We start from the raw sequence: 277,385 nt of genomic DNA on the forward strand, positions 1-277,385 counted from the left end.
GATATAGTTTACATTATTAAAACTAAAATAAGGAAGTTTCCAACTGATTCAATCTGTGATAGGACACTGAAAAAAGACAAAAACTGACTACAAGGAGAAAACATCCAACAAATCAGAAATTCCACATAGACACACAAACAGGAGCAGGCAATCAGATCCAGAAAGCTGGAGATTTCTACTCATTTTCCAAATATAATCCAAGTTGGTCTATTCTGACTAAACTCAAGTCAGAATATTGGTCACCTGAGACCATGTATTTTTCTTTCTCTGCCTTTTAAAAACAGTAGTAAAATGTGATCTCTGTGTATCAGCACGCATGAGTAAATTATTAAGCAGGAAATTGCTATTCCTTAAATTTAATTGTATCTTTCTTATTATATGCTTTTGCTTTCTGTACTTTCTTCTTTCTAAAAAAAATTCTCTCTATGTCCACATTATTCACTTGCTTTTCCCAGTGAGGTCCAGCTTCCACTCCTTTGGCTCAGTAATCTAAAATGTAGAATTAACCTTACAGAGTACTGAGAATGTGGAATCTGCTCCTACATGGAGTGACAAGGTGAACAGCATAGATGAAATTAAGGGAAACATGAGAACCTAAGAAATATAGGATCAGAAGTGGGCCATTTGGCCCTTCAAGTCTGCTCCACCACTCAATAAGTTCATAGCTGATCTTCCAACTAAACTGTCCCATTAACCCTATGTATTCAAAGATGTCTAGGTGTCTGTTTTGAATTCCAAAATTCCACAACCCTTTGAGTGAAGAACTTTCTCCTCTAAATGGCCAATCCCTAGCTCTAGGCTCTCCGTCTGGTGGAAACATCCTTCCAACATCTATCCAATCAATCTCCTTATAAATATATATGATTCAATGAGAACACTTCTCACACCTCTAATAAGGACAAAGGACGGAATTTTCCCATGCCTCCCATGGCAGGTTTTGTGGCAGGTCGGGGCAGAGAATCCGCAGTAGGCAAAAAGTCAGAAATCCACTAGCGTAAAACAGCTTGCAATTCATCCAATGGTGGGCTTGTGGCAGGTCAGTTGTCCTGCCAACTAGTGGCGTGAACGCTATTTGCGTTCATTAACATGTCATGAATGCTCATTGAAACGGCTGTTCACTGGAATCTTGTCATGCTTTCCAATCTTGCGTCACGCCAGTGGGAAATTATGTCAGCCTCAAATCTGTTCGAAAAGGGGCAGCGTGCACAACTCAGTTCACAGGTAACTTCAGTGTGAGTGGAATGTACATAGCCTACCTGCCATAGTGCTTCACCGGTGTTGTGGCGATGAATGCCACATTGCTGGGGCTGCAGGTTTGGTCTGCTCCTGCTCTTTGCCTACATTGTCCCGAAGAACACCACTGTGATGTGCTCATGCAGCCCTCCACTTCAACCAGGGGTAGGCTATGAGGTGAGGGTGGGATTGACGGACATGGGGAGGGGCGGTGCAACAGTTAAGGAAGACTGTGTATGGCAGCATTGGGGAAGGGCAAACATGAGAGGGGCGACAGGGAGGGAAGGCTGTGAAATGGCAGTCGGGGGTAAAGGTGAACATAAGGAGAGCCTTTCTGGGGCTGCCCTCTAACCTCTTGTTGCTGCAGGAATGAGTGTACAGTAGTCTGCTTAGAAAGAAAGGAGGAATATCTCCTTGCGATGAAAGCCACTGAAAGCCAATGGCTTCATTAGCTCCATTAAAGGGTTACTCAGATCTCAGTGGCTACACCATCATAGTCGCTGCATCTCAAGCGTAACACACAGGAATGTAGAATTTGAGAATGCAGGCAATCATGAAGGAGACACAACTTTATCATATATGGCATTGCGTCAATGAAGGCCTGTCATGTATTCACCAGATTTGACACTCCTAACGGGCCAAAGGGCATCCACTCATTGTCCATGAGCAACTGATTGGTCATTAATATGCCACATTAGAGACTGAAGCACAGAGCTAGGTCGGGTCACTCATCTCAATTAAACTTTAGGATCCCACACAGGGCTCAAGGTGTTACATCTGTGATGCCATCTTGGTCACCTCGATGTGTGCATGTGCATTAGTGTCTCAGAGACAAGGCGGCATCAGCCACCATGCAAGCAGGGCAGGAAAACCTATGGACCCTTACAGTCTCCAAATGTGTCATCTCCTGAGCTTCACTTTCTTGCTCCTTGAATCAATAATGTCTTCAATGTTTCCTTTCAGAGAGAAGGCAAAAGCACATATGGATCCAGGGCTCAATCCTGCTTTTGTCAGGATCCTAATGCAATAGAGGAGGTGAAGGAGGGAGAGGTGACACCGCACTCAGCTCCAGCAGGAGGGACATGGTCAAATGGAGCCAGAGCATGAACAGGAGGTTCAGGAGCAGAGACTCAGACAATGGAGGTGACCCACCAGACCTAGGATTTATCATAGAAGAGTCTCCTATTTACAAACGTGTGGGAGGTAACGCATTGTACATCTGTGTTTGTCCCGAGCTCTGGTACATCACATAGGCCTCATTCTTTGTGAATGACACTATGTGGATTTGCCCTGCCAGTGGCATTGAAGGTGACCACAGTGATCAATTTCTTGGCCTCTGGTTCTTTCCAAGCATCAATAGACAGCCTGTGTGGCATCTCTCAGCCTGCAACACATCGATGCATAAAGAGATGCCCTTTACAGGAAGGCCCATCATTACGTCAGATTTGTTCTGGATGAAGATAGCCAGGCTGTGAGACTCACCAGCTTTGCTACCATCTCAGACTTCCCATGAGGGCAGGGTGCGATAGACTGCAAACATGTGGCTACACGGGCTCCATAGCAGCAGACCCTATTGTTTATTAACCACAAGAGTTATCATTCCATCAATGTACAACTGGTGTATGATCACCAGAACCACATACTGCATGTTTGTGCACGGTACCCTTGGAGTTGCCCAGACTCCTACATCCTGTGTCAATCCCATGTACCTGAGATTTTTGAGGGGTGTTATGTCTGCAGGGGTGGCTGCTTGGGGATAAGGGGTACCCACTGAAACGCTGGCTGATGACATCTGTGCGACGTCCTCAGAGTCGTTCTGAGGAGGGGTATAATGCTGCTCACAGTGCCATATGCTCCCTTACTGAGCAGACTATAGGGCTTCTGAAGATGCTTTTCAGATGCTTGGATTGCACAGGTGCCTCACTCCAGTACATCCCCGACGGGGTTTCCTGCATCATCGCAGTGTGTTATGCCCTTCACAATCTGGTTATGCAAAGATGTGACACCCAGCTGGAGGATGACCTGGTGGAGGATGAGAGCTCATCGGAGGACGAAAATCTGGCGGCCCAGGAACCTCAGGAGGCTGCTGAGGGTCTGTATGGACGTGGTCACACCATGGAGAAAGGAAGATATGGGAGACGTGCCCGTGATACGTTATTTGCTGACGGATTCCAGGAAGAGTAAAGTTAAGTAAGGGAATATGGCCACATCTTTTGTAGCCCTCAATGCTATTTTCTTTCATCTCAGGGGATGTCCACTGACTTGCAGCGAGAATGAGTCCCACATTCACAATTGCATGTTCTGGCCTCATGAATCATCAGCCATGATCTTTGATTTGGTCCATGGGGCCCTGTGAATGAGCTCACTCTGGGAATTGAGAGCCCAGTTAGGAAAAAGATCAATGTGAGAACAGACTTGAAGCCTTTTCTGCCTTCTAATGATGCAAACACTGCTGTGACTGAGATGTGGACATGCCTAGGGATCTCCTCCTCCAGTGCATGTCTTTTCTTCTGCCACTACCACTGAAGAGACACAAAAGCTGCTAGATTATCAATGCTGATGAGCTGCCCTCGCTCAATGCTGTTCTTTTAGGAAGAAGAGTTAGAAACGCTTACTTCACACACTTCCAATAAAGATTTCAACACGTTTCTCTGATGTCACACAAGGGTGCAGAGATTAGTTCAACTGAGTTTGACATCACAGGAATGTGAATCTCACAATGGGACACTATCACTGAGTCGGAGGAAGGCTAAACCTTGAAATAAGTGGATTTCAAAGAATAAAATCACAACCCCTTCAGTAGCTAAGAACCATTCACAGCTCATTCACAGGGCCCCATGGACCAAAGCAAAGATCATGGCTGGCGATTCATGAGGCCAGAACATGCAATTGTGAATGTGGGACTCATTCTCGCTGCAAGTCAGTGGACATCCCCTGAGATGAAAGAAAATAGCATTGAGGGCTACAAAAGATGTGGCCATATTCCCTTACTTAACTTTACTCTTCCTGGAATCCGTCAGCAAATAACCATCAAATGTAATCACAAAAGTGCAATTTATTTACTTGTCTAGCACACTCATGACCCAAAAGTGGCATCAATTTTCTTCACTTTCCTAACTCTAGCCTGGGTGTAGCCCCAACATCCGCAGCAGAGATGGAGGCAGCCTGCTGACTGCTACATTGTGATGTCTGTGATGACATTGGCAGACTCATCTGGTGACTCATGGTTCTGGATGGTCCCAGCCTAATAAGGGTCACTTGCTCAGGGACAGAAGCACCCTCGGCAGCCTGAGAAGCTGGAGTGGATGAGGGCACAGGCAGAGGGGGCTATGAGCGGTTGCACACCCTTGGAGTGTCCTGAGAGGAAGCCCTTGGAGTGTCCGGCCAATGCTCAACTTCCCTGTGGGTGCCCGAGGGCCCCGTCCTGACTCCTGCAGGAGATGGTGCACCTGGAGGGAGGTCAGGGTGCCTCGTCCCCATATTGCCTGTTAGCACTACCGCCATGCTAAATGGGATAGATTTTGAACAGATCTAGCAACTCAAGACTGGGCATCCATAAGGCACTCTTGGCCACCAGCAGCAGCAGAATTGTACTCAAACACAATCTGTAACCTCATGGCCCAACAGATCCCCCACTCTACCATTAACATCAAGCCAGGGGATCAGCCCTGATTCAATGAAGAGTGCAGGAAGGCATGCCAGGAGCAGCATGAGGCATAGCTAAAAATGAGGTGTCAACCTGGTGAAGCTATAACACAGGACTACTTGTGCGCCAAACAACTTAAGCAGCAAGTGATAGACAGAGCTAAGCCACAACCAACGGATCAGATCTAATCTATGCAGTCCTGCCACATCCAGTCGTGAATGGCGGTGGACAATTAAACAACTCACTGGACAAGGAGGCTCCACAGATATCCCCATCCTCAATGATGGAGGAGCCCAGCACCACAGTGCAAAAGATAAGGCTGAAGCATTTGCTACAATCTGCATCCAGAAGTGCCAAGTGGACAATCCATCTCAGCCTCCTCCGGAGGTTCCCAGCATCACAGATGCCAGTCTTCAGCCAATTCAATTCACTCCACGTGATATCAAGAAATGGCTGAAGGCACCGGACACTGCAAAAACTATGGGCCCTGACAATATTCTGACAATAGTGCTGAAGATGTGCTCCAGAACTTGCCGTACCCTTAGCCAAACTGTTTCAGTACAGTTACAACACTGGCATCTACCCGACTATGTGGAAAATTGTCCAGGTATCTTCTATACACAAAATGGAGGACGAATCCAACCCAGCTAATTATCACCCCATCAGTCTACTCTCGATCATCAGTAAAGTAATGGAAGGGGTCATCAACAGTGCTATCAAGCCGCGCTTGCTTAGCAATAACCTGCTCATTGATGCCCAGTTTGGGTTCCGCCAGGGCCGCTCAGCTCCTGACCTCATTACAGCCTTGGTTCAAACATAGACAAAAGAGCTGAACTCCTGAGGTGAGAGTGACTGCCCTTGACATCAAGGCAGCATTTGAAAGAGTGTGGCATCTATGGAGCCCTCGCAAAACTGGATTCAATGGGAATCAAGGAGAAAAATCTCCACTGGTTGGAGTCATATGCAGCACTAAGAAGGATGGTTGTGTTTGTTGGAGGTCAGTCATCTCAGTTCCAGGACATCACTGCAGGAGTTCCTCAGGGTAGTGTCCTCGGTCCAACCATCTTCAGCTGCTTGATCAGTGACCTTCCTTCCATTATAAGGTCAGAAGTGGGGATGTTCGATAATGATTGCAGAATGTTCAGCACCATTCACAACTCCTCATACTGAATCAGTCCATGTCCAAATGCAGCAAGACTTGGACAATGCCCAGGCTTGGGCTTACAAGTGGCAAGTAACATTCGTGCCACACAAGTGCCAGGCAATGACCAACTCCAACAAGCGAGAATCCAACCATCGCCCCTTGATGATCAATGGCATTACCATCACTGAATCCCCCACTGTCAACATCCTGGGGGATACCATTAACCAGAAACTGAACTAGACTAGCCATATAAATACTGTGGTTACAAGAGCAGGTCAGAGGCTGGGAATCGTGCGACGAGTAACTCACCTCCTGATTCCCCAAAGCCTGTCCACCATCTACAAGGCACAAGTCAGGAGTGTGATGGAATACTCCCTACTTGCCTGGATACGTGCAGCTCCCACAACACTCAAGAAGCTTGACACTTTCCAGGACAAAGCAGCCCGCTTGATTGGCACCACATCCACAAATATTCATTCCCTCCACCACTGACGCACAGCAGCAGCAGTGTGTACCATCTACAAGAAGCACTGCAGAAATTCACCAAGGTTCCTTCAACAGCACCTTCCAAACCCACGACCACTATGACCTGGAAGGGCAAAGGCAGCAGATACATGGGAACACCACTACCTGGAAGTTCCCCTCCAAGCCACTTACCATCCTGACTTGGAAATATATCGCCGTTCCTTCACTGTCACTGGGTCAAAATCTTGGAACACCCTTCTTAATAGCACTGTGGGTGTACCCACACCACATGGACTGCAGCAGTTCAAGAAGGTAGCTCATCACCACCTTCTCAAGGGCAACGAGGGATGGGCAATAAATGCTGGCCCAGCCAGAAATGCCCATATCCAGTGAATGAATTTTAAAAAATATATATTCTGACAGTGCCCACCAGGGTGTGTAACTATGGTGCGCAGGGCTGAACACAAATCCAGCAAGACCTGCAGGACCAAGGTCGCCATAGTGCTCGCCAGCCTTCCCATGATGACCTCGAGGCGCTCATTGTCGGAGCCACGACATCAAACAGAACACGGACGGACTCCTCCATCATTTGCTCTAGTCTGCTGAGTGACTGTCGAATCTCTGCCTGATGTTCCGTCGCCTGTTGTTGCATTTCCAGCATTGAATTGGTGGCTGCTCACAGAGGCTCATCATCTGACTCAGACCGAGAGGGTGGCTGGTTTCTAACAGCCACTCAAACGTTGGAGACTTGGGCTGTCCCTGTCTCCGACTGCTGCGGGGACATATCAGTGAGGTGTTCCCCAGGAAGTGAGCCTGAGCCTGGACTACATCTGTACCCCACCTACATGTGTGTTTCTGAGTGGTTTGAGCACCATGACGGTTCTTCCGGAGCTTCCTCTTCGGATGTAGTCTGGGGGCTTACACTGTTGCTGGACTGTTTTGGGGGCCTGGATCAGCTGGTGCCTAGAAAATAGAAAATAGAGATTCAGCTAATGAGCATGAGTTAGATAAGACTGCATGTGGCTCACTATGATTGTCAGGATTTGATGAAATAATGGAACTGTGATCCTTACTGGGTTGGTGGGGGAGGCCAATTTCCCCTTCCCCACAGGATGGATCCCTGTACTCCCCAGCCAGCTTGGCTGCAGCCCTCTCAAACTCACTGAGGGCAATGATGTTGGCCATCCTTCCCTCGGTCTGTGCTCTCTTGTGCCAATTGTGCACCAGCTTGGCCTGTATGAAGAAGAAATTAAGGCATATGTTGAGAAGGGTTAGGTGAGATGCATGTCCCCTGTTTGTGGTAAGCCCTCCCCAGAAGGGCCAGAGGGTGGAGTGTGAGCAACATGATAGATGGGATGGTGAAAGTCTCGGTAAGAGAATGAGTGTTGAAATGTGTCCCCCGCTAATGGTGAGGTCCCTGAAGAGTGCATGATGCCATGATGAGAGTTTGATATTGGAGGATGTTGAAGGATGACTTATCCTGGCAGAGTGGATAAGATCATTCATCCTCTTCCTGCACTGGATGGCTTTTCAGGCACGCTTGCACTGGCCCGCTCTGTGATGGCCTCCCAGGCTGGAGAGGTGAGGCTGCTGTGTTTCCTGCAGCCATCCCTGGGTTAGAGCACTTGCCTGTGTGCCTGTACCCCTTTGATCAAGGCTTGGAGGGCCTGGTGGTTGAAGTGGGGTGCTACCTTCTTCTTGAGGCTCTTGGCCTTCTTCTTCTGGCTGCAAGACATCTCAGGTGAGCTAGTGAGAGTGAGATTATGTGTTGGACTGGCCTTTAAATATGGCACCCGGACCTTGGAACCTGCCAGTTGACAGCGGACGGACGAATCACCTCCCGACCCATGGGTGATTCAGACTGATATGTGCCTTTGCATAATTAGTGACCCTCCAAGCGTGGAGTCAGGCATGAGTTATCACTATTCCAGGTAGCATGGTGGGAGCTACTGAATCTCTTGCCACCACACTTAGTCTCATTCATGGAAAATTGCGCCCGAAGTCTATTCAGTCTTTCCACATATAGTCCCCTTATCCCAGGAATCAGTTTAGTGAACATTTGTTGTACTCCCTCAAAGGCAAGCATATTCTTCCTTTGGTAAGGAGGCTAAAACTGTATGTAATAATTCAGATATTTTCTCATCAACACACTATACAACTGTAGTAATGTTTCTTCACTCTTATACTCTATTCCCTTCAAAATAAAAGCTGACAATCATTTGGCTTACTAATTGCCTGCTGCATGTTAATTTTCTGTGATTCATGTATAAGACCACACTGGTCCTTCAACACCAACATTTCCCAATCTCCCACCATTTAAACAATACTGTGCTTTAAACAATACCAAAAACAGAATTACCTGGAAAAACTCAGCAGGCCTGGCAGCATCGGTGGAGAAGAAAAGAGTTGACTTTTTGAGTCCTCATGACCCTTTAAACAATACCGTTTGTCTATATTTCTTTCCAAAGTAGATAACTTTACACTTCTCTATACTGTTTTATATTCCATGATGTCATATTCTTGCCCACTCACTTAAAACGTCTATATCCCTTTGCAGCCACTTGACACCATCCTCGCTAAGTTCATGAGGGAATAAGAAATATGAGGGCATATTAATATGGTGACATGAAGTGAGGTGGAAAGGTTTGTCTGGAACATAATCACTGGCATAGACCTTTTTTGTGCAGTAAATACGCTGTAATATTTTCACCTTTCTCTGAATTTGTCATCAACCCCCATATCTTTTCTTAATTATAATAATCATAAATGAATAAAATACTCCACTTGTAGTCACTCTGATATCGAGTATCTAATCTTTGGATTTATATTTATAAATCTACCTACATTTTATTTAACTTTAATGGTTGCCCTACACTATGTTGACATTTGTACATCTCAGGATTTTTATGACTTATTTACTAGTATGTTCTTTCCTATTCTAATCATTGTTTTTATTCCCGATATGCATTTCTCAGTATTACACACTTTTCCTGCCCAGCTGCAAAGTCTCTCTAGAGCTCTCTGAATGTGGACCTCTTCTGCATAATTTTATGTTCTTGGCAAACTTAAAAATTCTACTTTCAGTAGCTTCACTGTCAAATATTGTCGGCAACAAAGGTCCCTGCCTCAATCCTCAGGGAACTTTGCTGATTGCAGATCTTCAATTAGAAACTATCATTGCTAACTTTCCTTTGTTCCCTATTACTGAGTAATTTTAATGTCTATTCTGACTACTTTTACCTCTTGCCAAGCATTTTCACTTGATCAGATGGTTGTTATGATGTAACTTCAACATCTGCCACATTTTCATCATTTCTGTTCCACCATGAAAGCTTCATTAAGAGGATGACTTCCTGAGATGTAAATAGTGAGCTACTGACTCAATATGCAATGTCTTCAAAGGATACAAAGACTAGGTGGCGATGAATAGGCTTTCATTTCTTAATCACCATACATAAGCTAAGGCCCTCAAAAGGCATCTGTTTAACCACACTTTTTTTCTCATTTAGACCTTTGCTGATTACACCACCTGTTACATAATGGTTACTCTTTAACCAAATGTCAAGCTGCAAGTGAATCAATGCAGACAGAATTGGACAGTGGATGGATGGATAAACACAGTGTTGTGATCGGCACTGAAATGGCTGAGCCAATAATTTGATCAAGAAAGAACTGAGTTGCAAATTCTCAAATTAAAACATTCAGGTAGTTGATCTTATTCATCAAATCTTAAAGACTTGGCTCCATTTTTCAGCTCAATATTTGAAATGAGTTTGAAAATCAGCACAGAATACTGAGTGAAAGCTTGTCTCACTGTTTCTCCCCAGAACTCTCTTCCCTGTGCACAACAATTTAAATACAGATTTAACTGTCACATGCTGAATTGAAGTTCCTGCAGTATCATTGAACAATGAGAAATCTGTGGTTCTCTTATGCCATTTACAATCTTCTGGTGTCTTTAGCAACCATAATGGTCAGTTTTGTGAAACATCACCTTTCATTACAATTCTTTCCAGTTACATCCTATTAAAACCTTTGATGTTAAAGAAAAGTCTTCTATTAAACTTAAAATTGACTTGGACTCATGTAGCTTTGAAATAATTGTTCCTCATTAACTTAAATTGCTCCCCTTATAATAGCCTCCAATATGTTCCCATTACAGATATCAAGCTAACAGAGCTATACTTTTCAGGAACATGTTCCTAACCTCCCTAAAAAATTGTAGCGATAATAATTATTTTCCATTCACCTATCATTACCCTAGCATTTAGTAGCCGACAAAAATGTTATCTTAATTTTCCAAAGTACTTTCCCCTATAACACTGTTATGAACATTAAAGCACCAGTCTCTTAAATATTACAAGCTTAGATGCATCTCCTAATCCTAATAACTAGTTGAAAGGATGTTTTTTTTGTTGTCAAAACTATTGAAAAAATCATTTGATATTGCTACTACTATTCTCCCTCAATGACTTAATTGATAAACACACTGACAAATATGGAATTGAGTCATCAAGCTCAAGAAAGTCCTAGGTTTAGTCCCCTTCAGGAGAGAAGGTAAAATATTTGGAAGAAGTGTATTTCTACCATTTATATTCCTTCTTTCTCTGTCTCCCTTCTTTTATCTATAAGGGGTTAGAGTAGTTATTTTTTATTCCCTTTTTGATTTTCTATCCTTCTCACCTGTTAGATTCCAACAACCCCTCTACCTTAAATCTTTGAACACACTTATCATGCTGTTTCTTCTCTTTTATTGCCAACAGACAGACTATAAATGATAGGAGTTTGTAATAGTTCAAAATTTTACATTTTCTTGAAGTTTGTGAGTTAAGCCTTAGACGACTCCCAGGCACTCTACAGTGCCTTATATGATGGTTGATACATCTATAATGGGGTGATTGATGATGACTGGGATGACAAATGGTATCCAAACATACTGGCAGTGCTACATCTCATAGTTCTTTGTAGATCTAACTTCCCCACCCTCACCATTATTATAGTGCTATCATCTGTATAAACTGGCTTTGTGGGACTTGGGAACAAAAGCATCTTTGGGAGGGCTGTAAACCAAAGCTTGCTCAGCTGTCAAGTCAACTCACTAAGAACAGGAGTAGGCTATTCAGTCCCTCAAGTCTGAATTCAGCTATCCAATTAGATAATTGCTGATTAACCAGACTTTTTTCCATATCCCTTGATACATTTAACTAAAAGTGATTTCCCTTGATACTTACCCAGGGAAAAATATGTTTGAAAATATGTTCTCTTTCTTTCCGGATTCAGGTCTTCACTTTATCACTATGTTTACTCTCTCTTTAGGACAATTGGCATTATTAACTCTGTAACAAAGTGTCACAAGTACTAATAGTTTATGGTGTATCAGAAACGAAATGCACAATATCTACTAGATTCTAGCCTTGCTTAACTACTTACAACAAGTGAAGCTGACTGAAGCAGATTTGACTAATTATGAAATGGCAAGCAACATGGTGACTCAGGATGACTGGCAATGCAATGAGTGGCTTAGATGCTTTATCCAGTGTCTCAGTTCAAACAGTATCTACTGTTCCAATTGACTGAAAATAGCACAAATAAATGGAAGCTGTTCCTTATAACTTTCATTTTTAGATTTGTATTTTGAGAAGTGACTAGGAAATCTCGTACGTGGCTTTCACTTGCTTCACCCAGGACAGTCTCTTCAGGAGTGGTCAAGGATCTCAAACTGGTGTCAGTGCCTTGGCCAGCTCGGCCGCCCTGGGTTTCTACTTGTGCTGAGCAACCAGAGGCCATCTCCCTGTTCCTCAAATTGCTTGGACATACTTCAAGAGAGACCTGAGAAGAGCTGCTGTAGGTCTGGACAGTGCTTGAGAGGGGTGATTTATAGTTGAATCAGCATGTAGACGGTGGTAATATTCTGATTCAGACTGGAAGACTGGCAGCCTAGGATCATAGAAAAAATTATTTATGCATTTGAATACCTACTGTGTTTTTCTCTGACCCAGACTGCTGGGAGCTTTCACACCTACCAAATCTAACTGTACCCTGGAAGCTTCTTGATCTGAATTTTAAGGAACTTATGGGGTGGGAAAAGGCAGTGCCCTCAATGTAGTATAAGGGTCTGGTACATAAAGGGTTAATGTGGGGTACCACTCACACAGTAATGTCAGAGAACATATAGCCTTCATGTAAGGTGCAGTGTTGGACAGAGCTGTGTGTAGGAGCAAGCATGGAGACAACTCCTAGCTTGGACCTTTACTGTACCTATGTATATAGATTCTAGTAGTTAGCATAGATATACTATTGAACCACTTAAGACTATGAATACCTTAAAAAGAGCCACAGAACTACACCCAACACCTTACAACACTCATTAAGGCATGCAGACCAGTTTCTCAGCTTTCTCTCCAGGTCAGAGCTGAGTTAGCCAATCTCACCCGGGGCAGTGGTTGAGGAGCTAACTGTCCCCCATTAGCTCCTGATTACTACCCAGTGACACAATTTGAAATGAGGAGAATCAGGATCTACTGTGATGGAATGTGCAGGCAAATATCTGCCAATATTCTGACCAGGCTTGCACAGGAAAAATGGGCATTTAAGTATGGTACCAGAAGGGCAGATATCCTGCCTTCAGAAAAGGAGGAAATAAAATGAATTTTTAGTGAAAAAGTCAGGAGAAAACTAACCCTGTAATATGAATGGTACAACCTTCTCCCTATTTTTATTCAATGTTCCCAACTCCAAGAAAATGAATCACCGGGAAAAGCTGATGTGTCCTGCTCTCTTTGGTCATTATCTCACTTTACCTGTCCTGGCCAGCATTTATCCTTCAACCAACACCATTAAAAGCAGATTATTTTGTCACTTAATCCAACTGTACCTGGTGGAAACTTGTACGCAATATATAAATATATTTTCCATGTTACAATAGTAGCTGCACGATAAAATAATACAGCTTCAGTGACTTTGAAGTGATTTACGGCATCTTGAGGTAAGGAAAGACATTGTATAAATACAAGTCTGTTCTTTCTTAGCTTATATGAAGGATCACTACCTCAAATGAGCTCACCCTGTTTGGTCCCACAAGAAAGAATGCCAATTATTACAACACTCTAATTCCCCTGTAGTTCCCAAGGTTGAGGTGTGTACATCAAAGCACAGCTTGAATAGTTTATGTTGTTGGACGAGTAATCTGGGGCCTGAACAAATTAGCTAGAGAATATGAGCTTGAGAATTTGAATTAAGTTTCAAAAATATGGAATAAAAAGCTGGTTATCAATAAAAGCAACTGGATTATAATAAAAACCTCACTGGTGTCATTTGGGGAAAGAAACCTGCTGTTCTCACTTGGTCTGACCTATATGTGACTCCAGACCCACGCCAATGTGGTCAACTCTTAACCGGCCTCTGAAGTTTGCCAGCAAGTCACCCAGTTGTATCCAGAGCAACCAGGAATGATAATGACAACCCATCCCAAGAATGAATGAATGAAAAATTGCTTTTCTTTCCCCATCACTTAGATGGAACAGTGGCGTAGAGTTTATGTTACTGGACTAGTAACCCAGAGGCCTGGATTAATTAAACATGAGGTTAAATACCACCACTGCAGCTGGCAGAATTTAAATTTAATTAAACAAATCTGGAATTGAAAGCTAGTCTCAGTAATAGTGACCATGAAACTACCATAAATACCCATCTGGTTCACTAATGTCCTTCAGGGAATATAATCTGCTGTCTTTACCCAATCTGGCCTACACATGACTCCACAGAATTGTGATTGATTCTTAACTGCCCTCTGAAATGACCTAGCTACTCAGTTGTATCAAATGCTACAGAAACATGAGAGAAGAGTAAAACACCCATCAGGCTACCCAGCAATGACATACACATCGGATAGCACAAAAGCACACTCTGGTCAGTGGACCTTGCAAAGTTCTCCTCCTCTGGAGACTTGGACCAAAATCAAGAGAGCTGCTCCATAGACTAGTCAATAGCCTGACATAGTCATACTCGCCAAATCATACCTTACAGACAATGTCCCAGACTTCTCCAGCACCATCCCTGAGTATGTCTTGTCTCAGCAGCAGGACAGGCGAACCAGAGGTGATGGAACAGTGGGGAATTCTGGACCCCATGAAGCTGCATGGAAACAGGTCAAATATAGGCAAGGAAAGTTCCTGCTAATTATCACCTACTGCCCACCATCAACTGATGGATCAGTACTCCTCCATGTTAAACCACATAGAAGAAGCAATAATGGTAGCCAGGGAACAGAATGTACCCTGAGTGAAGGACATCACTCTCCGTTGCCAAGAGCAGCTTAATAGCACCACTACTGATCAAGCTGCCCTTTGCATGAAGAAGTGTTTCTGAACATCTCTGCAAAATGGCCCGGTCTGATCTTAAGATGATGTCCTTTTGGACTTAGATTTCCTCACCATTAGAAAAAGCTTTACTCTATCTACCCAATCAATTCCTTTCAAAATCCTAAAAATCTCAAACAAATCACAACTTAACCTTATATATTTCAGAGAATGCAAGTCTAGTTTATGTAACTTGTTCTGATAATAGAAACATAGAAACATAGAAAATAGGAGCAGGAGTAGGCCATTCAGCCCTTCGAGCCTGCTCCGCCATTCATCATGATCATGGCAGATCATCCAACTCAATAGCCTGCTCCCCCTTTCTCCCCATATCCTTTGATCCTTTGTGCCCCAAGAGCTATATCTAACTCCTTCTTGAAAATATGCAAAGTTTTGGCCTCAACTACTTTCTGTGGTAATGAATTCCACAGGCTCACCACTCTCTGGGTGAAGAAATTTCTCCTCATCTCAGTCCTAAATGGTTTACCTCAGACTGTGACCCCTGGTTCTGGACTCCCTCACCATCAGGAACATCCTTCCTGTATCTACCCTGTCTAGTCCTGTTAGAATTTTATAGGTTTCTATGAGATCCACCCTCATTCTTCTGAACTCCAGCGTATATAATCCTAACTGATTCAATCTCTCCTCATATGTCAGTCCCGCCATCCCAGGAATCAGACTGGTAAACGTTCACTGCACTCCCTCTATAGCAAGAACATCCTTCCTCAGATAAGGAGACCAAAACTGCACACAATATTCCAGGTGTGGTCTCACCAACGCCCTGTACAATTGCAGCAAGGCATCCCTGCTCCTGTACTCGAATCCTCTGGCTATGAAGGCCAACAGACCAATTGCCTTTCTTACCGCTTGCTGCACCTGCATGCTTACCTTCAGTGACTGGTGTACGAGGATGCCCAGGTCTCATTGCACATTCCCCTCTCTCAATTTATAGCCATTCAGATAATAATCTGCCTTCCTGATTTTGCTACCAAAGTCGATAACCACATTATATGGCATCTGCCATGCATTTGCCCACTCACTCAGCTTGTCCAAATCACACTGAAGCATCTCTACATCCTCCTCACAGCTCACCCTCTCACCCAGCTTTGTGTCATCTGCAAATTTGAAGATATTGAATTTAGTTCCCTCATCTAAATCATTAATATATATTGTGAATAGCTGGGGTCCCTGCGGTACCCCACTAGTCACTGCCTGCCATTCGGAAAAAGACCAGTTTATTACTACTCTTTGTTTCCTGTCTGCCAACCAGTTTTCTATCCATCTCAATACACTACCCCAATCCCATGCACTTTAATTTTACACACTAATCTCTTATGTGCGGCTTTGTTGAAAGCCGTCTGAAAGTCCAAATAAACCACATTCACTGGATCCCTCTCATCAACTCTACTAGTTACACCCTCGAAAAATTCCAGTGGATTTGTCAAGCATGATTTCCCTCTTGTAAATCCATGCTGACTTTTTCCGATTCTGCCACTGTTTTCCAAGTGCTCAGCTATTAAATCTTTTATAATGGACTCTAGAATTTTCCTCACTACCAACATGAGGCTGACTGGTCTATAATTCCCTGTTTTCTCTCTACCTCCCTTTTTAAATAGCTACCCTCCAATCTGTAGGAACTGTTCCAGAGTCTATAGAATCTCTGAAGATGACCATCAATGCATCCACTATTTCTAGGGCCACATCCTTAAATACTCTGGGATGTAGATTATCAGGCCCTGGGGATTTATCGTTCTTCAATCCCATCAATTTCCCCAACACCATTTCCTTACTAATACTGATTTCTTTCAGTTCCTCCGTCTCACTAATCCCTGTGTTCTCCAACATTCCTGGTATGTTATTTGTGTCCTCCTTTGTGAAGACAGAACCAAAGTATGTATTTAGTTGGTCAGCCATTTCTTTATTCCCCATTATAAATTCCCCTATTTCTGACAGTAAGGGACCTACATTTGTCTTCACCAATCTTTTTCTCTTCACATACCTATAGAAACTTTTACAGTCAGTTTTTATGTTCCCTGCAAGCTTTCTCTTGTACTCTATTTTCCCCTTCTTAATCAATCCCATAGTCCTCCTTTGCTGAATTCTAAACTGCTCCCAATCCTCAAGTCTGTTGTTTTTTCTGGCCAATTTGTATGCCTCTTCCTTGGATCTAATACTATCGCTAATTTCCCTTTTAAGCTATGATTTGGCCACCTTTCCTGTTTTACTTTTGTGCCAGACAGGAATAAACAATTGTTGCAGTTCACCCATGCGCTCTTTGAATGTTTGCCATTGCCTATCCATCGTCATTCCTTTAAGTAACATTTCCCAATCCATCATAGTCAACTCGCGCTTCATACCATCATAGTTTCCTTTATTAAGATTCAGGACCCTAGTCTCAGAATCAACCACGTCACTCTCCAGCTTGATGAAGAATTCTATCATATTATGGTCGTTCATCCCCAAGGGTCCTCGCACAACTAGATTGCCAATTATTTCTTTCTCATTACACAGTACCCAGTCTAGGATGGCCTATTCCCTAGTTGGTTCCTCAACGTATTGGTCCAGAAAACCATCCCGTATACACTTGAGGAATCCCTCCTCTATGGTATTGTTACTAATTTGATTTGCCCAATCTATATGCAGATTAAAGTCACCCATAACTACAGATGTTCCTTTATTACATGCGTCCCTAGAGTAATCTAAGCCTTGAAGCCCTGGAAACATTCTGCTGAACCTGCGCCGCAATCCTTTCAAACCCAGTATTGTATATGCTTTCAAACTGTACGCAGTTTTGTCCAGCCAGGTTTTTATAACCAAACTTCCTCCACTTTATAGCTTAGCCTTCTAGTTATAAAGCCTAACATTTCATTAGCCTTTTGATTTTTTTTGTACATGACTGCTACACTTTAGTGATCTATGTATATGGACCCATAAATCTCTTTAGACCTCCACTGTTCCTAGCTTCTCACCATTTAACATAAACCCTAATTTCTCATTTTTTGGTCTAAAATTGGTGACTTCACACTTATCTGTTTTCAGAAATCCATCTGCCACAGATTTAATTTCAACTCCCAGTCTCTTAATTGTCCCTTCTTGAATTCCATCTAGTAGTCCATATAAACCATATCCATAGACACAATCTACCCGTTATCAATCCATGTTGGTTGTATCCAGTCAGCTCAAATCTCTCTAAGTGTTCAGTCTCTCTGCCCTTAATTATAGGCTGCAATAGCTTCCCCACAACATTTGCTAGTAACAGGTCTATAGGTACCTGGATTTTCTCTCTACCCCTTCTTAAGAAATCAAGTTACATTTGAAATTTTACAACCTAAAGGGGTAATTCCCTGAATTGGGCATGCTTTGGAAAATTATGGCTAAAGCATCTGCAATTTCCTCACCAATTCACTTTAACAACCTGAGTAAAAAGCATCTAGACCTGGGGATGCCAATCTTTAGTGCCTTTATATTTTATAATACTGTTTTTGTGTTTACTTTCACTTTAATAAGTTCCAGCCCTTGATTCATTATAAGGTTTCCAGGTAGGTCAGGTGTATTATCCTCTTATTCTATTGTGAAGACTGATGCAATGCAATTATTCAACAAATCTGGAATTCCTTATTTTAATTTGCAATATTATCCCTATCTGTTTTTAAATGGCCCACATCCCCCTTGAGTACCCTCTTTCTAATCATACTAAAATCTTTTTCTGTTAAGCATGACATCCCTCATAAATTTCTTTTTGTATTCCTTTCAGCAGTTCTTACTGTCTGTTTTGTCTTCTTTTGCTATAGTTTATATCTCTTCCTGTGTCTGGGATCTACACTATCCTTTGCACTTTCATATGCTTTCTTCTAATTTGGTATTATTCTCATCCCTTTGTCAACCATTTCTATTTTATTTGTTAATTAGTACAGTTAGGCATAAATATTGGTGCTGTATTAAGCTAAATTCTTTTTTGAAAATCTCCCATTGATCATTTTATCCAATAACTGCTTTGACCTGCTTGTTGTCATAAGTCTGTGCCTTTCCGTTTTTATTAGTCTTATCAAAATCTGGAATGTCTAACTGTGTTAAGTTTCTCCTTTTGAAACCTAACATTGAAATCAATACCATAATCACTGTTAGTCATTAACAAACAGTAAGACAACTTTGATCTAATTCAGGCTCATTATTTATGATTAAATCCCTCTTGCTGGATCTAGAACATGACCCTTTCTCTTGAGTTCTCTGCCCAAAAGCAGGTCCTTGGTAATTATTTGCCAAACCACAGCTAAGTGCCATGATATTTTAGTATGGGTAGGGTGAGGATGCAGGGCCCGAGTCTGTCTCAGCTGGCATGGGGATTGAATCCTGTGGTATTGGCATTCATTACATCCACACGCTAGCTCTCTAGCCAACTGAGCTAAATGGCCCCCTTACTAGAACATATTGCTCTAGAAAGCTGTTGTGAATGTACTGAAGAAACGGAGTACCTTTCCCACTTGAGCTACTCTGCTCCTCTCATTCGATATAAAAGTGAAAGTCTCCCATTAGAACAACTCTGCTTTTGCCTCAAGACTCTCTAGTCTCTGAATTAACACATTCTGCCACAAGACTGATGCTATCTTTTTCCTGAATTCTTACTTGAATCTCTGCTGATTACATTCCCTTACATACATCCTCTCTTACTAATATTTAAATAGTATATTAAATCAATAAGGGTACTTCCTCCTTTCCTAGTTGTCCTATCATTCTAAAGACCATATAACCTGAAATATTTAAATCCCAATTACGACCAGCCTGCGGCCATGTCTCAGTAATGGTCTTTATGTCATGCCCTGCAAGCTGCACTTGAGCCTCGAATTCACTGCATTTATACTTTATACTGTGTGCGCTAATATAGATTTGATCAGGAGATCCTAACGAGTCCTCCTTCCTTGATAATGTCTTTTTCACATCATATAATTTAGCACGTTTCTTATTTGCCACTCCTGCTGTTAAGAGAGATTTGAAAGTGAGACTTGTATTTATATAGCGCCTTCCATGATGTCAGTATTTTCCAAAGCATTTTAAAGTCAATAAAGCATTTTTGAAGTGTCAAATGTTTAAATGTAGGAAACACAGCAGCTAATTTTCATTCAGCAAATCCTCAGAAACAAAAATGTAATAATGACCAGATAATTTGCTTTAGAGATGTTGATGTTAGGAATAAATATTGGCCAGGACACCAGGGCTTACTTCCCTAATCTTCTTTGAAATAATGTCATGGGATCTTTTACATTCACCTGAGAAGGGCCTTGGTTTAACATCCATTCCAAAAGATGGCACCTCTGACAAAGCAGCACTCCCTCAATACTGCACTGGAGTGGCAGCCTAAGATTTTGTTATTTTAGTCTCTCCTTCACCTAGCGTATCTATTCCACTGATTGTGACTTGAACTCTACTCTTGATTTAAAGATTTAGAAAGAAAAGAAAGGCTTGCATTTATATAGTGCATTTAATAACCTCAGGACAAGAAAATGTACTTTTCAGCTAATTAAGTACTTTTGAAGTGTCACTGCAGTAATGTAGGAGATGTAGCAGCCAATGTTGACACAGCAAAATTCTAGAAACAGTAATGTAGTAATGGCCATATCATGTTTAGGTTGAGGGATAATAATTGGCCAGTACACCAGGGGAAACTCCCCTGCCCTTCTTTGAATCATGTCATGAAATCTTTTAAGTCCACCTGAAAATCTGTACAAGGCAGTGGTTTAACGTCTTATCTGATAGACGGAAGCACACTAGTAGAGCATTTGCACACAAGACTAGGGAACTTGGGTCCCTTTCCCTTATTCTGGGGGAGGATTAGAATGAATTCCAAAGTCTGTCTGAGTGAGAACAAGCATTTTTTTTCTTGTGAATATGTCTGCATTTGAAGCAAACACATTTCCTGGACTGGGTTCTGAAACTCTGCTATATTCGTACTGAGGCAACATGCCAAACCAAACAACAATCTCACATTCCTTAATGTTTTTAAGCGGCTTTTAAGTTTAGCTTGCCACAAAACAGGAATCGAATGCATGCCTGTGGTGTTCTTTATTTGTAAAGAAATGTTACCTCCGTGACAATCAGTCATTTCACATTACAGAGCCTTAGCCTTCCTCATGCAGGTTACCATTGGTAGTTGTCATGTGCCATGACATGAAAGTGAGGTTCATGACCCCTCAACTATTTTTATTATTATTCTTTCACAGTTTGCAGGCATCACTGGCTAGGCCAGCATTTTATTGACCACCCCTAATTGGCCGTTAAACTGCTGCAGCCCATGTGGTGTAGGTACACCCACGGTGCTGTTAGGGAGGAAGTTCCAGGCTTTTGATCCAGCGAAAGTGAAGGAACGGCAATAAAGTTCCCAGCCAGGATGGTGTGTGGCTTGGAGGGGAACTTGCACCTGGTGGTATTCCCATGCATCTGCTATCTTTGACCTTCTAGGTGGTGGAGTTTGCAGGCTTGGAAAGTGCTGCTGAAGGAGCCTTGGTGAGTCGCTGCAGTGCAGCTTTTAGATGGTACACATTGTTGCCACTGTGTATTGGTGGTAGAGGGTGTGAATGTTTAAGATGGTGGATGGAATGCCAATCAAGCAGGCTGCCTTGTCCTGGATGGTGTTGAGCTTCTTGAGTGTTGTTGGAACTGCACTCATCGAGTTAAGTTGAGAGTATTCCATCACACTCCTGTCTTAAGCCTTGTAGATGGTGGACAGGGTTTGGGGAGTCAGGAGGTGAGTTACTCACTGGAAAATTCCCAGCCTCTGACCTGCGCTGTAGCCACAATATTTATACAGCTAGTCCAATTCAGTTTCTGGTCAGCAGTAACTCCCAAGATGTTGATGGTGTGGGATTTAACAATGATAATACCATTGAATGTCAAAGGGAGATGGTTGGATTCTCTCTTGTTGGAGACAGTCATTGCCTGGCACTTGTATGGCACAAATATTACTTGCTACTTGTCAGCTCAAGTCTGAATGTTATCAAGGTCCTGATGCATATTACATCGTTTAATATTACATCAGCCTCTGTATAATGGTTCATACCTCCCCATGGAAAAATAATTTAATGATTCAGTGTAATTGTCTATTGCCCTTTTTTGTTGTCAGTTTCCAAGACACAACTGTGCACATTGCTATCTACCTTTGATATTATCATCAAAAAAGAGTATTCATGTCATTCAAAATAAGGCAAGCTGTGGTTATGTTACACTGAATGGTGTAAGGCACCGGCCATTTCACACTGAATGGAGTAGAACACTGGCCGTATGGATGGAGTAAGGCATTGGTCATGCCACAATAGAGCAGGCACTGGCTGTGTCACACAACAACAATTTATATTTATATAGTGCCTTTAATGTCATGAAATTTGATGAGGCACTTCACAGGAGCATTATAAAACGAAATGTGACACAGAGTCTCATAGGGAGATATTAGGTCATGTGGCCAAAAGCTCGGTCAAAGAGGTAGGATTTAGGAATTTCTTAAAGCAAAAAACTGAGGTAGAGAGTCAGGGAGATGTAGGGAGGGTATTCCAGATCTTGGGGCCAAGGCAAGTGAAAGGCATGACCACCAATGGTGGAGCAATTAAAATCCAGGATACTCAAGAGATAAGTATCAATATCTTGGAGATTTGTGGAGCTGGAGGAAATTATAAAGGTGGAGAGGAGTGAGGCCACAGATGGACTTTAAAACAAGGGTGAGAATTTTAAAATCAAGATGTTGTTTGACTAGGAGCTAATATAGGGTCAGCGAGTACAGGGGTGATGGGAAACCAGACGACTTATGAATGTATGACCTTCAAGTTTATGGGTGTAGAATGTGGGAGACCAGCCAGAAGTCAATTGGAATTGTCAAGTCTAGAGATAACAAAGGTATGGATGAGGGATTCAGCAGTACATGAACTGAGATGGTGAACACTGGGCAATATTACGGAGATGGAAATTGGCAGCTTTAGTAATGGAACAAAGTTGGAGTCAGAAGCTCTTCTCAGGATCAAATGTGGCACCAAGGTTGCGAACAGTCTGGCTTAGTTTCAGTCTGTTAGATTCTAGGCAGAGGGCTGGAGTCAGTAGCTAGGGAACAGAGTTTGGAGTGGGGATCAAAAACAGAGAGGGCACGAAGAGAGAAATTAGAGAAAGATGCAAGTTCAGGACAAGGGCAGGAGGTAGCACTGAAGGAAATTTGGGCCATTAAGCGAGTGGAAGGCAGGGATGCAGCTAAGACAGCTGAACAGATGGCCTCAATCTCTGTGACAAAGAAACCCATGGGCTCCTCGCACTTGTTGGAGTTGAGGGTGGAGTGAACATGAGAGAGGAGCTTAAGAAGACATTTCAATTTGTGTTTTTATAATCAGTTCAGCAAGCTGCTCACAAGTCATTTATTACCTTGTGTATGTCCAGGTTATTGTCTCAAGTTGTATTCATATTAATTTGTAATAATTCAGCTTCAGGGATCATTATGGCCTGATGCATCAGCAGTCTGACTCATGAGGTGCTGAAATTAATTTAATTTCATTATTTCCATTACCCTGACCCCGTGTTGCACTTCCTGCCCGCCTGCTCCATCCATTGGCTCAATGCTCTGCTCCTTGATGGTTTCTCTACTCTCTGGAACCCAAGCTCTGCTCTCTGAAGAAAATCTGCTTTCTGGCCCTATGCAAGGTATGAGTCATTTCCAAATAGGATGAACTAAGAAAAGGAGACAGCTCCTCCTGCTTCACCTAACAGTGTGAAACTCCGAGAAAACCGTTCATTTCTTTAAATAGTGAGTGCAAAGTTATATTTAGATATAATTTTGTTACAACTTATTTGGAATGGAGGGCGGGTGTCTTCTGATGATGCTTGCAGCTGATCTGAGGTACATGACTAAAGAAAATGACCTGGTTAATCAGCAATGATAAAGAATACATGTTAAACTCAAGAAATGCAGTTCAAAGGACAAGACTGCAAATGAGTAATATACAGGAGGTCCGATAGGAATAATGCAGTACATTAATTTGAAACAAATATCAGTGGAATGGTGCGTGTGTGTGTGTGTGTGTGTGTGTTTTATTGGTCAAGATGAATTGTTGTATCCCTTACAGGATAGATGTTAATGTTATAGGAACCACACAAATTTCTGGGGCCAACCTCAATATGAGACCTGTTTCACGTTTAACCCAGTCAACTGTGAGGTTGAAGTTTGCTCTCCTTTAATCTAAGAATTTTCTTCAGAACAGCAGCCTTAACTGCACCACTGTGACTTTTTTTCCATTACTCACACCAGGCATCCCTGTGGCCTTGCTAAATGATTTTACCACTGAAGGTTTTGACTACAAGCCCTGGAGTGGATTGAGAGTTTCCAAATAATTTTTCAACAGACTTTGTGGAGTGAAAGAGGAAGTCTTCAGCTGCAGGATCCAGTGGTGAAAGGACATTTTGCTAATGTGGTGTGTCACCCAGCCACCAAGGCATCTTAATTCAGACAAAGATTCCCAACAGGTTCCGGAAATCAACCATAGTGAGAATCAGTTTTTTTTCCAAAAGGTGAAAATATTGGAAACAATCTGAAATAGTTAAAAACAAATTCTAGTAATAGGGATAAATATATTTTCCTGGCACCATCCTTCAGCACAGGCCTAGAGAATCTGAGAAAATTACTATTTGTAAATAATAATTATGAAAAAGGACTGCGTAAATGAGATTTTCTGGGCTTCACTGGCTGACCCCCATCATTTTTGGACTGAGCTGTGTCTTCATGCTTTATTTTAAGCTAGATTATTAAGGTGGGAAAAAAGACTGGGCCAGAACTGAAAGAAAAAAGACAGCTCCTGCTATTCTAAGTGGAGATGCTGGGAATGGCTTCTCCCCTCCATGCCTCTAGAGAAACATTAACATTTTTGTAAAGTCTGTGCATTATTTCATTTCCTGTATATTACTCTCTATGTTACAATACTCTGTCTTCTTTGTCTTGCCTTTTCCCTTTGTAAATTTGCCTTTCTTACACACTATATTGTTTTCCGGCTTTTATTTCACTTTCTGCATATTGCTCTGTACTTTGTTAACTGGTACTGGTGGGTTCTGGGGATTACAGATTTCATTGAGTTCAGTTTTCAACTCGTTGCCCAGGAGTTGCAAGTCACCAGAAATGAAAACTTGGCAGTTTCCATAATAGGCAACTTCAGTTTTATACCTGGATAGGAATGTATAAATCTACCTCATTAAATTGGAAAACAAGCCTGCAGGAAGGGCCCAGGACAATTTTCTGCTGGTACTCTCTGATCAAGGTTGGTAAGAGGATGTTGATCGCAGCCATCCTTGACATTAATATGCGGATCATACTTCAGCTTTAAGAACTTTTCCGATGCTGAGTCGATCATAATCTTGGCGATGACCTAGTCAGCAATTTCTCCGACATTGTGGAGGATGGACATGGCAATGGGGTAAGACCATTGTCATCAAGTTGATTAGTGTGAATGTCTTCAGACTATACTGAACCCAGAATTAAGAGATGTACAATCCATCACCGAGTTTTGTCAAATGGCAGTGGCAAGTATAGCTGAATACTATTGAGGAGTCTCGCCCTTATCATTGTTTTCAGCCATGTCTGTGCCAGGCCCCCACACCCACTGCCCTGTGTAAATGGAAAAGTGACCCCAAAATCAAGGAGTTTAGTGCGTTTAAAAGAAGACCGCTCAACAATTTTCACAGCTGATGCACTGACTTAGTTCTGGACAGAAAATTAAAATAAGACTTGCATTTATATAGCACTTTACAGCCAATGGAATTCTTTTTGAAGTGTATTCACTGACGCCATTTGATAATTCTGTAGTTCACCTATAGAATCACTTGGTTGCTGCTTATCTATCAGATGGGATGTCATCAGCAAACATCATGTTTGAAGTTCCCAGCTGTCATTAAAAAGAGAAAAAAATTAGGGTCAAGCATATGTTCATTCAAAGCAACGTATAGTTGTCATTGATGATATAAATAATCATGCATCATGATCCAGTTTTGTGCCCACTCAGGCTCAGACCTTAACCCCGTAAGATTATGCAAAACGGGTGATAGCATGTCGGCAGCCCATTTTATATCTCTCCTCATTCTTTTTACCAAAAATTAGAATCAGAGGAGATGTAAAATGGGCTGCTCACTCACTCTCACTTATTTTACATTATTATGCAAAGTTGACGTCTGTTCCACTATTACAAAAACAAAATACTGTGGATGCTGGAAATCTGAAATAAAAACAAAAATTTCTTAAATACTCTGCAGGTCAGGCAGCATCTGTGGAGAGAAACGGAGTTATCATTTACTCAGTTTCTCTCCACAGATACTGCCTGACCTGCTGAGTATTTCTGCAATTTTTGTTTTTATATCTATTCCACTGTGTCTTGCATCCACTGTCAGCTCAACCTGATGTACCAAAATGTGACAGTATAAGGCCGCAATGCCATGTCCCACCAAAGGCCCTGTTCCTTTAAACTTATACTAGGTGTGCCTTTAATTTCCTATTACTCTGTTCCTGTACCTCAGCCTGACCCACAGGTAGCTGCCCTGTATTTTTGTATACTCTTCTGTGCCCCAGTTATTATTTTAATCCCATATGCTACCATAATACCTTACATGCTCATACCCTATCTCCTGCATACTACCCTACAGAGCCAGCAAAATTAGTTTCATTCAATAGAACATGTTAGCACTGGAAGAATGGCATCCATTATTCTGGAAATTTTATTAAAATTTTATTTCTCTTGCCTTTGGCCAAAAGCATTAACAAGCCATTTCCCAATTATTTTTTTTAATGCTGTACATAAATCCATTCAATCTAATTCAATTACTGATTTTTTGGAATGTCTTAGTTAAGCCTTAAGGGTGTGATAACAGCACACTTGGAACATCACTGATTAGACAGAGTCAACACCATTGTTGTAGGCAGCTTATACTTTAAACTGTAGGACAGAATTTTCCCCTTTTACTTTTAGCACAACCAAAAAAAACCACTTCACAGGTGTACTTTATACTGTCCCTTAACTAGTCATTCAATTTTCCTGGCCCCAGTCCAAAGTGATTTTTAGCCTTTGAGGGTTTACTTCAGTTCCTTTCCTTTCCCGGTGTGGTAAGTTTTAATCCCAGAACGGTCATTCAAGATGGGGGCTTTTCCTGGAGATTCGCCCTCCAGCACAAGTTAGGTGCCTCATTTCAAATCCCCACAAATTTTTCCTTTTTAATCTGAGCATGAACTTCTACCTGCATTCCAGTGCAATGAACCAGGGGGGCTTTCAGAGTTTAGCTGCTCTCTCTCCCCCAGATCCTGGCAGACTAACTTGTCTGAGAGATTCACCGATATTTTAGGAAAGTTTGCAGTCCAATTCTGGACTGGTTTCTGAAGGACTCTTTCCCTTCCTAAAGCCCGTCTCCATGAATCACATGGGCCTTGTATCCAGATGGAAATGCTGATTCACTAGTCTTTAGACCCCAATTATATTTTATCTTGGAAGTAAATGGATACCTTGAAGTATAAATGTTTACAACCTGATATTCTCAATGCCTTCCTGGAAAGTTTGGAGACTAACATTCTAACCACTGTAAATACAGATGCTGCTACCATTGTCTCTAACTCTTGCACCCTCTTCCCAGTGAAACAATGCTGGCTTCCCTTTAATCCTTAACATCCGTGTCACCCAGGCCTGTTGTCAGACAGACTGCAGAATGGGTCACATGACCCCACCCCCCCCCTTTATTTTTCTGAAATTAGAGGCACAGTTCCAAATATAACCTTATTAAAACTTGGCAATTGTAACATCGCTTAGGACAAAGATGAGATATTTCTTCACTGAGGGTTCTGAATCATTGGAATTCTCTACCTTGAGGCTGTTAACACACATTTGATGAATATATTCACGACTGAGATCGATAGACTTCTGGCACTAAGTGAGTCAAGGGATAGTGGGAAAATGGAGTTTATATAGAAGTCCAGTCATGACCTTACTGAACATGGCACAGGTTCTTTGGCCAAATGGGCTATGACTGCACCTACTTCTTATCTTCTTGACACAAGCAGATTGGAGAGTTAATGGACCCATTAGAAACTAAATTCTTACTTTGTAAGAATTATTATTCTTAAGTGCTAACTGAAAACAGTGAGAAAATATTGCGCTATAATATTTACTGGAAAGGGGCAGCTTCATAATGAGCAAAACACTACAGTGCAAGCCTGTGCCATCTGTTTTACTGATGCACAAACACAAACAAATTAGGTGACTAAGTAACCTGAATCTGAACTACCATATGTAACACACAATTTTTCACACACTCATTAAACAAAATTACCTGTCCTGTATTTCTAGCATTTCATTAAGAACATGACAGTCAAGGAGTTAATTCAATCCACACAAATACATTTCCATATGAATAAACTGTACTCCTTGCACTAGATATTGCCTACAGATTTTCCCCCATTAAAGATTACACACTATAATGAATTGCCACAAACCAGTATAGACTCGAGTGGAATTGAACACGCAGCAAAAAAACCTAAAATATCTTGCAAGGCTGTTGGAGAGGTGCAATTTTGACAGACCCTTGTCTTTACTTAATATCATTCTGAATTTTTCCTCTCAATTATCATACAACCTCTTCACTGCTAGACAAAAGCAAAACACTGCAGATGCGGGAAATTTGAAATAAAAATAGAACATGCCTGAAACACTCAATAGATCTGTCAGCACCCAGAGAGAGCGAAATAGAGTTAAAATTTCAGATCATTTCATCAGAACTGAAGAAAGTTACTTCAACAACGACCAGACAAGATGGGGCAGATTTTATTTATCTACTATCATTGCATGGATCTTCAGACACTGAGAATGCATTTCAGGAATGTGGACATGGAGGTCAGTGGGCTCAACAGGACATTCAATCCATTCCTGATGATGGTAAAATTCACTCTCAACTCGCTACACGTAGCTGTTTAAAATGTTTGAACCCTACTTGTCTTTTATTCCAGTTATCTGTCTTAGCTTATAGATAGCTGCTCAGGATACCCAAGTTATCTCAGAAGCCACAGTGAATTCCCAGCATATTACAAGAAGAGTTCTTATAGGGTTCCTCATATGTGAAAAAATCTCAAAAGCATCTTATGATAAAGGACCAAAAGCACAGTTGAAGGAAAGTTTTTGAAAACAGGAAGACTTTCAGAGAGCAGGGCTGACCAGGCATCAATGATGGAGCAGAGAATTGGGACAAGAAGGATCTGTGGTGGATGAAGGAATGGCAGAAATATTCAGAATAACAGAATTGTTAGGGTGTAGAGTGAGACATTTGACCCATCGTGTCTGTACCAGCTCTCCGAATGAACTCACCTAGTGCCATTCCCAAGCCTTCCCCATAACCCTGCACATTCTGTCTTTTCAGATGAGTCTAATTTCCTTTTGAATGCTTCAACCAAACCTGCCTCCACTACACCCTGTCAGTGCATTCCAGACCCTAACCACTTGCTGCATGCTAAAGTTTTTCCTCATATCCCTTTTGCTTGTTTTAGTAATTACTTTAAACATGTGCTCTCTCATTCTCAAACCTTTCACGAGTGGGAACAGTTTCTCTGCATCTACTCTGTCCAGATCCCTCATGATTTTGAATACCTCTACATCAAATCTCCCCTCAGCCTTCTTCTCTCTAAGGAAAACAGTCCTAACTTCTCCAATCAATCTTCATAACTGAAGTTCCTCATCCATGGAACCATTCTTGTGAATCTTTTCTGTACTCTCTCCAATGACTTCACATCTTTCCAGAACTGGTCGCAATACTCTGGCTGAGGCCGAACTAGTAACTTACACAAGTTCAACATAACCTCCGTGCTCTTGTCCTCTATGCCCTTATATATGCTTTACGAACCACTATCTCAACTTTCAATGATTTATGCACACTTACATCCAGTTTCCTCTGCTCCTGCACCCCCTTTAGAGTTGTACCCCTTAGTTTAAATTGCCTCTCAATGTTCTTCCTATCAAAATGAATCACTTTACTTTTCTCTGTATTGAACTTCATCTGCCACCCGTCCGCCCATTCCATCAACTTGTCTATGTCCTTTTGAAGTTCTTTACTATCCTCCTCACTGTCCACAATGCTTCCAAGTTTTTCATCATCTGCAAACTTTGAAATTATGCCCAGTACACCAAGGTCTAGCTTATTAATATATATCAGGAAAAGCAAGGGTTCCAACACTGACCCCTGGGAAACTCCACTACAAAACTTCTTCTAGCATGATCTGTTCTTACTCCATAGAAGTTGTCTTTCCCCCAGTTAATTTTTCTCATTCTGGACTGTGTTTTTTTTCCCAAAACCTTAAGATATGATGATCACTGTCCCCGAAAAGTTCTCCTACTGACACTTGGAAATGAGGTGGGCCAAGCAGATCAAGAACCAGGTCTAGTAGTACCTCCTACCGCAACATAATGAAGAAATTTTTCTGAACACACCCTAGGAACTCTTGCTCCTCTCTGCCCTTTACTCTAATTATCTAAACATGCCCTGGAATAGCAGTAGAATTCCCCATTATTAGTACTGTATAATTTTTGCTCCTCTGTAATTTCCTAGGAAATTTATTCCTTCCCACTAGTTGGTGTCCTAGAGACTACATGGAGCAATGCAATCATGCCTCATTAAAGATCATTGTCTTAGATTTCATAGAGGAGTGATGCATGAAAACTGATAAATCATCAATTTCCCCAACATTCACAGCTTTTTGGAGATGAGTGCTCCAGATTTCCACTACTATTTGTGAGAAAAAAAACACTTATTTCAGAGCTAAATGGACTAGCTCTAATTTGAAAAAAGCTCAGATGAAAGGCATCAACCTGAAACATTAACTTTGTTTACCACTCCACAGATGCCATCAGATCTGCTGAGTATTCCCAAAATTTTCTGTTTTTATTTCCGATTTCCAGCATCTGCAACGTTTTGGTTTTGTGTTGGGGTTTCAGTGTTACACTTCTTTCAATTGAGAATTTGATCCTGAGCATTCAATTGCTGCTTGATGCTTCTGAATAAAACTGATGAAAATGGCAACTCACAATTCCCCTACAAGTTAAAATGCAGCTGATGTGCCACAAAATAAAGCATGAGAAACCGTGTAGAGCACTGAGCACAAAGGAAAACAGCTCATTGTATCAGAAATTGAACACAGTATTGCTGGTCCTCCTCCATTGTTAGTGCGCTTGAAAGAGACAGCTTATCTGAAGTTCCAATTTACAAATCAACTATTTTAAAAGCAGCACCACTGTTCGAGTTAGCAGACAATAGTTTCTATTTAAAATGATACAAGGCCATTTGATTTCCCTCACTCTTCAGCAATTATACTGCAATTTAAGACCATATGTAATACAAGATCATAAATTTTAAATGGAAATATATTCATGCAAAATTTAATCTATAACATGGTACAATCAGGCAGAATATTAAATCAGTTTACAGATACACATTTATCAAAGCCGTCAGGGGCTGCTGACAGCTGGCCCCTGCTGAGCGGCAGCGATTTACAGAGCCAGGTAACAGAGACAATGAAAGAGGTTAGTAATTTAAAAACAGAGCAGCATTTGACTGTTAACCAAGCCTTTGATTTTCTTACAGCTTTTTGACCACTTAAATGGAATGCCCCCTTGTCCTTGACCCAAATCCCACTCTGATTTTATTTGCTTCACAATTTGCCTTGCCTCCTTCACTAGCAGAGAATTAATCCACCTTATAGACGTTTCACACATACCAGGTGCCCTCTGATACCAAGTCCAATTATATAGTGCACTAGCCCTCCAAGACATACAAACACTTGCTGTGCAGGATATTTTTGTTGATTGCAAGTCAATAGCTTGAAGGCTAGTGGGAAAGGCTGCTTTGTATTTCTCTGATGTCACTGTATCACACATGGCAACACAGATTTGTCACATTTCTGGGGAATGGAAAAATGAATTTGTAGTGAACTGTGTTGGGAAATAGAGATAGTTTAAGTAAGTTATATGGGTATTTGGATGTGTTAGGAATAAGGTATATCTTTAACTTTAATTTATATTTTTTTCTATTTGTGGGTCCAAAGGTGAAATCTGGGATCTATTTTCATTTTTGAGTAGAGGCAGCAGGTTTAAAGCTCTGTTTGTATACCTGCATTTCTAATGAAATTTTTCCGACTCTTGAAGGAGAGTTAAAGCAAACAAGAGTAGGAAAAAAAAACTGTGGTGCCGCCTAGTAAGAGGTTTCTAGAGAGGGAACCAAAGCTAAGGAGTGAGACAGAAAGGAGGGGATCCCAAGAAAACCTTCCAGTCAAAGAAAGAACAAGAGTCTGCAAAAGGTCTTGTTCTGTGGAAGTGACAGTAAGGAGCAGAGAGGAAAGCTCTGAGCCTTGAGCTTAAAGAGATGAAAGCTGCAGGCAGCAGATTTAAAGCAAGAAACCAGGTGGTCCAAAGAGACAGCTGAAGGTCTGCAACTCCTTACTATGGGCATGTGAAGTAGTGGTGTACAGTTGGCACGGCTGAGCATTTAAGAAAGAACGCATGTAAAGAGACTTGAATGCACAAGGTGATCCAGAGGAGAAGAACATAAGAAGAGTTCAAAACCCTGGAGATAGACCCTTGCGGAAGGCATGAGAGAGAAAGCGTCGGCTTGGGGGAAGATTCCAAAGCGAGTTCAAGAGTGGAGATTGGAAACCCCGTGTGTGAAAGGCAGAGTTCAGTGAGGCTGGTTGGCTCACGGTGTGACAACCGTCTGTGGGGAGCTGATGAGAGATCCATAGCAGCTGTTTGGGGTGGCATCTGACACTTGGTTTCAGAGTGTGGTGTGCCTGACCACAGGGCACCTATAGGTTTGCATGGCTGCGTACTTACTGTGAACATGAGAGTTGAAAGCCCAGAGAAATGGCATCAACAGCGAAAACGGACATGCTACCCAAGGGTACTGCTAGTTTCCCATTGGACTTGTAGCCAGGAACTGATGTAATGGAAATTTGAAAGGGCAAGATCATTCAGTCTGTGTGATCAACAGATCTTTTTCCGCATCTCAGATGAAATTCACCCATACAAAGCAAAAGGATTTCAGGTTCTATCAATCCAGTGCTCTGATGGCCATTTTCAGCTAGGGCAAAAATGGGAACAAAATAATTGAGCCTCAGTACCCAAGGCAAACAATGGATAAAAAATTGGCCAGTCCTGATCACTTCCAAAGATTCCTGCTTGAAGGAGTACAATATTAGCATGTTAGATGGTGAAACAGTCAGCTAGCTGTCTGGTCTCATGGGAAGAATAGTCACTTGGGTGAGGTAGCAAAATAAACACACTAGGAGAGGAGAAAATTACAGGAAAAAGAAAATAAATTCTTCTGTTCTCACTTGAATTTCAAAAGTTCAATCACCTTTGTTAATTTTTGGTAACATTCAAAATCCACAACCAAGCAAGCCTGAACTATACAATTGTATCCTTTGGAAAACAGGTTGACCAAAGACCATTTTGTCTCCGCTAGAAAAGTTACTGTTTTAGCATGCGGTGAGTGTATTGTGGGTAGGATGATACTTATGTGACCATTTAGTGCTCTGTAGATGTCGTTGATAAAAATAAAACTTCCCACAGAACTTTGGCTGATGAACAGAATACTTACTAGGTTATGACATGGATTTCTCTTGAAGGATTCAGAGCACAAGCTGATTTCAACTATGCCATCCTTCTCAAAAAGCACTTCACAGACAAGCAATGGTAATTCCCCTGGTAACAAAAGTATGCAATATCATAGACTGGATTTTTGTAGAAAATCAGGACACTTGCCAGAGGGCTTTATTAGTGAATAAACTATTGGAATGTCAGATGTGACAAAAATAATCAAATTCTTCTTTAAAGTAAAGCAACACAAAAGAAATGCCTTCTCCCCATCCCTTTGAATATACTAAAGCTAGTCTTGTGCAACACTGTGTAAAGCTTTTTAAAATCACTTTCTTGTGTAAGATAAAGTCCAGTTGGCCAGCAATTATGCAAACTTTAGAAAACAATTTAATAATTGCACAAAAATCCAACATTAAAAAGCAATTAAACAGAGAACTAGTCCATAAAAATTGGCGATTTTAATATTTTGATAACAGTAATTTTACTTTCTTTGATCCATTAAAACAAAAATCTATGAAAGAAGATTCTTTTTCTGGTGTTTTAATTTCATAACATTTTACACAAGTTCACGTGGAACTCCTGGGCATTCATTAATGTCTCATTTCACAAAATAGATAAGAAAGCTCTAGTTCAGTTAAATCTCCCAGAACCTTCTGCGTCCGATCAGTTGGTACAGGTGAAATCACTTAATAGAACATTTTCACCACATTCAAGGTGCACAATGACATATCTTTCATTTTTTTCACATGCACATCTAAACAACATCTTCTTACCAATGCTCCTCAGCTTAGGTAACATTACAATAAATGAAAAAAAACAAAAACAGAATTACCTGGAAAAACTCAGCAGGTCTGGCAGCATCGGCGGAGAAGAAAAGAGTTGATGTTTTGAGACCCTTCAAGAGAACTATTTTTTACAATAAATGAACATGGGTAAGAACATTGCACGGTTGTCAATTATAGCCTTTAATTTTAACAACTATCATTTTTAAAATACATCACCAATCTTGCAATTCAACTATGACTGAACGTTTATTTTATATAGATTAGCAATCGGAAGTCAGAGGATTTAGTTAATAAAGATAGGAATATTGTTCCATGTAAAACACAGTTCTACAGGTAAATGAGGATGCGTTGCCGCTTCAAGATTTCACAGTTCAATTGATATCTCGATTGGTTCATTCAATTATTACTTGTTTAGAGATCAGAATCCTGGTTTGGTTTGTGGGAAGGTCAGAAACTGCAACACAGGCCCTAGTCCATGCTGGCTTTTATCTCCAGATGTGCAGTATGGCTAATCACATGTGTCTGTCCCATTCCCCATATCCCACTTTCCCCACAATCATCTATCTAACTCTTAAAAAATAACATAATCTCTGCCTTTAAAAAGTGCCTGCAGATGTTGTGCCTCTAATTCACTGAGTTATTGGACCGTAACTTCCAAGTTCCAGGGTGAGGTATTGGTTGCAGGGGATAACTCAACAATGCACTGGGGAATACCTCTTGGAAGTTCACAGGTAATTGCACAGCAATTGCCCAGAAGTGCAAACTTTCCATGGGCAATTGCCCTTTACTGGGAACCATTTGAAAATGCAATTTAAATCACAAACATCGGATTGTTTCAACTGTATTCCACCAATAGTTACCCAGAAGTAGTTAGAAGAATTGTACAGACCCACACCAACCCCCTCACAGAACTCCTCCTCCACCCACACTCCACCAAGGGGCTACATCCCCGAAGGGAACTCCCCAACCCTCGGGATTCCCCCAACCCCACAGGAAATCTTCCAACCACCATCCCCTCATCCCCCACCCACATCCAGCCTGGCCCGACCCAAACCCCAGCTCTCTGCCACAGCAGCTCAGTTGTTACACACCCCAGCCCTTTCCCCATAACTCTGCAAATTTTCTCTCTTCAGGTGCTTATGCAATTCCCTTTTGAAAGCCATGGTAGAATCTGCTCAGGCAGAACCTAACCACTCGTTTCATGTTGCTGTTTCTTACTTGCGAAAGTCAGCATCCCAAATTGCCCTTCAGAAGGTGGTGGTTAGCTGCCTTCTTGACAACTGAGTGACCTGCTAGACCATTTCAGAGTCAATCTCATAGCTGTGGCTGTCATATATATGTATATGTATATTTATTTTGGCTAGATTACATGAGGATGGCAAATATACTGCCTAAAGGACATAAGTGAACCAGATGCGTTTTTACGACAATTAGCTTTACGGTTACTATTACCGATGTTGACCCTTTACCTCAGATTTATTTAACTGAAGTTAAATTCCCCGGTTTCTATGGTGGGATTGAATTTGGATCATTAGTCCAGGCCTCTGATTTGCTTGTCCAGTGACATACAATACCACTGTTCCTAATAACATAGACATTGCAATGTCTCCTGTTATATTTAAAAATAAGTTACACTTAAAACAAACTGACAGAAGTTTGCTTAAGACAGTGTGTAACATCCCAACTGTGACCAACAGGAAATGCATGCATGGTAAAGGTTTTATAACACTGCTGAATCTCACGTGTTGCTACTCAAGGTAAGCCTAACTGCCTCATGACAAATGGCATTACCATCGCTGAAACCCACAATTTGGGTTGCCAGTGACAAGAAACTCAACCAGACCAGCGACTGAAATCCCATGGTTACTAGATCAGATCAGAGAATGGGTATTTTCAACAAGTGGTCATTCCTGACTCCCCAAAGCCTCTCTGCTAACTGCAAGGTACAAGTCAGGAGTGTGATGGAATACTCTTTATTGCCTGGATGGGTGCAGCTGCACCAAATTCAAAGAAAGCACCGACTTACAAAGTAAGAAAACATGAAAACAGAACATATTTTTCTCTTGAAGTTTGTGTGTTTCCCTTTAAGACTACAAAGTCTAATTGATACTTAAGTAAACATGAGGTGAGTTCATTCACAGATAAGAGACAGCAGACCCAGCTCTAAACATACTAATTTTTGGCGGTAAGTTCAAAAGGCTACCGTTGCTTGTTTATACTTGTTTGCAAGTTTTATAGGGAGATTTGTGTTAGACAGAAATTAAGTACGCATACATGTAAAGACTTTACAACACTATTTCTTAGTTTCTCTTCTTGATAACCCACTGTACTTCTCATTTAAAATGTTAATTCTCTTCTTTTTCTCTTTTCCTCCCTGACTGGCAACCTGCTCACAAGGATTGCTCAATCTCACTTTGTAAATGGCCTCATCAGGTATCAGATGCTCTGAACAACCTATCCTCCAATCTTTTCCTCCCTTCCACTGGGTACATTAGTAGTGTTTGCTTTGCAACTATCCCTTGGAACTGTGCAATTTTAACTCATTTAAATGAAGCATCTAAGATCAGACTTCCTATGTTCAATGAGATGCAGTGAGATATAACAAAATAGCAGAGTTGTCAAAACTTAGCAGCTGCTTAGGCATGCCCAGAAAAAGAAAATAATTAAAACTGTGCAATTGAACCAGGTCAAATTTCTCTCTTTCTTAAAGTATGTTCAGACAAGCTGTTGTACCAGCAAGAAACTTCTATCATTTGATGGTTTAAAATTCTCTTGTTACTGGATGATTGTTTACACGTCACTACCTAGCCAACTAACTGCTTCTGAGGACTAAGTGGAAGCTATTTCCTCAGCTTTGTTTGGCTAACCTCCCAAAGACCATTGAGGAAATATCAACACAACTTCCTTTAATAAATCATTGAGTAACTATATGGGCAGAGTCTACAACCAAGGAACCATATTTCAAGCCATTATACTCATGTTACATTGTAGCCAATACATCTCACTCACTCACTCAGCATCAACACATCTTAATTACTACTTCTGGCAACAAAGCCTTAGTGGTGAGCAAAAACCTTATAAATGGAGACATCCTTCAGTGCTGTTCACTTGTCAGCTGTGAGATCGAGGTCTTTGCACATGCTTTTCACAGCAGATAAGCTTAATATCACAGACATTATTAAGGAGCTTCTTCCCCTCATGGCTATCATTAAATGTCCTGCTCACAAAAACGAAGAAGCAAAAACATCTGTAAGCAGTTTTGCCTTTCCACTCACCTGGCATCTATTATATGGTCATACAGTAGCCAGCGACCAGCACAGTCCTGTTCTTGTGGCTGATAGAGGCTTTACAGGAAATACAGGATAAATATAATGAAATGATGAGACAGTCAGTTGGTTCAGTCCTGTACAGTTTATTATTGACTACCTGATACAAAAACAAATGTAGTGTATAAAGATAAAAGCATTTTTATGAGTATGTTTAAAATTACTAACAAAAGCTCCTAAAGGCAGGTTATTGTCAACAAGCCAAACAAAACCAATCCCATTCCCCTTACCAAAAGAAAGTAAAGTAACTGTCAATCATAAAGCAATTGGTGAACATAACAGGGCCTGGCTACAAAAACGACATGACAAACACTGAACTAAACGGCTAGGGTTTTCCCTTCTAGCACAAATGGAAAACAACTCATTCTGTAGTATGCTCAATTCATACACAATGAACACAGCAGCCACTTTAATGCAAATATCATAGCTACATACATCACCAGGAATGTTGCCGATATAAAAAATCTTGACCATGCTCAGATGGTCAGTTCTCTGGAAATGGGCAACTCCTGAGGCAGTGATACCCTGTAATCAAAAGGTCCTTGAAGGACAAACCAGTCATTTAGTGTTTTTGAAGCATCGTCATTTTCAAAACTGAGGTGCATGCTAGCCGGTTTGGGAAGTTCCTGTCCACAGGAACTGGCTAGACTGCTGAAACGACCTTTAATGTTAAAGTCAACCATTTAAAAGAACTGCACGTTATAGCTATTACGTTGTAACCAAATAATAATTGCATTAAAGGAAGTTGCACAGGTATAAATCAAGTAAATGACTTTTCTCTAACAGTTTAAAAATAATCTGCAGTTTTATCATACCAGTTGAACAGTGTTGTTAGCTGAAGGCTACGAACTGATAAAGCTGTATCACGGAGGAACTTTACAGTACCAGTAAACTTGCTTTAACTGTTCCAGTAGAAACTGGAGGTGGAAATACAGGTAAAAAACTTGAATATTGTATAGTGTGAAAATCCATTAAATTTTGTGCAGTTCCATTTATACATTATCCTTTATATCACAGATCTTTGTACAATCAGTGAAGCTTCAGACTCAAAGAGTGAACCCAAATGCTTCATTTAATGCAGACTTTACTAATCATATGATTTTATTGAATTGGTGTTTGAATCTATAATCAAAGTAACTGAATTGTGTTTTTTGGTGGAAAAGAAACAAAACATTGTGCCATGTGATTCTCAAAAATTGATAAAGAAATACTGTGCCAATTATAATAAAACAAATCAGTCGCTTGGCTTAGAATATGTTCAAATATAAAGATGTGCATTTATTTAATACCTGAAAAACTCAAGTCTCTCAATGAACTTCCCAGACAATTAATTAATTTGAAGTGCGGTACCTGTTGTTAAGTAAACAGACGTGGTAGCCACTTTACACACTGCAAGGTGCTACAAACAGGAGTGAGGTAAATAAACAGGTCATTCGTTATTGCTAGAGTTAACTGAGGGAAGACCATTGGCCAGGATACTGGCAGAACACCTTGTTCTTGGAAAAGGCCATGATTGTTCACTTGAGCCACCAAAGATCAAAATCTAATGCAAACAATGACATTTTCTACAATGCAGTCTTTCCTTGGTGTGTTGGTGCATCAGCAATAGATTACAGGTTCAAGTCTTGGAGTGTTATGGCTTGAACTCACAACTCCTGACTTCCATGCAAGATTGCCAACAACTGAAAACTAAAAAGAATAAGCACCTTTCACAAACTTAGGGCAAGGACAGGCCTTAAGATATCAAAATATGGAAGTAAATAACTGAAGATGCACACTTAATAAATGTATGAAATGTTAATATCCCTACAGCACAGCTAGACTTCTACATATTAATGTGCACTGTACATTTAAGGAAATCTGTGGCATGTCTTAATCTCACTTTTATGATAGTGTATTATGAGGTTTAACTACAGGCTTTCACATTGCAGCTTACAGAATTATGCAAAAGTACATTTGCTGGCACTAAAATTGAGGCGTATAACCTGATGTAAAATAACTGGACAATAGTCTGAGACTGCCACAAATCATGAGTAAGCATTTCAGCTGCATCTGTTGCAGATTGGCAAGTAAATGGGTAACTATTAGTTTACTTTGGCTCTTCATCAAGGTTTAAAAAATAATGACAGTGAAGGGAATTACCAACATTAACTGTGTTCACTTATCAGTGAACTTGTTAGCAGGGATACTACTTGTGACACAAAGCAACTGTGCCAATTAGCTGGGCAGGATAACGATCATGGTGTTTAATTCAGTTGGCATTTTGGGTCTTTGTCAGCAGTATATTTTTGCTTTGTTGGCAAATTAAAGAGAAGGTTGGTCTACTGGTTATGCTTTTGCTGCGTTTAACCCAATGCTAATAGGTTATTTTATTTCAGGGATTCCATTGGGCAGTACTATTGGCTGTACTTTCACCTCATTGATGAGCAATTTTGTGATGTTGAGAGGGGCTCTGTGAAACCCACCAAAATCTGTCACTTGGAGGAAAGGGGTTAGGTGGCTGTGAAAAATTGACGTGCGTAGCAACAATACAGGAAGGTTTACAAACTATATAAAAACCGTAAAGATTCCCATCGTAATCAAGTAACATCAGTACAAATAGGCAAGGTAGAAAATATATCTGTGATTACAATAGTGATAAAGTAATTCCATGCAAGGTTTGTGAAGATCATTTCCTCTTCTGTTTTGTGATAAACTCATTCAGTCAGCATTGAATCCAAGAGACATCAAGAGCGTTTGTTGGCAAGAAACTTGCATCACACTCTATCCCTACAGAGAAAAACACAATGGCTTTACTAACTGACAGCAGTCTTTACCATACAACATTTATGTATGTCACAGGTACCATATACAATTATCTATAGTAAACCTACCATCAAAATGAATACCTTCATTTACAAGTAATTTTTCATTATTTGAACTATTATAAGGACTGGAAAGTTCATTATGATGCCACTACTTTTAATATTATGCCAAAATGTTACTGAACAATTAATCACAGGGTGAACATCCAGAGGGACAAGACTGACAAAAGCTTTCAGCACAGTTATGGTGCTCAGATAAAAGAATCTACAAAAGTCCCCACAACTTTGTGTTCAATTCTGGGCACCACACTTCAGAAAGGATGTCAGAAAATAGAAAAGGTGCAGAAAATATTTGCTAAAATAGTACCATGGACGGGAGCTTAACTTGTGTGGGCTTGGAGAAGCTGGAGTTCTTCTCCTTAGAGCAGAGAAGGTTAAGAAGACAATTGATTTCAGTGTTCAGAAAAACTGTTTCCAATAGCAAAAGGATCAAAAGGATCAATAGCAAAAATACCAGAGGACAAAGATTTAAGATGACAGGCATAAGAACCAGAGGTGGCATTCAAAAAGAAATTGGATAAATACCTGAAGGGGAAAGAGCAGGCGAGTGAAGCTAACTGGATGGCTCTTTCAAAGAATTAGCATGGATGTGATGGACCGAGTGGCCTCTTTTTGTGCTGTATCATTCAATGATCCTGTGAATCTTGAAAACACATCTATTCACTACTTTCTATAAGGGATCCAAAGGGGGACACCCCCCCGCATTTCGATCTTGTGCTTTGACACATCCAATTCTGCTTCCCATTTCTACGCAACCATTCTATGTTTCATTTTAAAAAGAAATTCCATTCTTTCATTCTTCTCCTGAAGGTGGGCCATAGTTCTATATATTCCATCCTTCTGCTCCGACCATTCTTTTGAGAGACTATATAGGGACTGTCATTAATGCCCTTCACCTGGGGAACATCATAACTGCGCATAATCCAGTCAATGCCTTTTATTCATGCACTACTCAGCAATCATAAATATGGTCCCATGGTGATCTTTCTCCTCTGCAAAATTGTAGTGCCCCTGCCATTGCTCTAACTGAGATCGATTGATTTAAAACAGCATCAGGAGGATCAAACTTCCTAGGTCCATATTTCAGTTCCACAATGAAAAATGCATTCAGCAACTGAGTCTTAGGGCAGAACTCAATGTTCACTATTTTAATGAAGGTCCATTCTTGGCTACTTTTAATTGCTTTTAGGATATCCATGAGAGAGCAGGAATGGAACCTGCTTCCAGGGAACCAACACATTTTGGTAGGTAGATGGTGCATGAACATGCCTCACAGACTCACCTAGTATCCTTCTGTGGAGACACAACAGCCAAGTGCATGAACTAACTCCCAACCCAGGCTGAGATCTGCAACTCCAGCACAGACCAGGATTGAACCACTGATGTTTTAGTTTCATAGTGCCTTCTGTCAAGACTGCTAGACTTGACCAACCAACAGATTTGTTGGCTTAGAGGTATGATTCTCACTTCAGGATTGTTGGTTAAAATGTTTCAGGATGTGCCTCAAATTCTTGGATGAATTCCAAAATTTTACAAAAAGGGGGGAGAATTATTAAAACATAGCAAGTTATGATGATCTGGAATGTGCTGCCTGAAAGGGCTTGATAAGCAGATTCAATATTAGCTTTTAAAATGGAATTTGATTTATATTTGAAAATTTTAAAAATGGGGAAAGAGCAAGAGAGTGGGCGTAATTGGATTGTTCTTTCAAAGAACTGGCAAAAATACGATGGGTCAAAAAGTCTCCTATTATGCTATTGATTTTATGAAGTGAAATGCAGGAAAATCATTTTCAGAGTTCAATAAAAATTCCTTAAATACAAAGTTTGAACAAAATATAATAATCTCCATTCGCGAAGGATTTTAACAACGAACTAGAAAATAATGTGGAAAAATGTGAGATTATCCACTCTGGTAGGAGGAACAGATGAGCTGGATATTTCTTAAATGGTGAGAGATTAGAAAGTGTAGGCGTACAAAGGGACCTGGGTGTCTACGTCAATAAGTCATTGAAAGCTAACATGCAGGTGCAGTAGGCAATTAGGAAGGCTAATGGTATGTTAGCCTTTATTGCAAGAGGATTTGAGTACAGAAGTAACAAAGTCTTCCCTCAATTGTATAGAGCATTGGTTAGACTGCACCTGGAGTACTGTGTGTAGTTGTCGTCCCCTTACCTTAGGAAGGATATTATTGCCATAGGGAGAGTGCAGCAAAGGTTCACCAGACTTGTCCCTGGGATAGCAGGATTGTCCTATGAAGAGAGATTGGGTAAACTGGGCTTGTATTCTCTAGAGTTTTGAAGAATGAGAGGTGATCTCATTGAAACCTACAAAATATTTAAAGGGATATACAGGGTAGATGCTGGTAAGATGTTTCCTTGGTTGGTGAATCTAGAACAAGGGGATACAATTTCAAAATAAAGGGGAAGTCGCTTAGGACTGAGATGAAGAGAAATTGTTTTACTCAAGAGGATTGTGAATCTTTGGAATTCTCAATCCCAGAGGGCTGTGGAAGCTCAGTCATTGAGTATGTTTGAAGCAGAGACTGACAAATTTCTAGATACCAATGACATAAAGGGATATGGGAATGGTGTAGGAAAAAGGCATTAAGTGGATGGTCAGCCACAGTTGTTTTGAATGGCGGAGCAGGCTTGATGGGCTGAATGGCCTACTCCTGTACCTACACTCCCTATGCATATTTCTAACTTTTTCCTATGATGACTTCCTTTCAGCTCATTCCAATTACTCGTAAAAGTAAACTGGAGAATGATACCTAGATTAACTGCTTGGGATAACTGTCCTTACGATTTGGCCAACAAATCAGCGAAGCGGATTGGCTGCCTGTTATAGGGTCCAGTGAAAACAAAAATGAAGCAGGTCTATAACAGTCATGTGATCTGCCTTGTTAGTTCATCGACCAAATAATGAAGATGAAAACTACACTCTGTCAAGGTCTTGGAAAGTGTGCAGGGAGGTTTACAGGGAGGAGGGACTTCCGTCATATGGAGAGACTAGGATAAGAGATTGGGACAGAGAATGTTGAGAAGGGATTTAACAGAGGCATTCAAAATTCTGAGGGGTATTACTAGAGTAGGCAGGGGTGAAATGTTTCCACTGGTAGGAGGGTCGGTAACCAGAGGACACAAATTTAATCATTGGCAGAAGAACCAAGAGGGAAATGAGGATAAAAAATTTTACACAGTGAGTGGCTACAATATGGTATGCAGAACCTGAAAGCTTGTTAGAAACAAATTCTTTAACAACGTGCAAAAGAAAAATGGATATATACCTGTAAAGAGAATAATTTGCAGGGCTATAGTGAAAGTGCAGTGGAGTGGGGCCAATCGGATAGTTCATTCAAAGAGCCAGCAAAGGCATGATGAGTTGAATGTCCTCCTTTTGCATGACATGATTTAACGATTTTCAAGAAACTAAATTTACTGGAATTTCAATTCTGCAGCTGAGAATAATAGGAATACTGCTGCTGGTTTTAGCCGAAGTAGTTTAGTGAGTATTTCACAATTCCACTGACAGCGAGTCCTGTCTGTCAAACTTGCATACATACAGTCATTATCTGCAGATAAAATAACTCAAACCACCCGCATTAAAAGGAAGCTGTTCAGAGATACAACCATCAAGAATTTGTAATTTGATGTATTTTGCAAAGTAAACATCAAATCTCGCACCAAAAAAAAATTTAAAAAGAAAAAAAATCAGACATATCTGCGGGTCCATTTGACCTCTGGCCAGCCCCACAGTTCGAATTCCACAGAACCACACAACAGCCTGATTGGATAGCTTGAAAAACATGCCGAGGTGGAAGCAATTAAACAGAAGCAGTGGGAGGATTCTTTGGGGCATTGTTTAAAATACAACTGACAGAGTTTCCCCATTTTCTCCTAACTCTCATATTTTCACATACATTCCTGTCCCAAATTAGAAACTCTGCGGTAGAACTGCACAATCCTGAACATTTATGAAAAAATAAATCATTTTTCACAGCAGCCTTCCAGCTGTTGCTTCTTTGATTGTTCTTTGCATTCAGGCTCTATTCAGCCAACAATAGGACAAAATGTTCCAGTGAAGACCTAGCTGTGCTTTTTGATCTGGTTGAAAAAGCTTCCACATTAACCCTTTGCTGTTACACAGCCTTTTCACAATGTGGAAATGAAGATGGCCCTTAATGACAAGAACTGCCTCATTGTGGCTCTAAAACTCCACATGCTTTCTTCCAAGATTCTCCACCCTCCCCAACCTCAGACCGCTGGCCTCAGTGGCTAAAGATGGACATTTACCCCTTTCTCTGGAGGGTTCCAGTCATTTCCTGTTGAAATTGTGGTGGGAAACCAGGAGAATCCCAGTGGAACTTCCAGACCTTTGTACTTCCAGCAAGACATTTTGAGGATGCTTAAAGAAACAGACTCCAGCTAGAGTGGTCACAAATAAAATGTTTCTGCACACATGAAATCCTGAAAGATGGTTTCATGTGAATGATAGTTCAGGCTTATTGATACCCAAGAGCTGACTTCATGTGAGTGATTGTATAGATGGATGAGCACCCAGAAGCTGGGTTCAGGCAAGTGAGGGGTTACTCAAGTGCAATTCCATTTGTTAAACCCTGACAGCTAGCATCGAATTACATAATTCCAATAACCTTTCAATCCCAGAATAGGGTTGAACAACTCTTACCTGTAAATAGAAGCAGAGATGGTTCATCACTCAGTGTCCATCTCCATTATCTGCAGGCTTCATTCGCATCTGAGCCTGCATCTGAGCAATCATTTCCTGCATTCTGCGCAACTGTGAGGGGAAAATAATTATGTATTTAAGTTACAATACTATTACTGTACAGCTCAATACAAATACTTGTACAAGGGGAGCAATGCCACAATTGCACATCAAAACAAAAACACCCCACTCATTTAAAAAAAATCCAGCAGCAAAATATGAGGCAATGTGCTGTACAAGCACAAACTGTACATTATTAACCAGGCAGTTATTTCATTAATATGATCTATCAATATGGTACAGCTCAGTCTCAGTTATAAACACTACCTTTGACAAAAGCAATCCTCAATAAATAGCACCCAGTGAGAACAGAATCTCCTGACTTTTTCAGAATATATTTTATGTTTCATCTGATGGCTATTCACTGCTGCACATACTCTGTATAAACAAGCAGAATGATAAGCTTTAAAAGGCCATGTTATAACAAGGATGGTGGTTGAGGGCCAGGAGGTGGGAGTGTAGAGTCTGAGAAAGATCCTTTTACAATGAAACCAAGCACTACGCATCCTGTGCAGTATACAGCCTATGCTAAAGGGCTGAAAATAGTTCTGTGGAGTAGATTAACAGTTCTAATGGATTTGGATAAGCAGCTTCTGTAGGCTGTAGCTCCCATCTCAAGCAGAGGTTTGTACATCACAGGGTGACAATACTGCAGGCCTGAGGCCCCTGTGTACTTAGGCCACTTAACGGAGGAGATTTGTAGGCTGTTAAAACATTTACTTGTAGAATCACTTCAGGTACCTCTCAAATAGTTTATGTCACATAAACTTTTCAGATTTCAGTTTCTTATGCCCATCGTTGACATTTCTTTAATGGGCGAGGTCTTGTCGATGAGTAACTGCTTATTCTGGGATATAAATTCCAACATTTTATATATTTAAAAAATGATGTGCAGGTCACAATCTCTGCTTAAAATAATTTATGTTAAGTCCCAAACATATTTATACATGAGTGGTCCCAGATGGATTGAGTGTATGTGGAACCATGCACAGATCCTGGTGTTACGTGGTGAAATTATCTGAGCTCGCAAGGAGATGCAGTCTTGGTCATTATATTACACTGATAGAACAGTTATCTCAGTGCTTGAATGCAGTCTTGATACTGTATTATTCTATCATATTCAGATGGAAATGATGCTCACAGTTCATCTTTACTAGAGTAGGTAACTACTGTTCACATGTAACTGGCTACCATTGAGGATGTGCTGAGTACTGGTCAGTCTCCAGCTTTCTCAGCATTCATACTCTAACAGTACTGTGCCATCCAGTGGCAAGCACCACCAATCACTTGAGCTACTTGCTCCCACCCTCCCCCCACACTCACCCCCTTCCTGCAGTGCTGCTGAACACTCACAATGAAATTAAATTCCAGACCACTGACTGAGAATATTTAATTCTGTCCTCAGCAGGCAAGCTTATACAGCCAGTGAGGAGCAAAAAAAAAACTGCAGAATTCTCAGGGAAAGCTCTCTGAATAATTACATGTTGCACAGACCAGAACAAAGGGAAAATGGAAAGGATGGATTCATCAGGTCTGAGACATTGCCAGATTAGATGCATTTCTTGCAGATGGAATGGCACATTGGATGGATACAGAATGATTAAATAAAAAGCAAGCCAGAATGACTGTCAGAATTACAGCGCAGCCATGAGAGAGACAGTCACACTAGCTAGAAACCAAGCAAAAGCTAGCACTGCACAGGGAGTATAACATTAGTGTAAAGAAAACATTTACAGTCAAATCTGAAGGAAAAGCAATGCTTGTATAAGGGAAACAAGATTTCAAAAGGGTTTGTACCATGAGGTGTAATGTTTTGCTGTTGTAAAGATTGTAAAGAATCCCTTTGAATAGCTGGACTGAGAAATGCTGAAATGCAAAGAGCTCTTGACATCCTGCAAATCAAACAGCAGGTAAAAATCTGGGTCTTCAAATTAATACCCATCAGCCATTTGCAGCTTGTGTCTGGCCATTTAGTTCACAAAGCTTTAGCGACTTCCTATTTTCCATTCAAATTTCTAATGCCTCAGCCTTGCACTGCTGCATTTCTTATGCTACTAGTTTTTCCCCATTCTGAATTTTATGGATTGGCTGATTTTGAAACATCTGCTGTTGCTGATAGGTTGAGAATTTGTCCCTCAAATGAGGGAACAGTACTGTGGCTTTAAATAAACAAATGTGGTGTTAGAATCATTAGATGCATCCCCAGAGTGCTCCATGGTCCATAAGCAGAAATGGTTTAGACACGGGCAAGAAATCCCTGTGGAATTCAGAGCCCCTATCTGTAACAGGTCATTAATGGATGGGGGCTCTTAATTATAACAAGCTATAATAGGTCAATTATAGGTGTACTGACTGCACTGCTCTGACACTTGGTCACATTGACCAAATTGAAATTGAAATACTTTCTCCTTTTGCGTTCTATTCCAAAAAAACAATTTGAAATAACAGATTATCCTCATTTTGCAACAGTTCAGATGCAGTCAACATTCGTACTGAGGTTACTGGACTCTGAACCTGGTCTCAGACTGCAGCCATTTGGTGCAAATCAGAGTTCAGTGGAAAAGTGTGACAGATCAAGGGCATCACTGCACACACAGGGTCAGATTTTTAATTTTGAAGTTGTTTTTGTCTTCATCAGTGAATGCCAGTGCTGTGAGGCTGGTACAGTAAAGGAGCTTGTGGTTGGAAAGTGAAATAGAGACATACGCCTGCAGAGCATATGTGGAAGAAACCTTTCAAAAAATACCACAGGAGTTAACAGGACCATTTCCAGACATTCAGACAACGTCTGTAGTCAGCAGGAGCCAGGTCTATACCAGATCGAATGGTGCAGTTAACTTACAGCTCAGATAATGCTGCAATACTGAAATGTAGATAAAGAAACATTGTTGCTGTTGGTATAGAGGACAGCAAGAGGCAAGAAACCTAGAGTATTCTTGCCTTCCTCTGCTTACAGGCTCAACACACAGCTGGCATAGGGCAGGATTTTGACATTTTTCTTACAGTTCTGTATGAGCCTCCTCCACCCTCTGGGGAAGAAAAGTTCCAATCACAACTTGTAAGCCACTGCGCAAGTGCAAAATTGTTCCTGCCATTGCTCATCTGTCGCCACCCACACTATGCAATCCTCCAGCATATAAACAGCCCACTGCACCAAAGGTCATCAGCACATGGAGGTCTGCTTCTACTTGAAGCATCTCTATAATATAAAGACAATGTCATTCTCTGTGCAAAACAATACAGAAAATCTGCATTACATGATTTAACCATTATATATATATATATATATATATATACACACACACACATACACACAGTATAGAACTTGGATAGGTCTGGCAGTGCATGATGTGAGTTCCATGTGCGAGGAGAAGTTATAATATAAAAACCCTGCTGAATTCAATATAATCACACAGTAATCAACCCTTACCGAACAGAACAAAAGAAGCCCCACACAGTTACATACATACTGACTAATTGAAGCAATATGAGGCTGACATTACCGTTGCTTCCTTTCCTCTATAGGTGAGCACCATACACAACCCTGTTTTGTCAAGGATCTGACTTATTTACTATTGGAGGTGCAGAAACCTGCCTCAGGCAACGGTTTTGCACAAAGTCTTTGACAGAAAGTTCCAAAGACTGTAAAGCTACAGGACACCCATTAATATACTTAGGTCAGGTTTACCATTTTCCATCTGGCTGCAACCTCTCAGCCAAATTGGCCAACAATTTAGTTTCCAGGACACTGGCATTTATAAAACTTCCATCATCATCAAGAATCATACATTTGATGAAGTACTTGTGACACTATAAATGGGGGCGATTCAGCATCATAGCATTAGGGGAACAGTAATACTTGTGAGTCTAAGGAATGGAGGATTTAGGTTAGGATATACAGCTGCAGACGATTCCTCAAACAGGCCATGGGAAGTATCGTAATGATTTAGAAATGAGGCACTTGTGGAAGCATTGGTTGCTGGAAGGGCTGGGCAAGGACAAAATGACGGAAGTTTGGGATTGAGAGAGGCAGAGGATTCTGGCCACAGATTTCTGGATTTGCTGACATTTGTGAGGAGGTGAGGAGTGCTGCGCAAAAAGTATTTGTGCAGTCAATCTTTGAGGTGTAGATACAGGTGAAGGTTTTGCCGATGGAGAGGCATAATCAGCAATGACCAGACAGCAGAATGGGCCATTGTTTAGCAATGGAAGGGTATGCAAAGTTGAAAACTCAGTTCAGGATCAAGCCAAGACTGCGCAACACTGGGCTCAAATAAGTAACTAGTAATGTAGTTTGATAGTTTAATAACCTGCATAAAATAATTGCAAATATGTTAAACACTAGAGTCTGAAATCCTTGTTCTGCTGAAAAAACAAGGAGTAACTGTGAAGAGTAAAAATATGAATTATTGATCATAGTAACTGCAAGTATCAAAGCGTGAAGTGTTGAGACTTGACTCCTCAAATGCAGCAAGATAGCGTCATTACTGGATTTACTCAGCCTTTTCAATCTTCTTCTTTTGGGGTATCCCCACTAACTAAGCAGGCTCTGCATCAACCAGGCCCTGATGGTTTACTCAGTGATGACCAGGTCATCATTTTACAATTACCATGACATTAAGGACACAGCTAGCTTGAAATTCAAAAGGGACAGATAGCTCAATGTCAGCATCATGCAACCACCAGTCCAATTTCTAAATTACACATGACACAAAAGGCGTCTCACGACAACATTCTGCAAGAACTTGTGTGCAGTCTGACATCGTTGCAGCAGCTCTTGAGAATTCCCAATTCCCCAATACATTACTAGCTTCCTGTCTTACTTAAAACGCACGAATTGAAAGGTTTTCATCAACTGGTAATGATTAGAACAGTTGAAATTTATTGTGTTTGCAAGAAAACCATACCAAAGCCAACAGTACCCCCTCTCTAAAAATAAGGCTGGTTGCATAAGGGGAACATGTGTGCATGAGAGATGCAAGACAACTGCGTGGTTTTGATTTTGTTAATAATTTAACATTCAATTCATGTTTTGCACTTGTAATTCAATATTTTAGTGCATTCAGATGCCATATCAATTTTCATGCTGAATTGCATTGTATGAATTCATGCAAAACAGAGCATACAAATGAAATTCTCACGCATGAAACTTCAGAAAAATTGTAATTAATATAAACACCTGTAAATGAACAAAGCAGGCTTACAAGCGCCGAAAAGCACTAATTTAACTGCAATTTGTCATAACTGAAATTAAACTAACGACAAACTGCTTTTTTGGAGGAGGGATGGGTGGGTGAAGGCAGTGGGAGTAACAGGGGATGTAGAAGAAATCTATGAACCAGCTTCACTCCCCATTCATAAAGCCTTTCAATCCTTCATATATTTGCAGACAGTGCTGCCTCTCAATCATGATACATTCTATGCATCTCTTTTCCCATCCCTCCAACTGCAGATGTCCAGTTGACGGACTGCTGTAAAAGTAAAAATTGCTAGAACCACAGCCAGTATCCAAAAGAGTGACAAAATAACAGTGTGTGTGTAACATCCAAAATCTTCTGTTGTCTTCCTCTCTTAGATCCCTGACCAACTTGCATTGCATTCTTTTTTTTAAATTTCAGATCGTCATTATCCATCTTTTCTTTCACCCTTCAAGTGTCAGTCTTGGCTCAGCTGGTAGCACAATTAACTGAGCCACAAGGTTATGGGTTTGAATCCCACTCCAGAGGCTGAAGTACAAAATCTCGGCTGACACTCCAGTAAGGTACTGAGGGAGTGCTATACTGCTGGACACAAAGCCTTCTCAGGTGGATATAAAAATCCCACAATACTATTTGATGAGCAATGTGAGGTTTCCTGGCCAATACTTAAACTTCAACCAATATCTAAAAGAAGAAATAGTCTGGTCATTTGTCTCATTGCTGGCTGTGGGAGTTACCTCTGCATTTCCCACAACAATGTTTACGTTTCAAAAGTACTTCACTGGTTGTAAAGCCCTTTGGGACATTATTAGGGCATGAAAGGCATCATATAAATGCAAATCTTGGTGTTTTCCATGTGTATATGCATACATGCAATAATTTTTACTTATAAGTGTTTATAGTGCTTTAAATGTAGAACAAGGTCCCAAATCATTTCAGAGAGGTAATACTCTCCAAGGGGGTCCTTTGCTTTATGTCATCCTCACATCTCCACTGTTTTCGAAAGGGAGTGGTTTAGAACATAGGGTCCTGCAGAACAGCTCTGTCATTGGAAACATTTATAAAAACTTAGCATTTCCACAAATCAAAACAAATATTTGTCCCTAATAAGGGGTGCTGTCATTTCTGAGTTCCTGAGGAACTACAAGTACACAGAGACTGCAGTGTGCATTTCTAAAAATAGCATCTAACCAGAGGAAGTCAGCCCCATACTATTAAAAGTTTCCAAGTCACCTGCGTGATAGACAACATTTGTCTGTGGGACAAACGGCCCATTAAAACGATTTGACTAATACCATATAAACGTCTACAGGCCAAAAATGTTGTGTTTTTATAAGAAAATTGGAGAAAAATGGTGTTGAACCTGCGTTGTTCCTAGGCCTTGAGGGTCATAGTGCAATTATTCAGATGAGCTGCTGGAGCCTAACCAATTCAGTGAAATTAAAGTAACTTTGACCTGCTCTTGTAGCTACTGGAGAGGCTGGGAATTCTGAAGCAAGCAACTCAACTCCTGACTCCCCAAAGCCTATCCACCATCTAGAAGGCACAAGTCAGGTGTGATGGAATACTCTCCACTTGCGGCTCTAACAACACTCAAGAAGCTCAACACAATTCAGGGCAAAGCAGCCCACTTGATCAGCACCCGATCCACCACCTTAAACGTTTACTTCCTCCACCACCAACACACAATGACAGCAGTGTGTACTATATAAAAGCTGCAGTGAGGCAACTTACCAAGGCTCCTGCAACAGCATCGTCCAAACCAGCAATCGCTACCACATAGGACAAGGACAGCAGACACATGGGAACACCGCACCTCCAAGGTCCTCTCCAAGCCACACATCATCCTGACTTAAATCATATTGCTGGCCCTTCTCTGTCATGGGATCAAAATCCTAGAGCTCCCCGCCAGAAGCACAATGGGCATACCTGCACCAGGTGGACTGCAGTGGTTAAGAGGGTGACTCACCACCACCTTCTCAAGGGTAATTAAGGACTGACAACAAATGCTAGCCTTGCCAGTGATGCTCACATCCATAGAAAAGTTACAGCACAGAAGGAGGCCATTTGGCCCATCTTGTCCATGCCAGCCCGAGGACACCCAGGCATGACACAAATCTAATCCCACCTTCCTGCACCCGGGCTATGAAAGAATATCTAAAAAGTTGTGGGTATGTGCTACTGGACATCAAGGTTTGTTTCTCCAAATTCATAAGTAGCCATGGACTAGTAGCCATGGACTAACACCCATTGATAAAAAAGATACCAATTGTGTCTCAGTGCATTTATTTGTGTTCAACAGAGTCATTCTTTTAGCATACTTATAGAACATTTGAGAGAGATTCCATTCTTTGGGTCACCTGTGAGCAAACCTGAGTCAGGTTTCCCATTTCAGGGTGTTTTTCTGCAAGTATCACTAGGAGTTACTCTTCTTGTAGAGACGTTTTGTACAGAGTCAATATTGTGATTGAGGAACTTTAATCACCAAAAAGAAAGACTGTGCAATTATGGCCCCCTCCCTCCCCTACCCACTCCCTCAAGCGAATAATGCATTCAATATCATGAAAAATTCCATGTGAGTAGCTGCAGAGATAGTAGATACATTGATTGTGATCTTCCAAAATTCTCACGATTCTAGAAAAGTCCCAGCAGATTGGAACATTGCAAATGTGACTCCTCTATTCAAGAAAAGAGGGAGACAAAAAGCAGGAAACTATAGGCTAGCTAGCCTAGTACCTGTCATAGGGAAATGCTGGAATCTATTTTTAAGGAAGTAATAGCAGGACATTTAGAAAATCATAATACAATTAGGCAGAGTTAACTATTTCCCGTGAAAGGGAAATAGTGTTTGACTAATTTATTAGAGTTCTTCAAGGAAGTAACAAGGTGGATAAAGGGGAACCTGTAGATGTGGTGTGCTCGGAATTCCAAAAAGAATTTGATAGGGTGCCACGTCAAAGGTTACTACACAAAACCTCAAGGTGTAGGGGTAACATATAGCATGGGTAGAGGATTGGTTAGCTAAGGAGTAGTGCTGGGGCTTCAACTATTTGCAATCTATATTAATGACCAGAATGAAAGGACCAAACGTATGGTAGCTAACTTTGCAGATGACACAAAGATAAGTAGGAGGATAGGTTGTCAAGATGACATAAAGAATAGTGGTAGCAGTGGTAATATTACTGGACTGGTAATCCACGGGCCCAGGCTAATAATGTGGAGACGTGTTCAAATCCCACCACAGCAGCTGCTGGAATTTAAATTCAATCAAGCTAATTTCAATAAAGCTAGTCTCAGTTTCTTGGTCACCATTACTATCACTGATTGTTGTTAAAACCCATCGGGTTCACTAATGTCCTTTAGGGAAGAAAATCTGCCATCCTAAACTGGTCTGGCCTACATGTAACTCCAGATCCCCAGTAATGGCTGACTCTTAAATGCCCTCTGAAATGTCCTAGCAAGCTACTCAGGTCAAGGGCAATTAGGGATAGGCAATAAATGGTGGCCTTGCCAGCAATACCCACATCCCATGAAAGAATTTTTTAAAAAGTCAGGAGTCAGTCTACAAAGGGTTTAGATAGATTAAGTGAGTGGGCAAAATTTGGCAGATTGGGTATAATGTGAGAAAATGTGAACTTGCCCACTTTGGCAAGAATAACAAAGCAGTCTATTATTTATTTAGAGATAGACTGCAGAATTTCAATAGTACAGAGGGATCTGGGTGTCCTAATACATGAATCACAAAATATTAGTGCGCAGGTACAGCAAGTGATTAGGAAGACAAATGGATTGTTGGAGTTTATTGCGAAGAGAAACCAGTATAAAAGTAGGGAAATGTTGCTACAGTTGAACAGAGCCTTAGTGAGACTACATGTAGGTTACTGAACAGTTTTGGTCTCTTTACTTAAGAAAGAATATAACTGCATTAGCAGTTCAGAGAAGGTTCACTCGACTCATTGCTGGGGTGAAGAGATTGTCTTATAAGGAAAGGTTGAGCAGGTTGGGCTTATAAGCACTGGAGTTTAGGAGAATGGAAGGTGTTCTTACTGAAACATATAAGATCCTGAGGGGACTTGACAGGGTGGATGCTGAGAGGATGTTTCCCCTTTTTGGGGTATCTAGAACTAGGGGTCACACTTTAAAAATTAGGGGTCTCCCATTTAAGACTGAGATGAGGAAACACTTTTTTTCTCTCAGAAAGTCATTAACCTGTGGAAATGTCTTCTCCAGCGAGCAGAGGAGGCTGGGTCATTGAATATATTCAAGGCTGAGTTAGATAGATTTTTGATCAATGAGGGAGTCAAGGGTTATGGTGGGGCGAGGGGGCCAGGAAAATGGAGTTGAGGCCATAATCAGATCAGCTATGATCTTACCAAATAGCAGAGCAGGCTTGAGAGGCTGAATGGCATACTCCTGCTCCTGGTTCTTGTGTGACACATGGATAACATTTGGAAGACCATTATGAGAATGATCTCAAAATGTTGTGTTTAGAACTATCATACTGTCCATATAAGTAATCAGTAATCCTGAAAAGTGAGACAGAGATTAAACATCATGGAAGCAATGAACAATGTTTGAAGGAGGGGGTGGGCTTTGAGATGGAGGTCACATTTTCACTTCCCAGCCTCAAATATTTTGGGAAGATGGTTGTCCTCTTTTGGAAGACAGCAATCCTCTGGTGAGTTATTTTTAGTTCAAACTTATTTGAAAGACTAGTTCCATGGCATGTTTTGCAAACATTTGACCACAAGGCATGATAGGGACTTGGCCTGAATGTTTATTTGACACAATTCAAACAGGCCCTTAGCTAATTATCTTTAAAAAGGTATGGAACACTATAGAACAGTAATCCCTACTAGGAAGGGGTGATCTTATTAATAATTACTCATGTTTTACAGGTTGTGTCCTAGCAATGAATATAAAAACCTGCTCTTTTGACAATGATGGAGCACAGCGGTTAGAAAAGCTTTTTTTAAAAAATGCACAGAATCGATACAGAAGGTGATAAGTGAACATGAATTAGTATGGGGAGTTTATGTACATTGGTAACCAAGGAGGCCATCGAAAAGAGAGTTAATAGAAGCTGAATCTGAGAGATCTCTGGTGGCCACTGATTACATCGGAAAGTATACATGTCATAAAGTGGAGCAGCAGTGAAGGGGTTGGAATAGTTGACCAAAAACCAGAGTAGTTGAGGAGGATGATGAGAAATAATGATGATTTTAGTCAGTGCTGTGGGCAGGAGACTACTTTATTTCCCCAGTTAAGAAACAGCAAATGGAGACACATTTGTGTTCCCACTGATTGTGTTACACCCCTGTAAAGAGGTACCTGGAAAAACGTTACATCACTTTTTCTACCTTGCCTGTTTCCCTCACTCTTTCATCAGAGTTATGCCTTTTCAGGCAAGTATCTGTCACTTTATCTTTTGATTCAGTAATGATATCAAGGGATATGGAGCTAAGGCAGCTAAATGGAAATGAGGTAGAGATCAGCCATGATCTAATTGAGTGCTGGAGCAAGCATGAAGGGCTGTTCTGTCCTTTGTTTCCTAAAAAATCTGTTCACCAGAACCTGCTTATTTTCTTTGCTAGGTGCTGGTGAATCCAACACATGGAATACAACTGATCTTTTGTCTTTCTAGTTTCAGTTCTTTCTTGGCCACCAGCTCTACTCACCATCACTTCTCTCAAACCCCTCAACGGTCTCAGATTTCTCACGCTACTTATCTGGAATCCGGTGCTGGATGAACAGAAATCTTCTCTATTGGTATAAGCCACTGACTCCATCCCTCTCCCTAGCAACTGCCTGATGCTCAACCTATCCTTTTGCAGATGTGTTGTCTTTGACCAGAGATGAGCTTCCAACCACATGTCTGACTCTGCCTCACTTCAGCTCACCTGCTGCTGAAACCCTCATTGATGGTTTTGTCACCTCTAGGCTTGACTATTCCAATGCTCCCATGGCCCATCTCCCAACTTTCACCTCATAAATTATGCCACCCGGATGATAACTCATACCGAGTCCAGTTCACCCTTCATCCCTATGGCTCAATGACATACACTGGTTTGTGGCAATTCTAAAGTGCTCATCCTGGCTTTCAAATTCCTCTGTGGTCTCACTTCACCTTGTCACCCCACCATCCTGTAACTTCCTCCAGCACTAAAACTCTCCAGCTTTGTAAGATAATGGTAAAGTTTCTTCTGAATTCCCTGTTTGATCTTTTGCTCACTATCTTACATTGATGGCCTCTAGTTTTGTTCTTCACAAGTAATATTCACTGTGTCTACTTTATCAAAACCTTTTTTAATGTCAAAGACTTCTATTAAGTCACCCCTCAAGCCTTCTCTTTTCAGGAGAAAAAAGATGCATAATATTGCATTTCCAGTAGCATCCTTGTTCGATCAAAATTTACAAGTCTAGAGAAACTACTGCCTTTGGTAATTGGGCTGGTAACCAGAGGTCATACATTTAAAACAATTAAAATATTTTTCCACTCAGTTGTTAAGGTCAAGAACATCCACCTAAAAATGTGGTAAAATCAGATTCCATGGTAACTTTCAAATGGCAATTGGACACAAACATGAAGAGGATTAATTTTCAGGGTTTTGAAGAAAAAGGTTGTGGTGTGGGACTACATTGGACAGCTTTCAGTGAGCTACTACAGACACCATGGACTGAATGGCCTTCTTCTGTGATGTGTAAGATTCTATTCAAGAGATGGTTGCATTAAGCGTCTATGTTGCAAACTGGCAAAACCCTCCTTCTGGTCAATAATGGAGAAGTGTGCCAAATTTTGTATAAAGTGAAATTCTCAGATCGAGTCCTGCCCAGGGGAAATCCAAAACGTACTCACAAATGATCTTCCTCTTAGTGTCTTTTCTATTCTCACCTCTATATTAGTGACCTTGGTATTCTGATTCCTGTTTTTATTTTGGTGCCAGATGCTGATCTCCAAATTGAGACCCACTTTTTTAAGCATCAACCTACCTTATCCAGAGGAGTGGAAGCATTTATCAGAAACAAACTAGCGACTGAAAACCTCCCTTTCGATGGTTGCGCCTGTATAGCAGAAACTCTAAATTTTCTTAAGGTTGTGTAATCATATCAGCCACAGCATCTCAAACAAAAAATTACTATCCAGAGTCACCAAAACATCCTTAACTTGCACAGAAACAGACTCACACGGTTGTTGCTGTGCGCTGCTCTGCTACATGCCCACATGTGGCACTGAGTGATGAGGAAAGGGCAGTATAAATTGTGCCAGTGTCATTTATTTTACTTGTTTGTGTTATATAACAGCTGTTGTTCAGAGATGACGACTATGAAGGTGTAGATGTTCAACTTGCTGCCTGAAGGGAAAGCTGGCGCTTTGGACAAACTACCCCTTATAAGAAACCACCCGTAAGTTGAAAACCTACCCTAAAATATCTTATGCTGGAATTTGCACTAATGTAATTAGGTAAGAAGTCATCTAAGTTGTGCTGGATGCCACTCATTTTCTCTGCCAGTACATCGTGACAGGACATTTACTGCGAAAGCCCAGGAACTATTCAGGGAAGGAAGCAAGTGTTTGTTTTTTTAAGAAATTCCCAGAAGCCACAGGCTATCAGCTGATTTCCTCCCAACCCAACCAGAAAGTGTTCTGCTGATAAAGGCACATTTCACAACAACTGAAAGATGCAACTCGGAGACCCTTATAGTATGAAGCAACTAAAGACAACACATTATATAAAAGTTGTTATTTTCTTTCTTTTGGGCAAGACTGTCAGGTATGTCAGTTAATCATAAATTGAGTTCCACTTTCGGAGAATAAAAATAAGGTACGTTTATGGCCTTGCCACATCCACGCCCTTCAATGAAACAATACGTAGCCTTCCAATAAAAATGTTATCGTAAAAGTTTCAAAATAATTGATTGTTGCAGTAAACCCATTTTTATTCCAGTCATTAAAAATTACACACAAAATGTTATTCTATGAAAAGAGGGGAAAGGCAGAAGCTATGATCACACTGTATCAAATGCCTTCGTGTGTGCATTCATGTGGTTGGGGAATAGGGCGGGGGAACCTGCATGTATCTGAAGGCCAGTAAATTTAATATATTCCATTCTTTTGTATTCAGCATACAGAAATGCAGGACATGTGTTGCACAAGTGAAATAAAGTGTAAAAACATGACTTCAGCTTGGGAAAAGTATTACACTGGTCACTATCTGCAACAATTTCACAAACTCACACTTTAATGCATGTATAGTCTTGCTCCATTCAGTGCTCAGCACCATTCTTTCAACCACCCCGCTGCACAACGATATCTGAAATCCAAACTCAACACATTCCCAATGCACCACTTCTATTTAACACACAAGCCAGCCTGAAAAAGATGGCAATTTTCTGCAAATTTGTTCACAATTTTAGGCATTTTTCTGTTATGAACAGACCCATCAGAAAATGCTCTGAAATGTCATCAAACTCTCTTCACTTAGGGCCTTAACAGTCAACACAAAGAGAGAAAATTCATCTTATCAGTACGAATTAGATTGGAATCAGGACTCAGAGCTGAAACAGACAGTAGCAAACCCATTCATAGTTAACACACATCTCGCACATTTCTCAACATTTCTGGTTACAAAAATTCATGTGGCTCTTCAACTGAATGACCATTACACTCTAAATTATTTTATTGGGACACCAAAGACCATAGGCTTAGAAGCCAGTCAGTTCCACATCAAGCTATGCACTTAAACCACACCCCTTCAACAATGTCAAGCTGCAGCTCCCTAATGGAGTCAGCAGCTTGCATGTATGTGATTAGATTAATCTGAGTGCTCCGCACAGACAGATACACGCACAGACAGACACACGCACAGACAGACACAGACTTTAGCTGCAAAGCAATTGCGTAACTATCATGTGGCAACATGCCAAGCCATGCGACCAATAAGCGCTTCTCAGGGCAGAGAGAAAGTAGATTAGAATGGATGCATGCACAAAACAATGGATTCACTCCAAGTGTAGCTATCTGACTGGATTGTAATAATCAAATGAAGAGATCAACTAGTGGACATTTTCCTTCCTTGATTAGAAAAACCAGTGAACCTGATTAAATGATATTTGCAACAGCCTTATGCAATACCCCTGCTCTCTCTCCATCTTTACAGCATGCATTCTCCCCTCAGTGTTGCAGTTCTTTCACTCCCTCCAGTATTGTGCGTTAGCCATGGCTCAGTTGGCAGCATCCTTACCTCTTGAGTCACAGGGTTCTTGGTTCAAATCCCACTCCAAGGACCTAGACATAAAAATCTAGACTGACACTTTAGTGCTGCACTATGGGAAATGCTGTCTTTCAGTAAAGATGTTAAACCCGTTGCCTCATCTGCTCTCTCAGGTGGGCATAAAATGGTGCTATTTTGAAGGAGAATAGGGGAGATAGCCCAGTGACTTGGCCAATATTGATCCCTCAATCAATATCACAAAAATGACAGATTATCTGGTAATTATTGCATTTCTGTTTGTGGGAGCTTACTGTGTGCATTACACAATAGTTCAAATGCACTTCATTAGCTGAAAATCACTTTGGGATGTCCTGAGGTTGTGAAAAGTGCTATATAAATGCAATTTTTAAATAAATTACAGCTCGCTTTCTCTCTCTCCAGTATGCCAATGCGCTCTCTCTCTACCCAATGTGACAGATCTTAGCACACTGAACAGCAAAGGTGAGTAAAAGCATTAATCTTCAGTCACAAGTGAGATCTGTATTAACATGCCAGGTTTTGTCTCAGGTCATGATCTTGTTTTCTAGTGCAGAGGAAAATTGTACTCTTGAAATGAGACACATCAGTTTGTGCTATTGCAGCCAGCGGACATATTGGAAGATTATGTCGCAAGCTGGAAATATCCAGAAGCAGCAATCACGTACTATCATAGCGCATTACTCTCAAAGCTCTTTCATTTTTTTTTGGTTAGTCACTACACATAAATCCTGCTCTAGGACTGGATAAAGTGTTTTACTGACGTGAATTTATATAGGATAGCTTGCCTGTTATCTAAAATGAAGCAGGTAATCCTCAAAGTAAGGGACTGGAATACTGGTCAAGTTTCAAGAGAAGCAAACAATATTTATTTGAAGAGGCAGCAGAGAGCAGTGCTGCTTTTAACCAGCGTGGCAGCAATTTTTTCTTACTAAACGTTCCAGCTACTCTTAATGTTAAGTTAAGTGATGGAGATAGGGCAAGCCGACCCACTCCCAGCAAATATCCACCTTTTCTAAAATACAAACACACAAAGATTATAAAATAGCAGTGTTCAGTATATAATGCAGTTGACAAAGTTGACAGCAAATACTGATAACTGTTATAAGAATGAAAGAAATAGAATCAGGCATAGACCTCAAGCCTGCTCCACCATTCAAGACGTTGAGACCTTATCTTCTGCTCAGCTCCACTCCCACAATGCCCCCTTTCCTCTTGACCCTCTTCTCTTCTCCCAGACTTGGGCAACATTCAGGCTTGGGCTGATAAGTGACAAGTAACAAGTAACGTAACATGCCACACAAGTGCCGGTAAATGGCTATCACCAACAAGAGAGAATCTAACCATCATTTCATGTTTAACAGCATTACCATTGCTGAAACCCCCACCAACAATATCCTGGAGGTTACCATTGATCAGAAACTGAACTAAAGCAGCCATAAAAACACAGTGGCCCGAAGAGCTGGTCAGAGGCTGGGAATTCTGTGGCGGGTAACTCAACTCCCTAGAAGCTGTCCACGATCTACAAGACAAAAGTCAGGAGTGTGATGGAATATACTCCACTCGCCTGGATGAGTGCAGCTCCGACAACACTGAAGTAGTTCCAAACTATCCAGGATAAAGCAATCTACTTGACTGGCACCCCAACCACCACTTTAAACATTCACTCCCTCCACTGTCAAAGCACAGTACAGCCATGTGTACTATATACAGAATTACCTGGAAAAACTCAGCAGGTCTGGCAGCATCGGCGGAGAAGAAAAGAGTTGACGTTTCGAGTCCTCATGACCCTTCGACAGAACTTGAGTTCGAGTCCAGGAAAGAGCTGAAATATAAGCTGGTTTAAGGTGTGTGTGTGGGGGGCGGAGAGATAGAGAGACAGAGAGGTGGAGGGGGTTGGTGTGGCTGTAGGGACAAACAAGCAGTGATAGAAGCAGATCATCAAAAGATGTCAACGACAATAGTACAATAGAACACATAGGTGTTAAAGTTAAAGTTGGTGATATTATCTAAACGAATGTGCTAATTAAGAATGGATGGTAGGGCACTCAAGGTATAGCTCTAGTGGGTTTTTTTTTATTTATTTTTTAATTTTTTTTATATATATAATGGAAATAGGTGGGAAAAGGAAAATCTTTATAATTTATTGGGAAAAAAAAGAAGGGGGAAACAGAAAGGGGGTGGGGATGGGGGAGGGAGCTCACGACCTAAAGTTGTTGAATTCAATATTCAGTACGGAAGGCTGTAAAGTCCCTAGTCGTGCCCACCCCCTTTCTGTTTCCCCCTTTTTTTTTTCCCAATAAATTATAAAGATTTTCCTTTTCCCACCTATTTCCATTATATAAAAAAAAATAAAAAAATAAATAAAAAAAAACCCACTAGAGCTATACCTTGAGTGCCCTACCATCCATTCTTAATTAGCACATTCGTTTAGATAATATCACCAACTTTAACTTTAACACCTATGTGTTCTATTGTACTATTGTCGTTGACATCTTTTGATGATCTGCTTCTATCACTGCTTGTTTGTCCCTACAACCACATCTCCCCCCCCCACCTCTCTCTCTCTCTATCTCTCCGCCCCCCACACACACACACCTTAAACCAGCTTATATTTCAACTCTTTCTTGGACTCGAACTCAAGTTCTGTCGAAGGGTCATGAGGACTCGAAACGTCAACTCTCTTCTTCTCCGCCGATGCTGCCAGACCTGCTGAGTTTTTCCAGGTAATTCTGTATATAGTACACATGGCTGTACTGTGCTTTGACAGTGGAGGGAGTGAATGTTTAAAGTGGTGGTTGGGGTGCCAGTCAAGTAGATTGCTTTATCCTGGATAGTTTGGAACTACTTCAGTGTTGTCAGAGCTGCACTCATCCAGGCGAGTGGAGTATATTCCATCACACTCCTGACTTTTGTCTTGTAGATCGTGGACAGCTTCTAGGGAGTTGAGTCCTTCTTTTTTTTCCCCAATAAATTATAAAGATTTTCCTTTTCCCACCTATTTCCATTATATAAAAAAAAATAAAAAAATAAATAAAAAAAAACCCACTAGAGCTATACCTTGAGTGCCCTACCATCCATTCTTAAGTAGCACATTCGTTTAGATAATATCACCAACTTTAACTTTAACACCTATGTGTTCTATTGTCGTTGACATCTTTTGATGATCTGCTTCTATCACTGCTTGTGTCCGACTAGGGACTTTACAGCCTTCCGGACTGAATATTGAATTCAACAACTTTAGGTCGTGAGCTCCCTCCCCCATCCCCACCCCCTTTCTGTTTCCCCCTTTTTTTTCCCAATAAATTATAAAGATTTTCCTTTTCCCACCTATTTCCATTATATAAAAAAAAAATAAATAAAAAAAAAAACCCACTAGAGCTATACCTTGAGTGCCCTACCATCCATTCTTAATTAGCACATTCGTTTAGATAATATCACCAACTTTAACTTTAACACCTATGTGTTCTATTGTACTATTGTAGTTGACATCTTTTGATGATCTGCTTCTATCACTGCTTGTTTGTCCCTACAACCACACCAACCCCCTCCACCTCTCTGTCTCTCTATCTTTCCGCCCCCCACACACACACCTTAAACCAGCTTATATTTCAGCTCTTTCCTGGACTCGAACTCAAGTTCTGTCGAAGGGTCATGAGGACTCGAAACGTCAACTCTTTTCTTCTCCACCGATGCTGCCAGACCTGCTGAGTTTTTCCAGGTAATTCTGTTTTTGTTTTGGATTTCCAGCATCCGCAATTTTTTTGTTTTTATTTTTTTGTTTTTATGTACTATATACAGGATGCACTAAAAAGCTCATGAAGGCTCCTCCAACAGCACCTTCCAAATCCACAACCTCTACCACCTAGAAGGATAAAGACAGCGGATGCACGGGAACACCACTACCTGCAAGTTTCCTTACAAATCAAACACCATCCTGACTTAGAACTAATGCCGTTCCTTCATTGTTGCTGGTTTAAAATCCTGAAACTCCTTTCCTAACAGCACTGTAAGCGCACCCACAATGCATGGACAGCAGAGGTTCAAGAAGGCACTTCATCACCAGCTTCTCAAAGAATTAGAGATGGTCAACAAATGATGGCTTGCCAGTGACACTCACCATCTGATGAATAAATAAGAAAAATTCCCATTTCCTGCCCCGATGCCTCACCTTCCCTTTCTCTTCTTCCCTGTTCTTCTCCCCTCTATTCTCTCCTCCAATCCACTCCCCCACCCCCCTCTTCTCCATTTCTCTCCCCTTGACATCATCCTTCCCAGCTCGACCATTCCCTTCCCCCTTTCCCACTTTTTGTCCATTCCTCCCCATTTCCCCTTCCCCCCTTCTTCCCCCTTTCCTTCTTCTTCCCCTCCTCCTTCCCCCAAATTCCCTTTCCCCTTTCCCTCTTCTCCTCCTTTCTTCTATTGCCTCGACTTTCCCCCTTCTTGCCACTTCCCTCCCTTTTCCTATTTCCCACCCCTTTCTCCCTCCCCTTCTCCCCATTCCCCTCCCCCTTCTTGCCCACCCCTTTTTCCCTCCCTTTTCCCCCATTTTTCTCATTCCCCTCCCCTCTTTTTCTCCTCCCTTCCCTCTTTTCCTATACCCCATCCCTTTCCTTCTTTTCCCATTCTCCTTTTCCCCCATTCCTCCATTTCCCCTACCCTTTCCCCATTTTCCCATTCCCCTCCTCTGTGCCTTTTTCCCATCCCCTTCCCTCTTTTCCTCCCATTCCCCTCCTCTCTTTTTCTCATTCCCCTCCTACTTCACTCTTTTCCCCTTCGCCACCCATTTTTCCAATTCCCCTCCTCCTCCTTCCCCTCCCCTTTCCCCCTTTCCCCATCCACTTTTCCCCTTTTAACCCATTCTCCTCCTCTCTTTCCCATTCCCCTCCCCTTTCCCCCTCTTTGCCATTCCCCTCCCTCATTCCCCCTTTCCCATTCCCCTCCCCCTCTCCTTCCCCTTTTCCCATTTCCCTCCTCCTTTCCCTTTTCCCATTCCCCTCCCCCTTTCCACCTCTTTCCCATTCATTTCCCCCTTTTCCCCATTCCCCTCCCCCTTTCCCCCTCTTTCCCATTCCCTTCCTCCGATTTTTCATTCCCCTCCCCCTTCCCATTCCCCTCCCCCTTTCTCCCATTCCCCTCTGTGTCCCTCCTTTCCCATTTCCCTGCCGCTTTCCCCCCTTTTCCATTTCCCTCCCCTTTCCCCCTTTCCCATTTCCCTCCCCTTTCCCCCTTTCCCATTCCCCTCCCCCTTTCCCCCTCTTTCCCATTCCCCTCCCCCTTTCCCCCTCTTTCCCATTCCCCTCCCCCTCTTTCCCATTCCCCTCCCCCTCTTTCCCATTCCCCTCCCCCTCTTTCCCATTCCCCTACCCCATCCCCCCTTCCCATTCCCCTCCCCCTTTCCCATTTCCCTCCCCCTTTCCCATTCCCCTCCCCTTTCCCATTTCCCTCCCCTTTCCCCCTCTTTCCCATTCCCCTCCCCCTTTCCCCCCTTTCCCATTCCCCTCCCCCTTTCCCCTCTTTCCCATTCCTTTCCCCCTCTTTCCCATTCCTTTCCCCCTCTTTCCCATTCCCCTCCCCTTCCCCCAATTTTCCATTCCCCTCCCCCTTCCCCCTCTTTCCCATTCCCCTCTCCCTTTCTCCCTCTTTCCCATTCCCCTCTCCCTTTCTCCCTCTTTCCCATTCCCCTCCCCATTTCCCTTTTCCATTTCCCTCCCCCTTTCTTCCTATCCCATTCCCCTCCCCCTTTCCCCTCTTTCCCATTCCCCTCCTCCTTTCCCCCTCTTTCCCATTCCCCTCCCTCTTTCCCATTCCCCTCCCCCTCTTTCCCATTCCCCTCCCCCTCTTTCCCATTCCCCTCCCCCTCTTTCCCATTCCCCTCCCCCTTTCCCATTCCCCTCCCCCTTTCCCATTCCCCTCCCCCTTTCCCCCTCTTTCCCATTCCCCTCCCCCTTTACCCCCTTTCCCATTCCCCTCCCCCTTTCCCCTCTTTCCCATTCCTTTCCCCCTCTTTCCCATTCCCGTCCCCCTTCCCCCAATTTTCCATTCCCCTCCCCCTTCCCCCTCTTTCCCATTCCCCTCTCCCTTTCTCCCTCTTTCCCTTCCCCTCTCCCTTTCTCCCTCTTTCCCATTCCCCTCCCCATTTCCCTCCTTTTCCATTTCCCTTCCCCTTTCTCCCTATCCCATTCCCCTCCCCCTTTTCCCCTCTTTCCCATTCCCCTCCCCCTCTTTCCCATTCCCCTTCCCCTCTTTCCCATTCCCCTCCCCCTCTTTCCCATTCCCCTCCCCCTCTTTCCCATTCCCCTCCCCTTTCCCATTCCCCTACCCCATCCCCCTTTCCCATTCCCCTCCCCCTTTCCCATTCCCCTCCCCCTTTCCCATTCCCCTCCCTCTTTCCCATTCCACTCCCTCTTTCCCCCTCTTTCCCATTCCCCTCCCCCTTTACCCCCTTTCCCATTCCCCTCCCCCTTTACCCCCTTTCCCATTCCCCTCCCCCCTCTTTCCCATTCCCCTCCCCCTCTTTCCCATTCCCCTCTCCCTCTTTCCCATTCCCCTCCCCTTTCCCATTCCCCTCCCCTTTCCCATTCCCCTCCCCTTTCCCCCCTTCCCTTCCCCTCCCCCTTTCCCATTCCCCTCCCCCTTTCCCATTCCCCCTCCCCCTTTCCCATTCCCCCTCCCCCTTTCCCCTCCCTCTTTCCCCCTCTTTCCCATTCCCCTCCCCCTTTACCCCCTTTCCCATTCCCCTCCCCCTCCCCCCTCTTTCCCATTCCCCTCTCCCTTTCTCCCTCTTTCCCATTCCCCTCTCCCTTTCTCCCTCTTTCCCATTCCCCTCCCCATTTCCCCCCTTTTCCATTTCCCTCCCCCTTTCCCCCTATCCCATTCCCCTCCCCCTTTCCCCTCTTTCCCATTCCCCTCCCCCTTTCCCATTTCCCTCCCCCTTTCCCATTTCCCTCCCCCCTTTCCCATTCCCCTCCCCCTTTCCCATTCCCCTCCCCCTTTCCCATTCCCCTCCCCCTTTCCCCTCCCTCTTTCCCCCTCTTTCCCATTCCCCTCCCCCTTTACCCCCTTTCCCATTCCCCTCCCCCTCCCCCCTCTTTCCCATTCCCCTCTCCCTTTCTCCCTCTTTCCCATTCCCCTCTCCCTTTCTCCCTCTTTCCCATTCCCCTCTCCCTTTCTCCCTCTTTCCCATTCCCCTCCCCATTTCCCCCCTTTTCCATTTCCCTCCCCCTTTCCCCCTATCCCATTCCCCTCCCCCTTTCCCCTCTTTCCCATTCCCCTCCCCCTTCCCCCCTCTTTCCCATTCCCCTCCCACTTTCCCAATCCCCTCCCACTTTCCCATTCCCCTCCCCCCTTTCCCATTCCCCTCCCCCTTTCCCATTTCCCTCCCCCCTTTCCCTCCCCCTTTCCCATTTCCCTCCCCCTCCTTTCCATTCCCCTCCCCTTTCCCCCTCATTTACTTCCCCTCCCCTTTCCCTCTTTTTCCCCTTTCCCCTCTCCCTCTCCGTCCCCTCCCCCATCCCCCTCTTTCCATTTCTCCTACCCATTTCCCCCTCTTTCCCATTCTCCTACCCCTTTCCCTCTCTTTCCCATTCCCCTACCCCTTTCCCTCTCTTTCCCATTCCCCTACCCCTTTCCCATTCCCCTACCCCTTTCCCTCTCTTTGCCATTCTCCTACCCCTTTCCCATTCCCCTACCCCTTTCCCATTCCCCTACCCCTTTCCCTCTCTTTGCCATTCCCCTCCCCCTTTCCCTCTCTTTCCCATTCCCCTCCCCCTTTCCCTCTCTTTCCCATTCCCCTCCCCTTTCTCCTTCTTTCCCATTCCCCTCCCCCTTTCTCCTTCTTTCCCATTCCCCTACCCCTTTCCCCCTTTTCCATTTCCCTCCCCCTTTCCCGTTCCCCTCCCCTTTCCCATTCCCCTCCCCATCCCCCCTTTTCCATTTCCTTCCCCCTTTCCCATTCCCCTCCCCCTTCCCCCCTTTCCCATTCCCCTCCCACTTTCCCCCTCTTTCCCATTCCTTTCTCCCTCTTTCCCATTTCCCTCCCCCTTTCCCCCTCTTTCCCATTCCCCTCTCCTTTCCCCCTCTTTCACATTCCCCTCCCCCTTTCCCCCTCTTTCCCATTCCCCTCCCCTTTTCCCCGTTTCCCATTTCCCTCCTCCTTTCCACCCTTTCCCATTCCCCTGCCCCTTTCCCCCTCTTTCCCATTCCCCTCCCCCTTTCCCCCTCTTTCCCATTCCCCTCCCCCTTTCCCCCCTTTCCCATCCCCCCCAATTTTCCATTCCCCTCCCCCTTCCCCCAATTTTCCATTCCCCTCCCCCTTCCCCCCTCTTTCCCATTCCCCTCCCCCTCTTTCCCATTCCCCTCCCCCTTTCCCCCTCTTTCCCATTCCCCCCCCCAATTTTCCATTCCCCTCCCCCTTCCCCCCAATTTTCCATTCCCCTCCCCCTTCCCCCAATTTTCCCATTCCCCTCCCCCTTCCCCCCTCTTTCCCATTCCCCTCCCCCTTCCCCCCTTTCCCATTCCCCTCCCCCTTTCCCCCTCCCCTCCCCCTTTCCTATTCCCCTCCCCATTTCCCATTTCCCTCCGCCTTCCCCCTCTTTTACTTCCCCCCCGATCCCCTCTCCCTCTCCGTCCCCTCCCCCTTTCCCCCTCTTTCTGATTCCCCTACTCCTTTCCCCCTCTTTCCCATTCCCCCACCCCTTTCCCTCTCCTTCCCATTCCCCTCCCCGTCTCTCCTCCCCATTCCCTTCCCCGTCTCTCCTTCCCATTCTCCTCCCTGTCTCTCTTTCCCATTCTCTTACCCTTATGTTGTCCTGTCCCAAACTCCATTCCCACCTCTTCCACCAACGAGCTGCCAATTGCACTACAATCAACTATCAGTGTTTGATTTGCACTGTTTAACAAAGTATATATTCTGGCAAAAAAAAAATCCATACTTGAAAGCCAGGGTGTGATAGCAACAAGAATCAATGAGGCAGCTGTAGGCAATGGAACCCACTAAATTCAGAATTGTTTCCTGTTTTGCTGCTGTATGAGGATCATTCAGAAACAAAAAACACAACTTTTTTTCACCTTTGTCCCCCATGTGCTGTGTAGGAGTCTATAGCTTAAGTGCTGAAAATGTTCATGATAAAGGCTTTTGTTACTTTTTATCTCTGCACTTCACCTCTTAGAAATTGATACACTCACCTCAGCCTCCTTCTGCAGCAGAATCTTGTCTTTGTCAACCGTTTCATCTTCCACATCCCTAGTGGCACAAAAGAGAGAGTCAGAAACCAGGATAATTCAATATCACTTGCTCATCCCAGTCCAGCCTGGACTGTGACTTCTCTCTGTGGTAGACCCTGCCTTGGGGCAGTAAGTATGTCAATTACGTACAGCAGCCCAGTAATGAACTGGAAATTACTTGCATATAAACCTGCACGAATGCATTCATGATCATCATCTCTAAGTACAACCAAACACTGTGAATATGCATCCAAAAATATGGTAGAAATAGCGACATAAAAACCTGATTTCAAAGTGAACCTAGCCACCCTATTAGATGAAAGTATTGTATTAAAGAATACACTACACCCAGAAGTCATTCTCGAATTAAGATTACTTATTTGTATCTACTCCCAGTTATCCATTATTCTCTGAATATTTAATAATTTAATACGTGAGTTGTATTAACCTAATCATTGGGTCCCTATAAAAATATGATTGTTATATTTTCCTATCAGTGATGCAGCTATAAATAATGAAGAAAGGCACAAAAATGGTGGGTCTATGGGCAGGCTAATCTGGAGAATGTGATAAACAATTAGAAATGTTACATTTAGTCAAGCAGCATAATGTCATTTAATATTATAAAAACCAGAAATGCTGGAAACACTCAGTGGGTCAGTTGGCATTCATGGAGAGAGGCCTCTTTCTCAGGACTGGAATATATTACAGATGAACAACATTTTAAAACGTATAGAATGACACAGGATTTACAGCCCAGAAACAGGACATTGAACTCAACTGCTCCCTGTGTTGACACAGGCTTTCTCCCATCCTATTTAATCTACCCCTATCAGCATACCCTTTTATTCCTTTTCTTTATTTCCACAATGTATTATTTTATATTTTTCTATATTAAAATGCCTCTACCATGAATGTCTATCCTGCTAACTTACTCCCAACTTCCAGAGGCTTTTTACAGCCATTGTCACAATTTGCCTATCAGTGCCATTCGTAAATTTCATCATGCCCTCAATTCCCAAGTCCAATCATTCAAATAACATACAAGCACAACAAAGTCAACCATGTCCTTTCAGTGTGAGAAACTTCCTTTTATCTCTACCATTTCTATCCCCCAAATATTCCTCTACTTACATGGCCACATTCCTCTTAACTCCATTCGTCATTATCTTTGTCGCAAGTCTTTTATGTGGTATAGAGTAAAGGTATTTTGTCAAAATCCATATCCGCATTATTTTCTGTGTTATTTTTTGAAGAATTCTGTAAAAAAATTCTGCAACAGCCCACCATTTTAAAATCCACCCTATCTGGTCCTGCTTAGCTCAGGGCTCTCCTAGGATTTAATATTCAACTAATTATAGATTTTAGAAGATTACCAAAATTGAGATAAAATTAACTTGCTTATGATTTCCTGGCTTATCACAGTTTTTCCTTTTTCCAGAACGTGGGGGTTCTGGTTAAAACATTTTCAGATTATACCAAAACTGGCTGTGTGATTGATAAAGAAGAAGAAAGCTGTAGACTGCAGGAAACTATCAATGGATTAGTCAGGTAGGTGGAACAGTGGCAAATGAGTTAAATCCTGAGAAATGCAAGGTACCTGTAATACATTTGGGAAGGCTAATAAGGCAAGGGAACACATTAGAAATGGTAGGATACTGAGAAGTGTAAAGAAGCAGAGGGACTTTGTCCACAGATCCCTGAAGGTGGCTGGACAGGTAGATAAGGTGGTCAAGAAGGCATGTGGGATATTTGTCTTTATTAGCAGAAACATAGAATATAAAAGCTGAGAGGTTATGCTAGAACTGTAAAAACACTATTTAGGCCACAAGTGGAGTAATGTGTGCAGTTCTGGAATACGGTGTGCAACTCTGGTCATTGCACTATAGGAAAGATGTGACTGCATTAGAGAGGATATTGAAGAGATTTATGAGGATGGTGACTGGACTGCAGAATTTTAATTATGAGGAAAAACTGGATAAGCTAGCATTATTTTCTTTGAAAAAGAGGAGGCTGAGGGGAGACCCTAATTGAACTATATAAAATTATGGGGGGAATCTAGAAAGTGGATGAGAAAGCCCTATTCCCTTTGATCGAGGGGTTCATAACCAGAGGCATAAATCTAGGGTAAGAGGTAGGAGATTTAAGGGAAAATATTTTCACCCAGACTATGGCGTGGATAAAGAATTCACTGCCTGAAAAGGTAGTAAAGGCAGAAACCCTAAAAAGATACTTGAATATGCACCTAAAGTGCCATAACCTACAAGGCTATGGAGCAAGAGTTGGAAAGTGGGATAGGGCTGGAAAGCTACTTGTTGGCAGGTGTGGACATGATGGCTGAATGGCCTCCTTTGGTGCTGCAAATTTCTATGATTTTATGACAGACCAATCTCTAGTGGCTCTTCAGTGTCAACTGCCACCTCCTCTAAAAACTGAGGCACGTACTTAGTAAGTATTGTTGCTATTCCCTATCTTGCCTCCTTCATCTCTGTGCAGCTGCATTGCTACCTTAACTATGCTGTCATCAATGTGTCTATGTAACACCTATTTGTTACCATTTACAAAAAAGCAAAATACTGCGGATGTGGAAATCTGAAAGAAACAAAGAAAATGCTAAAAATACTCAGCAGGTCTGGCAGCATCTGTGGAGAGAGAAATAGAGTTTCAGGTCTGCGACCTATTATCAGAATGGATCTGATTTCCATAATTTTCTTTATGTATATTGTTACAAGTTAATATTCCTCATCATCCTTTTTAGCCTTTTTAAGCTCACTTCTTATAGCTTTCTGACATATTTTCTATATTTGTACTGGCTGGTTTTAATTTTTAATCACCTGCCCTGTTAGTGCTATTATTTTAAGTTTCAAATTTGACCTAATCCTTTTTTTGTTCCCTTTACTTGGTTTGCACTCTATCTCCTGTTTAAATATTTCCCTGTTGTCCATGCTGTATTATATGTATATTTGACAATTTTATCTCCAAGATTTTATCTGGACAAAATTATTTTTGTCTTGCTATAACTTTTCCTGTCAAATTTCCTTGTTCTGAACTGTTGCCTTTTCTATTTTTAAATTGAACCCAATTATTATGGTGGTCACTGTTTCTCACATACTCCCATCCTTTCAGGTCACTTGACTGGTTCTGCTTAAATATCTTGAACTAGGTTAAGTGGTACAAAAGCGAAATACTGTGGATACTAGAAATGTGAAATAAACACAAAAAATGCTATAAGCATTCTATAGCGTCTGTAGAGAGAGAAACAGAGCTGTTTCAGGTCGAAGATTCTATAACAGATCTGAAAATTTGACTCCATGTTTCTCTCTCCACGGATGCTGCCGGATCTGTTGAATATTTACAGCATCTTCTGTTTTTATTTAAGGAGTGTATTCTTCCTTGTTGCAACATATTATTGGGCAAAACAGTGGCAAGTACATTACAAACAAACCTCTCTATTTTTATCACGTTTTCCCTAACTCAGTTTAGTCTTGGAAATAATTAAAACAGCCCATAATTATAACTATCACAAATACACCCCTCTAAGTTTGTCTGCAAATTTCATCCTTGATTTCTTTTCCACTGCTTACTGAGTTAAAATGCATTCACAGTAATGTGTCTAATCTTTTCACATTGTTCAGTTCAATGTTAAGGAAATCGCTTTAAGCTACTTCTCTATTTAAGTCCTCACATTCTCGTCATACAATATAGTGTCTAATTAAATTGACTACCCTTCCTCACATTTTTCCTCACCTATACATCCTGAAAGCATTATACACAGGAATATTTAATTGCTAATCTTAGTACAGCTGCAGTCATAGTTCAGGCACTGCTATTATATCATGTTTTCCATTTTATTCAGACACCCAAATATGTTTCTTGTTCTCTGTACATTAACATACAATTTAGTTTGGATTTTTTTATTTTCTCATTTTTGCCTCCCCATCCTCATTCCTTTTGCCCTAATTTATACTGTTTAATCGCTCTCCTTTTCCTTATGCACCTAAATTGAAGTCTTTCCCAAGCTGCTTAACTCACTCTCTTGCTTTTCACCTCTCCCTGCTATATTCAGTTAAACCCTCCCCCACAGCTCCAGTTGAGAGGATTCTGGTTACAGCCATGGTCACTTAAAGGCTTTCCCACTGGTGCAGCTCACTCTTCCCCTAAAACTACCTGACCGCCTCATGAATCTGAATCCTTTCTTCTTGAAAAACATCTCTAACCATGCACATATAATATAGCTCAAGTTTATTCCAACAATGATGGATATAATCTCAAACTATTGAGCCTTATATATTTTCCTTTGTACTGTGCTCACCATGGTTACCAGGGAACAGATAGTCCCAAACACAAGCTCATGATCCATACCCATAAATCAGACATAAGCTCCTCCCCAGCCTGAACATGTGTTCAGCTACCAGCGTCTCTTCCTTTGCCCAAGACACAAACACAAGGTGGGCAGTTATAAGACCTCTTCTTGGTGGTCAGGTTATCAGGCATGAATAGCATGAAGGAAAGTGGCATTAACATCAAAAATATGTTCTCTTTTTAACAGGGATTTATTCTTAAAAATACTATGAATTAACTGATATCTCATGGTTGTTTTATTTTTCCTAGTTCTACTGTACTCTACAGGTGATCTACTTTTACAGAATTAGTATCTGAAAGCACTTATATGGTTTGTAGGATCTGAATTATTTTCAGACATGATAAACATGGATTTAATCATATGACCATCCAAATGCCAGAATGGATAAATACTGCCCTCTGCTTTTCAGTATATGTCACCAGATCATAGTTTTGTATGAGATACCACAGTGTAACAAAAGAGTAAAAAAAAATAGGCTTAGTGGTTGGGAGACTCTGAGTGAAGCTCTGCTGTATATTCTGCAAATCTCTAACTCTCATGTGGTGCAAAAGGACGGTATCTGCCTGAATCTAACAATGTACATTTAATCGAGTGACTTGTAAAATTAAAATAAACCCTTTTGTGAATCATCAAAACACTTAAAGCTTCAGTCTTGTAAATGAATGGAATTGGAAGTGCATGGGATAGGTGCAGACACATTGAAAAGTTTTCACAACTGGAAAAGCTAATAAAGAGTAGATTTTTACTGAGGGATAACCAGGGGAAATGTGCACTCATCAGCAGCATCGCAATGCTCATCAAGGCCAAATAACTCTGAGCTTCTTGCAAATCAATCTAAAACTTTTTTATTGACACAATTTTAAAGCTTGGATTAGATCATTTGAACCAACCTGTAAGCACTGAATTATGAAGCACATTTGAATCTGGACCAACAGATATATAGCTACATTTCAGCTCTTTATTTCTGCTCACTGAGTGGAACAATAGTAAAGCTTGGGGCAGGTGCTGACAGCTGCAGGGTTACTGAAGAGTATCTTAGAAAAACACATTTTACCAAAGCCAAGACATGCATCAACACATTCCCTCCTTGGGTGGATATTATGCTCTCACTCTCATTTTTATGTTTCATTAGGGCCCTGCTGGCTAGTCTGCCCATCTTGTTTTGATCCACAATATTAGCAGCATCTACATTGTTCCAAATAAACAGAATTATAATGGGGGATGTCACCCTATTCTGAATTTTGCCCAAAGGTCTGGAACAATATAACAGCTGTGTCATGTGAGTTTTCCACAATAATCTGCACTACATAATTACTGTGGGCACTGTATTCAAGAGTACTAAGCAGCTAAGTCTATTAGTCACATTTATGAGTCTGACCTGAGGCTTTAACAACAATACAATCAGGTTCTGCTCAAGAGGACATTCCAAGTAACTGAGGTCATGGAAATAGTGAAAAGCTCCTGAGTACATGGTAGCATTAATTGGCCTGGACTGGGTAATGAAGTGGAGCAAGCAGGTGACCTAAGGTGAACATCTGAGATACAGTGACTGCGATATATTTGGGTTCAGTTAAAGTACGAAAAGCAAAAACAAAGAAGTACTTGGCTGAAAAATTAAAATGAATTAGCGCAAGTTAAGTAAGGAACCTTGCCTGGGCAAATGGAAGAAAAAGAATTGACAAATAGAACTGTACATTAGTGATGAGAAAGTATTGAGAAGGCAGAAAAGTGCATTCTGATAAAGAATACACTAATCGAGCTATACTGAAAGGCAGATGATAGGAAGCAGAAAGCAAAGGAGTTTTAAAAAGTTCCTGTGGAAAAGTCTGGTGAGTGATGCTCCACAGGGGTCTGTGTTTGGGCTACTCCGGTTTATTTTATACATAAATAATTCGGATTAAAATTTATGGAATAATATCAGAATATGCTGACAATTTCTAAGTGGGAAATGACAAGTTCTAATAAAGACTGTGAAGACTATGGGAGGTCATAGGAATGCTAGCAGGCCAGGCAGATAAGCAACAGATGAGGTTTAAAGCTGAAAGATGTGCAATAATATATTTTGGAAGAGAATTACATTTGAAATGTTAAGGTTTTAAACGAAGTAAAGGAACTGAGAGATTCAGGTACGCAGACACTCTGGTCATTCTGAAGTGCTATGCGAGTCAATTTCACTGATCAGCGATACGGTGACCAGAGGACATCAATTTAAAATGGTCATAAAAGGAATTGAAGTGTGGTGGGGGGGTGGTTTACAAAAAATTCTTTTCACAGAGAATTGATAGAATGTGAAATTCTCTGCTACAGTTGTTGAAGGCAAGTCCAAAGGCCTTTAAAAAAAGCTAGATAGTTGCCTTGAAAAGGAGAATTTTTGAAGGATGCGGGAGGCAAGTAGGAAAGCAGGATTAAACTCCAAGTGACTTTTGGAGGTAACAGCAGCATAGACTTGATAACGTAAATGGTCTATTTCTGTGTTATAACATTCCAAGATTCCACATATGTAACAATGGAACTTAACTGGTCCATGCACACAAATACTGTGCTGACAAGAGCAGGTGAGTAACTCACCTCCTGACTCCCCAAAGCCTTTCCACCATATACAATGCACAAATCAGAACTGTAATGGAATACTCTCTACATGCCAGGCTGAGTGCAGGTCCGACAACACTCAAGCAGCTCAGTATAAAGTAACCCATTTGATTCACACCCCATTATTACTGGCAAGAGTGCAAAAGGTCTGACTGAAAACTAAGAACATGTTTTCTAAAGCTTTGCCTCCATTAAAACTAGGTCAATTCTACAATTTAAGAAAAAAACAGTGCTTCATGAAGGGTTCCATCACTATCAGGTAAAATGGGACATATTTCATCCTCCATGCATCCTGAATGGTGTCCTCCTTGCCGTGATATGCTTATTCATATGGTAGTTTAGAGAATCTTACCAGGTGGACACAATTAATCTGGGAGCTGGCACGTTGCAGACATTCAATCACAAGAACATCACATCCAAGCCGAATTTGGTCTTTGGCCAGATGACTACAGGGCCAATTCGTGCACCATGCAACTACATAAAGTTTCGTGGCAAAGTCTGGGGATCAAAACTTGGGCGTTTCCTTGTCCATGTGGCTTAGCTATTCGCTAAGCAGTGGTGGGAGTCCCAGCATTACTACATTAAATACAAACCTTTATCTCTAACTTTGCATATCACAGTTGATTGGCACACTCTGGAAACACAGGGACAAGAAGTTGACCAATAAGTCCTCAAGCATGTTTCATCATTCAACTGGACCATCACTGATCTGTACCTCAACTCCATATCCTTCAATATTTGTTCCCAACAAAAGTCTATTGATCTCAATTTTGAAAATTCCAATATTCCAACCATCCACAGCCAGAGGGGAAAGAGGGCTCTTGATTTCTACTACCCTGTGTGTGAAAAAGTGCACCCTAGCTCTAAATTTTATTATACCCTCTTGTTCTGGATTTCCATCACTAGAGGATACTGTTTCTCCATATCTATCATATCGAATCACTTATCCTTTTAAATACCTCAACTGGATCTCCCTTTAATCTTCTAATCTCAAGGGAATTCAAAGGCTGATGAAGACTCTATATAACTGAAGCACTGCTTCAGTTTGTATTCTAGCTCCCTTGAGATGAAGGCCAACATTTCATTAGCCTTTTTTGATTACTCCTTGCACTTCTGCATTAGCTTTTCGTAATTTTGTGAATTTGAACACCTAAATTAATTGCTCCTCCATTGCTCCTCCATTGCTTTATATTGCTCATCATTAAAAAATTAACAGGCTACTGTTGGAGATGGTTATTATTTTCTAGCATGCATTTTCCTGCATTAATTTTTTCTTTAGATTGGTTCTTTGCCACACCCCATCCCAGGTCCTCAACTCAAAATTGAACAACTATGATTCATATTGCAGGCAGCAGAAGCTCTCTAGTGCCTCATCCAATAAGCCATACTTCATTTGGACAGTGTGTACTTGCCCAATAGAGGACATTAAACAATAATCAAAAGCAATGATCATGGGCTGACTTTTCTTTTGGTTCTCCTTATATTAAAAGGTGCAGATGCCAACTGGAGCACAATCCACTATTCCAGTCCAGTTAATTCAACCCCGACACAGGAGAGAAGCTGTGATGTTTGTGGTTGAACACACCCACCAAACCAACAGAATTCTACAATTTTTGAACTTACAATGTTCACACATTGAAATAAATATTATATTGAGACCACATGAGCAAAAGATTAACTTGTAGTAGAAATTTTCATACAGAAATATACATGTTTGATGGAAAGAAAAAAAGGGCACTAGAAATATAACTAACCTGCCAACACGTTTCAGCCGCTCAGAACGGAAATTTTCGTAGTGCAAATCCTGGGTAACCTCCTGTAGATCCTGCATGTGCGTCCTGAAAGAACACAGCAAGGGTTTAAATATACAATTCTAAAAAGTTAGCTTTCTCCCTTTCTTCTCTACTGCTTTCCCTACTTTCAACCATCCTGACTTGCAAGTGGAGACTCTTGCTGGTGGGATGCTGGAGTTTCTTGGGCAGCGGTGTTGCCTTAGTAATTCAACCCACATTATCATCCATCATGTCAAACTGCTAGACCTAGCAGCCCCTCAACTGTGAAGGGTCCAACTCTGTCCATACCCAATGCCTACATCAGCACTTGCCAGGAGTCACTAGATAATGATCAAAAATAAGAACCCTGGCTGATTCTTTCCCACTTTTTATGCGGTAAGGCCAGCTATGCTGCCTCACTGTATGACATCAGCCAAGTCAGTCCAAACTGGGTATCAAAGCTTCCTACCAGTATGGCAATATGACATTGAATTCTAGATTTACCTACTGTACCATCTGGGATTCCTAGTGTTATTGAAAATGCAGTATCAGCTCAGTTTAGGATGGATATATTGGTCTGACTTGATACAGGTTTCCATCCATCCAAAAAGGACTACTGTAGTGTACTGCTAAGGAGGTGCCTTGTCCTTATGTGAACAGTCAGAACTCACTACACATTACAGTTAATAATGGCACTGGAGAACGATAAATTTGTTCAAAGCAACTGTTCAGCCACAGGTAATACAGTAAAAGCTGCATATTTTTAAAAAATCAAAGGGTCAGTGCAGTAGATTCACCAGGATGATATCAGAGAGGCAAAACTGTAGTTATTGGCAAATACCCTAGATACTGAACTATTCACATGGTGCAGAGGTGTTCAAATGGAGATTTAATAGAGGGCAGATATTAGTGAGAAGCAATTTCTTGGTACAGAGAATTGTTAAAACTATCGATGTTTTGCCACAGGGAGAGGCTGAGATCAAGGCCACTGTACCTTTTAAAATGATGAATTCATTATTAAGAAAATGGTAACAAGGCACTTAGAAAATCATAATATGATCAGGCAGAGTCAACTTATGTTTAATGAAAGGGAAGTAATGTTTGACAAATCAATAGATTTTTTCGGGTAATTAGCAGTGTACCAGTGGGCATAATATTTTTGGATTTTCAAAAGGCATTGACGTAAGGCACCACATCAAAGTTTACAATACAAGGACTCATGAGATTAGGGGTAATTTGTTAGCATGGGTTGAGGATTGGTTAATAGTTAGAAAACAGATCCTTGTCAACGCGAGAGCAAAGTGGCGGAAGAAGTGTATACGTAAGCTGAAGCATAAAAGATGAAAGATGAGGCAGAGGTCCAGGTGAACAACTGAAGATGCAGTACTGATCAGGCTTTGTTGAATCGTACATGGCAAATGGGCTCTGACACTTCTGCTTATACATCTTTTCCTAAGACCAACAATTTAGAGGCACTACAGATGCTGGTCATGAAAAGATCTTATACATTGATCTATTGTGGTACTATGCCTTCATGTACAGTAGCTGCAAAACAAAATGTGAAAACTCAAAAATGGGTCATTTTCAGACTGGCAGGTTGTCACTAGTGGGGTGCGACAAGCATCAGTGCAGGCACCTCAGCTGTTTACAATACATATTAATGATTTAGATGAAAGGGTTAATTGTAATGTATCCAAGTTTGCTGGCAATGTGAGGCAAGATGGGAAAATAAGCCGTGAGACAAAGAGTCTGCAGAGGGATATAGACAGACTAAGTGGGAGGGCATGAAGGCTGCAGTCTTTTTAATTTATCCATTCATGAGATGTGGGCGCCACTGGTTAGGCCAGCATGTACTGCTAATTGCCCTTGAGGTGGTGGTGTTGAGCCACTTTTTTGAACTGCTGCAGTCCATGTGATGTAGGAATACCCACAGTGCAGCTAGGAAGGGATTCCAGGATTTTGGCCCAGCAACAGTAAAGGAACGGCGATATACTTCCAAGTCAGGTTGGCGTGTGGCTTGGGGGGAAATGGCATTGGTGGTGTTCCCATCCATGTGCTGCCCTCGTGCTTCTAGTTGGTAGAAATCATGGGTTTGGAAGGTGCTGTCAAAGCAGCTTTAGTGAGTTGCTGCAGTGCACCTTGTAGATGGTAAACATTGCAGTCACTGTGCTACTCAGTGCCCTCAGTGGTGAAGGGAGTGGATGTTGAAGGTGGTGGATGGAGTGCCAATCAAGCGGGACACAACTGGATGGTGTCCAGTTTCTTGAGTGTTGTTGGAGTTGCAATCATCCAGGCAAGTGGGGAGTATTCGATCCCACTTTTGATTTGTGCCTTGTAGTGGGCAGGCTTTGGGGAGTCAGGAGATGAGCTACTCTCTGCAGAATTCCCAGCCTCTGACCTCGTCTTGTAGCCACAGTATTTATATGGCTGGTCCAGTTCTGTTTCTGGTCAATGATAACTCCCAGGATGTAAACAGTGGGGGATTCAATGATGGCTGTCAAAGGGAGATGGTTGGATTCTCTCTTGTTGGAGATGGCCATTGCCTGGCCCTTGTGTGGCATGAATGTTAATTGCCACTTATCAGCCCAAGCCTGAATATTATCCAGAACTTTCTGCATATGGGCACAGACTGCTCTAGTATCTGGGGAGTTGTGAATAGTGCTGAATATAGTGCAATCATCAGTGAACATCCCCACTTCTGACCTTATGACAGAAGGAAGGTCATTGATTAAGCAGCTGAAGATCTTTGGAACTAGGACACTACCCTAAGGAACTCCTACGGTGAAGTCCTGGGGCTGAGCTGATTGACCTCCAACAACCATAACCATGTCCCTTTGTGCTCGGTATGATTCCACCAGTGGAGAGCTCTCCCCACCGCACCCCCCCACCAATTTCCATCAATTCCAGTTTTGTTCAGGCTCCATAGCCCGTTTAGGACTGAGATGAGAAAGTTCCCTACTCAATGAGTTGGGAATCTTTGAATTTCTCTATCCCAGAGAGCTATAGATGCTGAGTTATTGAGTATATTAAAGGCCAAGATGGATAGCTTTCTGGACTCTAAGGGAGTTAATGGATATAGGACTCAGATGAAAAGTAGAGTTGACATTGAAATCAGCCATGATGTAACTGAATGATGGAGCAGGCTCGAGGGGCCTACTCCTGCTCCTATTTCTTATTTCTTTATGTAGAACAATCAATACACATTAGAAACTGGGGATACAGGGTCATGAGGAGAATACACAGCAGCAAAGAACAGACACAGGATGAGCCAAATAACCTCCTTTCATGCTGTAAATTTTCATAGTCAGCAACTCATTTGGAGGTGCTTGACTACAACATGCACTGCACAGCTCACACCAACAGCAAGTTAAGATCTCCCATTGGTAAGCGTATGCAAGTATCACATGATTTCCCCAGCAGTGCTTACATCACACACTTCAACTTCCACTTCCCCATCAAAAGTCTTGCATTACACCTCTAATCCCATTTAAATTCCCTGCATTGTGTTTCTACATATCCCATCAGCAGCTCTGTTGCTCCAAAATAACAAAATTCAGAATACTGAACCATGAGCCAACATCCAAAATAGTTTCAGAAATCTTCAAAATCTTCTTACATCAATTTAAGTCAGTGTTATCCCCTATCCCCAGTAATAATGCCCATATGCACTAGCAGAGTAGAGTATGATGCCTTTTGTGGATGCCTATTATCAAATGTACTGAAAGGGGTAAAAAGGCAAGACTGTTAGTAACATCTTTATAACACTATCAACTACTGGAAGACTGAGAAGGTAGCAAAGCCTCCACCACTTACACCATCAACTTACCACAGGCAGCACATATATCAGGCAAATGCCTTTGCCATTGCCAAAGGAGTCAATTACAAAGGTGGTGCTTAGAATGTATTAAGCACACCAACTATTAATTTCAGGAAATTCTGGAAATTTTTACTTTGTACTAACCAACTTGCCCTGCTGATTTCAACCTATTTTAGGTCTTCAAACAGTTTCAATTAACTTTCCAACCTTGTTAAACTGCGAGTACCTTAGCGATGAGTCTGTATATGGCTGAATAATTAGAGGCAGTTGCTAAGTGAGATTTACTATTTAAAAAAAAGTTGCTTAATTACCTTTAGTGCATATGCCTAACACAGTCCCTTTCCTGTGTTCCAGTCCTGTATAAACTGATCCCTGCAATCCTCTCAGCCACCAGGGGGCCAACTATTCCAACAATTCACTCACGGATGCTGGAAATGGAGAACGATCCTTGCTGGCAAATTCACAAGTGTTCTGACAAGCAACAACTCATATGACTCAAGCTAGCCAAGCTTTGGTCTAACTGAAGTTTTTATTGGCTGTTGGAGCCCTACAAATGATCACCGAATTTGCTCCAAGGCAGTAATATAGGTTTCCTGGAGCTAAGCATGTCCAGATAGATTCAAGCTCTTGTGCCAATCTCCCCATTGAGGCACCTATCAAATTGTTCAATCAAGCCTTGTAGTATACTTGGAAGAAAGAAAATGCTTCAATGAAAAGGGAGTGTGTGATTGGTTCCAACTGCCTGCGCAGTTCATTCCTGAGCTAAAGCTGGTACCTGCTTAGCTGCAGGCAAGGTCTGATTGATGCAGTACACACTGTTCCACAGTTACACCCATTACCGACAGAGGGTACGGGTTCACTACTGAAATTATGCGAGGCATCAAGGTTGGCTAATCTTCAGACTTCACCGCAATTTAGGAACCTTTCACAAAATTGATCTTCCCTCAAATTGTATAAAAGAAAACATCAATCAGGCATCTAACCATTTAAATTGCAAATATTTTCCATCAACACTTTTCTTTGTCAATAACTGGTTGAAACTAAGAAAACGTGCCTTCTTTTCTTTGTCCATTTTCTCTCTTCCAAAGAGACTGTCCCCTTGCTGGCTCCTAATCCACTTCATTGGTTACATTCTTAAGATTTTGCCCAAGAGACAGCGAGTCTGTTCCAGGCTATTTTACCACAGGATGCATCGTAGCCAAATCCATTACTATTCTCATCTGATGCCCATACATGTTTACAGCAAGGGTACTGGATAACAACCAAGAACGGGGATCCTGATCAAATTTTCTATACCTGCACCAAGGACGCAGAGGACAATTATGAGATCTAATTGCTGCCCTGACAGATATCAAGTAAATCAGCATAAACTCAAGATCAAAACAGGGAACTTGCTAGTCTGATGATTCTGCTGCTCACTCAAATTGCTTAACTGAGTTTGTGTAATAAGTCCATATTAAGGAATATGGATACATCTCAAGAAATAAAATGTCAGATGAAGTTGCAGTTGCAACATTGTAGATTTTACATTGATACTGCAGCATTGTTACAATAATCTGAAACTTCTGATTCTCTTCTACATGATAGAGGATGGTTTTTGTGTATAAGGTTATAATGAACATCAGTTCCTCCCACAATTCAAGAGTAAACTTCATGCCAATTGACCTGTAACACATGGGGAAACCTTGAAATGTACTGCTGCACATTTTGAGTCGAAATATTTACAGTCCCCACTGCTCTTACCGGATGCATTGATGTTAATGCAACTTGCCCAATTTCTGCAGTAAAACAAAAAAAAAAGTAACCAGCATATTCTTCAAAAGCAGGGAATCTCACTTAGCAGCTGCCTCCAGAATCTCATCACTAAAAATCAGGTTGTACGTTTGACATGAAAGAAAGAAATATTGTAAACACTAATTGTAATTGTAAAGATAGTGAAACACCTCAAAGTGTTACATATTATATTGAAAGAAACTGATTTGTTTTACACTTTCTGTAATGTACTTTTATATATTTTACGAATAACATATTTTTGAGAAAAAAAATCACATCACTAATCTAATTTCACTTTAACTAGGTGCAAGCAGCAGATTGAAACTGTTTGAAGAGCTGACATTCTTTCCTCATGTCCCTGCAACTTTTCTCCTTCAAGCATTTATCCAATTAACTTTTGAAGGCTACTATTGAATACGCATCCACCACCCAATCAGGCAGTGCGTTCTAAATGCTACCACTTATTGCTTAAAACAGCTTTTCCTTATGTTGCTTCTGGTTCTTTTGCCAATCACCTTAAATCTATGCCCTCTGGTTTTCAACCCTTCAGCCTATGAAACAATTTGTTTTTATTTACTCCATCTAAACTCTACATCACAAATTTTAAACAGCTCAGTAAAATCTCTTCTTAGCCTTAGATAAAAGCAAAATACTGTGGATGCTGGATATCTGAAACAAAAACTGAAAATGCTGGAAAAACCCAGCAGGTCTAACAGCATCTGTGAAGAGAAAAACAGAGTTAACATTTCAAGTCTGTATGACTCTTCTGCAGAGCTAAAGAGAAGTAAAAATGTGATGAAATTTATGCTGTTTAAAGGGGTTGGAGTGGAGCAGATGGAGCTGGATAGAAAGCCAGTGATAGGTGGCAGCAAAGGACAGATTGACAAAGATGTCATGAACAAAAGGACAAAAGGGGTGTTAATGGTAGTGGTAAGGGCGAAAGGAGGTGCTGATAGTGGCATAAAGGTAAGAAAACAGAACGTGATATTAGCAGAACAAGGGAGAGAAAGAGAACCACTTGCATAAATATAGCACCTTTACCTTTATGGAGTGTAAATTGATAAATTGACACTGAGCCAAAATGGAGACATGAGCAGAGGTAACCAACAGTTTTGGTCAGAGAGAGATTTTGAGGGTCTTATAGGATGGCAGGGAAACGGAGGGGTTTAGGAACAGAATTCCAAAGCTTTGGGTTAAGATGGCTGAAGGAATAGCCACCAACTCTAGAGGTGAAGGAAATGGGGAATGGAAATGGGGCCAGTATTGGAGGAAGGCAGAGTTCCCAGAGGGTTGAAGGGCAGGAGGAGGCTCCAGACATAAGGAGGGGCAAGTCCATGGAGGAACTGAAAATAAGGCTAAGAGTTTTAAAATTTGTGTAGCTGGACTGGGAGCTAACACTTACTATGAGTTAGAATTCAACAGTAGTGTTTTAAATGAGCTAGTTTTGAATGAGCTAAGTTTATGGAGGAGCGGAAGGTAAGAGGCTGGTCAGGAGAGCTTTGTAATAGTCGAGTCTGGAGATAACAAAAGTGTGGGTGAGAGTTTAAGCAGCATATGGACTAAAGCCAGGTGAAGGTTGTGAACAGTCTGGCTCAGCTTGAGATTGTGTCTCATCCAGGACTAGACCTTGGACAAGCAGTTTGACAGTGGAGAGAGGAGGAGAGTGTGAAGTGATTCATTTTGCTAAGAAGGATGAAGTGCCAACATAAACTAAACAGTACAATTTTATAAGGGTGCAGAAACAGTCACCTAGGGATACACAGGCATAAATCTTTTAAGGTGACAGGACAAGTGAAGAAAACTGTTCAAAGGGCAAATGGGATGCTTGGCTTTATAAATAGAGACATAGCTTGAAAAAATAAGTTATGGTGAACCTGTATAAAGCACTGGTGAGCGTCCAGATGGGATAATGCATTCAACTCTGGGCGTCAAAATTTAGAAAGGCCCTGGAGAGGAGGCAGAGGAGATTTACTAGAAACATAGCAGAAATGAAAGACCTCAAATATGTTGAGAAACCAGAGGAACTGGGGTTGTTTTCCTCCTTGGAAGCAAAAGATACCCCTGACTTCTTTTCTCCACTACCAATCATTTCCTTAAACCCCTCAATGCTTCACCTAAACAAGTATGAGAAACTCATGGGCTCCTAAGAGTCAGACCAGCTATTCAGGTGCCTTATCCCTCCCTTCCCCAGCCCATCTAGTCAAAAGTCCCACCCCTTCCCAAGCCTCCTTCGACAGCACCAGAGGTATAGTGCTGCAGGAACGTTGCTTCAGCACCTCCTGTTTACTTCTGTGGCGACTCCTGAACACTGAGGAACTTACTGGTGTTATTAGAAGTCTGAGATTGGATCGGGAGTTTGGAGGCCAGCAGCTTTGCTTCCCAGCAGCTCTCAGCTGGAAGCTGGCCGCACATGCACAGTTAATATTCTTTCGTTCCTCGGACTGGGGAACAGTTATACGCACCTGTGCAGAGGAAAGGGGAATAAAGAATTGAAACAGCACGAGAAAACAGGTCAGGTAACCTGAACAGGAGAGTTATTACAGAGAGGGTGGCTCACGGAGCAGGACACATGGAAGAGGACAGGGAAGGTCCCAGGAGTAAAGTCCCAGGTAAGGGGCAAAGATAGGGATCAGAGATAGATCCCATTGAGTCAAGATAAATGACAGGAGCAGAGAAAAAGGCTCCAAGTTAACGAAAGAGCTGCAGGGGCCAAACTTGAGGCGAAGTGGGCTTGAAAGCAACAGTGAAGATCCGAGGAGGCAGCCGAAGGTTGGTGACTTCTTACTGATGACCTTTGGAACTGTGGTGTTCTGCCTGACACGGCCAAAGATCTGAAAGTGTTCTTGGAAGGTGAAACTTGAGTGCAGGTGGAGATCCAGAGGAATCACAGAAGCTGAGATTGAAACCCTGGAGATGATGAATTGCCAAAACTATTTTCCATTTCTAGTGCCACTGCATTGCGTGCCAGTTGTCGCCTGTTTAGTATCTACATATTTTGTCTTTTTAACCCCGACGCCCAGCTCTTGACGTCTCAAAAGTGGCAGGTTAACAGCTTATAAAATACAACAGCCTAAAATCCACTGGTCTACTCAGTACTCATCGCCAGCCTAAAGGGAGAAAGGCCTCAGTCAGAATTGCCAACAGCAGCCCACAGGAAACAGGACTATTTCTAAAATCAAACCTTCAAAACCACCTCATGGCAATACAATGACTGAGAAACAATAAAGAATAACCTTCTTCTTTCGTAGAAAAAAAGTGAAGTAAAGAAAAGAACATTCAAGTACTGTCAAACTGAGTGATAATTTAGAGGAGAGCTCCAGTGCTGCAACTGCCTCAGAGTCAGAGTCAAAATTGGCCACAGTGTAAATCTGAAACTGGGCTTGATACGGTGGCAGGTCTGTATCCCTGTGCAGATGTGTGGGCAGAGGAAGTGTGGGAGGGGGAAAAAAAAAGACATATCCTTGGTAAGACCACGAGGATGAAAACCTTGGGTATAAATGTTGGTATCTTATCACTTTTCACGTCCAAGGGATTGCTTATGAATGAATGGCATTAGTACAAAGTGTCATACTGGAGTGCACGTTTGAAATCTCTCACAAATACAAACTGTCAAAAGTTCACATCACCGTGCAACATGTCGTTGAAAAAACAAAGACACTCTTGGAAAAATTTGTGACAACCTTGAATGCATCATATCTAAAGGTGACTTGTGCAATTTTCTGTTCTGCATGCTAGTTGGCTCAAAACAATAGACCTTACTCTGACCACTTTGGCTTGCTGGCATTTCAAAATGAAAATATTGCTTACATGGGAATTGGGTTGCTTTCCCACTCCAGTGCTGCAGAATTTATTGACCACATAGCTACCCAGATGACAAAGACAATTTGTCAGCATATCAAAGTAATAGAAGGTAAAATTTTGATTCTTATTGAAGAATCTACAAGCCTAAGTACCAAAACCGCTCTAGTAGCTTACCTGAAATGTGAAAGTGATAAAGAGGATGATCCACACTTCACGTTTTTAGATCTGGTTGAACTTCCAGATCAAAAAGCGATACAATATTTAACTATCTTCTTGAATGTCTCAAAAAAAATGGTTTTGATGACTCCTAACTGAAGCAGCGTCTTGTAGTGTTTGCTTGTGATGGAGTGAGTGTTGCACTGGGCACCAAATCAGGTGCAGCTAACAGACTTATGGAGCAATACCCAGATATTATTTGGCATTGCCTGAACCATAGATTAGAACTTGCAGTGGGTGATTCAGTGACAGAAATTGGTGGAGTGAACCATTTCCATCCATTTATGGATAAATTATACTCTGTATATAACAAATCACCTCTCAATCGGAAGCAACTGGCAGAATGCGCTGCTGAATTAGAACAACAAATTTCCTAAATAGGCCACATTTTAAGCACCAGATGGGTAGCAAGTTCATCTTGAACAGTGTAAGCTGTGTGGTGCAACTATGAAGCATTATGTGCTCATTTTGAACTGGCAATGAAAAATGAAACAAGGTCTGCATCTGACAGGAAAACATGAGGGTCTGTTAAAGAGAATTTCCTCAAAACAGTTTCTCTTAGATTTAACTCTGATGTATTACACATTACATGCTCTCAAAGTGTTTGCAGAAACGCACTACAACGATTGTGTATGCAGGCAAACTGATCCTTCACAGGATACATTTTTTGCCTGGACTAAAAAGGAATGACCTGGCACAAAAACTCTTGAGGCCAAAGTTGCAGTCAGACAGGGAAAGTTTGGAACAGTTTTGTTAGGGAGCAACAGTAAGATTATCAGTATTATCAGCAGTTTCTTACCAGTCTAGTTAATAATTTAGAAAATCGAATGTTCACAACCATGTCATTGAAAGGCTCTTGTTCAGCCTCTGAAGCCCAATCCAGTTATGCATCTCTGATCGGCCAATTGCATGTCTTGTCCAGCTGAAATGCCACCAGAATATGGAAAATTGGCAATATCTTCTCTCTGCAAAGTGGTTTAAATTGTCATCTACTTCTGTAATCAATGCATTCAGAGACAATGTGGAGGAAGCTGGACAACAAATTCCCCAGGACTTATGACCATTACTAAATTGTGCACACATAATTCCAAGCAGTACTGCAGATTGTGAGCGAGGATTCAGTCAAACGAACTTAATTATAACACCAGCCACTCAAGAATTCGCATAAGCAAGTATCAGCACTTACGTTTGTCAAACGACACGGAGACACCCTCCTGATACATTGGGATTCAACACCATATATGTCACAATCTGGCTGCTTTGTCACCGATATGCAGAGGACTCAAGGACAAGATCAGCTTCTCCCTCTAGCACAAGTGTGCAACCGGGCCCGTTGTAAAAATTGGAAGTGTTGGTTGCAGAAATTCAAGAAGCCTCATGGTATCAAGTTTTTGAAAGTTTGTGGTGATAAAGCATCTGCAAACTATGACGCCGCTAAAAGATTTATTGATGAGTTTTGCTATGCTAAATTCCGACGAAGGCCTTTCACCAGAACAAATTTGCAATGCTGATGAAACTAATCTGTTCTAGCAGTATGCCCCAAGGAAAACACCAGCAACAGCTGAGGAGAGCGCACCAACGGTTGTTAAGGATGCTAAGGATAGGCTGACTGTCCTTGGTTGTGCCAAGGTAGCTGGCACACACAAATGTAAATTGGCTGTAATTGGGAACAGCAAATGTCACAGGGGCATCAAGGGTATTTGGACATTAACTATTCACTACTATGCCAATAAGAGAGGCTGGGTAAACAAGGACATGTTTTCTGGTTAGTTTCACAACCACTTTGTACCAGAGGCACATGCGCATTGTCCGGTAGCTGAACTTGAGGAAAACTGTAAAACCATGTTGCTCCTGGACAATTGTAAGGCACATCCCCCTGTTGAGCTCTGGTTTTCACTGTTTACTTTCCCCCCAATGTAACGTCATGAATTCAGTCAATGGACAAGGCAATTTTCGGTTCATGAAACGTACATATAAAGGCTCCATCTTGAATATTATGCTTGGTTCTGTGAACAGAGGCCTGGGGTGGAAGGCTTCCAATAGGAGTTTACAGTTAAGGACACCATCAATGCATCTACTAATGCCTGGTGCCTTGTTGATAAAGACATCTTGACCACAACAAGCTGCCACAACCTTTGCCCACAACAATGTCAATATTATTGCCTTCAATGAACAAAGACTTTGAAGGTTTTCATGTGAACAAGGGTAAAAAGCTGGTAAACCAGCTCCTTGAGTATTGAAAAGATATATTCATGGAATGTATGTATACACTGGGAGCCAAGGAAGTGTTTAATGTTGACAATAATGCTCCCTTCGTGCATTCTTTGACTGGCAGGGAACCTGCAGAAATGGTGTTACATCAAGATCAACTTGATAAAAACAGTGGTGACAAGGATGACATGGTGGAAGTGCCTATAGACAATATCATTAAGATGTGTGACCAGTTGATAGATACTCTTGAACAACATGCATTTATAAGTGAGCAATAAATAGTGCCAATCTAAAAAATAAAAGACAAACTTATGAAACAAAATGCAATGTTGATAAGGTAGACGAAGCTGGAAGAACTATTCATGAATGCCTCCCAGCAGAGTGCATCGACACTTGGAACCCTCTCCTACAAAAATAATTGCAGATGGTACCCTGGGTGGGAACTTATTACAGGTACCCAGCATTTGTTATTCAGTGATACTTTTCTAGCCATTCTATTCACTTCAGACTAAAGCTTGCCTAGGCTTAGGCTACTAATATAAGTGGGCCTAGTCCGATATGCAGATCTGAAAACTGAAATTATCTAAAATCAGAAATGCAATTGGTCCCAAGGATTTCGGATAACTGATACTAGATCTGTAAAATGTTACATAATTAAATTCTAGCTACGCTAAAGACTAATGTTTCAAAATACCACAGGGTTCAAAATTAAATGCCTACTGGCACTAATATTTTTCACTTAAAAACCATAGTTTTACTGATTTTTGGGGACACAAATGATTAATACATAGGAAAACAACGTAATAGTAGATTTAGAAATTATATGGCCAACACAATTTCTTAGAGCTCCTGCACCTCAAAATTTGGCACTAAATCCCTGGACAGCATTTTCAAAACCAATGAACTCTACCACCTTGAAGGACAAGGGTAGCAGATGCAATGGGAACATCACCACTTGCAAGTACCCCTCCAAATAAGCCACCACCCTGACTTGGAACTAGACAGTACTTTCATGGCGGCTGGGGCAAAAACCTGGAGTTACCTTCCTAACAGCGCTGTGTATGTACCTACACCAGATGGACTGCAGCAATTCAAGGAGGTGGCTCATCATCACCTTAATGGCAGTTAGGGATGCACGACAAAGCTTTGCCAGAACAAAAACAAAAATACCTGGAAAAACTCAGCAGGTCTGGCAGCATCCATGGAGAGGAGCACAGTTAACGTTGAGTCCGAATGACCCTTCAACAGAACTAAGTCAAAATAGAAAAGAGGTGAAATATAAGTTGGTTTAGGGGCGGGGGGCTGGGTCAAGAAGAGCTGAATAGAGGAACAGTGATAGGTGGAGATAACCAAACGATGTCACAGACAAAAGGACAAAAAGGTGTTGAAGGTGGTGATATTATCTAAAGGAATGTGCTAATTAAGGGTAGAAAGCAGGACAAGCAAGGTACAGATAGCCTTAGTGGGGGTGGGGTAGGGGGAAGGGATCGAAATAGACTAAAAGGTAGAGATAAAACAATGGATGGAAGTACACTTAAAAATAATGGAAGTAGGTGGGAAAAGAAAAATCTATATAAATTATTGCAAAAAACAAAAAGGAGGGGGAAAATCGGAAAGTGGGTGGGGATGGAGGAGAGAGTTCATGGTCTAAAATTGTTGAACTCAAAGTTCAGTCCGGAAGGCTGTAAAGTGCCTAGTCGGAAGATGAGGTGCTGTTCCTCCAGTTTGCGTTGAGCTTCATTGGAACAATGCAGCAAGCCAAGGACGGACATGTCGGCATGAGAGCAGGGTGGAGTGTTGAAATGGCAAGCGACAGGGAGGTCTGGGTAATGCTTGCGGACAGACCGAAGGTGTTCTGCAAAGCGGTCACGCAGTCTGCGTTTGGTCTCTCCATTGTAGAGGAGACCACATTGGGAGCAACGAATGCAGTAGACTAAGTTGAGGGAAGTGCAAGTGAAATGCTGCTTCACTTGAAAGGAGTGTTTGGGCCCTTGGATGGTGAGGAGAGGGGAAGTAAAGGGGCAGGTGTTGCACCTTCTGCGATTGCATGGGAAGGTGCCGTGGGAGGGGGTTGAGGTGTAGGGGGTGATGGAGGAGTGGACCAGAGTGTGTCGGAGGGAACGATCGCTGCGGAATGCCGCCGGGGGGTGGGGGTGAAGGAAAGATGTGTTTGGTGGTGGCATCATGCTGGAGTTGGCGGAAATGGCGGAGGATGATCCTTTGAATGCGGAGGCTGGTGGGGTGATAAGTGAGGACAAGGGGGACCCTATCATGTTTCTGGGAGGGAGAAGAAGGTGTGAGGACAGATGCGTGGGAAATGGGCCGGACACGGTTGAGAGCCCTGTCAACCACTGTGGGTGGAAAACCTCGGTTAAGGAAGAAGGAGGACATGTCAGAGGTACCCATAGCAAAACCTTTTATTTGGAGGAAGTGAGACGAGTTTAAGGAGAAATTGTTCAGTGTGAGAACAAGTTCAGCCAGACGGAGGAGAGTAGTGGTGGATGGGGATTGTTCAGGCCTCTGTTCGAGGAAGAAGCGGAAAGCCATCTGACCATCCCGGTCCCGCATGGCCCCAGCTATGCCTGTCTCTTTATGGGGTATGTGGAACATTCCTTGTTCCTGTCCTACTCTGGCCCCCTCCCACAACTCTTTCTCCGGTACATCGATGATTACTTCTGTGCTGCTTCACGCTCTCGTCTGGACCTGGAAAAAATTATTAATTTTGCTTCCAATTTCCATCCCTCCATCATTTTCACATGGTCCATCTCTGACACTTCCCTTCCCTTCCTTGACCTCTCTCTCTCAATTTCTGGTGATAGACTGTCCACCAATATCCATTACAGGCCTACCGACTCCCACAGCTACCTCGACTACAGCTCCTCACATCCCGCTTCCTGTAAGGACTCCATCCCATTCTCTCAGTTCCTTCACCTCCGTCGCATCTGTTCTGATGATGCCGCTTTCAAAAACAGTTCCTCTGACATGTCCTCCTTCTTCCTTAACCAAGGTTTTCCACCCACAGTGGTTGACAGGGCCCTCAACTGTGTCCGGCCCATCTCCTGCGCATCCGCCCTCACACCTTCTCCTCCCTCCCAGAAACATGATAGGGTCCCCCTTGTCCTCACTTATCCTCCACATTCAAAGGATCATCCTCCGCCATTTCCACCAACTCCAGCATGATTCCACCACCAAACACATCTTCCCGTCACCCCCGACGGCATTCTGCAGGGATCATCCCTCTGACACACTCTGGTCCATTCCTCCATCACCCCCTACACCTCAACCCCCTCTCACGGCACCTTCCCATCCAAGCGCAGAAGGTGCAACACCTGCCCCTTTACTTCCCCTCTCCTCACTGTCCAAGGGCCCAAACACTCCTTTCAAGTGAAGCAGCATTTCACTTGCACTTCCCTCAACTTAGTCTATTGCATTCATTGCTCCCAATGCGGTTTCCTCTACATCGGAGAGACCAAACGCAGACTGCGTGACCGCTTTGCAGAACACCTTCGGTCTGTCCGCAAGCATTACCCAGACCTCCCTGTCGCTTGCCATTTCAACACTCCACCCTGCTCTCATGCTCACATGTCCGTCTTCGGCTTGTTGCATTGTTCTAGTGAAGCTCAACGCAAACTGGAGGAACAGCACCTTGTCTTCCAACTAGGCATTTTACAGCCTTCCGGACTGAATATTGAGTGCAACAATTTTAGATCATGAACTCTCTCCTCCATCCCCACCCACTTTCCGATTTTCCCCCTCCCTTTTGTTTTTTGCAATAATTTATATAGATTTTTCTTTTCCCACCTACTTCCATTATTAAGTGTATTTCCATCCATTGTTTTATCTCTACCTTTTAGTCTATTTCGATCCCATCCCCCCACCCCACCCCCACTAAGGCTATCTGTACCTTGCTTGTCCTGCTTTCTACCCTTAATTAGCACATTCCTTTAGATAATATCACCACCTTCAACACCTCTTTGTCCTTTTGTCTGTGACATCTTTTGGTTAACTCCACCTATCACTGGCCCTCTATCCAGCTCTTCTTGTACCCCCACCCCCAACCCCTTAAACCAACTTATATCTCACCTCTTTTCTATTTTGACTTAGTTCTGTTGAAGGGTCATTCAGACTCGAAACGTTAACTGTGCTCCTCTCCACAGATGCTGCCAGACCTACTGAGATTTTCCAGGTATTTTTGTTTTTGTTTTGGATTTCCAGCATCCACAGTTTTTTGCTTTTATCTTAAAGCTTTGCCAGTGTCATTCACATCCCAGGAACAAGTTTTTAAAAAATTTTCTAGTTTCTCTGCAATCACCGATGCCTTTACTGATCTAATCTTGTCCATGAGATTCACCCTTTTCTCTCGCTCCTACTCCCACTGAACTGACAAAAGCCCTACTTCCCTCCCTATGTTGGCTGACATAATTGAAAGTTGTCTCTCCTCTGGTACTGTACACCTCTCATTCAAATATGCCTTCATCAAGCCCCTCAAACATTCTACCCTCAGCCTTTGCATAAGAAAACTGGAAAGTAGTTTCTTCATAAAGGCAAGTGACAAGTTTCAAGGAATGAAGCAAGAAGTTGATCAACCAGGCAAAAAGGATGAAGGAAACTACCATATCCAAATTTGTCAGGCGGTCTGAGCTTGCACCAAGGGGATAGACAGAATGAGGTGTTAAAAATATTACAGAGTACCCAATTTATAAAGAACTGCAAAATCAATGCAGATAATCTGAGAATGATAAAATTGAAGGAGGCCATTGAAACCTTTGCGCCGGAAGACACTTTGAAAGAGTAACTCGATTAATTCCACTTCCCCTGTTCTTTTCCCTTGACCCCTGTACTTCCAAGTATTTATTCATTTTGATTAGGAAAGGAAAGTAGGAAATTTGATACAGGTATTCAAAACCATGAAATTTTCAATAGAGTAAATAAGGTAAAACTGTTTCCAATAATCGAAGGTTGTTAACCAGAGAGGGATTTAAAGTGATTAGCAAAAGAACCAGAGGCAACCCGAAGACAGATCATTTTTACACAAAAAGTTATGATCTGGAACACACTGCCTGAAAAGATGTCGGAAGCAGATTCAACAACTTTCAAAAGGTCTGTGACTGGCTCTGCTCTGGTAAAAAGTCACAAACCTGAAAGGGTGACTCTTTATTTTTCTTTCCTTAGATGCTGCTTAACGTGCTGAGTATTTTCAAGATTTCTTGTTTTTATTTCAGATTTCCAGTTTCTGCAGTACTTTATGTTTGAATTTTTTCCCTTTGGATTTCTCCATGTCCTTTTCCATAGCTAACCTAAATTTTATGATACTACGATTATTATGCCCTAAACGTTCTCCTCCTGACACTTGATCCACTTGACTCATCTCATTCCCCAGAACCAGATCCAGCAAACCTTCCTTGCTCGTCGGTCTGATGTAGAAAATTCTGCTGAACACAGTTCATAAACTGTTTCCACTCTCTGACCTTTATGCTATTACAAAGTCTATATTAGGATAAATTAAAGTCTCCAATTATAATTACTCTACAGCTCTCGCACACCTAATTTCCAGTGGTCTCATGGGCAACACTGAAAATGTCATTTAAAATCATACTGGAAAGAAAACAGGAAATACATTAAGAATTAGGTGAAGAACAGTTGGTTTTAATAATATGACAGAAGCATGAAGAAATGTGGCTTGAGCAGACAAAGGAAATTATATGAAAAAAGTGTTAAACAGAATTCCAAAGTTTTGCAGAATTCATGCAGTGTTGGAATTGATAAGGAAAACATGACCTTATTAGGAATCTTTAATAGAACATGAATTGATAATGAGTTTACAAAATAAGACAAAAAAATCACCCGTGAGAAATGGAATGGCTATATCACTCAATCTCTAATACATACTCTAAATTAATTAAGAGACATACGGATAACTTAATAATAGTTGGTCTCAAAATCAATAAATTTAGTATGTATAGGCATGTTTATATGAATTTAATATGTAATAATAGGAGCGAGATAGAGAGAGAGAGAGAAACTTGAAAAGGTTTGGCACATAGACTGAATAAGTGAGGAAAGCACAAAGCCAAGAAAACCTTCCAAAATCTGACCTGTTAATTGAATGATACAGAGTAGGGAAAGGTGACAAAATTAATTACTTCATTAATCACATCACAAAGACAATGCAACAAAAGACATTAAATGGAAGGCAGCAATTGCGAAACAGTGTAACAACATGAAATTTCTATGTAACCATGAAATCAAGGTAGTGATAAATAGGAGAATGCTTAACTGTTCTGTAACCAGCGCTGTCCAGTTGTGAAAAGTTGACCTTGAGGGTTTCAATAATAGTATTAGGCTAAAAATTAGCTGGGTGAGGAGAATGTCTAATGAGAGAGTCTGAATGAGTATAAGTGATTAGGCTGATAAGAACAAAGCCAAAGTATTCAGAATTCACAAGGAAATAGGTTGGGTTGTTTGCGTTTGGAAATGTAGATGGTAATAGGTCATAAAGCAGGTAAAGAACAATGTGGCTAGATGATGTGAAGGAAAGGGAATTTTTGTGGAGATGGAGAAGTATGGAATATACCAGTCACCAGCCTATGGATTGGAAACAAGAGAAATATATAGACAAACAAAACACATCGTTCAACCTACTGTTGCTCCTAAATCCACATGCATCCTTCCTACAACTCCATCTCGATCTTCCCAATCAGATTTCCATCGCTGCCAAAATGACCATAACCAGTTACAAATAACATCCTTTGTAACTGCACCACAGTCTCTGAGGACAGGGCAATCTGACAGCACAGACACAGTGGAGGGGTGAAACAGAAAAGTCTTGCTATCTCAAATTCCTTCGTTCCAGTGACACATTCAAACACTCCTAAGCAACAGCAAATCTAAATGGCATGAATTGAAATCAGATCTCATGAAACATGGGCGGTCAACATGGCAGAGCAGATTACTCCATTCAAATATCAAGTTAATCTCCGGAGTGGAAGCAAGGTGACTCATTCACTCAAGTACCAATTAACTGCGTCCAGTTACAATCAGAGCTAGAATTCAGGTTTCCCCAAGTCAGTTCATTCACATTTCAGAACATAAGAAAATATCTTTAAGTGAACTTGCCTGGTTTGAATTTAAACAAAAGCTTGCAGGATAAATGTTCCCTGGTGCATTCTCCATAGCAATGCCTCTAAAAACCAAAGCCCACTTGCCAAACAATCAGCACCTTTTTCTTGTGCAGTATAAATTGCTGCTCCCTTTGAAATTTGGTATTCTTGAGATTCTGTCCTGATCAATGCAAGACAAAAAGCTTCAACAGGATGTCTCTTTGCAGCAATGCATATTTTTTTTTAAGTGTAGCTTATTTAACGAGTCTGTGGTGCAGTGGGTAGTGTCCCTGCCTCTGAGCCAGGAGCTCAAGGAATGTTCATTCATAACGTACCCAAACAGGTTGAGTATCAACTTGTAAATCTTTCCACATATGCCATGATAGGCAGTAAAAGTGAGAGAGATTCCTGGCCAAGCCATGTGATAGAATGTTGGAGCCTCAACAATCACAATGTAAAAGTGCATGTTGCCACTGCAGCTCAGGATCCTTGGGGGCTGGTTGGCTTAGATGGCTGGACGACCAGTGTGCATGAGATTGATGCCATCAGCAACGGGTTCAATCCCTGTTCTGGCTGGCATGGATTCAGGACCTGCCCCACTGCCCTGCCCATGGTGGAGATTGCAGGATTGTGGGTCGGACCAGCTGTCGAGCAGAGAAGTCAAGATGATGATGACAGTTTATTTGTTTTGAAGCAAATGGTGAATGGTCTTAACCTGGCTCTGTGAACAGACTGAAATTACAATTAAAAACAAAAAAACTGCGGATGCTGGAAATCCAAAACAAAAACAGAATTACCTGGAAAAACTCAGCAGGTCTGGCAGCATCGGCGGAGAAGAAAAGAGTTGACGTTTCGAGTCCTCATGACCCTTCGACAGAACTTGCGTTCGAGTCCAAGAAAGAGTTGAAATATAAGCTGGTTTAAGGTGTGTGTGTGGGGGGCGGAGAGATAGAGAGACAAAGAGGTGGAGGGGGGTGGGGGGGTGTGGTTGTAGGGACAAACAAGCAGTGATAGAAGCAGATCATCAAAAGATGTCAACGACAATAGTACAATAGAACACATAGGTGTTAAAATTAAAGTTGGTGATATTATCTAAACGAATGTGCTAATTAAGAATGGATGGTAGGGCACTCAAGGTATAGCTCTAGTGGGTTTTTTTTTATATGATGGAAATAGGTGGGAAAAGGAAAATCTTTATAATTTATTGGAAAAAAAAGGGAAGGGGGAAACAGAAAGGGGGTGGGGATGGGGGAGGGAGCTTACGACCTAAAGTTGTTGAATTCAATATTCAGTCCGGAAGGCTGTAAAGTCCCTAGTCGGAAGATGAGGTGTTGTTCCTCCAGTTTGCGTTGGGCTTCACTGGAACAATGCAGCATTGGCTTGCTGCATTGTTCCAGTGAAGCCCAACGCAAACTGGAGGAACAACACCTCATCTTCCGACTAGGGACTTTACAGCCTTCCGGACTGAATATTGAATTCAACAACTTTAGGTCGTAAGCTCCCTCCCCCATCCCCACCCCCTTTCTGTTTCCCCCTTCCCTTTTTTTTCCAATAAATTATAAAGATTTTCCTTTTCCCACCTATTTCCATTATATAAAAAAAACCCCACTAGAGCTATACCGTGAGTGCCCTACCATCCATTCTTAATTAGCACATTCGTTTAGATAATATCACCAACTTTAATTTTAACACCTATGTGTTCTATTGTACTATTGTCGTTGACATCTTTTGATGATCTGCTTCTATCACTGCTTGTTTGTCCCTACAACCACACCCCCCACCCCCCTCCACCTCTTTGTCTCTCTATCTCTCCGCCCCCCACACACACACCTTAAACCAGCTTATATTTCAACTCTTTCTTGGACTCGAACGCAAGTTCTGTCGAAGGGTCATGAGGACTCGAAACGTCAACTCTTTTCTTCTCCGCCGATGCTGCCAGACCTGCTGAGTTTTTCCAGGTAATTCTGTTTTTGTTTTGAAATTACAATTGTAGTGCGTTGTGCAGGCAGCAGAGCAAAGTTACTACTGAGGTTTTGTGAGACAATACATCCAAGCCGGATGCCTTTCTCTATATCATCAGTCTGCATTCAAACATGGTTCAAACATGGACAAAAGAGCTAACACCAGAGGTGAGGTGACAATGGCTGCCCTTAACATCAAAGGAGCATTTGACTGAGTGTGTCATCAAGGAGCCCAAGCAAAACTGGAGTCAATGGGAATCAGAGGGAACCTCTCTGCTGGGTGGAGTCATACCAACACAAGGGAAGATGGTTGTGGTTGTTGGAGGTCAATCAGTTCCAGGACATCACTGCAGAAGTTCCTCAGGGTAGTGTCCTAGGCCCAACCATCTTCAGCTGCTTCATCAATGACCTCCCTTCCATCATAAGGTCAGAAATGGGGACGTTCGCAGATGATTGCACAATGTTCAGCACCATTCACAGCCCCTCAGATACAGAAGCAATCCATGTCCAAATGCAGCAAGACCTGGACAATATCCAGGCTTGGACTGACAAGTGGCAAATAACATTTGCGCCACACGAGTGCCAGGCAATGACCATCCCCAATAAGAGAGAACATAACCATCGACCCTTGACATTCAATGGCATTACAATTGCTGAATCCCCCACTATCAACATTGTGGGAGTTACCATTGACCAGAAACTGAACTGGACTAGTCACGTAAATACTGTGGCAACCAGAGCAGGTCAAAGGCTAGGAATCCTGAGGAAAGTAACTTACCACCTGACTCCCCAAAGCCTGTCCACCATCTGCAAGGCACAAGTCAGGAGTGTGATGGAATACTCTCCACTTGCCTGATGATTGCAGCTCCAACAACACTCAAGAGGCTCCAGAACAAAGCAGCCCGCTTGATTGGCATCCCATCCACAAACATTCACTCCTTCCACTAACTAGGCAGTGGCAGCAGTGTGTACCATCCACAAGATGCCTGCAGGGACTCATCAGGCCTTCTCAGACAGCAGCTTCCAAACATACAACCACGACCATCTAGATGGACAAGGGCAGCAAATGCATGGGAACATCACCATCTGAAAGTTCCCCTCCAAGTCACTCACCATCCTGACTTGGGAATATATCACCATTCCTTCACTGTTGCTGGGTCAAAATCCTGGAACACCCTCCCTAACAGTACTGTAGGTGTACCTACACCACATGGACTACGGCGGTTCAAGAAGGCAGCTCACCACCGCCTTCACAAGACAATATGGGATGGGCAATAAATGCTGGTCTAGCCAGCAACACCCATATCCCATGAATGAATTAAAAAAAATTAGAACCATTACCTTGAGATGAACCAGAAGGCACCACTAGCAGTGCCTCCTTAATCGCTTATTTTTGCAACATGATTTAAGAGTGATGCAATTCTGGTAACAAAAGAGCAGATACACGCTAATGGCTCATTCAAAAAGATGTCCTCCAAAAAAACAGCCCATAGATAATCAGAAGCAGTAACCCAGATCCCATGATTCTGTATAACAGCACTTCAAAACATTAACAATGCAGCAAATGCAAAGCAGTTTTCTCCAGCAGGATCCTATGTTCAATCATGTGAGCATCTGTGGTTGAAATATTTAATTTGATAAAGTTTTATTATTGATATTGGGCTTGTACAGACTGTCTCTATTGATGGTTATGGTAAAAAGCACATAATTGCATTCATGATGGATACTTACACCAACATTGTGCGTAGTTTGAGAAAGTCATTGTGTTCTGGGTTCTCCACTTCAACCACGCCCCAGGGGTAAAGGCGACCTCTGATCTTTTTACCTTTCACCTCAATCAGTTGGTTGGAGCCAATCACAGCAAAGGGAACGCTGGCCTAGGAGGAAAAAGAAATTTTGATCTGGTGGACATAAGAACAGAAATAGACCATTTAGCCCCTTGCGCCTTTTACGCCATTCAATTAGATTGCAGCTGATCTGTATCTTCATCAATAGCTTGGTTTTGCAACCCTTAATACCCTTGCCTATCAAAAAACTATCAATCTTAGTTTTGAAATTTTCAGTGTTCTCAGAATCAACTGCATCGTTAGGGAAAAGGATTCTAGGTTTCTAATGCCCTGGTGTGAAAAGACTGCTTCCTGCCATAATTCCTGAGCAGCCTCACTCTAGTTTTAAGGAATGCCTTCTTCTTTCGGACTCCCCAACCAGAGGAAATCTTCTGACCCAATCAAATCCTTTTTTCTTTTATACTCAAGGGAATAGTTTAGTTTATGGAACCTGTCCTCATAATTCAAATCTTTTAGGCCCGATACCATTCTGCTGAATCCGCACTGGACTCCCTCTAAGGTCATATATCCTTCCTAACATACAGTGTACAGAACTAAATGCAGTACTCTAGATCAGTCTAAGCAGAGCTTTATACAACTCCAGCATAACTTCCATGTCTTTGCATTCCAGACTCCTTGACATAAAAGGCCAACAATCGATTAGCCTTTATAGTTTATACCTGTCACTAGCTTTCCCCAATTTTGGTGCTTGGACCGCTAGATCTCTCAGCTTCTGTCTTAGTTTGCAATATGCAGCATGAATTCTATAAACCATATCGAACAGAGGAGCTTCCTTCGAATTTTCAGGTTGACACTGTATTCATTTGTAGACATAAAAACTAAGGAAGCCAGGGAATGGCAAAGTTTTACGGACTGAAAGGATTTCAACAATTGAATTTCATTTGTCAAACAGAAGCTTGTTTGAACCCGTGTAAACTGCTCTCCACAAGTGAGTTGGCTCTGTTTCCCATTGGAATCATCTACACAGCGATAGGTTCTGCTTGCCTCATCTTGAACCCATTTGAAAACGAGTCTCTCCACTTTCCCCAAAGGCCACATTCTCTACATTCAAGTGGAATTTGCCCCTACCCTACTCAGCAAACTCACTTTCCAAAGCCACCTCCACTAGAATCTGACCACTTGAGCAATATGGTAGTCAGTCATACTCATTCATAAATGTCTTACCTTCAGAATCATGGTCTGCTCCTTGAACTCCTCATCCTCATCAGAGTCAGCATCTGGCAGCTGGTAGATTCTGATACCATGCTCAGTGATCTCATCAAGGATCTAAAGAACAAACTATAATTAGGGGTGCCAGCAATGTGATGAATAAGCAGGATGTAAAATTTCAAATTTTACGGAGACTAATAATTATTAAACAAGAGGGAATTGCATTTTAGAACTGAAGTTGAACAGTAAAACAATTTATTGTTGCGCATGAAAAAGAGTAGATATTAGGCAGACTACTGAGATGACAACACAGAAGGCCATTCAACCCATCATGCCAGTAATTTGAAAGTCTCCAAGTCCCATGCCCTTGCTGTTTCTGCATAGCTCTGCTGATTTTTGTATTTCAAGTATTTATCCAATTCCCTTTAAAAGTTAACCACCTCAGGCAGTGCATCCTAAATTATCATAGCTCACTGTATGGTACTTTTGCCAAATATTTTAAATCTTTGTCTTCTGGTTCCTGCCCTCTTTACCAATGGAAAGTTTCCCTTTATTTGCTTTATCCAAAACCCTCATTTTTCATCGCCTCTATCAAATCTTCCTATAGCCTTCTCTGCACTGAAGAGAACAATCCAATTGCTCCACACAAGTAAGTACCTCACCCCTGGTATTATTATATTACTCTCCTCTGCAGCCTCTCCATGGCCTTGAAATCCTAAAGTGTGATGCCCAGAATTGGACACAATAGGGGTAATTTTACTACCCCAAAAAGAGGTGTGTTTTCGTTAAATTGAGAAGTTAAAAAGCTAAAATTCTGAAGCAGAAACCCATTCCACCCCAAACCTGCCCATTTTAATGGACACAGGATGAGGGGTGGATATCCAGGTGGTCACTTATAAATCTTAATGAAGCTGTGCCCTTTCATTTTAAGTGATTTCATTTTTAACCACGGTTTGCTAGGTTTCCCTGGCTTTGGAAACACAAGTAAGGGGAGGCAAGAAGGACTGAATCAAAATTAAGTGATCTCTCTTCCCACCACCCATCCCTCCACCACATCAGACCCACTTATTCTCAGTTTGGCTGCAGCCTTGTGCTGCAGGCTTTCCCTCCCATTGGGCACGAAGCCTACAGAGAAAAAGGAAAAGACAACCTCCACTTATAAAAAATACAGGCTATTCAGGAACCTTTACTTTTGGAATTCCTGTCCCTTCCTCCAACCCATACAACGCCCAACCCACCCCTCTACCCCCACATCAGATATGCCTGAAGATGGGGGCCGATTCTCCAAATGAGGTGTAACCAGTGATTTACAAAGGTTTAGCTAATATAGTAACACACCATGCAGTAAATCTACTGCTTTAGATAGCCGACCTAGGTTTGACCAAATGTATCCATGATCAGCTGGGATAGATGCTTGAGAGAAGAGGGAGGGTTATAAGCTGACTTAGTTAATGTGTGGAGGCTGCTTAGAAGAATGCGTTTGCAAGATTTTAGTAGATCTGCCTCCTCAGTGGAGAGTGGAGAAATGATCTGGAGACCCCCCCACCGACCCCCCAAAAAAACTTCTCAAAAGAAATAAAATATTTTTTAAATGTGCCCTTACTATTGCAGCTGAAAAGGAATTACAATGCAAACATTTTAACAAGTGAGAAGCTGACTAGTTTGTCCTGGTACTTATAGTCTACAAGTCAATAATAATTTCTCCATAACAAAAACAGAATTACCTGGAAAAACTCAGCAGGTCTGGCAGCATCGGCGGAGAAGAAAAGAGTTGACATTTCGAGTCCTCATGACCCTTCGACAGAACTTGAGTTCGAATCCAAGAAAGAGTTGAAATATAAGCTGGTTTAAAGTGTGTGTGTGGGGCGCTGAGAGATAGAGAGAGAGAGAGGTGGAGGGGGGGTGTGGTTGTAGGGACAAACAAGCAGTGATAGAAGCAGATCATCAAAAGATGTCAACGACAATAGTACAATAGAACACATAGGTGTTAAAGTTAAAGTTGGTGATATTATCTAAACGAATGTGCTAATTAAGAATGGATGGTAGGGCACTCAAGGTATAGCTCTAGTGGGGGTTTTTTTTTATATAATGGAAATAGGTGGGAAAAGGAAAATCTTTATAATTTATTGGGAAAAAAAAGGAAGGGGGAAACAGAAAGGGGGTGGGGATGGGGGAGGGAGCTCACGACCTAAAGTTGTTGAATTCAATATTCAGTCTGGAAGGCTGTAAAGTCCCTAGTCGGAAGATGAGGTGTTGTTCCTCCAGTTTACGTTGGGCTTCACTGGAACAATGCAGCAAGCCAAGGACAGACATGTGGGCAAGAGAGCAGGGTGGAGTGTTAAAATGGCAAGCGACAGGGAGGTTTGGGTTATTCTTGCGGACAGACCGCAGGTGTTCTGCAAAGCGGTCGCCCAGTTTACGTTTGGTCTCTCCAATGTAGAGGAGACCACATTGGGAGCAACGAATGCAATAGACTAAGTTGGGGGAAATGCAAGTGAAATGCTGCTTCACTTGAAAGGAGTGTTTGGGTCCTTGGACGGTGAGGAGAGAGGAAGTGAAGGGGCAGGTGTTGCATCTTTTGCGTGGGCATAGGGTGGTGCCATAGGAGGGGGTTGAGGAGTAGGGGGTGATGGAGGAGTGGACCAGGGTGTCCCGGAGGGAGCGATCCCTACGGAATGCCGATAAGGGGGGTGAAGGGAAAATGTGTTTGGTGGTGGCATCATGCTGGAGTTGGCGGAAATGGCGGAGGATGATTCTTTGAATGCGGAGGCTGGTGGGGTGATAAGTGAGGACAAGGGGGACCCTATCATGTTTCTGGGAGGGAGGAGAAGGCGTGAGGGCGGATGCGCGGGAGATGGGCCGGACATGGTTGAGGGCCCTGTCAACGACCGTGGGTGGAAAACCTCGGTTAAGGAAGAAGGAGGACGTGTCAGAGGAACTGTTTTTGAATGTAGCATCATCGGAACAGATGCGACAGAGGCGAAGGAACTGAGAGAATGGGATGGAGTCCTTACAGGAAGCGGGGTGTGAGGAGCTGTAGTCGAGATAGCTGTGGGAGTCGGTGGGTTTGTAATGGATATTGGTGGACAGTCTATCACCAGAGATTGAGAGAGAGAGGTCAAGGAAGGGAAGGGAAGTGTCAGAGATGGACCACGTGAAAATGATGGAGGGGTGGAGATTGGAAGCAAAATTAATAAATTTTTCCAAGTCCCGACGAGAGCATGAAGCGGCACCGAAGTAATCATCGAATAATTTCTCCATATCAGGCAAATGACCTCTATATTAACAAGGAACAGTCCATTGCCACTTCACTCCCCTTACAGCCAAATATAACTCTTCCAATCAAAGGTACAGGACCTTCATTGGATGTGTCACCCTAGTAACTGGAAACTGCAAGACAGCAATTTCAAATAAAATAAAATACAGATGGAAAAAAAATCAAAGATAATTGATCTAGAAAGAAGATCAAGAGCCTAGTTCATCTAACCATTTCAACCACCCCCCCACCACCACCCCCCCTCCACCACCACCACCACACACACAACCCCCCCCCCCCCACCAAAACCACCACCACCACCACCACCACCCCGGATTTCATTGAGGAGTAACTCTGCTATGAGCTTCCCAATGACACTTCCCCAATCAGCAAGAATCATATGCTCTGAAACTGAGATAACCACAAGGAGGGCTACAGAAAATTTCAAACTGCAAATAAGAGTCTTGTCAAACATATTAAATTTTTAATTCCAGAATATCTTATTATTCAATATAATGTACAACCGCCAAATGCAAACAATATTTGAATATTTCCTCACACACCTGTCCAATTCAACAACACATTCACACTGCTACTCCCAGGATATTTTGATTAATGACTACAATGACACTACTTTTGTTTTTAAAAGAGAAAAACAATTTGCACTAAAAGTGCCAGCATCTTAGGCTTCAAACAGCAGAAATTATCCTATAATGTCACAGAAGAACAAACTTGCATTTATACAGCTACCGTCTCATCTTTGGATTGGCGAAGGTAATCAATGAATTTGTTTTGCTGTGGTTACTACAAACAAGTCAACCAAGTTGCAAGCAGTAAGATCCCACAAACAAGGGAATAAACAACTAGTTAATCTTTTTTGGTAGCCAGTAAGATTAAATTGATCAGGACAACAGCAGAACTCTTCAATCTTCCTCATCTGAACTAACTGAGCCTCAATGGGATAACACCTCCAATGATGCAGCATTCAGCCAGGACTGCACTATAGTATTAGCATGGACTAAATCCTTGAAAAGGGAATGCACCTATAACCTTCTGACTCCGAGGCGACAGTGCCTGTTTATTCCAGGGAATAAACAGCATCTATGGAGAAGTGAGAATAACCTGAATCTAAGCATAGGGTAGTGATGCAACATGTGACAGAAATATTGACAAAAATGGAACTTGTGAAGAGATGCGAGCACACTCCTGGCCCATGTGGTCACACCCATAAACAAAGAGCAGAGAAATATCTGCAGAGATGGAAAAATGTGCAGGCAAAATACTCCATTAAGTTGAAGGGTATTTAAATATTTATTTATATATTTTGGGCCAAAGCTCAGTAAATAGGCAAGTGAACAGTTCAAGAAGCATGGGGAAGCAGCAAAACAATTTGCAATTCGAATACACATTTAAACCATCTTCAGATAAAGCACATTATCCAATGCTTCACAATTATTGTGAAAATGCTCAGCATCAAAATTCATCTTTACTTTGATTGTGCCTCAACAGCTCTAAGCTTGAACGGCTCTCATTGATGCAACACAACTCTAGTCATCAGTGATCAAGGAGGACAATGAATCAACATAGACAAAGCACAGAAGCAGGGAATTTGTCCTGGTATTGATACCCAAGAGTCAATAATAATTCCTCCCCATCAGAGAAATGACCCCAACATTAACAAGGAACAAGCCATTTCTAATTCACTCTCCTTACAGCCAAATATAACTCTCCCATTCAAAGTTACAGGACCTTCGTTGGATGTGTCACCCTAGTAACTGGAAGCTGCAAGACAGCAATTTCAAATAAAATGCCAGTTCCAGATGAACGAAGAACAGCAAAGATAACTGATCTAGGAAAAGGATTGGGAATCTAGTTCATCTAACCACCTCACCTCCACACCCCAACCCCAACTCCCACATATTAAATTGAAAACTGGATATCAGCAAAATTGGCAAAATTCACTCACCACGAATTGAAAGTTAAATCATTTTAAGCTAGTGTACATGATCCAGCTGAGTTTATCCTGCACTTGGCATGCCCACCTTATTACATTCCACAGGTTTGCATTGTACGCTGCTTCCCGCTGTGTAAAAAAATTCGAGGCCGGGTCACCTCCATTTGGCTGGCTCACCCGGCTTTAATTTTTCAGCGATTGCCCCTTAAATGAGGCAGGATTTCCCACTGTCTCCAGGAGGAAGCCCAGCCTCATAGAGCTGCCGAGCAATTGGAGAGCAGCAGCTCTATGCCACACCAGGATCAGTGGCTACTACCAGTATTGCAGGAGGCCCTGGGGCAAGAGTTACCCAGGTAAGTCTGGTATCTCACCAGGGCAGGGATTGTAGTCCCCAGCAAGAGGTGGGGTGGGGTGGGGTGGGGGTGCAAAACTGTGGAGTGGAGCCTCCGTTTGACACTGGGGCCTGGAAAGGAGGCGCCAACATTTCACTGACCAGCAGCCCAGAGGATTAAACCTACTGGTTACACATTGGGCACAGGCCTCTACTGCTGCTTGTCAAATTGGAGCGGTGGCAGATGAGGCCCTTAACTGGGTATTAATCGCCCACTTAAGGGCCTCCTTTGGACTACAGACAGGTGCCCTAAAATCGTGGTGGGGCAGATAGCAGGCATGCCACCAATGGCACAGCACCCTTATTTATGGGTTCATCTGCTTGTTTTCCTGCCTTGTCTATAAAATTCAGCCCGTAGTGCAGCTGTATACAACATAGCTGTACGGGGTCCTGGTATGTTGTATTCTTGCTTAAATTATATTGAGAGAAAGTGGGTGGAAAATGGAGAGGATCAATCAGATCTTTCATATACAGCACAGATACATTGCTTGTACAGGCTAGTTTGAAGCCAATTAATCACTAGCAGTGCCCATTTTAGCTAGGTTCCATTGAACCAATTGAACTGAAAGCCAATTCCTAAGTATTTTAAGTGTTGACTTTTCAGCCCCTTTTAAGGTGCACATGAATGTTTTGATGAATACCATCATTACTCAGACAGGAGACAGTCTGTAATGTATTTTTCCAGTAGACAACTGACGTTAAAATTCTAACCCTAAACCAAATTAATCTAATTCAAAAATGACAAGCAACAGGAATTTATCAGTGGCTGTATCAGGGCACAGGTTATCAATTTCGATACGCCTTCCTTTCCAGTGTGATATGTTAGGATTAGATTCTGTTGGAGAGCTCTCTGGTGCTCCTTATCTTTCCTTGTGCTGATTATGGATCTTGTTGACCTCACGTACCATATAATGTAAACATACTGTGGGGCTCTCACTGGGACACTGGCTCCTGTCTCATTCCAGCTGACACCCCTGCACAGCATCGGCTCACACCAGCTACACAGCAGCTTCAGCTAATCCTGTAATTCTACAATTAACACACCTATGGCAGACAAGGCATGAAGACCACCAGCACACCCAGGCTCAAAGACCACATCGATGCCCATTCCTCATACTCAACATCTGCTATCAAAGCAAAACAATCTTGTTCCTGTTTTTTTCACTAGATTTAGAACAGCCCCCTACAAAGATCTGTACAGAAACTATGTACAGAGTGCTGCCGATGCACAAGATGACCTTGAAACAATTAGATTTGTAGCAACTGATCTTGACAATAAATTTCTGTAGCCATTTTATAAAGCAGTAAAAGAAACCTGCTACTGCTCATCTTGCACAGGACAATACTGAACAATTTTGCTAACTTAGTAAAATATATCAGTATGCAGGCCCTCATTTTAAATATAAGGTCAGATTCATTGTAAAACATCCTTTTGTCCATATGCTTGCAAATGCTGAACTCCAGAATTGTCTTCAGATCAGTAAGAATCAAAATTTAGGGCTCATTAAGCAAACCATTAATACATTCAGTCACTGGCTGATATAAACTGCCAGTTTGACTAATTACTTCCAATTCCCAGCCTTTGAAGCAGTAGTTTGTCTGTCCTCTATTTCTCCCTCATACCTGAAAGCAAATTCTTGCTTCATATTTTAAGCAAACAGTACATTTAAAACTCTCACCTCAGAGAACTTGAACAGGGAAACAGAAGTAGGGCTGTGATAAACTGGTGTGGGTATCAATTTTATTTCCCTCCCATTCTTAGTACGTGCATTCATGCACAAAAACGTTGGCTCACAGCTTCTTCCAAGAAGCAGTTTTAAAGCACAAATACACAGGAACAAAGGAAGACTGAGTACCAGCAAACATGCTGGAACATTGGTAACATAAATTACAAGACAACTCAATAGAACAAACAGTCTCTTTTACACAGAGGTACTTTCAGGTCCACTACGTAATGTTTTTGGAAAGATGTTGCACAACAGTTTTCACCTTTAAAAAGAGCCCTTATCCTGCTTTGAATGCAGTGACTGAGGAGTTTTTACAGTTCAGACAGTGAAAGTCAGCCATTGTGCAATGAGAATATTCAGCTGGCCAGAAAGTAGCTCCTTATAAAATGGAATGGAAAGGCATAAGGGAATGCAATAGCATTGGCTTTCTGTGGGAGTGGCTGTCATTCAAGCCAGGTCACAATACTGATAGAGATGAGGAAAGCCATCTGACTCAACTTAGACTATCCATCCATCCAGAAAAACCCAACAGTAGCCCCACCATAGCATGCAAATTGTTTCTTAAAGGATTCAAGAGCACTTGCCTCGACTACTATACCTGGAAACCAGTTTCTCTTTGCAGGAAGAACTACATGAAATCAATCCTAAATTTGCCTTTTATATGTTTGACCCTTTGTCTTAGTCTCAATTTTCCACTTTTAGGTAATATTTCAGTTGACCATTTCAATATAATTTACATTTTTGTATAACTCGAGAAAAGATTACCTCCCATTGTTTCCCATTTAAGCTACCAACGGCCAAGTTTCTCCAACCTCTTTATGATTCAATCCTATAATGCTAGTTGTTGGAGTCACCACATCTTTGAATGACATCCAGAGCTTAAATGTCTTGGTTACCAGAATTGGATACAGTAGTAAATTTTGGATTTATAGTGCACAAATTTATTAAATCCCTTTTTGCACAATGCGCTGTGATAGATGCTATCCTAGAATTTAGTATGCCAAACTGTAGCAATTACTACATTTTCTGACAGTGCAACATTAGCAACAGTAAGGTGGAAAAGCTCATTTGACTGGCAGTTATTATACAATAGCCAATTCCCACTTGGGCGACCTGAAAGACAATGCAGCAAGTTAAAAACCTTGAAATAAAAGGAGAGAAAAATTAAAGACTGGCTTGCTCTTTCAAAAGCAACAAGCTTCAATTTTTGAAGATTTCAAGATTCATAATACATTTCAACATACTTATGGAGGAAAATAACATTGAAAATGCGGCGTGACGCAAGCACTGCACTGTGTCGACAAGCTTTTTCTGACTGGTAATCACTTTTTTTGGGCATATGGTTCAAAACTGTTTTGTTGAATGCTGCTCAGCAGTGGTTGCACATGTCATGTGTCATCTGCCCAGACCTTATTTATCATTCACTATTTCGGCATTCACTGAATGTTACCGATTGTTACCTATTGTTCCTTCCTTGGCACTTGTGTATTTTGCCCAACTCATATTGCAGTTTCGAATCAATCTCCTTAGATTCAACTGCTCATCTTGCTTTGGTGTAATTTGCAAATTTTGACCAACTTCCATTCAGTTTCCAAATCCAAGTTAGAAATTGGAGAGGTCTCTGTTTCCAAGGTGTACATTGACTGTAGGGGGTCTTGCCTGTAACTAGTCACCTACTATGTCTCTGGCACTGATCCCATGGATATTTCACTCAACATGTCCCCTACAATGACAATACTGCCAACAAAGTACAATTCAACAAGCTTGTTATTCATCCCAAATTTAAACCTGAATCCTTACACTCTGAACTTTACCTGCAAGTTTCCATGCAGGACCTTTGACATGTGCTTTTTGGAAGTTAGGGTTCTGCATGCTGTAATAATTTTCAGTCCACGTAGGACATAATTATCTCAAAAAGTCAAGGAGTTTGGATAGGATCTTACCATTCTGGATCCATATTGACTGTTTACTAAGTCACTATTCCAGAAATATTACATAATTCTGCATTAGATTCAAAGAGCTCTGCTTTTTCAGATAGCAATGGACAGTGTTATGACATAGTTAGCCTCAGCTGATCCCTTCCTTGACTTGTCAAGCTAGAGGTTGGTGAGATAACTTTGTAGAGTCACTTTGTAGAGAAATGCCTTCCTGCAGTGAAAGTACATCTTGAAACCAGGAATGCAGATTTCAGTAAAAACAAACCTATAAAACATTTGCAGTAACTGTCTGAAAACTGAAAACATGGGCTGAATTTTACGTGCCCCCAGCATTTGTGTTTCCTGTAAGTGGGGGAGGGGGGACATGTAAAATAGGGTAGGTGCCAAACCCATCACCTTCCCACTCACCCCTGAGCTTTCACCCATAATACGGGGGAGCAGGCGGGCACTAGATCAGCAGCCTGCCATATTTAAATGTATAATTAAGGGTCAATTAGGTTTGTTATCAAGCAAATTAATCCTGATCATATGCTGCTCACACCATAAAACATGTGGCCAGCAGGGTGAGAGCAGGAAATCCGTTTTTTAAACTCAACATTTAAAGAGGCGGGGTCGCTCTTTGGGGCAGTCCTTAGCCCATTGCAGGCGCCCCCCCCTCCCCAGGTCAAACCCCATTTTCCTTCCTACCCACTCACTGCCTTAAACCTACACCCTTACCCCACGCGCCCCCCCCAGCCTACCCAAACCTTCCTGGCCCAAGACCCCAAACTTGCCTATTCAGGGATCCATAGGCTTTGAGCTTCTTTTTCCTCTACAATCACGGCAGCAGCCACTAATGCCTTCCTGGCGCCTGTAGGGCTGATGGCGCTGCCGGACAGTCGGATTAGCCAGCAGCTACAGAGGGCAGGACTTCCGCCCCAATGAGAGCCGAAGTCCCACTCAACCTTTGTTAGTCTGCCCTACAGCACTTTATGGCTGTAGAGCAGGTAGGCATGGAGCATGTCAGCTCCATGCCAACGTGGTTTCCGGCAGGGTGCCATCTGCTCCCTCCCCGGTATTATTCCACCCAATGGCTGCCAAGAGCAAATACATATATACACACACAGATTACCACATCTCTGCAATAATATATTTTGTAAGGTAAAACGTAAAGTGAACATTGGTTTTCAGGTAGCCAATTAATTTTGGATAGGAAGGATTCTTTGAGACACAGTGACAGAGTCCAGAAACATGAACTTACTAGACGCCAACCTGCATACCTCATCATTGGCAATAAAGTAGCTGTGAACCCATAGTGACTGAATAGTGAAACATTTCCCAGAATAGTTGGTTGTGAGGTAGCAAAACGCTGGATTCAACCATTGTCTTGACATGTTTAATGCTAAGAACAATATATGCAGAAGATCCAAGCAGCGTGCGCAAATGCTTAGTTCATTAAAGGTTACTGGATCTAAACAAGTAGTAAAAGTAACCAATGCCATGGCCAATATACTTCTTACCAGTGTCAAGAGAACAGAAGCAAAATGGAATGAATCTTATCATATGAAAAACTCAAAGAAAAGAAAATCCTGCAATGTCAAGGCTACAATCTCAGCTTAGTATGTCACGTGTATGGCAAACCCCTCAGTAAGATTACACTTGTATAGCTTAGCCCCGGGAGGTATTGTAAGTACCATAACATTCCAGAGACAAAAAAAATAAACTAAAGGACGATGTTAGTAATAGACACTGTTGTAACGGACCGAATATTCCCAATTTCTAACCGAAAATGAATTTCCTCCTTCTGTAACATTCCATGTGCAGTATCAAAATTAATAGTCAGTACTTCAAATAGGTAGTTAGGATCCCAGATTACAACTGCAGGGGATGTGAATCAAGGTTGACATTTATTGTAGCATAGATCTCTTTTACAACAATTGCATAGCCACCAGATACCATAAAGCACTGGAGTGGAGCTGGTTCATTAATACAATTTTCTTCTCATGAAGAAAACAAATGCTCATTAGATGTTAAGCAACTGTGGCATTCAAACCAATTATATCCCATTCCAGCAGCCATCTGACAACTTTGCCCAAGAAAAAGCATTAAATCGTTGTTGTAGCAGTGATCCTTCAGATAACACCAAGTGAAACAATGCAGGGAAAGCCCCAGCTCAGGCTGTTGAAATATTTATTACAGCCATATCTGCCTTCAGCTTTCCTGTGGAAACGTAGATTTACAACACAAAAAAAACCTGTCATTCTCTTTCCGAAACAGTCTATTTAATTCAGTTCTGTTCCTCCCAAAAGTCAGACTTCTTACAATTAACTTTCTCATGAGAAACAATAAGTCCAAGTACTAGTTTTCAACTCACAAAGCTTTTGTTGCAGAATGGCTATAAAACATGTTGACAAATTCTTTGAATAAACATACACAGAATGAACATTTACAAAAATGTACTGCATGTCTCCACCACTCCACATTTTGGCTGCTACTTTCTTACATTGTCATATGAAATTCAGTTGTGCTGCTTTTACACATCCCTACTGAAATACATCAGGGTGGTCCAGGAGCATCAAAACTGATGGGTTTCCTTTATTTAAGAAAATGGGGTAAATGTGAATAGTGTAGGGCAGCACTAAGTCTAAAAATAATAAGAAATAACTCGATAAATCAGGAAAATAGGATTTTGTGATAACAAACTCAAGTTTTAAGGATAAAGATTGTTGATAGGCTGAAGGTGGTAAGAGGTTCCACAGTTTTGATTTAGAGTAGGAGTCCAATGGACTCTGAGGGGTCTTCAGTTTGACACTGAAGAGGATCAACAACAACTTGCATTTATATAGCACCATTATTACCCAAGGTGCTTCATAAGAGCGTTATCAAATAAAATTTGACACCAACATAGGAGACATTAGGACAGGTGACCAAAAGCTTTGTCAAAGGACAACATCTTAAAGAAGGAAAAGAGGTGGAGAGGTGTTTGGAGGGAATTCCAGAGTTTAAGCCTAGGTAGCTGAATGCATAACTGCCAATGATGGAGTAATGAAAATCAAAGAAGTGCAAGAGGCTGGATACTGGTGGAGTGCAACAACAATTTAAGAAAGCTACCAGAACACTGAGCACAGCAGCTCTTACTTCAGAGACAGAACGGTTCTGACAACAGTGACTGACTGGGAAAGAGGAGATTGATTGGAAAGGGTTTGCCCATCAGTAAGAGCTTTTCTTGCACCTAGTCAGGAATAGCAGGGTGGTGGTAAGGGCCTTCCCAGATATGGAAGCAGCACTCAAGTCTTCGGTAGCCTTACATTATCTCACAATTCCATTTTTTCTCCTAGCGTTGCTTCTTTTAAAGAACTTGCTAGTTATATTCAACAGTCTCATTTATAACAGCAGTGCTAAATACTCTCCATGCAAATGAGCTACTGATGAAAGGTCATCAACCTGAAATGTTAGCTGTTTCTCCTTCCACAGAGGCTGTCTGACCTGAATATTTCCAACGCTTTCAGTTTTTATTTCAGTTACCATGTTTTTTTTTTCGAAGAGTTCAGAACAATTCAGAGTAAGGCCATTTGAGATATCAGGCATTCTCCTTCCAATGGCCATATACAATTTGCACCATTAACCCAGACATCAATTCCACATAGCCACTGACATGCTTCAGTTGCAGCCTACAAATGACATTGCAATGGATATAATCAGAGAATGGCACAGAAGGAAACATTCAGTCCTCCATGTCCATGCTAGCTCCCTGCAAGGGCAATTCACCTGGTCCCACTCTGTCATATTTTCACCGTGGTCCAGCAATTTTTTTCGCTTCAGATAATTATCCAATTTCCTTTTGAGCTCCATGACTGAATCTTCCTCCACCACATTCAGGGAATGCATTCCAGATCCTAAACACTCATTGAGTAACCACGTTTTTCCTCATATCATCTTTGGTTCTTTGCCATTCACCTTAAGTCAGTGTCATCTGATTCTCAGCCCTTCTGCCAATCGGAACAGTTTCTTTCTTATCTACTATACCCACATGCCTCATGATTTTAAGCACCTCTATCAAATCCCCTCAAATTCTCTTCAAGGGATACAGCCCCAGCTTCTCCAATCTATCCACATAACTGAAGTCCCACACCCCTGGAGCCAATCTCTTAAATCTTTTCTGCAACCTCTGATGCCTCCACATCCTTCCTAAAGTGTGATGCTCAGAATCAGACACAATACTCCATGGGAGGCTGAACCAGAGTTTTATAAAGGTTCGCCTTAATCAAAAAGGCTAATCAAATACTGGCCTTTATAGATAGATACTCTTTACAAGAATTGAAGGGAGTAGAAGTTATTCAAGAAGTATAGAAGCCCTGGTTAGACCATGCTCTGGAGAACGGTGAACAATTATGGGCATCATACCATAGGAAGGATATATTGACCTTGGACGGAGTACAGCGTAGATTTATCAGAATGATACCTGAACTCCAAGTGTTAAATTAAAGGAGAGAATGCACAAACTAAGATTGTGTTCTCCATAATTTAGAAAGTTAAGTGGGTGGCTAGGGAGGGGGGATGTTGGTGGTACCTCATTGAAGTTTTCAAGATATTAGATGGAACAAATAGGGTAGATGGAGAAACTGTTTCTACTGGTTGGGGAGTCTAAAACTAGGGGGAGGATAGCTTAAAAATTAAGAGCCAGGCCCTGCATTGACAATTTCACTGTCATCAGTTTGCAAAGGGGGCCCACATTGCTTGTGACCATCCTTTTTTTCATAATTTGTCACCCTTAGCTGTTTTTTGCATCCCTCTCCCTCTATCTAGGAAGTGTTTTTTTAAGCATATTAATATAAATAAAATACACAGCTTAGTTGAATCAAAACGGAAGCGAGGCTACCTATTGAATTGAGGGAAATCAATTATGTCTTTACTCTGTATCTGCAACATGAGACATAGTATGTTAGCATGTCATTTGAACAAAACATTGAATGCGTCAGTTTCAGCCACAGAAGAGCCACGAGTGGCTGGCAGAACACTCTGAAATGTTTGATCTGTGTCCTCTAATCAATTTTAAATGTTAAAACAACATCCTTCTTTACCTTAGAATTCAGGCCCCATGCAGGTTATTGTCTTTTGTGGAGACATTCTATAACCGCAAATCTAGATACATTAGCAATGAATTTCAAAAACAATAATGATGTAACCTATCTTTTATATATCCATTTAGTTTGGAAATTATTGGGGTAGAATTACCACTAGTTTTGTGCCCAGATTCCAGTGCAATCAGTCGAACCAGGGCAAAAGATTGAAGGGCTTAAAATGTGAGTTATGGCCATAAATACCATATATACTCAAGTAATAGACAATCTCATGTAAAAATTGACCCTCAGCTTCTGTCAAAAAAAGTTAACTCTTTCAACTTAGCACCTGCTCGCTGCCTCTCCCATTTGCTGCTTCCCTGCCCAACTCTCCCATTCACTGCTTTCTCCCCCGAAACCATGCTGAGTGAGAGATCATGACAGGGGCGGTGAGAGGGAGGAACTGAGCAAAAGGAGCAGCGAGTGGGAGCCAGGCAGGGAAGTGACGAGAGGGAGAGGCTGCTCTAAAATGGGGCCGATCATTTCACACAAGCTCTGTCAGCCCTGGCGCAAAACGATTTCAACTCCTCAAAAATTTTACTTATTCATAAGTCTACTGCCTACTTTTTCACTAAAAATTTGGAGTCAAAAACCCAGTTTTTACACGAGTATATATGGTACTTTACACTGGTGTTTTTTGCAATCTTTTCCATTGGTTCAAGATTCAGTTTGTCTGAAGCAGCCTCACCCACAAAACTGGCCAGACCCCCATGTTGAAATTGCAAGGTTCTACTGCTTCTAGAAGGCTCCTCCAATTGCATTTTCTTAGGCGGACTAGAAATCATAGAAACTTAAGGCACAGAAGGAAGCCATTTGCCCCATCGTATCTTTGCAGGCTACAAAACAGCTATCCAGCTCATTCCACTAATAGGCATGTTTGAAGTATTTTTCCACCAAAAAATTTTCACTTTATTAAGAAACTGCTAAATGGTCCAGTATACATATTTTAAGCCATTTGCAGTAATCTTAAAAAGGTTACCCACAGGTGGAGATCTAGACACAAACTAAAAATGTTTATTTGTGTGGATAGCCAAAACTGCACCAGTTTACCACTCTTTAATACAAAGAATACTTATTAATAGAAAAAAAGGAACAATTATATTACAGTTGTGCTAGCTCATGCAAGAGTTGCTTGCGATTAATCAAAAAGTTTAAGTGGAAAGTTGAACCGTACTTAACCAGCACAATTTTAAGAATATTTTCGTGCACAATTTCCCAATTGCACCCAAAGGGGAAACTCTATCCCAATGACTTTAGTCATTAAGCGTCATCCAATTGCTTCCTTTACAGTGCATTCCAATATTTTTGCCAACTATAGGTGTCAAGCTAACCATACTGCAATTCGCATTTTGGTGCTTTTGACCTTGCTCACGAACTTGAGTGTTTCAGCTTTTTCAAAATGTCCAGTTGCATGAACTCAGATGCATTTCTCAACCTTTCTACAAAATATACATTACTGGAGAGAAAGGCTTGCCCTTAGTCTTCAATTCTGCTCTTAGCTAAAATTGCGTTCAGTTCCATTTTTAAAGCAACTTTACTGACGTGGCATTAAAGAAAGAACTTGCATTTATATAGCATCTTTCCATATCCGCAAGGTGCTCCACAGGCAAGATTTGCCTTTGAAGTGTAGTTGCTGCATTTGCTTACAAAACAATGACCAATCTGCTAATAAAGATCTCACGAGCAATAGTGACGAACAATTAGCTTGATTTTTAAGTAGTGGTGCTTCAGGGATAGATGTTGACCAGGAAACAGAGAATTTCCTGCTCCTCTTTTATTTCCACCTAAACAGGCTAATGGAGACTCTTGTTTAATATCTCATTTAGAAGACAGCACCTTCAAGAAAACAATACTCCCTCAGTAATACACTAAATTGTCAAACTAGTCTACATGCTAAAGTCCTGGAATCCTGAACCCACAATCTTCTGACTCAAGGCAGACGCGCCATCAAAAGAGCCAAGTTTACACATAACTGCTCCATGAGGAAGAAGAGGAAACACTTATTTTTGCATAAACCTAGCATAAATGGAGGTAGTATTTTCATGAATGCAACATATTTCTTGTTAACACTGTGTGCCTGATATAGAATATGTGTATGCTGTATAGAATGAGTGCAATTCTGTGTGGAAAACAAAAGCGAAGTAGTACATTTGAAAAAAAGTTCAGCAAAGGGACTAAATGGCTAGCACTTTCAGGGATGGCACAGACATGATGGACCGAATGGCCTCCGTCTGTGCAGTTAAATTATGTGATTTTATGTTGATTGTTGCCCATTTTTTAAAAAAGCCCATTTGGTCTTTTACTTCTGCTCACTTGCAGCATGACTCATCGAACGGGTTTTGGTACAAATATTGCAAAACTACTTTACAGGATGCATAGTTTGACCCAAGCCAAAAACAAAAGAATAATAGGCTAATAAATTGTACTTTTCCCAGGATTCAAAAGTGGTCTGCAGAGAATCACAATCAGCCTTTCAAAGAAACATTTGTGAAAAGACGCTGCATGCCTATTCAAAATATTTATTTTTTCAAAAGTCATGATGAAAAGGTATCTTTATCGCTGGTTTATAACTTCTTGCAGAAATAGCCTCGACCTTTTGATAAAGCGTGACTTGCACAGAAGTCGTGATTTCTGCATTCATGAGAACAAGAACTGGCACATTTGAAATGGCTGGGTCCACAGTCCCTGCAACAACTTGGTTTACTGATAAAGACTTTTGTACTTCCTTGTAACTAGTACAACAGTCAGCTACAATTTATGCACTGAATGGCCCACCTACTCAGCTGCAAAAGATACTGAAACAAAGACTTCATCAGAAACAGACATCCCTACTAAACCTGGTCTTAATATTAGCCCTTTCCAGTTTCAAAGGCCAAACAAAAGGCAAGCAAATTAGAAAAAATACACCCAAGCAACTCTGTACTGGAAACAAGAGAGCAGCAGAAAAGCCAGCCCCAAACTTCCCCACTATTCCAGGAAACTATTATCACTGGATGGATTTAAACAGTTCAGTTTAATACATGGTGATTGCAGTTATCGACGTGCTATGTAGGAACTTTATGGTAAGAATGGCCACCTGGTGTGGACAAAAAGGAACCCAACACCCGTATGATACTGGGAAGGATATTACCAATAATCAAAGAAGATAGGGCTCTGGGTGCAACATTGCAAAGCTACTGTTGTGTCATCACTGCACACTCCATGGAGAGTTGTGCCCAAACATTACAGGAAAGGCTTAGAAAAGTTCTTTTGGATACTCATGTCTAATTTCCAGTGAAAACAACCTACAAAATTTATAGCAGACAAATGGGTTAATCAACAGAGTGAAACGTAATAAAGTTAAGGCTTCATCCAGCTTTTGCCACCGCTCTCCGCCAGGCCTTTACAAAGATCACAAGCAAGAACTACTTACTCTGCGCTTCAGTCGCTCCCGTTCCCTCAGTGTCAATGTGTCCGCCTTGGCAATCACCGGAACAATATTTACTTTGCTGTGTATGGCTTTCATAAACTCTACATCTAAAGGCTTCAGGCTGCATAAGACAATAAACAGTTAAGCACTGCATACACTTCCCCTAATCTACAACATAGGAATCACAGAATCAGAACTCAATATCCCCAACAAAATTTAAATTTATTTCTAGATTAGTCAAGCAGTTTTTAGATTATTGGTTTAGCATTGTTTTTGGTTTTGTAAATTTAGTGTAACTCGCTGCAGAACCAGGGTGCAGCGTCCAAGATCATTTGGATATTTCAATAGACATCAGTGGTATAGAATACTGTAATCTCCAGTACTAAGAGTTGCAGATACATTAAAAGTCAGGCTTGTGCTTTTAAAATACAGGGGCTAAAGAATGCTACACTAGAGGTATGTTCACCACATGCAGTTCAGTTTACAACACCCTCTAGAAAATGCCCCTGCTAAATTCAAGGACCAGCCTCCATGAAAAGGCTACACGAATCATGTACAAGATGCCTATGGCATCTTTTGAATAATGGCCCAAAACGAGCAATCATTTTGAGAGGAGAGGATGAGTAAGGGGAAAAAATTGCAAACTAAATATACTAAAAAAGAGCCAGGTTACTGGCAGGTAATGTCTTCAGAGGAAGCAGGAGTTTGTTTATTAAATAGGAATTCTCAATTGTGTAAATAGAGATCTGAAGAAACAACTTCAAAGAAGAAACACTAGGGGATGGGATCAAGAAAACATAATAGTTCCAACAGTACATACATGAACTACCAAGCACAGGATAAAGAGTTCATTCTGCAGTTTTATGGTTATCTGAACTCACCTGAGCATTGTGGCAGTAACAGATAGCTCAAAGGAGAAAGGATGCTATAACATGGATTAGTACCACTGTAGGAATTGTCCAATGCAGTGTGTGGCAATAAAGCTCTATATTCAAGAAATATCTCTGTAACCTCAATTCCTCTTCTCAATAGATGTCAATTAGCAGCTCAACTGGGCCAGTTGTTCCAATTCCCATTTGACAACTGGTTCAACTGGGCCAGTTGGCAACAGGTCGGTTGCATGAGAATCCAGCTCATCATCCCAAATCAACTACCTTCTCTGCAAGTTTCTTCCACATATGCACTATCCTATATCCTAGTCAAGCCTTCTGAATCTTGTATGTGTGTTTGTCGAATTTAAATAGATTGCTTATTTCCACTACGTCTGACCCGTTTATTACAAGGACCTGAAATCACATTCAAGAATATCATAAATAATATTTACTGAAGAAATAAACAGAAATCATCCGATAATAAAAGTCAGTTATTACTTGGAACAAAATGAAAAATACAGATTCCAGAAATCAGAAATGTCAAGTGATGACAATAGATTAAGAAAGTTGGGCTTGTTTTATTTGGAAAAATAGGTTTGGAGGTGGTTGAAGTTTTCAAGATTAAGAAAGGAAGTAAGACAGCTGCTTGATAACAATATAGGTTAGGAAGAGTATAGGGAGAGAGGGGCTAGGCTGGTGACCAATGGATAAAAATACTAACTCCGGTCCAATGGTAAAAATGGCTTGTTTCAGTGGTGTAACATTCAAAGATTCCAAAAGACCCTTTCCCCAGTTTTTCCTTACTTACAGTTCAAAGAGTGGTGGCGTAACTTTATTGAGTAGTTACCCTTGCTCATATGTAATTCTGGAATCATCCAAGAAAGAGTTGACCTTACTCACTCAAGGTTGGCACAGCAATGTACAGCATTATGGGGCACCCTTCCATAAACAAGCTCTATTGTAGCAGCAACAATAGTGAATACATGGACAAGCATATTTTGATCACATACCCTGCAGAATGAGAGATTTTTCTTACCCATGGCCGAAGGGGGAGATGAAGTAGAAACAGCAGTGGACTCGGTTATCTACAATATGTCGTCTGTTCAGGCCACTCTCATCATGAAGATATCGTTCAAACTGATGGTCAATGTATTGAATGATGGGTCTAAAGCTGAAAGGGAAAAAGGGTAGGGTCTTAGAAACAATGGCACCAGTCGCAATTGCACTTGAAAATCTGTTTTTTGGGTACCTTAATACTGACCCACAAACTTCTAATTAAATACTATTATCTTTCGTAGTCTAGATACCTGCCCAGCCACATCATCATCATTTTTACTACAAAGGGGATTTTGGAAATTCTCTTCTGGATATTACTGCAGTATGAGTTGAGGGATTTCATACTCCTTCAGGTCTTACCACACCATTAAATTTCATACATTTTCAAGAATGCTACATTGCATTTGCCAAGCATGACAGACAGTAAAAAAGAGCAAGTGCCTTGCATACCTGCAGGATGTCCCAAAAGAGTTTCAGAGCCAATTGATTAGCATTGTTTTATAGGCAAAACCAGCAGCCAACACATTCAGGGCAAGGACTCTCAAACAGCAAACAAGAAAAATAACCAGCCTTTTTTTATTCATTCATGGGATATGGGTGTCACCGACTAGGGCAGCATTTATTGTCCATCCATCACTGCCCTTGAGAAGGTGGTGGTGAGCTGTATTCTTGAACCGCTGCAGTCCATGTGGTGTAGGTACACCCACAGTGCTGTTAAGGAGGGAGTTCCAGCATTTTGACCCAGTGACAGTGAAGGAAAGGCAATTATTTCCAAGTCAGGATGGTGAGTGGCTTGGAGGGGAACTTCCAGGTGGTGGTGTTCCCATCTATCTGCTGCCCTTGTCCTTCTAGATGGTAGCAGTTGTGGGTTTGGAAGATGCTATCTAAGGAGGCTTGGCAAGTTCCTGCAGTGCAGTTTATCTGTTGTTTCCTGTGTTAGTTGAGGGACGAAAGCCAAACAGGAGAACTCCCTGCTCTTTTCTTGCACATACATTGTTCATTCATAAGGAAATTACATTTAACATCCCAATAAAAAATACCACCTTTAACAGTGCTGTAATCCCTCAGGATTACATTGAAGTGTCAATTTAGCTATGTGCTCAAATAACAGTAGAACTACGCCTATGCTCTTTTGGTTGAGATGTGTGTGTGCTACCACTGAACCAAGATGACACTATTACAGTAGAGAAACGATATGTTTTTACAGACCAAAATAACATCGCAATATCTTTGTAATGTTAAGTGCCTTAAAATGTATTGAGTGGTTGGCTATGGTGTTTGTGTTTTTCCTTTTTCTGAACATTGTGGCTTAGCAATTCCATTATACAACCACTTTGTCCTTTTAGAACTTACAAAAGACACCAAATTCTAGGAATCAGACAGATCGCATCCAACTGTGTACAAATAACTACAGTCCACAGCTGCATATAATAACACTAGTATTTGCTGCCAATATGAATATCTTTTGTTAAATTCCCCATCAATCGTGTCTGGAGACCTCACAGCTTGTAAGTGACTCTGTTTAATTTGACACTCAAGTTATAAGCAACTATCCTCCACTTTCATCACTTTCTTTTATTAGGAGATGTTGCTGCAGTTTCTGTCATGACCCCTGTTTGCTGCACAAGAACACAAGAAATAGGAGTAGGCCAGACAGCCCATTGAGCCTGCTCTGTCATTCAATATCATAGCTGATCTTGGGCTTCAAAACCATTTTCCCACCCCTCCCCAAATCCCTTAATTCCCTGAGTTTGTAGGAACTATTTAAGTAGACTTGTAGACTGTTTACTGTAATAATTGTTTTAACAGACTCAGCTGAGTAAATGGATTTTGCTTGTTCTAAAATATACTGTATGCTGAGAATCTGCCAAGTCCCACCCTGGCTCCAACTCATTGGCTGACAGTGGTGCCAATAAAGACTGGTCAAACTTGCACATAAATTACAAAAGCACCTGCAGCTAATAGTCCATTATTGCTGATGAATCATCACACGGTCGGATTCATTAACGCTTGAAAGACTGAGTCTGACACCGAGGTCAATCTCGCACTTAAACTATTTTTAAAAAATAAAGAACAAAAGAGTTCAAAATCAGTGCTACTTCTTTGCAACTGATCTTAAGAGTTGGAAAGTGAAGTGGTCATTAAAACAGTAATACAATACAGAAATTTCAAAGAAATTTAGAAACTGCCTGTTTTTAGAATCATGAGATTTGAACAATGGAATACTACTACTACTATTTAACAACCAATTGTCAATTGTCCTCTATACAATGACCTTCTCAGCATGGCAATGAAAATCTGTTTTCCTTCACAATGTATCCATGCAGTTAGACCTGTGATCTCCTTCCTCTATTTGGCATGAGCCAATGTTATGCTGTCAGCCCACAATGGATTTCAAATTGACCTTGTGCTAACAGTGAAACATCATCTTGCTGCTCAACAAAAGGATTCAGATCCTCACTAGTTACCAACTGAGTGCAGAGAGTGGAACTTCCCAGAATCAAACCTTAGCTTGTACTGAACTAATTGATCTTGCTCACAGTAGCAGTTGGGGTATTCCAATTTAAACGTCAGTACTCCAGGTTAGACAAGGCCAGGGGCCCAACTCCATCACTGTGATGCCTGCTGGAAAATTCTGAGTCATAGGCAACAGGATTAGGCACATCTATGACATCCCCATGAATCAACAGCTTGCCAATACTTAGCTGTGTTTGCAAATGAATAATAGCTGCTTAGGTGAGATACCAGAAGGACATAGAACTTAAAAAAAACTAAAACAGAATTACCTGGAAAAACTCAGCAGGTCTGGCAGCATCAGCGGAGAAGAAAAGAGTTGACGTTTCGAGTCCTCATGACCCTTCGACAGAAAGGGTCGAAGGGTCATGAGGACTCGAAACGTCAACTCTTTTCTTCTCCGCCGATGCTGCCAGACCTGCTGAGTTTTTCCAGGTAGTTCTGTTTTTGTTTTGGATTTCCAGCATCCGCAGTTTTTTTGTTTTTAAAAAAAAACTGTTCATGGTATGTGGACAACACGGGCGAGCATTTACTTCCCCCTCCTGATTTGCCCTCGAGAAGGTAGGGGTGATCCGCAAGTACTCCAACAACGCTATTGGGAAGTTCCAGGATTTTGATCTAGCAATAATGAAGGAATGGCAATACATTGCTAGGATGGCTTGAGGCTTGGAAGGAAACTAGTAGATGGTGGTGTTCCCATGCGCCTGCTGCAGTTGTTCTTCTAGGTCAGGGGTCTGCAACCTGTGGCTCTTTAACATTTCAATTGCAGCTTCCACCGTTTTCCAGTTGGATCACATTGTCATGAAAATATCCAAAAAAAAATTAAATCAAAAAAAGTAAAGAGCCGTGTTTTTATTGTGGGGATAAAAGGGTAATTATTATGCTGCAGTTTATGGTTTCAAAGTAATATTTTAATTGAAAAACAGTGTGCTCTAAACAAGAGATAAAAACAAAAAAACTGCGGATGCTGGAAATCCAAAACAAAAACAGAATTACCTGGAAAAACTCAGCAGGTCTGGCAGCATCGGCGGAGAAGAAAAGAGTTGACATTTCGAGTCCTCATGACCCTTCGACAGAACTTGAGTTCGAGTCCAGGATAGAGCTGAAATATAAGCTGGTTTAAGGTGTGTGTGTGGGGGGCGGAGAGATAGAGAGACAGAGAGGTGGAGGGGGTTGGTGTGGTTGTAGGGACAAACAAGCAGTGATAGAAGCAGATCATCAAAAGATGTCAACGACAATAGTACAATAGAACACATAGGTGTTAAAGTTAAAGTTGGTGATATTATCTAAACGAATGTGCTAATTAAGAATGGATGGTAGGGCACTCAAGGTATAGCTCTAGTGGGTTTTTTTTTATATAATGGAAATAGGTGGGAAAAGGAAAATCTTTATAATTTATTGGAAAAAAAAGGGAAGGGGGAAACAGAAAGGGGGTGGGGATGGGGGAGGGAGCTCACGACCTAAAGTTGTTGAATTCAATAATAATAATATAAAAACAAAAAAACTGCGGATGCTGGAAATCCAAAACAAAAACAGAATTACCTGGAAAAACTCAGCAGGTCTGGCAGCATCGGCGGAGAAGAAAAGAGTTGACGTTTCGAGTCCTCATGACCCTTCGACAGAACTTGCGTTCGAGTCCAAGAAAGAGTTGAAATATAAGCTGACGGAAATCTTGTCGCAGAGAGGAACAGAACTTCTTCAAGGAGGTAGGCATTTCTTGAAGAGCAGTGGCAGTCAATTAAACACAGAGATAAAAACAAAAAAACTGCGGATGCTGGAAATCCAAAACAAAAACAGAATTACCTGGAAAAACTCAGCAGGTCTGGCAGCATCGGCGGAGAAGAAAAGAGTTGACGTTTCGAGTCCTCATGAATATTCAGTCCGGAAGGCTGTAAAGTCCCTAGTCGGAAGATGAGGTGTTGTTCCTCCAGTTTGCGTTGGGCTTCACTGGAACAATGCAGCAAGCCAAGGACAGACATGTGGGCAAGAGAGCAGGGTGGAGTGTTAAAATGGCAAGCGACAGGGAGGTTTGGGTCATTCTTGCGGACAGACCGCAGGCGTTCTGCAAAGCGGTCGCCCAGTTTACGTTTGGTCTCTCCAATGTAGAGGAGACCACATTGGGAGCAACGAATGCAGTAGACTAAGTTGGGGGAAATGCAAGTGAAATGCTGCTTCACTTGAAAGGAGTGTTTCGGTCCTTGGACGGTGAGGAGAGAGGAAGTGAAGGGGCAGGTGTTGCATCTTTTGCGTGGGCATGGGGTTGTGCCATAGGAGGGGGTTGAGGAGTAGGGGGACACCCTGGTCCACTCCTCCATCACCCCCTACTCCTCAACCCCCTCCTATGGCACAACCCCATGCCCACGCAAAAGATGCAACACCTGCCCCTTCACTTCCTCTCTCCTCACCGTCCAAGGACCCAAACACTCCTTTCAAGTGAAGCAGCATTTCACTTGCATTTCCCCCAACTTAGTCTACTGCATTCGTTGCTCCCAATGTGGTCTCCTCTACATTGGAGAGACCAAACGTAAACTGGGCGACCGCTTTGCAGAACACCTGCGGTCTGTCCGCAAGAATGACCCAAACCTCCCTGTCGCTTGCCATTTTAACACTCCACCCTGCTCTCTTGCCCACATGTCTGTCCTTGGCTTGCTGCATTGTTCCAGTGAAGCCCAACGTAAACTGGAGGAACAACACCTCATCTTCCGACTAGGGACTTTACAGCCTTCCGGACTGAATATTGAATTCAACAACTTTAGGTCGTAAGCTCCCTCCCCCATCCCCACCCCCTTTCTGTTTCCCCCTTCCCTTTTTTTTCCAATAAATTATAAAGATTTTCCTTTTCCCACCTATTTCCATTATATAAAAAAAAACCCACTAGAGCTATACCTTGAGTGCCCTACCATCCATTCTTAATTAGCACATTCGTTTAGATAATATCACCAACTTTAACTTTAACACCTATGTGTTCTATTGTACTATTGTCGTTGACATCTTTTGATGATCTGCTTCTATCACTGCTTGTTTGTCCCTACAACCACACCAACCCCCTCCACCTCTCTGTCTCTCTATCTCTCCGCCCCCCACACACACACCTTAAACCAGCTTATATTTCAGCTCTATCCTGGACTCGAACTCAAGTTCTGTCGAAGGGTCATGAGGACTCGAAACGTCAACTCTTTTCTTCTCCGCCAATGCTGCCAGACCTGCTGAGTTTTTCCAGGTAATTCTGTTTTTGTTTTGTGCTCTAAATAAGCCTGTTTTCGAATACAGCAGCTACACTATGGTTATGGATAATATCTTCGGTTTGAGAAACAGGTTTTATGATTGCGATCATTATTGTTTCTAATATAGCTGAGATGATAAATTATTCTCAATGTGTTCTTAGAAGCTATATTTTTTAAATCATGAGGATCAACAGACGAAAAAAGATGTCTTAATTCCATGCATTTTAAGTTGAACTTCATTTTGAAGATGACTCAATAGTTTAAAAAAAAACGAAAAATATGATAATTCAGAGTTAGGTACATTTTAATTGAGATTATTTTTTCTGTTGATACATAAATTCAATTACATGTATTGGATTTATGTAAGAAACACTTGACAATTTGTCAAGTGCTTACTTGGTTTAGATTTTTTTTGGTCTTGCACCTTCCAATACTTCACCTCATCCTCACCAACCTATCTGCTGCAGATGCATCTGTCCATGACAGTATCAGTAGGAGTGGCCACCACACAGTCGCTGTGGAGACAAAGTACCAGTTCACATTGAGGATACCCTCCATCGTGATATGTGGCACTACCATTGTGCTAAATAGGATAGATTTTGAACAGATCTAGCAACTCAAGACTAGGCATCCATGAGGCAATGTGGGACATCAGCAGCAGCAGAACTGTACGCGAACACCATCTGTAGCCTCATGGCCCTACCATTACCATCAAGCCAGGGGATCAACTCTGGTTCAATGAAGAGTGCAGGAGGACATGCCAGGAGCAGCACCAGGCATGCCTAAAAATGAGGTGTCAACCTAGTGAAGCTATAACACAGGACTACTTGTGTGCAAAACAACATATGCAGCAAGTGACAGAGGGCTAAGTGATCCCACAACCAAAGGATCAGATCCAAGCTATACAGTCCTGCCACATCCAGTCGTGAATGGTGGTGGACAATTAAACAACTCACTGGAGGACGAGGCTCCACAAATATCACCATCCTCAATGATGGAGGAACCCAGCACATCCATGCAGAAGATAAGGCTGAAGCATTTGCTACAATCTGCATCTGGAAGTGCTAAGTGAACAATCCATCTCGGTCTCCTCCGGAGCACCCAGCGTCACAGATGCCAGTCTTCAGCCAATTTGATTCACTCCAGAAAAAGCAGGACAAATCCAACCCGGCCAATTACCACCCCATCAGTCTGCTCTTGATCATCAGTAAAGTAATGGAAGGAGTCATCAACAATGTCATCAAGCGGCACTTGTTTAACAATAACCTGCTCACGGACGCCCAGTTTGGGTTCCGCCAGGGCCACTCAGCACCTGACCTCATTACAGCCTTGGTTCAAACATGAACAAAAAAGAGCTGAACTCCCAAGTGAGGTGAGAGTGACTGCCCTAGACATCAAGGCCACATCTGATCGAGTGTAGCATCAAGGATCCCTAGCAAAATTGGAGTCAATGGGAATCAGGGGAAAACTCTCCACTGGTTGGAGTCATACCTAGCACAAAGGAAGATGGTTGCAGTTGTTGGAGGTCAGTCATCTCAGCTCCAAGGCATTACTGCAGGAGTTCCTCAGGGTAGTGTCCTGAGCCCAACCATTTCAGCTGCTTTATCAATGACATTCCTTCCATCATAAGGTCGGAAGTGGGGATGTTCACTGATGATTGCACATTGGTCAGCACCATTTGCCACTCCTCAGATATTGAAGCAGTCCATGTCCAAATGCAGCAAGAACTGGACAATACCCAGGCTTGGGCTGACAAGTGGCGAGTAACATTCGCACCACACAAATGAGAGGCAATGACGGTCTCCAACGTGAGAGAATCCAACCATTGCCCCTTGATAATCAATGGCATTACCATCACTGAATCCCCCATTATCTACATCATGGTGGTTACCATTGACCACAAACTGAACTGGACTAGCCATATAAATACTGTGGCTACAAGAGCAGGTCAGAGGCTAGGAATCATGTGAACCTCCCAACTCCCCAAAGCCTGTCCACTATCTACAAGGCACAAGTCAGGAGTGAGAGAGAATACTCCCCACTTGCCTGAATAAGTGCAGCTCCCACAACTCAAGAAGCTTGACATAGGACAAAGCAGCCCACTTGATTGGCACCACATCCACAAACATTCACTCCCTCCACCACTGACGCACAGTGGCAGCAGTGTGTACCATCTACAAGATGCACTGCAGGAATTCACCAAGGCTCCTTCGACAGCATCTTCCAAACCCATGAGCAGTACCACCTAGAAGGACATGGCAGCAGACAGATGGGAACACCACCACCTGGAAGTTCCCCAAGTCACTCACCATCCCGACTAGGAAATATCACTGTTCCTTCAATGTTGCTGGGTCAAAATCCTGGAACTCCCTTCCTAACAGCACTGTGGGTGTGCCTACATCACATGGACTGCAGTGGTTCAAGGAGGCAGCTCACCACCACCTTCTCAAGGGAAACTAGGGATGGGTAATAAATGATGGCCCAGCCAGCAAAGCCCACAACCCGTGAATGAATTAAAAAAAAGTTTTTATTTTGGGCAAATGTTTTTTTTTTTAAAAGGTTCTTCAGATAAAAAAGATTGCCAGACCCTTTTCTAGGTGGTAGAGGTTGTGGGTTTGGGAGGTCCTGTTGAAGAAGCGTTAGCAAGTTGGTGTAATGTACCTTGTAGATTGTCTTCTCTTGCACCGAGCAGAAGTTGCCATCTGGAGAGGTGGTGGTGAACTTAGTTGATTGTTCAAATGGTCTTTCTACATATAGTTCAGTGATATCCTACAGAACTAAGGAGCAAGATGGACACCATGCTTGCACTTTCCAAGCCCTTCCTCCTCCTTGCAACCAGGGATTTTCCTAACACTCAGCATCAATACCAGCCCACTTGTAGAGCTGTATGCTAGCGAAGAACAAATGGAGAAACTTCCATTACATAGCACCAGTCACATCCTTGGAAGGTCCCATTGTTGTACTCTAGGCAGTAAAATACCTGTTTCATGGAAGTCCAGCAATTTGGAGTGAGCATGTATATATGTTTGCATTTCAAACAGCAGACTGAAATTCCGTTGGTAGTTCTAGCAGAACTGAGGTAATGTCAGAATATGTATTATGGCTTAAAATGGCTATTTATGTCATTCCTCTGGGAGTTCCACCAGTCTCCCAAATTTATACCAGGAATTTCCCTGTGGAATTTCAGGGCTAGAATTTTAATTCTGAAGCAGCAAATCCAGATTTACAAGAACAAAACACGTTTTCTACAGAATTGACACAAAAAAACCGAATGAACATCAAGGAAGATATTTTGCCGAGATTTCAGAGCAGATGGTGTACCCATCCCTTTGCTATTCCCCCTATAAACGAGAAGAGCTGGTTTTATTTCAAAAATGCAACACATTTTCATGCCATAGGGAATAAACACACCCTCCACACTCCTTGCACCCTCCACCCCAATCCCTCACCCCAGTTTAAAGTACTTTAATCCTTTCTCTCTCAGAGGCAGCTATTCATGTTGGGGTACCATTCTGCAGGTTTTGTGTACCTTTGATACTTCACCCAGGTCCTCAACTCTTTACATTCAAGCCCACTCCAAAAGTATTAGTAGTCTGTTGAACCAGACAAGCCAATCAGCCATGAATAAACAGGCCATCTCTCACAAACATTTACTGCCAGGAGACCTTATGGGATAGTGATCAGGAGCAGGAATTGTACCCAACCTCCTCCTGCCCCAACACCAGTCAATCAAAGTGCAATGAAGCACCTGGGACAATATCTGTCAAGTTGACAGAGAAATGATTTAGTTCCTACAGTTCAGTAGCATGGCATGAGGCATATATACTTACTGAGCTATCAACTGGGTCAGGGAGAGAAAACTTTTATTTCACAGAATCTTGGACAAAGATTTGAATGGAAAAGATTTGCAGGGCTATGTGGAAACAGCAGGGAAATTAGACTAATCGGACAGCCCTTTAAAGAATTGGTACAGGCATAATGGGCCAAATGGCCTCCTTCTGCCCTGTATCATAATCCATGGTTATAGGATTTCAGTCAGAAATCCACAATGGTATTGCTCTGCATCTCAAAGTGCAAGAACAGTTCCTCAACATTCTCGTGACAAATGCTTTCTTTCAATTCCCATTCCTTTTTGTGGAAATGAACTAATGGAAAACACCACTCAGCAACCTGGGAAGAAGAAGAACATTCCAATCCCATGACTACTGACTCAACATTCACACAGCAAACATATGTGACAAGGTCCCACAGTCACAGTGAATGATAAAGGCCGTAATGACTTCATCGTGTCTCAGGTTTGTGCTTTATATATGAAATGAAGTGATACACACCCCTTGGTGAAAATTTCTATAGGGCAGCACAATTGAAAGGAAGAGAGGTCATTGTAACGCCTTACTCAAACCACTGAACTAACTACTCCCATGGGAGGAAATACATGGGCAAAATTCAATTGGATCAAAGCAAAGAGGTATACACAGCCTGGGTATAAGAATATAGCACTACAATATTTGTATTAGTCTGCTGAAATACTCCCAGATACAGTATTGAAGTGTTATGGGCCAGCTTTGTGCATCCGACGTGGTTGGGGTGGAGGCTGACCAATTTTTTGCACACTGACAATATAGGGCAGTTAGCTGGCAATGAGACTCCCAACATGACATAGGATAGGATCCCAGACACAGGTACTCAGGATAATGCACGTGAATCTGCATTTGTTCACTGACTATCATGATTCTCTCATGAGAGCACAGCAAAAACCTGGTGCATGTGACAATAAGTGATGCTTGCAAGAAAAATTGCTACAAGCACTTTTGTTTCTAAATACATAAAAACAACCTGCACCAGGTTAGGTGAGAACCTTATTAAGTTGTTTCCCCCAAATATTGCTGAGTGATTCTCCTGTAACAATTTGCACTGAAAGACTGACTCCTTTCTGCCACCCGAAAAATAAAATGCATCATGCCTGAGAGGGCGTCATCTTTCAGAGGAAGAGTGCACTCTGTCAAACAGACAAAATAACTTTACAAGCAACAGGGCAGTCTGTAAATAGTTTATGGAGTTCCAGGTCAGTTAAAAATCTTGTTGTTGGCCTGAAATGTGCATGCATTCTGCAAATGAAAGGAAACTTCAACAGAACAGTGTGGCAGAGCTACATTTCTCCTACAAATGTGGGTGGGTCCCCATGGAGTCACATTTTCTTCATTGTTGATAACATGGTGAAAAACAATGTTTCTAACAATGATAATTGTTTCACAAGTCTGTGGTACATTGTGATTTTAATACAGTTGCATTCACAGAAAATCTCATTCACTGTTTCCAGATAGAGAGTATCTGCATCAGTAAAACTTTCCATGCATAGCTACGAACAGACATCTTTGATATCACAGCAAACTGTTAAATAAAGGAGCTGGCATTTATATGGTGCCTTACACCTCCTCAGAACATCCCAAAGTGTTTCACAGCCAACTAGTGACTTTTCACTTCGCTATGCAGGAAAATGCAGTAGCCAATTTGTACAGAGAAGGCCCACGAACAAAAAAAAAGTCTGGCAAGACCAGAGTTGCATAGAATTTACAGCACTGAAACAGGCCTTTCAGCCCACAGATCTATGCCAGTGTTTACGCTCCACACAAGCCTCCTTCCAAACTACTTCACCTAAACCAATCAACATATCCTTCTATTCTTCTCTCCTTTAAATACTTATTTCGCTGCCACTTAAATGCATCTGTGCATTTTCCCTCAACTACCACATGTAATAGCAAGTTCCACATTCTAACCACTCATTGGGTAATCAAGTTTCTCCTGACTTCCTTTTTGTATTTATTAGTGACTATCTTATGACTTGTGGCTTTGTGCTCCCCACAAGTGGAAACATCTTCTCTGCATCTAACCTAACAGACCTCTTCATAATTCTATAGACCACTATGAAGTTAATCCTCAGCCTCCTTTTTTAGGATAATAACAGCCTCCCACCTGTTTAGTCTTCCCTGATAGTTATATTCTCTCAATTCTGCTTTCATCATTGTAAATCTTTTCCACACCTTCTCCAGTGTCTCTATATCATTTTGTTTGAGTCTTGACTGCCTGTCTGAGCCTGGAGTTCAAGACTTAAACAGCAAGTTATGAAGGAATCTCTCCCAGAGAAACTCAAGAGTCCTGTGTACAGAGAAAATGTACACCCACTGCATTGAGGCTGTCTGGGCGACCTTCAGGGATATTGTGTATTCCACTGCTCTAGAGGCTCATGGCCTTACCTCTCGTAAGCATCAATATTGGTTGGATGAAAGCAGCAAGATAATCCAAAAACTACTGGAAGAGAAACATCACATCTGCAGTGTTTACCTCAATGACAAGTCATCACTATCCAAACACAATGCCTACTGAAACATCCATAGGACTGTCCAAACTCAGAGATGAGAGACACTTGGCTGAATCAGAAAGCAGAAAAATTTCAGTCACATGCATACCACAAAGACTGGAAATTATAAGAATTGCCACAAATGCTCTAAAATCTGTCTACAGGCCCCAGTCTACTGGTTCATCACCAATCCTTGGCGCCAACAGTTCAACACTGTTCACAGAAAATACCCAAATTCCAGAAAGATGGGCAGAGCACTCTCATCCTCAATCAGCCTTCATCTGTCAATGAAGAAGCAATCAACAGGCTGGCACAGTTTGCCACCAACTACTCTCTTGATGACCTCCCACACTGTTAGAAACAACAAACGCAATCAAACTCCTGTCTAGTGGCAAAGCTCCAGGAGCTGATGTCTATAAAGATGTAGACCAATGCCTAGTCAGGAAGCTCACTGAACTCTTTCAGTCCACGTGGGAGCAAGGAATCATCCTGCAAGGATACAAAAACGCCTCTAACATCCACCTGTACAAGTGGAAAGAAACTCGCTGATCTTGTGAGAGAGGAATCTCGTGCCTCCCCATCACGAGCAAAATCTTTGCCAGAATCCTTCTAAGACACATAGTGCAAAATCTCAACCAGAATCTGCTGCTAAAAAGTCAGTGTCGTTTCAAGTAAGGTCGAGGAACCACTGATATGGTGTGTTTGCAGTTAGGAGCGCCAGGAGAACTGCCAAGAACAGAACATGGACGTCTACACCATGTTTGATACAGTCAGCTTTCGGAAGGGTAACGAAGAAATTCAGCTACTCTGAGGTCTTCGTCACAATGTTTGACAGTTCCATGACAGCATGCCCGAGCATTTACTAGCTCATGGTGAGTCTTCTGACCCATTATTCCCTGTCACTAATGGAGCTAAATAGAGCTGTTTGCAAGCGCCAAACCTATTCAGCATGTTTTTCTCTGCCATGCTCCCTCCGATGCCTTCCATGATGTTGATCCTGGCATCGAAATCAGATAGCGCATGGACAGGAAGTTGCTCGAACAAAGACCTAGGTCTCCAAGGACATACTTCACGATTTCCTGTTTGTCAATGACTGAGCTCTAGCTGCCGGTTTGGAGCCGGACATGCAATGTAACATGAACTTGTTCTCCAAGGCAACAACTTCAGCCTTACTATCAGAATGAAGAAAACGGAAGGATAAACCAGTCTATTCCAGGAAAGCCCCATCTCAAGCCCTAGGTTTCAGTCCATGGCCAGAACCAGTAGCGGTCAAGATCACTTATCTCAGCAGCACACTCTCTTGGACTGTCTATATTGTAAATAAGACACATGCAAGAATTGCCAAAGCAAGGGTAGTCATCCACAGACTTTGAACATCTGCCCAGGAACATGGAGGATTAAGTCTGCCTACCAAACAAGCTACAGAGCATTAGTCCTTCCTGCTCTACACATGACAGACTTGGACTGTGTACCAGCGTCATGCCAAGAAGTTCAACCACTTTCACTTGAGCTGCCTTCAGAAGCTTCTGAAGATCAGATGGCAGGGCAAAACATCAGACACTGAGGTATTAACCCAGGACTGCATGTCAAGCATCCACACCATATTAAGATAGTCACAACTAACTTGGGCTGCTCATGTAACCAGAATGCCAGAAGCTTGCTTACCAAGGTAAATCTTCCTATGGTCTGGGGTGTGCTCTCATTGGAGTCAAAGGAAACACTCTAAGAAAATTCTAGAGGCTTCACATAGGAGTTTTGATATCAATTTTGAGTCCTGGGAGAAGCTTACCCAGGATCACTGCACTTGACAAAGCCAAATAAAAAATGTTGCCGCCTCCTTCAAAAGTAAGCACACTTCAGAGGCAGAAAAAAAATGCAAGGACAGGAAACTCCAAGCCTGCAACTAGTCCAAAACTCAATCATGTGCACTATTCTGTCCCATTTGCAGCAGAACCTTCTGGCCGTAGATTTGCCTTAGCAGTCATCTACATACCCATCGGAACCCTACCAAACACCCGAGATGATGAACATTGTTATCTTTGCCTCAAAGGGCAAACAAGATCCTTTTGTTAACAGACAGGCTAGAACTGTGCACAGCATTCTACCTTGGGTACAGTTGGAGACATACATGCTGGCCAGAACACAAGTATTACCATTGTTGTTTTGAGTAATGACGTTCTTTATAGTCACCTGAAAAGACCAACAGGGCACCAATTTAACGTCTCATCTCAGAGATACATCTAATGATACAGCAGTCATCTGAGTATTGCACTGAAATATCAGCCCAAGTTTTATGCTGAAGTCCTGGAGTGAAGCTTGAACCCAGAACCTTCAGAGTTGGAGATGAGAGTGCTACCACTGAGCCAAGCTGCACTTATCTCACAAAACAGTCTTCTCCATCAGAATTCCCCTTAATAGTGTACCATTCAACATCTTCTCAATTAGTGAATCTCCTGACTTTTGCAAATAGGTATTTAAAAAAGTTATGGCAATAAAGTTGCAAAAAGTGATTATTCATCAACAGGACACTGAAGATCAAATCTCCTTCACCCACGTGACTCACTGTTCTGAGATCCCATTCATGGAACAAATTACTTTTCCGATAGTTTGCCAGTAAACATGCTCAAGATCTTGCTCATGTCAATTCTCAGATTAAAATAACTGACTGAATTACTTCCGAGCTAATAAATCATGTTCAGTAATTCAACACTCTATCTGTAACTAACGACGTTAGCCCAACCTCACCAAGAGCCACATGAGGCCCAGCTGGCCACATCCCTACTCACTACAAATGCTAGTGGGACCTGCTCTAGGGGATACCCTTAATCTCCAGGCAAAATTTAGATGATAACCCATGTTAACAATCCTGCCTTGGAGCCATGATATCAGATTGGAAACTTTTGTTACGGATTGTTTTCTTGGCTTCTTCAAATTTGAAAATTATTTACAAAATTTGAAATTATTGACACAGGTCAATAGGTCCATGGCTAGTTTTTGTATGCGTAAACATTTAAAGCAACTCCTAATACTGACACTAGTGATGAAAATTGAAACGTTCTGTTTTAACCTCCAAAAGAAACTGGTATGGCAAAATCAAAAGGGAATTCTTCCCAATATCTTGGACAATACTTTCTCCCTCAATCAACTTCGTTATAAAATAGATTATTTGATCATTTAGCTCACGACTTTGTGTGGAGCTTGCTATGTGCAAATACACTGCCTGATTTCTGACATTACAAAAAGTGACTACACTTCGAAAGTACTTAATCAGCTGTAAACCTCTTTCGGGTATCCTGATGTTGTGAAAGGTGCTATATAAACATGTCTTTTTATTCAGTGAGTTGATTTCAGTGGAGTCACAGCTTCTTCATTATTAGTGCAATTGCATTGCCACTGCCAATCATGGAGCTGTCTGCAACCTATTTGTTAGCCTCCGCCAAGCGAAAGGCAGATGATTTACCCAGGAGCTAAATGTGTGCCACATTTGTCAACCATCCAAGAATCCTGAGATAAAAACAAAAAGACTGCGGATGCTGGAAATCCAAAACAAAAACAGAATTACCTGGAAAAACTCAGCAGGTCTGGCAGCATCAGCGGAGAAGAAAAGAGTTGACGTTTCGAGTCCTCATGACTTTTCGACAGAACTTGAGTTCGAGTCCAAGAAAGAGTTGAAATATAAGCTGGTTTAAGGTGTGTGTGTGGGGGGCGGAGAGATAGAGAGAGAGAGAGGTGGAGGGGGGGTGTGGTTGTAGGGACAAACAAGCAGTGATAGAAGCAGATCATCAAAAGATGTCAACGACAATAGTACAATAGAATACATAGGTGTTAAAGTTAAAGTTATCTAAACGAATGTGCTAATTAAGAATGGATGGTAGGGCACTCAAGGTATAGCTCTAGTGGGGTTTTTTTTATTTTTTTTTAAATAATGGAAATAGGTGGGAAAAGGAAAATCTTTATAATTTATTGGAAAAAAAAGGAAGGGGGAAACAGAAAGGGGGTGGGGATGGGGGAGGGAGCACCCATGCCCACGCAAAAGATGCAACACCTGCCCCTTCACTTCCTCTCTCCTCACCGTCCAAGGACCCAAACACTCCTTTCAAGTGAAGCAGCATTTCACTTGCATTTCCCCCAACTCAGTCTACTGCATTCATTGCTCCCAATGTGGTCTCCTCTATATTGGAGAGACCAAACGTAAACTGGGCGACCGCTTTGCAGAACACCTGCGGTCTGTCCGCAAGAATGACCCAAACCTCCCTGTCGCTTGCCATTTTAACACTCCACCCTACTCTCTTGCCCACATGTCTGTCCTTGGCTTGCTGCATTGTTCCAGTGAAGCCCAACGCAAACTGGAGGAACAACACCTCATCTTCCGACTAGGCACTTTACAGTCTTCCGGACTGAATATTGAATTCAACAACTTTAAGTCCTGAGCTCCCTCCCCCATCCCCACCCCCTTTCTGTTTCCCCCTTCCTTTTTTTTTCCAATAAATTATAAAGATTTTCCTTTTCCCACCTATTTCCATTATTTAAAAAAAAAATTAAAAAACCCCCACTAGAGCTATACCTTGAGTGCCCTACCATCCATTCTTAATTAGCACATTCGTTTAGATAATATCACCAACTTTAACTTTAACACCTATGTGTTCTATTGTACTATTGTCGTTGACATCTTTTGATGATCTGCTTCTATCACTGCTGTTTGTCCCTACAACCACACCGCCCCCCCCACCCCCCCACCTCTCTCTCTCTCTATCTCTCCGCCCCCCCCACACACACACCTTAAACCAGCTTATATTTCAACTCTTTCTTGGACTCGAACTCAAGTTCTGCCGAAGGGTCATGAGGACTCGAAACATCAACTCTTTTCTTCTCCGCTGATGCTGCCAGACCTGCTGAGTTTTTCCAGGTAATTCTGTTTTTGTTTTTATCCAAGAATCCTACCAGACAACTGAAAATGCTGACCACATCCAGAGTTTCACTGTTTTGACATGAAAGGGAAAGCTTTATGACTAGTGTTTCTGGGGTGGAGCCTTCACTACATATCTGAAACTTGCATATGCTCCACACTTTCTCATCCACTGAAAATGAACACACTCAAAACTAATAAGTGTGCACATGATTTCCTGCACTGCAGTCTCAGGAAGTGAGATTTTGCACCTGGAGCAACTTTTGTAAAATTTACCCTCAGAGTTGCCAGTACATGATTTATATATTATATATCTATTTATCTTGACTCTTTTGACAGCACTGCTTTGTGATTTGATTCCTAATACTGGATTCTTAAAGTCTGAATGGACGTTATTCAAATCTCAGATGTTCATATTAATTTTAGCTTCGCCAAGCATTGCTGGCAGAACTTGTACATCACTAAAAGAAAAAAATAGCTTGCATTTATATAGCAGTATTCATGACCCCAGAATGTCCTAGTCACTGTTGTATCAAAGGAAACGCAGCAGTTAATTTTAGCACGGCAAACTCCCACAAGCAGCAATGTGATAATGACAAGATATTCACTTTTATGATGTTGTTGACGGATAAATGCTGGCAGGAGAGAACTCCCTTACTCTTCTTCAAAATTGTACCATAGTCCTTTTACATCCAGCTGAGGGGCCAGATGAAGCCTCAGCTTAACATCTTACTCGAAAATCAGCACTTCCAACTGTGCATCACTCACTCATTACAGCATTGTAGTGTCAGCCTAGATTATTTACTCAAGTCTCTTAAGTAGGTCTTAAGCCCATAACCTTCTTTCTAACTCAGAAATGTGAGTTCTACCACTGAGCCATGGCCAACAGCTGGTTACCACCAGAAGCATACAAAATATAAGGTCTAAACTCAGTCTCTGACAGTCCCTTGGACCTGAATGCTTTTGCAATGGACCACCAAAGGTAGCATAATACAGGGCAACTGACCAACTTCATCAGAACAAATCACCCAAATTACAGCAGGGAAAGCAGTGGTTGCAAGTCGTGGATTACTCCTTCAATGTTGCTTTCACAGCAGGCCAACAGGATCAAAATACTGTTAAACTGTAAACAAAAGTCCAGCAAGCTTGATAAGTGAGCAATACAGTTCACTACTGAGATTTCCACTGGAGAGTCCAACTTTAGATGACCATCAAAAGCAACACCAATTACTCTAAGGGAAGATAGGGGGTTAGAAATGATCTTCACAGAGAGGGAGCAGAGAAGGGTAAAATGCAAATAAAATGATTTAGGAATTCATCTAAAGATATCTGATACAATCCAACAAACTCAGTTCCTCAATGCACGGCAACGTGTAAATCAAACTGTACACATCAGAACAGAATAGGCCATTAGTTTCTGTCATTCAAGAAGATCATGGTTGATCTATACTTCAAATACATTTGGCCACCTTTAACCCATATCCCTCTACATCCTTATCTAATAAAGATTTGTTATGATCAGTCTTGAAAGTTTCAATTGCTCCTGTATGCACACAGTCTGTTTTGGGACAGAATTTCAAATTTCTACAAAGTGAAAAAGTGCTGCCCAATTTCACTCCTAAATCTCATAGCTCTAATTTTCAGATTATGTCCCCTCGTTTTGGATTCCCTCACCAAAAGACATTGTTTCTCTGTATGTACCTGATCAAATCATTTTACTACCTCAAACATCTCAAATAGGTCATTTTTTAACCTTGCAAACTCAGGAATAGTTATCATTTATGCAACCTGCCCTCAACTTAACCCTTTAAGCCCTGGTTTCATTCTAATACAAGTCTTCACACTAAATGGTCATAAAGAGCAACAGTTATGAGTGAATTCACCTAATTAAAATGCAATGTAAAATAATGAACACATTGTATTTCACACACCAATAGGTTGAGGGAATCTAAAAAATCGATCTATCATATTTTCAAAATCTATAGGAAAATGGTCAGGGCATTCTGAAATGTGACAGTGTTGATCTGGCTGATCTCAGCAGGGGACAACAATTGGACTCAATACCTCTAGACTAGGCAAAAAAGTGGCAAAGATCCCTGCTGTTTAGTAACCTCTCCTTGAAAGACCATGCATGCCCATGTACATTTCACAAAACAATCTGCTCAGGTTCAACTTTTATGTCCTCCACATTCAACAGTCAGTCCACATTCGATTACAGGAGTTCACACACAGCCACTTGAGTAAGGTACTGGAGGGTCTCCAGCAACTGCGGAACTAAATCCCAACAAGACAGTGCTGTGAGAAAAGGATGCAGCATAAGGGGGCATTGTGTTTTAAAATAAAAACAAATTTACTGAGCTAATACGGGCCACCACTTTGAGTTCCACTGGAGCAGTGCCACTAAAAACACCAATGGGGAAGGAGCCACCTGCATCCTGAAGCAACTTTGATCATTTTTGTGTGGAGTGAGGTCACATTTTATCATGTTCTGGCAGCCTATTCAGACACACCCAATCGCAAAACACATGTTAATAGCTGCGTTCTGCTGTATGTTCAGTACCAGGAGAATTCCAGCTTCAGATTGACTCTCTCAATGATCAAACATTAAGCTCCCCTGAAAATAGGGAAAAAAATATCACTGCAGCTGCTCTGGACTGAAAGCTGACGTGTTCTCTATGGGGACAGCAAATTTTAAACCTTACCTTAAAAAAATGAACAAATACATGTTTTTTTAAATACACAGAGGAGCACAGAGCAGAACATATCACCTCCCTGGACTTTGTTCTCCTCTATTTTTAATGCAAATGTGAAAAAAAAAGTTTAGACATCAGGAACTTAATCCTCCTACAGAAAACATACCAATGGTACAATTGGTAAGGAAGAACTGCAGTAAAAAGATCAAATGTGACAAAGATCATGCACATGAAGTGCTGAACAGGGGCAGAGGGAGAAGGTACACAATATTATGTGGAGCTGACAGCTATCTTTATTTGGAGCTGGACAATAACTATCTGTGGGTATATATCACAAACTTCTGATCAGCACTAGATATTCTCATAGACTGTGTTATCAGTCTCTCCTGTAAGCAGTCCCAGTGTTCTTTACAATGCTCTGCTGGCCAATATCTAGTCAAACTCGATAGCGTGACCTTGGGTCATAACCCTGAAACTCCTCACTGTGTGCACTGATATCATACTCTCAAACACGCTTCTTCCTACATTTGTCCTAATTTCCAGAAGGTGGACTGGTGGACTTCCAGAAGGTGGACTCTAGTGAGTTGAAGCCAATCGCAAACCAACAAGCTGGTTTATTTTACTTGGAATGAATGAACAGAAAACATCTTACACTGAAGTTCAATCCAATACTTATTTCTCAAGTAAAGTCAGTATTTGCTAAACTGGCTGGCTCCAACCTCAGAATGTGATCTCTCTCCCTGTGACTGCGTCGTTGCCAAGATTTTGCAGACTGTTCTTGTGTCCCAGCAAGACAGAAAGCCAAAGACTCTGACTCTTCCCCCACCTCTCTTTGCCCAGTGACTGGCAAATTGAGCTGGCAATCAAAATTGTTACTGCCCTAAGTATATGGTCCTGGCAGCGAGTAGGGGTATGGTAGCTACTTCCCTATTAGGCTCTAATGAATGAAACCATTCCAAAATATTACAGGTGAATTGTCCAGAATGTCTCAACAAAGCCAGTTGTCTCAAAGTGGCATGCTATGTGTGAAACCCCAATCCTAACAGAAGCTTCATCTGGATTTAATTTGCATCTTCAAAAGCAGGAGGTGATGTGGATTTAATGACTTGTGAGATGAATTTATCATGGTGCAATCCCAACAGAAATCTATCCAAATTTACTCTCAGTTAAAGAGTTTCCACATTCAGAAAACCTAATATCTCAACCAACACCCAAGGCTAGAAGCCCAAACATCACACAATTCTGGGTATGGTACAAATGTATCATAAACCCATGGCCAGAATGCCAGAAGGGTCCTCTAGACAATGCAGACTTGCTCAGCACCAGTCTAGGCTAATACTCTGATGTAATGCATAACCTAGGCTATGTCCTACAGCAGGATTTGAATCTATGCTTCTGACTGAATAGAGCAGTGCCAAACTGAATCAAGTATCGACTAAAGTGTCAAAGTTGCTTCAGCAATGGCCATCAAGAACAATTCAATGTCAAATCGAATTGCTCAAACTTATAAGTGCCAGAAAGAGCCAGTATATTAGCATAGTGGAATCCAAATCAGTGTATTTTAAAATCTGATAGAAACCTACTTCAAACTCTATGCACTTTGGCAAAACATAAGAAATCATAACAATTTGGCAATTTACGGAGGGCAAGTTTCTATTAAAAAGAAAGCATTAAAGATTTAAATTCATATAGCATTGAATTGTGTCTTTCAAACATCCCAAATATTTCACGTGCAATTAATTAACTTGAAGTGGAATAACTATTAGCATCGCTGGCCTGTCCTTGTTAGTATAGTGGTTAGTATCCCCTCCTGTCATGCAGGAGACCTGCATTCAATTCCCCGACAGGGAGGCAAGTCCTTGTTCCAAACGTGTGCAGTATAAGCAGTGCTCATGTTTTGGGCTCCCCTTCGATAGCTCAGCTGATAGAGCAGAGGACTGTAGGTGACTGTAAAACGGGCATCCTTAGGTCGCTAGTTCATTTCTGGCTCGAAGGAAACCCTCCTTGTTTTCCTTTTCCACCACCGTTGCCAACATGGAGGGTCCACAGACTCAGACCATCAAACTGACTCCGCTTACTAAAGTTCTTAAAGGGCGGGATCCCAGAGGCAGTGTACTCAGGTCTGTGTGGAATTTATGGATGACAGCAACCGATCCATCATTCAAAATGTGAAAGGACCAGTCTGTGAGGGAGATGTGCTCACACATTTGGAATCTGAGCGTGAAGCAAGAAGATTACGATAACAGATCATCAAAACTGATGCCATCTGAAGCCACTATTGAAGTAATTGGTTATGGACATTTTCACAAAGTTTTTTTGACACAAATGGGACAATAAACATTATAAATAAGTAACCTCTAATATAAAAAAAACAAACAGGTGGCTGTTTGCACATGGTGCAATTTCACAAACAGCAAGCTGACAGATGATCTGTTAATTTGTTTTTAGTGGTGTTGCTTAGGGAAGGACTATTGGAAAGGAAACTGCTCTATTCTACTGCAAATAATGCCATGGGTTCTTTAGGTTCATGTTAGCCATCAAGCCAGAAGGGGCCTCAGACAATGCAGCACTTCCTCAGCGCCAGTCTAGGCTAATACTCTGATGTAATGCATAACCTAGGCTATGTTCTAGAGCAGTATTTGAATTTATGCTTCTGACAGAGTAGGGTGGTGCCAAACTGAATCAAGTATAGACTAAAGTATCAATGTAACTCACAATTTTGCCAGCAGGCTAAAAATGTTTTAGCAACAAAACATTGCAAGGAAAAAGAATCAGCCAATATATATAATACATGAAACTTATAAACTGAAATTACTACCATCGTAACTAAATAATGGCAGTTTTGTAACCACCAATTTCATGCAGCATAATGCTCTCCAGAGACAGCACAAGTTAGGAAGGACAAAATCCACAATTCTATTACAGGCTGCCATTCAATTTCACTGAACTTTTTATGCACTCGCATCATACTTCACTGAACCAACATTGCACTCTGGATCCTAAACCACCCAAGAATGTAAACAAGGCTGTAATTCATAATCAGCGTTTATTATTCTGCACATGCATAGACCCCACGTTCATTATTCCGTGGCCAACTAATTAAGTGTTTCTGCAGATGTTCTGCTGTTGAACCAAGTAATCATTAAATGTCGACTTAGAATCCTACAACTTAAAGAAGCCAATTCTTAACAGAGAAGATACACCACAGGTCCACTGGAGCACTGAATATTTTTTCCTACCTTTCTCCCTTAGATGCCTTCCTCCAAGACTTTTCAGGCTGAGATTCTTTGCTGTCAATTGATCCGAGTCTATACCCTCTTCATTGTGCCTTTTGCACTATGCTGATTGAGACGGAATGCAGTATTTCAAGTGTGGTCTGCCTGGTACGCTGCAAAGTTCCAGCATCAACTCTGGACATGGCCACTATTCTATATATCCCAGAATTCTGTTTGCTTTTTAATTGTTCCACCATATTGTCCAGCATTGAAATTAGCATTTTTACTATTATTTTTGGGTCCTTTTCTCCTCTCTGCCAATTCAATCAATTAGGTGACTAATGTGCAACACTTTACACTCATTTTAAAGCATGAAGTCTGGGTTGACATGATAGGGCAGTCCGAAGGGAATTCTGCATTGCTGGAGTTGTAGCCTGTTAGAATGGGATGTTAAACCAAAGCTCTGTCTATCTGTTCAGATACTTTAAAATGGTCAGGGAGCTCTCCCTGTGTCTTGGCCAACATTCTTTCTTTAACTAACACTACCAAATAAAGTACCTGTGAATCATCTCATTTATTGTTTGTGGAACATTGTTGTACACAAATTGCTCACCACATTTGTTGTTGAATGTAAATCACTTTGGGGCATCAGAGGTTGAGGTAAGATTGCATAGGATTGCGTAGGACAGATAGCACAGAAACAGGGCATTTGGTCCAACCAATTCATGACAGTACTTATGGTCCAATCAATCCTCCTCCCATCCTTCCAATTTTTAAATTTTTTTCATGGGATGTGGGCGTTGCTGGCCTTTGCTGCCCATCCCTAATTGTCCTTGAGAAGGTGGTGGTGAGCCACAAGCTTGAACAGCTGCCATCTATGTGGCCCAGGTACACCCACAGAGCTGTCAGGAAGTAGTTCCAGGATTTTGACCCAGCAACGGTGAAGGAACAGAGATATTGTTCCAAGTCAGGATGGTGTGTCGGTATCTTGGAAGGAAAATTGCAAGCTGCCCTTGTCCTTCTAGATAGCTGACATAGCAGGCTGCAAGGTGCTGTCAAAGGATCCTTGGTGAGTTACTGCAGTGCATCTTATATATAGCCCATACTGCTGCAACTGTGCGTTGGTGGTGGAGGAAGTTTAGGTTGGTGGTTGGGGTGCCGAACAAGCGGGCTTCTTTGTCCCAGATGTCATTGAGCTTCTCAAGTGTTGTCGGAGCCACATTAACCCAGGCAAGTGGAGAGTATCCCATCACACTCCTGACTTGTGCCTTGTAGATGGTGGGCAGGCTTTGGGGAGTCAGAAAGTGAGTTACTCACCTCATTATTCTCTGTCTCTGATCTGCTCTTGCAGCCACAGTACTTATATGGCTGGCTAGTTCAGCTTCTGGTCAATGGTATCCCCAGGATGTTGATAGTGGGGGATTAAGAGATAGCACTGCCACTGGATGTAATGGGGAAATGGTTAGATTCTTTCTTGTTGGAGATAATCATTGTCTACCATTTGTGTGGCGGATGTGTTACTTTCCACTTATCAGCTCAGCCCACATGTCGCCCAGATCTTGCTGAATATGGACATGGACAGCTTCAGTGTCTATGGAGTTGTAAATGATACTGAACATTGTGCAATCATTAGTGAATATCCCCATTTCTGATCTTATAATGGTTGGAGTAGGGTGCGGGAAGGGGGTGGAAATGGGAAGGGAAGGTCAAGGTCATTAATGAAGCAGCTGAAGATGGTTGAACCTCGGACACTACCCTAAAGTCAGGAGCAGAATGTTCCTGGCACAAACCAAACTTTCATTGAAGAGCAGGTTACTGCTGTGTAAGTGCCGAATGATAGCATTGTCAATGACACCTTCATCACTTTGCTGATGATCAAGTGAAGACTGATGGGGCAATAGTTGACTGCATTGGATTTGTTCCACTTTAGTGGACAGGACATAACTGGGCAATTTTCCACATTGTCAGGTAAATGCCAGTGTTGTAGCTGTACCAGAACAGCTTGGTTAGAGGAGTGGCTAGTTCTATAACTTAAGTCTTCAATGCTATTGCCAGGATGCCGTTAGTCTTTGCAGGATCCAGTACCTTCAGCTGTTTCTTGATATCACGTGGATTGAATTGAATTGGCTGAATACTGGCATCTGTGATACTGGGAACCTCAAAAGGACACAGAGATAGATGATCCACTTGGCACTTCCGGTTGAAAACGGGTGCAAATGCTTCAGCCTTGGTTTTTGCACTGAAATATGGTCTGTTAATTTCGGAGTTACTTAGAGGAAGATGATGCAGTAAAGGTTTTGTAGAATAATTTCCAGACTAATTATGCAACGGGGTAGAAAAATAGCAAATGAAACTTAGCAGTAGCATATGGTTTGCCTATTGGAAGAAAGAATAGGCAACATGCATATACTGAAAAGAAAAGAGAATTATCACAAGGAAACTTTGAAATGGCCTTTTTACCTTTAACTTTGTTACGTTCTTATGATTTCCTTAGCAACCGTACAGTTACCAGTTAATACACTAAAGTCAGGAAGTCCAGACTAAACTAATGAAAAACAGGCTGAACAATGACAGACATGACACCTGAAAATTAAACGCACCAATCAAAAGCAATCAGAATGCATTAACATATTCTCATTGGATCATATTCTGAAAAGCAACTGCACCCAACAACCAGAGAAGTAAATTTATCTTCACTCATCAATTTTTTTTAGCAAATGGAAAAGTTAATTTTCAATTCTACAGACATTGGCACATTCTAGTTTTTTTTAAATTTCCAGAATAATAATAGAACAAAAAAAAACAAACCCATTCTCTTTCCTCACCCCTTATTGTTGTCTTATGTCATCAAGACATTGATTTTAAATTAATTTTTCAGTAACTTTTCCTCATTAGTAAAGAGCAGAGTGAATCACCCCGAAGGGAAGCATTGCTAAAAAGCAACAGAATTTGGTAAGCAAGGATAGAAGGAAACAGAGTCTAGAAAATATATGAAAAAGGAATTGCTCGATGACTAATGGAGTGTACTTCAATGCATGTTTAGTGAATAAGGCAACTGAGTTGAGGGCACAGAGACACACTTGGAAGTTTGATGCCATAGCTATTACTGAAACATGGATCAAAGAGGGCAGGAATGAAAGCTCAATGTACTTGGTTACAAGGTCTTCAGAAGGTGTAGACCGTGGGATAAAAAGGAGTTGGGGTTGCAATATTGGTTAAGAAACAATCACGGCTGTGAGGAAGGATAATATGCTAGAAGGATCAAATGAGGGCATATGAGCTAAAAAGAAGAAAAAAGGGACATACTCTTGGGAGTTTACTACAAAACCGCAAACAGACACAGGGAGGTAGATGAGATAATATGTAGACAAATTTCTGAGATATGCCAAAACAATACCATAGTAAATCTATGGGATTTCAGCAACTTTAATATTAATTGGGATAGAATCAGTTTAATAGGCATAGAGGGCACAAATTCTTAAAATGCATTCAAGAGAACCTTTTGTGTCTGGTATGTAGACGCCCACCAAGATATGGGGCAGTTCTGGACTTAGCTTTAGAGAATGAAGCTGGGCAATTGGAAGGGGCACCAGTGAGAAAGCATTTTGGTGGCAGTGGCCGTAATTCAGTTGGATTTAGTTAATTATGAAAAATGCTAAAGATTGAGTAGAGAAAACGTTTTCAACTAGGCAAAGGACAATGGCATTAGGATAGATGTGATATACCAAAAGTGGATTGGAAAAAACTAGTAGAAGGTAATTCAATGTCAGAGCAGTGGGAGGCATTCAAGGAATTAGAGGGTTCAGAATTGAAAAAAAGATTGAGCTTCCAAATCTAGAGCCCTCTGGATTTCAAGAAGTATACATGGTAGGATAAGGCAAAAAAGATAAGCTCATGTCAAGAGCTCAATACTGCATGACACAGAAGTGTAAAAAGTGCAGGCCTGAAACTGTAGAGGAAATCAGGAAAACAAAGAGAAGGCTTGAAAAAATATTAGCAAGTAAAGCCAAGAAAACCCAGACAATATTTTGTAAATACATAAAGAGCAGGACGATAACTGGGGAAGAACACTGTTGGTTAGAGATCAAAAAGGTAGCCTGAGCGTGGAATGACATGGGAATGCTTCTTAATAAATATTTTGCGTCAGTCTTCACAAAAGAGGACGACGAAACAGGCACTATTGTTGAGGAAGAGAGGCGTGAAACATTGGATGGAGTAAACATAGTGAGAGGAAATATTAACACGTTTGTATCTTTGGAAGTAGACAGTCATCTGGTGAGAATGAAATGTATCCGAGGCTGTTAATGGAAGCAAGGGAGGAAATAACAGAGGCTCTGACCATCGTTTTTCAATCCTTTCTGGTTACAGGTGTGGTACCAGAGGACAGGAAGACTGCTAACGTAGTACTGTTGTTTAACAAGAGGAAGGAGATAGACAAGAAACTACAAGCAAATCAGCCTAGCCTTGATAGAGGGCAAACTAATGAAAAAAATTCTGAGGAACAGTATTTCTTTTTAAATTCATTTATGGGATATGAACGTCACTAACTAGGCCAGCATTTATTGCCCATCCCTCATTGCCCTTGAGAAGGTGGTGGTGAGCTGTGTTCTTGAACTGCTGCAGGTGTAGGTACACCCACAATGCTGTTAAGGAGAGAGCTCCAGCATTTTGACCCAGCGACAGTGAAGGAAAGGCGATTATTTCCAAGTTAGGATGGTGAGTGGCTTGGAGGGGAACTTCCAGGTGGTGGTGTTCCCATCTATCTGCTGCCCTTGTCCTTCTAGGTGGTAGTGGTCGTGGGTTTGGAAGGTGCTGTCTAAGACAGCTTGGTGAGTTCCTGCAGTGCATCTTGTAGATGGTACACACTGCTGCTACTGTGCATCGGTGGTGGAGGGAGTGAATGCTTGTGGATGGGGTGCCAATCAAGCAGGCTACTTTGTCCTGGGTGGTGTCAAGCTTCGTGAGTGTTGTTGGAGCTGCACTCATCCAAGCAAGTTGAGAATATACCTTCACACTCTTGACTTGTACTCTGTAGATGATGGTCAGGCTTTGGGGAGTCAGGAGCCACAGGATTCCCAGTCTCTGACCTGCTTTTGTAGCCACAGTATTTTATATGGATAGTCCAGTTCAATTGCTGGTCAATGGAAATCCCCACGATGTTGATAGTGGGATATTCAGCGATGGTTATGCCACGAATGTGGGAGATGGTCATTACCTGGCACTTGTGTGGCACAAATGTTACTTCGTGGTGGTGGGGGGGGGGGGGAAGAATAAGAAGGTTTACAGATAATATTAAAGTTGGATGTGTGATTGGTAGACTGCAGGAAGATATCAATGGACTGATCAGGTGGGCAGAGAAATGGCATATGAAATTCAAGCTGAAGAAGTGTAAGGTAATGCAGTTGGGTGCAGTAAACAAAGCAGAGTAATTTGGAACAATTAGCAGGATAGTGAAACAAAAACAGAATTACCTGGAAAAACTCAGCAGGTCTGGCAGCATCGGCGGAGAAGAAAAGAGTTGACGTTTCGAGTCCTCATGACCCTTCGACAGAACTTGAGTTCGAGTCCAGGAAAGAGCTGAAATATAAGCTGGTTTAAGGTGTGTGTGTGGGGGGCGGAGAGATCTCTCCGCCCCCCACACACACACCTTAAACCAGCTTATATTTCAGCTCTTTCCTGGACTCGAACTCAAGTTCTGTCGAAGGGTCATGAGGACTCGAAACGTCAACTCTTTTCTTCTCCGCCGATGCTGCCAGACCTGCTGAGTTTTTCCAGGTAATTCTGTTTTTGTTTTGGATTTCCAGCATCCGCAGTTTTTTTGTTTTTTTTTTAGCAGGATAGTGAGCTATGCAGAGGAACAAAGGAACCTTGGAGTGCATGACCACAGATCTCTGCTGGTGGTTGAGAAAGCATACAGAATACTTCCTTTTAATAGCCAAGGTATAGAAATATAAGAGCAAGGAGGTTATGCCAGATATGTATAAAATGCTGGGCAGGCTAGAGCTCGAGTACTGCATACAGTTCTGTTCACCACATTGCAGAGAAGGCTGTGATTGCACTGGAGAAGGCTCAGAGAAAATTTACAAGCATGTCGCCAGGAAACGAGAATTTTCACTAAGAAGAAGGATTGATTAGGTTGGGGTTATTTTCTTTCAAACAGAAGAGGCTGAAGGAAGATTTCATTGAGGTACATAAGATTATGAGGGACCAAGAAAGAATGGATATGAAGGACCTATTTCCTTTAGCAGAAAGGTAAATACCCTATGACCATAGATTTAAAGTAATTTGTAGGATAGAGGAGAAATGCTTTCATCCAGAGGGTGGTGGAAGTCTAGAACTTGCTACCTAAAGTGGGGGGGAGAAAGGGTGTAGAGGCAGAAACCCTCATCGCATTAATGCATTTTAAGTTTTATAACCTACTAGGCTGGAAAGTCAGATTAGGCTAGATCATTCTTTATCAGGCCGGCACAGACACAATGGGCCAATTGGCCTCCTTCTCTGCTATAAATTTCTATGATTCAATTATTCTAAACATCAAATCTTTAGCACCAAAATTGGATGTGGCACTGCTGAACAACAAAAAAGCACATTAAAATACAACTGCTCCTCACATAATCTATTCACAACAATATAATTGATATGTAAGAGCTCCATAATGCCATTCCAGCCCATAACTGCTGGTATCAACTCCCACACTAAATTGAAATGAACAGTGTGAGCCTTCAGCTGTTTAACAACTGTGTCCACAATCAAGGTACAGCAAGAAAATTTCTGATTAATTCAACATTATTTGTCACTGGTAACCTACCAATCCTGGCTGTTAATAGCATCACCATATCCTGGTGTGTCCACAACTGTCAGACGAAGTTTGACTCCTCTCTCCTCAATTTCCACGGTTGAGGCTTCAATTTGGACTGTCCTTTCAATCTTTTCTGTGAAAATAATAGTTAACACACTAAACTCACCGGTTCACGGACATCCCCTTCCAACTTTACTCAAAATAACTAATGATACTGCTACACAACCCCCAAAGCAGTCAATAGTTTCTAATAGCCACACCATTAAAGGTTTTGTTTGAAATTTGATTCATAATTTTAATATGTAAATATACCTTGACACTTCTGAGGTTCCAAAGTTATATACAATCACATATACTGCATCTGTCATCTATTTTGATTTGAACTGCCTGTCATTCTTACTCAATTAAAACTCACTTTTTTTTACATTTATCATCCAAACACTTTGGCCATTTGTAGCTAAGCTGCATTATTGATGCTATATATCTGTTGTTAAATACTTCTGGCTTTTTCTTTCTCTTTCAATTCTGGAGGGAAAGATTTATGGCCACTAGCAGCAGCTATTTAGGTCCTGTTGTATTTTTGCTAACAGCCAGGAATATTATCACAAGGGGAAAGCCAGTCTTTCATGATCCAGGGTTCTTTACATTCTCTTATAAGTCTCCCCAAAACTTAAGCATGGCTTTGCATACTGGACTATGTCCAACTCCTCAAATCAGTCCACTGAAAGCAGGCTAGCATGCAGTTCACTGTGGAATGAAATAAATGGGTGAAAAAGATTAATGATCTTTCTGCTGGAAAGTATCAACCCTGTGGTTAACTCCAACATGAGGAGAAGAATGAGAGGCACCATTCTGACTCATGCGACAGACAGATTGCCATCAGACTCATGAATGTAAATGCATTCCTTTCAATGCTATATTCCTCAATTGTGCAAGTTTGCAACTTGGAAGAAATTCATTTGACTACTTAAGGATGTGCTGAAAAAAATCGGAGGCCACAACGTGCCAAGTTCGGGGGCATACATTATCCGAATCATGTATCAGAATCTTTGTACCAATCTATGTACATAGAGATTGCACTTCTTTGGAGGATCATATGTTATTCTCATCTGACTCCATATTTGTTGTTTATTATCTATTCGTGATTCATGTTGCTTTTTAAGGAGGGAGGTTGGGTTTAAAACAAAAACTACAAGAGGGTCCAACATAAATGTTTAGTTAACTTGGCAGCACCTCACAACGCCTCTGCTGCAGGAAATTATCGAGTTATCTGAGAAAAACAATGATATTTTGAAAAGATCACATTAATTCCAAACATATGGAGGAGTTTTGATAACCAGTACTATAGCTATCACATTGCACTCAGCAACAGGATTTTGGCATGATAGACAGCTCATCAGCCTTGACTTGTAAATCCAAACAACGCTGAAACACTTTAGGAAAACCACAAACAGCAGCCCCAAATGCACGACAGCTGTTTTTTTTAAACCTTTCCCTACAGCAAAATTCTTCTACCTTTTCACTTTTCCTTCACATAAGGGGTCAACTTTTTTCTGGGATGCAGGTTCAATAGCACATCCAGCCCTGAAGTGCCGTTCAAAAAATAATTCTACCTCTTTAAGCCTAGATCGGGAGTTCAGGTTGATCATTCAACTGTGGACTGTCACACATGATCCTCACCATAGCCCTCATCTTACATCCATACACAAACACATTCCAGGATGGATCGCCAGACATCTATCAGGAGCAGAGACCCTGGCTATTTTCTCCCTCTCTATTTCAGAGGCCCAGCTGCAACATTTGAACTTCTGTCCTAGCTTAGATTAACTCTGCAGAAACCAGCAATTAAATCCTACCACTTTCTGTTGTATTTTCTTTATGCAAGTTATTGTTCTTGTGATGCCATACCTATGCTATTGACAGTTATAATTTGATTAAATTTTCCAATAATTGACTCACCTGCAGCTCCAGGTACATAGCGCTCAGGGTAGAGGTCAGTCAAAAACAGGCTGTTGATCAATGTAGATTTCCCAAGACCTGACTCACCTGAAAGAAAGAACATGGTAAAATGAACACAACAGCGAAATGCAGGGCAAAGAGAATCATACACAAGCTAAAAGACAAGAACGAAGAAACAAGTACGAAAAAATGAGATAAACAGAAAGGAACAGATTATACTCCCTTTTAGCCCTTCCCCCCAGCCTCTCAAACATAGCCCCCAAAACCCCCTCTCTCCCCTTGCTGGGGCCTCCATTCTCCAATAAGCTCCTCTTCTTTGTTGACTAGCTGTAGTCCCAGCAGTGGACACCACTTGAACCTGACACTGCTGGGACTGCAGAGCTGCTGGCCATCCAATTGACTGACAGCTCTCTATGGTGAGACTTTCTTCTCAGACTTGGGCAGAAGTTTCGTCCTGAGCCAATTAACACTGCACCAAATGTTAAATGGCTGAGGAGCACCAGGTATCAGTGGGGATGGTGGTGAGGGTGCATTGGGGTGGGTGGGTGGAATCCTGCCATCCAAAAAATCCTGCCCACCATTTCTGTCTTCCACAGAACCTGATATTAACTGTAAAGATCACTTCTAAATCATTTTTTAACAACTACTCATAAATTGCACATGGCATTTCTCATAAATAATAGAAACAGAATATACTGGAAAAACTCAGCAATGAAGAGAGAAACAGAGTTAACGTTGAGTCTGTATGACAGTTCTTCAGAGCATCACTCATGGACAGTTTAAGTTTTCTTTTCATAAATGCAAACTCACTTCACAGAGCCAGAGAACTGCAGCTATAGAGAGACCAGGACAGAACAAAATTGTGTGGGGAATGTTGATTGGGCAATTTACATCAGACAGAAAACTGTGTCAAAAAATCCTCACAACAAGATAGATTTGCAGATAGAACAAATGTGCTCCATGTACGATTACAAATAATGGCCCAGATTTTGCAGTCTGCTCCAAAATGATAGCACCCCCTGCTGACTAAGAAAAACTACTCACAAAAATCTAACAAGCTCCAGGGCATAGAATTTCTCTTTTCTGTCATGAGTTTCAATTTGGTATTTTTGGATCTGGCAACAGGGCAGACAGCAGGCAGGCTGACCAGCCAATCAAACTGAAGAACTCTCACAGACAGCAAAACAGTGTTTTTTTTAATTCTTTATTGGGATGTCAGCGTTGCTGGCAAAGCCAGCATTTGTTGCCCCCTAATTGCCCTCAAGAAGGTAGTGGTGAGCCACTTTCTTGAAACACTGCAGTCAAAGCAAAAAAGAGGGAACATAAATCACAGTTAAATCATTACAGAAAATTAAATGATGGTTGGAGTTATTACACATGCAATTAACTTTTACAATTAAAAAATTGTATTTTGTTTAAAAAAACCTATAGAGTTTTTACATGTTATTTTAAGGGAATGAGACTCCACACTTCTAAAATTAATTTTTCAGGGCCAGGGAGGTTGTTCAACAACACTGATGGCTTTAATACACTGTTTAAAAACTCAGTTAACCATTGACTGAATAAGGTCTAAAGTTTCATTGAATTACAAAGAAAGAATAGTGTGCACGTAGTTGCAGTTCACAACAAAGCAGTGATTATTAATGATTCCTAAGATTGCAACGGGGGGGGGCGCTGTGAAGATGATCACTGGCAGTAACTTCCGGATTTCAGCATTTAACTGCACACGTGCAGATGCCAGAAGTTGCAGTAGGTCTTACACAGTAATAATGGTGAGTGCTAACAGACTAGCTGTTGTTACCACTGCACATTCCAGACTAGTATGTAGGCATGCCATCAGCCCCACCCATCTACAACAATTCTATATTCAGTCTACTTGACAATGCAGAAGGGAATTAATGAATAAAAATGATCCTTTTTGTAATGTACCCACACAAGGAAGCTTATGTACATCTTATTCTAGATACAGACAACAACAATGCCACGATCTAGTTTCTTGCTGCGAGAATGGATGACAACAGGAATAAGAATGAGTGGCATTTTTAGATGTCAAGCAGTTGCCAGTCAATAGGCACCCTCCTCTCTAATTTCCTCACACCTGATAATTAAATTTATAAAAATGGGTCAGAATATCTGCAGAGTAGCAATCACAGGGGGATTGGCACTACGTTCCTCTTTACTTACCTTAGTCAGGAGCCACAGATTTCTTGCCCAACCTTCTGACTCAGGCCTGCTAAGAAACATGCAGTGTACCAGCTCCTGGGAGACCAGCACAGTGCAATGAGCTTCGGGGGAACTGAAGTCATGCGCGCTTTTAAAGCAATAAGTTTAAAGGTCTCAGTCGTTTTGAGAAGCCAGGGAGAAGGTAAGTCTGTAAGGTAAGTGAGTAGGATGGGATTAGGAGTGGGGGTGGTACAAAGGGCGGGGTGGCGTGTCAGATGTGTCAGGGCAGGGGTGGGATGGGTTGAGGAAGGGGTGATAGGAGGGTAGTTGGGGAGGTGGGGTGTGTGTGTGTGTGTGTGTGTGTGTGTGTGTGTGTGTGTGTGTGTGTGTGTGTGTGTGTGTGTGTGTGTGTGTGTGTGTGTGTGTGTGTGTGTGTGCGCGCGCGCGCGGTGGTCATAATTATAGATATCTCAGGGTTTGAAGTGGCTTTAATCCGTCCAGCTACTCTGTTAAGGGAATCGGAACGATCTGAAGTCTCCAATTTAAATCGGAGTATTGAATGCTTCCCAGTGCAGGGTAATGGCCCATCAGAAGTTTAAACTTCCCAAACAATTGCAGGGGAATTCCTGGCGGTCACCCAGTGCATCTTCCGGGATACCTCCCGTGTACAACCCCCCAGGGAACCTAAGTTATGGGCCATTGTGTTTTTTTTAACGCTTGAAAAAAATTTTGGTTTTGCACTTTCAAAATGATATCGAAACTATGTCATCTTAACACTCATGGAACTCAGTATCACAAACAATACTCTACAGCAATGAAAATTAGGTAATAGACTTTACAACAGTGTGCATTCATTCATAGCCTAAACAGGAAGCATAACTTACCAACCACCATCAGTGTGAATTCAAACCCTTTCTTCACTGATTTCCGATGGACCTGGTTGGGAAGGTTTGCAAATCCCACGTACCCAGCAACATCTGGAAACTGTAGAAACAGAAAAGAGTTTCAATCAGTTCAATTATTTAGGCAAGCTGGAAGGGAATTGCAGAAGGATGTGCAGCAGCACAAGAAATTTTCCTTTCCCCACTTCTTTCTTTCCTTCAAGAGTCCAATTCTCTCTCTTCCTCCTTGCACGCCCATCCGCATGCTCCCCCATTTCTCAAAACATTCAACACATTCACTTCCTGCTTCCCAACTTAGAAAGCTTGATTCCCAAAGGATTAACAATGCACTACATCTTTCTACTGCCCCACCCCACCAATCCAATCTGACTACACTTGAACCAATAGAGGCATTTCCTCCATTATATTGAACAGGCTACACAGATCAGCGAAAAAGTCCATCACTGATCATTCCTCTTGAATATATTCTTAGTCCAATAGGTAGGGTATATTGATTCCATCAGCCAAAGCCCAAAATGGTGCGGCAATGATTCTGTAGTCCTTGATTCTTTCATTTTGACTTCATCCATTACAGGCTGATACTAGATTGAGTTACAATGGCCAAGAGCTTCCAATAGCAAACACCAAGCAGTGCAAAATTACTGTACTACCATTTTCTCAAGGGTCCATCAGACTATGTCTTAAATGGTTAACAGGTCCAGAACATGAACCTGGTGTTTTGAATCAGTGACAGAACTGATCTTGAAATGGTATGTGTCATATAGCTTCTTTACAGGTTCCTTCTATGTTTAGTTTGTAACAGATCCGGGCCAACTTGTTACCTCACCAGATTTATTTTCCAGTTATCAACACACAAACCTTTGTCGATTAATAAAGGAAATCTCCCCACCAAAAATAACAATTGTAACATACACAAATTAATGTCCAATTCTGTGACCATCTTTGATAATTTTCTTTCATCTGAAAGTATGTTGTATTTCTGCTCTCAAAATTGGAGCCTATTGTTTGTACTCCTTTGAGAATCTCATTTTCAGGGATACAGTGAGTGCAAATTGCCAACTACTTAGCTGTAGAACAAGGAACTTTACAAGTCCTTTAACAAAGTGATTCCTGGTTTATTTATCTACAAAAAAGGTTTCCTTTCTGTATGTGTACGTGCCATGATTCTCATCATTGAGAATTTTAGGAAATAAATCAGACAGCAGAAAATGATGATTCTGCAACCACTAAAACCTTCCTCATCCGAGATGCAACAAAGCTTTGCTGGGTCTTAAATGTATCCTATAGGGATTTACTTTTAATATAGAGTCACTTTTCACAAATCCCTTTCCGTCACAATATTTTTGTGACCTTGCAATTATTCTCCAATTTCCAAGACCACAGGAGACCACGTGACTAAACAAGAGCATTATGTTTAGCTTCCTGCAGGTGTTATACAGCCTGTAGATGAGGCTTGGTCTAGCCTCTAACAATATCTTGAATTTTTTTTACATTTGTTCAAACTTTGTGATTGTGATTGTGATATCCAGAGACATTGAACGAAAACATGAGAGAAAAAAGTCAGAAAACTTCAGGCAATTTTGTTTGGCCAAAACAAGATCACTATTTTTGCAGTCAGTGCTGTACCGCTCCCTGTTCACCCACTAAGGTGGCAAAACAAGCAGTCAGCATCATAATGAATAAATGAACTGTTTCAGTTTATAAAAACAACAGATTGATGCATCACAAATCTGATAGTCAACTCTGCTACATAGAATTTAAAGGGTTTTACAAATCAGTCTCATAAATTTCACCCCTAGTAAAAACTCATATACACTGTTAGATTGGGGGGCAACTAATCCAACAATTTATCCAGGGCAGGTATTATGGAAGAAATAGAAAGGTACAGAAATGTCCACAAGCATGACCCAGACCTCCCTGTCGCTTGTCATTTCAACACTCCACCCTGCTCTCATGCCCACATGTACGTCCTTGGCCTGCTGCATTGTTCCACTGAAGCTCAACGTAAACTGGAGGAACAGCACCTCATCTTCCGACTAGGCACTTTACAGCCTTCCGGACTGAATATTTAGTTCATCAAATTTAGATCATGAACTCTCTCCTCCATCCCCACCCCCTTTCCGATCCCCCTTTTTTCCAATAATTTATATCGATTTTTCTTTTCCCACCTATTTCCATTATTTTTAAATGTATTTCCATCCATTGTTTTATCTCTGCCTTTTAGCCTATTTCGATCCCTTCCCCCCACCCACCGCCATTAGGGCTATCTGTACCTTTATTATCACATTCCTTAGATAATATCACCAGCTTCAACACCTCTTTGTCCTTTTGTCTATGACATCTTTTGGTTAACTCCACCTATCACAGGCCCTCTATCCAGCTCTACCTGTCCCACCCACCCTTAAACCAGGTTATATTTCACCTCTTTTCTATTTTCCCTTAGTTCTGTTGAAGAGTCATATGGAATCGAAACGTTAACTGTCAGGCCTGCTGAGTTTTTCCAGGTGTTTTTGTTTTGGATTTCCAGCATCCGCAGTTTTTTTGCTTTTATTATAGAAAGGTACAGGGCCTGGACCACTGTTGAAATAAAAGTCTCCACAGAGCCACTTGCTAGGATGACAAATAGGACAATAAATCAAAACTAGGGAGTGAAAGAAAACACAGAAATAGTGCACATGTAAAGACGTGGTCTACTGAATATTAGAAGTGCACTAACCTCCCTACCCTCCTCCCCCCACCCCAAGGAGATAGTTATCAGTTCAGGGCATGACCCAAATTCCTCTACACAAGCCACTCTATAGCTATGTAAACATGGATTGCTTCTAAATTTACAACAAGTAACAATGAACCCGTACTATGTAAGCATTGCTATCATTGACATGACACTTTATTCTCCTCTACTTCAACAATAATATTGCAAGCAAAAGGGTGAACTACATATGTGAAAAGTTCTTCTCCATACTTGCAGATGTCCATCTGGCTTGGTTATGGTGGTTTCCTGCTGAGGACAAATCTATCTATTGCTACACCATTTTGATCAATCACCACATTTTTCAACTGAATTTTTTTAAACTAGCCCTGTGAATTTTTATTTTTGAAGAATGGATTCCCAGCATTTCCTATGTGGAAGTTATTGTCTCCACAGCTTGATATGCAAAGTCAGGATCAAGAAAATTCACAAACTCAGACGCCAATTCAAAAGCAGCGCTTGGACATGTGTTTATGTGGATTTGCTCAACAAGTGCTAGAAAACACAGTTTGTCAGGTGATTGAAATAATCAGTACTGATCACATATACTTCCGAGTGTCCCATCAGCAAACCCTGTGAGCAAGAATCTCAATTTGACTATTTTGAAGGTGTACAAAATGTTTTTCTGCTTTCTGGGTGACTCTCTGATGCCTGTGAACTTAGTTTGTCACTGTTTCACAATTAATTAGTTTTGACTGATTGTGAACAATCTCTGACCAAACCTAGATGAATGAGATACCTATATAAATGATATTGGTATTTTTAGTTCCTTTCTTAGTATATCACCAGCTGATGCTGGCTAATGAAAAATTTCACAAGGTTCATTTCATATTTAAATGATTTCTTCAAAAATGTGAGAACACAAGTATTTAAAGAGGCTAAAATAATTAGTTTCTTTGTTAACACTGGGTCACGTTGAAGTGTTATAATGCAGTGAAATATGTTGTTATTTTAATCTTGCTCTTATTAAACTAATTTATAACTTTTCATCCAAGTTTTAGGGACTGTTAGTGTGATCAGTTGTGAGTTAAGAGGCGTATGATCAAATCATATTGTTTTCAGTACACATCTTATAAAAAGGATTAACTATTCACCCTATCCCATTGTACATCATATACACCTTCACATTCAGATTCAAAAAGGAAGGGCTTGCCTAGGAAAGTAGAACTGTATGTTGCGCATGAACTTTAGATACAGGAGTGTTGTCAGAAGGCTAGAGGATTGAAAATATTACACCCTTGTTCAAAATAGGGAAAATGGATAAACCTGGCAATTACAGGTCAGTCAGCTCAACATTGGTGGTGGGGACAGCTTTTCGAAACAATAATCTGGAAGAAAATTAACAGCCACCTGGACAAGCATGGACCAATAAAGGAGAGTCAGCATGGATTTAAGCGCAAATTGTGTTTGCCTAACTTGAGAGTTTTTTTTTGATGATGTAACAAATTATGATGGTGTAGTTTAAGTTCTGTATATGGACTTTCAAAAGGCATCTGATAAAGTACAATGTAATAGGCTTATTAGCAGAGTTGAAACCAATGGAATAATTAGTACCAGCATGGATGCAAAATTGACTAAGGGATAGAAAACAGAGGTAAAAGCAAAATACTGCGGATGCTGGACAGAAAACAGAGGGTTGTGGTAAATAGCTGTTTTACAGGCTGGAGGAGATTTACAGTGGTATTCTCCAAGATTCTGAACTAGGACCACTGCTGTTTCTGATATACAAGGAATTGGGGGTACAGTATACAACTTGAGAAATTTGGAAGTATTGTACACAGTGAGGGAGATAATTATAGACTTCAAGGAGAACATAGGCAAGCTGGTGAAATGGGCAGTCACGTAGAAGAAATTCAATGCAGAAAAGTGTGAGGCGATACCTCTTGGTAAGAAGAATATGGGAAGACAATACAAAACAAATGTTACAATTTTAAAGGAGATGTAATAACAGGGAGCCCTTGGGTATTTCTGCACAAATCTTTGTAATCTCCTGATAAACGATCCCTGATCCTGACAATGAGTCAATTTATTCAACAATGGATTGAATATGTTCGGAACAACAGGCTGGTGCATGACCCCTCTCCACTGCAGTAAAACCACAGGCTCACTTACTGCACCTCCGCCCATGCTTTGGGAGCTTCTCCCAGTTGCTTTAAACCCGGGTCGAAGTGGAAAGGGAGATTTCTGATTAAAGAGAGGTGAGCTGATCACAAACCCACCTGAAGAGAATTTAACCCCTGCAAGTCAAAGTTGCTCCTCCTGCCTCTCAACTCCAGGATCCAACACTCACAGCAAGGGTTCAGGAGAGGGAGGCAGACAGTGAGAGAGTTGGGCAGCAGGAGCTCAGTGAGACCAAGCATTGCCAAGCAGTTACATTAGGGAGTGGGAGAAGCTGCGAACCAGTGAATTAGCAGCAAGAGAGTGAGTTAGAGAGCCGGAGAGGTCACAAGTCAGAGGATCGGCAGCAAGGGGGTGGGTTAAGGAGCAGGAGAGACCACAAACCAGAGGGCTGGCAAGAAGAAGGGCGCAGCAACCAGGAGGGTCAAGAGAGCGGCAGGTGTGGTGAGCAGCATCAGCAGCAAGCTGGTGGCACTATAAGTAGAAAGATACCATGTTTATTTTTGAAGTTTTTTTCATTTACCCTTACACAAATTTAGCAAAGTATTTCAACTTAAAGGGTATAATATTTTAACTTTTTTTTTCCTGATGCTTCCTCATAACCTAACCACAGCTTTTACATTGGTTTTAATAGGGAAATGTGATTCACTTAAAGTTGTAATTTCAGGAACACAACTACAACTTTAAGTGAGGACTTATCATAGCTCATAGTCACAAAAGCATACTGTGCCTTAAGTCACTAAATAAATAGAGTTCATCAATATGCAGAAATCTTGTGTATTGTTTACATTCCCTAGATTATATTTTTCTCGCATGGGGCGGGGATGAGAAAGTGCGTGTTACAATAGAAAATCTGCAGCAAAAAGAATTTGTAATTGCATACAGCAGAGAGGGTAGTGCAAGTTCTCAAGCAGGACTCCAAGCTTCTGGAGACCTGTCATTTTAATTCTCCACTTAACTCTCAGGCAGGCATTTTTGTCCTCAGCCTACTGCACCGTACCAGTGAAGCTTGATGTAAAAAATAAAAACAAAAAAACTGCGGATGCTGGAAATCCAAAACAAAAACAGAATTACCTGGAAAAACTCAGCAGGTCTGGCAGCATCGGCGGAGAAGAAAAGAGTTGACGTTTCGAGTCCTCATGACCCTTCGACAGAACTTGATGTAAGCTTGAGGAACAGCATCTCAACTTTCAAATAGGCACTTTGCAGTCTTTCAGACTCAGAACTGAGTTCAATAATTTCAGACCATAATATCCGTCCCATTTTGTTTCCTTTTCTTCACTTGTTTTTTTTCTCTTACTATTTTTACTTTCAGACAGCAGCAGCACCTGCTCTAGGCGCCTCTTTTATTTGGTTCTGTTCTTGCCCCATCACTGTTCCCTTTGCCCCCTTAAGGTTAACTCTGTCATTCAATCTCTTCTGTCTTTCACCCTATCACATACCTTCCTTTTATCCTTGTCCCATCCACCCCTTGCTCAAAACCTATTTCATTTCTAACTTTTCACAATTCTGATGAAAGTTCACAGACCTAAAACGTTGACTCTGTTTGTCTCACCACAGATGCTGCCTGACTTGAGTCTTTCCAACATTTTCTATGTGTGTTTTAAATACTGGAGGGGTTGGATTCAAGTATAGAAACGGGAGCATATGCAGAACTAGTGAACAGTTTGGCAGGAAGAATACAGAAACAGTACATTATTTAAAAGCAGAGAAAATGCAAACTCTGCAGTACAGGGAGATCTGAATATCCTGGTGCATGAATCACAAAAAGTTAGTATGCAGGTGCTACATGTGATTAGGAAGGCAAATGGAATGTTGTTGTTTATTGCGAGGGGAATGGAATATATAAGTAAGGAAGTTTTGCTCCAATCGTATAGGGCATTGGTGAGACCACATCTGGATTCTTGTGTACAATTTTGGTCCCCTTACTTGAGAAAGGTTATAATAACATCAGCAGTTCGGAGAAGTTTGTCTTAACTGATTCTTGGGATGAAAGGTTATATTATGAGGAAAGGTTGGACAGCTTGGGCGCTGTATTCATTAGAGATTAGAAGAATGAGAGGTGATCTTATTAAAATTAAGATCCTGAGGGGAACCGACAGGATGGATGCTGAAAGGAAGTTTCCCCTTGTGGTACAGACTCGAACTAGGCGACATTGTTTAAAAATAAGGGGTCTCCCACTTAAAATAAAGATGAGGAGAATTTTTCTCACTCAAAGGGTCATTGGTCTGTGGAATTCTCTTCCCCAGACAGCAGTGGAGGCTGGGTCATTGAATATTTTTAAGGCCAAGTTAGATAGATTCATGATCGACAAGGGAGTCAAAGGGTACAGTGGATAGACAGGAAAGTGGAGTTGAAGCCATTATCAGATCAGTCATGATCTTATCAAATAGTGGAGCAGGCTTGAGGGGCCAAACAGCCTACTCCTGCTCCTGATTTGTATGTACAAAATGTTCGTTTAGGTCTCATTTGCACCAATCAATCAATAACACTAACATCTTATTTTATTCTGTTCATGTGGTTTGGATGAATTACATGTTGTCTCAGCACAGATCAGTTCCGGATAATCTCATTCAAACATTTTATATACATGGCGAAGTCTTCCCTAAACAGGGGATTCACGTTAATATCAAGGTATCAAGGGTAGATTCCAGCTCTTTCTTTACATCCTTTTTTTTGTTCCGAAACTTTCACATTAAGATGAATCAAATAGAAATTGACCGTGTGGATGTGCAATTCAGAGTATGATCGTTTCATAAACTATTCATCGTTTGATAAACTGTTATGGAAACACTGATCTATAATCTCCTCCCATCAACCCTTTATTGGAATACAATTTTCTACTCCCCTAAGCCAACTGTGCAATGATTAAGCACAAGAAAGATTGTTAATGATAACACAAAACAGTACGTGTCTTTTCTATTGTTTATATGCAATATTAAGCTCAGGATGGTTATTCATAATGTGCCACCTGCCCCGGCCTTCCCATAGTTATCTGACATCCACACATTATAAGTTCAGAGCCGACCTAATTGTAATCCTCCCAAACACACATATACCACTTGCCCCAAACCATCTCACATTAACACACAGTATACTGATCATTCACATCATTCTATAGTAATCACCCTTGAACATTTCACAGAGCAGCATCTTTCAGGCACGGTTACATAGAAAGATAATTAATTGTGTAATATAAAAGCCATTACTATTCTATTCCAGAAGCAGGCCAGGAAGTGTAACAATATAGCTACACAATAAAATTACTCACCTTTGCCTTCTCAGTCGACATACTGGCTTTTAATTTCACAGATCACAACAACCTACAGGAAAAATTCAATACAAATAAACAAGGTATTAACAAGATGGATCAGGGAGCCCAGCATTAACACAATGGATTAGGAATCTTGGCACATCTCCAGGATAGAGCACACAAAGCAATTTCTAACTTCATCACATGTTTAAGCATCATGCTATTTCAGGTTCAGCACAAATTATGGCACTGTTAAATCACTGACAGTTATAGGTTGTTGCACAGAAATGGAACTGATAGCCACCCAATTCACCAAATGCAACTCTTCATCAGGCAGGTGCAATCCCAAGGTAAAACTTCCAATCAGAATCACAATTAGAGCTGTAATAAAACCACATGTCAGCATATGCTGTACCAGAGAAAAGGAGTGCACCCATCTCAACACTGATGGGAGTCTCAAAGCACTCCAGGAACATCAGGCAAGACTTCAGCACAACACAAAAGCTCAGATCTTACAGCAGAGCTGAGCTTGAAGAGGAAAGAATAGAGCAACATTTCTCATTTCAGATTTGGCAACAAGGTTGATGTAATTTTCGGATTTGATTATGTAATCATCGCTGAATGATATTACTGCTAATGTTTCAGGGCAACATTTGGTAGTTGACCTAATCAATTGTCTAAAAGATGGGTGTTTCTTTCCATTTTTTGCAGAGAGACTCACATGCAACTGACTAATGAGGGAGGATAACATGAACTCGAGAACTTTAATTACATCCTTTAATTCACCTTGCTGATTATGGATTATATCTTGTTTTGCCTCAGAAAGATACAAAAGGTATTCTTTAACATGTGGTTGATACAGTGCCTGCTGGGAATTTGGCAAGAGCACAGGGCACCTGCTGCATACATGAGCTGTAAAAAGAACAGGAAGTTCTAAGATTTTCACAACCACAGGCTTATACAAAGTCCTTTCCATGCTGACTCAGCTTCACAACCATCCTGGAATTCCCATGTTTCATAGCATACTGGAAATAAAAGCACTTAAAGATCTTTTCATTCCTGACACAACTGCCAAGTTGATTCAAAATCCCACTGGCTCACTCACACAATCAGTGTGGAAGATAAAACTCTACAGTACCTGTGTTTCTCAACAGGCTGTGACTTACCTTGATGAAAATGCTGACAACAATTGAGTGGCTAAGAAAAGCATATGGAGCGTGGATGAGATTAGAGGGTGCCCAGTTGGAAAACTGCACTTTCTGTATAAAATTCCCTATTCCATGTAAATTTGTTTTTGAGAACAAATATACACACACTCAGTTTAATGCCCGGCTCTGGTAGTAATTACTGAGTCCATTCTCCAAACTAAACACTTTATTGGAGTTATAGGACTCAATGGGTTGCACCTTCCCCGAAACTGCTTATACACAGCACAGCTACATTTAACAAGTTACATTTACATACTGCCTTTAACATAGAAGTGTTGTTTGGTAGTACAAATCTTGAGTATTGCTGAAAATACGAGACATGCTATCAAAGCTTTTCGTCTTGCACGCATCAGGATAGCTGACGAGAAATTACCAACTGCAGTGGGAGAACAACAATTTATACTGCACGAGAAGAGGGTGCTGATTGGCTGGCAAGTGGACTCTGTTTGGTGGAGGCGTTGTCATGGAGAATACTGCATGGAACAGTTAACTGCTCAACTTTGTTCAAATTCAAACCATACAGGTGCACTCAGATTGGTCAAGATAGTGTCCTGGGGAATGAAACAAGGAGTGACTGGTGCCAGTACCCCATGAATCAAAATCCATTTCTTCCACACCAATCTTTGAACCACACATTCATCTCACTACAGTGCCTTCAGTGGTAGGATGGTGTAATTTGAGTGTGACAAGTTTACAAGATTTTTCTTATAAATGTGGATGAGGAAATTTATAGTGGGGAAAATTGAGGTGTATGCAGGTTAAGGTTATTATTTCATTACTTGTCAATTTTTTGCATGAGAAGTCATGACTAAGTTCAGTTTTCAGGTGAAGCAGGATTAGAGGATAGGTGAAAGTCAGACTGGGATGAAGATGTAATTCAATCCCCATTCTCAGGCTCAGATAGACAGATTTTTAATCAGTAAGGGAATCAAGGGTTATGGGGAAAAGGCAGAGAAGTAGAGTTGAGGATTAGCAGATCTCATTGAATGGCGGAGCAGACTCAATGTGAACCCGAACGGCCTACTTCTGCTCCTATGTCTTATGGTCTCAAGTCACACATTCTATCTCTATGTTTGTGCTTCCATTAAAAATCCTTATGTCCATATTTGTAACAGAAGCTGCCTCTGTAAATTTGTCACATGATAACACCACCATCCCTGGCAGTGTTTGGGATGCAGCATTTCCACCCAGGGACAGAGCTGGGAGAAGGGGAAGACAATGTAATTACAGTTAGAAAAGCTTTACATAGTTCATTTATAACTGTGGCCACAGGAATTCACCACAGGAAAGTTAATAGGAAGTGCACTGAGATGCCATATTTTTAATATATTAAACAGATATACAGATTCATCTGTCTAATTTTCTGCCTTTCGTTGATTATAAGGTTTTCCTGTACCTTTGGTCCTTTGTTGTTCACTGCAAAGACTGAAGCAAAGCTTCCCAGCTGGCTGAGAAAGATTCTGCAGTAGTTAACAGACTTCAGGCAACTCCTAGGTCCAATCCCTAATCGTTACTGAGCTAACTGTTGGCAGACAGGAAACTCAGTTGGCCTCAGCAACCTTGCAGTAGAAAGAAGAAAATAAAAACTGTTAGTTACTACTACTGCTTACAGATGTACCAAAAGTCACTGGGTCCTACCATATAAGCAGATGGAGAGATAGTGGAAATTCATGTTAGACGGAAGAGGAGTTATTGAATTGACCGCCAGTTATACTTCCCACCCAATATTTTGTTCTATTGACGGAATATTGCAAATGGCGTATAATGGAAAGCTGTTTCAATATCATCTGCTTTATCAATGGTCAAGACAAGTTTCTGCCCAATAGTCTTTATGAAGATCATGCCTCTTACTTAAACATCGAGTATAAAATATTTTAAAAGGAGAAACAGCCAGAGTCACATCCAGTCTTTCAACTGCCTGCAGACCAACTGCCTAGTTAATAGACTCAATATATTCAGAGCATTTAGCTGCTACACTGAGGGCAGCATACACATTCAAATGTGTCTGAATGTTTATGCCAGGACAGTCCTGAAAAACACTGCTATTTTCCCAGGACTAATAGTTGCATTACTGCATTAAAATGAATAGCAAGGAATGGTGCTGTTTCTCAGGGTGACATTGTAGCACAACACACTGGAGATCCTGGAAGCAACCCACTAGGATTCAAGTAGCTAAGAGACACAGTTATACAGTTTAAGAAATATTTAAGGTCTGTGTGCGAAGCAGTCAGTAAATTATGGAACATTCCCACGTCCTAGCACTTTTAAACATCAAACGCGGACTCTCGCGCTTATACATTTCACGAGCCACAGGCATGGTGCCACCGTGAGCTAAACTGGTGCCAAAGGGAACAATCAGCAAACATTAAAAGTCTTCAGAACCAGCTGTGCCATTGAGCACAGCACAGTCTCTGTGTACCATGTCGCTGGTTTGTCACATCAATAAATGGTTTGATGCAATTTACTGACTTCCAAGGTCACCGCCTCTATTAGTCCAAAAAGATATTCAACCTTCAAGGATAGAATCATGAATATTACAGGACAGGATCAAGCTTGGCAACCCATTACACCTGTATCACCCTCTTTAACTGAAGTTAACTAATTTAAGGCCATTTCCTTGCCCTTTCCTCGTCTTTTTCAATGCCAGGCCTTTTCAAATACTTAACTAATTTCCTTTTAAATGATGCTATAAATCTTGGCTCAACGCTGCTTGTGGTAAAGCATTCCATGGTCTAATAAACAACTGTGAAAGCATTTCTTCTGACGCACACAGCCTTTGTTCCATTGATAATCTTGAGTTTTGCCCAGTTACCAATTGTCCATCAGCAGAAACAAACTTGCATTATTTGCGCTCTTAAAACCTTTCAGAATTTGAAAACCTCTGTTTACGATTTAACATTGTTCCAGTTAAAAAGCCCCAGCTTATTTAGCCTTTCTTCACAGCTACACCCTGGTATCATTATAGACAATATACCATTATTGGAAGGATATTAGAACGTCTTAAAAACAAAAAAACTGCGGATGCTGGAAATCCAAAACAAAAACAGAATTACCTGGAAAAACGCAGCAGGTCTGGCAGCATCGGCGGAGAAGAAAAGAGTTGACGTTTTGAGTCCTCATGACCCTTCGACAGAACTTGAGTTCGAGTCCAAGAAAGAGTTGAAATATAAGCTGGTTTAAGGTGTGTGTGTGGGGGGCAGAGAGATAGAGAGAGAGAGAGGTGGAGGGGGGGGGGGTGTGGTTGTAGGGACAAACAAGCAGTGATAGAAGCAGATCATCAAAAGATGTCAACGACAATAGTACAATAGAACACATAGGTGTTAAAGTTAAAGTTGGTGATATTATCTAAACGAATGTGCTAATTAAGAATGGATGGTAGGGCACTCAAGGTATAGCTCTAGTGGGGGGTTTTTTTTATATAATGGAAATAGGTGGGAAAAGGAAAATCTTTATAATTTATTGGGAAAAAAAGGAAGGGGGAAACAGAAAGGGGGTGGGGATGGGGGAGGGAGCTCAGGACCTAAAGTTGTTGAATTCAATATTCAGTCCGGAAGGCTGTAAAGTGCCTAGTCGGAAGATGAGGTGTTGTTCCTCCAGTTTGCGTTGGGCTTCACTGGAACAATGCAGCAAGCCAAGGACAGACATGTGGGCAAGAGAGCAGGGTGGAGTGTTAAAATGGCAAGCGACAGGGAGGTTTGGGTCATTCTTGCGGACAGACCGCAGGTGTTCTGCAAAGCGGTCGCCCAGTTTACGTTTGGTCTCTCCAATGTAGAGGAGACCACATTGGGAGCAACGAATGCAGTAGACTAAGTTGGGGGAAATGCAAGTGAAATGCTGCTTCACTTGAAAGGAGTGTTTGGGTCCTTGGACGGTGAGGAGAGAGGAAGTGAAGGGGCAGGTGTTGCATCTTTTGCGTGGGCATGGGGTGGTGCCATAGGAGGGGGTTGAGGAGTAGGGGGTGATGGAGGAGTGGACCAGGGTGTCCCGGAGGGAGCGATCCCTACGGAATGCCGAAAAGGGGGGTGAAGGGAAGATGTGTTTGGTGGTGGCATCATGCTGGAGTTGGCGGAAATGGCGGAGGATGATCCTTTGAATGCGGAGGCTGGTGGGGTGATAAGTGAGGACAAGGGGGACCCTATCATGTTTCTGGGAGGGAGGAGAAGGCGTGAGGGCGGATGCGCGGGAGATGGGCCGGACATGGTTGAGGGCCCTGTCAACGACCGTGGGTGGAAAACCTCGGTTAAGGAAGAAGGGGGACGTGTCAGAGGAACTGTTTTTGAAGGTAGCATCATCGGAACAGATGCGACGGAGGCGAAGGAACTGAGAGAATGGGATGGAGTCCTTACAGGAAGCGGGGTGTGAGGAGCTGTAGTCGAGATAGCTGTGGGAGTCAGTGGGTTTGTAATGGATATTGGTGGACAGTCTATCACCAGAGATTGAGACAGAGAGGTCAAGGAAGGGAAGGGAAGTGTCAGAGATGGACCACGTGAAAATGATGGAGGGGTGGAGATTGGAAGCAAAATTAATAAATTTTTCCAAGTCCCGACGAGAGCATGAAGCGGCACCGAAGTAATCATCGATGTACCGGAGAAAGTTGTGGAAGGGGGCCGGAATAGGACTGCAACAAGGAATATTCCACATACCCCATAAAGAGACAGGCATAGCTGGAGCCCATGCGGGTACCCATAGCCACACCTTTTATTTGGAGGAAGTGAGAGGAGTTGAAGGAGAAATTGTTCAGCGTGAGAACAAGTTCAGCCAGACGGAGGAGAGTAGTGGTGGATGGGGATGTCTTAATGGGCTGTCCAGAATTACACACAGTAAAAGAAATAATGTGCATTTATATAGCACCTTTCTCAACCTCAGGATGTCCCAAGTGTTTCACAGTTAATGAAGTATATACGAATTGTTGTAATGCAGAGAAACGCAGCCTTCAATTTGCGCTCAGCAAGCCCTACAGACAGTAATGTAGATAACCTTGTTTTAGTGACATTGGTTGAGGGATAAATGTTGGTCAGGTCATTGAATGGGGCTTAAAATCTTATCCAAAAAACAGTATGTCCCTCAGTATTGCATCGGCCAAAATCTGTGAATCAATGCACTAATCTCTAAGCAAAAGTACCAACTAAAATGATCCCTGTACAAAGTCAGTGCTTGAAAAAGTTATTCCAATTTAGTCAGATGTGGCCAGTTCATTCCAAATCCTTGCTCTCAGTTCCTGATTAGTTCACACCATTCTACATGCAGTATTCACTGATCTCAGCCTATAGTACAGACTCCAGAAATATTCCGTAGATCGGTAGGCCTAACTGGTCCACAATTTCAGACTTACCCTTTTCCCAAAAGAGCAGCTAAAGGTTTTCCACTCTTCAGTACAATTACTGGTTTCGAAAGAAATTTTTCAAAAATTATGGTTAATTTTTGTGCTACCTATAGCCTGTCCTTCCTCTTTATTGGCTGAATAATCAATGGAATATGTTTACGTACTGCCTATCAGGCTCTTCAAAACAGAGACAACAAAAGGGGTACTACAGTTGTAAGAATTCAACAAAAGCAATTTTGACACATCAAAATAAAAACAACTCAGGACTTCAAGCATGTTTCGTAATGGAGTGAAAGATCATAGGTTCATGTGTTCAGTTCCATAATGGGATGCAGATCACATCTGTACCAATGCATAGAGGAGCAATGGAAAAGAACAATCAGGAAAATTAGGCTAAACAAAAGGCACATCAGCATACACAAAAGCAAGAAAACTAAGAAATTGGGTTTAGCATCAAGATAGGCAATATTTTCAAAAGGGGAATGAACTTTATGGGGATGAGAACAGAGGAGTTATATTTTCAATAAAAAGTACTCCCCGTTTACATTATTAAAATAGAATAGATTTTTCATAAGGTTCTGGCTTAGATTTCATTCTCCGCCCCTCCCCCCTCTATATAACTACTCTAATCTCTTCTGAAATCCAGCAACCAAATGGATGGCATGGGTTGTGGGGACCCAAAAGTCATTTGGATGCCATTTACTGCATAGCATTTCTCTTTTTGTAAAAATCACATTACAAAGAACGCATGAAGCAAGTTCTTGATCATCAGTTCTCATATTCCGCTAGCAAGTTAGCCTAATGAAATTCAGATAGCAACTTGCAATTTAGTACTGACGATTAAGAACACCACCTTGTTCACTAGGTTAGGAATTAAAATTTTTCAAGAGGGATATTAATTTACTACAAGTTAGTGAAATGAAAATGAAATGAATTAGTTCCATATATCACATCTTTAGGTTAGATATAAAATTATGTTTCCCAACTGGGTCTTTTGCCCCCTTCCCAAAATCAAACTATAAGCCTCACAAATTTCTGAAACAACTTACCTTATCTGCAAATGCTAAGTGATACTAATGTAGGACAACAGAAATTCCTGCTTCCGCAAATTCCAGCCACACTCAACACATTGTCAAATCCACAAACTCAGCCTACCCTCATCTACCCAATCTCTGCCAACAGGGTTCAATGAACATAAAAGATTTAGGGAAATCAAAAAAAATGTAAAATATTATGCAAGATGACCTACTAATCATTTAAGTATCTATTGTAGACATCTGGATTCACCAAACTCAAATGGGCTACATTACCTAGTGATCCAACAAATAAACAGTATGATACTCCTCTGTACAAACCATAGCCAATGGTTTGTTGGCAATCCTCTATTGAGTTTGTTGACCTCAACCGGGGAACAGTGGGATCCAAATGCTGGCCGCAGTGCCCTGGGATTAAAGTGGAGAAAAATAGGCCAAGCAACCCACGACCAATCACTATCTAGAAATCCCATCTGGCAAGTTGGGCATTAATGTATGACATCCAGCATGGTGGAACAACATGCTGACACTTCATCAAGGCTCATCCATGAAGAATGGCCACTGGAGTAGAAAGGCCACAAATGGCATTAGAGAGCTAATTACAGAATCATAGCAACATTCACAGCCTTCATATGAGAATACTGGGAGCAAAACGCTACTGAAATCCGAAAATCTATCAAAGGGTTGCAACCCAATCAAAACAAGATTAAAAGATGTCATTAAACACTTAATACATTTCTGTCCAGCTTATTATCCCTTACTTTTTTTGCTTTGAAAATATCATGTTTGTATAAAACATTTATGCATAAAGCAAATCAAGCCCTAGCCAGACAAAAAAATGCAAATTTGATTATTTAACGTGGATTCTACATCTTTCATGAAGCAGCCTCAATTTTTAGTTCTTTTTCCTGATCAGGAGTTTCCACATCATACCCTCCATTTGATAGGAAGAGCTCACTGCAAAAAAATCACAGGCTCAAACCCATGGTCTATCAGAAGAAACTAAATAAAAAATGTAAATCAAGATCAAAGTCAAGTGCATAACTCATTGTGAGCCATTTAAATTTTAATGCTACCAGTCCTCTATTTTTAAGATATTTTGATCCTTACCCGATACAGCAGCACTGAAAATGCCAGATAAAATTTGACCATATGCTTCTATTAGCTTTTCTGTATTGCATGTTTTCTGAAAAGTCATTTATAGACAAGTTTACCTTGATACTGCCACATCTACTCAGATTTCCATAATATGTACACCCTTTGCTCACAATTCCTGATCTCTAGACATATGAACAAGTTGCATTCATATAGTACCTTTCACTTCATAAAATATCCCAAAGGCACCCTACAGGAGGGAGGTGAACACCAAGCAGGAAGTATAACAGAATTGCAGAAAGAGGTTAAAAGCATATTCAAAGAGTTTGAGGTTTCAACAGGCTTTCAAACAATGATAGATAATAGGAGACTAACATGGTTAAGACACTTGAGGAGAAAGTCCCAGATGCAGGGATGAATTAGCTGAACGTTTTACCTTTATTTGGAATGGGGAATGTACAATTAATTAGACTTGATGACAAGACAAACAGGATAGAACAAATCAATTAAGGTACTCAAACACAAATATGAGGATTCTGAAATCATTATGCTGAGAACACACTGGAAAATTTGTGTGAAGGTCAGGATACAGACTGCAGAACTCCAAGTTGGTTCAAGCTCACGTAGGATGGTGCTGAAAGATTACCATAAAAGGCTGTCAGTGGAGAAACTGTTCCTTTAAGTGCCAGATGTGTGGATGAGGACCATTCATGACTGAGATAGGAGAAATTGGTGGCTGTTGGTCTGGGGATGGAAGTAAACAATCTTTCTGCCTACTGGACCAGAACTGCACTTCAAAGGCCCTGTACTGATTATACAATCCTTTGGGCATCTAGGGGATATAAAAACTGGTGTATAAATGTAACTTGCTAGTTGAACAGCATGAAGCTTACTTGATGTTCACGCAGGGCACTTCAATTGTACAGGATTGGATTCAGTCTGAGCAAGCAGCTGATGAGACCATTAGAATCAGCACCAAAGGTGCACATTGCTGTAAACCAAATAGGACTATTTCAGGCTTGCTGATGTTGAGTTCCAGCATTTGATGCCCAACTAGCAGTCAGACAGCACAGTGACAATTGTGGTGACCCAGCTGTCATCCTTACGTTATGCAGATTATGCCACAAAGTATACAGACGGGGTATAAGCTGAAAGAAGGGGTGCTTCTGACTGCTTTGTGGTAGAGTGGAGTGGAACCAGGGAAGATAGTACTGTGGAGTGACAGCACAGAAGGGAGGTGATGAAGGATGGAGTTTATAGGAATTTATTTGTTAACACACTCGCTTACAATTTCTCTTTCGCAGTCCTCACTTTAAGCCTTCTTTCTTTCCCACATTCGTTCTTTCCTCCCTACCTCACTCACTTCCTCTCTCCCCCACCCATCCCTCCCACATTCCTCTCTCAGGCGGATAATTTTTTATTATCATGGAGCTTCCCACATAGCCTCCGGCTGCCCATGTCACAGCTGCATCGTAACCCCAGTCCTAGACGCCGATACTACACAATACTTACACAACAGCTGGGCCAGTACCTACGGCTCTGTCTAACTCGTTCCCTCAGACCGCACAAAACTCAATCGGTACCGCTCGCCTGATCCTTACAGAGACTCTGTCAGTATCCCGTCAGCCTCCGCGCCGGCAGCTCCTCCGTTATCCCAGTAGGCCCCGCGCCAGGATTCATCCAATATCCCAGCAGGCTCTGCAAAAAGAGGTTATTTAGGGGTGTTAGTTTTATATTCCAAGTTGTTTTTATTGTAAGGTGTACAGTTTTTAATCGGTACTGGTTGCAGTTTTGGTCCTGTATCTGAGGTGAATCATTTATTTACCTGTTTCCTTAAGTGAGAGAAAGCTTCCAACTGCAAGAGAGAGATCAATAGCCCTGTCCTGCTCAAAGGACCAGCATTAGTGATAGATGATACCTCTTATCTCTATAGTAGAATTCACCGCACCACCCCCCCCCCCCGAATTGTCCTGGAATTAAAGATTAATAACCTGGACACTACAAGTAATCCAGGATAAAAATCACAGAGCCATTCAAAAAATGTATTTATATTTTAATATTTGTTTATGTTAAATATATATGAAAAAATTGGTGGGGGCGTTAACAGGTTGTTTGCCTGGGTGCGTGTTGGTGTTGGGGGGTAATATGCTGAAATCTCCTGGACTATGTCCAATTAACTTTGCTGGACAACTGGTTTAACCATTCACCACCACATCAGACTAGACCACATAAAGCACTATCGTGTATAAAATTATGAGGGGTATGGATAGGGTGGATTGGGAGCAGCTGTTCCCCTTTGGGGACCCAAGTTCAAGGTGAGGGGCAGGAGGTTTAGGGGGAATGTGAGGAAAAACTTTTTTATCCAGAGGGTGGTGACAGTCTGGAATGCACTGCCTGGGAGGGTGGAGGAGGCAGGTTGCCTCACATCCTTTAAAAAGTACCTGGATGAGCACTTGGCATGTCATAACATTCAAGGCTATGGGCCAAGTGCTGGTAAATGGGATTAGGTAGGTAGGTCAGGTGTTTCTCGTGTCAGTGTAGACTCGATGGGCTGAAGGGCCTCTTCTGCACTCCCTGATTCTGTGTCCTGCTCTTGTCTGCCAAAGCTGCTCATTATTCCAGGATTATTCTGAAATACAAAGATAAACCCTGGCTTGTTTTCTCTACTGCCACCCATCTTCTGAATCTGCTGTCTCCTCCACCTGTGCCTCCAACAATAAGTGAGAGGATTTAATGGATTTCTTTGTTACTAAGGTTACAACCATCCGACTGGCTACCTCTGCCACTTTCCTCCTTTCCCCTAACCCACAAGGCCAAACTCCCTTTAAAGTGTCCCCCCACCCTGGTTCTGAGATTGCACCTTTCTCTAGTTTCTCTCCAGTCTCCCCTAATACTTTTCTGAACTAATTTTTCCATGAGACCCACCTCCTCCCTCTTTTCCCTCCCACTAAGCTGTTGATCACCCATTTCTCCTTTCTGTCTCTCATGTTAGCTGCCATTGTTAATAGATAACTTACCACAGGTACTTTTGCCCACTCCTGCAAATTTGCTATCATCACCCCATCCTCAAAAAAAGTCCTTGGTTTCCATGCTCTTGCAATGTACTGCCACATCTTCAGCCTCCCTATCCTTGCTAAACTTCATGATTGTTTTGTTACATCCTTAATCCATATCTATCTTTCTCAAAACTCTAATTCCGAATCCCTTCAAACAGGTTTCTGTCCTCCCACAGTACTCATATAGCTCCTATCAAAGTTACAAATGATAACATACAAACATATGAAGTAGGAGCAGGACTAGGCCACTTGGCCCCTCAAGCCTGCTCCACCATTCAATAAGATCATGGCTGTTCTCATTGTAACCTCAACTCCACATTCCCACCTACCCATGATAACCTTTTACTCCCTGGCTTCTCAAGAGTCTATCTACCTCTGCCTTAAAAATATTCAAAGACTGCTTCCATCACCTTCTGAGGAAAAGAGTTCCTAAGAGTCACAACCCTCTGAGAGAAAAAAAACTTCTCATCTCTGCCTTAAATGGGTGACCTCTTATTTTTAAATAGTGACCCCTAGTTCTAGATTCTCCCACAAGAGGAAATATCCTTTCCACATCCACCCTGTCAAGACCCCTCAGGATCTTATATGTTTTGAATCCTATGTGACTGTAACAAAAGTAAACTTTTGCTTCTCCACCATCATCATCCAGCTGGGTGAGACTGCAACAGCTAATTCCATTCTTATCTAATTGTGGACAGAGAATCACCTGCTGGCTTTTCTTCCCTCTGTCGCACCATTACCTTTGGTCTCCTCCAGGGCTCTGTCCTAACCCCAGCCACCCCCAGTCCCCCATTTCTCATCCACGTGCTACACTTTGATGACATCATCTAAGAGCACCACATCAGTTTCCACAAGAACACCGATGGCATTCAGCTCTACCTCACCGTCACCTCTCTGGACTCTTCCAGGGTCTCTAAGTTGTTAGACTGCTCCAGTACTGAATGAGCAGAAATTTTCTCCAACTAAACATTAGGAAGACTGAAGCCATTGACTTTGTTTCTTGCCACAAACACTATTTTGCAGTCACAGATTCCATCTCTCTCCCTGGCAATTATTCGAGGCTGAAATGGACTACTTGCAATTTTGGTGTCGTATTTGACCGCAAGACCACATTTCCACGCCATCACTAAGACCGCCCATTTCCAGCTTCATAACGTTGCACAACTCCGCCCCTACCTCAGCTCATCTGCTGCTGAAACCCTCTTCTACGTCTTTGTTACCTCTCAACTTGACAATTCCAATGCACTCCTGGTCAGCCACCTGCATTCTGTAAAGTTGAGGTCACCCAAATCTATGCTGTTTATGTCCCAACTTCCATCAAGTCCTGTTCAACCATCAGTCCCGTGCTTTTGCCCTACTTTGGCTCCTGGTTAAGCGATGCCTTGGTTTTAAAATTCTCATCCTTGTTTTCAATCCCTCACACCCATATCTCTGCAATCTCCTCCAGCCCCATAACCTTCTGAGATTTCTACGCACTAATTCTGTGCTTTTGAACATCCCCAGTTTTAATTAGTCCACCAGTGGTAGCCATGCCTTCAGTAGGGAGGCGGTGGCATAGTGGTATTGTCACTGACTAGTGTCCCAGAGACCCAGCCTAATGCTCTGGGGACCTGGGTTTAAATCCCACCATGGCAGATGGTGAAATTTGAATTCAGTAAATATTTGGATGATGATGAAACCATTGTTGTAAAACCCACCTGATTCACATCCTTTAGGGAAGGAAATCTACTGTCCTTACCTGGTCTGGCCTCTACATGTGACTCTTAAGTGCCTTCAGTTGGGCAATACATGCTGGATTAGCCAGTGATGCCCACATCCCATGAATGAATCAAAAAAAAGCTGCTAAACGCTAGAAGTTCGTCTCCAGACCTCTTTGCTCGTTAACACTTTGCTCTTTACCAAGTTTTTGTCATCTGCTCTAATATATCTTTATGTGACTCGGTGTCAAGTTTTCATCTATAATGTTCCTGTGAAGCCTCTTGGGACGTTTTATGTTAAAGGTGCCATATAAATACCAGTTGTTGTTGTGTTAGAGCAGTGATTCTCAAACTTTTTTATCCATGTATCACTTACACGGTTTACTAAACCCTATGGACCACCCATTGGTCCTATGCCATGCTCTTTAGTTGCCACTGCAAAAATACTCAACAGTATTCCTGGAATAATAGTCCTGACAGCACTGTGGGTGTCTCTACATCACATGGACTGCAGTATTCAAGAAGGCAGTACACCACCACCTTCTCAAGGGCAACTAGGGATAGGCAATAAATGCTGGCCCAGCCTGCAAAGCCCACATCCCGTGAATGAATAAAGAAAAAAGAATGAATGGGGAAAATGGCACTGCTTTTGATAAGACATGAATAAGCTAATGTGTGATTCCAAGCTGGACAGCTTCAATCTCATGTTGGGCTCCATGTCCAGCTAGTTCCTCTTCTTTGTTTCCAGCCCCACATGTGTTGAAAATCGGATTTCACAGTTGCAAGTTGTAACAGTAACAGAAATCTTGCTTATAAAACTATTTTGTTGCTTGCACTTATGATGACTTGTGTTGTCCACTTGGGAGCTGGTCCAGTTGTGTGATGCCCACGAGTGGTGGGGATGAGGGTTGTGGCCTGTTCTCTTCAATGGCCTTGGCACATCAGTTTTCTTGCATTTTGGAGCAGCTCGCAGACCACACTTTGAGAACCACTGCATTAGCGGCGTACAGGGCATCATGCTATTTGAGCTGCATTATTCAGTTACAACCATAAATGTCTTGTGTATGCCAGCAGATCTCCTGTGGTGTTGCACACAGAGAGTCAAGACCAGAGTTAATCTTCAGGTTAGTGGATCAGGAACCAACTCTGTCCCAGTTTTAAAGTGATACATTCTGTTCTTTTTTTTTAATGTCACACGTTTTAAAAAATCAATATTTATAGTTAAGTAGCAAAACCTATCAGGAATTTGCAAATTTTAGATAGATGGCTAGATCATAGGCATACCTGTGCAATACAGGCTGAGGATCTAGGAGATGCAATACTGAGTATCACTACACCACCACTGGACATTACAGCATGACCAGCTGACACTATTTATTTATTTATTTAATATGTGCATAGTCACAGGGCCAAGCAATAGACTTGTCAGTGTCTAGATGGAGCTCTTTAAGCCTGCCTTCAAGTTTAGTCTGCAGAAATTTCTCAACAATGTGAGCCATTGTTTAGACGGCACCACCACTGCAGCCTGGATCGTCTTGGTGATCCCATTGATATTGGGTGGCTGCACAGAGGTCTTGGCCATTCAGGAAACAGGTTAAAAAGGTCCTTTGTTGTTGTAGAAGTGCCAGGTGGACAAGCAGTAGGATCTACCCTGAGAGACTGGTTTAGGGTGAATATTTTCCCCTATCAACCCTCCTACCATAGACCCTCAGCTGTTACTCCTCGGTATGGTGGGTTCAGCCATATGGGGTGGCATGAGGGAATGCACACTGCTGGTGGGTTGAGGAGGTCCTTGACTAAGGGCAGGCTTGCTTTAGAGTAGACCTTCTCCAGTAGCTTGCCTGTTGCAATTACCTTCCTGACGTGTGGGGTTGGGGTGGAAGGGGGTAAGTTACTCAGGACTGGGAGCCAGGAGAGATGGGGTGGTCAAAGAGTACCAGTGGTGATGCACATTGTTGAGTTGAGTTGCTCATCAAAAATTTTGGCGTGGGCAAATTGTTACCATACTGAGCTGCAGTATTCTGCAGTTGAGTATGTAATGACAGAGCAGAGGCCCTTAGGGTCTAGGTTGTGATCCCCATGAGGTACCGGACAGTTTGCTGAGGAGGTTATTGTGGGTCTTAAATTTTTTTGCAGTCTTGATGAAGTGCTGTGTGTACCTGAGGTGACGCACAAGGGTGACGCCTGGATAAGCAGAGTGGCGATTGTGCTGTAGTCTCTGATCATCCACGGTGATGTTCAGTTCGCTCTTAGCGTTGGCATTGTGCAGGTGGAGCTGTGATAGAGACCATTCTACTGGTGTTCGGTTTGGGGCACCAAATCTTGCAATGGTTGGCCAGCTTTGAAATAACTCATCTGCCTTCCATTCACAACTTCCAGCACTGGGTTGGGGGTAGGTCATTGATGTACAAATTGAACAGGGTTGGGGCTAAGACAGACACCAGGGGTAGCCTACTCATCTGATTCCTCCAGGCGCTAGTTTTGTCATCCATATGCACCCTGAACCTGAAGTAGCAGTTCAATGGCATCAGTAGCCCAGGGAGGAAGAACTATTGATACTTTGATGAATAAGCCAATGCGCCTGACTGTATTGTACGCTGCAGTGAAGTCAAGGAAAGTTACCCCTGTTTTAAGATTCCTTTGAAAGCCATTTTCAATGAAAATGTTTAATGCGAGGACATTATCACATATTTCTTCCTTGTCAAAAGCCTGCTTGGTCCGCACTCATGATGTTCTCTGCTTCTGGCTTGATCCACTGTAGGATTAGGCACTCTAATACCATGAAGCATACTAAAAGCAGGGATATTGACCAGCAGTTTGATTTTTGGATTTTTGCTTGGATTTGGGACTGGTGACTTTAGAATGCATCAGCATTTTGATAGGCTTCCCTCACATATGACCTTGTAAAGAATTGGGCCATGAGACAAGGTCTTTTAGGAGCTTCCCCTGGCAAATTAATTATAAACAAAAGTAAAAATACCTGGAAAAACTCAGCAGGTCTGACAACATCTGCAGAGAGGAACACAGTTAATGTTTCGAGTCCATATGACTCTTCAACAGAACTAAGGAAAAATAGAAAAGAGGTGAAATATAAGCTGGTTTAAGGGGGGGGGGGGGGGGCGGTGGGACAGGTAGAGCTGGATAGAGGGCCAGTGATAGGTGGAGATAGCCTTCGGTCTGTCTGCAAGCATGACCCAGACCTCCCTGTCGCTCGTCATTTCAACACTCCACCCTGCTCTCATGCCCACATGTACGTCCTTGGCCTGCTGCATTGTTTCAGTGAAGCTCAACGCAAACTGGAGGAACAGCACCTCATCTTCTGACTAGGCACTTTACAGCCTTCCGGACTGAATATTGAGTTCAACAATATTAGATCATGAACTCTCTCCTCCATCCCCACCCCCTTTCCGATCCCGCTTTTTTCCAATAATTTATATAGATTTTTCTTTTCCCACGTATTTCCATTATTTTTAAATGTATTTCCATCCATTGTTTTATCTCTATCTTTTAGCCTATTTCGATCCCTTCCCCCCACCCCACCCCCACTAGGGCTATCTGTACTTTGCTCGTCCTGCTTTCTAACCTTAATGTCACCTATTAGCACATTCTTTAGATAATATCACCACCTTCAACACCTCTTTGTCCTTTTGTCTATGACATCTTTTGGCTATCTCCACCTATCACTGGCCTTCTATCCAGCTCTACCTGCCCCACCCCCTTAAACCAGCTTATACTTCACCTCTTTTCTATTTTTCCTTAGTTCTGTTGAAGAGTCATACGGACTCAAAACGTTAACTGTTTTCCTCACCGCAGATGCTGTTAGACTTGCCTAGTTTTTCCAGATATTTTTATTTTTGTTTTGGATTTCCAGCATCTGCAGTTTTCTGCTTTTAAATTAATTATAAACTTGGGCATAAGAATTTATCATGGAAAAAGTTGAAATAAAATTGGAGCAAAAACATGACAACAGCAAGTGTGTAGGTCTAAGATTTTTAATATCAATAAGTAAGAGCATTCCAATACCTAAAAGTAAAGGGAACAAAGATTTGTAAAATAAAGTCATTTAGCAGATAGCGATTGACACGTGGCATTTCTCTTATTTTGAGAATATCTCTCTCAGCTATTGGAATTTCCTGTGAATTATGGTTTTGATGAGAAACCAGATTGTCATTTTCCCAGCAGCTCTTGAAACTAATATTCTCATTGGAATTTTGTTATCATTTTAAACATGCATTTAAAAATGTATTATGCACAGCCAGAGGTTCAACTATTACGTTGTGTCTGGCAAGTTACAAGATAGAACCTGAGCATATGCAACCTATGATGCTACCATTACAAACCAGGAGGGCCAGGCTCAATCCTTGGTATGAATATTTTATTTATCCCAGATGAGGAGGCAGATAGGACCATTATTGGCTGGTGATCTGGAGGTGCTTTGGACAGTAAATGTAGCCTTGACAACCAAAGCTTGGGTGGAAAATAAGAATTAGCACACATTTCCCTTGATCACCATCCATTGGTCCCTGCAAGAATTTTTTAAAAATTCATTCATGGGATGTGCTGTCTAGGCCAGCATTTATTGCCCATCCCTAATTACCCTTAAGAAGGTGGTGTTGAGCTGCCTTCTTGAACCGCTGCAGTCCATGTGGCGTAGGTACACCCACAGTGCTGTTAGGGAAGGAGTTCCAGCATTTTGACCCAGCGACAGTAAAGGAATGGCGATTGGTTGGTGTCAGGTTGGAGGGGAAATGGAGGTGGTGGTGTTCCCGTGCATCTGCTGCCCTTGTCTTTCTAGATGCTAGCGATCACAGGTTTGGAAGGTGCTGTCAAAGGAGCCTTGGGGAGTTGCTGCAGTGCATCTTGTAGATACACCCACCAGTGCTGTTAGGGAGGGAGTTCCAGGATTTTGGCCCAACAACAGTGAAGGAACGGCTATTTATTTCAAAGTCAGGGTGGTGAGTGACTCGGAGGGGAACTTCCATGTGGTTATGTTCCCATGTGAGTGCTACCCTTGTCCTTCTAGATGATAGTGGTCATGGGTTTGGATGCTGCCTCGGTGAATTCCTGCTTCTTGTAGATGATACACACTGCTGCAACTGTGCATTGGTGGTGGAGGGAGTGAATGTTTGTGGATGGGGTGCCAATCAAGCGGGCTGCTTTGTCCTGGATGGTGTCAAGCTTCTTGAGTGTTGCTGGAGCTGCACTCATCCAGGCATGTGGAGACTATTCCATCACAGTCCTGCCTAGATGGTGGACAAGCTTTGAGGAATCAGGAGGTGAGTTACTTGGCAGAGGATTCCTAGCCCCTGACCTGCTCTTGTAACCAGAGCATTTATATGGCTAGTCCAGTTCAGTTTCTGGTAAATGGTAACCCCCATGATTTTGATAGTGGGGTTTCAGTGATGTTAATGCCGTTGGATGTCAAGAGGAAATGGGTAGATTCTCTCTTGTTGGAGATAGTCATTGTCTGGCACTTGTGTGGTACTTGCCACTTGCCAGTCCAAGCCTGGATAATGTCCAGGTCTTGCTGCATTTGGACATGGACTGCTTCAGTATCTGAGGAGTCACGAATGGTGCTGAACATTGTGCAACCATCAGCGAACATCCCCACTTCTAACCTTATGATGAAAGGAAGGTCATTGATGAAGCAGTTGAAGATGGTTGGGCCAAGGACAGTACTCTGAGGAACTCCTGCAGTGATGTCCTGGAATTGAGATGATTGACCTCCAACAACCACAACCATCTTGCTTTGTGCTAGTTATGACTCCAACCAGAGAAGAGTTTTCCCCCTGATTCCCATTGACTCCAGTTTTGCTAGGGCTCCTTGATGCCACACTCAGACAAAAGCTGCTTTGATGTCAAGAGCAGTCACTCTCAAATGTGTGGACCATTGTCTTAACTGTTATGCCCCATCTTTTCCCCTCGCTTCCTCCCCAGCACCAAACCAAAGAACCCACCATCAATTACTGCCTAGCTTTGTGCATGAAGATTGGCACTTGGACAAGATCATGGCAAATGTGCAGCAATTCACAAACTGTATGCCAGCACGAGTCAATGCTTGCAAGTGGGATGAGGGCGGATGCACCATTTTAAAGACGTTGCATTACAGCAGTGCATTTTTGGTTTGTGGCAGCCAATGCAGAACCCAGTTCCAAAGAGGAGAGTATAGGGAAGAAAAGATAGAAAAAAAAGGAGGGAGGGAAAACATTAAAAGCAGAAGATTTCCAGAAAAGGGTTTGAGCAGTAGGAAAACAAGAATCAAGAAAGAAAAAACGTGGAATGAAAGTAAGTTATAATTCTATGCCTTAGTAAGGAAACAACACAGAGATAAGAAGCTCCAGGAAAATAACAAACTGAAGAAGAGATTAAGAAAAAGAAACAGTGTCACAAGTAACTTGTTTTCCAACTTCACTATGAATGTGCATTCCCCTTGCAGATTCTAGCTCCTTATTTTTACTATTTCAAATTGTAACGTTTCTAGCAGCATCCATCGAACAACCCACCCCTTGCCGTCACCCACTTACTTTTCCCCTCCAGTTGCCATCGACATCAAAGTTGCTGCTGTCTGTTAGGGAAATCTTTTAAGAGACCATGAACTTTCAAAAGAAAACTGGGGGAACATAATGGAATTTCATCATTGCTGAGAAGCAAGATAAACAATTTTTTCAACAATGAAACTGGAATAATCCACATAATCTGAGACAGTTTACATCTCATTGTATTTTAATAAAGACACATCATCTACTTGACTCATTCTTTCCCAGGTGGAATTCCTTAGCTCCTCAATTTTCCTTTCCCCTGTTATCAACTGATTTTCAATACACAAACTTGGTTTCATCCAGTAACTGCTTTGTGATTATGTCAACTTTCATTTATCTTATGCCTTTAACATAGTAGAAGCTCCAAAGCGTATCACAGGAGACAAAAACTGGCATGGATCCTTAAGAGGAGATATTTGGATAGGTGACTAACAGTACATGCAAAGACATAGGTTTTAAATAGCATGTTAAGTTAAGGGAGAGATGTCGAGAGGGAAAGAGGTTTGTGGAAGAAATTCCAGAACTGAGGGCACAACTGTAAGCATGGCCTTTTGAGGTGGGACAAAAGAAGTGGGTGATGCATAAGAGACCAGAGTCGGATTGTCAGAGCTGGGTTGTCAGAGGGTGGTAAGGCTGGAAGAGATTGCAGTGATGGAAAAGGGTGAGATCATGGGAGATAAGAATTATAAAATTGAGGTGCTGGTGAACTGGGAGTCAACATAAGTCAGCACGCACAGGGGTGATGGTATTTGCTGTGAGTTAGGACATGGGCAGCAGAGTTTTTTGAGTATCTCAAATTTATACAGGGTGTAAGATAGGAGCCCAGCATGGAGAACATTGGAATAGTCAAGTCTGGAGGTAACAAAAACATAGATGAGGATTTCTGCAGCAGATGGGCAGAGGCAGGGATGGAGACAGGCAATATTTCAGAGGTGGAAGTAGGTGGTCTTTGGGATGGAGAGAGCTTGGGATTTAAATCTGAGCTGTGAGTCAAGTATGATGCCAAGGGTTTGAAGAGTCTAGTTCAGTCTCAGGCAGTAGCATGGGTTGGGGATGGAGTCTGTGGTTAGAATAGTTTCGGTCTTCCCAGTCTTTAATAGTGCAATGACTTGATGGAGCAGACAGGTTTCAACAAGAAACAGCTAAACTTTGTTACAGAGAGCTTTTCAGGTGCTACACACTCGATCAGGACTCTTGTCAGGAAGTCCCACCCTCCAGGCACTCATATCCACCTCCATTATTAGTGGTTTCTCATTAAATTGGATTGTCACAGTAATAGTTTGGTTTTCACAGCGGTTACCTTATACAGGGAATAAACATCAGGGTTGGCAGCTTGAGCCTCTGCTGTATTCTTTAATTCAATCATGTTGGTTTGCTGCTTTGCAGACTGCTTCAGCTTTGCCCGGCATTACCTTACCATGTGACCTTTGTTATGGCAGTAATGACATTCTGCTTCCTTGAATTTACAGGTGTCCGCTCCATGGTCACCTCCACATCTGTAACAACTTAATCTTGAAGTCACGCTGGAACATTTCTACTAGGCTTTTTCATGTTTCTCACAGCAGACATTGCATCTTGCTTCAATGCTGTGTGTTTGGTTTTCACACCATGGTCAGCGGTAGGTTCCTATGCTGTATGAAGTACAGTGCCATGTTCTATGCATTGCAATGCCTGCAAGTCTCTCGCAGCACTTTCCATGTTGAGGGAGATTTCTAGGGCACACTTAAAGTTGATGTCTAACTTAGCGAGTAAATGGCACTGTCCTTAACTCCATAAACTATCCAGTCCCGCGGCTTATCATTTAATGTGTCCCAAAGTTGCAGTGTTCTGTTAACTGCTTGAGGTTCGCTGCATAGATTATGATGGACTCTCCCGGGCCCTAACTCAGGAATTAAATTTTAAATGCTGCATTATTACGGATGGCTTCGGCTGGAAGTGTGTTTTCACAAGGTCCACTAATTCACAGTAGGACTTAGAATTGGGTGCACCCGGGGCCATCAGGTTGCAAATGAGGCAGTATGTTTTACTGCCACATACAGTCAAGAGGATGGCTTTCTGCTTTTGCTCCGCGATAATTTCATCTGTTATGAAATAAAATCCGAGGCGCTCTACATACAGGCTCCAGTCTTCCGTAGTTGCATCATATGGATCAATTCTGCCAAAGAGTGCCATGGCTGGTGAGTAGTCTTTTTTCTTTCCTTAAAATTCAATGTACTTACAGTAACAGAGTAACAACTTTACTCGTTGCCAAGTGTACTGACTCAATGGGGCGGACAGGTTTCAACAAGAAACAGCTAAACTTTATTACAGGGAGCCTTTCAGGTGCTACACACTTGATCAGGACTCTTGTCAGGAAGCCCTGCCCCCCAGATTGCCAGTGCTTAGGGCTCACTGGTTGGAGCCTTAACAGAACATCACGTGACCCCTGATAGACAGCAGAAGGGTCTATACTCTCAGTTACCACAAATAGGAATACACTTCTAGTATCCATTACTCAATGGCAGACAGGCTGTCTGAAAATAAAGGCAGTGGAGGGCTTGAGAGAGATAGTGGTGATTTAAAATTGGGTGCCATCAGTGAACATGTAGAGCCTGACCTGTCCTCAGATGATGTTGCTAAGGGGCAGCATATAGATGAAAAATAGGAGAAGTCAAGGATAGATCCGTGGCGGACACCAGAGCTAATAGTGTGGTTTGGGGATAGGAGTAATTGCAAAAAGTTTTCTGGTTACAACAGGATAAGTAAGGATGGAGTGAGGCAAGAACAGTCCCATCCAGCTGGACATGGGAAAAGCAGTGGTGGAAAAGGGTGATATGCCAAACATATCAAAGACTGCAGACAGGTGAAGAAGCATGGGGAGAGATAGTGCACCAGTGTCATGGAGGATGCCATTTGTGACTTTGATTCGAGCCTTTTTGATACTGTGGCAGATGTGGAAACCAGAATGAAGGATTCAAACTGAATTGTCGGAAAAAATGGGTGTGGGTTTGGGAGGAGATTACCCATTTAAGGACTTTGGGGATGAAGTGGCAGTTTTCAAGGACAGAGGAGTCAAGATTGGGCTTTTTGCAGATGAACAGGAGAAAGAGCTGAATGGGGCACAGCCAGAGTGGGTATTGGTAATTTGGTGCAAAGCAGGAATTCGGTGCATAGGGGACGAGGTGCTCTTTGCATTTTTTCCTTGCTATCCAACTTCTTAAATCTTCAGAGCCTGCTGCAGCAGTAGAGGCTACAAGGGAAAGGAATCACTGGGAAGTAGTGGGTAAGGTATTTACTACTTTAATCGCTTATAGTTTAAGGTCTTTTTGTGGTTTACAGTTTGTATATTCTACAGTAACGAGGATCAGGAAAGAAGGGGCCCTAGAGTAATTGACTTAAAAGGTTTAATTTAAAGAGATAAGTCTGGGCAGGAGTGCTCAAAGCCGTGGTGTGCTCCTCGTGCTCCATGTGGGAAGCTGGGGACATTTCCAGTGCCCAGGACCAGCATGTGTGCAGGAAGTGTGTCCAGCTGCAGCTCCTGGAAGCTCAGGTTTCAGAGCTGGAACAGCGGCTGGGGACACTGTGGAGCATCCGCGAGCCTGAGAGCATCGTGGATAGCACATTTAGAGAGGTGGTCACACCGAAGATAAAGGAACTTGAGGAAGGAAGGGAATAGGTGACCACCAGGCAGTCCAAGAGAAACAGGCAGGTAGATCAGGAGTCTCCTGGGGTCCCACTCGCAAATCGGTATTCCATTTTGGAGGCTGATGAGGGCGCTGGTTCCTCCAGGGAGTGCAGACAGAGCCAAGCTTCTAGCACCACAAGCAGCCTGTCCATACAGGAAGGGAGGAAGAGCAATAGTAATAGGGGATTCTATAGTCAGGGTAACAGATAGGCGCTACTGTGGCCATCAACATGACTCCAGGATGGTATGTTGCCTCACTGGTCCCAGGGTCCACGATGTCACTGAACGGCTGCAGGGCATCCTGAAGGGGGAGGGTGATAAGGCAGAGGTCATGGTACATGTTGGTACTAATGACATAGGTAGAAAGAGGGATGAGGTCTTGCATCAAGAATTCAGGGAGTTAGGCAGTAGACTAAAAAGCAAGACTTCTCAGGTTGTAATCTCTGGATTACTCCCAGTGTCACATGCTAGCGAGCTCAGAAATAGGAGAATAGCGCAGATGAACATGTGGCTTAAGAGTTGATGCAGGAGGGAGGGTTTTAGATACCTGAATCACTGGGACCATTTCTGGGGAAGGTGGGTCCTGTACAAGCGGGATGGTCTACATCTGAACCAGAGCAGGACTAACATCCTTGCAGGCGGGTTTGCTAGTGCTGTTGGGAGGAGTTTAAACTAATTCGGCAGGGGACACAGAATGTTAGCAGAATAGGGACACATCATAATACAGTAAAACAATCAAGTCAGAGGGAGTACAGCTGCATTAAGCTTCAAGGGAGTAAGGCAAGGCTGGATGGCCTCTACTTTGATGCCAGGAATATTACAGGTAAAACGGATGAGTTAAGGGTGAGGATTGACACGTGGAATTGTGATATAGTAGCCATCACTGAGACGTGGTTGAGGGAAGGGCATGATTGGCAGCTCAACATTCCGGGATATGGAAACTTCAGGCAAGACAAGGGAGGGGGTAAAAGAGGAGGAGGCATTATTAGTTAAGGAGTCAGTTACTGCAGTAAGGAGAGATGATATCTTGGAGGGGGCATCGAATGAAGCTTTGTGGGTAGAGTTTAGGAATAAAAAAGGGGCAGCCTACATTGTTAGGTGATAATTATAGACCCCCCAGAGTCAGCGGGAAATTGAGGAGCAAATATGTGCACAATTTGCGGAGGTGTGTAAAAACAATAACAATAGGGTAATTATATTAGGTGATTTCAATTTTCCCAACATTAATTGGGATAGACATAGTGTTAAGAGCTTGGATGAAGTGGATTTTTTGAAATGTGTACAGGAGAACTTTTTAGGTCAATATGTAGATGGTCCAACAAAGGACAGTGCATTGCTGGACCTAATTCTGGGGAATGAAGCCAGACAGATGGCTGAGGTGGTGGTGGGCTAGCATTTTAGCGATAACAACCACAACATGGTACAGTTTAAGTTTGTTATGGATAAAGAAATCGACATGTTGCAAAAAATGTTTTGGATTGGGGGAGAGTGGATTTCAGTAAAATAAGGCAGAATCTGTCCAAGGTAGACTGGGAACAGTTACTTGTGGGGAAATCTACAGAGGAACAGTGGGGGGTGTTCAAAAAGGAAATGGGGAGGGTACAGGCTCAACATGTTCCCTCTAGAGTGATAGGAAGGAGTAACAAGCCCAGTGAACCATGGATGACCAGGGATATTCAGGTTACGATGAATAGGAAAAGAGAGACTTTTAGCAGGTACAAGGGAAGCAAATCAGCAGAGGCATTATTGGAGTACAGAAAGTGCAGGGTGGAGCTTAAGAAAGCAATTAGGAGAGCAAAGAGGGGATATAAGAAAGCTCTGGCTGGTAAAAGTAGGAAAAATCCCAAGATATTCTATAAGTATATCAATAGGAAGAGGATAACCAGGGAAAGAGTAGGACCCATAATGGACCAAGGGGGCAATCTTTGGGTGGAGCCAGAAGACATCACTGGAGTGTTGAATGAATACTTCACATCCACCTTCACCCAAGAGAGTGAGGATGAAGGTATCGAACTCGCGGAGTGGGACTGCGAGGTTCTTAAGCAAATTGATGTAGGGAGTGACAAGGTATTGGAGGTGTTGGCAGGCTTAAAAGCGGACAAATCTCCAGGTCCAGATGATTTGTGTCCCAGACTGCTGAGGGAGGCAAGGGAGGAGATCACAGGGGCTCTGACCCAAATTTTTAATTCCTGTCTGGCCACGGGGGACATGCCAGAGGACTGGAGAACTGCTAATGTGGTTATGCTATTTAAGAAGGGTTGTAGAGAGAAGCCAGGGAACTACAGGCCCGTGAGTCTCACATCAGTGGTAGGGAAACTATTGGAGAAAGTTCTGAAGGAGAGAATCTATCTCCACTTGGAGTGGCAAGGTTTGATCAGGGATAGTCGCATGGCTTTGTCAGAGGGAGGTCATGCCTAACAGATTTGATTGAATTTTTTGAGGAGGTGACCAGGTGTGTAGATGAGGGTAGTGTAGTTGTAGTTTATATGGATTTCAGCAAAGCCTTTGACAAGGTCCCACATGGAAGACTTATAAAGAAGGCAAATGTACATGGGATGCAGGGTAATTTGATAAGGTGGATTCAAAATTGGCTTAGTTGTAGGAGGCAGAGGGTGATGACAGAAGGATGCTTTAGTGACTGGAAGCCCGTGTCCAGTGGCGTACCACAGGGATCTGTGCTGGGTCCCCTCTTATTTGTCATTTATATAAATGACATAGATGACTATGTGGGGGTTAGGATTAGTAAGTTTGTGGATGACACAAAGATTGGCCAGGTGGTTAACAGTGAGGTTGAGTGTCTTGGGATACAGGAAGATATAGATGCGATGGTCAAATGGGCAGATAATTGGCAGATGGAATTTAACCCTGAAAAGTGTGGGGTGATACACTTTGGAAGGAGTAATTTGACAAGGAAATATTCAATGAACGGCATGACACTAGGAAGTTCTGAGGAACAAAGGGACCTTGGCGTGTGCGTCCGTAGATCTCTGAAGGCAGAGGGGCATGTTAGTGGGGTGGTGAAAAAGGCATATGGGACACTTGCCTTTATCAATCGAGGCATAGATTACAAAAGTAGGGAGGTCATATTGGAGTTGTATAGAACCTTGGTGAGGCTACAGCTGGAATACTGTGTGCAATTCTGGTCACCACATTATAGGAAGGATGTGATTGCACTGGATGGGGTGCAGAGGAGATTCACCAGGATGTTGCCTGGGATGAAACATTTAAGTTATGAAGAGAGGTTGGATAAACTTGGGTTGTTTTCATTGGAGTAGAGAAGACTGAGGGGTGACCTGATCGAGGTGTACAAGATTATGAGGGTCATGGACAGGGTGGATAGGGAGCAGCTGTTCCCCTTAGCTGAGGGGTCAGTCACAAGGGGACATAAGTTCAAGGGGAGGGGCAGGAGGTTTAGTGGTGATGTGAGGAAAATTTTTTACCCAGAGGGTGGTGACGGTCTGGAAAGCACTGCCTGGGAGGGTGGTGGAGGCGGGTTGCCTCACATCTTTTAAAAAGTATCATCACATTCAAGGATATGGGCCAAGTGCTGGTAAATGGGATTAGGTAGGTAGGTCAGGTGTTTCTCATGTGTTGGTGCAGACTTGATGGGCCGAATGGCCTCTTCTGCACTGTGATTCTATGATTCAGGTGGTAACAGATTTTGAAAGGCAGGATCTTCTTTCCTACTTCCTTTTTGGTTTCTATCATTTTTTTTCTCATCCACTTCTAGTTGAGTCCTTGTTGGGGCATTGTCTGTAGATACTGGACATCTTCCAGTTACTCCTTAAGTGAGTATTATTTAGTGATTAACAGGCTATATTACCTGGAGCATTGCAGCCAGTTTCAAACTTGTCCTCGCCAGCTTATCTACATGCTTTTCCAACTTTGTGGTCTTGTGATTGCATCCAATAACCTTGAAATTCTGCAGGCCTTCTCCAATCTGCCTTAATTGTGGTCACAGTTCATTGGCAATCACTGGCAAATCAGTGTAGCAGCCATTTGTCAGGGTTTCTGCCAATCTCCTGCCAAAGCTGTGGGAGAATATCTGGAACTCCTTGCAGAATGTCTAGACCTTTAACTCTGTATGATTTATCACAACTAGCTCAGGGATTCTGAAGCCAATTCTAGTGTCACCCCAACACCCTTTCTAGGTCAGCTAACTCAGCATAAACAAGGAACTAAAGAGGGACCACCCCTGGACTTTCTGCTCAGCTACTTGATGTACAAATTTGCTGAACCATCAAGGGAACCTCCCTTTTTGCACTGACCTTCACTCTTCACCCAGACTTCTTGGAAAAAACTGGTAAGAAAATAAAATGCTTCTGTCTATGATTAGCCGATTCAGAGATATAATTCAAAGAATGCAATCCTTACCACACCCTAATCTTGCTTCGTTGCCAGGATTAACTGTTGCCTTATACTTCATGTTTGTTCAAAGTTAATTTGAATCACTGTATCTTTGAAAAGTGTATGTGGAATTAAACAGGACATCCCCAATAGCTTAACTGGTAAACCATTGTGGAAATTCAGACCGGAAAGTGTCTTCGCTTAACTAGTCCCAAGCTGTCGCAGTATTAGAATGCTTCAGCTAGTGGCATACTGGTTATGTTACTGAACTAGTAATTCAGAGACCTGGATAATAATTCATATGACATGAATTCAAAGCTCAATGGCAGTTTAAGAATTTGAATTCTGTTGGAAAAATATCTGGAATAAAGTGAAGCTTTCGGATTGTCCTAAAAACTCAACATCATCACTAATACCATTTTTAGGGAAGGAAACCTGCTGTCCCATGTGCAATTCCAGTCCCACTCCAACTCTTAGCTGCCCTCTGAAGTGGTCTAGCAACACACTCACTGGTATCAAACTCCACTTGAAGCAGTTCAAGGTGGTGGCCCACTACCTTTTTGTGCTTCGCAATCAAAGCTGGTAACATATTTATTCTCAGGCAAAAGAACAATACAAAGATGTTGTTTCAAAATAATGACGTTTTACTGAAAGAAAGCTTTTCATCTTCCACTCATCAGGACACTTCGTAAGAATACCAATTTAAGGCAAAAACAACAATTTATAGTGTATAAAAAGAGAGTGCTGATTGGTTGGCAAGTGGACTTTGATTGTTAGAGACATTGCCATGGAGAATGCACCAATTGATGGTGGCTGACAGTTAACTGCCAAGCATTGTTTGAAATTTAAACCAAGCAGCTTGACCCTGATTGGTCAAGGCATTGCCCAGGGTCAAGCTGCCTGATTTAAATTTCAAACAATACTTGGCAGTTAACTATCAGTCACCATCAATTAATGCATTTTCCTGGCAACATCTCTACCAGTCAGAGTCCATTTGCCAAACAATCAGCACTCTCTTCTCATACAGTATTAATTGTTGGTTTCCCCTTATATTGGCATTCATGTGAAGTGTCCTGATGAGTGCAAGATGAAAAGCTTTGACATGTCTATATTTTCAGCATTACTCAAGTTCTGCACTACCAAATGACTATAACAATTAAGCTTTACTAGCTCCATATATAATAGAAAATTATAGATCATTACTCTGCTAAAACTAAGCAATTTTCAGAGGTAGTGATTCTTTTTTTTTGTCTTTTCCAATAATTGTGGGAGTTTCCTATCTCAATATAACACTCTTCCTAAATCCAAACAGATTGCCATCTCTTTAAAGGTTCAGATCAAACACACTGATTTGTAAAGGATGGGCAAACAAATTCATCTAAAATAGTTACCAGGGTTTCATGCATTTAAATTATATTCAAAAATCTGCCAATTAGATACATATGTAAACAAATTACACAGCATGCTTGTATTTGAATTGAATGACTTTCCTCTTATATCAAACAAACTGCCCCACAATCAACTAAGTAATGTCTGCAATATGCTAATTACACAGGGACATGATTTCAGTGACTGATGCAGATTTTCAACCATTTTTGTTATGTAATAAAATTAATTCAGTACCAAGCTAGATAGTACATTAAACACTTTATAAAATGCTGCAACAATAAAAGGCTCTAGTGTATTCTATCGATATGTGAATGGAAGACAGATGAGATAGCAGGGTGACCCAAATTTTTGCCAGGGATAGATTTTGGGAGGGTATTCTACAGAGTAGATACCCTTGGGTATCTGAAAGCTCCACTACCACTGGTGGTGCAAAATGATGAAAATGCCATGATATAGTGGTGAAGATTTTATTTTTGAGGCATGGAGAAACAATAAGTAAGAATGAGGTGATGGATAAACAGGGTTTATTGTGGGGGAAAGATATGTGCAGTATGCCGAATGTAAAATTCTGCCCCAATGTCTACAAATGATATCACCGAGGAATAGCATGTGGTCAAGGAAAAGAAGTGGAGTCAAGCATAGAAGCTTAGAGGCGATAGAGGTGACAATACGAAGAATAATAGAAGAAGCCATTTCTGGAGGTGCCCTGGCTACATTCAGATAGGTAAAAGTAAGACCATGCAATGTATATTCGTGGGCTTGTGCAATAGGGAGATATTAATGGAAAATAGCATGGTCAAACACTTTGGAAAGATCAAGGAGGAGGACTGTAGAAAACAATTTACTGCAGGAAAAAGCCAGGTCAACAATAGGAAGCATGTTAAGTAATGTCATGAATAAAGTGTAGTGTCTTTGCAATGTGGTGGACTTATCAAATAGGAAAATCTGTCTGTTTAATCTTGATGAGAAAGGTTAAAGGTTGTATTAATAATCAGTCCAATGATACAACCAATATCTGTTTCTATTTCATAATTGCATATAATATATAGTTCTGTAGCCCTCCCTACACAAAACATTTCAGCACACATAACAAGGTAAAAAGGTGAACACCAAATGGGGAAAAAAAACAACATAACTTTAGCTAAGCCAAAATTATCGATTGGAGAAACAGCAATCTAGAATGATAAAATTTTACTTATACAGCACCATATAACCAGCGTGTCTGATTTTGTTGAGGTTGTTTGAGGAAATAACTTATGTTGGAATGCTTGGAGAATTTACTACAGAATCTATAATGTTCACCTGAACCAACTGAACAGGCAGAAAGGGCACTCATTTAATGCCCATCAGTCTAAGGTTGCCACCTTCAACAGTGCAGAATTCCCTTAATACTGCAGTGGAGTGTCAGCCTAGGTTATGTGCTCAAGCCTGGGAATGGGGCTTGAATCAGAACCTCCTCACTCAAACAAAACTGCCATCAACTGAACCAAAGCTGACATGGCCTATTAGTTTAACAGAAATATCAACCTTGCTGCTAGAATTAGTTATGATTTAGGGATCCACATAACACTCTTAACTTCTGTTCACAGCTAAAAAGTAGTTTCCTTAAGCAGATCAAGTCTGCTGAGGAAATAAACGTTGCCCTTTATACAGGTTATGAATCAGATAAGAGTGCCACAGAACTAACAGTTACCCTTTCATTATGGTGTGACAAACCAGAAACCAAATCAAGTACCCTTTATGTTCTCCTGTCCATCCTGAAAGTCAGTAAGTACCATGATGCTGAACCATTATGTCTAGGCTAAAATTGACTTCAAATTTTTTGCAGTAACAATAGCAGCTTGCATTTATATAGCACTTTGAATGTAGAAAAACACTTTGATGTACCTCCAAGTTGTGTGTTCAATAAAAAATGGATGCTGAGCAAAAGAAGGGGTGACCAAAACTTCCTCACAGGTGGGCTTTAAGCAGACTCTTGAAAGAGGAGAAGCAGGTGGTGAAAAAGAGGGCTTTGGGAAGGAATGGTGGTGCAATACTTATGCGGAAGCAAAATAAAATATAGTATTAATCCAGAATTGGAAAAATTCTCACCAACCTGCCTTCCTTTCCACATTTCACCTGATGGGTCAAACAAAAGAAAATAAACAAGATTTGGCACAATGGCTTTTGATGGGTTTTGGACAGACTGAAACAAAAGTGGGCTGTTTACACAAAATTGTACTCTATTATTTCATTAATATAACTCCAAGTACAAGTATTGGTAGCTCAACTTGTGGTAGAATAAAATTGCATGTAAATCAAATGCAATGGATGAAAGAATGGTGATCTATTTCCAAATCAGAACATTGTATGACTTGGAAGGGAATTTGTAAGTCTTGGTGGAGATTGAACAAGAGCAAGAGTCAGAGCAGAGATTTAAAAACTGCTGGTGCTGAGAGCAAGAGCGGAGCAGAGTGGGATCAGTCTGTCCTGGAAGCGAAGTGATGTCACAGGACAAGGAGTCACGTGGTGTGAGTTTTCTGGTAAGCTTCTAAATTAATCAACTGTAAAGTAAGGCGTGACATTAGTCATCTCAATTTCTCTGCTCAGTTCTGTGGAAGGGTCATGAGGACTCGAAACGTCAACTCTTTTCTTCTCTGCCGATGCTGCCAGACCTGCTGAGTTTTTCCAGGTAATTTTGTTTTTGTTTTGGATTTCCAGCATCCGCAGTTTTTTGTTTTTATCTTTTGTTTTTATAAAGTAAGGCTGGATTGATTAATTATTACAGATAATAAAAACTGAAGCTAGTTTTATAATTTATCATTAAATTGAGTCAGAGCTGGCTCAGCCAAGTTCATCAAATTGATAACAGCTATATACCCATTGAAATTCTGACCCAGTGGGTCCCAACTAGCTAGACATCCATACCTCCGCAACAAGGACATCTGCAAACACTGACACAGACAACTGAGAGACAGTTACCAATGGCCGTAACCCCGGGAGGCTGACGATCTGGAGGGGCATTGGAAGGAGTGAGCAAAAATGGAAGGCTGAGCTGGCCTAGAGAAAAATGGAGGCCAGTGATTTCTGCACCTTCTCAACCTATTGCCTTCATCAGCAGCAAATGTGGCAGAGATTGCCCTGCCAGAGTGGGGCTCCTAAGTCACACCAGGTCATTTTAGCACAGAGGTGACCACCAAGGCACGTACCATCATCTCATGAGATGAAAGGCTGCCAAAAAAAAGTATATAATTACAATCAGTGCTCAGTGAATTAAATCTAGTGAATAAAGTTAAAATTAAATAACAAGGGGATAGTAACACTAGGGGGTTCTGAATTTTTCAGGAAATTAAATCTAAGATTTTTAGATAATAAGAGTCTAGCTAAACATTTCAGTAACCTCCCCATAAGATAAAGTGATGTCCGCACAAGAGAAGCAGCTGATAGGTGAATAGCTGGTGATCTTTATTTATGCAGTAAGTTTAATAGTCTTTAGTAAATAGAGGCATAACAGGACAGCTGAGACCCATGGAGTGCACATCCTGTTACACGTGGAACTCCACAGCACTTCTTGTGTCCTGGACAAACACATGCAAGAAGTTAAAAGCAAAATAATGCGGATGCTGGAAATCTAAAACAAAAACAAAAATAGCTGGAAAATCTCAGCAGGTGTGACAGCATCTGTGGAGAAGAAGTCAGAGTTAACATTTTGAGTCTGTATGACGCTTCATCAGAAGTTGTCAGCCGCATGCAGCAGCACGAACTTTGGGTTTTGGAGCTTTAGCAGCACTGGCGTCAGTCCACATCTGCAAGGTTGAGAATTTCATGGATATTTATAGCTGTGATCGCCACACAGCTTAAGGGCATGCATCCAGAGAGGAAGTGGGTGATCACCAGACAATCAGGGAGGACCAGGCAGGTTGTGCAGCAGTTCCCTGAGTGCATCACGCTCTCCAACCAGTCTTCAATTTTGAATGCTGATGAGAGTTTTGGTTTCTCTGTGGTGTGCAGCCAGAGCCCAGGGTCTTGCAGGCAAAGTTTAGAAAGCTAGGAAAGAAACTAGCAAGTAGCACCTCAAAGAGAGTAATCTCCAGGTTACTCCCAGTCTCACATGCTAGTGAATATAGAAATAGGAGGATAAAACAGATGAATGCATGGCTGAAGAGATAGTACAGGAAGGAGAGCTTTAGATTCCTGGGACATTAAGACCAGTTCTGGGAGGAATCTGATTTGTTCAGGGTGAGTGTGTTGCATCTGAACAGAACTGGGACCAATACCCATGCAGGGTGATTTGCTAGTTCTATTGGAGAGGATTTAAATAAACTTGGCAAGGGTGTGGAAACCAGGAAATATTAGCAAGCAAAAATGAGATGCACAGAGAATTGGGAGAGACAGATAGCACAATTATAGGAAATAGTATAGTATTAAGTGGGATCAGAATAAGAGGGAACGTAACAAGGTCAAAATTAAGTTTGCTGTGCATGTAATGTATGTGAATGCACAGAGTGTCATAAGTAAGATTAGTGAACTGCAGGCACAGATAATTACGTGGGAATGTGATGTTGTCACGATAAGAGAGACCTGGCCCAAAAAAGGGCAGGACTCGGTATTAAATATTCCTGGATATAAGGTGTTCAAAAGATAGTGAAGGAAAGGAAAGGAAAAACGTGTGGGAGCTGTGCTGATTAGGGAGAACTGACAGTGCTGGAGAAAGAGGACATCCTAAAGGGGTCAAGGACAGAATCTATTTGGTTAAAGCGAAGAACAATAGATTATAACAATATTACACTACTGGGTACATTCTATAGACCACCATCTAATGGGAAAGATAATAGGAAAGAGGAACAAATTTGCAAGATTACAGAGAGGTGCGAGAACTATAGAGAAGTTATAATGGGGGATTTTAATTATCCTAATCTAGACTGGGATGATAATAGTGTAAAGGGCAGAGAGGGGGAAGAGTTTACAAACTGTGTTCTGGAGAATTTACCAGATCAGTATATTTCTGACCCAACGAGGGAGGCACTGCTGAATCTGGCTCTGAGAAATTAGGTGACTCAAGGGATTCAAGTGTGAGCAGGGGACAGTGATCATAGTATAAGGTTTTAGTTAGCTATAGAAAAGGACAAGGAGCAATCCAGTGTAAAAATAATTAATTAGAGGAGGGCTAACTTAAATGGGGTGAGAACTACTTTGACCCACATAAATTGGAATAAAGAAGTGGCCGGCAAAACTGTAACAATACAGTGAGCCCTTTTCAAAGCTGAGGTCGTTTGGGTATAGTTGAGATACGTTCCCAGGAGGGAGAAGGGTAGGACAAACAAACCCAGGACTCCTTGGATGATGACAGTTATAAAGATTAAGATAAAGGCAGAAAAAACGTATTACAAATGTCAAGTGGATAATACTATTGATAATCAGGCTAACTATAGAAAGTTCAGAGGGAAAAGGGAAAAAAAAAAGAAGCAAAAAGAGAGTATGAGAAGAAATTGGCAACCAATATAAAATGGAATCCAGAAGTCGTCTATAGGCATATAAATAGTAAAAAGGTGGTAAAGTGAGGAGTGGGACTGCTTAGGGACCAAAAAGAGGATTATGCATAGGGGTGGGTATATGGCTGAGATACTAAATAACTAGTTTTCATCTATCTTTACCAATAAAAAAGATGCTGCCCAAGTCATAGTGAAAAAGGAGCTGGCTGAGATACTGGATGAGCTAAAAATTTATAAAGAGGAGTTATTGGATAGACTGGCTGTGCTTAAAGTTGTTACCAGGACTGGATGAGATGAATTCAAGGATACCGAGGAAAATGAGTGGAAATTGCAAAGGCACCGGTCATAATCTTCCAATCCTCCAACTTACAGGACTGGTGCCAGAGGATTGGTGAATTGCGAATGTTGTACTCTTGTTCAAGAAAGGTTGCAAGGATAAGCCCAGCAGCTACAAACCAGTCAGTTTAACCTAGGTGGTGGGAAAGCTTTTAGAAATGATAATTCAGGTCAAAATTAACAATCATTTGGGCAAATGTGGATTAATTAAGGAAAGCTAGCACACATTTATTAAGGGCAAATCATGTTTAAGTAACTTGCTTGAGTTTTATTATAAGGGTTATGTGGTTGATGTGGTGTACATGAACTTCTGCAAGGGAATTGTTAAGGTGCCACATAACAGGATTGTCAATAAAGTTGAAGCCCATAGAATAAAAAGGACAGTGACAGCATGGATATGAAGTTGGCTGAGTAACAGGGAAAAGACTGATGGTGAACAGTTATTTTTCGATCAGGTGTAAGATATAATGGAGTTCCCCAGGCATTGGTTAGGACCACTGACTGCTTTTCTTGATCTATATCAATGATCTAGACTTTGATACACGGCGCACAGTTTCAAAATTTGCAGATGACACAAAACTTGGAAATATTGTGAACTGATGAGGATAGTGTTAAACTTCATGAGGACTTTGACAGGTTCATGGAATGGGCAGACAAGTGGCAGATGATGTTTAATGCAGAGAAGTGTGAAGTGATTTATTTTGGTAGGAAGAATGAGAAGCAATTTAAAATAAAGAACGCAATTCTAAAGGGGTGCAGGAGCCAATGCACAGAGGTACCTGGGCATATATGTCCAGAAATCATTCAAGCAGCTGAGAGGCTGAATATTCTGTAGCAAGTAGCTCATCTCATGACTTCCCAGAGCCTTTCCACCAATACAAGGCAGAATTCAAGAGTGTGATTGAGTAGATGGCATATTCCCCACTTGCCTGGATGTGCGCAGCTCCAACACCAGTCAAGAGGCCCAACAGCATTCGAGACAAAGCAGCCTGCTTGATTGGCACCCCATCCACCACCTTAAACATTCACCCTCACCACCACCGGCGCACTGTAGCTGCAGTGTATAACGTCTCCAAGATGCACGGCAGAAACTCACCAAGACTTTGACAGCACCTTCCAAATCCACATCTTCTACCATCTAGAAAAGCAAAGTTAGCTGGAACATGGGACAAATAAGATTACAACCACAGAATTGTTACAGCACAGAAGGTGGCCATTCAACCAGTCACAGAGCAACTCACCTAATCTCACGCCCTTGCCTTTTCCCCAAAGCCTGCAAATTTTTTCACCAGATAATTACCCAATTCTCTTCTGAAGGCCTCAGTTGAATCTGCCTCCACCACAATCTCAGGAAAGCATTCCAGATCCTAACCACGCACTGCATAGAAAAGTTATGAATGGGGGTAAATGTTTAAGGTGGTGGATGGCGTGCCAGTCAAGCAGGCTGCTTTGTCCTGGATGGTGTTGGGCTTCTTGACTGGGGTTAGAACTGTGCACATCCAGGCAAGTGGGGAATATTCAGTCACACTCCTGATTTGTTCCCTGTAGATAGCAGAAAGGCTCTGGGAAGTCATGAGATGAGTTATTTGCCACAATATTCAGCCTCTCAACTGCTCTTGTAGCCACAGTACTTATGCTGGTCTATTAAGTCTCTGGTCGATGGTGACCTCCCACCACCATCCCCAGGATAATGATATTGGAAGCTTCAGCAATGGTAATGCTGTTGAATGTCAACAGGAGGTGGCTAGATTAATTTCCTGGCACTTATCCAGCATGAATGTTACTTGCCACTTATCAGTCCAATCTAGAATCTTGTGCAGGTCTTGCTGTATGTAGAACTGTTTCATTAACTGAGGCGTTGTGAATGGAACTGTACACTTCAGATCTTATGTTGGAGGGAAGGTCACAAATGAAGCAACTGAAGGTGGTTGGACCTAAGGCTCTGTCCTGAGGAGCTCCTGGAATGATGTCCTGGGATTGAGATGACTAGCCTCCAATAATCACAACCATCTCCCTCTGTGTTAGATATGTCTCGAGTCACTAGAGAGTTCCCCTCATCACTGGCTCCATTGACTTAAATTTTACTAGGGCTCCTTCATGGCACATACTCAGTTAAATACTGCCTTGATTTCAAATACAGTTACTCTTACCTCACCTTTGGAGTTTAATTCTTTTGGATCAAGGCTATACTGAGGTCTGGAGTGGAGAGGCCTTGTCAAACCTAAATCTGAGTGGATTATTGGTAAGTAAGTATCGCTTGATAACACTGTCAGTGACACCTTACATCGCTTTGATGGTTGAGATTTGACTGTTGGGGCAGTGATTGGCTGGAATGGATTTATCATGTTTTTTTGTGGATAGATATACCTGCACAATTTTCCACATTGTCAGGCAGATGCCAGTGTTGTAGCTTGGCTAGAGGTATGGCTAGTTCTGGAGCACAAGTCACCCTGGCTGATGTGGGGTCTTTGCTGTCTTTATTGTGCTTAGCCCATTTCATATGGAGTGAGTCAAATTGGCTGAAGACTGGCACCTGTGATGATTGGGACCTTGGGAGAAGGCTGAGATGGATCATCCACTTGGCTCTTCTGGCTGAAGATGGTTGACAACACTTCAGTCTTGTCTATGCACCATTAATGAGGATGGGGATGCTCATGGAACTTCCTCCTTTCGTTAGTTAATTGATTGTCCACTGCCATATGCAACTGGAAGAATTTTGACCTGATCAATTGGATGTGTAATCATTTAGCTCTGTTTATAGCATGCTTCTTCTGCTGTTTAGTGTGCATGTAGTCATGTGTTCTACCTTCACACTCATTTTTAGGTATTCCTGGTGTTGTTCCTGGCAGGCTTTTCTACACTCCTTGTTGAACCAGAGCTGACCCTCTTGCTCGATGGTATTAGTAGAGTGAGGCAATATGCTGGACCATGAGGTTACAGATTGTAGTAAATTGTGGTGCCTCATAGTGGCCCAGTTCTGAACAGTCAGATCTATTCTGAATCTATCCCATTTAACACAGTGGTAGAGTCACACAATACAATGGAGGGTACGTCAGTGTGAAGATGGAGCTTTTGTCTCCACAAGGACAGTGTAATAATCACTCCTACCAGTTTTGTCAAGGACAGCTGCATCTGGAATAAGTTGATTGGTGAAGATGAGGCCAAGTACCTTTTCCCCCACATGTTGGTTCTCTCACCATCTGCTGGAGGCCCAGTCCAGCTGTATCTTTCAGGGCTCAGCCAGTCTGGTTAGTAATGGTGCTACCAAGCCACTCTTCAAGCCATTGAAGTCCCCCACTCAGAGTACATTCTGTTCCCTTGCAATTCACAAGACTTTTTCAAGCGGTGATCAACATGGAGGAGTACTGATTGATTAGCTTGAGGCACGGAGGGTTTGCAGGTGGCGGGTAATCAGGTGTTTTCCTTGCCAATGTTTGGTTTTGTATCATGAGACTTCATGAGGTCTGGGCTCAATAATGAGGACTTCCAGGGCCAATTCCTCCTGTCATTCTGCTACCGTCTCCACCCCTGCCCCCTGCCCCCCCAAAACTGGGGGGTTTGTTCTGGGATGGCACGTACCCTGGGATAGTGATGCAGGATTCTGGAAAGGAATCTGAAAGACATGATTCTTGAGTTGACTATGTCAGGCTGTTGCTTGGCTAGCCTATGAGACAACTGTCCCAATTTTCCTGGCATGTCTTTATTGTAGCACCATTGAAAGCATAACATATTGTTTTTGAGATGTTTCTGAGGAAGCATTCAACAATATGATTAGTCAAGCATTCAGATATCTTAGTGCTGCTATTGGGGGCCTGCTGGCACATCTTGGGGAGAGAAGCCTCCTTGAGCACCATATCTGCCAAAGGGAAATGTTTGACCTCTGCAGATGCTGCAAGTGGTAGCTCAGCATAGAACATCTCATATGGTGGAACTGCCTGATATCCGACAGATCCTCCTCGACTTTCAATACTCAACTGGGGAATTCCTGTCAGGAAAACTCATGGTGCTGCAGAAAAACAAATAGTTTGCATAAACTAGCAGAAAAAATTCTACAAGAAAAACAAAACAGAAGTGTTAGAAAATGGCAATAATCTGTGTACCTTTTATATTGCTTTGTTCTTTTCCTTGAACATTTAATAGGTTACCATCATTTAGTAATAAAAACAGAAAATGCTCGAAATGCTTTGCAGGCCTGGCAGCATCTGTGAATAGGGAAACAAAGTTAATGTTTCAGGCCAAGAACCTTTGTTCAGAACTGAAGGAAGATAAAAATGTGGTGCAAGTGAAAAGGGTGGCAGCAGGGGAGGAAGAACAAAAGGGAAGGTTTGCAATAGGGTAGCTGTGGGGGAGATTAAATAACAAACGATTTCATATACAAAGAAACTGTCTAACTGTCATTTAGTAACCCTGGTCAGCCATTTCACATTGCTGTTTTTAATGTCAGATATCCAGCATGCATGAATAGCTCCCAAATTAATATTAAAATGAAGCACCTATTGCTTGAAAGTTGGAATTTCTAGCACTGTTAATCCTTCACCCGTTCACCCACCAGAAGTGCATCAGAATAAAACCACAATGCATTTCCAATGAGCCAAGATTTCACCCCATTTCCTGCACCTACCTCCCCGATCACTTCCAAGAATCAGGGGCAAATTCTACTTAATGAATTTGTCCACTTCCCCCCAGGCTGTGAATGCACTTACAGGAACAAGAAAATGAGACTTGGTTGCATATCAGGCTGCCTTCTCACACAATTCATTTCTGAATGCTGGCAACAACATCAACAAGGAAGCCGGCTAGGGCTCTTATTGAAATTCATGGCCAGTTTTGTGTATTGGCTAAACCTCTAACACTAGGACAAAAACACTTCTAAAAGTTCAGCTAATTTAAAGCCAAAAACTGAAAGAGAACACAGGACCATTTTGGTAAAAGATCAGTAAGGAGGGATCCCTGAACCCCAAACTCATAGCCAACCCAAATCTGTAAGCACCCTTCACCCGTCACATACACCGTGCCTGCACAAGGAAGGGGTTGATGCAGATTCAGGATAACTGAGAAGTTTACATACAAGACAGAACTTGTCCTTTTTTTTAAACAATGGCCTCTATCTTTCCCTCGCGCTCCCCCTTCATTATAACCTTTCTTACCCACATGACTAGTCACTGCTCCTCTGAACTTTTGTTTCTTGGACTATGAAAGTGTTTTTTTCATTTCCCGTTCCCAATGCTCCCTTCAAAGCCTGAACGGCCACCTCTGGGTTGCTTTCCTGCCAGTCTGCAGAACTCCACTCAGATTCTCAATTTCTCTCAATCAGTGTTCTTACTCCACAGTTCTGCTTTCCTCTCACAGTTCTATTTTCTGTCATTGATTTTACATTCTTGAGCCAGTCAGAGCAGCAGCGGGAGTGGAGCTGAGTGAACCTGGGGATGAATAGCGCCAGTGGAGCTTCTCAATAAAAGCCTGAGGGTCGGAGCAGCAGTGAATCCCAACAGGAACCCCGCCACAATTCAAAAAGGCTGACGAAAGTGATGCCAGCGCAAAGCAAAGAGCTGATTGGTAGGTAGTGGGTAAGTTGTTTTTCTCCACTTTAAAGCTACATTAAGGATAGGTAAGACTTCTAGCTTTTATTAAAAAAAGAGAGCAACTTAAATAATTTTTTACTTGACTTAAATTTAGGGTAAGAGTATTTTAACTAAAGGTATGGCGGGGAGCTCAGTCCCATGTGCTGCACAGCCTACAGAATGTGGAACTCTTAGACGCTCCTGGCAGTATGGATGACCACATCTGCAAGAAGTGCCACCGGTTTGACCAGCTTCAGCACTGGGTTTCGGAGCTTGAGCATCGGCTGGAGGCACAGCAGTGCATCTGTGAGGCTGAGAGCTATGTGGATAGCATGTTTTTAGATGCAGCTTAAGGAATAGGTGACCACCAGTCAGAGGAAGGGAGGCAGGCAGGTAGTCAGGAAAGCCCCAGAGTGCGTCTCACTCAAGAACAGTTTTTCTGTGTTGGAAAACGGTGAGAGTGACAGTTCCTCTGGGGAATGTGGCCAAAGCCCAGCTGCAAAAGGGGGGAGGAGAAAGAGAGGAAGAGCAATAGTTGGAGGAGACTCAATAATGAGGGGTACAGACAGGCATTTCTGTGGCCACAGACGTGACTACAGGATGGTGTGTTGCCTCCCTGGGGCCAGGGTCAAGGATGTCACTGAACGGCCGCAGGACATTCTTAAGGGGGAGGGCAAACAGTCAGAGATTGTGGTTCACATAGGTTCCAATGACATAGGTAGAAAGAGGGATGAGGTCCTGCAAAAAGAATTTAGGAAACTTCGTAACAAATTGAAAAGCAGGACCTTAAAGGTTGTAATCTCTGGATTACTCTCAGTGCCACATGCTAGTGAGTATAGGAATAGGTGAATAAAGCAGATGAATGTTGGTGCAGTAGGGAGGGCTTTAGATTCCTGGATCACTGAGTCCATTTCTGGGGAAGGCAGGACCTGAACCGGAACGGGATCAACATCCTTGTGGGGCAGGGTTTGCTAGTGCTGTTGGTGGGGGTTTGCTAGTGCTGTTGGTTGATTTAAACTAATTTGGCATGGGGATACGGAATGGAGGTATTGTAGGGGGTGATGTACAGACAACTATAGAAGAAAAACCAAGCCAGTCTGGAAGGCAGAGCATATATAGTCAAGTTCAAGCACAAGGCAGCATGGCAAGGCTGGATAGCATTTATTTTAATGCAAGGAATTTTGCGAGTAAGACAGACGAGTTGAGGGTGTTGATTAATACATGGGGATATGATGTCATTGCTATCACGGAGACATGATTGAGGGAGGTGGAGGACTGGGAGCTCAATATTCTAGGGTATGGAATCTTCAGGTGATACATAGGGGTGGTGTAAAAGAGGAGGTGGTGGACATATATTAGGGGCAAGAGGATAACCAGGGAAAGAATAGGGTCCATTAGGGACCAAAGTGGCAATCTGTGTGAGGAGCCGGAAGATATAGGTGAGGTTTTAAATGAGCACTTTGCATCTGTATTCACTATAGAGAAGGACGATGTAGGCATAGAAATCAGGAATGGGAACTGTGATATACTTGAACAAATTAGCATTGAGAGGGAGGAGGTATTAGCAGTTTTAGCAGACTTAAAAATGGATAATTCCCCAGGCCAAGATGAGATGTATCCCAGGCTGCTGTGGGAGGCAAGGGAGGACATTACAGGGGCCCTGACATTAATTTTCAAATCCTCTCTGGCCGCAGGAGAGGTGCCAGAGGACTGGAGGACAGCTAATGTGGTACCATTATTAAAGAAGGGATAAACCAGGGAACTATAGGCCAGTGAGTCTAACATCAGTGGTAGGGAAACTATTGGAAAAAATTCTGAGGGACAAAATTAATCTCCACTTGGAGAGGCAAGGATTAATCAAGGATTGTCAGCATGACTTTGTCAGGGGGAGATCATGTCTAACAAATTTGAGTGAATTATTCGAGGAGGTGACTAGGTGTGTAGATGAGGGTAGTGCAGTTTAGGTAGTCTACATGGACTTCAGTAAGGCTTTTGTTAAGTTCTCGCATGGGAGAATGGTCAAGAAGGTAAGAATCCATGGGATCCAGGGCAATTTGTCAAATTGGATCCAAAATTGGCTTAGTGGCAGAAGGCAGATAGTGACAGTCAAATGTTGTTTTTGTGACTGGAAGCCTATGTCCAATGGCACGCTGCGGGGTTCTGGGTCCCTTGTTATTTGCAGTGTACATTAATGATCTAGACATGAATGTAGGAGGTATGATCAGTAAGTTCGCAGATGACATGAAAATTGGTGCTGCGGTAAATAGTGAGGAGGAAAACCTTAGACTACAGGACAATATAGATGGGCTGGTCAGATGGGCAGAACAGTGGCAAATGGAATTTAATCCTGAGAAGTGTAAGGTGATGCATTTTGGGAGGACTAACAAGGCAAGGGAGTACACGATGAATGGTAAGACCCTAGGAAGTATAGAGGGCCAGATTGGTGTGCATGTCTATAGATCCTTGATGACCACAGGACAGGGAGATAAGGTGGTTAAGAAGGCATATGGGATACTTGCCTTTATTAGTTGAAGCATTGAATACAAGAGCAGGGAGGTTATGATGGAGCTGTATAAAGCATAAGTTAGGCCACATCTGGAGTACTGTGTGCAGTTCTGTTTGCCACACTATAGGAAGGATGTGATTGTACTGGAGGGGGTACAGAGGAGATTCACCAGGATGTTGCCTGGGGTGGAGCGCTTCAGCAATGAAGAGGGACTAGATAGGCTGGGGTTGTTTTCCTTAGAGCAGAGAAGGCTGAGGGGAACCTGATATAGGTATACAAAATTATGAAGGGCATAGATTGGGTAGATAGGAAGAAATGTTTCCCCTTAGTGGAGTGGTCAATAACCAGGGAACATAGATTTAAGGTAATGGGCAGGAGGTGAAGAGGGTATTTGAGGAAAAATCTTTTCACCCAGAATACATGGGGGATATCTGGCACTCACTGCCTGAAAGGTTGGTAGTGGCGGAATACCTCACAACATTTAAGAAGTATTTAGATGAACACTTGAAACGTCATAGCATACAAGGCTACAGACCAAGTGCTGAAAAATGGGATTAGAGTTGATAGGATGGGCCTAAGGGCCTCTTTCCCTACTGTAAAACTCTATGACTCTATCTGCACTTCCCCTCCCCAATTCTGCTAGCTCTTCCTGGTTTTACTTTCCTCTCTGGTGCACTGTCACAAAAAAGTCCCTTTTCAATTTACATTCCTGCCCCAGTTCTGACCCCTTCTCCATCTGTGCCGCCTCCCCAATCCTGTTTCTCTCAATCTGAACTCCCACTTCCTGATTCTGTAGAGTACAATTCCACTCCAGGCTACAGATGGGAGTTGCATTACGAGCTGCAGAGGGACAGCCTGCAATAACTTTTTCTAAGTATTCTGTAGATTCCTGAGATCTAATTGTGAATTCCAACCTGGAATCATTCATTTGAAAGAATCAATGCTGCCTGAATAAAATATTGTGAAGTGGGTCTGGGTTCTGATTAAATCTATTGACTGGACACTTGAACATTTGACATTTTGCATTGTGACAAAATAACAGCAAAATTCCCTACATTACAACAGTGACTACAAAAGTTCATAATTGGCTTTGAAGCACTTTGGGACATCCTAAGGTCATGAAATCCAACATAAAAGATCTGAATCATCTGTAGTTTTAATGTTGACTTTGCACGGGGAATAATAAACTGTAATCAATTTTTCCCTCCTCATTAAGTCAAGCTATGAATCCACACCTACCAGTCCTTGGCAAGCAGTTCTCAGGGAATTCAAATTATGGACAGCACAGTAAGATAACAGCAGTGATTTTGGGGGCCTCACAACCAGGCCAGATCCTGTCATCAGCCCACCTCCATGCACAGGTCTCTTCCAACAGGAGCCTGTGGACAGCAATTAAAAGCAGGAGAACCAGCTGATATCTCACCTCCAGCAATGCTCCAACCAACTCCAGCTAACGCAGCACAGTTCATACCTGAGGAGACCTGATTTGTATATCCCGATTATTCACTATCCGGGTAGCCTGTGATCTTGTCCCTGTGATCCTTCATCAATCTTTCTGTAATACCAAAAAACAATAGATATTTACAGAAGTAGGCCCTCGACATTCCATGATCCAACAACTCTTATTGTTCATTATAAATTAATGATTTCCCCTCCCCACACCACTAAATTCCCAACTAGTCATTGCCTTTTCACTTTAGCACTCTCCATTAAATCTCCTTTTAGCCTTCTATGCTTCAGTGGAAATTATTCCACCATGGCATGTACTTGAGTGTAGCATTAAGAGAGCACTGCACTTCAGAGGTGCCGTTTAATAGATGGCACATTAAAATGAGGCCCGTCCTACCCCTCAAGTTGATGCAAAAGATCCCACCATACTATTCAAAGAAGAGCAGGGGCGTTCTCCCGGTGCCCTTGCCAAAGTTATCCCTCAAATTAACATCACTGAGAGCATTGCGGTTCGTGGGCCTTTGATAGATACAAATTAGCTGCCGCGTTGCCTACCTCACAACTACGCTTCAAAAGCTCGGAAGGGTCATACAGTCTCGAAACGCTAACTGTTTCTCCTTGCACAGATGCTGTCAGGCCTGCTGAGGTTTTCTGTTTTTACTTCAAAAGTACTTATCGGGAGTGAAAGGCGTCCTGATGTTGTGCGAGGTGCCATATTAATGAAAGTCTTTCTAGTTTCTTTTAACTTACTTATAATTTTCCACCCTTTAAATTGGCCTGATGACCCTGAGCTCTACATGCTACATGACCCCAATGTTTTGTAAGACGCAACAGACTTCATGTTGAACAAAAAGAATAGCTTAAGAGTACAGATCGATACTGACAGTGCTTTCTGCGTTTTTCTGGAGTCACTATGGTACTGATTATAGGGAACACGGTGAAATAATTAAAAAATGTCCTTCGTGGAACTGACTTTTTCTCTTGCACCCTTTAAGGAAATGCCTTTCTTTGCATCTCACCACCGCCCCCCACCCCATCCGAACGGTCTGATGAGACAGGAACATCTTTGGAACATTAACAACATTGTAGCGAGGGGAGCCAACCCTTTCAAAATCGTCAGGCAGTGACTTAGTGAGGGGATCGTCAGACCTCAGTTTTGTCAGCTTGGGGTTGTTATTGATTTGGAAGGCTGTCTCCGGAACAGATGAACTATTCCAGAATGACCCTGGAAACATTTTGTTTGTTTTCCTTTCAGTTTGAAAGATTGTGACAGTTGTAAATGAGCGACTTTTCTGGAGATAATGATGCATTGTTTACATTAACTCCTGACAGTTGTTTGATAAAACGGAAACCCCGCAAGTGCTGGGAATACAAATACGCTGCAGGTGCGTTAACATTTGAAGAGAAATACGACTGATAGATTCGGGCTTCACTCTTTGTTAGTTCAGGTGAAGATCTCTACCCAAAACATCAAGTTATCTTTTCCCATGACAAGCTTTGACAAACTTCTTGCATTTTTTAAATATTGTACTAACAATTTTAACATTTTCTTCAGCATGTATTTATTTGTTTTATTTTCTTCTGTTGCTAATATTGGACAACATTCTCCGATGCAGATATGTAGCCTCACACTGGAAATTACAAACAAAAACAGGAAATGCTGGAAAAACTCAGCAGGTCTAACAGCACCTGTGGAGAGAGAAACAGTTAACGTTTCGAGTCGGTATGACTTATTCAGAGCTGAAGAAGGGCTCTGAAGAAGGGTCATGCGGGCTTGAAACGTTAACTCTGTTTCTCTCTCCACCGATGCTGTTCGAGAGTTTTTCCAGCATTCTCTGCTTTGTTTCAGATTTCCACCATCTGCAGCATTTTGCTTTTATCTTACTGGGAACTACAAGTTCATCTTTCTAAAGCACACAATACGATCACGGGTACTGTGCTGAAACAATTTTCTTTACCCAGTTTCCTCCCGTCCTGCAGACATTGGCGCACCCTGGGATCCGTGTTTGCAAGCAACAGGTATCTACTTCCTCGATGTATGTGTTCTGCATTGATGAGTGTAAGCAAAAGACTTAACTACAGTGGAAAGAAATATGTTGTGTAAACTGTCTCTTTACTTCGTGTCACCACCACAATCAAGAGCAAGAGGCCTGGATGTCTTCCCTGTTGAGCCTCATGACATTCAAGACACGTGTAGCATACATAGGAATGTCAGTTCTCTTTGAAGGGGAGCAGGGGAGCGCTGCCTGGTGTCCGAGTCAATACTTATTCCTCAAAACTTTATCTAGTCATTATCATATCGCTATTCGTGTGTTCTCCCTGCTGTATCTCCAATATTAGAACATTAATTCCATTTCAAAAATATTCTATTGGCTGTAAAGCGCTTTGGGATACCCTTGAAAGGTGCTACATAAATGCAGGTCTTCCTTTACTGCTGATCCAGCTGATCAATTAAATCAGCATTGACTGGATATCAAATCCAACACATTCCTAGCAGTACAAAAACAGAATTACCTGGAAAAACTCAGCAGGTCTGGCAGCATCGGCAGAGAAGAAAAGAGTTGACGTTTCGAGTCCTCATGACCCTTCAACAGAACTGAGTGAATATTAGGAGAGGGATGAAATATAAGCTGGTTTAAGGTGGGGGTGGGGGGTGGGGGGAGAGAAGTGGGGGGGTTGTGGTTGTAGGGACAAGCAAGCAGTGATAGGAGCAGATTGTAGGGACAAGCAAGCAGTAATAGGAGCAGATATATCTGCTCCTATCACTGCTTGCTTGTCCCTACAACCACAACCCCCCCCCACTTCTCTCCCCCCACCCTCCACCCTCCACCCTCCACCTTAAACCAGTTTATTTTTCACCTCTCTCATAATATTCACTCAGTTCTGTTGAAGGGTCATGAGGACTCGAAATGTCAACTCTTTTCTTCTCCGCCGATGCTGCCAGACCTGCTGAGTTTTTCCAGGTAAGTCTGTTTTTGTTTTGGATTTCCAGCATCCGCAGTTTTTTGTTTTCATTTTTACATTCCCGGCAGTCGTAGTTCAGTGATACAAGTGTATATTCTCAATTGGTTGCTTCATTTGTGTTTACTGTGTTCCTGTTTTTCAGGCCTGCAGCATACTGTGGTTGTTGCCAGACTGGTCCTAGTAAGTATGGAGCAGGCTGGAGTTTGGGAACACTCTTGGGATTTACAGTCTTCATTAGCATAATTTGGCAACCTTCCACTGATACAAGCTGGCATGGATGAAATGTTGTATCAAGATGCTTCACTTACACTTGATGTCAACTCATTTCCTATTCAAAAAAGAAGAGATAGGCCAGAAAATTCTAGGTCAACTAGTGTCACTTTTGTTGTGGGTAAATTTCCAGAGTCCATTATATGGGATGAAATTAGTGAACAATTAGAAAGGCATGGGCTAATCAGAGAGAGTCAGCATGGATTTGTAAAGAGCAAACCAAGCTTGATTAATTTAATTGAACCTTTTGAGGAAATTATAGAGTGTGTAGATAAAGGGAATGTGGTGGAATGTGAAGTAATACACACTAGGGAAAAGGAACAATGATAGGGGCATGCTATCAGAGAGATCTAGGGGTGCAGAGAGATTTTTTAAAGCTGCGAGTTCAGATAGAAAAAACCATCAACATCTAAATGGAATTCTGTTTGTTATTAAAGCAAGGCAGTCACATTGAACTTGTACAAGACATTTTTATAGTCACATCAAGAGCATTGCGTACAGTTCTGGGCATGTCATTATAAGAAGTATATTTGAGTTATAAATAGCATTGAGCAGAAATTCATTGGTAAAATGCCAGGAATAAGAGGTTCTGACTATGAAGAAAGGCTAAAGAATTTGGGGTTCTAAATACTAAACAGAGAAAGTTAATGGAGATTCACTGAAAGTTTTATAAAAGATTTTGAGAGACTAAGTAATGATGATGGATTGTACCTACAGGTTGATGAATCAATAAGAAGGAAATCTCAGGAGTAATACTGGAAGAATAATGGGGAAATCCAGAGGATTTTTTCCCCAAGTTATTTATTAGACCATGGGATGCTTTATCACAAATGGCTGTTGAGGCAGCGTCCACAATATTAACAAAAATATTTGGGCCAATATTTGAAAAGGATGACATTCACTTGGCTAATTTTATCACTACCAGTGCACCATGGCTGTAGTAGGTACTATCTACAGGGTGCACTGCAGCAACTTGCTGAGACTTCTTTGACAGTGCCTCCCAAACCTAGATACTCCACCAGCTTTAGGGACAAGGGCAGCACCACCTGGTATGTTTGCATACAAATCACACATCATCCTGATTGGAATATATCATCCTTCCTTTATCGTCAGCAAGTTAAAAATCCTGGAACCACACCTACAGCACTCCAGGAGCACTTTCACCATATGAAGAGCAGCGGTTCAAGATGAAGGCCCTCTCTTGAAGACCACCCATTCAAGGGCAATTAGGGTCTTATACATGATGCCCACATTGTGAAAGTGATTTTTTTTAAATGTGAGAAAGGCAAGGGAATGGATTAGAGTCCCTAGTACAAACAGAAATACAAGATGTTTGACCAAGAATTTGCAGGTGGCTGATTGGCTGGTGAGTATTTCCTATTTTTCCTATTTATCTTAACTAGAGAATTTCAATTGGGGTAAGTAGAATATTTATTAAATTAATAAGAATATAATCACAGGCAGGACTAGAGACATTAATTAAAATTTAATTCGTAAGATAATTATTTAATCAAACATTATAAAGATGGCAGGGCAGGTGATGTGTTGGGGCTGCAGAATGTGCAAGGTCATGGACACCATTATGATTCAAGGCAAATACGTCAGCAGTAAGTGTCTGCAACTTGAGGAGGTCCGGCTCAAATTCATTGAGCTGGAGGCCAAGCTGCAGACACTGTGACCCATCAGGGAGGGGGAAAGTAATCTGGACATTTTATTCCAGGAGGTGGTCACATCCCTTAGGCTAGATAGAATTTTAGAGTTGGTCAATGGCCAGGGACAGGAGGGTATGACTGCAACTCAGCCAGGTATGGGGAACCAGCATGTAGTGTCGAAGGAGCCTCAGCCCCTGACTTTGTCCAATTGGTACGAGGTGTTTGCTACCTGTGTGGATGAGGAGAAGAACTGTAAGCTAGATGAGCACACTGACCATGGCACTATGGTGAAGGATGCTATTCAAGTAGGGGGAGCAAAGAGGAATGTGGTAGTGATAGAAGAAAGTATAGCCAGGAGGATAGATGCTGTTCTCTGCAGCTGTGACCAGGAACTCCTTGCTAGCCTTATGCCAGGGTTAAGGACATTTCCTGATGGCTGGAGAGGAACCTGGTATGGGGAGGATCTAGTTGCCACGGTCCATGTGAGAACCAACTCTATAGCTAGAACCAGAAATGATGGTCGGCAGAGAGAATTTGAGGAGTTAGGGACCAAATTAAACTCAGAACATCAATGGTAGTCATCTCTGGATTATTAGCTTAGCTGCGTGCCAATTGGCATAGGGTCAAGCAGATTAGAGAAGTAAACACATGACCCAGAATGGTGTGGGAAGAAGGGGTTTCAATTCATCAGGCAATGGCATCAGTACTCAGGGAAGATTGAGCTATTCCATTGGGATGGGGCTTCATTTAAACTGGACTGGCTCCAGTGCCCTGGCCAATCGTATAACTAGGGCCAGGATTTTATGTCCCCTTCTACCTGGTGGGATATTATGGTCCCACAAAACTGAATAGAGATTTAACTGGCTCGCCGCGTCCATTGTGGGGGAGACATGCCGGAGGGAGGCCATAAAATCCTGGCCTTGGGTTGTGGACAGAGTTTTAAACAAACAAAGGGAGGCGGGGGAGGGTTCAGGTGAAGAATGATTTAGAAATCCAAAGAGAAAGGTGGGTAAAGGCAAGCAGAATGGGACAGGAAAGGACAGAGAGGTTAACAAAAAATATACGTCAGCAAATAAGGTCATTGCAGGAAATAGAAGTAAAAAAATGAAATTAAATGTTCTTTATCTGAATGCACAAAACATCTACAATAAGATGGATGAACTAATAGCACAAATAGAGGCAAATGATTTAGATCGAATCGCCATTACAGAAATATGGTTACAATGTGATCAAGGTTGGGAAATAAATATTCCAGGGTACACAATATTTTGGAAAGACAGACAGAATGGCAAAGGAGGAGCAGTAGCCCTGGTAGTAATGGATGACATAAGGTCATTAGTGAGAAAGGATCTGCCCTCAGAAGACCATGAATTAGAATAGTATGGCTGGAAATTAGGAATAGCAAGAGTAGTTTATAGGCCCTTTAACAGTAGTTATACCGTTGGACAGAGCATTAAACAAGAAATTATTGGAGTTTGTAACAAAGGAAATGTAATAATTTTGGGGGACTTCAATCTTCTTATAAACTGGACCAATCAAATTCACAGGAGTGGCCTAGAAGATGAGTTTACAGAATGTTTTCATGACAGTTTTTGGAGCTATACGCTGTGGAACTGACTAGAGATGAAGTATTTTAGAGCTAGTATTGTGTAATGAAGCAGGGTTAATTAGTAATGTCATAGTGAATGATCCACTGGGAAATATTGATCATAATACCATTGAATTCCATGGGCAGAAATTTTACCTTAGTGGGCGGGCGCATGCCCGACCTGCTCGAGCATAAAATGTTGCACATTGACGTCGGGTGAGTGTCCCGGTGGGTGTGCGCGGGAATCCACAGTGCGCCTGATGGCAATTAAAAGGCCTGTTAAGGCCATTAACAAGGTAATTGAAACAAATTTTTCACTGCCCATCCAACCTTATGGTTGGCAGTCAGGCGAAAAGGCCAAGCAAACTTTGCACATTTTTGGAAACCTCATCCATGGGCAAGATGAGGTTTCCAACATCAAATAAAATGTTTAAAATTTCATTCATAACATGCCCCTACTCATGTGACAGAGTCATGTTTTATAACATTTTTTAAATCTTCATTTTTTTTTTAAAACTCTTCACCTCCCTGAGGCAGCTCTGTGCCCCAGGGAGATTTTCAAGCGCTTGCGCTCATCCTCCTCCCCCTCCCCCAACCCCCAGACAGGCAGCACTGAATGCTGCCACTCATGTTTCATGCTGGGCGAACCTTAATTGGCCTGCCAGCATGAAAACACGGTCCGGCGCTGATCGTAGCTAACGGTTGACTTCCCAACTGGCACCGCCTGTCCTCACCAAGCCTGTCCAACAAGGGCAAAATTCTGCCCCATGTTAAGTTTGAAAGCTCCATACTCAAATCACAAACAAGAATATTAAACTTAAACAAAACCAATTACATAGGTATGAGGAGGGAACTGGCTAAGATTAATTAGGTAAATAGACTAAAAAGTATGGTCATAAATGAGTAATGGGAGACATTTAAAGAAACAATTCCAAATGTTGAACAAAAATAAGTTCCATTGAATAGCAAAAACTGTGCAAGAAAGACCCATCCATGGTTCACTCGGTAAGTTAAATGATGGTATTAGATTGAAAGAAGAGATTCACAATCTCGCAAAAATAGTAACAAGTCGGAGGATTGGGAGTGTTTAGAAACCAACAAAAGGCCACCAAGAAGTGGATGAAAAGGGAAAAAATAGAATATGGCAGTAAACTAGCCAGAAATATAAAAACAGATTGTAATAGCTTTTGTAAATATATAAGAAGGAAAAGGGTAACTAAAGTAAAGTCTGGCCTCTTAGAAGCTGAGGGTGGAGAAATTATTATGGTGAATAAGGAAATATTGGAGGCCTTGAACAAATGTCTGGCTTCACTGGAGACACAAGAAATTGACAGTAACCTAGGGGCTAAAAAGAGTGAGGAAATTAAGGAAATTAATATCAGTAGAGAAAAAGTATTGGAGAAACTTCAGGGACTAAAATCCAACAAATTCCCGGGACTTGATAGCCTACACCCAAGGGTTCTAAAAAAAGATAGCTACAGAGATAGTGGATATGCTGACTATGATTTTCGAAAATTCCTTATGTTTGGGAATGACCCCATCAGATTGGAAGTTGGCAAATGTTACACTGCTTTTCAAGAAAGGCGGGGGCGGGGGGGGGAGGGGAGTAGACAATGTATTACAGGCCAGTTAGCCGAACATGAGTTGTTGGAAAAGTGCTGGAATCTATTATTAAGGAAGTTTTACAATGCTTTTCTAAGTGCATTATTATGCTTAGGACATGTCAACTTGGTTTTACTAAAGGGAAATCCTGTTTGACAAATTTATTAGAGTTTTTTGAGGATGTAACTAGTAGGGTAGTTAAAGGAGAACTAGTAGATGTGGTAAACCTGGATTTCCAAAAGACATTTGATAAGATGCAATGCAAAAGGTTAATAGCCAAGGTAAGGGCTCGTGGAGTTGGGGATAATGTTTTAGCATGGAAAACGGATTAACAGACAAGAAGCAGATTGTAGACATAAACTGTGCTTTTCAAGTTGGCAAGCAGTGAATAGTGGAGAGCCACATGGCTCAGTGCTAGGGCTTTAGCTACTTTAAATCTATACTAATGACTTAGATGAACAAGAACATGAGAACTAGGAGCAGGAGTAGGCAATTCAGCCCCTCAAGTCTGCCCTGCCATTCAATACAATCATGGCTGATCTCATTTTGGCCTCAACTCCAATTTCCCGCCCTCTTTCAACCCATTACTAATTAAAAATCTGTTTATCTCCTCCTCAAATTTATTCAGCAACCCGGCATCCACCGCACTCTGAGGTAGTGAATTCCACAGATTCACGACCCTTTGAGGAAAGTAATTCCTCTCAACTCTGATTTAAATCTACCACCCCTTACCCTAAAACTATGGCCTCTCATTCTAGAATGCCCCACAAGGGGAAACATCGGCACCACGTTTACTTTGTCTATCCCCTTTAGCATCTTATATACCTCAATTAGACCTCCTCTCATCGTTCTAAACTCTAGCGAATATAGGCCTAAACTGTTCAATCTCTCCTCATAAGACAAGGCCTGCATCTCTGGAATCAATCTAGTGAAGCTCCTCTGAACTGCCTCCAATGCAACTACATCCTTCCTCAAGTAATGGGAACAAAACTGTGCACAGTACTCCAAGTTCAGTCTCGTCAATGCCTTGTACAGTTGCAACAACACTTCCCTATTTTTATACTCTATTCCTTTAGCAATAAATGCCGAAATTCCATTTGCCTTCCTTATTGCCTGCTGTACCTGCATACTAGCTTTCAGTGATTCACCTAGATCCCTCTGCACTGAAGCATTCTGAAGTTTCTCTCCATTTAAATAATAAGTTGCCTTTTTATTCTTCCAACCAAAGTGGATAAACTCACACTTATCCACGTTAAACTCCATCTGCCAAATTTTGGCCCATTCACCTAACCTGTCCATATCCATTTGTAAATTTCTTATTTCTTCATTGCAACTTACTTTCCCACCTATTTTGGTGTCATCTGCAAATTTAGCTATATAACCTTCTATCCCTGAATCCAAGTCATTAATATAGATTGTAAATAGTTGGGGCCCAAGTACTGAACACTGTGGCATCCAATTAGTTACAGCTTGCCATCCAGAAAAAGGCCCATTTATCCCAACTCTCTGCCTTCTACTGGTTAGCCAATCCTCTATCCAAGCTAATATATTACCCCAATCCCATGTGATCTTATCTCGTGTATTAACCTTTTGTGCGGCACCTTATCGAAGGCCTTCTGGAAGTCCAGATATACAACATCTACAGGATCCCCATTATCCGCTTTGCTTGTCACATAGAATCACAGAATCACATAGTGCAGAAGAGGCCCTTCGGTCCATCGAGTCTGCACCGACACTTGAGAAACATCTGACCTACCTACCTAATCCCATTTACCAGCACTTGGCCCATAACTTTGAATGTTATGACATGCCAAGTGCTCATCCAGGTAATTTTTAAAGGATGTGAGGCAACCCGCCTCCACCACCCTCCCAGGCAGTCATTCCAAACCATCACCACCCTCTGGGTAAAAAGGTTTTTCCTCGCATCCCCCTTAAACCTCCTACTCCTCACCTTGAACTTGTGTCCCCTTGTGACTGACCCTTCAACTAAGGGGAACAGCTGCTCCCTATCCACCCTGTCCATGACCCTCATAATCTTGTACACCTCAATCAGGTCGCCCCTCAATCTTCCCTACTCAAATGAAAACAACCGAAGTCTATCCAACCTCTCTTCATAACTTAAATATTTAATCCCAGGCAACATCCTGGTGAATCTCCTCTGTGCCACTTCCAGTGCAATCACATCCTTTCTGTAATGTGGCAACCAGAACTGCCCACAGTACACTAACTGTGGCCTCATCAAGATTATATACAATTCCAACATGGCCTCCCTACTTTTGTAATCTATGCCTCGATTGATAAAGGCAAATGTCCCATGTACCTTTTTCACCACCCCATAAACATGCCCCTCCACCTTCAAAGATCTCTGGACACAGACACCAAGGTCCCTTTGTTCCTCAGAACATCCTTGTGTCATGCCATTCATTGACTACTTCCTTGTCAAATTACTCCTTCCAAAGTGTATCACCTCACACTTTTCAGGGTTAAATTCCATCTGCCATTTATCTGCCCATTTGACCATCCCGTCTATATCTTCCTGTAGCCCAAGACACTCAACCTCACTGTTAACCACCTGGCCAATCTTTGTGTCATCCGCAAACTCCCTAATCCTACCCCTCACATAGTCATCTATGTCATTTATATAAATGACAAATAATAGGGGACCCAGCACAGATCCCTGGACCATTGGAAGCCACTGGACTCTGGCTTCCAGTCACTAAAACAGCCTTCTGTCATCACCCTCTGTCTCCTACAATGAAGCCAATTTTGAATCCACCTTATCAAAATACCCTGTATCCCATGTGCATTTACCTTCTTAATAATTCTCCCATTTGGGTCCTTGTCAAAGGCTTTGCTGAAATCCATATAACCTACATCAACTGCACAACCTCATCTACACACCTGATCGCCTTCTCAAAAAATTCATTCAAATTTGTTAGGCATGACCTCCCTCTGACAAAGCCATGCTGACTATCCCTGATCAAACCTTGCCTGTCCAAGTGGAGATAGATTCTGTCCTTCAGAATTTTCTCCAATAGTTTCCCGACCACTAATGTGAGACTCACTGGTCTATAGTTCCCTGGCTTATCTCTACAACCCTTCTTAAACTTCTTCAAAGAACTCTAGCAAATTAGTCAAACACGATTTACTCTTCATAAAACCATACTGATGCTGATAGATTGAATTTTGACTTTCCAAGTGCCCCATTACTACTTCCTTAATAATGGATTCCAACAATTTCCCAATGACAGACGTTAAACTAACTGGTCTATAGTTTCCTACTTTCTGCCTCCCCCATTTTTTGAATAAGGGCATTATATTAGCATTTTCCCAATCCACTGGAACTTTTCCAGAATCTAGGGAATTTTGGAATATTATAGTCAATGCATCCACTATCTCCACTGCCACTTCCCTTTAAGACCCTGGGATGCAGGCCATCAGGTCCTGGGGACTTGTCACCCTATAATCCAAATAGTTTGCTCAGTACTTACCTTTGTTTAACTCCAGAACACTAGTGTGGGACTCAATTTGATTAGTCCAGTCTATATGCATATTAAAATCACCCATGATTATTGCCGTGCCTTTCTAACATGCTCCCAGTATTTCCTGGTTTATACTGTGCCCTACTGCTGAACTACTGTTTGGGGACCTATAGATTACTCCCACCAGGGACTTCTTTCCCTTGCTGTTTCCTGTTTCTACCCAGACTGACTCTACATCTTGCTCTCCAGTGCCGATATCATTCCTCACTATAGCACTGATCTCTTCCTTTCCTAACAAAGCTACACCACCTCCTTTTCCTTCCTGCCTATCCTTCTGAAACACTGAGTACCCTTGGATATTCAACTCCCAAACCTGTTCTCCCTGTAACCACGTCTCAGTAATTGCCACCAAATCATACCTATTTATCTCTATTTGAAGAAACAGAAAGTAATGTATCTAAGTTTGCTGATGATACAAAGCTAGGTGGAAAGGTAAGCTGTGGGGAGGATACGGAAAGGCTGCATAGAAATATAGACAGGTTAAGTGAATGGGCAACAAGATGGCAGATGGAGTACAATGTAGGGCAGTGTGAAGTTATTAATTTTGGTCGTAAGAATAGAAAAGCAGAATATTTTTTTAAAAGGTAGAAATTTGTAAATGTTGTTCGAAGAGACTTGGGTGTGCTCCTACAAAGTATGCAGAAATTTAGCATGCAAAATGCAGCAAGCAATTAGGAAGGCAAATGGTATGCTGGCCTTTATTGCAATGGGACTGGAGCACAGGAATAAAGAAATCCTGCTACTATGATCCTGGGTTTTAGAGAAAGCACATCTGGAGTACTGTGTGTGGTTTTGGTCTCCACATTTAAGGAAGGATTTTTTAAAATTCACTTATGGGTTGTGGGCTTTGCTGGGTATGCTAGTATTTATGGCCCATCCCTTGTGGCCCTTGAAAAGGAGGTGAACTGCTGCAGTCCTTGTGGTGTAGGCACACCCACAGTGCCATTAGGGAGGGAGTTCCAGGATTTTGAAGGAACAGTGATATATTTCCAAGTCAGGATGGTAAGTGACTTGGGGGGAACTTCCAGGTGGTGGTGTTCCCTTCTATCTGCTGTCTTTGCCTTTCTAGATGGTAGTGGTCATGGGTTTGGAAAGCGCTGCCTGAGGAATGTTGATGAGTTTCTGCAGTGCATCTGGTAGATGGTAAACACTGCTACCACTGTTCTTCAGCGGTGGAAGGAGTGAATGTTTGTGGATGGAGTGCCAATCAAGCAGATTGCTTTGTCCTGGATGGTGTCAAGCTTCTTGAGTGTTCCTGGAGCTGCACTCACAAAGGCAAGTGGAGAGTATTCCATCACACTCCTGACTTGTGCCTTGTAGATGGTGGACAGACTTTGGGGAGTCAGGAGGTGAGTTACTTGTTGCAGAATTCCTAGCCTCTGACCTGCACTTGTAGCCACAGTATTATATGGCTATTCCAGTTCAGTTTTTGGTCAATGGTAACCCCCAAGATGTTGTTCGTGGGAGATGGTAATGGCACTGAATGTCAAAGGGTGATGGTTAGATTCTCTCTTGCTGGAGATAGTCATAGCATGGCACTTGTGTGGCACGAATGTTACTTGCTACTTGTCAGCGCAAGCCTGGATATTGTCCAGGACCTGCTGCATTTGGACTTTGGCTGCTTCAGCATCTGAGGATTCGTGAATGGTGCTGAACATTGTGCAATCATCAGCGAACATCCCCACTTCTGACTTTATGATGGAAGGGAAGCCATTGATGAAACAGTTGAAGATGTTTGGGCCTAGGACACAACCCTGAGGAACTCCTGCAGTGATATCCTGAAACTAAGATGATTGACCTCCAACAATGACAATCATCTTCCTTTATGCAAGGTAAGACTCCAATAAGCGGAGTGTTTTCCCCCTGATTCCCATTTACCCCAGGGGTCTTTGCAAGGAATCTTTGATCAGTTAAATGCTTATTTGATGTCGAGGGCAGTCACTTTCATCTCACCTCTGGAGTTCAGCTCTTTTGTCCATGTTTGAACCAAGGCTGTAATGAGGTCAGGAGCTGAGTGATCCTGGCAAACTGAGCATGAGTGAGTAGGTTATTGCTCAGCACCTGCTGCTTGATAGCACTGTTGATGACCCCTTTCATCACTTTACTGATGATGGAGAGTAGACTGATAGGGCAGTAATTAGCTGGGTTAGATTTGTCCTGCTATTTTTGTACAGGATATACCTGGGCAATTTTCCACATTGCCAGGTAGATGCCTGTGTTGTAGCCATATTGGAACAGATTGGCTGGGGCGTGGCATGTTCTGGAGCACAAGTCTTCAGTACTATTGCTGGAATATTGTCAGGCCACATACCTTTGCAGTATCCAGTGCCTTCAGCCATTTCTTGATATCACGTGGAGTGAATTGAATTGGCTGAAGACTGGCAAGACTGGGGAAGTCTGGAGGAGGCCAAGATGGATCATGCACTCGGTGCTTTCAGCTGAAGATTGTTGCAAATGCCTTATCTTTTGTACTGATGTGCTAGGCTCCTCCATCATTTAGGATGGGGATATCCTCCTCTTCCAGTGAGCTGTTTAATTGTCTACCACTATTCATGACTGGATGTGGCAGGACTGCAGAGCTTAGATCTGATCCATTGGTTGTGGAATTGCTTAGCTCTATCGCTTGCTGTTTATGCTGTTTGGCACAAAAGTAGCCCTGTGTTGTAGCTTACCATGTTGACACGGTGGGATGAGGTAATCGGCAGGAGGTTTCCTTGCCCATGTTTGACCTGATACCATGAGACTTCATGGGGGCCAGAGTCAATGTTGAGGACTCCCAGGGAAACTCCCTCCCCACTGTATCGCCATCTCTGCTGGATGGGACAGGACATACCCAGAGATGGTGGTGGTGATCTGGGATATGTTTCAGTGAGTATGACTAGTCTGTAAGACAGCTCTCCCAATTTTGACACAAGCTGTTGTTATTTCTATTTCCTAGGTCAATGCCAGGCAGTCCATCCGGTTTCATTCCTTTTTCATGCTAGGCCATTTCAGAGGGCATTTAAGAGTCAACCACATTGCAATGGGTCTGGAGTCACATGTAGGTCAGATTTCCTTAAGGGCATGAGTGATGGGTGATGGGGTTTTAATGACAATGAACTTCATGGCCATAAATAGACTTTTAATTCCAGCATTTTATTGAATTCACTATCTGGCATCGTGGGAGTCACACTCCGGTCCCACAGCATTACCCTGGGTCTCTAGATTACCAGTCCAGTGACAATACCACTACGACACCACTTCACCTTGCATTGGAGGCTCTACAGCGAAGGTTCATTAAAATGGTCCCTAGGTTGAGCAGTTGCCTTATGATTAGAGGCTGAGTAAATTGAGCCAAATTTTCTGGAGTTCAGAAGAATGGGTGATGATCTCATTGAAATATACAGTATTCTGAAGGGGCTTAATAGGCTCGACACTGAGAGATTCCAGTGGTCAGGGAATCTAAAACATGAGGGCACGGTTTCAGGATAAGAGGTCAATCACTTAGGACTGAGATGAGGAGAAATCACTTCCTTCAAGGGGTTGTGAATCTTTGGAATTCTCTACCCCAGAGGGCTGTGGATTCTCCATCATTGAATACATTTAAGGCTGAGATGGAGAGTTGTTTGGTCTCTCAGGGAATCAAGGGATGTGGGGAGTTGAAGCTCAAGATCAGCCGTGGTGGTATTGAATGGCTGAGCAGGCTCGAGGGGCCACATGGTGTACTCCTGCTTCTATTACTTGTGTCCGTGTGCATCGGCACTGTTGTTTTCTTCTCGCTCTCATTGATCCGCTGCTCCCATTTTCCCCGTTGTCCTCTTCAGCAGCTGGGGCACAAGTTGCGCAAATGTGGTTTCACATATACCTGTGTTATAAATTAAGGTAACCCGCAAAAATCTATCTGGACTCATTGGTGTAAGTTACTCCCTTAAGGGGACTGGTTACCTGCTTCTTCTGGACATTGACTGGCATTGTTCTATACCTACTATTACAGTAAAGAAAACCCAGGAGCTGAACAATGAAACTCCTTTGTCCTCTGGACCAATTCACCTGTCTTTCGTGCGTGTACTCCTTCACTTTTTCTGAAAGATAACACCAGGCACCATGATATTTGGTTCAATTCATAAGCTGTTTTCTTCCACGGCAAGTGAAATGAGTATGATGAGAAACACTTGGTATACTAGGTGCAAGATCCGTTCACTTAGTATTACAAAATTTCAAAAGACACAATAATTGCTGAGTTAGCTAATTCAAAGTAATGGACAGTCCTTCACTCTGTTCCTCAGCCCAAGCCAGAGATACTCTTCCCCCTTAGAGCATTTCTGCTGCTTGACTGATTTTCATGTGTCCCAATTTTGAAAAACCATTCTCTCCTACCCACAAAGCTCAAAAGGCTTTGTCAACACCAGGGGTGGTGGTGTCTTCTTGAATGATCAGGCAATACCAACGATTTCTTTATTATTCAAAATCTGACAAAATAATTCTCTTGCCACATTTAACTCACTTCTCAGTTCCCTCTGCATCCACAACTCAGCATGGAAATGTCCAAGAGAGGCCTTGTGTGGATCTGCCTCAGGGAGATTGAAGCACTTTTTAAAAAAATGAATAAAGACAGTAAAAATTTAATAAAACATGTCCCATCATGTGACTGCCACATGAGTTGGGACATGTTTTTAATTCCAAAATAAAGTTTTTATTTAATGTGTGTTAGTTTTAGGTCACCTCATCCCACTCATGGATGAGGTTTCCTAAAAAATGTAAAGGCCGCTTGGCCTTTTTGCCTGCCCGCCAACCGTTAGGTTGGACGGGCAGCATAAATTTCATGTTAATCAGGTTGTTAATTTTGTTTCCTCTTCCATTAAATTGTACAATCATTCTGTTATATCCCTTTTTCTGAAAAATTTCAGATAAGACAATGTACCATGAATATAAAAGGAACTAGAGGCCATCAATATAAGATAGTCACCAAGAAATGCAATAGGGAATTCAGAAGAAACTTCTTCACCCAAATAATGTAAGAGTTACACTACCAGAAAGAGTCATTGAAGTGAATAGTGCAGGTGCATTTGAAAAAAAACTAGACAAGCATATGAGGGAGAAGCAAATAGATATTTATGATAGTGGACTTAAATGAGAGAAGATGAGAAGGGACTCAACTGGGGCATTAACACTAGAATGGACTGGTTCGGCTGAAAAGCCTGTTTCTGTGTCATGTATCCAATCTAGTCCTTTGATCCTGAGTTGAATTCTGCCATGGAGGCATGAAAAATTATGACCAGAATTTTATGTTCGTGTACAGGCATGCACCCGACACGCCCGAGTGTAATAGGACATGTGATGACGTCGGGCGTGCGCCCTGACTTCACCGCCCACCCTCGCAATATTTCGCTAGGTGGGCGTGCGATGAAGACAGAGGCACGCCCGCTATTAATTAATGGGCCAGTTAAGGCCCTTGAGACACCAATTGTCTCGGAGTTTATGTAACCCTTGCAATTTTCAGGGCGTTGCATGGGCACAATGGGTGGGGGGTGGCTAGGCCACATTTTCAAAAACCTCATCCACGGGCGAGATAAGAGGGGTGAATGGGCTTGTTAATGCGAGTTGTTTGTACTTTAGCTTATAACTTGCTGCTCCTTGCTTGTGTGAACAGGACATCTTCATTTCGCTTCAGAGCTGTTTTGACAGAAATAAGAGGCTTCAGTTCAGGACTCCAGAGCAGTCATACCACTTGGGTCCTTCCAGGTATCAGACAGCCTTTCCCCACTCTGGGAATGGGGATTGTGGCCTCCACTGAAGGCACCTCCCCTGAGGTGGAAGAGAGGGCCAGAAGAGGGTGCAAGCCAGGTGTCCCTTTTCAGTCTTCAAGGGAACGGCCTGTAGAAGGAGAGGCGCAGGCATAAGGGGCACAGGGCTAACAGGAAGTCCAAGGCAGTAGAGGCTGCAGAAGACCCCACTATCCTGCTGCCAGGGTTTACAGGTGGTGATATAGCTCTGTCAATATGTCTGGGATACAATGCTGAAGGAGGCTCCGCATCTCAAGGGAGACAGTGACCTCCATCTGTCAGATGATCGGCCTTGAAGGTCTCAGTGTCGCTGAGCTTCTATGCCTCCTGCTCTTTCCAGGGGTTGGTGGGTGATCCTAGTGTCAAGCTGGTGACAGATGCTCTGTTCGGGCGTTGACTTTCATTTACTACTGCACGGATGAGGCCAGCCAGGCTGAGTGAGCAAGAGGCTTTGCAGCAATTGCTGGGTTCCCCCGCATCCAGGGTGCAATTGACTGCACACATGTGGCCATCAAGGCATAGCAGGTCAACAGGAAGGGATTCCACTCCATGAACGTGAAGTAGGATGCAGATTCTGCAAGTCTGTGCAAAGTACCCTGGCAGCTCCCATGATGCTTACTTCCTGAGACACTCCCAGGTGCCGAAGCTCTTCAGTGCTCCAGCCCGACTGGATGGATGGCTGCTGGGTGACAAGGGCTATCCCCTGAAAAGGTGGCTCATGATGCCTCTCCGCCATCCAAGAACAGAAGCTGAGCAGCGGTACAATAGGAGCCATGCCTCTACAAGAGCAGTGGTAGAGAGAGCCATCGGTCTTCTCAAGATGCACTTCTGATGCCTGGACCGTTCAGGGGGTGCACTCCAATACCCCCCAGATCATGTATCACTGATAGTAGTTGCATGCTGCACTCTCAGTCTGGCACTGGAAAGGGGGTCGCAGTGAAGGTAGAAGATGTTGACGCAGCTGCTCTGGCAGCAGACGATGAGTCCAGCAGTGAGTCCAAGGACGAGCATGGTTAGGAGAATGCTGAGGGGATAGACGCTGACCTGGGCAACCTCCAGGGAGGCAGGGACACCTGGGATGCTTTGATCCAATGATCCTTCAGCTAGCCTACCAAATAAGAACAACCACCACATGCCAGGGCTGCAGGTTCCATACTCGATACCTGACAGGAACATTTGCTTGGTGAACAACATACACTATGTGCCATTTCAATAAAGCTCAATGACAAACAAGTCACTCATAACATCATGGGTTACCCTTCATCTGCAGAAGTAATGAAGCACCCAGAGGCTTGTTGAACAGAAACACTTTTACTGGTGTGGTGCCTGGTGGTATAGCATACATAATACAAATCAAATTGATAGATGTTATCCATCACACCAATTAACATTTAATGTAAAAGTGGGGGAAAAATATCACCAGTGATGTCCATGTTGTACTTAAGGTGCTTTAAGTTTTCACTTGCAGGTGCTACATCTAGGTGTCTCACCCCACCACCATCACCACCCCCCCATCCCCAGTCTTTGCTGGCACTGGCATTGGAGACAGCCTGTTCACTCTGCTGTCCTGTTGGCCTTGATGACCTTGGCAGGTGTCCTCTGAGCCGTGGAGCCTGTGCTGGCCCTGCCTGGGAGGGTGTGGCCAGTGGCATGGCTGGCTTCTCCCCAGTCACTGCAGCCTCATCAGATGCCATGGTCACTGGCAGAGAGGCAGAGGAGCTGCTGTCATCATCTGGAGCGCTCTGAGGGGAGCCCCCAGAGATGACAGGCAGCTCGCGTGCCAACATGAGGTCATTTTGGACCTCCCTGCTCACCATTGAAAGATGGGCACCTAGCTGGGATATTGGGTGCCCAATCCATCTTCCACACTGACAGTGACCACCTGAGGTCATTGCCGGTATGAGGGCTTGCAGGTCCAAGTGTATCCCCAGGAACTCCTGATTCAGCTCCTGGAGGAGTCTCTTCATGGGTATCACCATTCTTGAGGCCATGAGGGTCAATGCATTGCTCACGTTCCTCAAGGACTCCTGAACAATGGAGACCAAGGCACGCATGTATCTCCACCTGATCCTCCCGCATACCCTGCTGGACTTCCAGCATCTGCTGCCTCAGGGACAACTCCAGAGGCCCATCATCAGCCACTGACTGAGCATGTTACTGGTCCCCGGCAGTCCTCCAACTGCCAGTGCCCTGGGCACTCTGTGCCTCTGCCTGCACCTGAAGTGAATGTGAAGTGCCCTCACTGATGTGCACTGAGATACTAGCCACCAATGCAATGCCCACCAAGGTGCTGGTATCTGCGCTGGTGCCTGCTTGGCTGGGAGGATGTGACTCAGGTGTATTGTGATGGTTACTGTCCTCTGGGGTCAGTGATGGGCCTTCAGGCTCCTCATCTCAATGGGCTGCTGGTGAGTCTAAAAGGAAGAGCAAGGACATGTCATTAGTTGAAGTAATTACACTGTTACTGTGCATGCCTGGCACCCAGATCAGGGTGACCTTGTCTTTCCATTATCAATGGGGATTCCATGTTCTTGGCTCACATCAACATAGAGAATACACTGGAATAGTTGCAATTACAGACATTTTGACCTCAGTGCACTGCACTCTTACCTTCCTGTGGCACCCCAGCCTCACCACGGCTGATTGACCTAGGCACAATGGCCGCCTCTCCAGCTCCAGGGCCTCCTGCTCATATTGAGTTAGGATGAATAGTTGGGGCAGTCCGCCACAAGTGCGCAACCTCTCTGCATTGTTGTGGGATGTCTTCTCCTGAAATGACAGAGGAGCATTGATTAGTCCACCCTGTACCTGCAGCACCATTGCAGCCTGGCCAACCCCACCTGAGGAATACCTTGCAGGTCTTAGCCAATTTGTGACCCTGGAGCTGCAAGAAACTCATTCCAAGCAGCCAGGGCTCCCCCCTTGCCCAGATGCTGCCTCATTGACATTTGCCACTCACACTCTAAGAATTCTGAGGTCCAAGGTGGGGTGGGTGGGCAGCTCCTAACTGCTGTGCTAAGTGACCCATGCCAACAATATACTCACCCTTCCCAATTGCAGGAGATCATTGAAGTGCTTGTGGCACTGCACCCATTTGCGCCTCACCACATCATGGGAGCTCACCCTGGATGCCACCTCTCCCAGGCATTTTTGGTGAGGTGGTGGTGGTGGGGGGGGGGGGGGGGGTGGGTGGCGGCAGGGGGTGTGTGTGGGCCTCCTCCTCCTGTCCCTGGGGACAAGGATCTCTTTCCGTGCTGCCGCCTCTTCCAGGAGGGCAGTGAGACACTCATCAGAAAAACGTGGGGCCGACTGCCCCACCTACCTGCCCTCCCGCCTACTGTGTTCATTTGTTACGATCTCCATCACGAGCTGCATGTGCTTCATTGGCAGCCTTCGAATGGCTGCCGGGTCGCCATTGGACCTGGCGGTCATCGAGCTCCCACCCTGGCCCACCCCTTCTCGCTGTTGCCGCTGTCACGTCTGACACTGGGCGGACCTTAATTGGCAGACCCATGTAAAATCGCACTGTGGAACCAATCGCGGGCAGTCCGACCACCCCCCACCCACTCCCGCTGAGCCTGCACGCCGAAAATAAAATTCAGGCCTATATATTATTTCATTAGTTCATAGTTTTCATTACAAATTTGATCCTAACTTGCAAATAGTCAAAGACCCTGTTAAATAATTCTGGAAAGGACTCTAAATAGTTGGCATGTAATTTTTTGAACTACTTAAGGTGGCATGTAAGTAAGACATTACTGGTTATTCTGCTGTATTCATTTTGTTTTTGTGCGACCAAAACACTTACCAATAAATTTAAACAATAATTTTAGCTGGAACGTTATACTCTGATGTTATGCTATTTTCCATGCCATGCATTTCTAGTGCAAATTAATTTGATGTATTGGTAATTGTTAATCTTAAGAAATATTAATTTTGTTCATGATATGCAATTTTTGATGATAGTGGATGCGCAACCACAAAGAAAGTAGAATATGTCATGAACATAAATAATGAGTTAGGGGAGAGGGCCCAAACAAAATAATCCATCTAATTTGCAGTTTGATATCAACTTTGAATTCAATATGTCTGAAGCAATTGCATGTCATTTTGTATCCCAGTTATAAGGTTGTGATACAGATTCCTGAAGCACTCCACTCTCCCCTCTTTGGGATTTCACCCCTCTTCTTTAACCTTTAACGTTAACCAGTCTCCCTCAGTATTCATAAGCAGAATTTTCTGCTTGACGTGCGGAGGCTGGGCCCTGCACGTCAGTGCGTAAAAACATGCACGGTGATGTCAGGTGAGTGTCCCAACGTCACCGCGCGCTATTGTGATATTTCGCTGGGCGTGCACACGATGAAGTTCGACGCATGCCTGGCATTAATTAACGGGCTAGTTAAGGCCCTTAAATCGGCAATCGACGCCAGTTTTCAGGCACCCGTGTGATCTTCGGGTTGGTGCACGGGCACAACAGGCAGGCGGGTAAGAAACTTTTTAATAAAACTCATCCACGGGTAGGATAAGACGGCTCAGTGGGGTTGCCAATCTGCTTTGTGAAGTATTTATTGCAGAAAGTTTTTAAAACTTGCCTGTATGATCTGTAGCAGTTCAGAACAAATTGCAGCAGCTTTCCATGTGCTTTTAACCTTCAGGTCAGCACTCTGCAGTCAGTAATCTTTATCAGGCCTGCATCTTTCTGGAGGCCTCCTGTTAGGCTGGGTTCTGACATGTCCATTGGAGGCAGTTCCTCTGAGGAGGAAGGGAGGGCTAGAATAAGGAGGAGGCCAGGGGTGCACAATCAGCCTCAAGGAGAGCCACCTTTAGTACAGGTGCAGGCAAAAGCGGTGCAGGCACAAGGGGTGCAGGGCCAACAGGAAGTCCAAGGTGGAAGGGGCCACAGAAGATGCCACTATCCTGCTGCCAGCGTATACAGGCGGCGAAGTAGCTACCTCAATATGTCTGAGGTGCAGTGCCGAAGGAGATAGTGTCAATGGATATAGTCAACTACGTCTGTCAGATAATTGGCCCTGAGATCTTTCCTAACTGTGTGGGTGGACATCCCTTGCCAGCGGCTCTGAAGATCACAGTTGCCCTCAATTTCTATGCCTCTGGCTCCTTCCAGGGATTGGTGAGTGATCTTTGTGGTGTCTCCCAATCAGCTGTGCACACTTGTGTCAAGCAGGTTACAGATGCTCTGTTCAGGCATGCATTGTCCTTCATCCACTTCCGCTGCGACCAGGCAAGTCAGGCACAGTGAGCCAGAGGCTTCGTGGCCATTGCTGGCTTCCCCCACATCCAGGGTGCAATAGGCTGCACGCACATGTTGACATCAAGGCACCAGCAGGTGAGTCCGGTGCCTTCGTCAACAGGAAGGGATTCCACTCCATGAACGAGCAGATGGTGTGTGATCATAGGATGCTGATTCTACAAGTCTGCAAGGTACCCAGGCAGCTCCCACAACACCTACATCCTCAGACACTCCCAGGTGCCGGGGCTGTTCAGTGCTCTGGCTCAGCTTGCTGGATGGCTGGTGGGTGATAAGGGCTATCCCCTCAGAAGGTGGCTCATGATGCCTCTCCACTATCCAAGAACAGAAGCTGAGCAGCAGGTATAATAGGAGTCAGGCCTCCACAAGGGCTGTGGTGAGAGAGCCATCAGTCTTCTCAATATGCACTTCTGATGATTGTGTCTTGGTGATAGTGGTTGCATGCTGCGCTCTCCACAATCTTGCGCTGGAAAAGGGGGGACGCAGTGGACGATGAAGACATTGCCGCAGTGGATGTGGCTGCACATGATGAGTCCAGCACTGGTTCTGAGGATGAGGAAGCACAGGAGAATGATGAGGGGCTAGACACTGACCTGGGATTACACCAAGGAGACAGGGACACCCGGGACATTTTAATCCAATGAACCTTCAGCTAGCTCCACACAAATGGATCACAAGGACCAGCCTTGCCTGGCATTTCCATACCTGGCACTTAAGTGCTAAATCTGCCACTTCATTAGCTGCAACTAAGGGCTTTGGACATAAACCTCAATGTCAACTCAAACACTCATGACATGTATGGAAAACATACAAATGCAGAACAATGGAGCCACCCTCAGCCATGGTAACTACATCCGGTTTTATTTTTCACCATCATAAGGTCACACAAAATCAAACCAAAACATTTTTCAAACAGAAACAAATAATAATTCCCTAATCTCGGGCCAACACAAAAGCACCAGTGAGAAACCTGTGGTGTGCCTAAGGTGCCTTATGCTTAGGTTTACGGGTGCTACATCTTGGTGCTGCCCCATCACTTGGAGTGGCAGCTGAGACAGCCTGCTCACTGTGCTGTCCTGTTGGCCTCTATGATCTTGGCGGCCGTCCTCTAGCCCGTGGAGCCTTTGCCTGGCCCGCCTGGGAGGGATCTGCCACGTTCACAGCTGGCATCTCCCCAGTTATCGCAGCCTCACCCGATGAAGCGGTCCCTAGGAGAGGGGTCGGGCAGCTTTTGCCCTCACCCAGAGTGCCGTGAGAGGAGCCCGCAGATACGACAGGCAGCTGGTCTGCCGACGTGAGGTTGCCCCGGACGTCCCTGCTCACCATCAATGGAATGAGCTGGGAAGCCTGAAGTCCACCCCATCTCCCACATTGGCACCGACCAGCTGTGGCCACTGGTGCTGTGAGGGTACAGGTCTGAACATAACCCCAGGAGAAGCTGCTTGTTCTCCTGGAAGCCCCCCTCCACGAGAGTCACCACTCTCCATGAAGGATGCATAACGCTCTGCCATGAGGCTCATTGCATCACTGATGCTCCGCATGGACTCCTCCACCACGGAGACCAAGCGAAGCATAGTCTCATGCAACACTCCCAGATGCTCCAGCACACCTGGCCGCATTTCCTGCAGCTGCTGTGTCGCCAACAAATCCAGAGGCACATCATCATGCCCCCGACTCAGCATATGCCTGGTCCCCTGCAGTCCTCCAACTGCTAGCACCATCTGCACTCTCTGTCTCTGCCAGCTCCTCCAGCGATTTTGAAGTGCCCTCTCCACTGTGCCCCAGGACACTAGCTGATGTTGCAATGCCCATCGATGTGCTAGTATCTGTGCTGATGCCTGCCTCAAAGAAATAGTGTGATGCAGGTAACAGTTGAGGGCCTTCAGGTGAGAGAGGGAACATCTGGAATTGCTCCTGGTGGACAGGCTCTGATGATGCTGAAATTAACAACAAGGACAGTGGATCAGTTAGTGTGCACACAGCGACACACTTTATCCCTTTCCCTCTGGCTCATTATGCACTCAACCTTCCAGAGCCTATGGAAACGAATATTGGTGGGGTGGCAAATAGTCAGGAGGAGACCCTAACATTACAGGTGGATACAGACGGGTTGGTCAGATGGCCTAAGGAATGCCAAATGGAGTGTTATGTGGATAAGTATGAGGTGATGCACTTGGACATGATAAATAAGGTACGGGAATACATGAGGAATGGTAAGAGCGTGGAAAGTGAGGAGGATCAGAGGGACCTTGCTGAGCATGTCGACAGGCCCACTAAGGTAGTGGGACAGGTACATAAGGCATTTAAGAAGGTAAATGCCATACTTGCCTTTATTAGCCGAGGAATAGACTATAGGAACAGGGAGGTCATGTTGCAAGTGCAGGAAATGCTGCTGAGGCCACAGCTATAGTTCTGCATGCAGTTGTGATATGTGCTTCATGGGAGGGATGTGATTGAAGTGGAGAGAGTGCAGAGGTCATTGACCATCATTTAAGTGTTGGCGAGTGGGGCCCGCCCCTGCACGCAGACCCGAAGATTCTGGCCCAGTAAAATATTAAGACTGGAATTTTCCATTTGAGTCGCAGGGCTGGAAAATGCAGCGAGCTGTTCAAGGGCAGGATCTTTCGATGAGCAGCGGGTGTGCACCCAACCTGCTTGAGCATAAAATGGTGCGCAATGACATCAGGCAAGCATCCCGACATCATTGTGCCCTCGTACAATATTTTGGTGAATGAGCATGCAGGGGAATTGGCAGTGCACCTGCCAACAATCAAAAGGCCTATTAAGGCCATTAACAATGTAATTGATTTAAATTTTTCACTGATGCAAAGCTGAAAAGGTCAAGCAGCCTTCGCGTTTTTTGCGAAACCTCAACCACAGGCGGGATAAGATTTCGATCTGTTATTTTAAAAAAAATGTTAAAGTTTCATCCTAATTTCTAACATGTCCCCAAGTCACATGGGGCAGCATTTTCCTGTCGGTGAGCGGGGGTGGGGCCCACTTGCCGATGCATAAAATGACGCAGGATGACATTGGGTGTGCATCCCAACGTCACCACGGATCATTTAGATTTTCAGTTCGGCAGGCGCACAGCTGAGTCGGCTGTGTGCCTGCCGAACTGCCAAAAGCCTGTTAAAAACTAATTAAAACAACTAAATGAGCTGCCCATCTAAACCTTAAGGTTGGCGGGCAGGTGAAGAGCCCAGGGGGCCTTTGCATTTTTCATGGAACCTCATTCATGGAAGGGATGAGGTTTCATGAAGTGTTTAAAAAAAATCAGTAACATTTTTTTCCAAAATTTCATTGACATGTCCCAGCTCATGTGACACTCATGCATGAAAAAGCACAGGGAACCACTCAGGGAATCCCCCTGCCCACCCACACAGGGAGGCTTAGCGCTGTTGGGTGAGTGTCACACTGGGTGGGCCTTAATTGGCCTGCCCATGTAACTGGCGGCGCTGACCCAATCGGGAGCACTGATCAGGTTCACACCTGCCCCTGCTCAACGCCCACCCCCCTGACGGAGCTGGGGGAGGGAATTTCTGGCCATGAGCGGGGATATGTTTTATAACATTTTAAAAAATCTTTATTTTTAATGTTTTAAACTCTTCACCTCCCTGAGGCAGCTCTGTGCCTCAGACCTATTCCAGCGCCAGCGAACTTGCGCTCCCGCTCTCTCCGCCCGCTCCCCCCTCCCCCCACCCCCAACAACTGGCAGCGCCGCCACGCCTGTTTCAGGCTGGACTCGCCCTAATTGCCCTGCCAGCGTGAAATCGCGGTCCAGTCCGATCGCGGGCGGCGGGCGGCGGGCGGCAGGCGGCTTTCCTACCGCTCCCGTCGAGCCCGCCCAACGAGTAGTTACAGTTGGCAACTCTATCCCACAGAAGTTGACGGTTCCGCCCATTGTTTTCCTCACATTGTGGGGGTCATTTTCCTCTTACTGCTTCAGCCTAAAGCTGGCATTGCAGATTGCACATCGGTTATAGAAATCGATGATTTTCCGTTTGATTAAAATGGAAAGAGAAACTCTCCAGTTTCGATAATAATAGCAACTTGCAATTATATAGCAGGAATGTAATCAGATGAAAATGACACCAATCCGAAGGAAGACACTAGGACATGTGGCCAAAGGCTTCGTCAAATAGCTCGATAGAAAACAAGCTCTTGAATGAAGAGAGTTGGAAAATGTTAGGATGCAATTCCAGATTTTAGATCCAGAAGGTGTGACACAAAAGACCAAAGCTGGCGGAAGGTAGATATCTCCGCGGGTTGTAAAGCTGGGAGGTTGGGGGTTGGTTATAAGACAAATGAGGGGCTAGGCCACGGAGGAATTTAAACGGAGCGAGAATTTTAGCATGTAGGTGTTGGTGAACCTGGCGTCATTGGAGATCAGTGGGCACAAGGGCTAGTGTGAGTTAAGGGGCCGCAGGGCCAGTTTTAAACAGCAGCCTATGTTAAAATTTGCCATCACTCCACCATCAATACACTGCACTCAGTAGCCTCGTCAGCAAAGCACAAGTCCCTCAGGACCCCTGCAGGATGTCATTACTCTCCAGTTCACTGAGGTGACTACAAATTTAATTAATAATGAACAAAACACTACACTCAAAAAGGGTTTCTGTTGGCAGAGCTTAAATGCGTCTCCCTGATCTGCTCGGCCTCATCCCGGGTCAGTACACTCGCTGCAGAAACGCAGCGAAGGGACTAAACACGAGAGGCGAACTGAGTATTTTTCCTTCACTCCTAATATATATCTCCAGTATGTTTCTGTTCTCATTATTCCGCTGGATTTGGATTTCCTTCACATGAATCACAAGCAGCCGCTCTGAAGTTCCGGAATTTATTTGCGTTTCCAGCTTCTGTTCTTGGACCTCGATCTCCGAGAACGGGGATTGTTCGTTTTCTTATTATTTTTTCCCTTCTTAAATGCACTTGGTCCCTTTCAAAGTGGGAACTGAGGGAGACGAAAAAAAAATGCGCCGATTCTCGGAAATCGGTCTTTGGGAAGGCACCCAGCTGCAAATGTTAACCATTAGTAGCCGATGCCTCAAACATAAGCGCAAATGGCGCTGCTCATCTTCCATGTAAATTCATTCCCGTGATTTACTTTTTCCTGAGCACTGAGCGCATTGTAATTGCGTTAAAATAGCCCAGGCAGCAATTTATCCAATCCTTTTGAATGCGGTGCTGAAGACAGCTCACAGAGGTATTTACACCTCAAATCTTGGGCTTCTGGTCAATGCTCATACAATTTTATAGTGAACGTTTCTAAATGTTCTCCTCGCAGTTCTCTTATAACAATACACCCACATCACGGCCACATTCGCCAGATCTATATTCTGAATTTGGTCAGTCTCAGCTCGAGATCAGTAAACATTCTCGCTGTTCACCCCTTTCTGTAAATGTGAATTCTCCCCATTGATCCCTCTGTATGTTGTACAATCTCACCATTAATCCGTTTCTGTAAATACAGATTCTCATCAGTAGTAACTGTACTCTGTGTCCTGAAATATTCTCATCATCGATCCCCATCTGTGTTTAAACATTCTCATCATTTCATCTTCTCTATCATTGGACAACTGTAATAAGTAAAAACAAAACAAAAAGCCGATGGGTTCTAAGAGTTTCAAACTGGACTAAACGTGGAAACTCTCAGCAGGTCAGGCATCAAGCATTCGCACCCTGTTTCCTCTAAGACGCTGCTTGCAACCCAACTCTTCGGCCGCGCCCTCCGAATATCATCTTCTGTGCAAAACAAAAACAGAATTACCTGGAAAAACTCAGCAGGTCTGGCAGCATCGGCGGAGAAGAAAAGAGTTGAGGTTTCGAGTCCTCATGACCCTTCGACAGAACTTGAGTTCGAGTCCAGGAAAGAGCTGAAATATAAGCTGGTTTAAGGTGTGTGTGTGGGGGGCGGAGAGATAGAGAGACAGAGAGGTGGAGGGGGTTGGTGAGGTTGTAGCGACAAACAAGCAGTGATAGAAGCAGATCATCAAAAGATGTCAACAACAATAGTACAATAGAACACATAGGTGTTAAAGTTAAAGTTGGTGATATTATCTAAACGAATGTGCTAATTAAGAATGGATGGTAGGGCACTCAAGGTATAGCTCTAGTGGGTTGTTTTTTTTTATATAATGGAAATAGGTGGGAAAAGGAAAATCTTTATAATTTATTGGGAAAAAAAAGAAGGGGGAAACAGAAAGGGGGTGGGGATGGGGGAGGGGACTCACGACCTAAAGTTGTTGAATTCAATATTCAGTCCGGAAGGCTGTAAAGTCCCTAGTCGGAAGATGAGGTGTTGTTCCTCCAGTTTGCGTTGGGCTTCACTGGAACAATGCAGCAAGCCAAGGACAGACATGTGGGCAAGAGAGCAGGGTGGAGTGTTAAAATGGCAAGCGACAGGGAGGTTTGGGTCATTCTTGCGGACAGACCGCAGGTGTTCTGCAAAGCGGTCGCCCAGTTTACGTTTGGTCTCTCCAATGTAGAGGAGACCACATTGGGAGCAACGAATGCAGTAGACTAAGTTGGGGGAAATGCAAGTGAAATGCTGCTTCACTTGAAAGGAGTGTTTGGGTCCTTGGACGGTGAGGAGAGAGGAAGTGAAGGGGCAGGTGTTGCATCTTTTGCGTGGGCAAGGGGTTGTGCCATAGGAGGGGGTTGAGGAGTAGGGGGTGATGGAGGAGTGGACCAGGGTGTCCCGGAGGGAGCGATCCCTACGGAATGCCGATAAGGGGGGTGAAGGGAAGATGTGTTTGGTAGTGGCATCATGCTGGAGTCGGCGGAAATGGCGGAGGATGATCCTTTGAATGCGGAGGCTGGTGGGGTGATAAGTGAGGACAAGGGGGACCCTATCATGTTTCTGGGAGGGAGGAGAAGGAGTGAGGGCGGATGCGCGGGAGATGGGCCGGACACGGTTGAGGGCCCTGTCAACGACCGTGGGTGGAAAACCTCGGTTAAGGAAGAAGGAGGACATGTCAGAGGAACTGTTTTTGAATGTAGCATCATCGGAACAGATGCGACGGAGGCGAAGGAACTGAGAGAATGGGATGGAGTCCTTACAGGAAGTGGGGTGTGAGGAGCTGTAGTCGAGATAGCCGTGGGTGTCGGTGGGTTTGTAATGGATATTGGTGGACAGTCTATCACCAGAGATTGAGACAGAGAGGTCAAGGAAGGGAAGGGAAGTGTCAGAGATGGACCACGTGAAAATGATGGAGGGGTGGAGATTGGAAGCAAAATTAATAAATTTTTCCAAGTCCTGACGAGAGCATGAAGCAGCACCAAAGTAATCATCGATGTACCGGAGAAAGAGTTGTGGAAGGGGGCCAGAGTAGGACTGCAACAAGGAATGTTCCACATACCCCATAAAGAGACAGGCATAGCTGGGGCCCATGCGGGTACCCATAGCCACACCTTTTATTTGGAGGAAGTGAGAGGAGTTGAAGGAGAAATTGTTCAGCGTGAGAACAAGTTCAGCCAGACGGAGGAGAGTAGTGGTGGTTGGGGATTGTTCGGGCCTCTGTTCGAGGAAGAAGCCAAGGGCCCTCAGACCATCCTGGTGGGGGATGGAGGTGTAGAGGGATTGGACGTCCATGGTGAAGAGGAAGCGGTAGGGGCCAGGGAACTGGAAATTGTTGATGTGACGTAAGGTGTCAGAGGAATCACGGATGTAGGTGGGAAGGGACTGGACAAGGGGAGAGAGAAGGGAGTCAAGATAACGAGAAATGAGTTCTGTGGGGCAGGAGCAAGCTGAGACGATCGGTCTACCGTGCACTTGGGTCCCGCTGCATCCATGCGAAACGTCACGGGACGTTTCTCTGAACTTAAATATGCCATTTAAATGCAACGGCTATGTCTTCTGCCCACAGATGCTGTGAACTCTGCTGCTCATTGTGTGTTGCTGCCTCGCTCTATTGTGAAATTCTTTCGCAGCCAAATTAGACAATTTCGCAAAAATAGAAAAGAACCGAGAGTGGGGTTTAACCCGGTACCCATTCAATCCTCCTCTGGACTTCTAATGCCACCAGATGTCCGCTATGAGTGTTTTAAATGGTTCTGGAACATTTTCCAGAATTTTTTTTAGACTTCTCGCTGTGTCCTTGAAGTATTTTCATTCTTAGCATGTTTGCTAGAGCTGAGACTCGGAGATTGGTGGTGCTGGGGTGGGGGGGGGGGAATTCGGACGTATGCTGTTTTCCTGTTGCTTTAGAGCGGATGGAAGCAGCGCGCTGCTGCATTGATGCATTCTTTCTGCAGCCCTGAGCAGTTGTCTCAAGTCGCAACTGTGCAGCCCCCATCCTTCACCGGTTGCGCATTCCCCTCCATGCAGCCTCTTTGATAAATGTGGACTTTTTGTTTCTGTTATTTTCCCATTGGTTGGGACGCGTGCAATCGGCTTCGGCCCGGGTTGGCTCCGATTGGTCAGCTGGCCCGCCTCTGGTTTTTATTGTCCACTTGCCTCTTGCCTCCGTTTCTCAGTTTGAAGCCGAGGCGCTGAGAGATCGGAGCCATGCACATCATAATTCCCAAGCTGAGCAGAGAAGCTGCGGACGGACGCTTTTACTGACCAGCCTCGCCTCTAACATAAACTTTTTAATTCTGCGGGATGCCATCGGCAGGTTTGGAGATTGTGGGCCTGGGACTGTGTGTCCTGGGCTGGCTGGGGGTCATGCTGGCTTGCGGGCTGCCCATGTGGAAAGTGACGGCTTTCATCGAGAGCAACATCGTGGTGGCGCAGACGGTCTGGGAAGGGCTCTGGATGAACTGCGTGGTGCAGAGCACGGGTCAGATGCAGTGCAAAGTCTACAATTCGCTGTTGTCCCTAGGGCAGGATCAACAAGCCGCCCGAGCGCTGACTGTCATCGCCTCCATCCTGGGACTCATTGGGCTCCTGGTCACCATCCTAGGCGCTCAATGCACCAATTGCACGGAGGGAATGACCACCAAAGCCCGGATCGTCATCACCGGGGGAGCCATCTTCATCATAGCGGGCTTACTGGCCCTCATCCCGGTGTGCTGGATGGCCAACACCATTGTGCGCGACTTCTACGACCCGATCGTGCCTGTCTCTAAGAAGAGAGAGATGGGAGCGGCTCTCTACGTTGGCTGGACGGCCAGTGCCCTCCTCTTCATCGGGGGCTCCCTGCTCTGCTGCTCCTGTCCCCCGAAGCAAGACCAATCATCCTTCGCTGTCAAGTACACGGCCCCAAGGAGAGCATCGGCCAACGGGGATTACGACAAGAGGAATTACGTGTGAAAAAGGTCTCCACAGTCAATCTGGGGAGACCAGAATTGGACATAGGGACAGGGGAACGAGTAAATCGCAGATCCTGAGCCCCCGCCAGTTTTCTTACTCATGCTTATTTAAAGCAGTCTTTTTTTATTTAATGGATTTGTATTGTAAACGAAAACAGGAGTGTTCATTGTGTATCTACAGCAGTTCTCCAGCTTTTGGGTTAACCTTTTGAGAATTGGAAGCGCGCCCCCAGAGTGACTTTACAGAGTTGGACGGTGAAGACCGATTGCTAAGAGACGTCTGAACAATCATTCGGACACTGTTCAGTTTGATTTGCAATGGACATTTCTGTGAGCATCTCTATTTCAGTGAACAGTGCGAGGGACCCTCCACCTCCCCTCGGTCCCAGACGCATCCTCTGTAGCGGAATGAGGTGCTGGGTTTAGGCTGAACGTTTGATTTGAATTAATTAGAAAGTTTGATTGGGCAGAGAGCGTGGCTCCACGATCAGCTTTTGTTGTCTGCGATAAGTAACCCAGCTCTTACTTACAGCTTTAGCCCAAATCTGCTATCAGATTATTCAATTGATTTCACGTTATAGTTTATTGCAGAATTTAATGCTGCGCAACTAGACCTTCGAGCCTGCCCTTCACAGTTTAATGAGACTAAGTTTAATTTGCTTAGTACAGTTAGATTTATGATTAAGTGTCGGATCTCGGCGGAGAGTGAGTTCACCATCTGCTTTATGTGGCTGTCTGTTGTCAGATGTGTCCTTTTGCTTTGTGACTTCGGTCCGCACTCCAATATTCAGACAGTCTGGCACGGCAGCCCAACTTTTTCAAAAAGCATTGGTCTCTTTGACCTATTGCTTCTCCTTCATGTATCACAGCGAGCAGATGAGTTGACTTTCTTTTCACATGGGGGAGTTCCCAGCTCGGTTTTCTCCCTCCTAGTGTGAACGACAATTCATTTAATCACATACCGACCTGTCCCTTGGAAAATACAGCACCCGCAGTGAGCAGCTCTCTCCAGAAATCGAGAGGTCAATATTAACGTTATTAATGATAGAGACAGCATGGGGGGTGGAGGCAGTATTTGAGATGTAGCGAGTATTAGTGCCTGAACAGTATTAATGTAGTATTATTCATTGAGCGCCGAGAGTTTTCAGAAAGCAGTTTTGCGTATGCAGAATATATTCTGAGTGCGAACAATTACAGAGATAGTGAGAATCACTGAGACGGACAGATCAAATCAGGTTGCGAGTCTATGTGATGGAGAGAGTATTATCGACAGTGAGAACTGACGGAAGTAAATGTCGATTGAATGAGTATGAATGATAACGCGACTGTTAATGATCGAGGCAGTTATACTTTATATAATAATTTGCCAAAGGTTTCAGACAGGAATGAAGAGCTGCCGACTGGTTCCAATCATGATTGTGCCGCTCTTTGAACTGTGATATAAAGTGGCGAGAAAACATTTCAACTGTTTCTGTGAGTTGGCGGGTGAGAATTCTCCAATTGGACTGCACCTCGCCGGCATTTTGTCTCTTATCTCTGCCTGAATGTGAATGCAATAAATGTACAAATTAAACGGTCACGTGATTTTCTAAACCGTGGGTTGCGCGGGATTGCTGGTGGGAAGGCGAACGGTCGCCATGGTTACCGGAGATGCTGCTGGTAACCAGGAAACCTGCGACTATTCGCTGGGCCCCATATCTGGTGGCGCCACTGAGTGCTTCACAGCGCAGAGGCTTCACATCAAACAGCCCCGCCTAGGTCTTACCCTCAGAACTCAGGCCGCTCGCAGCACAAACCCGCGGCTCACAAAACACGCAGAAATTTCGGTCTCATGCACGGGTGCACTCTACCAACTGTTGGGCAAAGAAACAATTCCAATTCATTTTAGCTTTGGGCATGGCGTAAATTGGGACATAACGGAAATCGCCGCCAAATGTACGCAACGCTTAATTTTCGTCTTCATTGAAGTCAACATATCGAAAAAAATACAATAGGAGCTCAATTCCTTTTCGCACATTCTACACCACCACCCAAAATTAATTAGACCTAAAGTATTTAACGTTAACAATGTAAGCTCCATATGACACAAGGGATCCCAACTTGACCGAAAATGTGCTATAGACCCGCCTGGGGAAGTGCAGCTACAATCCCGCAATGCCCTGTGCCTTGTAGGCAAACCCAGCCTCACAGAGACACTCATTACACCAACCCCATAATGTACTAGAACATCAACCAAAAACTAACGCGAACAACTACCTCCAACAGGGCTTTATCATATCCTTGTTTTGTATTACACCCCACACCACCACCACTACTCACTTATCCCTGTTGTATTAGCAGGATGGCCAATTAATGGGACATTTGGAGCACTAAGTGGAACAAGAACGCATGGACCCAGACAGACCACTGGGTTCATTAAGTTATTCCTCCCCATCGACCGTGTTACGCCCTCTACCCGGTTAACTTAATCACCTCACGGAGGCTGGAGGCCAGAAAGTCAAACATGAAAGAAGTAATTTGGGAAGTCGCTGATTGACCAGAAAGAATCATTGAGAAAAACTCCCGAATATTAATCCAACCGCCCGATCCTGGCCAATGGGGTTGGATTATGCTGTGGTGCGTGTTTCTGGATTTTACTCCCAGGTTTGTTTTCATTTCCAGCCTTCTTCAAGAAATGGAGTTGGTGGAGGAAGCTTCAATCCTGGTGGAGTATTCACCAGACTGGAGAGAGCCAAACCTACTATAGCGAATCTCCAGAGTAGTACCTTCGATTTATTTTATATGAAGTATTTGTGATTCTACATTTTTCGATATCTATATGGGATAAGGGGCTTTAAACAGACATTCGCCATTCGAGCTTTTCTTTCTATTTAGGTAACATATTTGCCTTTGATCCTGGTCTAATGAATTAATGTCATTTAGAAGGTAGGGTTCCAATTATTGAGCAGAACGTTGTGATTGTGGCTTTACAATTGAACTGTATCCGTTTAAATGGACCTGTTTGCACCTGTAAGCTGCCCGATGAGATGCATCTCGGTGCTTAACTAAACCCGTTGATAACAGCTTTACACTGCCTGGATACTTTTAGCAACCCTCTGCCTTCACCGTTTGCACTTTTGCTAATGGATGCTGATTGACTCTGTACAGGTTCGATGTGTTCTGTGCTATTGTGTATCATCTCACAATTATCTACATTAAAAAAATCATTGCAATTGCCGAGCCTGCCTGCTGAATTTGTTGCGAAGCAGCTGAGCGCCATTAATTTCTCCGTCAACTGTTACCTGCCGAATGGCTTTGTGATGTGGACTGGGTGAGGCCTAACGCAATGTAAAGCAGATTGTCACATCTTCTGTTTAGTATGATTTGAAACCAACACCAGTCGTGAAAGGACTTAAGATATGGTTAACCTATGATCTGCTTGTGGATTACTATTCTGGATGAGGCTTCGTTATGCGTTTTAATTATTTTGGCCTAGATTTCTGATTACTTTATATATTTGTTCAAGTTGCAAATTACTTATGCCCTTAGTTCACATTGCAGCATTAAAAAGCTGGAGAAATCCTGCTCCCTATGCTACATTAAATTCATCAAGTTTCTCGTTCTCATCTTCAAAGCCAACCAAAACTGCATTTTAACTAACTAGCCTTCTCCAGCCGACATCCACCCACATATCATCTATTTAATATTACTGCTTGCTCCTTATTCCCTGAATTGTCAGTTTGGCTCAGTGATCGCAGAAGCGTGTCCTCAAAATACACCCCTTTATCTTGAACAGATAATTTCGTTCAATACTTCAATGCATTAATGACCTGGTGAGTACAGTATGTCAGAGGTGATGAGAGATTAAACTAAAATCCCTTCTGCTTGCCTTGGATTTAAAAATCCCTGCACACCATTGGAAGAGAGGAACAGTTCTACCACTTTCCTGGACAGCATTTATCCCTCAACCATCACCAAAAATAGATCAGGTGGTAATTCATTTCATTGCTGTTTGTAGGACCTCGCTGTGGAAAAATTGGCTGAAACTTTTATTAATATAACAACAATGACAACACTTCAAAGTAATTGGTTACTCATGAGCAGTAGGTATGTGCCCAGTATGCTACTGAGCTAAGTGGTAAAATCCCCTCTAGCCAAATCCCTGCATCCATGGCCCATGTAAAAGTTGCAAATTGATTAAATTGGTCTATTTCAAAGGACTCATAAGGGTAACCAGTATGTCTTGGTTATAATGGACTGTTTCCCCAAATGGGCCAAGTAGCAGTTATCAGAAATTGTAAATTAGCATTGAGAGAAAAGTCACTAAATAGAATGGAATGCAGAGATGTGGAAGATTTAGCTCCTTTTCAGCTGTCAGAAGCTGCAGAAGTTTGTTTTCAGTGAGCTTCCACTTTTAAAAAGTATATATTTTTTAAAATTTGTATGAAAATATAAGATTTAGTTTGTGAAGACTATCTTTTTTGATTATTGTCAATATTTTTACTTTCAATTATCTGAAGAAAGAAACAAAGAACAAAAAGTATGGTGTCATACTTTATTGATTTCTTGTTTACAAGCACATTGCTGTGATAGTTGGATTGTGGCTAGTTAATAAAATTCGATTTGAATTAAATTGCAAGTATTGAAGTTAATTATCCCAATAAATTATGAAAATCCAAATTCCATTGCGGCCACAGTGAAGTTCCAGTTCTTGTAAATATTTAATTGAGTGTTGCTGAAAAGAGATATGTTGTCAAAGCTTTTCATCTGGACAGACAAGAATGCCACGTTTTAAAGGAAGCAACAATTTATATTGCATGAGAAAAAGGACACTGGTTGGCAAATTGACTCTAATTGGTTGAGGCGTAGCCATAGAGAATGTACTGGGGTAGTATTATCCCCCACGCTTTTGTTTAATTCAACAGAGGCACAATACCTGTACATGTTCCTTTTGCCTGCAGAGGACAGGTCCCTGTGAATGAATATATGTAGCTTATACCAAGCATAAGTGAGCCATATTGGTAATCTTAAATTGATTGCCAAGGTAATTTTCAGCACACTGGGGATTGTTCAGCAAGTACTGTCCAATCATAGTATCACATCATGCAAAACTCAGAAAATAATGTCTAATGTTAGGTGCAAAAGACATCAGAGTATGTTACATATCTTAATTTGAATGGATATTTCCCCAGAGTGCACAGGGAAATCATGAATTGAGAATTTAACCCTTTCGGCTCAGGAAAAGTTTCCATGCTTTCTTTTAAAAAAGGAGCAGACCATGGTTTTCAGGTTGCATTTAATGTTAATGGTACAGGATTAGCAAACATGGCTTGAGTGGCTTCCTGTGCTAGCACATTTGAATCTCCTGATGTCTGCAGGGAAAACATCCCCCTCAAAGAACATCACCAACAGCTAACAAAGCACTCCCAGTAACACAGGACCTCAAAAACCACAAACATTCATCTGAAATCCAAAAGTTCCATAAGGAACACATTCCACATCCTACAAACTGATGACAACCCACCTCTTGATAATCTTTTAAATGAAAACCAAATCAACAAAATTGGGATAAATCAGGCACAGCCCCTAATTCAGGTCAGCGGTAAAACCAAGGACAAAGTTTAAAGGAAACTTACAAACTTTAAATCAAAATGTGATTAAAGGGGTCAACAAAACACCCCAACCCACCTCTTGATGGTGCACCTCCTGGTTGACTGCAAACATCACCAGTCACAACCTGGTAACTGACATGAATGGTGAAGTCCCAGGTTTCAACCTTCCATGGGAAATCTTAACAACCCTGGATGGGCTAGGGTTTGCTCCACAAATGAAACCTGATGAACAAGCTCAAATTGTGACCATAACCATCCAAGTCAGACCATCGCCTGTATACTCAACTTCTGCCCTAAGAGATCCATTTCTGGTGGCATCACAACCAATCACACTGATTCAGCTGATGCCTTTGAATGGATTGTTAAACTCAACATCAAACTATAACTGCTTCCCCCAGCCATATGAATAAAAAAACCCAAAAATAATTCTTTGATATAAAAATACCTTCACAGAATTCTGAAATGACCTTTGGAAAATTGTTAGTGCAGCAAGAACCCAGTTGTTGAACAAATGATCTGAAAACATTGGCAGACATCAAATGCCACAGCATGGTGATGATCTGGATTTAAGACTTTGCCCTTAACCCATTCAGGAACATTTGTTATCTTTCAAGACAGAGTGCACAAGTGGTGAGACATATGAGAATTACCTCTAGCACAGGCAGCCACTCGAGCTGTGTTTGCTAAGCCTGGGCATCAGTTGTTTCTAAAATTAGAATTGATAAGACAAATTGATATGAGTCGCTGTCTCAAACACGCACGATGGGAAAGTTTACAGTAAGGGTTCAGGAATATAAGCATTAAAAAAACGCCAGTCCATGTGGTTCCTACCGAATGCTGTGTATCAAAGAAAGTACTTTTTAGGAATTAAAATTAAACATTGACAAGTCCTGTAAGTCCAACAACACTGCTTTCTGGAATTGGGATAATTTTGAAAATACAATATGAGCTCAGGCACAATATAACTTGGAGCAAAATGCAAAGTCCAAGAGGTTCCGTTATGTAAAACAAAGCATGTTGATAACTTGGACTAAATAGGGGACCGTCAAAATATATTTAAAGTGTTAATCTTAACATTGTATAGGCAGTAAAGTTCTCCCATCGATCTGAAACGTCAACTTATTTCTCTCACCAAAGATGCTGCAGATCTGTCGAGTATTTCCAACATTTTCTGTTTTTAACTCCAGATTTCGGGCATTCGCCGTATTTTGCTTTTGTGTTGAAGCAATAAAGTAAATGATTACAAAACAAAAACAGAATTACCTGGAAAAACTCAGCAGGTCTGGCAGCATCGGCGGAGAAGAAAAGAGTTGACGTTTCGAGTCCTCATGACCCTTCGACAGAAAGTAAATGATTATCTTGGATAACTTGAAAACCCTAATATTGGGAAAAAAAGATATGGATAACGTAATGCTGACCTTAAAAATAACACATTTAAACTTGGAAAACACACATGGTGGGAGAAGGAATTTAATACCGGATACGACCGATCGTTCGCTTCCTACTGGAGCCTCTGATCATCAATCAGGTTGTGGTTGCTCTGGCCTGTTGGTTTAAGTACATGAGATGCCTGACTATGCGAACCAACGTATTTGGGGTGACAGCATTGGTCAAGAATTGAGAGATAAGGAGGAATTCTTTACCCTCAAGGCGGGACTGTTAGACTATAATTCCCTTCATTATTATGATTTGCTAAATTGTAGTTTAAATTTTGTTTGCTTATGGTTTTATTTTCCTCTACAAGTAATGAAAAGACTATGTTGAAACTAGGCCTCTTACTGTTAGAACCGATGTTATTTTCAACGCCAACCTGGTGAGTCCTTACCTTCAAGAACAGAATAGCAATCTCTGTCTGGAGGTATAAGAGAGATAAGGAAGTCACAAGTACGTGTCTTGCATATGATTTGGTAGAAGAAGTGAAAAACTGTGGAAATATCTGTTGAGATGTATTTTGACGGAGTTCTGTTTTCAGGGTATGATTTAGGGAAATTGAGCTTTCCTTGGTGTAAAGGCAATGATCAGGCGAAGAAGACGGTCGGATGACAACAAGGGACAAGCATTCAGGGCTACAACCCATACCCAAATCAGACCAGGAATTTAACTTCCAGATCAGAACCAATGCTCATTTTTTTCGGACTTCACCTATTCCAGATTGTGCTAATCCCATTCACCTCACCCAGGCCCATCTTTTGTTTCCTCCTTGTTCTGTTACCATCTCTTTTTGCCCTGCACCATCCTGCGTTTTCTCAATCTCTTCTGCTTTCCACCCTATCCCTTTAGTTCTTCCCCCTCCCCTGCCTTTCTCTCCCTTTGAATTTTGTTTAAAATCTGTTGTATAACTTTTTCCAGTTCTGATGAAAGGTCAAGGACCTGAAAGGTTAATCCTCTCCGCAGATACTGCCAAACCTGCTAAAGGATTTTCTGTCTTATTTCAGATGCGGGGTGGGTGGGGGGTGGTTGGTGTGGGGTAGTTGCTTCGAAAAGAGATGATTATCCCGGGGATGGAGCATTGGCTCTGGTGAACTTGCTCCATCAGGTTCAGTCCAGATTTGCTGCGACAGAAATCTGCAATTTCTAAAAGCTTTTCAGTCTCCAGTAAGATAAAGAAACACTTCATTCCAAACGTCATTGAAAGAGAGAACTGCCATGACAACCGTAGAGACTTGTCCCGTCGCTTAGATACCGTGCGCGCTTTATAGTTTTGTCACAGATGCATTTCTTCAAGTGTCAGTTCCTACATTACCGGACCGGATTCTGGCCTTAAGTAAAGGGAAACCGTTTGTTGAGCCAGGATCGGGTTATTGATTTCCAATCATCTTGGTGAAGTATTCAAATGTTTTAAAAATCAAAAATGGCTAAAAAGAAGAGGGGAAGAAAACGGGTATCAATTAAAACAGCGAGAGAATGCCAGCAGCAGATCACAACCTTGTGGCTTTGGGGAGGCCCAGTGAAAGGTTAAAAGTGGCTTCATTAGAACAAAAACATCTCGGATTAGTTTGTGAGCTCCGCTTGCCAACTATTTAAAAGAGGGAGAGGGGGGACGGGATGGAGTTGGAGACACCGAGAGAAGGAAGAAAATAGGCAGAAAGAAGAGGAGGAGGACAATAGATTCCAAGAAAGAGACAAAAGCGTAAACAAGATCAGAAAGGGACAAAGGCATAGAGGCAATGAGAAAGTGTGGGAGACAGAACAGAAGAAAGAGAGAGAGAGAGAGGGCGACAGAGACAGCAATGGCACACAAAGGAATTAGGAGAGAAAATATAGAAAGCACTATTCACTCAGATATGTCCTCCTAATATCCTCCCTCATGGTCCCCATTAACACATGGTCTTTAGTGCTGTTTCACAAGCCTATTCAAACAATATCTTGGAAGTCTTCGAGTGTTTTCCTGTGTTTATCCAGTAAATGATAAATAGCCATTTCTATTTCCACCGTGTTAGTCATCTACAACAGAGACCTTTGTGAGAGGAAATAGGAGGATTGTTCAGGATGTTGGGGTAGCTTTATTGGAAGAGATCAACTAGTTAAACGCGTAAAGGCAGGATCGGCATTACAAACTCACTGAAGAAGAGCGGCACCGCAGTATAAGTGATGTTGTTAAATTACAAAATGGTACACGGAGTGATGTATGGATATCACATCTTTTTCAGTGCTGGTCATTAACTTGATTACTTCATGTTCTCCTTCCATTATGTGTCTATCTTGTTGCATGCAACCTTACAGCAAACGCAGCCAAGGCTCAGTGGGGGAGGGGGATTATATTTTAACAATTCCTAATTAAAAGTGGAATCCAGGGGCTTTTCGAATCTGAAAGCCGATGCTCCTTGTAAGGTGTGTTGTGTGTGTTTTAAATTGGGCACTCGGGATCCACACGCCCTCTGTATCACAAGTAGCAAACTTAAGCGAAAATAGCATCAGAACCGCAAGATGGATTTAAGGTCACACCTCCATTCGAATAAACCAGTAACGGAACCAGGAGGCTGGTGTACAATTCCATCACTCCCCAAGCACATTTTCTTGTGGCGAATACATAAGCCAGCTCCCATAGGTGATCCCATACTTCCTATAAACTGGTGAGGATTGTGTGCAAAGTGATGTGGGATAATGTGCCCTAGACAAAAAACAGGGTCATTTCTTGGTTCTGGAATTTACTTTATATGCTGATGAATATAACTTTGAGTTTCGAACCGTCTAAAATACCAAACAGGATTTATTCACGCACAAAACCATTTACAGAAGAAAGCGGTGACAGTGAGTTATTGAAATTATTCCAAAAGGTAATAAGATATCAGCCTTGGCTCTTTAGTAGCACTTTCACTTCCGAGTCAGAAGATCCTGGGTCCATTGTGGAGACTTCAGCACACAATGCAGCTTGACACTTCAGTACAGTACTGAGGGTGTGCTGCACGATCAGAGGTGCGGTCTCCGCTGAGAAACAAAGGTTCTGTTTGCTCTCTCAGCTGTACTTAACAGATCCAGTAGCGGAGCTCCCCCGGTGTCCTAATCAATATTTACCCCTCAACTAAAACCACCTAAGATAGATGACATGCTCATTTATCTCATGGCTGTCTATGGGACCTTGCTCTGCGCAAGTTGGTAGCAGCTTCCCTACATTACAACGATAATTGTTCTTCAGAACCACTTTGGTGGTTATGCAAATTCTTTCCTTAATATAGCAACTTTAAACCAGTTCGTTGCAGAACAATGTTGAGGCTAAAATATTTAAGCGAAGAAATGCAACGCACAGGAGAATGTATCAACTATGGAGAATACACACAACTTTCTGTTCTTCACCCGTATACCAAATGAGCTTGAGGAATCACCATCGGGTGAAACTTTCAGGTTACACATTCGATTAGCTTCTGGAATCAGGGAATCTTAGAATGATCACAGCACAGAAGGAGGGAGATGATGGCATATTGGTAATATCACTGGACTAATAATCCCGAGGCCCAGGATAATGCTTTGGGGGAACATGAGTTCAAAACCACCACAGCAACTGAGAATTTGAATTCTGTTAATAAATCTGGAATATAAAGTCCCAGTAATGGTCACTGTGAAACTATCATTGATTGAGGAAAAAAACACCTGGTTCACTAATATTGTTTAGGTCAAGAAATCTTACCTGGTCTGGCCTACATGTGATGCCAGACCCACTCTTAACTGCCCCCTGCAATGGCCTAGTAAGCCACTTAGTTCAAGGGCAATTAGAGATGGGCGACTATTGCTGGCCTTGCCATTGATGCCCACACCCCATGAAAAAATAAAAGAAGAAGCCCTCTGGCTGATTATGTCCATGCCTGTTCACTTCATCTCACTCCCCTGCCTTACCGGATAACTGCAATATTTTTCTCTTGAGATAATGATCCAATTCTCTTTTGAAGGCTATGATTGCATCACCCTCCCTCACAATCTCAGACAGTGCATTCCAGATCCTAACCACTCACTGAATGAAGGTTTTCCTCATGTGGCTGTTATTTCTTTTGCCAATCACCTTAAATTGGTGTCCTCTGTTTCTGTATTCTTCCACCAATGGGAACAATTTCTTCTTATCTACTCTGTCCAGGCATCTTCCTGATTTTGAAAATTTTGATTTAATCAGTTGACACACAGCCTCGTTGTCGTATAAATCTACCTCAGGACACCCAGAGTTCTGTTGAAATCAATAAGACCATTTACTTCTATATTTTGTAGAACCCAAAAATATCTGGTGAGAATAGACATCATTTCCATTATCAAGGATAACATCATCCGGTTCATGGAAACTTAGGCCTCAGCAAAATCCTTCTGCCTCTGGTGACTATAGCAATTAGACTTTCTCCACTGAAGGTGACCAAGGCTAACTGTGCCCATTTCGAATGTTTTTCTAACATCTTGTGTAATGAGTGTTCAAAAGGGAATTTTTGTAGGGAGCAGTTTTGTTACATATATTTAAGATTAATGTGTTTTAAATACATTTAAACAAAATCAAAAGGCGGGATTCTGCCCAGCCTCAGCCTCCTACTGCACAACACTATTGTTGTTCTAATGAAATGAAAATCAGGAAAGATGTATGCTGGATAGCTGATCTGCTAGCACCAGTTTTACAGCATCATTCAAATTCAGAATTGCCCCCATTATCTCCCATGCAACCAAAAAAATATGGATGGACTGTTGCATCCAGTCAGACCTGGAGCATAGACTAAGAGAAATTGAAGCCAACTACAGGTGGTAATGATGAACTTGCTCCTCATCCTGGTCAGAAACAACTGAAGATCATATCAGGTCCAGGAGGGAGAAGTAATGTGAACAGCGGAACAGTTCTCACACTTAGTGGTCCTACTGAATTTAGACAATTTTCAAAATTCCTTTTTCTCTGTCTACATCTCAGGTTACCCAATCAGTAATTAAGTGAAACATAGCTACTGCCTTCCTGACCCTCCAGCCTTTGAAAAATAAGGGTGTCTACCAACCAATCAGTTTTCAGTACCCAGATAATTTATGCTTGAAGCTAGCTTGCGTTTTACACAAATATTGATATAAATCTGGGATGAGGAACTTAAGTGCAAGAGTTGAGGGAACCTGGGACTGTTCTCCTTAGAGGAGATAAAGTTAAAGGGGGCATTTAATAGAAGTGTTTGAAATTCTAAAGGGTTTTGTTAGAGTTGATAAGGAGAAACTGTTTTCACTGGTAGGAGAGTCAGTAACCAAAGGACACAGATTTATATTAATTGCAGAAAAGAAAACTGGGGCCTGGGGCCTGGGGGCTGGGGCATGGGGCCCTGGGGTGGGGCCTGGGGGCTGGGGCATGGAGCCTGGGGGCTGGGAGCTGAGGGCATGGGGGCTGAGGACTGAGGGCTGGGGCTGGGGCTGGGGCCTGGAATCTGGGGCTGGAGGCTGGGGGTTGGGGCAAGGAGCCTGGGGGCTGGTGGCTGGAGCCTGGGGGCTGGGGGCTGGGGCTGGAGGCTGGGGGCTGGGGGCTGGGGCATGGGGCCTGGGGGCTGGGGGCTGGGGGCTGGGGCTGGAGGCTGGGGGCTAGGGACCGGGTGGCAAATGAGAGACTTTTTTAAAACAGCAAGGTGGTATGATCTGAAATGTACTTCCTGAAATGGAGTTGAAATAGACTGAATAACAATTTTCTAAAAGGATTGGGTAGGAACGTGAAAAAAATAGATTTACTTATGTGGAAAGAGAAGAGGCATGGGGCTAACAAAACTGCTCTTTCAAAGGGCCAACACAAGAAGATTTAAAATTGAGAATTGAGGTGTTGCTGGACTGGGAGTAGGCCCCACTGAGGACAATTTTTAAAAATATTCAGAAAAATTGAAATTAAAGAGCAGAAAATGATTGTTTCTTCCTAATTTTGAGACAGTCTGAACTAATACAATTGGAAGGCACTCGCACATGACAAGCAAGAGTTTGGCCAAGTTTGTGGGTGAAGTTTCATTCAGATGGAAAGTTTGATTGAAGGATGAAAAAGACCAAGGCTTGTAAGGCTTGTAGTTAGGTGCACAAGTCAAAATTCTACAAAATCTAAGCCATGTAATTTGTTTCAGCCAGGACCACTTGGCTCCAGACCACAATACAGCCCTGGTCCAAACATAGACAAAGAGCTGAATTCCAGAGGTGAGGCTGGAGGGACTGCCCTTGACATCAGGGCAGCATTTGGTCCAGTGTGATATCAAAGAATCCTAATAAAATTGAAGTGAATGTGAATCAGTGGAAAACTTTCCAGTGGCTAGAGTCATAGGTAGCACAAAGGAAGGTTGTTGGAGGTCAATCATCTCAAATCCAGGACATTGCTGCAGGAGTTCCTCAGGGCTCACGACCATCTTCTCAAGGGCATTTAGAAATGGACAATAAATGCTGGCCTTGTCAGCGTTTCTCACATCCCATGAACAAATTAAAAAAAATATGGACTCCTAGGGTTCAAGAAGGCAGGTTACTACCACCTTCTCAAGGGCAATTAGAGCAGGCAATAAATGCTGTCCTTTCCAGTGATGCTTATATCCCATGATTGAAGGGAAAAGTATAGGTCTGTCTGGGTGTAAGTGTGGAGGAAACTCCATGCCATATGTCACAAAGGGTCTCCTCATAGAAGTCAGTCTTTAGGACCCTGTAATAACTTTTCTGATAGGAGGAATCTTTATTTTCCATGCCAGAGTAGTTCAATCCTCCCCTGGTGTGTTGAATTCAAGCCCATTGGAGAATTTCTTTGATTTCTTTCTTTTCTGCTGACCTGCTGCAAATATTTTAATAAACAAGAGGGGAATTCCAAGGATTCAGAGAGTGGAAAGTAAAGCTTAACAGGGGCCTGAAAGGAAACATGGGTTACTGGGCTGACAATAAATACAAGCAGAGAATCTGGTAAAAAGAACAAAATGGAACCAATAGGATAGAGGCAGAAAAATAGTAATCTCCCTTGGTCCAGCCTACAACCACACAATAATTGTTACAAAGGCTTGAAGAACTGGCAACAGATATAATTATTACCTCAGTAGTTCACCATTTCTTGATCTATGTGACAATGAAGGTACATGTTTTTCAAGTTATCTGCTGTTTGAGATATCTTACCTCGAAAAATACATTTAAACTGATCGAAGTAGCGTGTATGCCAAGAATTCAGCTGTCTAAGAAGCTGGTCGTACTGATAGTTTTCATGGGAATTTAAAATGACTTGTGTTCTTCAGACACTAGTATCCCAGCTGCTTTACTTCCCCCAGCTCTCCTGCCTCCCCACCCTGCCAAATGTGCTGAAGGCCACTGTTCACGAGGGAGCACTGTTCCTGGTACACTCTCAAGAAGACATTAGACACTGAGTAGAATGGTTTTTGGGGGCCAATCATCTCAGCCCAGGATATCACTTATTGCCTACATTGACATGATAACCTATGCTATTTTAGAAATACATTTGCTTGAGGGACATGTAAACCACATGCCTAGGTAGTAGGTAATTTTTCAAGAGGTACTTATAATTAATTGATGGTTGGTCTAGTTCTTCGAGCTGCAAAGTCAAGTTGCAGACTAGAAAACTGCAAGCTCAAAAGATTTGTAAAATAGGATCCCTTTGTCAAGGTGTGTCACACAGATAAGGATGTTGTGAGAAGTGTATGCACAGCAGACCAAGAGGAAAGAATGACTGGATCTTTCAGACCAAGGAGTGTATTATATTATATTATAACACATAATGGGAGTGGATTTCTAACATAAGGTGTGGGATATAAAGTAATGGAACAAGTATCATAGCCTGAGCAAATAAATCCAAATGCTGGCTGAACCCTAATGCTTGTCTTACTTTTAAAACCAGGACAGAAGGCAGGAGAGAAGTAAAGGAGAAGGGGCAATACATGCTACTCCGTCCAGTATCCTAATGGGTAATGATTTGCTTGGCATTATAAATTGCTGTCTAATCACTGTAATATGTTGATCTCTGCTGTGTGAGTCTAAAAGAGAATTATTACAACTTTTTGTTGTCAGGCCTGAACACCTTGCACAAAATTAATCCAATAAGTATTGGCAACCAAGATGGGATCTCACGTATAGTGATCTCTTTTTACTTCATACGGTGGAGTAGTAGGATTTGTGAGTTTGATCAGCATGTGGATTAAGGAGGACATCCTCATGGAATCTCCCACCAGTGATAGAAGGTGTGTTGAGATGAAGCTGAAGGACATCAAAGAAGTGTTAGAGAGAAATTTGAGTACAGAGAATTTACAAGAGTTGTTGTCAGGTTGCCTAACAAAAGAGGATGGGAAATCCTATAAAGAAATGATGAAGTTCATTCAGGATCTAGAGGATGATGAGAAGTAACTAAGTTATTAGTTGATGCCAGCCACTTTTGTGCTCAGAAAAATGACAAGGCAGTGGGCAATTTAGAAAAGGAAATAGTACAGTTGAAGAAATGTTTACTAAAGATCTATGAATTACAAGGAAAGAAGGAAAACAAGCAGGTCCAATATCAGCCATCACCATTAGAGATTCACCATCCCACCACAGGAATAGTTGGTTATGAAGGTGAAGATGATATAAATTGGGCCAATCTAGACTGGGAGTCTATATTCTATAATGATCCTGACCCTAATCCTCTGAGCACCCCACCAGTTTGTGTTCTTGTTTTTCTTTAAACTGTTGATTATGGTTTTCAGGTCCGTAAGAATGTTCATGGTGCTGCAAGAGATCCAGCAGTTTTAGGAAAGTAAGAACTTATGGCAGACATCAAATATCTAGCTTTGTGACAATTAGAACTAAACACTTTGCCTTTCAAAGACTTGCAATTCATCTGCTATCTTCCGGGAAAAAATGCTTGAAGAAGGCGAAATATGGAAGTTACATCCAAACCAGCTGTGAGCTCTTTTGTCTCCAATGAGAAAAAACTTATTTAAAACCACCAAGCCTGGATATTATTTGTTTCTGAGATTGGAATTGATATATAAATTGATATAAGTTGCTGTTTCAAGCACTGTTTTTGCGATTAGAAGCCTGTGACGAGTGGTGTGCCACAGGGATCAGTGCTGGGACTCTTGCTGCTTGTAATGTACAATAATGATTTAGATGTGTATATAGGAGGTATGATCAGCAAGTTTGCAGATGACACAAAAATTGGTGGTGTTGTAAATAGCGAGGAGGAAAGCCTTAGAAAACAGAATGATATAGATGGGCTGGTAAGATGGGCAGAGCAGTGGCAAATGGAATTTAATCTCGAGAAATGTGAGGTGATGCATTTTGGGAGCACTAACATGGCAAGGGAATACACAATGAATGGTAGGACCCTAGGAAGTACAAAGGATCAGAGGGACCTTGGTGTACATGTCCATAGATCCCTGAAGACAGTACATAGGTAAATAAGATGGTTAAGAAGGCATATGGGATATTTGCCTTTATTAGCCAAGGCTTAGAATATAAGAGCATGGAGGTTATGTTGGAGCTGTATTAAATGTTAGTTAGGCCACAGCTGGAGTACTGTGTGCAGTTCTGGTCACCACACTATAGGAAGGATGTGATTACACTGAGACAGTGCAGAGGAGATTCACCAGGATATTGCCTGGACTGGAGCGTTTCAGCTATGAAGAGAGACACGATAGGCTAGGGTTGTTTTCCTTAGAGCAGAGAAGACTGAGAGGGGACCTGATAGGGATATACAAAATTATGAGGGGCATAAATAGGGTAGATAGGAAGAAACATTTCCTCATGTCAATAACAAGGGGGCATAGATTTAAGGTAATGGGCAGGAGGTTTAGAGGGGATTTGAGGAAAGGTTTTTTCACCCAGAGGGTGGTTGGAATCTGGAACACACTGCCTGAGGGGGTGGTAGGGGCAGGAACCCTCACAACATTTAAGAAGTATTTAGATCAGCACTTGAAATGCCATAGCATTTAGGGCTACAGGCCAAGTGCTGGAAAATAGTATTTTTTTTATTTTTTATTCATTCATGGGATGTAGGCTTTGCTGGCTAGGCCAGCATTTATTTCCCATCCCTAAGTGCCCTTGAGAAGGTAGTAGTGAGCTGCTTTCTTGAACCGCTGCAGTCAATGTGGTGTAGGTACACTCACAGTGCTGTTAGGAAGGGAGTTCCAGGATTTTGACCCAGTGACAGTGAAGGAACTACGATATATTTCCAAGTCAGGATGGTGAGTGACTTGGAGGGGAACTTCTAGGTTGCATGTTCCCATCTATCTGCTCCCCTTGTCCCTCTGGATGGCAGTAGTTTTGGGTTTGGAAGGTGCTGTCGAAGGAACCTTGGTGAATTCCTGCAGTGCATCTTGTAGATGGTACACACTGCTGCTACTGTGTGCCGGTAGCGAAGGGAGTGGATGTTTGTGGATGTGGTGCCAATCAAGCAGGCTGCTTTGTCCTGGATGGTGTCAAGCTTCTTGAGTGTTGTGGGAGCTGCATTCAGCCAGGCAAGTGGGGAGTATTCCATCACACTCCTGACTTATGCATTGTAGATGGTGGACAGACTTTGGGGAGTCAGTAGGTGAGTTACTTGTTGCACGATTCCTAGCATCTGACCTGCTCTTGTAGCCACAGTATTTATATGGCTATTCCAGTTCAGTTTCTGGTCAATGGTAACCCCCAGGATGTTGATAGTGGGGGATTCAGTGATGGTAATGCCATTGAACATCAAGGGGTGATGGTTGGTTGGATTCTCTCTTGTTGGGAATGATCAATATAATGAGAATACTGTATTTGACAGTAAAGTTCCTCCTATTATGAATGCTATGGAATGGTAATTAATGAAATGTGTAAAATTGAATGAGAGGGAGTCACTGAGAATGTTACTTACCACTTGTCAGCCCAAGCCTGGATATTAGGTTAGATAGCCTTGATGGGCGGCACAGACATGATGGGCCAAAGGGCCTATTTCTGTGTTGTATAACTCTATGACACCTGAGAAGGGAACATTTACATTAAGATTAAAAGAATAATCAAATTTAATTGAAGGAAACTAATGAAAAGCACTCTTGGTGGTTCCTGAACAAAGTTCTGCAGGAGATAAAATTGAGCATTGTTGAAACCTGTCAGTAAAACAATACTGGATTTGGGATCATATTTAAATGATAAAATAAAGAATAAAAAACTAGCATGTGTTAAAATCTGCGACATGAGTTGTTGATCTATGTTTTAAAGATATAATGAGAATACTGTATTTGACAGTAAAGTTCCTCCTATTATGAATGCGATGGAATGGTAATTAATGAAATGTGTAAAATTGAATGAGAAGGAGTCACTGAGAATGGAAGATAGAGACAGCAGATATTGAATTCTTTCCTTCTTTTAAACATCATTATTTATATCGCATCTTTAATGTAAAGATCCCAAGGCACTTTAAAGAACAGAATGGATACTGAGCAGCAGGAGAAGAACTGGAGATGATTAATATATGGTTAACAAAATGGACTTTGAGGATTCAACAAGTTTCAAAAGAACAAGAAGAAAACAACAACAATTTGCACATACATAGTATTTTCAATGGAGAAAACATGGCACTCTACAGATCACAGAGAGAAAACAGGTGAGTTAGAAAAGGTGACAGAAAGTTGGTTGAACAGATGGTTTTTTTAAGGGGTATTTAAAAGATGGAGAAGCAGCGGGGTTAAGGACAACAATCCATAGTGTAAGGCCTATGTCGCTGAAGGGTTTGCTGCTGATGGTAGGGTAGAGGGAAGTTAGGCCATATAAAAGGGCAGAATCAGCAGACTGAAGAATGCAGGAGGGGACACAAAGCTCGAAGAGGCTGTAGAAATGCAGAAACCGCTATGAAAACGTCTGAACTAGAGAAAAAACATGGACGGCCTGGCATCAGCTTAGGCACCAGCTGTGACAAAGGTACATTCCGCCTACTAGACCCTGCAAATTCCTCCTCATTCACAGCTGGGGCTTATGCTAAACTTAGAAGAGCTGCCTCACAGAGTCATCAAAACACAACTGATATAGTCATACTCACTTTCAACCAACAATTCAGACTCCTCCATCACCATCACTGAGTGTATCCCATATCACTGGCAGATCAGGCCCACCAGAGGTGGAGCTACAGTGGTACATGGTTGTGGGGGAGTGTTCCTTGAAGTCCTCAGCATTGACTCCAGACTCCATGCAGTCTCATAGCATCAGGTCAAACATGGGAAAGGAAACCCCTTGCTGATTACTGCCTATCACCCTTGCTCGGCTGATTATTCATATTGAAGAGGCACTTGCATTTATAAATGTACCTTTGATGAGCACTGGATGTGCCAAAGTGCTTTACGGCTAGTGAAGCACTTTTAAAGTGTAGCTACTGTTGTAATGTAGGAAACAAAGCAGCTAACTTGCACACAGCAAACTCCCACAAAAAGCAATGTGCTAATGACCAGATAATCCGTATTTGTGATGTTGGTTGAAGGATAAATATTGGCCAAGACACTAGGGATAATTCCATGCTCTTCTCTGAAATAGTGTCATATGATTGCTTACATCCACCTGAGAGAACAAATAGGGCCTCGGTTTTATGTTTCATTAAAAAGATAGCACCACTGACAGTGCAGCACTCTCTCAGTACTGCACTGGAGTGCCAGCCTGGATTGTTGTATCGAAGCCCTGGAGTGGAATGTGAACCCACAACCTGCTGACTCAGAGACAAAAGCGCTTCCAACTGAGCTACAGGTGACAAACAAACAGCACCTGGAAAAAACATTGAGGGTAGCAAAGGCACAGAACATAACCTTGTCTCAGTGGAGAATTCAATGTCCATCACCAAAAGTTGCTTAGTTAACTGGGTATGAGAACCAATGTGATGGGAGAAACCTACTTGATTTCACCCTCACCAATCCACCTGATATGAGAGTCCTTGTAGAGATGTCCCACTTTCACACTGAGAAACCCTATATTGTGCAGTGTGGCACAATGCTAAATGGGATTGAATCAGAACAGACCTCACAGCTCAAAAAAACTGGGCATCCATGAGATGCTCATGATCATGAAAGTATTCCATCAACATCTAAAACCTCATGGCCTGGCATATCCCTCATCCTACTATTATTATCAAACCAGAGAAACAACCCTGGTTCAATGAAGAGTGAAGAACACAGCAATAGCTGCTCAACATTCAGGTTTGGGCTGATAAGTAGCAAGTAACATTTCCACCATGCAAGTGCCAAGCAATTACTACCTCCAACAAGAGAACGTCTAACTACTTCCCCTTGACATTCAATGGCATTACCATTGCTGAATGATTCCACAACTACCTCTATCCTCAATGATGGAGGAGCCCAGCACATCAGTGCAAAAGATAAGGCTGAAGCATTTGCAACAATCTTCAGCCAGAAGTACCAAGTGGATGATCCATTTCGGCCTCCTCCTGAGGTCCCCAGCTTCACAGATGCCAGTTTTCAGCCAATTTCATTCACTCCACATGATATCAAGAAACTGCTGAAGGTCCTGAATATTGCAAAGGCTATGAGCCCTGACAACATTCCAGCAATAGTACTGAAGTCTTGTGCTCCAGAGCTAGCTGCACCCTTCGCCAAGCTGTTCCAGTGCAACTACAACACTAGCATCTACCCTGCAATGTGGAAAACAGCCCAAGTATGTCCTGCCCTCAAAAAGCAGGACAAATCCAACACAGCCAATAACCACCCCAATCAGTCTACTCTTGATCATCAGCAAAATGATGGAAGGGGTCATCCACAGTGTTGTCAAGCAGTGCTTATTCAGCAATAACCTGATCACTGACACTCAGTTTGGGTTCCACCCAGGGCCACTCAGCTCCTGGCCTCATTACAGCCTTAGTCCAAACATGTACAAAAGAGCTGAACTCAAGAGGTTAGTGAGTTGAGAGTGACTGCTCTTGAATCAAGGCAACATTTGACCGAGTGTGACATCAGGGAGGTCTAATAAAACTGGAGTCAATGGGAATCAGGGGAAAACCCTGCACTGATTGGAACCATACCTAGCACATAGGAAGATGGTTGTGGTTGTTGGAAGCCAATGATCTCAGTTCGAGGAAATCACTGCAGGAGTTCCTCAGGGTAGTGTCCTAGGCCAGACCATCTTCAGCTGTTTCATCAATGATCTTCCCTCCATCATAAGGTCAGAAGTGGAGATGTTTGCTGATGATTGCACAATGTTCAACACTACAGGCGATTCCTCAGATCTGAAGTAGTCCATGCCCATATGCAGCAAGACCTGGACAACATTCAGGTTTGGGCTGATAAGTGGCATGTAACATTCATGCCACAGAAATGCCAGGTAATGACCATCTCCAACAACAGAAAATCCAACCATCTCACTTTGACATTTAATGGCATTATCATCACTGAATCCCCCACTAACAACATCCTTGGATTTACCATCGACCACAAACTGAACTGAACGAGCCATATAAATACTGTGGCTACATGGGAGGTCAGAGGCTGGGAATTCTGTGGAGAGTAAGTCACCTCCTGACCCCCAAAGCCAGCCCACCATCTACAAAGCACAAGTCATGAGAGTGATGGAATAGTCTCCAATTGCCTGGATGAGTGCAGCTCCAGCAACACTCAAGAAGTTTGACACTGCCCAGGACAAAGCAGTCAGCTTGATTGGCACCTCATCCACCATCTTCAACATCCACTCCCTTCAACCGATGCACAGTGGCAGCAGTGTGTACCATCTACAAGATGTACACTTAAGCAACTCACCAAAGCTCCTTCGACAGCACCTTCTAAGCCCACAAAAGATACCATCTTAAAGGATAAGGGCGGCAGACACATAGGAAAATTACCACCTGTAAGTTCCCCACCAATGCACTTACCATCTTGACTTAAAAATACATCGCCATTCCTTCATTGGCGCTGGAACTCCCTCTCTAACAGCACTGTGGGTGTACCTATACCACATGGACTGCAGTGGTTCAAGAAGGCAGCTCACCACCACCTTCTCAGGGGCAATTAAGGATGGGCAATAAAAATGTTGGCCTAGCCAATAATGCCCACACCCTGTGAAAGAGTGAAAAAAGGAATATCCCACTATCAACATCCTGGGTGTCACCATTGATCAGAAAGTTAACTGGACCAGCTACATGAATATAGTGGCTACAGGAGCAGAGTCTAGATATTCTGTGGTGATTAGCACACCTCATGACTCTCCAAAGCTTTTCCACCTTCTACAAGGCAGAAGTCAGGAGTGCAACGGGATATTCTCCACTTGCCTGGGTGAGTAAACTTCCAACAACACTCAACACCATCCAGGACAAAGCAGCCTGCTTGATTGACACCCCATTCACCAACCTAAACATTCACTCTACCCACCATTAGTGCACAGAGTCAGCAGGGTGTATCATCTACAAAATGCAGTACAGCAACTCCCCAAGATTTTGACAGCAGCTTCCAAATCCAGGACTTTTATCACCTAATAGGACAAAGTGGCAGCAGGTGCATGGGAACATGACCTATTGCAAATTTCTCTCCAAGTCACACACCACACTGACTTCATCGTCACTGGATGAAAATCCTGGAACCACATGACAAACAGCACTGTGGATGTATCTACACCACATGACTGTAGTGGTTCAAGAAGGTGGCTCACTATTAAGGTCTCAAGAGTAATTAGAGATGGACAATAAATTATGGCCTTGTTAGTGAAACTCACCTCCCATGAACAAATAAAAAAAATGAAGGAGTGGAGGGAAAATCATTGAGCTTTGAAGATGAGGATAAGGGTTTTAAATTTAACACATGGGAAGTCGCTGTAACTCAGGAAGAATGGAGCTGTATTAAGTGGTGCATTTTTGCAGAAGAAATAGGGAGAGGCAATAAATACTAATGGCACCATTCTAAGGAGCATACAGGGACAGAGGATCTGGTGCTTTGAAGCTGATCTTTGAAGATGGTAGGACATTTTGAGAGTAGTTAGCAAAACTTGTGGGGTCTTAGGTTTCATAGGGGTATTGATTACAAAAGCAGGGAAGCTATGCTGAACCATTATAAAGTTTTGGTTGGGTTACAACTAGCATCCATTTCTGGTCACCACACTTTAGGCAAGATGTGAAGGTTCTTGAGATGGTGCAGCAGAGATTCAGCAGAATGATTCTGGGGATGAGGGAATTTAGCTACAAGGTTAGGTTGATGAAGCTGGGTTGTTCTCCTTGAAGCAAAGGAGGTTCAGGGGAGATCTGACAGAGGTGTACAAGGTTATGACAGGTTTAGATAATGTAAACAAAGGTGAACCATTCTTGTTAGTTCTTACAAACTAGGGGACATAGATTTAAAGTTTTGAGCAAGAGAAGGGGAGAAGTGAGGAAGAATTTTTTTACGCAGTGAGTGGTAATGATCTGGAACTTACTGCCTACAAGGCTAGTGGAAGTACTGACTATCAATGATTTCAAAAGGCAAAAGGATAGGCACTTGAGGAAACTTGCAGGGCTATGGGGTTTATGGGATTGACAGGGTTGCTCAATAGAGCCAGCATAGACAGGGTTGAATGGCCTTCTTCTGCACCATTATGACTCTGATGGTTGAGCAGGCATGACCTTCCCTTGATGAAACCATGCTGACTTTGCCCGATTTTACCATGCGCTTCCAAGTATTCTGAAATCTCATCCTTAATAATAGACTCTAAAATCTTAGCTAATCGGCCTGTAATTTCCTGTCTTTTGCCTCACTCCCTTCTTAAACAAGGGGGTTACATTAGCAATTTTCCAGTCCTCTGGGACCCTCCCTGACACCAGTGATTCCTGAAAGATCACCAATAATGCCTCCACTATCTCTTCAGCTATCTCCTTCAGATTTCTGGGGTGTAATCCATCTGGTCCAGGTGATTTATCCACCTTCAGACCTTTCAGTTTTCCCAGCACCTTCTCCTTGGTAATGGCTACCATACTCACCTCTGCCCTACGACTTTCTTGAACTTTGGGGATGTCACTCGTGTCTTCCACTGTGAAGACTGGCGCAAAGTGCTTATTCAGTTCCTCCGCCATTTCTTTGTTTCCCACTACTACTTCTCCAGCAGCCCAATGTTCACTTTTGCCTCTCTCTTACTTTTTATATATCTAAAAAAAACTCTTGCAATCTTCTTTTATATTACTGGCTAGTTTACCCTCATATTTAATCTTCTCCCTCCTTATTTCTTTTTTAGGTCCTCTGTTCGTCTTTGTAGGCTTCCCAATCCCCTGGTTTCCCACTGCTCTTTGCCGCATTGTATGCTTTCTCTTTAGCTTTTATGCTGTTCCTGACTTCCCTTGTCAGCCATGGTTGCCTCATCCTCCCTTTAGTCTGCTTCTTCTTCCTAGGGATGAATTTTTGCTGTGTCTCCCAAATGACTCCCAGAAACTCCTGCCATTGCTGTTCCACTGTCTTTCCTGCTAGGCTCATCTCCCAGTCAATTCTGGCCAGTTCCTCCCTCATGCCTCTGCAGTTGCCTTTATTTAACTGTAATACTGTTACGTCTGATTCCAGCTTTTTCCTCTCAAATTGCAGGGTAAATTCTATCACATTATGGTCACTTCCGCCTACGGATTCCTTCACTTTAAACTCCCTTAGCATATCTGCTTCATTACACATCACTAAATCTAGAATTGCCTGTTCCCTAGTGGGCTCCACCAGAAGCTGCTCCAAAAAGCCATCTTGTAGACATTCCACAAATTCCTTTTCTTGGGATCCACTACCAACCTGATTTTCCCAGTCTACCTGCATATTGAAATCTCCCATGATCACTGTAACCTTGCCTTTCTTACACACCTTTTCTATCTCCTGGTGTATCTTGTGCCCCACATCCTGTCTACTGTTCGGAGGCTTGTACATAACTCCCATTATGGTTTTTTTACCTTTGCAGTTCCTCAACTCTATGCACACAGATTCTATATCATCTGACCCTACATCATTTCTTAATATCGATTTAATTTAATTTCTTACTAACAAAGCAACCCCACCCCTTCTGCCAACCTGCCTATCTTTTCGATAGGATGTACATCCTTGGATATTTAGCTCTCAGTCCTGATCCCCTTGCAGGCATGTCTCTGTGATGCCCACCACATCATACCTGCCAATTTCAATCTGCGCCACAAGCTCATGGACCTTATTTCGTATACTGCGTGCATTCAGAAACAACATCTTCAGTCCTGTATTTCCCGTCCCCTTTCTCATTGTTATCCTAGCCCTTTCCAAACAATCTGTCCTATTTTGTGTTCTGGAGATTTTAATAGCCTCTCCTGGGCTCTCCTTTCTTTTCAGAAAGAGGAAGTATCTTCTCAATTCTCTTCCTGGCTCCTTTGTTAGCTAACATCTTTGATGACTCCTTCCCCTCAGATTGTGTCACCCATCTTCAAATCTGCTGTTAACACCCCTCTCCACAAAATACCAACCCTGTACCCTGCTGTCACTGCAAACCACTGCCCGATTTTGAACCTCCCTTTCCACTCCAGTGTCCTTGAACATGTTGTCACTTCCCAAATCTCTGTCCATTTTTTTTTGGAACTTCTTGCTTGATTTCCATCAGTCCGATTTCTGCCCTTGTCATTGTACCAAAACTGCTCTTACTGAAATCACAAATGGCATCCTAGTTGATTGTGACACAGGTAAACTATCATCCTCAACCTATCTGCTGCCTGGAGATAGTTGACCACTTCAACGTCTTTCCACTGTTGTCTAGCTTGGTGGGACCGCACTAGTCTGGTTTCATTTGTAAGAAAATCTATCCATCATAGCCAGCAAATCACCTGCAATGGCATCTCTTCTCACTCCTGCAGCATTATCACTGGGGCAACATTATCCCCCCCCCCGTTGAGGTGGAAGTGCGGGAGTAGGCGCCACCCGCCATTTTATGTGGGCAGGCCAATTAAGGTCCACCCAGCATGATGTGTGCCAGGAAGTGCTATGCGCCATTTTACGTGGCCAGGTGGGTGGGGATTCTCTCAGCCGGGAGTGTGCTCTTTCGCGTATGTGCATGAAAGAGCACACAGATCTCCCTGAGGCAAAGTGCTGCCTCAGGGAGATCAGCACCAATTTAAAACTTTCAATAAAGATTAGAAAAAAATTTCACCGCCATGTCCCCTCATGTGACACTGAGCTGGGGCATGTCCATAACTTTTATTGTAAAATATTCTGCATTTTTCAAATCATTCATGAAACCTCATCCCGCCCATGGATGAGGTTTCATATTTTCTCACAAGCCCACCTGGGCTCCCAATCTGCCTGTCAACCTTAAAGTTGGACGGGCAGGTCCATTAATGAGTTCAATTGGTTTTTTAATGGCCTTAATAGGCCATTGACAGATTGGTGGGCACGCATCCAAGTTGGATGTGCGCTTGCTGAACTGACAATCTAAATGACATGGGGTGACGTCGGGACACAAGGCTGATGTCACCCTGCGTCATTTTATGTGTCGGCGAGTGGGCCTTGCCTCTGCTTACTGACGGGAAGATGCTGGCCCAGGTGTTTCCCCAAGGATGTTCCTTTACTGATTCCTATTTCTCATCTACATGCTGTCTGTTAGGGTCATCATCCAAAATCACAGCCTCAGTTTCCACATGTATGCTGATACCTTACCTTTGCCTTTTCTCACCCCTCAGCTTTCTTAAATGTTTTGACTGATTGACTGACATCCTTTTAAAATTAATTGTTCATGGATACGAGCGTTGCTGACAAGGCCAGCATTTGCTTCTCATCCCTAATTGACTGTGAGAAGTTGGCAGTGAGCCGCTTTCTTGAACAGCTGCAGTCCATGTAGCATAGGTACAAGGGCAATGCCGTCAAGGAAGGAGGTCCATGGATTTTGACCCAGCAACAGTGAATATAATTCAATGTCAAACAATGCCTCAATTCTAAGATTCTTTCATGACCTCTCTCCTCCCTACCTCTGTAATCTCCTAAAGAACATAAGAAAATAGCAAATAGGAATAGGAGTAGGCCATTTGGCTCCTTGAGCCATTCAATACAATCATAGCTGATCTTTGTGGTCTTAACCCCACTTTCCTGCCTGCACCGCCCCCCTCCCCCCCCCAACCCTTGACTCCCTCATCAATCAAAATCTGTCTAACACAGCCTTGAATATATTCAATGACCCAGCCTCAAACACTCTCTGGGGAAGACATCCAAACATTCAGAGAAAAAAATTCCTCATCTCCATCTTAAATCAGAGGCCCCTTGTTTTTAAACTGTACCCCTTAGTTCTAGTGTGGTGCTGAATGCCCTTTTTTGTCACATGTTCCTGGATCAATAGCAGCAAAACTATCCCATAAAAAGGATTTGCCCCCTTCTTTGCTGAAGGTATTGACTTTGGCTGGTCTATAATTCCATGAGTGTTGGTTACTCTCCAGATGGTCATTCATGCAAAAGATCTCTTAGTGAGTCTTAGCAGGCTATTTAGTACAGGAATATCACAGCTAAACCTGATGCTGTCGTTGGTTGACACTCCAGTCGTCCAAGATGGCCACTGGATCACAGGCAGGAAATCTGCTTTTCCCTAACTGCAGGGTGCTGAGGCTAATTGTAGTGTCTCTAATGCCACCCTAGCTAAGATCAGCTAACTCAACACAGATCAGAAACCTATCCAGTAAAGTTCAAACCTTGTTTATCTCCTACATGAAATAAGTTTATAAAACCATATTTTTATTAGCACATGAAAATGCCAAGGCCTGTAATTTGCCAAGGCCTGTAATTTGATATGGATTCAAATTACATCAAGAGGTCAGACTGATCTCTCCAGGGTTGTCTGTGGAAAGAGTTAAATTTCTTCTATTGAACAGTACAGACCTTTTTTGGGCTGCAAGTCAAGACACTGTGCACTGTCCAAATGCAACTCAAACATCTTTTCTCAACATTCATTTAACACTGAATGTAAATTTTAAAGCAGACTTCCATTAGCTTGTTATACTGCCAGTTATCAGGAAGTCAGGAAACAGCTGCACAACTTGATGTAGTTTGAAGTCATTAAATGTCCTCCCGCCTCTTTGAAGTTAAGAAAATGTTGACACATTTAAATTGCATCAAACAGGGAAGGCTTGATAATAAATAGGTGAAAAATTGGATGCTTTGGGATTAGAAGCTAAATATTTCATTACTTAAAACATAAAACCTGTAGATTGCAGATAAGATTGTGTTTTTTTTAGTTCATGGAATGGTAGCACCACTAGCAAGATCAGCATTTATTGCCCACCTAATCAAGCTTGAGAAGGTGATGGTGAACCCCCTTCTTGAACTGCTGCAACCCAGCACTGTAGGTACACCCACAGTGCTGTTAGGAAGGGAGTTCCAGGATTTTGATCCAGTGACATTGAAGGAACTGCAATATAGTTCCAAGTCAGTGACTCGACCATGAGCTTTTTTGCTAATTATCTAAAATCTGTACTTTTGAGATTAGTGACCCTCTTGTCTATGTATATGTGGTGATAAGACTTTCAGTATGGGGTAAGTTTACCCCTTTAATACTGTTATTATAAAGAGTGTATATAACTAAGTAAGTGTAACTAAAATAAGTTAATGTGGACTATGCAAGAGCCTTGGTACTCTCAAATCAGCCTAAATTGGATTTACAATTTCTAGCATCTAGAAAACGACAACACAGTGCCTAAGCAAATACGTGCGAAACAGTTCCACTGGCTTAAAACAGACCTATTACTTAAAAAAAAAAATGAAAGGCCAAAATCCATTGTACATTGCAAAGGCCATTTTGGAAAGAGTAGGACAGAGAATTAGATATCTGGGATTTTCTGCTTCTGCGCTCAGTAACCAACGCGCAATTACTTCATGTGCCAGAAATACGCAGGACTGCAAAAGCACAGAAGCAGAAAACCTGGACGCAGAAATTAAGTAGTGATCAGGCAGTGCCAAAAATTTCTTTCAAAGGAAAAGCTTTTCCTCAATAAAGACAATTCAGCCAAGTCTTCTGGACAGGTGCGGGGTGGGGGAGTGTTGGTGCACAGGGAGAAATAATTGATGATGCCCTTTTTTTGTGGAGCCTCTTTTCTCTGGGAAGAATTTGTGTTGTTTGCTGTGATGGAGGAACAGGACAGGCCTTTCAGCTAGTCACCAGGTTCCTTAACGGTGCTTCAAAATTCTTGGTGATATTCACTACTGGTGATGCGAGATGAATTACAGCTTTGTCTTAATTTTTTAAATGAAAAATCGAGAGCTTTTATCAAATTGATGCAAGGCTGTACTGGTGTATTCAGGGAAATTGTTCCTACAGATCCAGCACATGCTTGACAGGCCAAATGGTCTCCTTCTGCACTGTAACCATTCTATGATGCTAAATAATAATCAGTTGGAGTGTAGGGATGGGTTGAGAGATGAGAAAACTTTAAAAAAAGCCACAAGTTGTTCCAAGCTGCCACATTTGTTTGCAATTTTCACTTTTTAATGACTGTTGGTTTTGGCTAGTTTTAAAAAAAAAAGTGCAGGAGCCTCAGTGGCAGCCCCAACAGGTGATTCTGAGGGCTTCAGGATCTGAACATTTGAACCACACGGGAGTCCCAATCCTTCACTTGCTGGTTGGAGACGTGTCTCAGCAATTTTACTGGAAGCAGCCTCCTAATCAATTGTTTCATAACGGCTGTGTGCAGTGAGTGAGTTCGATTGCAATTTATTTTTTTATTTTGAGTGTTACATTTATTGAAATGAACCCTGTTGGGTTGCTGCAGGGCCGCACTGCCAAAATGCCTGCCTCTTGCTTAATCTGATTGGGGCCTTAATTAAGCAAACTGGCTGCCTGCCTCTGTGGAGCAGGCCACAAGTGGAGTTGATCCACAAGCTGGCCTGCCTCCTGGAAATTTCCCTGATGGTGGGACAGCATCGCGGAGCTGTCTTGACACGGCTCGCCCTATTTTGCTGCTCCCATGCCACCTGTAGGCCAGTAAAATTCAGCACTCTACGTCTGTCAGGAATAGGCACTTCCACAAAAGGAGAAACATACAAGGCAAAATCATGTGACAATTCAGCCATGTAAAATTGGTACTGATTTTATTTAACATTTATGGCAGTAAAATCAGGCAAATTGCACCCCTACAATATTATATAATTTACAATCAATACTTGATATAAAAAAGTCAGTAAAAACCAACATGACAGGGAGATAATTTATACATTTTACACAATGCAAAACTAAATACAACAAAAGAACAATCTTGTTTCTTCTTCCAGAGTCAAAAATCATTAGGCATGCTCCTGAAGAAAGAGAAGCAGCAAGTATTAGTTGAACCTGACCAAGTTTAGGGAGTTAAAATACAGCAAAAATTTACAATATACTTGCTTGGGCAGGCAAGTAATTATCAAGCCTTTCAAGTACATAGTTTTAGAGTTAAAAAAAAGTGTGCTTCTTCAGAAGGAAGTACAATAAAATCAGCTTTAGGCACAACTCTGTATGATCTTCCATTCTGACTCCAGGGCATTAATCAAATCCAGTGATAGGAATGGTTCCCAAAATAAATCCTACAAATGCTCATGGATAATCATGTAGCTGCAAATTATAATCAGGACTATAAAACCAATCAAGCCAGTCTGCGTTTAGGATAAAGAGCAAACACTGTAAGAAGATCTATGAAAGACTGTAATAAAAATGTCAAAAGTCATTTTAGAGTTATATTGTTTGCATGTACAGTTTAACTAGCTACTTATTCAGCATCTAATGTAGAAAGCATCTATGTTATAAGCATCTGTTCATACTTTAAACATTTCCTTTTGAACCTACTTACAGTAACATTTTACTATATTAGCATTTTACTGTCTGCTTTTCCATTCCCCCCAACCCTTCCACTGTTCCTGGGTAGTGAAGCTCACACGTGCATATGTTTTATTCTTTCATCACAGTTAACTGGTCTGTTAAAAATTACAGTTGATTTCAGCTGCCATCCATTTGGTGTCTTCATTGTATGGAGATGGCATAGTTAGCAGATTGATGTCAATGCGTCCATAGCTAAAAGTCTGCCCCCAGCTTCACAAGTCATTGCATTTCTAATTTCCTTGGACATAATGTGAACACTTCATTTATAAAATCAGCAAATTTGTAATCATACGAATATATGAATTAAGAGCAGGAGAAGGCCATTTGGCCCCTTTGAGCCCGCTCTGCCATTCAATAAAATCGCAGCTGATCTGATTGTGGCCTCAACTCCACGTTCCACCTACCCCCGATAACCTTCGACTCCCTTGTTAGTCAAGAATCTATCTACCTCTGCCTTAAGAATATTGATTGACCCTGCCTCCACCACTCTCTGGGGAAGAGAGCTCCAAAGATTCACAGACCTCTGAGAGAAAAAAATTCTTCTCATCTCCATCTTAAATGGCAGACCCCTTATTTTCAACCTGTGTCTTCTAGTTCTAGTCTCTTCCAGAGAGGGGAAATATTCTTTCAGGGGTCTTGACAGGGTCGATGTGGAAAGGATGTTTCCTCTTGTGGGAGAATCTAATACTGGGGTCACTTTTTAAAAATAAGGGGTCGCCCATTTAGGACAGTGATGAGGAGGAGATGGGGAGAATTTTTTTCTCTCAGAGGGTCGTGAGTCTTTGGAACTCTCTTCCTCAAAAGGCGGCAGAAGCAGAGTCTTGGAATATATTTAAGGCAGAGGTAGATAGGTCCTTGATAAGCAAGTGGGTGAAAAGTTATCGGGGGTAGACTGGAATGTTGGGTTGAGGTTACAAACAGATCAGCCATGATTTTATGAATGGTTGAGCAGACTCAAAGGATGGAGCGGCCTACTCCTGCTTCTAATTCGTATGCATGTTCTTATGTGCTCTATCAAGTCCCCTCAGGATTTTATATGTTTCAATAAGATCACTCCTCATTCTGCTAAGCTCCAATGGATACAGGCCCATCCTCTCCACCTTTCCTTGTAAGATAACACCCCATCCCAGGTATCAATCGAGTGAACTTTCTCTGAACTGCTTCTAACGCATTTATAACATTTCTTAAAGGAGACCAAAACTGTACGCAGTACTCTAGATGTGATTTCACCAAAATCCTGTATAGCTGTAGCACAATATTCCTACTTTTATATTCCAGCCCCTTGCAATAAACAACAACATTCTATTTGCCTTCCTAATCACTTGTTGTACCTGCAAACTAACTTTTCCTGATTCATGTACCAGGGCATCCAGATCCCTTTGTACCTCACAGTTCTGCAATCTCTCTCCTTTTAAATAATATCCTGTTCTTCTATTCTTCCTGCCAAAGTGCTCAAGTTCACATTTTCCCACAATATAACCCACCTACCAAATTTTTGCCCACTCACTTAACCTATCAATGTCCCTTTGCAGACTCCTGATGTCCTCTTCACAACTTACTTTCCTACCCATCTTTGTGTCATCAGCAAAGATTCGTAAAATGGAATTAAACTTTCCAAGTATGTTTCTGAAGCGTCATTGCCACGTTAGACCAGAAACACTGGGTACTCCTGCTTCAGTAAGTGAAGCTGCACCCACCTTTATGATAGCAAAGAGATCAGTGCATCCAGAAATTTGCTACGATCCTCAGTTTTCAGTTCAATTACTGTAATGAAAAGACTATTGATTAATTGGAATGCTGTCACTAGGCATGCATACAGGGCTGGCAACATCTTAAACTATCTTAACACCCGCCAATGTGACTGGCAATTAGTCTGAGTCAAACCAGTTCCAAATAGATGACTAATGGAGATGATGGCAGAGGTTGTGGGAAGGCTTGACCCTGATTGCCTGGCTTAAATTTCAAACAGTGCTTGACAGTTAACTGTCAGTCACCATCACTGGTGCATTCTCCATCACATTGCCTCTGCCAAAGTCCACTTGCCAACCAATCAACACTCTCTTCACATAGAGTATTGTTATGACCCAACAGTTGGTAAAGCTGAGTTATTTAAAAATCCCAGAGGGAAACTTTAAACAACTGCACTAACCTATATTTTAAACAGTACGTTTGAGATGCAGCTGTAAATTCAGGAATCAGACCACCTGTTCTCGAGAGCTTTTTATAATAAACTAAATGAAACATTTTATTAAGTTACAACACATTAAACACTTACACATGGCTGCAAATTACTACTATCATAACTTTTAACAAATTCCCAAACTAATCTCCATTAAGGCAACAGGAACCCATAGGGCAGAAATTTCCCCCCGTCGAGGTGGTTGTGTGGGGGGCGGATGCGAACCTGATTGGCAACCCAGATCAGGGCCGTGTTGCCATTTTACTTGGGCAGCCCAATTAAGGCTCAGAAACGCTAAGCACTCCCTGTGCAGGCGGGGGATTCCCTGAGTCAGGGCCTACGCTCTTTTGCGCATGCATGCGAAAGGGCGCAGAAATCTCCCTGAGGCACAGAGCTGCCTCAGGGAGATTAGTTTAAGTTATGAAACATTGCAGAAACGTAAAAAAAGAATTTAAGGACATGTCCCCTCATGTGAAACTGTCACATGAGCTGGGACATGTTCATTAATTTTTTTCAAAAAATTTTATTTAATTAATAAACCCTTCATGAAACTTCATCCCGCCTGTGGTTGAGGTTTCATGAAAAATATGAAGGCTGCCTGGGCTCTTCGCCTGCCCACCAACCTTAAGATTGGATGGGCAGCATTCTTAACAACTTTAATTACTTTCTTAATGGCCTTATTAGGCCTTTGACAGTTCGGCGGGCACACAACCAAGTCGGCTGCGCCTCCGCCGAACTGACAACCTAAATGATGCGCAATGACATTGGGACACACGCCTGACATCACTGCGCGTCATTTTACATGTCGGCGAGCGGGCCCCGCCCCCACTTGCCAACCCGAAAATTCTTCCCATAGACTTTCAGCAGACACCAGGCAAAGCATTTTCACCTTACGAATTCACTTTGGTTCCTGTGGAGACAGTTGTAGGCTTACAGCTGCTTTGTCTCTGCCCTGCACACAAAACTGCTGTCTGCTCTAGCCAACACAGCTCATTGAAAGTAAATTCTCATTGTATCACCAGCCCCTTTGAACTCCACCGCTTCTTCAAAAAAATGCAAATGCACTCTACCTCTCTTACATCTCAAAACTAGTACACATCAAAGCACCCTTTTAATTAAGACACACCCACAGACTAAACCTCTATTTTAAAAGAAAAATATTTTTAATATATTATATACATTAATAGCTTCATGACAAATATAAATTGTTGTTTTCCCCTTATATTGGTATTCTTGCAAAGTGTCCCGATGAGTGCAAGATGAAAAGATTAGTCATGTCTCTTTTTTCAGCAATACTCAAGTTCTGTACTACCAAAGGTATTTCATGTGAGTTATCAAGATGCAAGTGCGTAAATGTGTACCGCTAGTGAAATGTTTATTCAGCAAGCACTGTCCTTAAGTTCACAAATATGATGTCCCACTGGATGGTAATGTTTGTTATCTTTAAAGTACACAATATCTCCCTTCATGTCAAACACTAAGATCATCAAAAATTCATCATGATATATTCTTTACTTACAACACACCATCAACTACCCAGAGTATTATTTATATATTGAACCTGACCTTTCTAAAATTACTTCAACTGCAAACCACGCGCCCCCCCCCCCACCCCCCCCCAAGTTAGCAGACAAACTCCATCCTGTAGTACTCGTGTATGGAATGATTTCCCGCTACTGTATTATAAGGAAGTCCTAAAACAATTGTCTGAAGCGATGCACAAAATCTTTGACACGTATTACTCTCACACACACACACTTCAAAGGGTTACCTCCCTGCAATCAATCACAATTACACAGGGAAATGAGGAAAGATTCTTCCTCAAACTGGCCTTAAGGGAGGAGTCACTAACAGCACTAATGCTGAACTTAACCTCATAACACCAGTGATCTAAAAGGTTACTTACTGGAAGTATCAAAGTGATCATACAGAGTCCGAGAGCTGGTACTTTCTGCTGCCTTCTCAAATGCCTTGCCAAAGAAACTGGAAAAGAGTGATGATTATTTACTGAATTTCTAGCATCATTGTCTCAGCAATTTTACACCCCACTTCTGAATGCGAAATAACAACACTCTACTTGGAATTGCAGAAGTGATCCAAACAACAAAGGGAATAATAGTGGTAATGTAAATGAATTAGTAATCCAGAGACCCAGGTAAATGCTCTGGGGACATGGGCTCAAATCCCACCTCAGCGGTTGACAGAACTTGAATTCAGTTAATAAATTTGTCTTAGTGACATAAACCCGTAAAACTATTTTCAATTGTCATAAAAGCCCATCTGGTTCACCAATGCCTTTTAGGAAAGGAAATCTGCCATCCTTACCTGGTCTGGCCTACATGTGACCCCAGACCCACAGCATTGTTTCTTAATTGACTCTTAACTCCCTCTGAAATTGTCTAAGAAGCCACTCAGTTCAAGGGTAATTAGGGATGGGCAACAAGTGCCCACATCCCTTGAAAGAATGTTGATCTCAGTATCAGCGTTGAGAGTTCAAAAGGTCAGGTATTGTAATTAAAAATTGAGTAAAGCTTATTCAACTTTACACCAAATTCAGGGTTTCACAACCATTTGCACCAGACATTGTTTCATCTCGCCTACTGACCTTCCTACAGCTTGTCTGTGTGAGATTGAATATTGATGCCGGTTATTTGTGTCATAACCCATGCTCTCAGTATTTAGACCTTTTTTCACATACCAAGTTGTGTATTTCTTTTGTTATAGAGCCCTTCATTGAATCCTAAAATGATGCAGCACAGAAGGCAGCTATTCCACCCAAGTTCTCGTGCTGGTTCTTTGAAATATCTACTTTCTTAGCCCATGTCCCTAGAAATGTTTTCCTTCAAGTATTTATCCAGTTCCTTTTTGAAAGTTACTACTGAATCTGCTTCCTTCGTATTTCACATTTGTAGAACATTATAGATCATAACTGCTTGCTGTATTAAAAAAAATCACTTCATTTTTTTGCTCATTACTGTAAATCTGTGTCTTCTGATTACTGACACTTCTGTCACTGGGAATAGTTTCCCCTTATTTACTCTATCAAAACTATTCATGATTTTGAACATCTCTATTAGTTCTCCCCTTAATCCTCTCTGCTCTAAGGAGAATAACTTCAGCTTCTCCAGTCTCTATATGGAATTGAAGTCCTGCATCCCTGGTACCATTCTAGCAAATCTCACCTGCACCCTATTCTAGCTAAACAATAGTGATGTATTAAAAAAGATAATAAATATGAAGATAGAGACAATAATTCCATTTTCTATTTGATTTTTTTTAAAACTGCATCCAAGGAAAGGATTGCTTCCATTGAGATCAGCAAACTCAGTAAAACTGAAGATCAAACCTGGAGCCTACTTGCTCTGCCTGGCTCAGTATGACAGCAGTTGCTGCATTCATCATTGGGGGGAGCACTGGAGCTTCCACTTATATACCATAAACATGGTGCTTAGTTACAGACTCACTTCTTTTTGTCTGAGCTTTCGCTTTCTGGTGGAATTCCAATCACTATCACGGTTCCTTTCTCCAGGTCCATCGGTGCTGCAATGACCAGCGGGAGCACCTTACACCGTTTGTTCTTGGTCTGCAGGGAAGAAAAAACGCAATATGAAGTCAGTAAGGACTGTGCTCATTAAATACTCCACAACAGGAAGTACAGACCTTAATGAAACTTCTACTGATCCATTTGAAGCGAAGAGACAGAGAGACACACACACATGTAGACCCACGGACTAGACAATCACTTGTGGCATTATATGCAGGGAGCCAACGCCGAATTTGTTTTCAGGTCAAACTGGTTTACTCTCCTATGGGATGGGGATCAGAAGAAAGGAGGAGA

At 42.4% G+C, this 277,385-nt stretch overlaps 3 protein-coding genes and 1 pseudogene across 6 annotated transcripts in view; 2 read left to right on the top strand and 2 right to left on the bottom strand.

Annotated features, from left to right (window-relative positions):
* Positions 1–37,646: 37,646 nt before the first annotated feature.
* On the bottom strand, positions 37,647–174,357 carry zgc:63587 (uncharacterized protein LOC393431 homolog). Of its 3 annotated transcripts, XM_041202577.1 has the most exons (14): positions 174,225–174,357; positions 166,657–166,819; positions 164,071–164,122; positions 155,914–156,013; positions 152,867–152,953; positions 150,917–151,040; positions 121,179–121,313; positions 119,274–119,391; positions 101,513–101,614; positions 100,233–100,378; positions 77,605–77,688; positions 68,860–68,917; positions 45,129–45,239; positions 37,647–40,345 (listed from the first exon to the last, which is right to left on the bottom strand). In XM_041202577.1, exons 3-13 carry the CDS (start codon positions 164,089–164,091, stop codon positions 45,159–45,161), a joined length of 1,056 nt encoding a protein of 351 aa, XP_041058511.1. In that variant the 5' UTR covers positions 164,092–164,122; positions 166,657–166,819; positions 174,225–174,357; the 3' UTR covers positions 37,647–40,345; positions 45,129–45,158. The 3 variants fall into 3 exon arrangements, with proteins under 3 accessions (XP_041058511.1, XP_041058512.1, XP_041058513.1); XM_041202578.1 differs by lacking the exon at positions 166,657–166,819; XM_041202579.1 differs by lacking the exons at positions 37,647–40,345; positions 45,129–45,239; positions 68,860–68,917; positions 77,605–77,688 and adding an exon at positions 88,046–88,194.
* Positions 142,928–143,136, top strand: LOC121285776 (annotated as a pseudogene).
* Positions 174,358–239,875: 65,518 nt separating the features above from the next.
* cldn5a (claudin 5a) lies at positions 239,876–243,835 on the top strand. Its single transcript, XM_041203486.1, has one exon. The coding sequence runs from the start codon at positions 239,982–239,984 to the stop codon at positions 240,630–240,632; it is 651 nt and encodes a 216-aa protein (XP_041059420.1). The 5' UTR covers positions 239,876–239,981; the 3' UTR covers positions 240,633–243,835.
* A 26,756-nt stretch (positions 243,836–270,591) lies between these two features.
* cdc45 (CDC45 cell division cycle 45 homolog (S. cerevisiae)) overlaps positions 270,592–277,385 on the bottom strand; it is a 77,177-nt gene continuing 70,383 nt past the window's right edge. For both annotated transcript variants that reach the window (XM_041203018.1, XM_041203017.1), the window contains exons 16-19: positions 277,012–277,130; positions 275,454–275,530; positions 273,066–273,132; positions 270,592–270,812 (exon numbers count right to left, since the gene is read on the bottom strand). In XM_041203018.1, the coding sequence (XP_041058952.1) occupies positions 273,068–273,132; positions 275,454–275,530; positions 277,012–277,130 (261 nt within the window). In that variant the 3' untranslated portion in view covers positions 270,592–270,812; positions 273,066–273,067. The remainder of the gene's footprint in view (positions 270,813–273,065; positions 273,133–275,453; positions 275,531–277,011; positions 277,131–277,385) is intronic.

Source organism: Carcharodon carcharias, chromosome 13 (genome assembly GCF_017639515.1).
Source record: "Carcharodon carcharias isolate sCarCar2 chromosome 13, sCarCar2.pri, whole genome shotgun sequence".
NCBI lineage: Eukaryota > Metazoa > Chordata > Chondrichthyes > Lamniformes > Lamnidae > Carcharodon > Carcharodon carcharias.

Bases quoted from the DNA above. Each gene is read 5' to 3' on its own strand.
- zgc:63587 (XM_041202578.1), bottom strand. From the start codon at position 164,091: ATGTCGACTGAGAAGGCAAAG. The intron at 152,954-155,913 runs GTAAGTTATGCT...TCTTTCTTTCAG, and splicing joins ATTCACACTGATGGTGGTTG to GTGAGTCAGGTCTTGGGAAA. The intron at 121,314-150,916 runs GTAGGTTACCAG...TTTCCCTTTCAG, and splicing joins GCTATTAACAGCCAGGATTG to CTTTAGACCCATCATTCAAT.
- cldn5a (XM_041203486.1), top strand. From the start codon at position 239,982: ATGCCATCGGCAGGTTTGGAGATTGTGGGCCTGGGACTGTGTGTCCTG.